A 250,859-nucleotide genomic window follows, 5' to 3' on the forward strand; every position below is an offset into this window, starting at 1 on the left:
TGGGGACGGTGTCCCACCCCAGGCTGAGCTGTCCCACCCCAGGCTGAGCTGTCCCGTCCCTGGGTGAGCTGTCCCATCCCAGGCTGAGCTGTCCCATCCCTGGGTGAGCTGTCCCATCCCTGGGTGAGCTGTCCCACCCCAGGCTGAGCTGTCCCACCCCAGGCTGAGCTGTCCCATCCCAGGATGAGCTGTCCCACCCCAGGATGAGCTGTCCCGTCCCAGGCTGAGCTGTCCCATCCCAGGATGAGCTGTCCCATCCCAGGATGAGCTGTCCCACCCCCGGATGAGCTGTCCCATCCCAGGATGAGCTGTCCCACCCCAGGCTGAGCTGTCCCGTCCCAGGATGAGCTGTCCCACCCCAGGCTGAGCTGTCCCACCCCTGGGTGAGCTGTCCCACCCCAGGATGAGCTGTCCCACCCCAGGCTGAGCTGTCCCATCCCAGGCTGAGCTGTCCCATCCCAGGCTGAGCTGTCCCACCCCAGGCTGAGCTGTCCCGTCCCAGGATGAGCTGTCCCACCCCAGGCTGAGCTGTCCCACTCCAGGATGAGCTGTCCCATCCCAGGCTGAGCTGTCCCACCCCAGGATGAGCTGTCCCACCCCAGGCTGAGCTGTCCCACCCCAGGCTGAGCTGGCCCGTCCCAGGGCGCCGTCCCAGCCGGGGCAGGCCGGGCTCACACGGCCTCCACGTAGTTGGCGGGCAGCATGCCGGTCTTGCCGGTTCTCTGCACGGTGCCGTACATCCAGCCCTCGTCGATGGCCTGCACGTTGACAATGGTGTCCCCGTCCTTGAAGGACACCTCGTCCGCGTCCGCCGCCGTGTAATCGTACATGGCCCGGAACGTCTTCTGCAGGGACACAGGGGACAGGGTCACACTGATGGGACACAAGGGACATGGCCACACCCTGACATAGCTCAGAATCTCTTCTGAAGGGACACAAAGGACATGGCCACATCCTGCCATGGCCTGGAATGTCTTCTGCAGGGACACAGGTGACACAAGGGACGTGGCCACACCCTGACATGGCTCTAAACCTCTTCTGAAGGGACACAAAGGACATGGCCACACCCTGCCATAGATCAGAACTTCTGAAAGGACACAGAGGACATGGCCACATCCTGACATGCCCTGGAATGTCTTCTGCAGGGACACAGGTGACACAAGGGACATGGTCACACCCTGACATGGCTCAGAACTTCTGCAGGGACACAAAGGGACATGGTCACACTCTGCCATGGCCTGGAACGTCTGCAGGGACATGGGATACAAAGGGACATGGTGACACCCTGACATAGCTCAGAAGGGATGCGGTCACACCCTGACATGGCTCAGAACCTCTTCTGAAGGGACAGAAGGGACATGGTCACACCCTGATGTGGCCTGGAACGTCTTCTGCAGGGACACAGGACAGAAGGGACGTAGCCAAAGCCTTACAGGGGACATGGCCACACCCTGATGTGCCCCAGACCCTCTTCAGAAGGGACACAAAGGGACAGAAGGGACATGGTCACACCTTGACATGGGACAAAAGGGACACGGTCAGACTCTGACATAGCCTGGAATGTCTTCTGCAAGGACAGAAGGGACATAGGGATGGGATTGGTGTCACAGCAGGGTCTGGCTGCTCATTCAAACCTGGCTGTGGATTCTCCTCCCTCCCTGAGCCCCCTGAGTGCCACAACCCCGGGGCCGCTGGTGACACTGAGCCTGAGCAGTGTCCCCACGGTGGCCCTGGGCACCAGCAGCTCCAAGTGTCACTCAGAAGTTGTTGCCTCCCAGCAGTTCCTGGGGGCGATGCCATTCCCCCTGTCCTTTACTCCAGAGGCAATCCCTGACCGAGCACTTCCTCCCAGCCCTCAGCTTGCAAGGGCTGAGTAGGAAGAAGAGCCCATGCCAGGTTCCCAAATGCCCATTCCAGGTTTCCAGGTGCCCATTCCAGGTTTCCAAATGCCCATTCCAGGTTTCCAAATGCCTATTCCAGGTTCCCAAATGCCCATTCCAGGTTTCCAGGTGCCCATTCCAGGTTCCCAAATGCCCATTCCAGGTTTCCAGGTGCCCATTCCAGGTTTCCAAATGCCCATTCCAGGTTTCCAGGTGCCCATTCCAGGTTCCCAAATGCCCATTCCAGGTTTCCAGGTGCCCATTCCAGGTTTCCAAATGCCCATTCCAGGTTTCCAGGTGCCCAATCCAGGTTTCCAAATGCCCATTCCAGGTTTCCAGGTGCCCATTCCAGGTTTCCAAATGCCCATTCCAGGTTTCCAGGTGCTCATTCCAACTTTCCAGGCACAGGGGAGGCTCTGTCCCACTTCAGTCCCTGTCACACCTGGTTTCATACAGAGCCTCAGCTCCGTAGACTGGAATGCCACCAACTCAGTCTTGGATTAGCACTGTTAATTAGTGTTAATTAATTGTTAATTAGTGGCTGTGACCCCTCCAGGGCCCCAGGGTTACTCACCCCAGCAGTGGAGGGGTGGGAAGGCACTGAGGACACCGTGGTTTGCTGGGTGGCCACTGAGGAGGAGCGTTGCTGTGGCAGCTCAATGGTCTTGACCTGCTTGTAGCCCACTGCAGAGAGAGGGTGGGGTTATTATGGGATGGACAAAGATCATTGTGTGGGGTTTTTATTATGGGATTGTGATGGAGCTGGTTTGGAGAAGGATCATTGTGTGGGGTTATTTATTATGGGATTGTGATGGAGCTGATTGACATAAAGATCATTGTGTGGAGTTATGGGATTGCAATGGAGGTGGTTGGGATTAAGATTGTGTGGGGTTATTATGGGAGTCTGGCAGAGCTGGTTGGGATAAAGATGACTGTGTGGGGTTATTATGGGATTGTGATGGAGCTGGTCTGGAGAAGGATCATTGTGTGGGGTTATTATGGGATTGTGATGGAGCTGGTTGGGATAAAGATCAGGGATGTGCCACAGGGGTGGGTTAAGGTCAGTTTAAAATACATTTAAGCGGTGGCTTGTGCACAACTCCACATTTTGGAGCTGTTTTTCCCTGGCTGTGGGGGCTGCTGCACACTCTGCCACGAGAGTGGGAGCCTGTGTGTCCCCAGGGTGGCTGTACCTGTGGCCGTGGTGGTGAAGAAGCCCCCGTTGCTGTAGTAGGACAGGCGCTGGTCGGTGCCCTCCGAGGGCTCGGATTTCTCGTCGGCCGCGCCGCTGATGCTCAGGGCGCTGGCGGAGCGCGAGTGCTCGCGGCTGCGGCGCTGCGCCTGGACTGGGGGCACACGGGACTGTCACCACCTGGGGCTCAGAGCCACCACCCTGGGGCTCTTGGAGCCACCACACCTGGGGCTCTTGGAGCCAACACCCCTGGGTCTCAGAGCCACCACACCCAGGGCTCACAGCCACCACACCTGGGGCTCTTGGAGCCACCACCCTGGGGCTCTTGGAGCCACCAAACCCAGGGCTCAGAGCCACCAAATCTGGGGCACTTGGAGCCACCAGCCCCAGGGCTCTCAGAGTTCCCAACCCTAGAGCTGAGACCTCATAGAACCCCAGCCCTGCTAAGCTCAATTTTTCCACAATCCCAGTGTACCATAGTGGGATTTCCCAGTGCTTTTTTAAGTATTCCATGCTAAAGTCCTACTCTTCAATATTCACAGTATTTTATCCTTTCTCCAGACTCTTTCCCCTTAGTCCTGGCTGCTTCCAGAATTTTTATTCTAATTATCGTGTGATTTTCTTCCTGACACAGCACTTGGCCATCCCCATGATTTTATACCATCCAGGTATTTTTCCTCTCAGATAGGAGTTAAATAAAAAGGTCACTGAGAACAGCCTGTTCAGTAATTCCAAAAGGAAGCACAGGTTGTACCATGGCACCTGTGGATCACATAAACTATCCTCCTCCTGCCTCTGTTGGATCCTTTTACAACAGGAAAATTAATAATGTATTTTTGACCATAAGTTACACTGGTGAGGAGCAGCTACAGCCAATTTCTCCCCTGTCCCCTGTGTCCCTTGGGGTCTCTCAGCTCTGTTTGGCACCCAGAGCCCCCTTGCAGGAGTTCAATCCCATTTCCCCCCGGGACACACCTGAGATCATGTGCAGGCTCCGGGACTGGATGTTGTCCTCGGCGGGGTCGTAGTCGAAGACGGAGCCGGGGTTGGTTCTCCACACCCGGAGCCCTGCAGGACAAAGGAATTTCCTGAGGAGAGGCCGAGCAGCACAGCCTGGCAGGACAGCAGGACACGAGGTGTGTCCTCCCCAGCACTGGGAGTGGCCAAGGCCGGGCTGGATGGGGCTGGAAGCACCCTGGGATAGTGGAAGGTGTCCTGCTCATGGCAGGGTGGGACTGGATGGGCTTTAATGTCCCTGCACCCCAAACCAGTCTGGAATTCTTTGAAAAATCACCCTTATTTTATAATTTAGTGCTTCTCAATTCTATAGCACAAATTTGGCTTTTTTACAATCAATCTATAGTACAATATTTCTCTAATAGATAGAGATGGAGTTCAAAATAGAAGAACCATAAATGCAGTGTGACATTATCAAGGTGGGGACAGCAGGTCACAGGTCGTTTACAGCTGTTGGGGCAGAATATTTCCAAAAAGGACTTGGATGAGAACATCCCCAAGTAATGGTGACTGGAATTGATGTGGCTGAGCTTAAACTGAACCCCTCCTGTGGCAGATGTGCCCAGGGCTCCTGACCTGTGATGTTCTCCTGGTCCTGGTCCACGCGTTTCCGCTCCATCTCCACCACTCTCCTCTGGATGCCCCTGTAGCTGATGTCACTGAAGTCCTGCATGTTCTTCTTCACGCGCTCCGTGATGGGGTCGGTCACCACGGGCGTGAAGCTCCCCTTGCTCTTCTCAAAGTCCTCGTGGTACTTCACCTGCAATTCCAAAGGATTGTCATTCCTGCTTCCCTCGGGGGCGTTTCCAGCTCCTGAACTTGGCCTTTCCCAATCCTGACCCCAGACCTGCTTTAGCATTAAAGCCTTGGGTACCCAAACCTGGTAGTTCACATTGTCCTTGCTGCCAGGGAGGGTTATTTTTATATTGAACTCCTTTTGTATTGAACTTTATATTGAACTGCTTTTATATTGACCTCCCTTCCCAGGGGAAGGCCACTCTGGCAGAGCTCTTACAGTGGAGATGTGTTTCTGGGTCTCCCGCACGCGCCGCATCTCCGGCGTGTCCAGGACGTAGGCGGCTTTTCCTTGGACTTGCTTGCGGAAACTGTCCGAGTAAAGGACCTGCCAGGGGAGGAGGAGCACAGGAGTCACCTCTGGAGCACCAGGCTGCCAAAGAAGAGCCAGCCCCAGATTTTTATACCATTTTTTTATAAGTGATCTTACTGAAGAACCACAATTTTATACGTCACAGAGTATCACGACAGTAATTTGAAATTAAACTGCTTAAAAACTCCCCAAGAGAGCCCAATTCAGTGCAGAAATACTTGATTGCACCAGGAAGTTTTGGAGAATTCCATATCCTTCCAAGCCTCTCCTGCCTGAGTGAGGGTTTCAGGGATTCCTGTGTTCCACCCACCGAGCTGATGTTCTCCTGGTTGCGTTTGGCTCTCTCCATCTCCGGCGTCAGCGGGGTCGGGGTTCCCTTGGCCATGTGCTCCTTGTACAGCACCTGCAGGGCACAGACACAGCTCAGGCTGGAACAATTCCAGCTTTTCCTGGGACTGGGGTTAATGGTCAAGCAAACTCAGCCCTGCAGAGTGGAAAAGATCTCGGGAAACAAAGCAGCTGAAAAGTTATTGGCAAAAGGTAAGAAAAAAAATATTTAAAACATCAAAGGGGAAATAGGCAAAAATAAGGAAAACTGGGAAAATAAGGCTGATTAGGTGGAGTTTGGCTGAGGATGGTTATTTTGACACAAGGTGCTTGGCTGTGCTTTCAGTACCGAGCTGATTTGTTCTTGGTTCCGCTTGACTCTCTCCATCTCCGGCGTGACCGGGCTGGGAGTGGCCTTCCCTAAACCTTCCCTGTATGCAACCTACAGACCACAGAGGAGCTGTCACAGGGCAGAACTCCACACCACACCCGGGGTGTTACTGGGTTTGCACTCAACACCCGCCGTTAGGATAAAAAAAATAAAAATTAAAGAAAAATCGTATTAACAAGTTAAATGACAAAAAAAAAATCCTTTAAAATTAGGAAAGGGGGGGGGAAAGTCAGGAAAAATCATATTAACAAGTTAAATGACAAAAAAACCCCTTTAGAATTCCAGTACTTAAGAGGTGACTTTTGAAAGGAAAAATTAGCAGGTTAAATAAAACCAGGCAGAGCGAGGTTATTCAGAAGAGCTCTGCGCCCTCCTGGGTGTTAACACGGGAGCTCTGGCAGGGTTTTCCTGCGGGAATACCGAGCTAATCTGCTCCTGGTTGCGTCTGACTCGCTCCATCTCGGGAGTGACGGGCGTGGGGGTCGCCTGCCCCACGTTCTCTTTGTACAACACCTGCGGGACAAACACGAGCCGGGCTCTCAAACAGCCCCAAAACACCAGGGCTCAACACAAATTATCACTGTGTTACCACATCTCAAAAACTCAAACGTTTAGTGAGGAACAAGAGGAGGAAAAGTGGGATTTGGGGTTAAGGGCTCTATCCAGGGGCTCCGGAGGCTCAGGAAGTGCCTCTGGCTCTAAGAAGCCGTGTAAGAAATGCTTTATGTGCTTTCTTTAAATCTATATTTGAAGCAATTCCTGATCTTTTTAAAATCTATATTTGAAGTAATTTCTCAACACAAATTATCACTTTGTTACCAGACTTCAAAACTCAAACATTTAGTGAGGAACAGGAATGGGAAAAGTGGGATTTGGGGTTAAGGGCTCTATCCAGGGGCTCCGGAGGCTCAGGGAGTGCCTCTGGCTCTAAAAAGCTGTGTAAGAAATGATTTATCTGCTTTTTAAAAATCTATATTTGAAGCAATTCCTGATCTTTTTAGGAGGGAGGTGGAAGTTTTGTTGCCACACTGCCCCAGTAATGATGTCAGGGATCCTGAAGTCAAATCCACCTGAAAATCCAATGGAAGGTGAAACACTGAACACAGAGAGAAGCCTGAACATCCCTGGAAAACCTGGGCTAGTGAGAGGTAAGGGAATGAAATGATCTCTGTGTCCCTTCCAACCCAAACATTCCCTGATCCCCACCAAGGGATCTGAACTCCTGAGATGGTCTGGATAGAACCCACAATTCACAAACCAAGTTGTAAAAAAGGCCTAAAACTGTGGATCACACCGTTAACACCAAAGTAATTTGGGTTTAGAAGGAGCAATTAATGTGCAGGAAAAAAAAGAAATACATCTCTTTTTAAATTAAAACCAGCTCTGAGTGGGAGTTAGGCTGTTACTTGATTAAGTTGAAGCACAAAGGGAAGCAGAAATTCCTGGGAAGGTACCGAGCTAATGATCTCTTGATTGCGTTTGACTCTCTCCATCTCGGGGGTGATGGGGGTCGGGGTCACCTTCCCCACATTTTCCTTGTACAAAACCTACAAGGGAGTACCCAAATGTCATTGAAAAGGAAAGGAAAAAGAAAAAAAAAAAAAAGAAAGAAAGAAAGAAAGAAAGAAAGAAAGAAAGAAAGAAAGAAAGGCCAAAAAGCAGAACAAAGAGCTTTGGAGCCGTCCCACCGAGTTAGGGCTGGGGCATGGGGAGGAGTTGGAGCTTTGCCATTAATTAATCTGGGACGCAGGAATGGTGGCAAACACAAGGGGAGTAAGAAAGGGTTTAAAAATTCAATCAGGACAACACCATCGCTCCCAAAAAGGGATTGTTTTTCCCCTAGTAAAACCCTGGCTTGGGTTTTAGTTTTTAAGTTTTTAGTTTTCCCATTAAAGGGAAGCCGGTGCGGTTTGTGTGCGAGCACGGGCAGGGCCTCGGGGCAGAGGCGTTTCAGGGGTTAATAAGCGCAGGCTGCTGAGGCTCCAGCCGGGTTAAACACCCCACTGCGGTTTTTAGGGACTTTTCCTGCTGTAAGTACCGAGCTAATGATCTCCTGGTTGCGTTTGACTCTCTCCATCTCGGGGGTGACGGGCGTGGGGGTGGCTTTCCCTATGTTCTCCTTGTACAACACCTGCGGGATGAGAGAGCCGAGAAAGGCACAGTCAGCACCAGCTCTCCCCACGCCTTCCTTGGCCCTTGAATTTACCCCACAGGTGCTTTTAGAGCAGGTCCTGGGCACCGGTTTAGTACAGGAGTAGTTTGGCAGCCTGGCTTGAACCGCTGCTGATAACGGGGTAAGTACCAAAGAGCACAAAATCCCCCTGGAGGGGCTGAGCACGGCAGAAAACCCAATCAACTGCTAAAAGAAATTAGCAATTAAACCCAATTAAAATAAACGGCAGCACTGCAGAGAAGAGGAGAGGAGTTTGAGAGGGTTTAGATTAGAACAGGACATTAAAATCACTCTTAAAACCAACATCAACTGACCCGAGTTAACATTTCAACCGGAGAAAGCCACGAGTGAGGAGCGAGCCCTGTGCTGAGCTGCGTTATTTTGGGACAAATCCTTCTCCAAACGGTTAAAAAGGGCTTGGAAAGAGTTAAAAGGTTTCAACTGTGGGTTTAAAGAGTTAAAGGGAAGTTTTGCTCTTGGCAAAGTACCGAGCTGCAAATCTCCTGGTTGCGTTTGACCCTCTCCATCTCGGGGGTGACAGGAGTGGGGGTCCCTGTCCCCACGCTCTCTTTGTACAACACCTGCACAACAAGAAACCATCCAAAGCCATCAGCACTCATCAAATCCAAATTTTCCTGTGGAATGGGAGCTGTTAAACCCCCACTGCAGCCTCCTGAGAAATCACACCCTCCCTCTTCCACGGTTAAAGCAATGCACAAAGAATTTTAGATATAAAACATATAAAGGGAAGATGGAACAGGGAATAAAACGGTTAAAAACGTTAAGAATAAAATAAATATTTGTAAATAACTCCGAAAATTGTAAATATTTGTAAATAATTCCATCAGTGAAGAAGTCGGAGGTCAGTAACACAGTGAGGAAGTGAGGATTGATTACGAGGATGTGTTTGTGGAGATGTGCTTGTGGTATTTGTGAGGATGTGTTTATGGGGATGTGTTTGTGGGGATTGTTTGTGGTGTTTCTGGGGATGTGTTTGTGGAGTTTGTGAGGATGTGTTTGTGGAGTTTGTAGGGATGAGTTTGTGGTGTTTGTGGGGATGTTAATGGGGATGTGTTTGTGGGGATTGTTTATGGTGTTTGTGGGGATGTGTTTATGAGGATGTGTTTGTGGGGATGTGTTTGTGGAGTTTATGGGGATGTGTTTGTGGTGTTGTGGGGATGTTTATGGGGATGTGTTTGTGAGGATGTGTTTGTGGAGTTTATGGGGATGTGTTTGTGGGCATGAGTTTGTGGTGTTTGTGGGGATGTTTATGAGGATGTGTTTGTGGTGTTTGTAGGGATGTGTTTGTGGGGATTGCTTCTGGTGTTTGTGGGGATGTGTTTGTGGGGATGTGTTTGTAGGGATGTGTTTGTGAGGATTGTTTATGGAGTTTGTGAGGAGGTTTGCAGGGATGTGTTTGTGTGGATGTATTTGTGGGGATCTGTTTGCGGGGATATTTGTGAGGATGTGTTTGTGAGGATGTGTTTGTGAGGATGTATTTGTGGGGATCTGTTCGTGGGGATATTTGTGAGGATGAGTTTGTGTGGATGTTTGTGAGTGGATTAAGCAGAAGTAGGGAGGAACTGTGCATTTTAAGGGATGTTAAGGAGCGCAGTCACAGGGAGAGCTCCAGTGCCCACGGTACCGAGCTGAGGTGCTCCTGGTTGCGCCTGACCCGCTCCAGCTCGGGGGTGACCGGGATGGGGGTGCCCGTGCCCAGCTCCTCCCGGTACAGAACCTGCGGGAAAACGGGACACAGACCGGGATGGGAGGGAGCAAAGGTGGAATCCTGCTCCAGACAGCAGCGCCGCTCACGCCCGCACACAAACCCGGGCAGGAAAAGCTGTGAAAGCACCAAACAACCCCGAATAAAGCGGCTCCGGATCCCCTCCCAGCCCAGCGCATCCCACCCAGGCACGCTTTAGTTCTCCAGGGTAAAATCAGGAAAATCGGGAAAATTCACTCCACGGAACAAAACTGAATGGGGGATTACAGAAGGAAAACAGGGTGGGTTTTTAAGAGTTAAAAAAAAAAAATAAAAGTGTTGGGACTAACTAAGGAAAGGGAGCGGGGTTTTAAGAGTTAAAAAAGAATTGTGGAGAATAAATTAGGAAAACATGGGGTTTTAGAGTTAAAAAAAAGGACTCGGGATCAAATAAGGACAACAGAGTGGGATTTTAAGAGTTGAAGAAAGAATTTTTGGGACTAATTAAGGAAAACAGGGTGGGTTTTTAAGAGTGTAAAAAATGTTTGGGCTAAATAAGGAAAAAGGGTGGGGTTTTAAGGGTTAAATAAAGAATTGTGGGGGCTAAATTATGAAAACATGGTGGGTTTTTAAGAGTAAAAAAAAAGAATTGTGGGGATGAAATAAGGAAAGAGGGTGGGTTTTTATGAGTTCAAAGAACCGAGGATGGTTGGGGCTAAATAAAGGAAACAGGGTGGATTTTAAGAGTTAAAAAAAAAGGATTGTTGGAGCTAAATAAGGAAAGGGTGGGTTTTAAAAAATTAACTAAATACAATAAATAGGGTGGGATTTTAAGAGTTAAAAAAAAAAAGACTCTTGGGACAAGTAAGGACAACAGGATGAGATTTAAGAGTTTAAAAAAAGGATTTTGAGAAGAATTAAGGAAAACAGGGTGAGTTTTTAGGAGTTAAAAAAATAGGCAACCACACTCCAAACGGTGGGATTCAATTAAAAAAATGATGTAATTAAAATTCAGGAATAAGAACAGTGTAAGTAATAATAATAAAGGAAAAAAAATTCTGAGAGGGAGCAGATTATTTTTTGGGTAAGTCAATTCTAAGAAAACAAGAATATTGTTCTGTTGGTTAAAAAGTCTTTTAGAATTGATTAAAGGGGAATTTTTTGGCTTTTGGAATTGCAAGCTACCGAGCTAATGTGTTCTTGGTTGCGTTTGACCCTCTCAATCTCGGGGGTGACAGGGGTGGGGGTTCCTGTCCCCAGCTCCTCCTTGTACAACACCTGTGGGATGAGGGGCAAAAAACAGAATCAAAGCAGCACCAAAAACACCCAGAGCACCAGAGAGGGGCTGCTGACACATCCTGGGGGGAAAAATCCTTGGGATGAAAAACTCATCTAAAACTCTGCTAGGACTGAGGCTGAAGGAGGGTGGATTTAAGTGGGATATTGGGGAAAAAAATCTATATTTATATATCAATAATATTCTACATAATATAAACAATTATATACAATATATAAAATGCATATTAATCAACTAATATAGACTGCTATAATTTTTATATTCTAAAAATATATTATGTATTACGTACATATTATTTCTAGTGCTCTCCTGGTTTTAGTGGCATTTCCCTCACCTTTCCACACATTCCAACCCCCCAAGAACACTTCCAGTGCACCCCTGCCACATTTGCTAAAAGAAAAGGCACCAAGCCCAAAGGAAAAGGCACCAAACCCAAAGGAAAAGGCTCAAACCCAAAGGAAAAGGCACCAAACCCAAAGGAAAAGGCTCAAACCCAAAGGAAAAGGCTCAATCCCAAAGGAAAAGGCTCAATCCCAAAGGAATAGGCATGACACCCAAAGGAAAAGGCACCAAATTCAAAGAAAAGGCTCAAACCCAAAGGAAAAGGTACCAAACCCAAAAGAAAAGGCTCAAACCCAAAGGAAAAGGCACCAAACCCAAAGGAAAAGGCACCAAACCCAAAGGAAAAGGCTCAAACCCAAAGGAAAAGGCTCAATCCCAAAGGAAAAGGGACCAAACCCAAAGGAAAAGGGACCAAACCCAAAGGAAAAGGCTCAAACCCAAAGGAAAAGGCTCAATCCCAAAGGAAAAGGGACCAAACCCAAAGGAAAAGGGACCAAACCCAAAGGAAAAGGCTCAAACCCAAAGGAAAAGGGACCAAACCCAAAGGAAAAGGCTCAAACCCAAAGGAAAAGGCTCAGTCCCAAGGCAGGAGGAACGCAGGCACCAATCCCAGCCAATTTCCCATCCCACCCCATCACAGCAGCCTCAGGGATCACAGGTTTGAGTAAGGCAAGGAATAGTTTTGATTTTATATATGGGAAACCAGAGGAAATCAAAAATAATCAAGGATTGAAGTAATTAATGAAAGGAAAAGCAGATCATAAAAATATGGCCGGAAAAATATGGGAAGAAGGGATCTAAACTCATTAGTGATGGGTCCAATCAAAATAAGTCAGGGATTGCCAAAGCAAAAAATAGCAGAACACAAGGAATGGGATGTTCTTGTGTCAATCAATTATTTTGTTGGTTAAGATTTTTTAAAACTGATTAAGAGGGATTGGTTTTGGCTTTTGGAATGCAAAACTACCGAGCTAATGTGTTCTTGGTTGCGTTTGACCCTCTCAATCTCGGGGGTGACAGGGGTGGGGGTTCCTCTCCCCAGCTCCTCCTTGTACAACACCTGTGGGATGAGGGGCAAAAAACAGAATCAAAGCAGCACCAAAAACACCCAGAGCACCAGAAAGGGGCTGCTGACACATCCTGGGGGTAAAAATCCTTGGGATAAAAAACTCATCTAAAACTCTGCTAGGACTGAGGCTGAAGGAGGGTGGATTTAGGTGGAATATTGGGGAAAAAAATATATATTTATATATAAATAATAGTCTAGATTATAAAATATAAATAATTATATATCACATATAAAATCCATATTAATAAATTAATATATAATGTTATATTTCCTATATTTTAAAAATATATTATGTATCACATACATATAATTTCTAGTGCTCTCTTGGCTTCAGTGACACTTCCCTCACCTTTCCACACATTCCAACACCCCCAGAACACTTCTAGTCCATCCCTGCCACATTTCCTGAAGCAACAGGCACCAAGCCCAAAGGAAAAGGCACCAAACCCAAAGGCAAAGGCACCAAACCCAAAGAAATGGTTCAAACCCAAAGGAAAAGGCACAAATACAAAGGAAAAGGCTCAGACCCAAAGGAAAGGCACCAAACCCAACGGAAAAGGCTCAAACCCAAAGGAAAAGGCACCAAACCGGAAGTAAAATTGACCAAACCCAAAAGAAAAGGCTCAAACCCAACGGAAAAGACTCAAATCCAAAGGAAAAGGCTCAAACCCAGAGGAAAGGCTCAAACCAAAGAAAAGGCTCAAACCCAGAGGAAAAGGCTCAATCCCAAGGCAGGAGGAACGCAGGCACCAATCCCAGCCAATTTCCCATCCCACCCCATCACAGCCAGAGATTTGAGTAAGGCAAGGAACAGTTTGGGTTTTATACAAAAAACCCAAAACCAGGGGAAATCAAAAATAATCAAGGATTGAAGTAATTAATGAAAGGAAAAGCAGATCATAAAAATATGGCCAGAAAAATACAGGAAGAAGGGATCTAAATTCATTAGTGATGGGTCCAATCAAAATAAGTCAGGGATTGCCAAAGGAAAAAATAGCAGAACACAAGGAATGGGATGTTCTTGTGTCAATCAATTATTTTGTTGGTTAAGATTGTTTTAAAATTGATTAAGAGGGATTTTTTTTTTGGCTTTTGGAATGCAAAACTACCGAGCTAATGTGTTCTTGATTGCGTTTGACCCTCTCAATCTCGGGGGTGACAGGGGTGGGGGTTCCTCTCCCCAGCTCCTCCTTGTACAACACCTGTGGGATGAGGGGCAAAAAACAGAATCAAAGCAGCACCAAAAACACCCAGAGCACCAGAGAGGGGTTTTTGACACGTCCTGGGGGGAAAAATCCTTTGGGATAAAAAACTCATCTAAAACTCTGCTAGGACTGAGACAGAAGAAGGGTGGGATATTGGGGGGAAAATATAAAAATAATATATATTATAGAGAATTATGTATAACATATAAATATATATAAATCAGTTAACATACAATTTTATATTTTATATGTATTTTTATATATTATATATTACATACATATAATTCTAGTGCTCTCCTGGTTTCAGTGGTACTTCTCTCACCTTTCCACACATTCCAACCCCCCAGAACACTTCCAATGTATTGCTGCCATATTTACTAAAGGAAAAGGCACCAAACCCAAAGGAAAAGGCTGAAACCCAAAGGAAAAGGTTCAAGCCCAAAGGAAAAGCACCAATCCTAAAGGAAAAGGCACCAAACCCAAAGCAGGAGCAATGCTGTTACCAATCCCAGCTGATTTCCCATCCCACCCATCACAGCCACGGATTTGGGTCAGACAAGGAATAGTTTGGGGTTTATACATGGCAAAATCAGGGGAAATCAAAAATTATCTAGGATTGAAGTGATTAATGAAAGGAAAAGCAGATCATAAAAAATATGGCAGGAGAAAGATGGGAAGAAGGGATCTAAACTCATTAGTGATGGGTCCAATCAAAATAAATTAGGGATTACAGAGGAAAAAATGGCAGAACACAAGGAATGGGATGCTCTTGTGTCAATCAATTATTTTGGGGTTCAGATTATTTTAAAATTGATTAAGAGGGAATTTTTTTTGACTTTTGAAATCCAAAACTACCGAGCTAATGTGTTCTTGGTTGCGTTTGACCCTCTCAATCTCGGGGGTGACAGGGGTGGGGGTTCCTCTCCCCAGCTCCTCCTTGTACAACACCTGTGGGGCAACAGGGCAGTCAAAAAGAGGTAAAAACAAAAAATAAATCTGCATTTCATGGTGGGAATTACTGGAATTTTATGCCCACTAAATGTACTAGAAAGCAGGAAAAATTAGGGAGCATAAATCAGTTATTAATTGTGATAAATTCAGCTGGGAATAGAAATCCAACTGCCTGGGTAGGCTCCAGCAGAGCAACAAAGTACTATAGGAAAGGAATTCAGCAAATTATTAAAAAAAATAGGTTTAAAAATGCAAAGTAGCTTAAACTTCAGAAAAAAAATTAATGCACATAACATTTAACACATCCAGTGTTAAATTTTAAGAAAAATATTTTTAAAAACAAGTATATAAAACATAGTGCTAAAAATGTAAGAGCAGAAAGGGGATTTTTTATGAGTTAATTTGAGGGGATTTAAAGCTTGCAGGTGTTAAATAGTTACAGAAAATGGAGATTTTTCCTGTAATGATAAAAAGATACCGAGCTAAAATTCTCCTGGTTGCGTTTGACCCTCTCCATCTCAGGAGTGACAGGAACTGGGGTGCCAACCCCCAGCCCCTCCTTGTACAACACCTGTGGGCAGCAGGAGTGTGGAAATTAAAATAAAATAAAATAAAATAAAATAAAATAAAATAAAATAAAATAAAATAATTTTTTAAAAATGGAAGGATGGAAGGAAAGGGGAGGACATGGAGGTCAGGGAAGAGAGAGAGAGAGAAGAGAAATAATATTGTGAAACTGCAAAGTGCGGGGAAAAAACAGAGTTTTGCTTTGGTCAAAGCTCAGCACAAAACCCTCAAGGAAAAGAACCAGGTGATGATGCTGTCACCTCAGCCAGGGCCAGAGCTGCTGGAATGTTCCAAGGCACCTGGAAATTCCCTGGCAAAGGCTTTTCCCTACTGCAGCTCCAGATGTTCTGCCAGGACTGCAGCCAGGCTGAGGTGCCTCTCCCTGTGCCAGGGATCTCTGCCAGGACTGAACTCCAGGTGGGATTTGGGCAGAGTGACCCCAAAAGGTCACAAATTCAACCAGAACTGCAGAACAAAGTGGTGGCACAGCACTTTTCCAAGTGGATGCGTCAGGAGGGGGAATTCCAGACAGGAATTCACTCCTGCTGCACTTTTCCCATCTCCACTGGATGCTCCTGGTGTCCTTTCAGGGCTATGAGCTGGGAATGCCACCTGAGCTCCTCACAAAGCCCTGGGGACACAGCAGAGCCCAGCAGGACAGGGACAGGGCAGGGACAGGGACAGGGACAGGGACAGACCTCTCACTGCTTCCAACCCAAACCATTCCCTGTCCCGTGACTCAGGAAGGGCTGAGAGTCCATTTTCCTTTGGCAGGAGGTGCTGGAAGGGTGGGCTCTGCTCCTGAGGAGCAGGGACACCATTCCCACAAGGAATATGTCCTTGGGAAGCAAAGGAAGGCCCTGCTCCAGGGTTTTAATTCCTGAGGTTAAAACCTTCCATCTGGAACAACGGCACGGGTTAACTCGAGGGGAAAATGAAAACTTGAGGATCCTGCCAGGGCTTCAGGGGGTTGGTAAGGAAGGATTGCTCCCAGCACACCCAAGGACGGGGTTACAGGGGCTGGGTGTGGGTTTGCAAGGGGAGCAGGGGTGCAGATCCCTCAGTACCGAGCTGATGTGCTCCTGGTTCCGTCGGACCCGCTCCATCTCCGGCGTCACCGGCGTGGCAGTGCCAGCCCCTAAACCCTCCTTGTACAACACCTGTGAGGGACAACAGCAGTGCCACAAAAGCCCCACTCAGCGCAGGCCAGAGCCACCAGATCCCACTGTTATGGGATTGTGTTTAGAGTTAGGATCACTTGGGTTCATCGCACGCTCGTTCCAGAGGCAGGGATTAAGGAAGAGGCTGTGGGGGATTATTCTGTGAATGGGTCACTGCAGAGAGGAGATAAAGGCTCAGGGTAAAACAAACATGGGGAGAAACACCACAACTCCACAGGGATGTTCTGCTGCCCAGTTTAGCCCAGGAAATGCCAGGATTATTTACAGGCAGGTTTGTTCTTAGAAGAAAAGCGCGTGAAGGTGTAAATCCCCCAAAAGCACAAACAGTGGAAGATCAATGAGTTAAAACCCAGCCAGGACTACACCCCTGAGGAAGAACAAGGTTAGGGTGTTAGGAGCACAGGATTATAACAACAGCTTGTTGTTATAAGTCCTGCAGGGTGGAAATACCGAGCTAATCTGCTCCTGGTTGCGTTTGACCCGCTCCATTTCTGGGGTCATGGGCGTGGGGGTGCCTGTGCCCAGCTCCTCCTTGTACAACACCTGTGGGACACAAGCAGGGTCAGAGCAGCCCTGGGACACCCCTGACCTGCCCACTGCCATTGCAAACTGGGATTGTACACAAATGAAAACACAATTCACACCCCTCAGGATCGTTATCAGCACCAGCTCAGAGTAATTTCCCTTCAGTTCTTCATTTAAAGGACACAAATTCAAATATTCTGCTGACCCCACCCTGAGAGGGATATTTTACTTCTCATCTTAGTTCAGGAAATATGATAGAATTACTTTTCAGGCAGTCAGCATTTTTTATGGGATTAAGAAACAGCTCAACCTTTTCTGGAATTGTTTAGTGTACAAAGACCTCATTGTGGGCTTTATTCATTTTCACTTCTGTTTGCACCACTATTTTACTTTGTGTTAAACCTCTAGGAAACAAAAACAACTGAGTGCCACCACTCAGGTTATGAGGTTTAATTTAACCTGTAGTTATTTGATTTTTAACAATGGTATTTTTCATGAAAGGAGATGTTTGTGGAATAACCCAAACCATGTGGGAACGGGTTGCTGCATTCCAAATGCAGCAATACACCTGACAAGTGTATTGTCTTATTTTGACTCACAGCTCTTCTTGCAAGTAGGAAAATCCTTGTACCAAAACAAAACTTGTACCAAAACAAACTAACAAAAAAATTCCACTGCTTGGTGTCATTGAAACTAATAAATCAATTAGAGCAAGAGAAAACAACTTGTGATGAAGGTTAGAAAGAACGAGGAATCATTTGGAAAAACAACTCAGTTGTCCATAGTCAGCTGTGAAATTGGATATGGAAAGATTTTGTTTTCCCTTATAATTATAAGGGAATATATATATTATATATTTATCACACAAAAAGGCTTCAAATGGGTCTTTCCCTCAAAGTTCTGTGATTGTGATCCTTTTTTTCCCAGTCAAACTTCAACACATAACCTGGGTCACTTTTGTTCCCAGCTCTGTGTTCAGAAAAGGCCACAGAAGAAACACAGGCAGCGACTGATGGGGATAATTCCTGTAAAACTCAGGTATTGCAATTTCCTGCTGCTGGCCATGGGGATTTGGGAGAGCTGGAGCTTTCCCAAGAGGAAAAGGCCCTGGAGAGGGCAGGGAGCAGGGAATTCCTGGGCTGATGCGCAGGGAACAGGGACATTCAGGGAACAGGGACATTCCCCAGATGATGTGAGGGAACAGGGACATCCCTGAGCTGATGTCCTGGGGACAGGGACATTCCAGGGAACAGGGACAGGGACACTAATTACCGAGCTGATGTGCTTCTGGGTCTCCTTGACGCGCTTCACCTCGGGCAGGTCGGGAATGGGAGTCCCTTTGCCAATGCTCTCCTTGTACTTCACCTGCCAAGGAACGGGAATTAGGGGAGGGAAGAGGATCTACAGGACAGCTTTCAAAGGTTCATAAAGAGATTTATCCTGATCTGTGCAGAGGGGAAGTTTAAAGGACTTCACCACCTTCCAAGGGATCCGTGCCAAGGCAATTCAGCTGTTGAGTCACCAGGAATGGCACTAAAAGGGTTTTATAAAACCAGATAAATTCCTTTAAACCTGACACTATCTGGCCTTTCTACCAGCCAAAGGAGAATTTGGGATGTGTAAGAATCCCTCCAATTTAACAAAGGTGAGAATCATCACACAATGTTTCAGCAGTGACGGTGCCTTGCATTTCTGCTTTGCTAACGACAAAAAAAAGCCTTTCACAAGAACATTTTGAACATTTTTAACACATTCTGCATGAACAAACTGGCTGCAGTGTTAGTCCATGACACTAAATGACACCGCCATTCAAAAAAAGCATGAAGGAGGTTTAGCTTTGAAATAAAACTAATAGGTAAAATAGAGGGCTGTGACCTTTTAGGTAACATCTAAGTTTGCCAGGACTAAACAAACAAAAAAATTCACCACCAGAAAATTCAGTCTGAGCAGAGCAAAACAGATTTTCCTGGGAGATGGTCCCATCCTGGAAGAGGATGTGGAATCTTCATCCTGTGGGATACTCAAAACCCAACTCATCCTAAAGCTGAAGCACAGGGTTGGAATAGATGATTTCAACACATCCCTTCCCACTTAAATATTTTTTTTTCTGTCCAAACTACATCTGGGATGAGATCAAATTGACAGCAAGAGCTTTTGTGGTTTAGAAATGGGTTGTAAGTAAGAAATAGAACGTTAATCATTAGAGAAGTTACTGTTAAAGTAACAAGAATGGGCAAAAATTTCAAGAAAGTCACCCTTGACTGGGTGGGTTATTGCCAAACCACTGTTAGCAAGATGTAAAGAAAAGAAAAACAGAAAAAAAATATTATTTCAAGTTGAATTAGCAGCAGTAGAGTGAGTATTAAAAATCAATCCTTGTGTACCGAGCTGATATTATCCTGGGTTCGTTTAACTCTCTGCATCTCTGGGGTCTTTTCAATTGTGGTTCCAGTTCCAATATCTTCTTTATACAAAATCTTAATGTTTAGAATGAAGACAACAAGGTTAAGCATCCAAAACACAACATTCTTGCTCCCAGACACTGAATTTGGACACAACAGAGCAGCTGAAAGCCCAGAGGATCCACTCTGGTCACTGCCTCTCTGAAGGTGTCCAAAGTGAGCACCATTTGGGGAAAAAAGAGCTGATTTTTTATATTTAATATTTTTAAAGTAGGAGATAATTTATACAAGAAATCAAAATATCAAATATATTTCAGTAGAATATTTCTGAGCTAGTGGAAGGAGTCCTTGCCCATGGCAGGATGGAAGATGAGCTTTAGGTCCCTTCCACCCATTCCATAACTCCATAATCAAAACATCTGTGGGCTAATTTTAGGATTGAAGATCATTATTTGCTCTTATTTGATTTATACAAATATTTTCCACTTTGTTAATGGTGCTGGAGGCAAAATGCCACAGGAGACTTGATGGCAACAGGAACTGGGCAACAACTCAGGCACACAGAGCACGAGGGGCAGCAGGACAGGAGGGACTGGCATGGGAACAGCACAAAGGGAAGGGACAATAATTATATTCATTTCATGAGGGATTGTTTAACTCCATCACAGCTGGGCCTGTGAAAGAGGCCAAATCACCTCACAAAAACAGCAGGGGAAACACATTATAATGCCCAGCTAAACCTACTGTACCTGTAGGAGAAGCACAAAAAAGTTATAATTTTCATAAAGACATGAAACTGTATTTTTTGGGCTGAGGAGTGAAGACAGAGGTGACCATACCGAGCTGAAATTCTTCTGGTTTTCCTTCACCCTCAGGATTTCTGGGGTGTCCTGAACCACTGTGACTTTTCCTTTGCTGTTTTGTAGGTCTGACTGATACTGAAGCTGTGAAAATGGAAAATGGGAAATGTTAACTCTATGCTGTACAAATTCCCTCACAGTTTTCTTCAAAAATGAGATAAATATGGTTTTGGGGTTTTTTTTAACTTATTTCTGGACTTACATTGCTAAAGTTCTTCTGATTCTCTCGGACCCTCTGCATTTCTGGTGTGTCAGCCACAGGCACATAGTAGGGCATGCTTTTCTCTGCATCTTCTTTGTATTTTTTCTGATGGAAAACCCCAAATGGATTAAAATAGAAAACACAAAAGCAGCAAGAAACAAACTGGAGTTATTGATTGTTGAGTAGTGCCCATCTTTGTGGAGATGTGAGTTCTTCTCTGTCTGGCAGAAACTGAGATTATGCCTCTGTGCAAAATTCATTTTAGACAGCAGGTTATTGAGGAGTAGAAAATTAAGAAGAATCTGCTTAAAGAAGAATTAGCTTTGCAAAGCAAGAGAAATTATTGTGTCACTTGACACAGCAGTAAAATTAATTTGATTATTGCCGTAGAATTCCAGAGCTCTGGAAAGATTTGTTCTGAAGGTTGTGGGAGGTGGTTATTTGGGTGTTTCATTAGTATTTCCTGGAGTTCCCACATGAGCAGGATTAATGGCTGCACTCAAGATACCTGGCTGGAAAGGTTCTTGACCTGCTGGGCATGAATAATCTCTGGAGTATCAACAACACTGGTGTAGTTGGCTTTCTCCATTTCTGCCAATTGTTTGTATTTGATCTGTCGGGCAAAGCTCACGTTTAGGGGCCTTTGCACAACAGCTCACTCTAGGTTTACCCAGGAAAATCTGAATTTTCCTTCCTGAGGAGCTCAGGGTGGCACAGACCTGGCTGGCGATGTCGGTGGCGTTCCGGGCGCGCACGAAATCCGGCGTCTCCAGCGCCAGCTCGGTCAGGCCCTTCCCGCGGATCTCCTGCTCCAGGGCCCGCTTGTATTCCTTCTGCAGGGACACAGGGTGGGGAGGGAAAAGGGCTCAGATCCACAGACACACTCCAGGAACAGGGCCAGGCCCAGCCAGGAACAGAGCCCATCCCAATCAGGAGCAGTGCTCATCCCAAACCTGGAACAGAGCCAATCCCAAACCAGGAACATGGCAGGCATCCCAACAGGGCATGGCAAAGGGCTCAGATCCACAGACACACTCCAGGAACAGGGCCAGCCCCAACCAGGAGCAGTGCTCATCCCAAACCAGGAACAGACGCAATCCCAAACCAGGAACAATGTTCATCCCAGACCAGGAACAGAGCCAATCCCAAATAGGAATAATGCCAATCCTAAACCGGGAACAGTGCCCATCCCAACCATGAACAGAGCCCATCCCAATCAGGAACAGTGTTCATCCCAAACAGGAACAGAGCCCATCCCAAACCAGGAATAGTGCCAATCCCATACCAGGAATACCACCAATCCCAATCAGCAATAGTGCCCATCCCAAATCAGGAACAGTGCCAATCCCAAGCCAGGAGTACCTCTAATATCAGCTCATAATTATGCACACAAATAATGTAATTTCAGACTATTTCAGTTTGTGCTTCGTTATTTAAATCTTGGTTTAGTCCCTTGATTAATTTACTAATGAGTTCCTTGAGTGACTGTTGATTCCAGTTCCCATTTCCCATCTGAATTCCTGACAGTGACTGTGCACCCAGGAAAGAGCTCCCTTAAAAGTCCACTTTGATCCTTATTCCCTCATCCATGTTCTTTCCTGGCCTCTAATCAAGAGTTTCCAGGGAATGATGAAGTTCACACCAGTTGAAAGGCAGGAATGGATGGGAGACTGGGGAAGAATTCCAGGCTGGGATGAATTCCCAGAGAAGCTGTGGCTGCCCCTGGATCCTTGGCATTGTCCCAGACCAGGCTGGACAGGGCTTGGGGGAGCCTGGGATGGCACAAGGTGTCCCTCCCAGGGCAGTTGGACATTCCATCCACTCAGGCATTTTCCAAGCAGCTCTCCCATACCTCGTTCAGGATTTGAGTGGCATTTTTGGCTCTCAGCATGTCTGGAGTCTCCTCCAAGGCTGTCAATCCTTTCCCTTTGACTCCCTCCTCCAGATCCTTCCTGTACTCTTTCTGCAGGAGAAGGAGAAGGAAAAACACTGCAAAGCCAGACCAAAGGGAGTTTTATGCTCTACCAATTTTGTTGCAAAAAATTTAAAGAAAATTAAAGAAAAAAGAGTTCCAAAAGCTCCAAAAGAAAAGAAGAGAAAAAAAAGAAATTTGAAAAACAAGAAAGAATATTGTAGAGGGTTATGGAAAAAGTAGTCCAACAAAAGATAGGGATTATTGTGGAAGATAAATTGCCAAGGCACACACATATGGACCAGTTAGGCTGAGGGAAGTCAGAGAGGGGCAGCACATGGGAATAGGGTTAAGGGACAAGGAAGAAATGTCCATGGCAAATTAGCTGACAGCACAGAATGGATGTGAACATGCTCAGTGTGGGTGGGAGTGCTGCAGGTGCTGCAGGAGGCACAGGGAGGAAGCCCAGAGGAGCTGGTACCTCGCTCGCTATTTTGGTGGCGTATTTGACATGCAAGAGGGATGGTGTGACCTCCAGGCCAGTGAGGTTCCTGCCCTTCATGGACTCTTCAAAGTCCTTCTTATATTCTTTCTAGTAAGAGCAAGAAGAAGAAGAAGAAGAAGGGAAAAAAAAAAAAAAGCAAAACAGCAAATATTTATTACAGTATTTTCATCATGTGCAAAGCAGGGAGGGTGACAAAATCACTGGGTACAGTTGATGCTAAATCCTCTTCCCACTAAAATTTGTGAAGCAGATCATTGCTTTCTATGGAAATAGGACATGATCCAGCTTTTATTTTTTATATTTCAACTCATTTATCTATGCAGAGAAAGCATTCAAAGGTACCACAAGGACTAATGGCCTTACACAGCTGCTTTGCAGCCTCTGTCTGGGCCAGAAGTGGAATAAATGTCAAATAAACACAAAAAAACTGCTCAAGAAAAGAAAATGACAGGTCAAGGGAGAACCTGTGACAGCAGAGACAGGCAAGGAATAAAAGAGTTCCTCAAAAATTGAGTTTTGAGGTGAAAAAAAGAAACAGAACACTTTCTGTGTCCTGTGATAACACACAAACACTGTGTTGTGTTGTAAAAGTGAAATTAATTTTGTACCACATTTCTTATTCAAAGACTTGTTTAAGCTTCATTTACCAATAAAAAATTACAGATAAACTCATTTCATGACAGGAAAGTGCCATGAATGTTCAATGCAGCACTTAACAGCCATCATAAAGAAATATGAAATTACTATAATTTTGAAATATGATTACTATAATCAGCCTGCACAAGGTGCAAGCAGAATTGCCTGTTAAATCCTTAAGTTTAATATAAAAAAGGAAATTTTAAAGCTTTGCAGCCCATCAGTATTGAATTTACCTCACTCTGCATGAGCTGAGACTCCTTTGCAGTCAGGTATGTGGGAGTTTCAAAGTCCAACATGGGCTTTCCTTTTTCCTTCTCATACTTTTCTCTGTATTTCACCTGAGAAGAAAAGACAGAAAGTCACCCTCCTAAATAATCAAACACCTAATTAATTGAGTAGTAGAGCACTGAGTGTCTACACTCAACAGTTCTGGATAAAAATGAAATGTCTAATGCAGTTTGCCTTCCTGAAATCTGTGTTATTGATCGGGAAATGTAAAATTTGGTGTCCAGGAGGTAAAATGTCCGTGGAGATGATTCCTGCTTCAAGTTTTGCTCTCCACATTTTCAGAGTGCTCAGTGAGGGAATGCTGTGGCCAAGTCAGACCCTGATCCCAAACTGGAGCAACAAGGACTGACTTTAAAATTAATTACAGCCTCATTAACAACAGCCTGATTAACAACCATTTCCTCATGGTCCTTGGCTGTGGGACCTTTTTGCCTTTCCACGCCTTGAACACCCTGGCAGTGCCCAAGGCCAGGCTGGAGCAGCCTGGGAGGGTGGGAGGTGTCCCTGTCCAAGGCAGGGGTGGCTGTGATAATCCTAAAAGTCCCAAACCCTTCTGGAATTCTGTGCCAAGCACAAAACAGTCAGCTGTGGCCCCTGGTGTTCCTGCAGTAATTCCTCTCTTGCTTTACAGCCAATAAATACTGGGAACAGAGAGATCAGAGACCAAATCAGACTGTGAATTTGTCTGGAGTGATCCATTGCTTTATTCCAGAGGGAAAAACTCCAGGCATGTTGCTAGTTTTGGTTAAAGGCATTTTGGACGCAGGAGACGACAGCAGAGCTCTCCTTTGGACCATGGAATGGATGAAGCAGTTGGAAATCCACTGTCAGCAACAACCCTAATTCCTTCCGTTCCCAGTTTCTGTGATTCCCAGGTCCTTTTTTCTCCAGATTTAAATCCCCCTGATAAATGCATTATCCTGTGTAAAAGATCCATGCACAGCAGAGGTGAGCAGCAGGATTGGCTCTGGAATGAAGGAATCACGGGGAGATTTTATCTGTGTATTTTATGTATTCTGCCCTTGGAAATGGGTTCTGCTCCCTGGATCCTTCCCCAGGGGTGCAGGGCTGGTGGGGCAGAGGGCACAGGGAATGTCCCAGCCTGGAGGATTCACTGGGAGGATTGTGATGGAATTTGGAGCTCAGTGAGTTGGGATAAGGACAAACACACGTCCAACTTACGTGGCTCTGGAGCTCTGAGGCCTCCCTGAGATGAACCTGTTCAAGATTATCTGGCACCACATGGTAGTGACCCTTACTCTTCTCATATTGCTTCTTGTACTGGTACTGAAGGGAAGGTGTCAAAAATCATCTCAATCAAAAAAAAAAACCCTCAGCAAATTTACTTCTTAGGTCCAATCAAAGCAACACTTCAACGGAATATCAGAGAGAAATTAGAAATGCAAGAAGTAAAACAAAAACCACAAAGTTTAGAATTGATATTGGGGGTTAAAGATGTGAGGGAATAGTTATTTTTTGTGGTCATTTGGATTGCAACAAAGGTTTTGTCCAAACCAGGATTAAAAGAAGAAAAAGAAAGAGGAGAAAACACAATGGGTAATGAAAAGGCTGTACCAGGCAATAAAGGTTTTGCCTTTTCTCATTATCAATTATTTTGTTAGGCATTATTATGTGGATTTACAATAGGGGAGTGTTAAACAAACATCCAGTAAAAGTAAAAAAAGTAAAGTAAAAAATGATCCAGATAAAAATAAAAAAATTAAATATAATAATCAGCAAAGAAAAAAGGAAAAAATAAAAAAAGGTATTTGTTAGTGTGGTGCAATCAGTTAAAAATGGGATCAAGAACCAATCCAGTAAAAATGATCAGAGGATTTAAAAGATGAGCAGTTCTGCAGTCAGTTAAAATGGGATCAAGAACCAACCCAGTATAGATGATCATGTTTACAGAATTAGCAGTGCTACAGAGATGAGGATTTCCCTTCCCAGGGCACAGGCACAGGGCAGCCGCCGGTTAAGGAGGCACCATTGGGAAGCAGAGGAAGAGATCACTACCAGGTGATGCCCATGGAGGTGCCCAGGGAGCAGCTGTTACAGAGGAGTTAGCAGGGGATTCCCAAGGGAATTGGCACCCTGGGAGCTGTGGGATCACCCCGAGCTTACAGCACTGGCGAGCTGGCTGGTGCTCAGCACGTGGTTCATCAGCAGCGACTCCTTCATGTCCGTCACGGGCTTGTGCAGCTTCTTCAGGTCTGCCTTGTACTTCACCTGCAGGCAACAAGGGGCAAACCCATCAGGAGAGGGCCCTGCTGCTCCAGCCTGGCCTGGGGAGGTTCCAACCACACAAAGGAGGGATTTGGGAAAGCAGGATGGGATCTCCTCCCAGGAAAAGCCTAAGAGAACGTAAACATACCTCGCTGGCCATGTTGTGGGCGTCCTTCAGGGTCTTGTAGATTTTGGCCTCCTTCAAGTCGTATTTTGGTTTTTTACCCAACTCTTTGGCAAAGTTCTCCTTGTATTTCACCTAAACAGAGAAAAACCAGGTGTCACAGCTGCTCTGCAGGACTCACTCAGCAGAGGGGCCCTGTTTTGGTAGGGCTGGGTGGCAGAAGAAGGAAAGTGCAGGAACTTGAAGGTGTCCACTGGAAAAAAGATTATTTCAAAAATGACTTGACATGGAAAGAAAATCTACATCTATCTGACATTTACAAGAGACCACTTGCAATTTTTCATCCAGTGTAATGGCCACACTTCCTCTTTGTAAAAATAAAAGAGCCAAGAGAACTGTGTTGCCAAAATTCTGACCCTTGGATGTAAAGAGTTCTTCACTTGATGGGAACAGTCCATTGATTTAAGATGTTTCACAGAGACAGATATAATAAGAGTAAAATACAAGAAAATTATATATTATATAGCATTTATATATAATATATAAAATATAATAAAGCAAGAGTGTATGAAAGAGTGTTAAGAAGAAATTTTTATGCACTTCTTGGAGAAATAAGAGCTTTAAAAACCTCAAGAATTTAGAGCACTGAAGATGTCAATATATCAAATATTTTTCTATCTATTGTTATGCACACAGTGTGCTCTGTCTGGGATTAAAGGAGGACATTAATCACAAACAGAGCAGTGACACAATTAATTACTAATGATAAATAATTAATTAGATTCTACAGGAGTTTTAGTAACACTTCCAAACCACATCAGCTGTAGCCAGGTCAAACACAGCACTGTGAGCCATCAGAATCCAGCAGATCCAGCCTGGAAGCACAGGAATATTGACAGCAATGAGAGGTTTTTAAACCCAAAAGAAGAGTTGGGAGATCAATGCAAAATCAAAAGCAAGCAAGCCAGACAGACAAAATCCCACTAAAAACTCAACTGGACACACAAAGTGGACATGATGCTTTACAAAGTTCATGAGAAGAGATGTCCAAGACAAAAACAACTGCTAAAGATGATGCCAACCATTCTTTGCTCCCTCACTGCCCCTCCAGCAGCTCACTTTCCCTCAGAATCAAAATATCTCAGCAAAGAGTATTTTAAAGACCAAGAGTGGAAAAAGAATGGAAAACAGGATCTCATCACTGAATGGAACAAACAGAACTTCTTCTTTTTCTTGTAGATGTGTTTAGAATCCTTGGTTCTCCTGAGGAGATCCTTGGCTCTCCTGCAGACACTGTAGTGGACATTCCAACATCCGAACATGGCAGCAGACTCAGACAGACATGGAAAACACAAAATCCCTTTTTTTTCACTTGGAAATACATGTGGAAAACTGAAATGGCACAGACCTGGCAATCCAGGCTCTGGTTTTCTGATTCCCAAAGGTTTTGATGTTGGAAAAAGTCTAAGAAACATTGAGCCTTCACACCAGTACAGGCTGCACTTCTCAGTGGGACTGATTCAGCCACAGCCTGCTCTTCCATTAGGAAATTCCACCCAATAAAATAGTTTAATTGAAGTTTAAATGAAGTTTTAATAGAAGTTTGAAGAGTTAAAATTAAGTTCTGGTGACTGCTCACTGAAAATTACCAGCACAATTTTTCAGGTTGGTCACACACATATATTTACATATGTATTTCCCTGTGGTTTTTTTTTTTTTATTTTTGGACAATAATAGCTCAAACTTTAGATTTTTGGGTGAAAAAGGTAAGTTTTCACATTATGAAACCTTCCATGAAATAACCTGGAAGCTCCAAAATCATTATGAAAGGCAGAATAACATGTAAAGCTTCACAGGGTGCTGCAGAATTGCAAGATAATCATGCCAGCAAGAGACAGATGCACAACAATGGCATTAAATGGCAGTTAATTAAAATTCTCTTACATGACTACTTAGCATATTTGCTTTCTTAAAGGTTCTCATCCAGGGGGTGTCATAGGAAGCAGCTCCGTGGCCTCTCATGTGTTGTTTGAGGTACTCTGCCTACAACCAGCAGCAAGAAAGCAAGGTCAGACAGGCAAAAAAATCCAGAATTCAGACACAAAGCGGTGAGAAAGAACCAAGAGAGGACTGAGGTCCTGGCACAAGATTATTTTAAAGATATAAAGAAAAAAGAAAGTGGCTGAAAGAAACCAAGGGTCCGTTCAAAGGATGGAAAATAAGAGTTGGGTAAAGGCTGGCTCTGGTAAAGCCAATACCCAAAAGAGCTAAAAAAGAACAGGGCAAACACTTCAGCTTCAGCATTTATGTCACAGCATCACCTTAAGAAAGTTTTATATCTCCATTAATAACAGTAGAAAACTTTAACAAAGAAATACTTTGTACTGGTATTTAATTTTTACTTCCCCACATTCCCTTCCTTTCCCTTTTCCCCACATTTGGAAATAATTTCAATTATAATCATGACATGGCTCTGTAAATTAATTTAAAGTCTCATTTCTCTCAGTGCTTTGAGTTTCACCAAGGTTCCATTTTGCCCTTACCTGGCTGGTCAGTTTGGACACCTCCTTGGCCAGCTCAATGTCTGGACGTCCCAGCATGGTCACACCCACACCTGCTGCTCCACGCTTCTTATATTCAATCTAATCAAAGAAATAAATCCTTTAGGAGTCAGGAAACCCCTTTTAATTATTCTGCTGGATTTTGTAATTAAAGTAATGCTAAAGGATTATACAGAAGGCCTAAAACCACTCACATTGCTGATTAATTTGGCAGCCTGAGTTGCTTTCTTAATATCTGGTCGATCTGCTATAGGTGTGTAGTGGAGTTTGGATTTGGCATCTTTCTTGTATTCAATCTAATCCATGGAAGAAGACAGAGGAAAGAAAATTAATGAGAAAATTAAATTTATTCATTGAGAATACACCAATTAAGGACACAGCAACGTTGCTGAGAAAGCTTATGGGTTTGTTTTGGGAATCAATTCACAAGGCATGGATCTGGAAGTCTGTTTTTGCAAGCTGTCTACAAATAAAGAAATAAATATGGGAAATTCTGTCTGCATTTGAAATGATGAAAAAATTATTAGATGTGATTTCCACCAGATTACTTGAAATCTTAAAACGGGATTTAAATATAAATCTCTTATTTCAGTGCAATTTTATATTTGTACATTTATCTTTTAAAATTACACCTGAACATGGAAGCTGGGAGGAAATTCAGAAATCCACAAACTTGGGTTTTTCCAGCTGAATTTGCTACATAACCTACTAAATTAATGGAAAAAGAGGCAAACTTACTGTGCTCTGGTTTTTAGCCACTTCCATGGCATGTTTCACCTCGGGAGGCTCCAGCATGACAGAATAATTGGATTTGCCCTTCTCCTTCACAAACTTCTTCTTGTAGTTTGTCTGTCAAAAACAACAAGGGCCATGTGTGAATTTTTAATGTCACATGGAGGGAAATGCAACAGAAACTTGGAAAAAAAGCTCCTTGAAACTGCTGTAGGTGGATAACGAGGAATCACCTCAGTCCCAAAATGTGTTGGCTGCAGCTTTTGGAGTTGGGATTAGAAAAGCTGAGCTTTGGAGACGCTGGGCTGAGTGTGAACTCACCTCGCTGACGTTCTTGGTCACCGCCTTGACGTGGACAGTGTCCCTGGTCTCGGGCAGGGTGGTGAAGGAGCCATGGGGCAGCTGCTTCTTGCTCTGCTCCTTGTACTTGTTCTGCCAGCACAGGGGAAAGCCAGGTCAAACCCAGCAGCTCCAGGGGGGAACTCAATTCCATTAAATGAAGGAGTAAATGAATGTTTTACCTCAGACACCAGAGAGCTGACGTTCTTAGCCAGCAGGATCTGAGGGGTGTCTGGAACAACGTGGTAGGTCCCACGGGCTTTGTTGTGCTTCTCTTTGTATTTTATCTAGCAGGAAGGAAAGATAGCAATTTAAATAATGTGCATCTGTCAGAATAAAAAGTAATTAGTACAGTCATGTTTGCTTGTTAGTGCAAAATTTTGCAGAAAATCCCATATTTTGATATTTTACAGCCTAATCCATACATTCCTATGGCTCTCACTTGGATTTTTTTAATGTACTGAATACTAACATACTGTTAGTAATTATTAAAGATATTTTGTGTTGTTATTATTAAAGGCATTTTGTGCTATTTTCTCCAGACACTTCCATTTAAATATCAGGAATGCAGAGATGCACCTGAGTTTAAGGTCTATAGGGTGTTCATGCAATGTTAACTTTGAAAATCAATTTAATCCATGAACAGTGGCTTCTACAAGACCAAATTTATTCAGTCAATTTGTTAATTAAATAAATCAAATAATGAAGTGAGACTGAGAATAACTGTCCAAAGCTTCATTGCTAATCCAATTATATTTGCAGTAGAACAGTTTGGTAGTGAGTAAAGTGGTAGTAGTGAACTTGGAGAGGAAAGGTGAGTTCAGTGCTTACATCACTGGCCAGGATGGCATTATTGAGGGCCAACACTGTGTTTTTATCATCTGTGACAGAGAGTTTGCACCCCTTGAGGAATTCCCGGTCCAGTTTGTATTCGTACTGCAGGAAGAAAAAGGAAAAGATAAAGTAAGAGAGTCCCTGATCTTCTCCAATTTAAAAAAATATTCTGAATAGGAGAGATGTTGACATGGAATATTGAGTGTATTTTGATTTTCTTACATCACTCTGCTGCAGAGAGGACTTGGCTGCTTGGACAAAGTCAGGCCTGTCAGCAATCAGGTGCCAGTGGGCTTTGGCTGCTTCGTATTTCTTCTTATAATCCAGCTGTGTCCAGGGAAAAACAAACAGGGAGAGTTCATGGCAAACTGGGGAATTTGCACGCAACATACAGAGGCCAATTCTCTTTGGCCTGTGAGAGGAGGTAAGAAAATGTACACCAGATTAGGTGTAGATACATTTCCTCTGGGTCAGGCACAGCCCAGCCCAGCAGTTTTTCCACTGCTGGGTTCAGAAAGGAACAGGAAGGTGGAGAAAGGAACATGAAGGTGGAGAAAGGGATATGAAGGTGGAAAAAGGGATATTAAGATGGAGACAGGAATATGAAGGACTGAAATGATATCCTGACTTTGGAGAGGGGGAGAGCTTTCAGATCCTTCCTACTGAAATGGGTGTTGGGAACCAATAACAGCAAACACAGGTAAGTTTTCCATGAAGTTTTGTGTCCAAGAGCATCATCCCATGGAATTCCTGGGACATTTGTGTCTCTGCCAGGAAAACAGGGGACAACAGGAAGAATGGGATGTGTGACATAAAAGAACCTCAAGGACAACTCACCAGAGTGAGCACTTCAGTATGAAATAAATTAAAACACATTTTCTTCCAGCAGCGTAAGGATATTTTTCACCAAAAAATTCAGTGGAATTTAATTTCTTGTGGAATAATTTCTTGTGGAAATAATTCCTTGTGGCTTCCACTGCCAGTTCCCAGCACCCTCCAGAGTAAAATTAAACCATGATCAGGACAGAACTCACATTGCTGTTCAGTTTGTAGGCGTGCCTGGGAGTTTTGATGTGAACCGAATCTGCCACGACGTTGCAGCGAGATTTGCTCCTCTCATACATTTCTTTGTATTTCAGCTGAAGAAAGACAAAGATGTAAAAATGTTTGCAAAGATCATATCAGCATCAACAAGAAAAGCATCCAAACATTGAAAAATTTAATTAAAACTGCTCCTGGATAAAATCTTAACGGGAGAAAATGACTGGAGGTGACACTCAGGGCTCTGGGCTGGTGATGAGGGGGGAGTTGGGCACAACTTTAATTTGATGTTCTTGAAGGCTTTTCTAACCTTTATAATTCTGGGATTCCATGAAAAATAAATTGTGTTGATACAACTTGATATGTAGCACCTGCCTGAAGGAGGGTTTTCTCCAGCAGCACTTCTCTTTATAGAGAAAACGTGGCAGTTTTAACTCACCACGAGGCACAAAAATGTTCCAAGAGCTCCAAAAGAAAATTCCGTGGAAGACTTCCTAAAACACTGGGTTTTGAAAGTGCACTGAATGCAGATAGAGCTTTCCAGGCCAATATGGTCTAAGAAAGTGATGATTTTCCCTGACAGCGTCTCACAGGATTTACAAACATTGGCTACCAAGTTAAAAAGTGAATTTTGGTGTTTTTGATGGCACAGAGGATTCACTCACATCACTGATCCTGTCCTTGACCTTGCGCACGTGCAGCAGCATCGGCGTGTCCTGGATGGTGGTGTAGCCCTTGGGCTTGGCTTTGTTGTACTCCAGCTTGTAAATAATCTGAAGGGACAAATTGGGGCTTGGGTTATCTCTTGGGATCCTTGGTGTCAGCTGGGAATTCCCTGGGGGTGCCTGTCCCATCCCAAAGGATCCACACTTACATCACTGATCTGCTTGTTGACCTTTGTGGTCCGTAAATACTCTGGAGTGTCCAGAACTGTGGTGTATTTGTCTTTCTTCTTCTCATAGTCCTTCTTGTACTGAATCTGGAGGTGGGGAAAGGCTCTAAGTTAATACACAGAGCAGGATAAAACCTCTTCCAGAGGTGGGATTATATCCATGGGTAAAATTGCAAAACCCTCCCACAAAACAAAGAAAGCAGAGCATGCACCATGAGCTGAACTGCAAATCCCTTCCTTGCCCAGGAGGCTGCCTGTTTGTTTGTCTGATTCATTGCATGGTTATTTCAAGCTAAAATCTCCAGGACTGAGCTAAAAAAATCAATCCTTGCAGACCAGAGACTTTTGAATTTCATAATGGACAAAATTTCATTTTTAAATAGTCATATCCAGTTGAAATTTGGACTTGGTGATCTTGGAGGTCTTTCCCAACCTTAATGATTCTGTGATCAGAGTGAAGAGAAATTTTAATCATCTCACATAGCAGGAGATAAAAACATTACCAAATATGTTCCAATGCTAGGATATTTTCAAGGATTTGGCAGCAGGATTTTTGCCTTGGTAATGATTTTCCTAAAGATCAGCTTGCCCTGCTCAGGGTTTAGAAACCTGATTTTTCAGAGTTCACCAAGTGAGAACAGGTTCACCAAGGATGGAAATTCATCGTAGGCAGCCTCAAGGCAGCTGGAAAAGGTTAGAGTACATTTTTAAAAAAATACTTTTCATGCTCTACCCTTTATAAGAAAATAAACCCATGCATTTGAAATGGGACTGTGACAGACAAAATATGAAAAATGATCAACAAGTAATCAATGATAACATGGAATGAACTCGGGGGGACATGCAGGTCAGACATTTCTTTTTTGAATTCAAACATACTCAAAGTTACCTGCAAGGAGTTTTTAGTGGAAGAATATAAATCCACAGAAAAATGGAACACAAATGTCTGAAAAACCTTCAGTATTTATTACTGAAGAATGTCACTATTGGCACAGGCAATAACAAAGAATTACAATTCCCTCTGACAGAATTGTTTTCCACTGCTGCATTTCCAGTCTATCATTTATATTCCAATTCATGATCATGATTTTTCCCCTGCAAAGGGTGAGCTGACTGCCAGCAGCTGTGATTTCAGAGCAGAAATAACTGCTCTGTGTCTGACACCACTCTGGGCACAGTGGGAGAGAAATGTTGGAATCTCCCTGGCAAATCCATCATATCCTTCCTGATTTAAGGAACTGGGGTTATCAAAGGTGGCCAGGCCAAGAAATGGTGCCAGAATGAGACCTGGGTTAGGGAAATACCAGGAAGAGCTAACATCCAATATCTGAAATGTATGGAAAATTGCTTTTTTATACAAATACGTAAAATTGATACCAATTGTTTATAATGAAAGGAGAACACAGGGACAAGCTCAGCCTGAGCTGAGCCACGTCCAAGTGACAGCAAATATTGTTTCAGATATTCTGTTTTATTTTACCACAGCCAGCATTAAGCAGATGGAGGAAGCTTTGGGGTCTGAAGTCCATGGAAATAGAGGGAGCAGTAAATTTGCCAAGTCCAAGCAGCTACAGTGGGATCTAAGGTGTCCTAGAGCAGCAGCTCTGCAGATTACCTGGCTCCACAGGCATGTGTTGTAGAGTGCTGTCAGCATATCTGGCCTCAGAATTTCATTGCATCCGTGCTGCAGGAGCATCTTGGCAAGGGATTTATAGCTTTTCTGTCCATGCAAATGGCAACCAAGGACAAGAGAGACACATGAACAACATGAACAATGACACAGCTCTAGATCCCAGGCACTTGGAGAGTGGAGAGATTTAGGCAAGGTGCTGTATGTATTCAGCCACATGTGCATACAATTCACATCTGGATAATTAACACTGCCAAGGGGAAATATTAACAAGTTTTCCTACTCTCACTTTAAGGAAGTTATGAATTTTTGGGGGGAGATGAGAGTAAATTAGAGATTAAGGCAAATATGTCCCTGTTGCTTTATCTAGAAATGAGTAAGAAGAAAAGAGAGGTAATAAAACAACAAATGCTTGATCCTGCATTTTTAAGGCCTCTCCAGTGGCTCCAGGAGGGATGGGATTCCTGATATCCATTGATGCACAATGATGGAAGTACATACAGGACAGATGGACAGAGCAGCTCACACAAAAAGTGCCTCCTTTTTGGGTGGCAGGATGGAGATGGAATGAAGAGTGAAGAAACATGACAAAATCACAGGGCTGTGACACTGCTGGGAGCGAGGGGGGCACACAGAGGTGTGCTGTGCCCCCACAGTACCTGACTGCTCAGGGTGCTGCCCCACTTGGCCAGCAGGTTCCTGGGATCATCCACAATAACGCTGTACCTATCTTTGAGCTTCTCATAGGCTGCTTTATATAATTTCTGCTCAGAATAGCACATACAGTGTAACAAGAGAGGGTTAAGATACAGAGAGATCACTGGTATAACCTCTTTACAGGCTGGGGTTGAAGGTCATGTCCAAAAGAGAAAAATACACTAAAAATAAAAAAAGCTCAACAAAAAAAACCCTACAAACAAACAAACAAATAAAAAACCCCCCAAAAAAATCTTAAAAAAAACCAACAAAAAACTCAAACCAAAATCCAAACAAACAAACAAACAAACAAAACAAAAAACCCAAACAAAAGCAAAAAAACCCCATAAAAACAAACCCCCCCCCAAAAAAACCAAAACAAACAAACACAAATCCGTCCCCATAAAAATTTTAAAAAAAACAAAAAACCACCCCAAAAATAAACAAAAAACCAACAAAAATCCTCCAAAAACAAAAAACGCCAAACAAACAAAAAACTGAAACAAAAAAACACCTGAAAACCAAAACAAACCAAAAACAAACCAAAGCAACTCTGTGTTGTAGATTCCTGAGTTGAGTCCAAAGAGAACACAATGAGATGTTATTGAAAAAACATCACTTATATAACAGAAAATATTTAGGTAAGCATTTCAATATATGGAGTTCCCATTGATAAAATTTCACCTGTTTATGTTTCTAATATTAATTCTTCCTTATTTGCCCTACAAACAATTATAAGACTGAACAATCCTCATAAAAATTCTGATATTTGTTGTGAAACTGCTTCTCTTACCTAGAACAGGTAATGAAGTAATAATCTTACTGACAGGTAATGATATAACACAATGGCTGGTGAAAAAGAATGAAATATTAAGATATAAACCTAAATATCTGCTTCTTTACTGAAAAGCATCAGATTTTGATGGGCTGTTACAGCTCCAAGCTGATGGGAATCACCCTGAACATGATGTTTTCCATGGAATTTGTGCTGGGGTGTAGAGCACTAATCACAAACTCCAGGAGAGAATTGAACTTTAAACCCAGGGATGTTCATTAATTATTAGGTTGTGACAATTGTTTCTTTAGCACTACAGGGGGAAAACAAGAAAAAGTTGATTGGTAGAGTTGAAAAATTCCAGGCAAAATCACTGAAATTAAATAAGTTGTGGAAACTTCAGACATAATTCTGTCATCCTAACACAAATAAAGATTTTATCAATGTTTCAGGAAAGCAATTGGAATTCTGTCCACATCTTTTTGAGATGGAAACCAACACTCAGGGTTACTGCGCCAGCAGCATTATTTAAGTCAGCAAAGGAAAAGTTCCTTTGCCATGAAAAATAATGAACAGGGGTGGGGATTTTATTTTCCAGGCTCTGCAAACCTGTTCTGTCCTAACACCCAGAATAACAACAACCTTGTCTTTCATGACTTTAGTCTGATCTTAAAGCATCTTTAAGCCTGATTATAAGGAAGGACAACCTTCAGCTCTGTATTTACTCACAGAGCAACTCCTTAAGGCTGAGCCTACAGAAATCTTTACTTACCATATCTGTCAGCTGAGTTGCATATTTAAAATGTTCATTGCTTGGAGAGTCAGCCACGTACTTGAACTTGGACTTGGTCTTCTCAAAGTTCTCCTTGTACTTACACTGCGGCCAAAGAAAATCAAACACACAAAACCCAGCCCATGTTAGCCCAAACAAGGGGAAGGCAATGAAAATGTGATTTTAGAGAGAACCTGTGGCAAACAAATTGGTGGAATTACTGCATTTGTGAGTTAACTTTTCTACCTACAACAAATAGTTGTAAATGGACAGCAAATGTCCAAAACCACCAACAATTCAGAGTGTGTCACTCACCCCACTGTAGAGCACTTTATTCTGCTCTGCCAGGACAAAAGCTGGAGTGTCCCACACATAGCAGCCAGTGCCTTTGAGCCATTCCAGGTCTTCCTTGTATTTAACCTTTAGAAAAGAAGTAAAATCCCCTCAGTTTTAAGCAGATAATCAGCGCTGAAATGAACCTCAGCACAAGGTGTGGCAAAGAGAGTTACATTCATTATAAAATAAATTAGTTTCTTCTATTTTTGTGATGGACTCAGTTTATTCACACACATAATCTATCATTAGCTGTTGCAGTTCCTGTGTGAATTAAAAATAATGTACAGGTAAGGGGTTATTGGGTATGTACAGAAATTGTGTACATACAGGGTTTTACAAGGCTAAACAAATCTAAGCAAATATAAATGTAATTAATTAAGACTGTCTGTTAATTTGACAAGGGCTGTGCTGCAGTTTTGGCCATCAGATTCTGTCAGTTCCCAGGGCAAATTGTAAATCACTGAAAAACTTCAGCTGTTTCCCCTTTGTTGGGATAGAAGGTTTGGGCTCATTTTGGAGACCACTTTGAACTTTCATTCTGGGCCATGCGGGAGCTGCTGGAACTCACATCACTGATGGCATCCGTGACCAGGCGGTGGTGGAAGTGCTCGGGCCGGTCTGGGATGGATCTCCAGATCCCCAGCTGGCTCATGTAATTCTCCTTATACTTCACCTACAGAGAAAGTTGAAGAATTAAGTAAAACAATTGAAGAGAACACTCCAGACGACACAAAAGTTTAATTTTTTTCCCCCCTGAAACAGCAGAACTAAAAGAGTGAAAATGAGATTAACTTGTAACACCAAAGTGATCAATATTCCATAGAAAGAGAGAAATCAACACTGATAATGCTGATTTTTTCCTAATTATTTGACATATTGAAACAGAATAAAAGGCTAAGTGGCCTATTTTGGGTTATTAAGTGTCAAATGCTAATTAGGAATGAAGATGTACATACACTGCTGATGTCATCAGTGACCTTCCTGTGGTAGACAATGTCCAGAGCATCCTTCACGGTGTGGTATTTGCCCTTGGTGTTCTCAAAGGTTTCTTTGTAGCGCAGCTGGGAAGGAAAAAAAACCACAAAAGAAGGGATTAATGTGCCAGGGACTGTTTCAGTTACATTCCTCACTTCTCAGTAATGATACCCAGGGATTTGTTGCTGTCTGACATCCCAGTGCAAGCCCTGAGGAATTTTAGGAGGCTGCAATTGCCGACAAACAGCTGTAATTTCACTGAGACTTGTGCTGAAAATTACAGGGAATTTCACCCAATTCCCTTTCAGATTGAGGAACAAGCATCCCTGCATCACAGGAGTGCTCTCTAGAATAATACAGGTGCCACTTCTGGCATAAAAATCTTCCCTGCCCTCCTCTAGAAGAAAGCAGGAAGATCATCCCAGACTTTCTCAGAGGAGAAGTTCCCATGTGCAGAAGAGCTGGGATGCTTCTTGGCAGTATTTAAAAATCACTCTTAGAGCAGTATGACTAAATAAACCCTAGAACAAAGCATCAACCCTGCACATGTCCTTTCACATCCTGCTGGTTCTGAAATATATGGAAAAGCTCTCACAAATGAGCATTTTTAAATTGCCTTAAATCACAAGTAACTACTCCACGCTTGAAAAAATCAATTTCACCTTAACAACCTCCTGTGCAGCAGCTCAGGTAATTTTTCTCTCTAATCTACTTCTGAATTTAAAAAATGAACACATTCCCAGTGACAGGGCAGTTTACTTCTAACACAAAACTGAGATGAAAAAGCTGATAAAAGTTATTTTATCCTGGCCCCAGCATCAATCACTTCACTCCAGCCTGCTCTATTTGGAGACTTGATGTGTAAACAAATTATTTTAAATTCATTTTTACTTTGCTGCACGGCCACACTTCAGTGCAATGGGAAATGAAAATTAATTCTAAAAATTGGAAGAGAAAAAAAAGGCATTGCAGTAGAATCAAATCAAAACTGAATAATGTTCCTAATTTCAAATGGAAATGGACATGCAAATAAGGGGACTTGCTGGACGGGGGACATTGAGTTATTCTGTGCTTTGAATGTTTGTTCCCCGCTGACTTTTCCAGTTCTTTCCATGGAGAAGGCAAGGGAAGCAGCAGGGGGGTGTTCCTGGAGCACTCACATCACTGGCATTCAGGTAGGCTCTCTTGGCTCTGATCAGCACTGGCGTGTCAGGGACAGGGGTGTATTTGTCCTTCATCTTCTCATACTGGGTTTTGTACTTTTTCTAAGAGACACAGCAAGAGCAAAGAGTCATCATTGCAATTTCAGAAGCATATGCCAACCTGCTAAAAAAGTTTGTCTTATAAAATCCTAAAACACGTTTTCAGAATGTTTTATTTCACCAGAACTTACAAAGGAAATGTGGAATTTAAGTATAAGAAAGCGAAAACTAAATGAAGGCACAGATTTGAGCCTTGAAATTACCACTAAAATTAGAAATAAAACTTCTGAAGAGTTCAGCAGAATGGCAGCAAATTAGAAAACAAGATTTTACCTCACTGATCATGTCCTTGACACTCCTGGCATGTGCAAAGGCTTGAGTCTGACCATCAGCATGATGGTGGGGTCTCTCCTTTGTGGCAAGTTCCACGTACAAGTACTGCAGCAAGAAGAAAATAATAAAAAAACCCACACTTCTACTAAATTCTACCTTATGTCTCTGAAAAACAGCTATAAATTCACAATATAAACATAATCACCAATTCCTAGGAATTCCACATTGCTTGGAAAAGGCCTGGAAAGCTTTTGCTCTACTTTAACAATATATTAAGAAGAATCCCCTGATTGATTTTCATATCAGCACAATTTTTTCACCTGGCTCTGTATTTTTTGTCCTGTCTTGGCTCTTATGAGGTCAGGTGTATCAAGGATGGAAGTGTATTTTGTCTTCAGCTCATTGCCTGCAGCTCTGTAAACCAGCTGGAAAAAGACAGGACCAGGAATTATTTCTTCTGCAATTGTTTAGAAGCTGCACAATCACAGCTTTGCATTTATAACACCTCATCTATTACAGTAAAAAACACAGGGAGGGGTTAATTACAGCTACACAATTGTGCAGAAATAACAGAATTTACCTCACTCAGATGGGTTTTTAGCTCCTGCACTGCTCTGTATCCAGGAGTATCCAACACCACCTGGACTTTAGGCCACATTTTCTTGGCAGTACTTGTGTAGATATAATTAGACTGGAAAGGAAAAGCCGTATTAATAAAGGAAATTTTACAGTGCAACCCAACAGTGCTCCTAAACAACAAATTGGCACAAAATTCTCTCATTCTTTGCTCATTTTCATCTGTTTGACTTCCTGCATGCACAGCAATAAATCCATTGCTGTCCTGCTCAGTCCCAGGGGAAATCTCTTACCCAGAGCTTGCGGAGCTCGCGGGCACGGACCATGTCAGGAGTGTCATAGAGGAAGCAGCCCAGGCCCTGCAGCCACTTCAGGTCCTCTTTGTATTTAATCTAGGAGAGAAATGAAAACCAACCGTCGACCTTTGGGGACATTTCAACCTCCAGTCCTTCAAGGCAGTGAGAAAGCATTTTTTTGTTACAGAACAGGAAGGAAATGAGAGAAACCCAACCCCACACCCAGCAGAGAGGTTTGGACCTCACTGCAGGTGCCGCTTACATCACTGGTGATGTCCCCAGCGTAGCGACAGTGCAGCACGTGAGGGGTGTAGGGCAGGGAGATCAGGTGGCCCTGCATCTTGAAGAAATCTGACTTGTAGATTAGCTGGAAAACAAGGAACAAAGCAGCATTTCAACTGTTTGGTCAGGGGATAATGCCAGTTCTTCAGTTGTTCTGTTAGGAAGGCACCTACATCGCTGACAGCCTCCTGGGTGGCTCTGACTTGGCGGATTTCAGGCGTGTCAGGGGTGGTGTGAATCTTGTCCTTGTTCTTGTGGTAGGTTGCCCTGTACAGCCTCTGTCACAAGAGACAACATTCTGCATTTAAACACGGCTCAAAACCTTGAAATGGCAAAGAAGTTCAGCACAGCGTAAGCACTTGTTACACTAATTACTGTTTTCTCCCCAGGCAGAGATTTCCCATTAATTTTCCCATTAAAATTCCCATTTTCTCATTTTAGTTTTCAATAAATCCTGGAAATCTCAGACTGTAATCCTAAAAACATATAAATACATATACTTAATTTTCATACTATTAAAACCAATGATCAAAGAAGTGAATAAATATATATAGAACCTAAAACTATTACGACCCAATTTTATACAGGTACAATAACTTCTGTTCAACTTTATTCACAGCTAATAAAATCAGGCTGCAGTTTTATATTATGGTAACAGTTTCAGCCTGGATCAATGATACCTCAACATTCTTGATGGATACTTCTCTAAATAATTAAAAAAGCCTCAAAGAAGAGGGATCCTACAACTCAGCAGTCAATGTACTCTCATTATGAATATTTTGGGCACTGCAAATACAACTGAAAGCAAACACATATATTTACTGTACCTCATTAATGGCTTGATTGACTTTCCTCACATTTTCAAAGCCAACATCTTTAGGTCCCAGAGTGTAGCCCTTGGCTTTCATGTGTTCATAGGCTTCTTTATATTTCAGCTATAAGAAGTACAAAAACACACAGAAACTAAATTTGATTATGATTCTGGCTACACTGCAGCTCTGACAGAAATTTATGTTCTGCAAAGAGACAGATTTTTAGAGATAAACAAGTGAGATGTAGCTGTATCACAAGTTAAATACACCACACATGATAATTACTTCTCCCTTTATCATATGGCCGCAAATTAATAATATAATAAATTTTTCTTGCATCTAATAAGGTATTTGCATAATGCTGAGGAAATTTCTATTTTGATAGTAAAGGCCCAAGCTGAGAGTCCCTTATCTGGGGCTGCTGATCATTGCCATGGTGTAGAAGGGTGATTTGGAGGGATTGAGACCCTGACTTACATCGCTGCTGATGTGCTTGATGTGTTTGGCATGCTGGAAGTTGGGAGTGTCCGTGGGAAGGCTGTACCCCGTGGGCAGAGCATTCACACCAGCCCAGCGATACAAATTCTGCAAGAGCAGAGAGAAAGACTTTGTACAACTGTCAGCAATACTTGAGGGCAAAATCCCTCCATCCCAGAAACCTCTCCATCACAACTGGCAAAATATTTCCCCCATGCCTGGGAGGAAAACGCATTAAAATGCATTTTTATAGCTTGAATGAAGATATTTTCCCACTTTCATTTCAGAGCAGTGAGATGCAGCTTCACCTGAAAAGTCAAAAGCAGACAATTTGGTTTTTCAGTATCACAACCTCTGTGAAGCCCCAAGTTTTGTACTTACCTCACTCTGTATTTTGTTTGCATTGTACGCCCGCTCCAGATCCACTGTTTTATCAGTGGGGATCATCTTGCCTTGGACATTCTTCTTGTAATCACCACGATAGACAGCCTGGAAACAGAAAAAGTCATGATTGTCACAGTCTCTCACAGTGTGTTTTGTTTGCATACAACGGGAATTGTTCCTAAAAAAACTGGATTAAAGTTTTTTGGCTTCAGACAATTAATGATTTTAGTGATTGTGTCTACAATGAGGTGTAGATAACAACAACGATTGAAATTAAATTATTAAAAACATATTTAAAGTCCCATTTCCAAAGCTGGTGAGGTAACAGTATTTGTAATACTGGCTAGAAGGTGAGAGAAACACTTACTTCACTTAAATTCAAGGCACTGATCACGTTCTGGACATAGACAGGAGTGTCCGTGACCACAGTGAAGTCCTTCTTCATTTTTTCTGCCTTAGATTTGTACTTAATCTGCAGAGAGAAAGCAAGAGCTCTAATTACTAGGGCTAGTAATTGTTAATTTAATTCGTTGTACTATCATATTTACTATACTTACTATTCATTTCATCACTGAGCGAAACGGAAATTATATTGGAACTATGGTTTGTTATTTAATGAATCCTTCAATCAAGAAGGACAAATAACATTTTCCAGACTACACTTGGAGTGGGATAAAGCTACAGTGGAGTTAAAAAGAAGACTGAGAAGCAAACCCAGGGTTATCCACTCACATCACTGCGAAGGTCATAGGCTTGCTTGGCATGGAGGATCTCAGGAGTGTCCCAGACAAAGCAGCCAATGCCTTTCAGCCAGTTCAGATCATCCTTGTAAATCACCTAAGGAAGCAGAAAAGGAACCTGTAAGAATTCCATCAGGATCTAATCCCTTACTTCTAAATCACTCCAAAACACAACTGTCAAATGATGGCAAGGAAGGTTTCTACTACTTTCTTTTCTTTTTTTGATTGTTTGTTTGAGAAAATCAAAACAATTCTTTCAGGAATTCAAATAATTTTTTGTTTAATTTGCTTCAATTTGGGCAATAAATTAAAAATCCAATTATTTAAAAAAACCCAAAACACCTGCTCATCCTACTGGGCTCTGATTTACTGCCAGATCCTACTCCTGGGCTGACCTGCTCAAGGCAAGTGTGTAGAAGCTTTGCCCAACCAGGATTTTCCCAGACTTCCAAAGTTTCCACAGCTCATGCAACCAAATAAAGGACAATTTACAGTCAGGGTAGAACTATAATGTTATGACCCAAATGCCTGCACCATTAACACTGAAATTATTGAAACTGTTGCAGAGTTTGTGGACTTGCCATCTCCGGAAATGTCCAAGACCAGGTTGGACAGGGCTTGGAGCAACCTGGGCTAGTGGAAGGTATCCCATGGCAGAGAGTGGAATTGGATGAGCTTTAAGGTCCTTGCCAACCCAAACCACTCAGTGATTTTCTGATTCTATTCAAATAAGCCCCATTTCAATGCCCCATATTTTGTCAAGTGTCACAAAAATGAAGCCAAGTGGCAACTTCAGAGTGCTCCAGCGAAATTATTGCTAAAGATTTTCCTCCAACAGAGCACAAATGAAGGCACATTCTCAAAAGTGAGCCAGGAACAAGTGATTTGGGGACTTACATCGCTGACTTGGTCTGTGACTTGTCTCACGTGGGTGTTGACCTGCAGGTCTGGCAGACACAGCCAGTCATGGAGTCGCGTGCGGTAATCGACCTCGCTGATCTTCTTCTGGGCATCCTTGGCTGAGATGATGTCCATCATGTCTGGCACAATGTGCACCTTGGCTTTGGTCTTCTCATAGGCTTCTTTGTACAGGCGCTGTGGAGTTAAAGCAATGCTCAATAAAGCTGTGTCGATAAATTTGGAGGAAATCATTGCTACTTTCATGGGAAGTCAGTGGGAGAGAGAGGACTTTGGCCCTGACTAAAATTTACATCTGCCCAGCTCTAAAAATAATTTGCAGAACCTCAGCAAGGGAGGTAAAAAGTGATAAGTTCAATTTTCATTGTGCTGAGGAGTTAAAAGAAGGCAGATGATGCTTTTACCCATATTACACTAAAGGTTTGCCCATGCAGGCAATGCAGTAATTGAGTTAAAACTTACATTTATGGTTGTATTCCAGAATTTAGCAAATACTGCACATAGCCAAATGCACATGGGAATGGGATGTGTGGATCAAGGCATGGGGATTCCTTGAGTTCCTGCTTCTGAGATAAGCATGGCTTTATCAGGAAAACACACATCCCAGAACCAGGACTTACATCAATGTTGAGCTTCCCAACTCTGAGGCACCTTTCTGTGTTGGGATCATCCTCAACACCTCTGGGGAGGGTGTACAGGGCTTTGAACTTGTCATATTCCTCACGGTATTTGACCTGAGCACAAGCAAAGAAATGCAACAATTAACTGAGTCACTTGTGGGTTTGGAACAAAATTCATCAGCATTAAGCAAAAAGTTGAGTCCAACAAGTAGAGAAAGGCTTTAAAGCAGGATTTTAGTTGTCTGTTTTGTCTTAGATGGAGAAGAAAGCACATCATAACAATCACATTGTGAAACAACAGCTGATTAGAGGATTTAAAAATAAATATATGTAGAATAAGGCACTTATTTATTGTTCCAGCTGTTTCATTTAAAGTGATCTGTGGAGTCGTCTCTCATAATTCTAACTTTTGTAAAGCATAAGGTGTTTTCTATACTTAGTAAGCATAATTTAAAGATTTTTGGTGTTTTTCTGACCTGGATGATCATGAAACTTAGACTAGAGAAAAAAACCTAGAAAAAAACTTAGACCATAAAAACCCTAACATTTTCAGTTTGGATTACTATAAAAATTGACTTTTTTTTCCATGACAAGAAGCCACAAAGGACTGTTACCCAAATAACTATCAGAGAAAAATCATTATCTACAGATACATATCATATCTCAAAAGGGAAAGGAAAATTAAAGTCTAAAAAATATTTATATCGGTAGTAGATGCAAGGCAGGAAGGATTTAATTATTAGATTTTTTTAATCACTGCAGTGATTAAAAAAATGAAGAATTTAATTCACTTACAATGCTTGCATTGTGCTTCAGTTCTTTGGCACGTGCCAAGGCTACAGAATCTGAGGGCAGTGCATAGCTGGTGGCCTTCACTTTATCCCAGGCCTTCTTGTAGAGATTCTGCGGGGAAATAGAAAGTTTGTGTGAGTGGAAAAATAGTTCTTGTAAATAATTACCAACAACTAATAGAAACCAAAAGCCCTTCTCCTTTTATTTAGACACCATATGGTAAAGCATTGTAAAGATATTAAGTGATACTTAATATCAAGTGCATGTAAAGGGTGATAAAAATCCTTTCTAACTATTATTGTCTGTTGTCAGAGATTTTAATTTTGTTCAGGTGTAATTTTATTCAGGAAATCTATTTCTGAATCCAGGTGTTTTGCCAAGACGGCCTTACAATTGGAAAATATGGTCCTTGCCTGAAATACAATATCTCCCCCAAGCTCAAGTAGTGCAGAGGGACAGCACTGGCTTTGAGAAGCTCCTGGTTTGGATGTTTGTCTTCAAACAGTGAACAAACAAAATAAAACAAAGATCTCACATTAAAGGTCCTTAAGAGAAAGAAAACTGTGCATAAACACTTACATCACTATAGAGGTGTTTCAAACTCTGAACTCTTTGTGAATCCACTGTCTCAGTCACAGTTGTGTACTTGTCCTTAGTTTTATGGAATTCCTCCTTGTACTTCACCTGGGGGATGAAAGCTGTGTTTAGTGAATGGTTCCAATGCTCAGCAGGACAACCCTGAGCAGAAAAGGCGGGGATTCACCTCGCTGGCGTTGGCAGCACTTTGCAGAGCAGTCACATAGACAGGGGTGTCTGTAACCACACTGAAGTTCTGGAAGTTCTCCTTCCCTGCAGAGGTGTATTTTATCTAAGGACACAAAGCCAACAAAACACTCATTAGTGCTGGAAAAGACCTGGAAATCCCCTGCCAGCTTCCTTTAAAATCACATCTGGACAGCTGAAATCAAAGATTACAGCTCAGTTAAGATCAGCTCTGAATGTGACAGATCATAAAATAGAAATACTCAATATACAGCCAGTATGGACTAAGGAATAATGAAATTTAAAACCACAGCTATCTTTACATTCTCCTAAGTTTTCTCCTCCTCCAATAACACAGGTGGTGTCTCTACAGAAGAAACTCCAAGACTGTATTTTCGCAGTTTAAACAAAATATTTCTGATGTAACAGGAATTACTTGATTCAGCTCTGGACTAGGACATGTCAACCCCAGTGAATCACAAATGGAAGAAAAAGCACACATAAATATTTATTTATTTATTTAAGGAAGACTTACCTGGCTCTGCAAGTCATAGGATTTCTTAGCCTGTATGATTTGTGGAGTATCCCAGACGTAACATCCAAGTCCCTTCAGCCAGTTTAAGTCATCTTTATACACAGACTACATGGAAGTGAATAGAACATTAGGTTAGGAAGAAATTTGCCTTCTGCCAACTAAACCAAGCAATTCTGCATCCTACTAAGCCAGGTAACTCACACAACTTCAGGTTTTATTGGGAATGTTGGTTGGCCCAAGCTGGGACACCACTGCCTGCAGAATATGAGCACCATTCTCTCACCTGTGGGCTGATACAACCCCAACAAACAAGGGGAATTCTTTTCCAGACCCACTGGATCCAGAAGGATTCTGGATGCTGTCCTGGCCCCTGTGCTAATTCCAGCATTCCCAATTACAATAGATAGGGATCACTGCTGTGATTGGTACTAAGAATCCAAGGCCATGGTTATTAATTCATATTAATGAATCAATATTAATGAATCTATATTAATGAATCAATTAATAATAGTTTAATATGCAAATATGAATGTTCATGTTTAATTGATATTAAATTTAGTATTAATTTAATTTAATTTAATATTTAAATATTATGGAAGATACTTGGGAAAAATGATGGGAAAGGCTGCTATAATATCAAACAAATGGGCTCAGTAAGCTCACATAAATTTGGAAGGGTTTGGACAATGCCCTCAGGCTCCTGGCGGGATTTTTGGGGCGTGCTGGATGACCTTGATGGGTCCCTTCCAAGCCAGCCCAATCCATGGCTCTGAATAAGTGACAGACATACATCACTCAGGATCTCCTGGGCTCTCCTGGCGTGAATGACATCGTTCTCCTCAGGGGAGCAGCTCCACTGGTGGAAGTAGTGGCGGTACTCCAGGTCACTGAGGATGTGCTGGCACTTCTTGGCCAGGACGTGGTTCATCATGTCAGTGGGGATATGGACATTCTTCTTGGTGTCTTCATAGTTCTTTCTGTAGGCCAGCTGAAAAGCAAAGATTGGGGAAAAGGTGAGAGGAAATCAGAGTGGTTTTCTGTCCAGCTTTGGATTCTGGACTAAAAGGTCACAGCATTATCTGAGATGTGGTACCTGGATTTAGTAGCTAAGCTGCCATGGGATTCAACAGGATGGAAATCTTAACTTGGATATTAGTCACCTTTTATTTTGTCAAATTTCTGGAAGGGCAACAATTACCTTCACTGGCAGTTTTAACACCTGATGAGAAAACTAACAAGTCTTCAGGATTAAAAAACTCATGCTCCACACATGGTTTTCATCTGATTAAAGATAGAATATTTGGGATTACACTGATTTTAGGCCCTGCATGACACGTTGTATGTGCACTGCTGACAACAGCAACACACCAAATGTGCATTTACTTTTCTAGCTCTTAAATTCCCATTTCAACTCAAAATCTACACTTTTATTTGTAAAGGAAATGAATCCCACATGGTATTTTTTACTGCTCAGATCCTTAGACTGAAACAGAAACAGGGTTTTTTTTCCTTACTGTAGTATTCCTAACAGCTGAACAAATCCCTTCTCAATCTCCTAAATAATTTTAAATTCAATTATTAAACCCACATATAAAAATAAGCATTCAGGTAATATAAGCATGTTGAAATAATTTTTGCTGATATTATTGTGGATTTATGTTAAGGTTGGACTTGATCTTGGAAGTCTTTTCCAACCTTAAAGATCCTGTGATTCTAGAGTTCCATTAAACTTTGCACTATTTATGTTTAAGTAATAAAATAGTGAATTTCATCTGTGAAATAAATGGTGAAATAAATGAAATGGAAAATATTCCAGACTTGTTCATTCCTTACCGCGCTCCTCATTTTCTGGAATTCCAGGGAGTGAATGACACCGGGGAAATCACCAATATCCTTCCCAGCCAGGTAGTGGCCTTTCAGCTTCTCATATATTTCCTTGTATTTACGCTGAAAAAATATTCATGTGGAAATTTTAATGTTCATTCTAACAACATATTGGGGGGGGGGAAAGGGAAAAAATGGGAAATCCCTCCTGACCTCACTGTTGATTTGGTTTGCATGTTTGGCTCCCACAAGTGGAACATATTTCTCATCCAGAGAGTATCCAATGGGCTTGCTCAGTTCCCAAGCCTTCTTGTAATGTTTCTAGGCAAGAAAAAGCATATACAGATTTAATGAAAAAATCAAATCTATTTCCCATTTATACACACATGGGATAGAACATGGAATACAGAATATTTTTACAGAGTGCTTCCCAATAAATTAAATGGAGAATGTAAATTTTGAACAGTCATTCAGTATAAGGGAAAGAGGACAAATGTTCACTTCAGGAAGTTACCTGAGCACAAATTTGAGCTGATTTCTGCTTGCTTTATTACATTTATACCAGAAGGGTAATAAAAGTATCCCAAATATAGATATGAGCTCTGGTATAAAAGTGCAGTATAGAATTAAGATTGATAATTTTATAGATCATCAAGATTGTGAAAAATCTTCAAGAAATATTGGTGTTTACTAAAGAAACGTTAGTGTCAATGGCACTTTCCTAATACTTTTTGTTAAATATTAAGATTCATTTCAGATTCACTTCAGATTAAATTATGAAGTGTGTAGTCATATGAATGAGTAATCACTTATAATTTAAAAAAATTGAGGTTTCCCATTAAAATCAGTGAGACTACTCAAAAGTAACTGCTTAATAATGTAAATCATCTACAGTCTTCATACACAAAAAGTAAATGTAAAACTTATCAGTAATCTCCAAAGATACTATTGGACGGAATTATATTTGGTTTTGTCACACTATTTTGACTTCTAAGCACCACACAGCTGTCCTTTGAGATCACTTCAATAAAAAAAGAAATAATCCTGATTCCAGTGATCCAAACAGGAAAGCTGAAGAAAAAAGGGTTTAAATAACCTCCCCAGAGCCACTACTGAGAGTAGAACAGCTCCTCAGGTCCACCCCACATTTCAAAGTTTGATATTTATGGGATCTCACCTCACTGTGGAGCAAGGCCATGTCTTTGGCATGGTGCAGAGCAGGAGTATCATCAGACCCAATGTACTGGCCTTTCTCCTGGTTAAATGTTTCTTTGTATTTTAGCTACAAAAGAAATCAAACACAGTGTTAATTCCATTGGAGAAATACATTATTGCCAACAGTCCATCTATTAGTAGTAGACATTAATTTTCTCTTGTGTCTCAATGCAATAATGTTGTGCAGGACATTTCAACCACTGTAATGCACAGGCAAATGTTACTGTGTCACCTCAAAATACACATGGTATTCTTGAAAAATTCAAGACACTGCTCAGCGAATACAGTTTAGCAACACCAGGGATTCCATGAACTGTTCATCAAGAACAGGAGCCAGTTTTCTGTTAGAAAAATCTATGCAAACTCTAAGTCAGGGACATGCCATATTCTTCTAGAGGAAAATGTTAAATTATTTGGACAGCAATATTGTGTTGTTCATTCATATCACTTCTTACAAAACTTGCTCACCCCAGGAAAGCCTGTTATTAATGAGGTGCACACACAAATATATAAGGCTAAAAATAGTATAGTTAGAAAAAGCAATTAAATCATCTCCTAATTCTTCTATATGAAATTTTTTTTTTAAAAAGGTACATACATCACTCTGATTGACAGAGTTCATCTTTGCCAAAGTGATCTCAGGAGTGTCAACCACACTGGTGTATTTGGAAAAGTTATCCAGGGCTTCTTTGGTGTATGCTCTCTGCAAAGAGGTGAAATAATGTCTTAAACACGGCATGAGAAAGAAGTGCCAATTGTGGAACTGCTGAAATATTTTCTCTTACCTTGTTTATCAGTTCTTGTGCATTCTTAACCTTCTTATGCTCCACTGAATCGAGAGGGATCCAACCAATGCCACGGAGCCACTCCAAATCAGCTTTGTAGATGTTCTAAACCAGAAAGACAATGCAAAAGGACAGAAATTACTGAGCTCAGGATAGATGATGTGCTGTGGGCAATATCCATGGCCAGACCATGTAGAAAGGACCACACAGGGCTGCACCATCACTCACATCACTCTGCAGGTCGTAGGCCTGCCGTGCGTGGATCACGTCATTCTGGTCAGGAAGGCAGGTCCACTGGTGCAGGTACTGCCTGTAGTCAACATCACTGACCAAGTTCTGGCCCTCCTTTGCTGCCACAACTGCCATGGCATCTGAAGGTATGTGGATTTTGGACTTGGTTTTGTTGTAGTCTGATTTGTACAGCCTGTCGTTCTGGATCTCGCCCGCGTGCTCGTACCACACCAGCTTGGGGTCATCCCTCATTTTGGCAACTCCCACGTAGTGCCCTCTCTGCTTGACATACTCAGCTTTGTATTTCAGCTGGTGGGAGAGGGGAGAGACACAGAGAAAATCAGCACTGCCTGTACCCACTCTGGTTTTAACCTGGGAACAGCTTCAGCTTTGTCAACACAAACAGCACACGAGACTGTGTTGTCAAATGCAGCTTTAGGTTTTCAGTACATCACAAGATAAAAATCTGGTCACAAACAATAATATTACCTTGTGTAAGCCTTCCTGTTCAAAATATAGCATTTTCTTGTCTAATATACTCCCCATTTTCAGTAAAAGGTATTGTTAACAGAAGAGGAAAGACTTGCTAGAAAATGTTTTCTAACAAGCGTATTTAGTCTCATTTTGGCAACAAATTATTTGAGATTGTCTGAAGAGTGAATGCTTATTTAGGATATTTACATCACACTGTTTTGACAAAATGTTTATTCCAAATAAGATTCATGTAATAATTTCAAGATCCATTATGTAAGTGTTAAAAATGAAAAGTGTATACTGGTCTAGAGGTTTTGATATGCCAAAAAGTGAAGTTAGAGCCATATATGTGTTATAATCATAGTATCACTTCAAATTTTACACTTTTTTTAATTTAACACCTACAAAACATGGAAGTCCAGCTCAGCTGATTTTGAAAGGACTATTTCTAGAGAGAGGGAATGTGGAAGGAATCTGACCTTCAGCAGTAATACCTCCAAACGCCATAATCACAAAGATAGCTGAATTATTTGGAGGACATCATGGAATTCATAGGCCATGAAAAGTCTGGATGTTACCCAAATGGAATGCTTTTTAAGTCTGTTTGGCAATTTTCAAGGTCTTTAACATTTCAGTCTTCCAAGCACTTATCTTCCTAATGAGAAGAATCATTACCTCACTTTGGACATCACTCGAGTGCTTGGCATGAGAGATCTGCACCGTGTCAGGAGGCAGGAGGTAACCAGTGGCTTTTTCTTTCTCCCAGCTTTCCTTGTACAAATTCTGTGGGAAATAAAAGTGATGAGGAAACCAACACTACTACAGTGATAACAATTACCATATGTATGCAATTTATTTAGAGGCATAAGGATAACAAATCCTTCCTTCAAGTTGTTATCAGTAAGGCAGGTTTTATAAATACCTAAAAAATGGGAGTAGAAGCTGTCAAGGAGAGATAACACACCTGGTTTAGAATTCTGGCTGCCTCTCGGGCCATGTCCAGCTGTGGTGTATCTGTGAGAGTATAATTTGTCTTGGCCTCATTCCATTCTTTGTGGTATTTAATCTAGGACACAGAAAGAAATGACTGCCTTGTAGCACACCCACAGAACTGGGAAAACACCATAATAATCTACACACAAAATAACAAACCAACCCCTGAATTGGCAAGGCTAGTAGACAAAGCACATTAAATACAGAATCACAGAAGTCAAATGTAGCCCAGGCACTGAGAGCAAACTTACATCACTGAGGATTTCAGTGCTATTCTTTGCTGTGACATAATCAACTCTGTCAGCCACGGGAGTGAACGGGAGAGTTTCAGCTTTCGTGCGGTACTTCCTCTGTACAAGAAAGAGAAGAACAGATTACCCTGGAATATTTGATGCCTAATACAGCAATTCTGAATAGATACACAAGACAAGGAAGTTCTCATGGAGAAAAACCTCTCCATACACAATGAATGCTGTGAAAATACTGCAGTTGCAGCATTTTTTTCAAATTTCAAAAATTTTTTTCAAATTTTTCATTTGAAAACAACTCTCATTGTTTAAACCATTTAAAATACTTTGAGTGACAAATACCCCTGATGAAAATTTTAGTATTGAAAAACATTTGGTTACCTCACTCAGGAGATCTCCAGCATATTTGACATGCTTGACTCCAAGGGAATCATTTGGCAACCATCCGATTCCCCGCAGCCATTCCAAATCAGCTTTATAAACAGCCTGGGAAAACAAAAGAGGGTCCATGCTCTTAGCTGCACTTCCCTGGACAATCCAGCAAGATTCATAAATAACAAAATTTATACCAGTGGTTAAAAGGGGAGCAGCAGTTCCAACATGAGCACTACATCTGAATTTATCACCCTTCAACCTTTTATAAGTGGCCTACACTTTGTAACTCTAACAAAGAGCAAGGTGAGCTCCCTGAATTCAGGAACAGATTCCCGCCCCTTAGAGCTGAAACAGGATGAGAAGAGGCAATACAGGACTAAGTTAGGGGGTGTTTTCAGGTGGACTTACATCGCTCTGGAGGTCGTAGGCTTGCCTGGCATGGATCACATCATTCTGGTCGGGGAGGCAGATCCACTGGTGCAGGTAGTGCCGGTAGTCGGCGTCGCTCACCAGGGCCTGCCCGTGCTTGGCTGACACGATGGACACCATATCCACTGGCAGGTGGCACTGGGTCTTCTGCTTGGCAAAGTGCTTCTTGTACTCTCGTTCACTCTGAACTTTGGCCACGTCCAGGGCAAACTGGATTTTGGAATCTCCCTTTGCGTTCGGCACTCCCACATAGTGTCCTTTCTGCTTCTCGTGCTCCAGCTTGTATTTGTACTGGGGGAAGAGCAGAGGTCACCATCAGTAACAGCTAGAAAGAGCTCTTAGAGCATGGGAGATGCCTCTTTTGGCACTTACATCACTGGCAATCTCTCTAGAAGCCTTGGCTGTCTTGATTGGAATGGCATCTGCTCTCAAATCGTAGCTCATCTTCAGCTCGTCCCAAGCTCCTTTATATTGTTTCTGAAGAGACAGATAAAACATCACACACATGCTGAATGCTCTGGCATTTGCCATTACATAAAGATACCATGAAATTTTTTGAGCAGTACTCCTGCTCCTAACCATAAATGCAGCTGTTTCTCAAACATGCAACACCAGTTTTGCAACCTATAAAGCACAAAAGGGTGTTTATAAAGGCGTAGAAAATATTTATATGCCTTGGATTGTCATGCATTTTAATAAAATATTCCCTCACTGGGGCATGATATTAATAATTTAATATCTATTTAATAATAATAATATCTATTTAATAATTTAATAATAATAAAAAATTTTAAATAGCTGAACACAAATGTTTATTTTTAAATGGCTGAATACTTTAAGGATATTCAGTAGATGGAAGGGAATGTCACAAGCCCTGTATGAGGATAGATTTCAATGAGGTTCACAGAGATTCAATATTATAGAATGATATAATCCACATACTATTTTAGAGAAAACAGAATGATAAACATACCTGGCTGTAATTAACAGCATTAGCCTTGGCAAGGTTGATTTCAGGAGTGTCTGGCATGATGTGGATCATAGTCTTGTCCTTTTCCCAGGCTTCTTTATATTTTTGCTGTTAAAACAGTCATTTAATAATATCATCAGACTAATGGAATTTCACTTATCAATAATATCAAATCCCATCAATCTCTCCTGAACTATTATCTCTAAAGTGTAAAATGTTTGGAAAAGCATTAAACTTTAAACACCGCTGATCAGTTTTATATTTTAGCAGTGGATTTCTCTTTAGCTGTAGTTTCTAGTGTGGAAGCAGCTTTGAGGAGGTTGGAACGTACAGCACTGATCTGTTCAGCGTTGGTTTTGGCCAGAACAACATCTGGGGAATCCACAACACTGGTGTACTTCACGCTGTCAATGGGGGTCCGATACACGTTGTCACTCAGGAGGTCCTGGGCATTCTTCACCCTCTTAATTTCTGGAGAGTCGTTGGGCAGCCACCCAATTCCACGGAGCCACTCTAGGTCTGACCTGTACACAGCCTGGGTGAGATGGTCAGAAAAGGAAAACATTGTTTAAAATTATTGTCTTAATTATTTTAAGCTATACAAAGCAGATTATGTTTTATAAGCCTAACTAGAGTCAGATTAATCCTTTTCATACACAGGAGATGTTCAGTGTCATAAGAAAAATTAAATCTGGCTACAAGTTTTTAAGTAGTTCAGTTCTTAAACAACACATTCTAAACCTTGTAAGGAGAAACAACTGAAAGGAGCTACAGTTACTCATTATGAATATTAAAAGCTTAGAAGGCTCTTCCAGTCTCCTCCAAAACACTTCTTCCTCTAGTAATTTCAACAATTTACAAGCCCTAACAAAACCCCAAGCTGCCTACCAGGAAAACTGACAAACAGCAAGGAACAGGAACCTCATCTCCAAAGCTTGTAATTGAAACAGTGGAAGAGGAACTGATAAGCAGCAAAGCCAGGTCAGGAAATCAGCTGAACTGCTTTGCATTCAGCTACACTGGCTGAATGCAAAGCCAGCTACTCACTGGCTACCTCACAGAGTTTTCTTCCAATTAAATAAATTTCCAAGCTTGCTCAAGCAAACAGAAGTAAAAAAAGCCACCTGATTCCAAGGCAGCCAACAGCTCTTACTCCTAAGTCCCATCAAAGCAAGAAAGACAAATCCTTCAGCCTCTCCAAATCAGATCTGTCCAAAAGCATTATGTAACACATAATCAACTAAAGTTTTACAATATTCAGAGATAAAACCAATGCTTTTTAAGGGTGTAAAAGAGCACATAATAGCAATAACAAAAAATTGAAGAAAACAGTCTCAACATAAATCTGTTGTGACTGTATAGCATTGAACAATCAGAATAAGGCTATAATCTATTGAATAATAAAACTACACATCTCTGTGGGTACTCACATCGCTCTGGAGGTCGTAGGCCTGCCGTGCGTGGATCACGTCGTTCTGGTCAGGAAGGCAGGTCCACTGGTGCAGGTACTGCCTGTAGTCAACATCACTGACCAAGTTCTGGCACTCCTTGGCTGCCTGCACTGACAGGGCATCCACAGGGATGTGGATCTGGGTCTTGGAATCATTGTAGGCCTTCTTGTAGAGGCGGTCGTTCTGCAGGGCCATGGCGCGCGCGGCCTGCGCCAGCTTGGGGTCATCCTTGGCACTGGGGCACCCGATGTAGTGGCCTTTCTGCTTCTCGTGGGTTTCTTTGTATTTGTACTGGAAATGCAGAGAGAACAGAAGGTGTGTTGCTCACCTGGACACAGCCACCAGGCTCAGGCTGCCAGCCTGAGCTCCACTCAGCTCTGCTGAGACACAGGCAGTGCATGAAGAGAAGGCTGTACCTCACTGGCAATGTCTCTGGAGGCCTTGGCTTGTTTGATGGGAATGGCATCTGCTCTTAGGTCGTAGCCTTTTGCCTTGACCTCATCCCAGGCCTTCTGATAATGTTTCTGCAAAGAAAATTAATCACCTTTGTTAAACATAGTGAAATGCCTTCTCTAAAAACCTGCTTGCTGGGAATGACCAGCTTGGGAGCCCTGTTTGCTTCCTGTAACTGACACAGTGACAACAATGATCCTGGCAAGTGTCTCAACAGAAAATTAATGACTTAAAGTAGGTGCAAGATTAAAACTCAAAGAGGCAGCAGAAATATTCCAGAAGACAGACCACTATGTCTGCTATGTCTGCAGACTCCAACAACTCCTCCATGGAATGTATTTGGCAGGTTTTGCCAAAGGGAGCAGAAGTTGTGTGGAACTGCACACTGAGCTTGGGAGTTTATTCATGAACACACAACCTGTTGATAGGCTGAGAGGTAACAAAAAGCCTCTGGATGCAATTTCCTGTTTACAAGCACATTAGAAGATGAGTTTGTGCACCACCATGTACAGCAAAAACTGGAAGAACAATTACCAGCCTTCACTTTCTAACACTTCACAAATATTTCATGTTATTCTCTTACATTGCTGATATTGAGAGCGTTGACTTTGGACTGCAGCATGACAGGAGTGTCTGAAGGGAGGGAAATCTGGGTCTTGTCTTTATCCCAGGCTTCACGATACAGACGCTGAGGAGAAAGGAAAAATAACGGCAATTCAGAATGGTGAGAAAAAAAAAAACACCGCGAAGAATTCTTCAGTAATTCCAACTTGCAAAACTTCATCATTCCCACCATAGAAACTCTACTCTCCACCAGAAAGAAATGAAATGTGAAAGGGGAGTTTACATCACTGAGCTGCATGGCATTGGTCTTTGCCAGGACAACGTCTGGGGAGTCGGTGATGCTGGTAAACTTCAGCTGCTCCGGCCGCGTGCGGTACAGGCGGTCGTTGAGGATCTCCTGGGCCTTCTTGGCTTTGACCACATCCACAGACCCTTCTGTCAGCCAGCCAATGCCTCGCAGCCATTCCAGGTCGGACTTGTACACGTTCTACAAACAAACCAAGGGTTACTGGCATTGCAGAGGTAACTCTTAGCCCAGAGAGCTGGTGGGCTCTCAGTTCCTGGAGATGCTCAAGACCAGTCTGGATGAGGCCCTGAATAACCAGGTCTAGTGGAAGGTGTCCCTTGCCCATGGCAGGGGGTAGGAATAAGATGGTCTTTTCCAATCCAAACAATTTTGGGATTCTGCAGCTCTAACTCTTAGTGGAGGATGGTTTTTTACGAGCCTTTCCCCAGCTTATTCTCATACTGTTTACACAACAAGCAGCCAGTGACACTGCGTTGTATCAGGTCCTTTCTAGACACAGCACCCCTGATTTGCATAGAAACAAAGATACTTTTAAGACACTGCATTCAAAGCAGGGGCATGACCTGCAAGGAGTTTGAAAGCAAACATTCTAGAGCAGACCAAGAAAACATGGCTTCCCTATGAACTGCCCCAAATATTTCTGGCACCCAGGCTGAAATCCATTGGAAAGGATAAAATAAACATACCAGAACCAACTGCAGGCCCATGAACGTGCATTTGAAAGTATATTTGCCAGTCACTAACAAACAGAGCCTCACACAGCTGCCCTAAAGCTTTCCTACAGTGATTGTCACTCACGTCACTCTGCAGGTCGTAGGCCTGCCGTGCGTGGATCACGTCGTTCTGGTCAGGAAGGCAGGTCCACTGGTGCAGGTACTGCCTGTAGTCAATGTCACTGACCAGGGTCTGGCACTCCTTGGCTGCCTGCACTGACAGGGCATCCACAGGGATGTGGATCTGGGTCTTGGAATCATTGTAGGCCTTCTTGTAGAGGCGGTCGTTCTGCAGGGCCATGGCGCGCGCGGCCTGCGCCAGCTTGGGGTCATCCTTGGCACTGGGGCACCCGATGTAGTGGCCTTTCTGCTTCTCGTGGGTTTCTTTGTACTTGTACTAGAAACACAAACAGAAGTGAACCTGGGATGGAGGTGCCATAATTTCCTATTGCTACTGATCACAAAAATGCATTTCTGGTTTGTAAGGGAACTGAAAATAAATGTAAAGGAAGAACATACATCACTCGCAATATCTCTTGATGCTTTTGCAGTTTTGATTGGAATTGCATCAGCTCTCATGTCATAACCCTTCTTTTTGGCATCTTCCCAGGCTTGTATATAAAGTTTCTACACAAGAGAAGACAGAAAATGGCTTATCAATATTCTGAAAGATGGGATTTCTACATTTCATAATTGTCTCTTGAATTTTTCATGAATGTGTGTTTCAGAACATCTTTATGATTAAAGAAATGCTGACTTAACTCTGAATTTCCACTAGTTCAGTAAATTTTTGAATGTCCTTACTTTGCTAACGTTGGCTGCATTGGCCTTTGCTAACAGAATGTCTGGTGTGTCAGGCATGACATGGATGGACTTCTTGTCTGCATCCCAGGCTTCTGTGTACAAGCGCTGCAAGAGAGGAAAACAGCCCTTTACAAAAAGTTCTTTATGAAAATATTTTACAATTACAATTATTTTACTAACTGCTGGGGGTAGTTCCAGTAAGCTCTAATACCCTGACACAGCAAAGTTTCTCTCTGAACAGTTCAACAAGGAAAACTTTGTCCTTCCTCATTATTTCTCACGTTAAGCTGGTGCAGCAAATGATAGATTTTGGATTGTGGAGAAACAGCCATAGGAGGAAAAGTGTATTAATTATTCTGTATAAGTTGTTTGATTATGTTTGTTATAAAGGAGAAGGTACTTAGTGACTTTCACCCTCCAGATCTGAGATATGTTGCACAAGTTTCACATCCAGAGAACTTCAGGTGTTTCCTCATCACTTGTTCATCATGAAGTATTATTCTTGGAAAAATCTGTGATTTCAGGGACTTTTGCCAGTAGATTTTTGCCAACTGCTCACTTCAGACTGAGCCCTAAGATAACAGCTTTCCTGTACAATGGCTGAATTTGGACATTAATTTTCTCTTAAATCCACAATTTTTTTAATTTTTCACCTCATGAACAAGTTCTACTAACTGGCAGTACCACCCTCACCTTGTTCATGATCTCAGCATTTTGCTTGGCTAAGACCATGGCCAAGGAATCGGTCACACTGGTGAATTTGATTTTGTCCGCAGGCTGCCGATACTTCCTGTCACTGAGGATTTCTCCAGCTTTCTTGGCTTTCTCAACCTCCAAGGAGCCAATAGGAACCCATCCAATGCCTCTCAGCCATTCCAGGTCTGATTTGTAAACAGCCTGAAAAAATTTGAAACTTTGTTATATATGGGCAAGTGTGATCAAATATTAAAATTAAGATAAACAAGCACATACAATATGAACAACTGTGTATGTTTCTGAGGATATGGTTCTGAAAACAATTGTTTTTGAAGATTTAGTAAAATAATTATTAAATAAGAGAAATAAAAGAGGTATTGGAGCACAATGCTAGTATCAGAGTAACACACAATTTATACCTCAGGCTAAGGACTGAAAAAATAGGATAAAACATGAGTTTGAAGAAAGAATTGAAAGAATGAAAGAATGAAAACATTTCAACAAATCTGATGCAAGCGACTAGAGGCTTATTATCCATATTCTAAAAATTAGATTGCGCAAGACTTAATTCCGTATTACAGAATTATTGTATTACAGAATTACTGTGTTACAGAAATGCTGTGTTACAGAAATGCTGTGTTACAAATTTAAGGATTTGCTCACATCACTCTGCAGGTCATAGGCTTGCTTGGCATGGATCACATCGTTCTGGTCGGGCAGACAGATCCACTGGTGCAGGTAGTGCCGGTAGTCGGCGTCGCTCACCAGCTGCTGGCATTTCTTGGCCAACACAATTCCCAGCATGTCCACGGGGCTGCTGAACCTTGTCTTGGACTTCTCAAAGTCCTTCTTGTACTCCCTGTCACTCTGGATCTTGGCCACGTGCATCGACCACATCATCTTGGGGTCATCCTCGATGTTCCTGGCCCCGATGTGGTGGCCCAGCTGTTTGCGATACCCTTCCTTGTACTTGTACTGCAGGACAAAAAATCCATATATATATTTATATATTTTATCCTTTTGTAAGACAAAGCATTTAAATAGATTTCTTGGTAGAAAAACAAAGAGCACTAAAATCTGTTATCCTCTGTCTCTTAGTGATATTGCCTAATCCTTGAAACAAAACCTGTCCCAGTTATTGCAGAGTTTTTTCTGGCTTTTGTGTTTTGCATTTCAATGTGACACTGAAACAGAATTCTTTCTTTCCTCCAGAAAAGATAAGCATTTAAACTTTTAGAATTTATTTACTTACATATCTCTTCTGGGGACAGATTTTAAAGGACTTCCTATTTTGAACCAGAAATTATCTTGACAAACTCTAGCATAAACTCCTACATCTTTTTGTTCATCCTACTTTAACATCCATGAAGAGCAATGGGGGGCATATAAATAATCTTCATATTATTATATTTATTCATTACTGTGATACATAACTCATACAAAAATTACTGGGTATCCATTTTTTTTGTGCACTTAAGGCATGTGGTAGAATCACTACAAAAACAAATTTCTATGTTATCTATTTTGTGAAATGTGACATTAGCAAATAAGTGAACAAAGATTCTGATTCTCTTCCATTACCAAATCCATACAGAATGAGAACAAAGCCTGCTCACCTCACTGGCAATCTCCCTGGAGGCTTTGGCAGACTGAATGGGAATGGCATCAAAACGCAAATCATAGCCCTTCTTCTTTGACTCCTCCAAGGCCAGTTTGTACATTTTCTGTGAGAAAGAGTCATATGTTAGTTTAAAATAACAAAATTCAAAATTGCATTTCAGTTCAGCACAACTAGGCAGTAAAACAAATGGAATCTCTAAAAAATATTATTCATCTTCAGACAATTTAAATACTGTTCTATAGGAAAAAAAAAATTTCAAAGACCTTGGAATTTTATTGTAGACGTTTGGAAAATGGAAATCATTTAGGGAAGGTAAAGATGGGAACATTTAAAAAGCTAAACTACCTATTTCCACAACTTGCTTTAGAAATGATTTCTCATTTATGGGGGATAATATATTCTAAAAGAAAAAATATTTTTTGTGGAAGACCAACTCTGATTTCAGCTCTGGAAATGGCCATGTATGAAAATAAACAACTTGATAATATTTTACCATTAACACAAAATCAAAGGTGATGAAAATTGTACTTATGAGAAACCCTTTAACTGTCTCAGATTTCACCTGCACTCACCTCACTGTAGTTCACTCGGTTCTGTTTGGCCAGCAGGATTTCTGGGGTGTCAGGCATGACATGAATCGAGGTCTTGTCTTTGTTCCAAGCTTCAGTGTACAAACGCTAAAAAATAAAAGAGGAAGAGATTTATAGGACATTCCAAACTAGGTTAATACCTCAATAAACATGGAAAACACATTAACTAAAATGATAGGAAACTGGTCTAGGGGAAATTGTCCCATCCCATGGCAGAAGGTTAGAATAAAATGATCTTTAATGTACCTTCTAACCCAAACCTTATTATGACGCTATGAAATATAGCATGGATATACAGTTATGTGTTAATATGGTAAAAGTAACATAAAAAAAGGGAGAATTAATATGAGGGACTTCAAAAACATTAAGGAAACTGCCACATTGCTTCAGAATAATGAATAAACCAAAGAACTATTAGTGCCCAATGCACACACACCCCAAGAAAAATATTTAAATGTAAAATGCAGAATATTACACAAATTTGAGTCTTCCATGAGCTCATCTTAGAGTTTTGAGTGAAATACCAAGAGCACAAGGATTAAAATGCATCATGCTTGAACTGCAGCATGGCTTGTGGTCAGATGATTCACAGTCCTGCCTCCAGGACTGAGGCAGACACCTCTGATGTGTCACCCAGAGGGATCAGGACTCACCTTGTTCATGATGTCTGCATTCTGCTTGGCCAACACCATCTCCAGGGAATCCGTGACACTGGTGAACTTGATGGTGTCCGGATGCTGGCGGTAAATTTTGTCACTCAGGATCTCCCCTGCTCTCTTGGCTTTCTCAACTTCCAAGGAACCAATTGGGACCCAGCCAACGCCCCGCAGCCATTCCAGGTCAGATTTGTAGCAGTTCTGTTACATTAAAAAAAAAAAATTACATAATTTAATAAAATAACCATCATAATGTATGTTACACAGTGCTTCTTTTCAAAGGGAAAACACCTTCCTATCAGCTCTTCATTCAAACAAATTCAAAGCAGTAAAGAAAATTGTGGAAAAAATAACAGCATTTCACCTACATTAAGGGTGAAACCATTATCCAGCTTTCACAGAATGCTAAATGATAAATAGTCCAAATCCTTGCAAGATTTCATTTAAATATCAGTTAGTTGGTATAACCTCTAGGAGATCTGATGATCAATTAACTGTGAAACTTAAAAAGAAATCTCAAAATGTTGGTTCTACCACATCAGAACAAGATGGCCTGATACAATTATGTAAAATACACTCATTTCTCAGCAAAAATCAAATGCCAGAGAACTCACATCACTCTGGAGCTCATAGGCTTGCTTGGCGTGGATCACATCGTTCTGGTCGGGCAGACAGATCCACTGGTGCAGGTAGTGCCGGTAGTCGGCATCGCTCACCAGCTCCTGGCATTTCTTGGCCAACACAATTCCCAGCATGTCCACAGGGCTGCTGAACCTTGTCTTGGACTTCTCAAAGTCCTTCTTGTACTCCCTGTCACTCTGGATCTTGGCCACGTGCATCGACCACATCATCTTGGGGTCATCCTCGATGTTCCTGGCCCCGATGTGGTGGCCCAGCTGCTTCCGATATCCTTCCTTGTACTTGTACTGAAACAGAAAAGATTAAAAGTTACTTGGTGTATTGAAAAATTAATAAATAGTTCTAGCAGTTTAACACACTCATTAGTTTGTGAAGATAAAAATATTATATAAGCCTTTCTACTCTGGGATTAATTTTCATTTAAGAAACTTTTTGATTAGATATAATTACCTGAGACCTTTCATATAAAACGCTTTCAATTCACTAAATATTTAATGTCACATTCTAACAAGTTTGGTACTTCACATTCTTTTACTACTAAGATGAAATTGTAAATATTAACTTACTTAACAAATATTTTTGAAAACTCCTTGATTAAGACTACATGATTTTCTCTGTATACAAAGAGTTGAAATATCAAACTTGAGAGAAAATGGAGCATAAAATCTGTTATCCTTCATCTCAAGTGATGCTGCCTTATCAGAAGCACAAGCTATCATAGTCATTATATAGTTTATCCCAGTTTTTATGTTCAGACATCTTGAATTTCCTTATGACACTTGAACAGAAATATTGTTTGAATCAGAAATTAACCTGACAAACTCTATCATTGGTTCATACACCTTTTTGATCATGCTGCTTGAATATCCATGGACATCAACAGAAGTATTGCAGGGGGCATATTAATAATCTTCACATTATTATATTTCTTTATTTTTGTGATATGTTCCTCATGATAAAAATACTGGCTCCCCCTTTCTTCCATACACTAAAGGCAATGTAGTGGAATCATTACAAAGAGTCATTATGAAAATATATTTCTATATTATCTATTCTATGAAGTATGACAGTAGAAAACCTTATGATTATTTCCACTCCCAGAACCATAGAGAAATGAGAACAAAGCCTCTCACCTCACTGGCAATCTCCCTGGAGGCTTTGGCAGACTGAATGGGAATGGCATCAAAACGCAAATCATAGCCCTTCTTCTTTGACTCCTCCAAGGCCAGTTTGTACATTTTCTGTGAGAAAAAAAAATCACAATCTAGTTTCAAAAACAAAATTGCATTTCAGATGAGCACATCGGAGTATTCAAGTCCCTAAACAATATTGTTGATTTTCAGGCATCTTAAACATCTTCAGCCCAGCTCTACATTCACTGGAAAATAAAAAACTGCAGATTTCAAAGACCTTGTAATTTTATTGTAGATGCTTGGAAAATAGAAATCATTTAGGGAAGGCAAAGCAAAACTAGTTATTTTCATACATTGCTGTAGAAATGATTTCTAGTTTATGTGGGATAATATATTTCAATAGCCCAATTAGATATCCAGGAGTTCAATTTCTGGAGCAACTCTGATTTCAAACCATTTGTGAAAATAAAAAACCTGGCAATATTTTACCATTAGCTAAAAGTCAGGGATGACAAAAGCATACTTGTCAGAAGTACAAGTTAATTGTCTCAGATCTCAGCTGCACTCACCTCACTGTAGTTCACTCGGTTCTGTTTGGCCAGCAGGATTTCTGGGGTGTCAGGCATGACATGAATCGAGGTCTTGTCTTTGTTCCAAGCTTCAGTGTACAAACGCTAGAAAAGAAAACAGGAAGAGATTGATATGGCATTCCAAACCAGGCTAATATTTCAATAATCAGGGAAAACATAGACCACACCAAATGAAAATATAGGAAATGTAACAGGGATAATCAGTTAAGAAATTAGGAAGAGATAGTATTAAAAAAAAGAGGATTGACTTGTGGAAATGTAACAATACTTAACACCACATTGATTAAGGAGAAGGAATAAACCAATGAGCATTGCTTGTGGTCAGATCATTCCCAGTCCTGCCTCCAGGGCTGAGGCACACACCTCTGATGTGTCACCCAGAGGGATCAGAACTCACCTTGTTCATGATGTCTGCGTTCTGCTTGGCCAACACCATCTCCAGGGAATCCGTGACACTGGTGAACTTGATGGTGTCTGGATGCTGGCGGTAAATTTTGTCACTCAGGATCTCCCCTGCTCTCTTGGCTTTCTCAACTTCCAAGGAACCAATTGGGACCCAGCCAATACCCCGCAGCCATTCCAGGTCAGATTTGTAGCAGTTCTGTTAAAAAATAGGAAAAAAATCACCCACACAGGTTATTCTATCAATAACAATAATGCAACTTATAGTGGATAGTTCACCAATAAGTAACCTCACTATCAACAATTAATTGAAATAAATTCAAAGCACAAGATAAAATATAAAAAAACAAGTGCATTTCCACTGCATTAAGGGTGAAACCATTACCCAGTTTTCACAGAATTGTAAATGATAGATAGCAATTCTGGAGTTAGAGGATTTCATTAAAGGATCAATTAGTTAACACATCCTGTTGGAGAGTTCAGTTTCAATCAGCCACAAAATTTAAAAATAAATCTCAAAATGTTGATTCTATCATATCAAAACAAGATGGCCTGATACAATTATGTAAAATATCAAATACATTCCTCAACAAAACTTAAATGTCAGAGAACTCACATCACTCTGGAGCTCGTAGGCTTGCTTGGCGTGGATCACGTCGTTCTGGTCGGGCAGACAGATCCACTGGTGCAGGTAGTGCCGGTAGTCGGCGTCGCTCACCAGCTGCTGGCATTTCTTGGCCAACACTACTCCCAGCATGTCCACGGGGCTGCTGAACCTTGTCTTGGACTTCTCAAAGTCCTTCTTGTACTCCCTGTCACTCTGGATCTTGGCCACGTGCATCGACCACATCATCTTGGGGTCATCCTCGATGTTCCTGGCCCCAATGTGGTGGCCCAGCTGTTTGCGATACCCTTCCTTGTACTTGTACTGAAACACAAACCAAAATATTACATTTCTGTATCACCTATAAATATCAGTCACTCATATTAAATTTTTCTAACAATAACCTTTCCAAACTTATCTATAACCTACCATTAAAAAACCTCCCAAACATTCAAATCAATTCTCATGCTAATAATATTCTAGGACTAAAGTTTTTTGCTATTTGAGTTAGAACCCTAAACAGAAATTTTTTATCATTTTCCTTTTTGAAGAAATGTGCTTTACTATTATTAGTAAGAAATAATCCTGGTCTTATTAAATGCACTTAATCCTTACTACGTATATTGATATACATACTGTAAATACTTATCTACACATATAGGGTTATGAGCTATACAACTATCATGAAAGCAGCATTATATTGTTTTTATAATTATCAACATTTATTTTTTTATACATACATGATAATTTACTTGCAAAAATCTATTACTTAAGGCCACAGCTTAACTGCAGTGCCTTTTCCAGGATCCAGCTGATAATTTTCAGGTTTCAGAGGAGAGATGTCAACACAGAAAGAAACAAAAAGTTAGATTCTTACATCACTGGCAATTTGCCTGGATGCTTTGGCTGCTTGGATGGGGATGGCATCAGCTCTCAAATCATAGCCTTTCTTCTTTGAATCTTCCATGGCCTGTCTGTATTGTTTCTAGATGAAGAATTAAACAATGGGACTCAGGTAAGTTCCATATGTTATAGTCTATGCAAAACAAATTGCTTGGAAGTAGATCTAATAATTGGGTTTAGATTTATTACACCCAGTTTTATCTACCTTTAACTCAAAATCTCAGATCAGTAGCTGATACAAATTCATGTCAAAGGAAGACCTTTGCTAAACACACTTGTTAATTAATTTTTACTTTACTGTTTTAAATAATGTAACACTGATTGCAATTTAGAGCTAAACTTTTCTTCCATACAAATGGAGTAAAACTTTTTAAAACCACTGACATGGCTTACTGATGTGAACGTGTTTGCCTAAAATAATGTTGAACACTGGCATCACACCTTTTCGGAATTACACTAGTAATTACCTTTCTGGTATTAATTTTTGCATTCCCAACATTATGCACACTGGCAGAAATGACTCCCCAAAAATTCAGGGGAAACACACAACTTGTGGGGAATTTATAGAATTTCTTCTCACCAGTGCTCACTCTTCTATGTATGCACTACTACAAATACGCAAACAATATTTTTAACTGACAATTTTTTTGATAAATATGAGAGTTACTTAAGGAAACTGATAGTGCCACCTCTAGGAGGTTTCCTAGAACATTCCTGATCCAGCCATTTGGGGCAGTTACATTTGAAGAGCTCCCACACTCACCAGACTGTAGTTCTTCTTATTCTCTCTTGCCAGTGTGATTTCAGGCGTGTCAGGCATGATGTGGATTTGTGTCTTGTCTTTATCCCAGGCCTCAGTGTACAAACGCTGCAGGAGAAACACAGCAGAGTATTTGGAGACATTCACAATTGATAATTGTGACAAATTAACTTAGTAATTCTCAAGGAAGATATTATTAAATCAGCTCTTGATGAAAACAAGTTTCCCATTGATTACCAAAAATTGAACTTATATTTTTACAGCCTTACAGTGGTGAAATCTCACAGCACAGGCACAGGTCTGTGGCCCCAGTCCTGTCTCAGGGGTTTAGGCAGACATTGTTGATGAGTTACCTGATTAAATCCAGACTCACCTTGTTCATGGTGTCTGCATTCTGCTTGGCCAACACCATTGGGAGAGAATCTGGGATGCTGGTGAACTTGATGGTGTCCGGGTGCTGGCGGTAAATTTTGTCACTCAGGATCTCCCCTGCCTTCTTGGCCTTTTCAACTTCCAAGGAACCAATTGGGACCCAGCCAATGCCCCGCAGCCATTCCAGGTCAGATTTGTAGCAGTTCTGTTACAAAATATAAAGGCAGCACTTAAAAATTTCCCACTTTATATGTTAATCAGCATTTAAATATATTCAAATTCCCTACTATGAAGGTTGATATGGAGCTAATTCTGATGTTCAGCTGTACATAAACCTTCATAACGCCCTTACATTCAGATTAATTCACTCCGCAAAAGTGAAAAGATACTGAATGAGAGCAGCTACTCTAGTTTATATTCCAAGGAAATTACAAACATTTCAGTAGACCAGAGCTTATCAGCAAGTACTCACATCACTCTGGAGCTCATAGGCTTGCTTGGCATGGATCACATCATTCTGGTCCGGCAGACAAGTCCACTGGTGCAGGTAGTGCCGATAATCAGCATCACTGACCAGTTCCTGGCACTTCTTGGCCAACACCACTCCCAGCATGTCCACAGGGCTGCTGAACCTTGTCTTGGACTTCTCAAAGTCCTTCTTGTACTCCCTGTCACTCTGGATCTTGGCCACGTGCATCGACCACATCATCTTGGGGTCATCCTCGATGTTCCTGGCCCCAATGTGGTGGCCCAGCTGTTTGCGATATCCTTCCTTGTACTTGTACTGTGGACAAAAAAATGTTCACTGAGTGTTAGTTTTGGGGTTTTTATATGACCCCAGTAGCCCCTGTGGAACCACCTCCACAAAACACAGAGGTGAAACCACAGAGACTTTAAAGTGAGAAAAGACTCAGCCCCAGTGTGTGCCACAAAGGCTGCTGTGCACTCACATCACTGGCGATGTCCCGGGAAGCTTTGGCAGACTTGATGGGAATGGCATCTGCCCGCATGTCGTAGCCCTTCTTCTTCTCCTCCTCCATCGCCTGCTTGTACAGTTTCTGCAACAGACACCACCAGGCCCTCAGACAATGCTGCTGCCCAGCCACGGCAGCACCCAGGGACACACACTGCACCCCCAACAACCACTCACCTCGCTGAAGTTCACTTTGTTCTGCTGGGCCAGCAGGATCCCTGGGGTGTCCGGCATGATGTGGATGCTGGTTTTGTCCTTCTCCCAGGCTGAGATGTACGAGCGCTGGAAACAACAGGAAACAAGAGCACACAGGGTTAGGGAAACAAACTCAATGAGAAAATCAGCTCTGTGAACCATATAAAGAGGCCTCTACTTTGAACTGACTCCAGAATCCCTGCCCTTTCCCCAAACCTTTCTAATGCTTTACCCTTTTCCACACTGTGCCCCATTACAGCTCCAACCAGGGAAACAAAAATTTAATCTCATACAAGGAATACAAATCCATGGCAAGAGGGATTGCCTCCCCTTGCACAACCTGGGTGTTGGAAGGACATAAAACAGCACCCTGACAAGGTAAGGTGCTCATTGTCTTCAGGATGCAAACACAAGGAAATCTCACTTGGTCCATGATTTGGGAGTTGTGCTTTGCCAGCACCATGGGCATCGAGTCAGGAAGGCTGGTGAATTTGATGGTGTCTGGGTGCTGACGATACTTCTTGTCACTCAGGATCTCACTCGCTCTCTTGTTCTTCTCAGCATCCAGTGATCCAATTGGGGACCAGCCAATGCCCCTCAGCCACTGCAGGTCAGACTTGTACACGTTCTGGAAGGACAGGAAAGGACACAAAGCAACTTAGCAAATTCCTTACTCCAAGCAACCTCATCTCCTACCATGGGAAGCTCCACTTAATGGAACACGTTCCACTAGGTCAACCCACCAGCTCGTGCCACAAAAGGGACTCTGGATAAGCTGGGGTCCCAAAAACCCGTCTCTCTGCCCCTGCAACATCACAAGAGGCTACCAAGCAATCCACAAATCTTCTACCTATACCTCCTAGGTATTGCCAGTAAAGTCCTACACCATTTCTAAATCTGCATCTGGCAGAGACATTGGAGGAGGCTTTGATATCATATCCTAAGGCTCTTCACACCACTCTCAGCTGCACAATTTTTAACCACTGCAAACTCTTGGTTCTCCAGAAAAAAAAGGATTTTAATTCCTTTGACCTTCCTACACCACACAGACTTCCTCAAAAAGAATAGACAAAGCAAGGCTGTGACACAGACAATAAGGAACAACTCACATCACTCTGCAGGTCATACACTGTCTTGGCATGGACAACATCGTTCTGGTCCGGCAGGCACGTCCAGCGGTGCAGAGGGTGCCGGTAATCAGCATCACTGACCAGCTCCTGGCATTTCTTGGCCAACACCACTCCCAGCATGTCCACAGGGCTGCTGAAGTGGGTTTTGGACTTCTCAAAGGCTTTCTTGTACTCCCTGTCACTCTGGATCTTGGCCACGTGCATCGACCACATCATCTTGGGGTCATCCTCGATGTTCCTGGCCCCAATGTGGTGGCCCAGCTGTTTGCGATATCCTTCCTTGTACTTGTACTATGGACAAAAAAATGTTCACTGAGTGTTAGTTTTGGGGTTTTTATGTGGCCAAGACCCCTGCAGCACCACCTCCACAAAACACAGAGGTGAAACCACAGAGACTTTAAAGTGAGAAAAGACTCAGCCCCAGTGTGTGCCACAAGGGCTGCTGTGCACTCACATCACTGGCGATGTCCCGGGAAGCTTTGGCAGACTTGATGGGAATGGCATCTGCCCGCATGTCGTAGCCCTTCTTCTTCTCCTCCTCCATCGCCTGCTTGTACAGTTTCTGCAACAGACACCACCAGGCCCTCAGACAATGCTGCTGCCCAGCCACGGCAGCACCCAGGGACACACACTGCACCCCCAACAACCACTCACCTCGCTGAAGTTCACTTTGTTCTGCTGGGCCAGCAGGATCCCTGGGGTGTCCGGCATGATGTGGATGCTGGTTTTGTCCTTCTCCCAGGCTGAGATGTACGAGCGCTGGAAACAACAGGAAACAAGAGCACACAGGGTTAGGGAAACAAACTCAATGAGAAAATCAGCTCTGTGAACCATATAAAGAGGCCTCTGCTTTGAATTGACTCAGGAACCCCTGCCCTTTCCCCAAACCTTTCTAATGCTTCACCCTTTTCTTTTCCACACTGTACCTCTTTACTACTCCAACCACACAAAAAAAGAGTTTTATCTCAAACAAGGAGCATAAATCCCTAAGGCAAGAGGGATTTTCCCCTTGCATAACCTGGGCCTTGGAAGGACATAGAACAACATCCTGAGAAAGGAACCTGCTCATTCCCTTCAGAATGCAAACAGAAAGAAATCTTACTTGGTCCATGATTTGGGAGTTGTGCTTTGCCAGCACCATGGGCATCGAGTCAGGAAGGCTGGTGAATTTGATGGTGTCTGGGTGCTGACGATACTTCTTGTCACTCAGGATCTCACTCGCTCTCTTGTTCTTCTCAACGTCCAGTGATCCAATTGGGGACCAGCCAATGCCCCTCAGCCACTGTAGGTCAGACTTGTACACGTTCTAGAAGGAGAGGAGAGGACACAAACAACTTAGCAAATTCTTCACTCCAACCAACCTCATCTCCTAGCACAGTACCTTCTACCAAATGGAACATGTTTCCCTGGGTCAACCCACCAGACACCAGGAGTGGGACTCCCATGAAGATCAGCGCCCCACACCTGGCTCCCCACTCCTGCAACAGCACAAGTACCCACCAAAGAATTCACCACCCACCCTCTCTATCATCTCAGTATCCCAGCAAAGACCTTCTCTATTTGATATTCTATAGGTGGCAGAGGCATGAGAGGTGTGTTACATCACCCAGGACCCTCTGTACAATGTACCTTCACGCAGAGCTTGCCACTGCCACTCTTGGTCCTCCAAAGGCAAATATTTTACCCTGCTGCCCTTCCCCTGCCCTACTGTACAAAAGGTCTCAGACACAACTCTCCCCATAAAATGTTCATGGCAAGAAAGGATTCCTCTGTGGTCATGAAGCATGACCCCACACAAACATCATCACTGAATGCCCACGTTAAGAAGTGCCACAACACAATATCAGTCCCTCAGAATCAGCCAAGAATTATTATTCCAACAAGAACCTCTTCCAGCAGAGGAACAGAATACAAGACTACATGAGAGACTTGCGTTAGCAACACAGCCAGCAAAGAACAACTCACATCACTCTGCAGGTCGTACACTGTCTTGGCATGGACAACATCGTTCTGGTCCGGCAGGCACGTCCAGCGGTGCAGAGGGTGCCGGTAATCAGCATCACTGACCAGCTCCTGGCATTTCTTGGCCAACACCACTCCCAGCATGTCCACAGGGCTGCTGAAGTGGGTTTTGGACTTCTCAAAGGCTTTCTTGTACTCCCTGTCACTCTGGATCTTGGCCACGTGCATCGACCACATCATCTTGGGGTCATCCTCGATGTTCCTGGCCCCAATGTGGTGGCCCAGCTGTTTGCGATACCCTTCCTTGTACTTGTACTATGGACAAAAAAATGTTCACTGAGTGTTAGTTTTGGGGTTTTTTATGTGGCCAAGACCCCTGCAGCACCACCTCCACAAAACACAGAGGTGAAACCACAGAGATTTTAAACTGAGAAAAGAATTAAGTCCCAGTGTGTGCCACAAGGGCTGCTGTGCACTCACATCACTGGCGATGTCCCGGGAAGCTTTGGCAGACTTGATGGGAATGGCATCTGCCCGCATGTCGTAGCCCTTCTTCTTCTCCTCCTCCATCGCCTGCTTGTACAGTTTCTGCAACAGACACCACCAGGCCCTCAGACAATGCTGCTGCCCAGCCACGGCAGCACCCAGGGACACACACTGCACCCCCAACAACCACTCACCTCGCTGAAGTTCACTTTGTTCTGCTGGGCCAGCAGGATCCCAGGGGTGTCTGGCATGATGTGGATGCTGGTTTTGTCCTTCTCCCAGGCTGAGATGTACGAGCGCTGGGAAAGGAGGACAAGAGGAAACAACAACACAGAGGTTTAGGGAAACAAACTCAATGAGAAAGTCAGGTCCACAAACCAAAGGAAGGAGTCTGTAATTTGCACTGACTCAGTAAGACCTTTGCTATCCCCAAACCTTTCTAATATTTCAACCAATTTTTTCCACACTGTACTTCATTACATCTCCAAAAGAGTGTTTTATCTCAAACAAGGAACATAAATCCCAGAAGCAAGAGGATGCAATATCTCCCCCTGAACAACCCAGGCCATGGGAGGACAGAGAACAACATCCTGGGAAAGGAAGGTGCTCGTTGCCTTCAGGATGCAAACACAAAGAAAACTCACGTGGTCCATGATTTGGGAGTTGTGCTTTGCCAGCACCATGGGCATCGAGTCAGGAAGGCTGGTGAATTTGATGGTGTCTGGGTGCTGACGATACTTCTTGTCACTCAGGATCTCACTCGCTCTCTTGTTCTTCTCAACGTCCAGTGATCCAATTGGGGACCAGCCAATGCCCCTCAGCCACTGTAGGTCAGACTTGTACACGTTCTAGAAGGAGAGGAGAGGAAAAAACCAGCTCAGCAACCTCCTCACTCCAAGCAACCTCATCTCCTACCATGGGAAGCTCCTCTTAATGGAACACATTCCACTGAGTCAACCCACCAGCCTCCCATTCAGTGGCTGTGCCCATCTCCTACCCATCGTCGTGGCTCTTCATACCATTTTCATCTGCACCCAAGACTTGCCAACTCGGTTCTCCAGAAGATAAGGGTTTCAATCTGTTGCCCATCCCCTGCCACACAGACCCCTCCTTCAAAACTAGAACAGAACCCAGGATAGTCCACCCAAGGCTGGCACTCAGTCAGTAAAGAACAACTCACATCACTCTGCAGGTCATACACTGTCTTGGCATGGACAACATCGTTCTGGTCCGGCAGGCACGTCCAGCGGTGCAGAGGGTGCCGGTAATCAGCATCGCTGACCAGCTCCTGGCATTTCTTGGCCAACACCACTCCCAGCATGTCCACAGGGCTGCTGAAGTGGGTTTTGGACTTCTCAAAGGCTTTCTTGTACTCCCTGTCACTCTGGATCTTGGCCACATGCATCGACCACATCATCTTGGGGTCATCCTCGATGTTTCTGGCCCCAATGTGGTGGCCCAGCTGTTTGCGATACCCTTCCTTGTACTTGTACTGCAGGAAAAAACAGTATGCACTGACTATTGTTTTAATTTTTTCCACATTCCTAGCAACCCCTGTGGCATCACCTCCAGCCAATTTATCAGCTGAAACCACAGAGAATTTAGAGTGTGAAAGTGTTCAGCTGATGACCTACAGTGTACAGCTAGAAAAGGATCCACACAATATCCTTCTGATAAAACCCACATTTTCCCAAGATTCTCCCTGGCCTATATATTTAGAGCTACTGGTCAGTAAATTAGACAAAGAAAAGTCATTAAATCATTAAAGCTATACCAAAGACCTGAAGTTCAATACCCCCTACATGAAAATAATTTACCAATCTTCAGCACAATGGCCAAATCAACTCTTACTGAAACTACTGAGGGAATAAAATATAACTACATAGAGACTTCTGGGAAAATTAAATAAAGACAGCAAACACATACAGCAATGCAATTTTGTATTAATACCTATGAATACAAAAAATTTGGCTTTTTTTATGCAGCTTTAATTTTTAAATGAAAACTTGGTTTGGGTTTTCTTTCCTCATGCACAGCTCAGCTGTGTAGCTGCAGAGTCAGGCTATGCAGACGGGCAGTACTGAGAGCAGCCCAAACACCTCAGAACTCCAGGTTGTTGCATGAGGAGATGCACTCACAAGCCCAGGAGGGACCCTGCTTTGAGCTACGGCCATCACTCAACTCCCACAGCTACTCTTCCATATCACCTAGGCCTTCCCTTGCAACAGTGCACATCCATAACTTGCAGGGACAGCTACAGGCGGACAGTGTGAACAAAAACTTTGCTGGACAACTGAAAGGCAGTGACAGCTAATGGATTTGTCGCCTCCATTTGGCTCAGTTGCAAACCCTGAGTTTAGGCGCCAGCACGTGGCATCCGTGTGAAAGTGTGTGCCACAAGGGCTACTGTGCACTCACATCACTGGCGATGTCCCGGGAAGCTTTGGCAGACTTGATGGGAATGGCATCTGCCCGCATGTCGTAGCCCTTCTTCTTCTCCTCCTCCATCGCCTGCTTGTACAGTTTCTGCAACAGACACCACCAGGCCCTCAGACAATGCTGCTGCCCAGCCACGGCAGCACCCAGGGACACACACTGCACCCCCAACAACCACTCACCTCGCTGAAGTTCACTTTGTTCTGCTGGGCCAGCAGGATCCCTGGGGTGTCCGGCATGATGTGGATGCTGGTTTTGTCCTTCTCCCAGGCTGAGATGTACGAGCGCTGGAAACAACAGGAAACAAGAGCACACAGGGTTAGGGAAACAAACTCAACGAGAACATCATCTCCACGAACCGAAGTGTCACTTTGCACTGACCCAGAAACTCAATCCCTTTCTCCAAACCTTTCTAAAGCTTCACCCTTTTCCACACTGTACCCCACTACTTCTCCAACCACAAAAAAAAGAGTTTTATCTCAAACAAGGAATACAAATCCCTGAGGCAAGAGGATGCAATATCGCCCCCTGAATAACCCAGGCCATGGAAGGACATAGAACAACACCCTGCAAAAGGAAGGTGCTCATTGCCTTCAAGATGCAAACACAAGGAAATCTCACTTGATCCATGATTTTGGAGTTGTGCTTTGCCAGCACCATGGGCATCGAGTCAGGAAGGCTGGTGAATTTGATGGTGTCTGGGTGCTGACGATACTTCTTGTCACTCAGGATCTCACTCGCTCTCTTGTTCTTCTCAACGTCCAGTGATCCAATTGGGGACCAGCCAATGCCCCTCAGCCACTGTAGGTCAGACTTGTACACGTTCTGAAAGGACAGGAGCGGAAAAAAACAGCTCAGCAGCCTCCTCACTCCAAGAAATGCCAACTCCTACCAATGGATGTTCTTCTGAATGGAGTACATTCCACTGGGTCAACCCATCAGCCACTCATTCAGTGTTTGGACCCATCTCCTAAGGCTCTCCCCTGCCCTCAGCATTTGTCTTTCCCAACTGCTGGTTCTCCATAAGAAAAAACTTTACTCCATTGCCATTTCCCTGCCACACAGACCCCTCCTTCAAAACTAGAACAGAACCCAGGATAGACAACCCAAGGCTGTGACACAGCCAGTAAAGAACAACTCACATCACTTTGCAGGTCATACACTGTCTTGGCATGGACAACATCATTCTGGTCTGGCAGGCACGTCCAGCGGTGCAGAGGGTGCCGGTAATCAGCATCACTGACCAGCTCCTGGCATTTCTTGGCCAACACCACTCCCAGCATGTCCACGGGGCTGCTGAACCTTGTCTTGGACTTCTCAAAGTCCTTCTTGTACTCCCTGTCACTCTGGATCTTGGCCACGTGCATTGACCACATCATCTTGGGGTCATCCTCGATGTTCCTGGCCCCAATGTGGTGGCCCAGCTGTTTTCTGTATGCGGTTTTGTATTTATACTAATTGAACACAGAAACAACAATTAACACTTCTTTCCAAGCTGCCATTTCAGTTTCTCTCTTGTTAATACAGTAGTTAATCATTTTGAATCTAACGTATTTTAACTTGCTTCTGTTTTTCCCCAAAGTTTTTCGCATTTGTTATAACATCCAGGAGATATTATGGGATTCTTCATGGTTATATACTATCATCTTTATATTGTATTTCATTTTTATTATATTTAATTATATCTAATTTTTATTATATTTATTTTTTATTGTACTTAATTTAATTAGTTTTACAGCATTAAGAATGATACAAGCTTTCAGGCGGGCAGCAACACAACGGTGTTAAAATTTTCATATCTCCTCCTTTTAAATCTAAACCATTTTTCTTCAAGATTATGTGTCCCCTCTGCATCCCACTCTGATTTTTCCTCTGCAGACCCACCTCGCTGGCTATGTCTCGGGATGCCTTGGCTGCCTGGAGGGGGATGGCATCAGGAGGGAGGTCGTAGCCTTTCTTCTTCAGCTCTTCATATCCTACCTTGTAACGTTTCTGTTAGAGAAAGATTCAAAGGAATTACTGCAGATAAAACTCTCTAGAGAGTTTTTCAATGCTACAACTTTCCACCTCTTACTATTGAAGAGAAAGCATGGGTTTCCAAACACAGTTTACTTAATTAAATCAAACTCCCTACCTTGTTATTAATGACAGGTATTTTGTACCCTTGGATATAAAATACTTTAAAATTTAAATGCTTTCTGATTACTTCATTGAAGATCAAAATTTTCCTTTAGCAAATACATTAATCTGAATTACTCCCAGAACTTTCTGTAGAGGTAATACAGCCCTGTGATTCTCTATACCCAGTTTCAAATGCAAACTTACATCACTTGTGTTAATCAAGTTTGATTTAGCCAACAAAATTTCAGGAGTATCAGGCATGATGTGAACCTTAGTCTTGTCTTTGTTCCAAGCTTCCCTGTAGAGTATCTGAAAGAGACACAAAAAAACCCCTGGTCTGATCCAAGATTCACCTGCACAGCAGTAATTTCAGTTCACCTTTTCTCTAAATTAGCAAAGAAAAGATATACTAAGAATTAGGGATGTAAACAAAATAAGATGTTAAAATCAAATAATACAATGACTTCTTACTGAAATACAACCTTTTTTCTTCTTTACATCCATGTAATGCCATGGAAACAGCATTAAAACAATATATCTACCTACTGCTTACTAAAGGTCTTATTTGCAGTTATAGTGAGTAAATTATCAGCACTCAAGATCTTCATCTTCTGAACAAGGCACAAAGAGCAGTGAGGCCCTGACTATAAACACCTGCTATCTGGATATTTTAAGAGCATGTTCTGAACCAGAGATTCTTTTTAAAATATATATTAACGTATTCATTTATTGAATCCCACGTTCTGTCTCTAGAGGCAACTCACATCACTCCTATTTTTGGCATTAGATTTTGCCAAAACAACATCCATGGCATCTGGGATACTTGTGAACTTAATCGTGTCTGGGTGCTGCCTGTACTTCTTGTCACTCAGTATTTCAGAAGCTTTCTTGTTCTTTTCAGCTTCCAGAGATCCCAAAGGACTCCATCCAATGCCTCTGAGCCACTGCAGATCTGACTTATACAGGTTCTGTTAAGGGAGAAAATCAAAACCATAGCAGATTATTTCACTGTTCATTGATTAAACCCTATGAAAAGTCTAACTGGCAGTTTAGCTCCAATCTGATCTATACTGATATCCAAAGCAAGTCATCAAAGATGCTTTCCAATCAGCAGTAATTATTTTACATGGAAATAGGTGAATTAAACCCCAAGGGAGCTTACATCACTCTGCAGCTCGTTGACCCTCCTTGCCTCGGTGACATCGACCTGGTCTGGCAGACAAGTCCAGCGGTGCAGTATGTGTTTGTAGTCCACATCACTGACCAGCTCCTGACACTTCTTGGCCAGAAGGAAGCCCAGCATATCCACAGGCATATTAAACTTGGTCTTCCACTTTTCAAAGTCTTTCTTGTACTCCCTCTCACTCTGCATTTTAGCTACTTGCATGGACCACAACATCTTGGGGTCATCCTGCAGGCTGCGGAACCCGATGTGATGTCCCTGCTGCTTGCGGTATCCTTCTTTGTACTTGAACTGCAACGGCAAAGGTGGCACCACTCAAACCACAGGGACAAACATGTAAGTGACAAAACACCAATGTATTCCCTCATCTTAATGTTCCTCATGAAATTACCCCTGGAAGTGTCCAAGGCCAGGTTGGGTGAGGCTTGGAGCAACCTGAGATAGCGGAGTGTGGCCCTGCCCACAGAAAGGGTGGAAATGAATAATCCTTAACAACCCTTCCAACCCAAACCACTTTGTGATTCTATAAATAAGCAATTTGTTATGGGCTCTCATGTGAAGTTTTAGCAGCCCCTTGACTAATGTGCATGACTTGGTGTCAGTGAATGCTCTCCCTGGGAAAGAAAGAGTCCTTGCAAAGGGAGAGAGCATGGCAATAGGAATGTTCTCCTGTGCCATCTGACTCAGAACTCCCTAATACTGACACACTGAAATATTTTGATGAATAACATCATCAACAATGAAAAATTATGAAATACAAAGATACTTAAGCACAGGAAACATTTCCCAATGATTAATAAAATTTCTTCTTTATTATATAAAGAATTAATAAATTCCCTATGCCTAAAAATAAAACAAGGAGTCGTATTTGTACCAAGTTATGGTAACAGCAGTCCGTGTGTCACCACATCTGTTTCAGAGTTGTAATGAGGATTTCTTTGGATAGGCACTGGGCTCAGCTAACTGGACCAAATTTACTGCTGCTCTGAAAATGAAGCAGCCAAAAGAGCAGAAAACTCCCCCCTTTTTATGACCAGCCACGTCATGAATGGACCAAACTTTGGACTTGTTAAGATGCCATTAACCCTTGTTAAACTGGACAAAAACAGCTCAGGAAGGAGTTTTGTCAGTAATGTTGGTTTTGACTCAAAGCCACACCCTAGCAGAGAAGTATATCTCAATTTACTGTGACTGTGTAGGTTATAATCACCAGGTCAGTGCATGTCACATTGAGTTAAAATGCTGCTTACATCACTTGCAATGTCCCTTGAAGCTTTGGCAGCTTTCACTGACATGGCTTCAGGTGTGAGGTCATAGCCTTTCTTTATCATTTCCTCCCAGCCAAGCTTGTAGAGTTTCTAAAATTGAAAACAATATTAATAAAAATCAGTAATATGTATGTCACCTGCTATTTAGATACACTAATGATCCAAACTCTGGTCACCTCACAGGCTTCAGTTATGAGAGAAGGGCTGCTAGAATAGAAATTGAGAAATGGGAAACCAATAAACAAGAAATGATGGTCTTCCAAAGCTTAGGAGAGGGACTAAATAGTTTTTCACTATTCAGCAGGCTCCTACTATAGCTTATCTTGATTTGAAACATATCTGGAAATTTGAAACATATACATCTGAGATAACTGAACACTTTTTGATTGCCTTAGCAAAATTTTAATAAGGTTTTCATTAAGTCATTTAACAGTAAAGTCAGTTTGTGCACAATTAATTTTAAGCGCGGTATTTTAAGTAAGGCATTCTTAAATCAAAGATTTGCCTCTGAGCAATGATGCAAAGCAAAACCTGAGTGTTTCCTACTGGCACAATTGTTACTTTCTCCTATCTAAAAGCTGAGAGAAAAGCTGGAATCACTGCATCTACTTTTTCCCATAGGTTAGGTTAAAAATATACACAATTAACTTGTAATTTTACAGTAAGGAATTTTTAACATGACTCAAGTCTATGCAAAGCGTAGAATATGGACTATATACTCACAGACTTCAAAAGCAGGACTTATATTTTCCACACATTATAATGCAATTTAGTCTGTTAGTTTGCTAGCCTGAAGTTGGTACCTATTTAACCCTGAAAATATTACCTGAAATATTAAATATTACACAAAATTCTCGCCTGTGTTCTTAAATCTTCAGTAGGTGTTCATTTAAAATGTTGATAAGATGTATCCAAATACTCTACCTGGCTGTAGTTTGTCTTGTTCTGTTTGGCTTGTAGAATATCTGGTGTGTCTGGCATCACATGGACCTGAGTTTTATCCTTCTCCCAGGCTTCGGTATAAGCATGCTATGGACAGAAAGTTACATCAGATGTGTTAATATAAATGACAAAATATGGTTCTTCCAGGGTTTTCACCTTTCCATTTGGATATGGATGAGTAAAAAGGCGAAGGTGCTGCCGCAGATTTATTTTACGAATAAATGATCTAATTCAAAATCAGGTGAATTTTTGTCCAGTCTTGCTTCTAATGAAACCAAACTATCAAGATTTTCAGGACCAGTCATTTCTATGCAAGAATGGGATGAATAGAGGTTGGAGAAAAATGAGAAAAGATTTCTTTAAGCAAAGCTGTTTCATTGAGAAAAAAGATGAAAAAAGAGGAACCTGAGACAGTTGTTTTTCCCAGGGGAACACTGCCACTTAAAGGTGTGACACAGATTTACAGACTGGTTATTGGAATGGATGAGATGTGAATGCCTGCCTGGCTTTCCCCCTAAATACTCACTTTGTTCATGATATTTGCATTCTGCTTGGCAAGGACCAGGTCCATGGCATCGTTCTGTTTGGTGAAGCGGAACATGCTGGGGTGCTGGCGGTACTTCCGATCGCTCGCAATCTCCGTGGCTTTCTTCGATTTCTCCACATCCAGAGAACCAATGGGACTCCAACCAATCCCCCTGAACCACTCCTTGTAATCCTGCTTGTACTCATTCTGCCAAACAGGACACAAAAGCAAAGTTGACAATGTACAAATAGCTCATACAAAATAAACCAGTTCTTTCCGAAACACTGCCGTGATGGAAAAACAAAAGCCACAAAAAGAAGACAGCTCATAAAAAATAATCCTGTCCTTTCCAAACTGCAGCCACGATGTGAAAACAAAAGTCACAAGTAGAAAACTTACATCGCTTTGGATCTGATTCATGTTTCTGTACAGCTCCAGACTCATTGCATCTGGCAGGAGCATGTACTGGTGGATCAGGCGTTTGTAGTTGGTGTTGGTGACACGGTCCTGGGCCTCCTTGGCTGCCACCACGCTGAGGGCATCAGAAGGTGTCTGGTAATGAGTCTTGCTCGCCTCATAGGCCTTCTTGTACTCCCTGTCCGACTGCATCTTGGCCACTTGCATGCAATGGACAAGCTTGGGATCATCCTGGAGGCTGCGGAAGCCGACGAGTTTCCCTTTGTCTTTTTCATACCCTATTTTGTATTTATACTGGAAGAGAACAGAAACAGAGACTTTGATTCATTTAGATTTGAAATTAAGGAAAAAAATTCTTCCTTATGAGGGTGCTGAGGCCCTGGCCCAGGGTGCCCAGAGAAGCTGTGGCTGCCCCTGGATCCCTGGAAGTGTCCCAGGCCAGTTGTTGCACCCTGGGATAGTGGAAGCTGTCCTTGCCCACATTTTCTCCCAAGAACTTACATCACTGGCAATATCCCTGGAAGCTTTGGCAGCTTTGACAGGAATAGCATCAGCCCTGAGATCATATCCTTTTTTCCTGGTTTCTTCAAATGAAGATCTGTACATTTTCTGCAAAAGGAAAAAGAAATATCTTTTCAAAAAGCAAAAATTTACGTGTTTTCCACATGCACAAGTATTGGTGAAAAGTTACATCTATGAAGATGTCATCTTAAAAAATAAAAAAATATAAAAATGTCTATTTCTGCCCACATTGCAGATGTGCATGATTACAAGCAATACTTTATTTAGCATATACAAATTTAACAAGTGTTTACCAAAACCTGTCTATAATGTCATCTTTTACCAAAAATACAGGTGCTACCTACATTTTGAACCTTGTACAAAATTTTGTGCATGGAGAAATAAAATAATCAATAATAAAATAATAAATACAGTTACAAACATGAACAATACTCAAAGTTGACAGTATTTTGTTAGCAACTGTTAAATTTTAATGGTCTACATGAACACCTCATAACCTGACTATAAACATGGCTTTTTCTTGGCAATTCTGGGTATCTAACTTTGGGAAAGGAAGCAGGGAAAAGGAAAATTACTACAGGTTAGCAAGGTGAGACTTCTGCATGCTCTCATCTCACTTATTCCTAATCAAAAAATAAGAGAAAGGTCACAGCCCTACAAACAATACTCACTTCACTTAAATTGAATGCATTTGCTTTTGCTAAAACAATCTGTGGAATATCTGGTGTGATGTGAATTTTCTTTTTGTCTTCTTCCCAGGCTTGTTTGTACTTGTGCTGGAAGGATAAAAATAAATTAGAGACCTCAACATCTGTTGTTATTATTAAATAAAACAATTTAAAATACTATTTTCCACTTGAAATCCAAACTGCCTTGACAATGATGTGTTACTGCCACCAGAGCAACATTTGTCTTTTTATTTTAGCACTTAAAACACATTAATTAGCTACAAAATAAAATCATGTTTTTTAAAGTTCAGCATACAATAGGGTTGACTATTAAATCAGATGTAGATTGTTGCCCACTTCTGAAATGAATTCTGAGGAGCACTTTCTTACCTCATCCATGATTTTGGCATTATTTAAAGCCAAGACCATGTTCATGGAATCCATAGGAACAGAGTACTTCAACTTGTCTGGATGCTGACGATATTTCTTCTCACTCACAATTTCCATGGCTTTTTTGTTCTTCTCAGCTTCCAGGGAGCCCAGTGGGAGCCACCCAACACCCTTCATAGTTTCATCATACTCTGCTTTGTATTGATTCTGCAGGCAGAAAGTAGATGAAAAACAAAATAAAGCATAAAATAGTTCATAAATTTGGAAGTAGAAAATAAAATGTATTATAGAAAAGTGAAGCTTTTCCTGTCTTGGTCTGCACATAACTATTGCTCCTGAAGAGCCTGATGGAGTAAATATTCATAAAATTGTTTATTTCTAAGTTCAAATTCATTAATGAAATATTTCAGAGTCTAGGAAAAGTAAAACTGCAGTAATTGTTGAAAAATTTGTATAATTTACTACATTTTTGAAGACACCTGGCCTAATTACACTAAAAAAATAATACTATTTATCTTACAGTGTTTTTTCATAAACTAAGCATCTTTCTACACAATGCAGAGGCTGAAGAACCTCTTACTTACATCACTTTGTAACTGCATCATGTTTTTGGCCAGTTCAATGCTCATAGCATCCGGCAGGACGTTGTAGGTGTGGATTAAGTTCTTGTAGTTTGCATTTGTAGCCACTTCCTGAGCTTTCTTGGCTGCCACCACACTGACCATGTCAACTGGAGTGTGGAAGTTAGTCTTGGCCTTCTCATAACCCTTTTTGTACTCCCTGTCAGATTGCATCTTGGCCACCTGCATGAAGTGCACCAGCTTGGGGTCGTCCTCCAGGCTGCGGAAGCCGATGTGCTTCCCTTTGGCCTTCTCGTAGGCCAGCTTGTATTTATACTGAGAGAGGAAAGAGAAAGAACAGTAAAAAACTCAATTAAAAAATGCAATATTAAGTTCTGCTTTATCACTGAAAAAACAGATCACAAGATCTCAGTAATTTACTTTAAATAAAGTCGTGGAATGGTATCACACGACCAGACTCACATCGCTGGCGATGTCCCTGGAGCTCTTGGCTGCTTTTATTGGAATTGCATCTGGCTGCAAGTCATAACCCTTCTTCTTGTCCTCCTCCCATCCAGCTTTGTAAAGTTTCTAAGTTCAGATGTGAAAGAGAACAGGTGTCATGAAGGCAGAACTCTGAAGTTAAGCATTTTCAAACAAGGCATTAAAATGGCAGCGAGGCACTGGAGGCCCACGGTGAGCACAGCAACTCACATCACTCATGGTCATCTGGTTCACTTTGCACTGCAGGATTTCTGGGGTGTCTGGCATCACATGAATGCTGGTCTTCTCTTTGTTCCACTTATCTGTGTACAGCCTCTGCAATTACAAAGGAATTGTCAGCACTGAAAAGGTACTGAACTCATAAAATAAGAGTTTGCTTTTGTTCTGCTCGTTTGCAATAAATAATATTTCCCAGAAATATTATTAGCACCAGAAATAGCCTTCACAGAGCTGCTGAGGAGCAACGTTATCTTCCTCCTTTCTTTAGTATTATAAGAAATTTGCAAAGTGTGTTTTGATAACTAACAAATATTGAAACTGGAAGTTTCCAATCTCTGTTCTTCCCTGCGTTAATGGAAAGCAGAATTTATTTTCACAGACATTCTTTCCATGGAAAACAAAGAATAAGGATCAGTGGTGTCCTGAATAACTAGAGACAAGTGTAAAGAATTCCACTTTCCAGGACATTTGTACAAAACTGACAGAATTCCAGTTTTCTGCACTTCACTTATTGTGAATACATCCTACAGAAAAAGGATTGTCAAAGCACTATAAATCTGGAGAAGAATTTTTTAATCTTTAGAAACAGAAAATGAAACTCCCTTAATTATGAGCATTGAGAGGCTCACCACGATCTCTCAGTGCCCAGTCTTAAACAAGGAACTATCACACCCATTGGAAATTTTAATAATTCCAGTGGGAATGCACCTTGTCCCACAGCTTTACAGGACAAAGACCCAAACTTTGGGTGAATCCAACCACTTCCCACCTTGTTCATGGTCTTGGCATTTTGCTTTGCCAGCACTTGTTCCATGGCATCCATGGGGATGGAGAACTTGAGCTGGTCGGGATGCTGGCGGTATTTCTTCTCACTGAGAATCTCCGTGGCTTTCTTGGCCTTTTCTACATCCAGTGACTGAATTGGGACCCAGCCAACTCCTCTCAGCCAGTTATTGAAGTCAGATTTGTACAGATTCTTTTCAAAAATAAACAAGAAAAACACAGTGAGGCAAGAAAAATTAGTGTCTCTACAGAGACTAATATGGCACTAATATGCCAAATATGGAGAGATATAAAAAAAGTGATTACTTGCTAGGTAAGTTTCCTAGAACTTAATAGCTGCACATAATTCTGATAATGTTTGGAAAATAAATGGCTCCAGACCAGTCACTTACATCCCAACCTACTGTTAATACAATGTAATATAATATATATTGGATTATATAAACTAATTGTTTAGCCTTAAAACATTAATGATGTCACACAGTCATGACAAGAATTAAAAATGGAGCTGACTCTTGATGACATACATCACTCTGAAGCTGCATCACATTTTTGGAGAGCTCCAGGTTCACAGCATCAGGCAGGAGGGTGTAATGGTGAATTGGCTGCTTGTAGCCAGTGTTTGTCACCACTTCCTGGGCTTTCTTGGCAGCTGTCACACTGAACATATCCAGAGGAGCGTGATATTTGGTCTTGGTGACTTCATAATCCTTCTTGTATTCCCGATCCGACTGGATTTTGGCCACGTTCATGTAGTGCACAAGTTTGGGATCATCCTGCAGGCTCTGGTACCCGACCTGTTTGCCTTTGTCTTTCTCATAGGATTCCTTGTATTTGTACTAGAGACAAAGGAAAAACAGCTTTACCCACTTGGGAAAGAGAAAACACACTCTGGGTGTGTTTAGAACACTGAGTTTCAAAGTATTAATGCTGCAGTTTGTTCTGGAACCTCCTAAATGGTTTTTACAACAGCACAGGATTACTAAGGTGAAAAATGAAGAGGATTATTGCATTTTTCAGCTTGTCTTGACACCTGGTACAAATCTCAACCTGCACCTGCAGCTACAAGCTCTCCCTCACCATTGTCATTGATGTAGGCTTGCAACTCCCAGGGACATTCAGCTTTTAATTAGGACTGTGATAATAATAAATTACTGAACAATCACCAAACAATCCAACATCTCAATATTCAACTGGGGATGTTCAAGAGAGGAATGAAGAGTCACTTGCTAAAGCAAGAGTACAGGTCTCCAGCACAGGTAAATAATAACAAATAATGAAATGCAGGAGGGGTGTGTGTTCCACTGGATGTAAATCCTACTTACATCACTTGCAATATTCCGAGAAGCTTTAGCAGCAATAATTGGAATGGCATCTGGTTTCAGATCATAGCCTTTGGCAAGGGTTTTCTTCCAGTCTGCTTTGTAGTTAGCCTTGGAGGGAAAAAAGAGAAGAGTTTGCAGTGTCAGGAATAGCAGCTCTAAGAAAGAGTTTAAGTCCATGCTCTTATTACAGGAGATTTTATTACAGAATTAAACTACCCAGTTTTGTCCATGTAATCTCAAGGAAAAAATGTTAACCTGTACACAAACTACAGTTCTATTAAAATAAATAAATCTACTACAAAGATAATCATGAATGCCACAAGCATTCTTACTCTTTTCATTTAGAACAACTCTATCAGTGGCATTTTTGGCCTTTCTTATGCAAAACCCTTTTTCATTTGACTGAACCTTTAGAAATTTTTCCTGTTAGCTTCAAACTCAGCCTTTGTGCTCTAAAGGAACTGGAGAAAACAGCCTGGCTGGATTTTTTTATCAGTCTGGCCAGACTGTTAAAATTCTAAGGCTGTTAAGGGAGATGTCCATTTTTATCTCATTCCTGGAAAGCTGATAATGCCACCAAAAAAATTAACATCACAAAGGCAATAAAAGTGATACCATCAGTGGAGAGCTTCATGGTGTTGCAATTCAAAATGTACTCACATCACTGATGTTGTAGGCATTGACTCTAGCCTGGATGAACTGGGGCACATCAGGAGGGAGGTGGTACTTGTGAATAATTTCTTCCCCTTTAGATTTATACAAAATCTGCAAAGAAAAATAAAGGAAGATATTTAGCAGCCTAATTTATAGACTCTGAATTAAAAAACTATTTTAAAAAATCTGTTTTCCAGGTGATGTTCTGCTGGAATAAAAATGTGAATACACACAGCCACATACACAATTATTTCAGGAGTGCTCTTAAAGCTGGAGGATGAAGTGAAGGTGGGCACAGGGCAGAAATTGGGAATGTCAGAGTGTTTCCAAAGTTCACTTACATCACTCAGCTGTTTGCTGTTGATCTCTGCTTGTTTCTGTACTGGAGAGTCAGTCACTGAAGTGAATTTGGTTTGATCAGGATGCTTTTTGTAGGTGTACTGAAAGAAGAGAAAAAAATGTTTGTAGAAAATGCATATGAATTATTTTCCAAGTGTTGATAAAATAAATAAAATAATTAATAAATTAAGTTCTTTTAAAATATTAATTTGAAAAAATATTGATTTAAGTAGGTGAATGCTTGAGGCTCATTCTTCATTTTGGTACTGCTGCTTTCATTTTATGGGTTTACTTGTTATAAAAAGGATTGTGCTATATCTGCTTTGATCACTAGATGTCACAAAAGGCCCTAAAATAGAGATGAAGATTTTTATTTTTTTTTTAATCACATATGGCAATGAGGCCAAACTCAGAATCATTGATGCTACCAGGGATCACTCAGTTAATTTTTCTGTGGTGAACAACTGCTGCCCTGTACTCACATCTTTACATTGCTCCAACTTCTTGATTGCTTCATACTCTTGAGTTATGGTCTGAGGGAAGTAGCACTTTGTCTTTTCCTCCTCATAATCTGCTTTGTAATTTTTCTAGGAACAAGAACAACATTCAGTAAGGAACCACAAGTGAGCTTTGTCTGAACTTTGCCAGAGTGACGGGGGAAACAGAACGATTGCCACACTTACATCACTTTTCATAGCTTCAACCTTCATGCAGTGGATTTGATGTGGGTCCTCAAAGCTGCCCAAGTAGTGCCCCAAAATATTCTTCTGATATGCATCTTTATATTTAACCTGCCAAAATAAGCATGAGTTGAGAGGCAAAAGGAACCAAGAGGGCCAGTACTGAAGGATAAGCCCCAAGTGGAATACCTACATCACTAAAGTTCTTCAGAGCAGCATCAGTCTGGAACTTGGGTGTCTCACAGTAATTCATCTTGTTTCCTCTGGACTGTTCATAGGCTTCTTTGTATAATTTCTGCAAATCAAATAATACCAGGTCACACAGAAGATTTCACTGCAAGTCACCCCCACCATGTTAAAAATGACAAGAGTAAAACAGAGAAACGGTTCCAAAGAAAAGCTTTCTCACAGGACTGAGAAACAGATGGCACTGTTTTCCCAATGGTTTTTAAAAATAACTTTTTTAGGTTTGTAAGGGAAGACAGAAAGGTCTGGCTAATGGTTTTTGGACTTCTGACACTGAGAAATGTTCAGTCTCTTCTCATACAAATAAAAGAGTAATTGAGAAGACCATTACAGTGAATAACCAAAATATAATATAAAAATAGTATATAAAAGCACCACTTATATTACCATTATTAGTTGAAATTCATTAAAACAGTAAGGAAAGAACTGTCCTCTTGTGATTCATTATCCACAAGGATCTAAATGAACTATCCACTAATTAGCCATCCATGTGCCACTGCTGTTGCTACACCCATCTGTGGAGAATTCATTCTTTACCTGAATTATCTATTCTATACAAATATGGGTCTACAAAACTAAAAATACTACAAAGGAGAAGCCTTGTGAAGAAATGGTGAATGTGGTTTCTGGTACATGACTAAAAATGATGTAGCTGCACATTGATAATACTCACATCACTCAGAATATTTGCTGCAGTTTTTAATTGCTTCAGCAATGGGTTCTCTGTAGCAGGGAGCACATTATAATCTGCAACGGCTTTCTTCTTTTCATAGTCTGCTCTGTATTTGAACTTGAAAGAATAAAAATAAAAAATGAGGTTTTAAAACTCAGTATTGAAAGCCAAATGCTCACCAACCTGTGTGATAGCCCAGAGCAGCTGTGGCTGCCCCATCCCTGGAACTGTCCCAGGCCAGGTTGGATGGGACTTGGAGCAGCCTGGGACAGTGGGAGTTGTCCCTGCCCATGCCAGGGGTGGCTCTGGATGGTCTTTAAGGTCCCTTCCCACCCAAACCATCCTGTGATATGAATCCATTCTATGATATAATCTTCAACTTTCCATGAAAAATGCCCCTGTTATTTCACTTATGGTGGCCAAGGACCATGAGAGGTCTTGCCAAAACATGTCAGCACAAACTTGTGTGAGTTCAGAACTGTTCCCAGGCTGAGCAGGTGGCACTCAGCTCCCTCACCTTGCTGACGTTTTCTGAAGCTCGTTTGTTGGCTTCGTATTCTGGAGTTTCAGTCTGCATGAAGTAGATTTGGTCTTTCATGTTTTCAAAGTCTTCTTGGTATTTCCTCTGTTAGGAACAGAGACAGACAGAAACCAACACATTAATTACATTTAATTGTAAATTAGACACCTACAACAGGGATTATTTAGGAAATAAGCAATGCCACAAATGGAGCCTCAGTATTTTCCAAATGATCATAAACAGGGATAAAGCTGTTGAAGATTTTCTGCAGGATTCACTCACCATACTTAGATTTTCTGCATTCATTTTTGCAACGGCCACGTCATAGCACGGAGTTTGACTCCACTTGCCTTTGATTTTGTTTTTATAGTCCTCATGGTAAATAACCTATAAGGAAACAAAACAATAAAATTGAATTTCCAAGACACAGCTCCATTTTCACCTGACAGATTCATTTTCCAAAGCTGTCTTTTTAAAGCTGCTTCATATCTGATGCCTGCCTTATAACTACTTTAGCAGGTATGGTAAAAAACACCTTAAATATGATTTGGCCAAATCATTCCAGTGTTATTTCCCTTAGTACCTCCCCTGACCTAAAAAGGATAAATAAATCATCTCCACCGTATTCCTTTAGTTCTGTTTTCTCCCTGGTCACATAATATCAGGATATTGCCCATTAAGTCAGAATTTACTGGGATTCCTGCTGGAACTGGTTATAAGCAAACCCTTTTAATTACCTCGTATTTGTGTTTTCCATTATTTATCCAAGCTCATAGAAATCAAGTATTAAAAGTTTAAAGAGTTTTTCTAACAACAAAATACCCGCTTGAGTTTTTACTCAGTGCTCCAGGGGCATTTTCAGCCACAAGTGCATTATTTTCCATAAAATATAAAACTCCTCCAATGCTTTTTTAACATTGCTGAAGAACATATATGCCAAAAATAACCTTTAAAAAAATCTATATTTTATCATTTTGGAGATACCTACTAAGCTTATTGTTCTATTAATTTCAAAGAATTACGGTATTGATCTTTTTTTTTTTACATGTTATAAAATTTTCTTGATGACAATTTACTTTTAAGCTAGGGAAATAGAAGATTAGAGAAATTTTCTCTAAATTAATTATTTTACCTTACAAAGAGGTTCAGTGTAATTTTTTTAATGGTTTCTCCACCATGAGTAAATACTGCAATTCTCTAATTTTAAAATGTAGATAATTTTCAATATACCATATAATAAATTTAAAAAAAATAATAAAGTCTGAATGAAATTAAAACCTGACATCTGCATTACAAGATTATGCGACTTGGTCCCAATTTCTCCAGCAAAAATTGATCTTCCTGTGTGTTTTTCCTTTTCCTTAGGTCTCTTTTTGCCTCTCTCTCTGCAGGAGTGGGGTTTGGGCAGAGGTTCTACTCACATCACTCAGCTGCCGTGACACCTTCTTGGCTTGTTCCACATCAGGGGGGTCTGGCAGAGAGGTGAATTTTGATTTCCTTTCATCGTGCCCCTTTTTGTAGACAATCTGAAAGGATGGAAGAAACAAACATTTATTTGAGGATCACAGCATTGAACTGTGCTACCACCACATTAATAAAAGGAGTTCTGCCCACAGCCCCTGCAGCAGGAATTCTTTAATCTGTGTGTTACCAGGGAACTTCTGAACCTCTGCAAAATTCTCTGAAATCTTCATGTGAGAGCTGCCATCCCCTGTTGAGTTCTGTGTATCTAAATATCAGCAAATCCCAGTCCCACCAATCCCTGACTTTTCTTATCACTGTTTTAGAGGCACATTTGCACACCCACAAGAGTGAACTGGACTTAGAGACAACCCTGAGAGTTTCTGCATTTGGGGAATTACTCAAGGTCTTCTTGCTGTTTTAACAAATTATTTCATTCATTCCTTACCCAGCATCAAATTGCCAGTGGATTTATACTCCAATATGCTCTACTTTGTATTCTAGTATCAAGTACACATTTTTCTAAGAAGTATCATTACTATCAGAGCTCACTTAACACACTTTTATTTTCTGTTCCACTGTGAAGCTTTTATATGTAATCAAAGTCCATAGCAAGTCCCAGGTTACACCATAACCCAGCAGCCTTTGGTACCCACATGCAAATCCCTGCTTTGATACTCACATCACTCAGAGTCTTCTGAGCCTGTGCCACCCTTCTGAGCTCTGGACTGTCATTGTAGGGATAAAACAATGTTTTGTCTGCATCCCAGTCTTCAGTATAGAGTTTCTACAAGAAAAATGCCAGAATGCTCATTATTAATTAATTTCTGGCTTTGAAAGCTCATTTTACTTCAGCTGCTTAGATCTGTGGTTAGCTTTTCCTACCTTGCTGAACATTGCTGTGTTTTTTATTGCGTTCACAAGCTCTGGAGCATCAGGGGGAAGCAGGTACTTGTCCTTATTCTCCTCCCAGTTCTGTTTATATAATACCTGGAAGGAAAGATCAGCAAGTTGGTCACTCTATCATTAATTCTGAATATTTATTACTGGATAAACTGCCTGCTTTAAAGTTTGGGGTTTTTTTCAAAATCAAAGTCTCAGAGCACTAACATCTGAAGAGAGCAACTGGAAATATTTAACATTATATTTATATTTGCCTTACCAACTTCTCTGCTATCCCTCCTGTGCTTCTAAACTGTTGCATAAGTGTTGCGTTGTCACCCTGAGCTCAAAACTTTGTTCTTGTCAGTAACCTCAGGATCCAGCAGTGTTGGAAAGTCAGCAGTCACTCACCTTGCTCACTTGCTGTGACACTTTCTTTGCGTGTTCTATATCCATGGCCTTTTCATCCACGTGGCAAATGGTTCTGGCAACTCCCCCAGCCATGCGGTATTTAACCTGGAGCACAACAAAACTCACTGATTCCACAGCAAAACTGACTCTGATTTTTTTTAAAAGAACCCAGAATAATTACATTTTCACCCTTCATATAAACACCCAGAACCTGGATGAACCTAGAAATGCAGTTGTCACCCACCTCACTGAGCTGGTCCTGCACTTTCTTGATCCTCCGGATTTCTGGGGTATCGACTGTGGAAGCATATGGCTTTCCTTTTTCTTTTCTGAATTTTTCCTTGTACTTGTTCTGGAAGAAAATAATGATAAAAAATAATTAAGACATATCCCTAAGCTCTGGCAGAACTGTATTAGCAATTACTGCCATATTTATCTGGTTAGGACAGGAATTTGGGACAGATTATTCAATAATATAAAGTAAAGTTATTCAACTACATTTGCACTTCGGCTTATTTTAGCCAACTGAGTTTATTCCATCTGACACAACAGGAAAAAAATCTGTCTCTAACTTGGATCACATCTAATTTACTATATTCTCCCCATGAGCTTAGTATTGATAAACCCAGATATTTGCAATATAACTATCAAACAACCCCTGTAAAACATTTTTAAAGCTGGTGTTTCTCAAGAAATAAGAGACATGGGACAACCTACCTCACTGAATAAGTCCTTCATTTTATTGCTGTGTTCCAGGTAAGGTGTCAGAAACTTGGATGGGTCCACTTTTGTCCGGATTGTTTTCTTCCTGATGGGAGGAGCTGCATCCTCCACAGAGGGCTGGGTGTGCTCAGCTGTGTACGTGGTGGTTGTGGTGGTCTCAGGGACTGAGTACTCTGTGCTGATGGTCTCAGTGATCTCTGTGACCACCTGGAGATCCAAAAAATTCAAATATCACTTGTTTTATAGCTGTAAAAGTTTGTTACCTTGAGTGTTTTTCACTGCCCTGAGCTGGGTGTGCTCTGCTGTGTAGGTGGTGGTTGTGGCGGCCTCAAGGCCTGAGTATCATCTGTGCTGATGGTCTCAGTCACCACCACCTGGAGATTTAAAGAATTAAATAATCACTTGTTTTATAGCTGTAAAAGTTCATTAGGATAAGAGTTTTCACTGCCCTGAGCTGGGTGTGCTCAGCTGAGTATGTGGTCTCAAGGCCTGAGTAGTCTGTGCTGATGGTCTCAGTGACCACCTGGAGATTTAAAAAATTTAATAACACTTGTTTTATAGCTGCAAAAGTTCACTAGGATGAGTGTTTTTCACCCCCCTGAGATGGTGAAAGGGTGCTCTGCTCTCATTCAGATCCACAAGGAGACAGAAAATCAGGGATGGAAAATCCTCCACTTTTCCTACTGGGATTACCACTGTGCTCTCCATATATCACCCACCCTAAAAAAAACCCACAAGGAATGAACTCCCTGGCTGGTTCCTGCATCAAACTCATGGAATTATTCTCCAGAGGGTCTGGGAGAGTGGGGCTCCAGCTGCCTCTGCTCTACATAATTGAATTTCCAATCACTTTAAATGTTTTATACACTTTCTTATCAGCATAGTCATGCTGCAAGCAGTAATTTTAATACTAAGATTCTAATGAAAAGCATCTAAAAATAATTACCATAACTAAAAAAGGTTCTCCAAAACCACCCAAATAAGTGTCACGTTTTATTTTGTATCAATTAGCTTTATAAAAAATTGCTTTTATAAAGGAATTAATGAAGGTCAGAGTTCTGAGTTATTTGCATCAATGAGACAGAGCTGAAAATGCACCAAGAATTAATAACTTCTGTTTCTGCAGAAGCCCATGCCATAAAGAATATTCATGATAACACAGTAGAGAGTTGGGTTATAGCTGTTTCAGAGGTAGAATTTCAAATTATGGCAATCACTTCTTGGTGACCCAAATATTTGTTACCAGTGACATGATGAAAAATCTGCAAAAGTGTAATTTTTCAGTGAAATTACACAGGGTGAAGGGAACAGAACTGATACATGTAAACTGATCTTAGATCATCACACAGCAGGGACTTAAAGCAAAAATAAAGCATTAAGCAGCACCTGTTCACTGATATTTGTGTGTTTAATGTGAAAAATTAAACCTCAGGATACAAAAGGCTGCTAATTCAGTGTTTCATGTTAATTACATGCATTTATGTGCCACATGCAGCATGACAGGGACCTTTACCTCGTGTGGCTCACCCTCCTCAATAACTGTCTCCTCAATGTAGTACTTTGAAAAAAAAAGAGAAAAAAACATCATTGTTAGGCCAGATCAGCAAACTGTAGCTTCTGTGAAGCTGTTTTAAAACACATTTCTGGAGAAATAGGATTTTAGTTCACAGCTGCTTATGGAGTCATTCGGTAACTCTGAATATCTGTTCAAATTTTGCATTAATGATTGGATTTTTATTCCATACATTCCCCAACTAATAATCAACCAAATAATCAATGAAAGATTGTTATCTAATTTTACCCACAAGAGGGAAGACATTGATGACCACATTAAAAGAATCAGCATTTAAACCCCAGGATTTTCCTGGTTTTTATTTGGTGACACTCATGACTGTTGTCCTCAGGGCTGCTCCTACAAGGACACAAATAATTTCTGGCTGCCAGTTAAACTTTGTTGCTGATCACAACTCTGAGCCTGCTGATTTTCCACCCGTTTTACTTCCCATTATCCCCTCATAATTTATAATTTCATAAATTTGGGGATAAAACCACAACGGGAGGTGTCCCTAAAGCAGACCAGGTACACAACCTCCTCCGGTCTCCCCTTGTCCAGCAGCTGTGGACTCATTATAAAAATTAATGAGGTTCATCAGCCATAGATTGCTCTTGATAACTTCTACACATGACCTTCATGTGTTTAAAAATAGCTTCTGAAGGGATTTGATCCACAGCCTTCCCAAAGAACAAAGTGAGGTTGACCAGCCTGTAGGTCCCTGGATCTTCCTTGTTGCCTTTCTTGAAGACCAAATCCAGGTGAACATTGCCCATGGATGTAGGAATGGAGTTTGTAATGTTTTAAATATTTATGTTTCTGCCAAGTTTTCTGCTCCTGCTTCCACCTTCAGTATATCTATTTTTTTGTGTCGTTTTCCTCAGTCAGGAGCTCTGTGTTCCTCCACTCCACTCTCCTGCTGTTTGATTTCTGCACTTTGGGCTGAGCTGTGTGCTCAGGGAAAATCATGCTGGAGGATCACCCAACCACCCTGGCTGCCTTTGCTGTTTCCCATGGGATTTTCCCCGAGCAGCCCCAGTTCTGCTCTTCCAAACTCTGGGATAATTCCATTTATTTTGCTCACTGCTCCCTGTATCTTCAGCTCCATCGTCCCATGGTCACTGCAGCCCTTGACCTTTGTATTTTCCACCAGTTCTACCTTGTTTGGGAGCACCACATCCAGTGGAGCATCTTTTCCAGCCCAGGAAAGGATTCAAAAGAACTGGGAAAGGATCTGGAGCCCCAGGAACACCTGAGGGAGTTGGGAATGGGCTCAGCCCGGCGAAAAGGAGGCTCAGAGGGACCCCTCTGGCTCTGCACAACTCCTGACAGGAGGTGCAGCCAGATCGGGCTTTGCTGCCAGGGAATAATCGGCAGGACAATGGGAAACAGCGCCAGTTTGTGCCAGAGGAGGTTTTTGTTGAAAAAGTTTAAAAAAATTTATTTCCCGGCCGCCACTTCCCGGCCGCGGCCGCACGGTGGCGCCGTCCCTCACAAATGGCGGCCGCGCTGAGGGAACCGCCGGGGCCTGCGCCTCCCGCACCTGCCCCGCTCAGAAATGACGGAAAAAAGCTTTTAAAAACATTGCTGAAGGAACAACACCCGCTGTCTGCGGGGTGTGCTTCAACTACACTGAGAGAAAATGGAAAAATGCAGGGTTTATGCTGGAAAGTCTCCTCCAAGCAGTAATTGCGCGGGGTCGCTCGCCACAGCTGCGGGAACGGAAATCCCTTTGAACCTAAAAAAATTGTCATTAAAATTTAAGCCCCCTTTTGAGAGCTTTTCCTCAAAGTTAGTTCAAGGGACAGCCGTACTTCCCAAGAGGTGACATATTGGGCTGTTCTGAGGTGATTTCCATGTTGGACCCACGTTTGACAACACCTGCCACAAACCTCCCACAAAACATTCCTCAAACATTCTACAAAACCTTTCACAACCTTTCTACAAAACCTTTCACAAACTTCCTACAAAATCTTCCACAAAAAATCCTTCCACAAACTTTCTACAAAATCCTCTGCAAGATCTTCCACAAGCTTTCCACAAAATGTTCCACAAGACCCCCTGTGAAACCTTCCACAAACTTTCTCCAAAACCTTCCAAAAAACCTCAAGTAACTTGGCAGCAAATGTTTGTAGCACTCACTGTGGATTTTTGCACATCCCAAGACAGCTACAACATCAAGTAATATCTCGTAATTCCAGAAAGTTAAAAAATAGCATTTTAAAATGGTTGGCAATGCCTCAGCTACTCAATATTCAACAATCAACAATCACCTTCTCTTTCAGAAGGTGAATTTCTGATATGTTTAAATTCTTGGATTGATGCAGGAATTAAGAAAATTCTAGAAAGGCTTAAAATGGTACCAGATGCTGTTGTTCGTGTTTTATTTAGCATCTCACCACGAGTATCCCAAGGGAAGTGACTGAAGCAGTGTCTCCTCAGCCCAAGGGATGTGGTTACAGCAAGGTGGTCATTGAAAATTAAAAAGAAAGGATGCAATGGGGCTTTGTGAACAAAAAGACCAAAATACCATAACTCCTGCTGGAATAAATAAACAATGAGAGCAAATAAATATCCGTTACAAAGAGCACACAATGCACAGGAAACATAAAGGCGATTACAAGTAACGTGGGAATAAGGAATTTAATGAAGGGCTGGTGTCATTGTAGCTAGGTTGTAAAATGACTTTAAAATCGACTTTATGAGTGCTGACACTTATTTTGCAAAATGCATTTAACTACTCAGATGGGCAAATCAATTGGCTTCACTTCATTCACCATTTGAAATATATAAAGCTGGCAGTGCCCTCACACCACCTGAAATCTATAGTCCACTAAACACAGTGTGGTGGCAATGAGTTGTAGGATGTTTACATTTATACCCTTCTTCTTTTCCTCAAACACGGAGTGATTTTTACAAGACATTGTATATTTCATAACACAAGTTAATTTCAGAGTAGTAGCAATGCCACAAGTAAGAGCACACTGTTAATTTCGTGTACTCTTTCAATAACAGAGTCGTTCCTGTGGTCCCAGCTGTAGGTTGCCCAGTTCCTGGGGAATTTTTTATTGTTTCCTGAGCTTAAATGACCTATTGGCAAATTAATGGAGATAGAATAATGGAATCACAGAATGCCCTGGGTTGGAAGGGACCTTAAAGATCCTCTATTCCACCCTCTGCCACGGTCAGGGACAGCTTCCACTATCCCAGATTGCTCCAGCCTGGCCTTGGACATTTCCAGGGATTCAGAGGCAGCCACAGCTTCTCTGGGTACCCTGTGCCAGGGCCTGCCCACCTTCACAGGGAAGGATTTCTTCCTGATACCTAATTTAAATCTACCCTCTGTCAGTTTAAAATCCTCCCCCTTGTCCTGTCACCTAAGCCTGACTCCATCTCTGCAACGTCTCAGGCTAAATTGGTTTGTGGTGGCACAAAGGTGCTGCATTTCTGCAGAGGCAGGGCTAGAAAGGAGCTTCCAAAGCCAACTTCACCCATGGATTGGGTGACAGAGGGCAAGCCAGCAGGGAAGAGAGCTGGCCCAGTGCATCTATAATTACACAGGGAGTAATCAGAAAACCTTGCACTGTGAGTGTGGGATGGTTCCAGTCCTTATTTAAACTGAGCAACTATGACAGGAACCAGGAGACTTTGCTCCTCTGAGAGCAACTGTTGTTGTTGTTGTTATTTTAGTGATGAAACCATTTTCTAATCATCCCTAATCTTCAGAGAGCAAACAGCAACCTCTGCTCCTGAGCAGCATCTCAGTACGGTGATTAATGCATTCAGTCACAAGGCAGGAACAAACATTTCTGCTCTCACATTTTCTTCTTACCTCCACAACTTCCTCGTATTCTTCTTCCTCCATTCTGAGGGTTTGCTTCTGTCTCTCCCCCACTCACTGGTCACACAGCAGGTGAAAATGTGAATAAACAGTATTAGCCCATGACTGAAAGCACCATAAGAAGGTACAAGTCAAGCTCATAAAACTCTTGGGGTCATGGTTAGTAACTAGTCAGACCCTAAATAAAGTTGGAATCTGGCATTACTTGGACTGTTATGGAAAACCATTGGATTAAGTTTCAAACATACTGATATAAATTACAATTCTGGACAAATACCTCATTCCAGTTATAACACCAACTCTGGATCAAATGAAAGTAAAATAAAAGCGATAAACAAAATAAAAGAGACAAAGAAGAGATCTCTTGAAACATGATGCGATATTTTCATTACAACAGAATTATTTGAAGCATTTTTCTTCTCTCTGTGACTATTCTACACAATTTCATTATATCATTCAAGCTCCTGTTTGAGTGGGAGATTTACATTCTACTAATTTCATTCATAAGAAAGAGCATAATGTAGAAAAATATTGTAAATATTTTTTTCAGTGACCTTAGGTTAATGAGGCAATTTCTGTCTTCCCTGCATCAGCCTACAGAGATGCTCTGGGGTTGGGTTTTTTTTAAGCTCTTGTGGGTTTTTTCTCTCTGTTTCTTCAGACCTGAAAAAGATGAAAACCCATAGAGTTGGCTGAAGTATAAAGCACAGATTAGTGTCAGACCCTTTGAACTAATTAATTACCACACTGATTTCGCTGTGAGGCAAAGCTACAATTTTCCACCAGAGTCTGCAGCCCTGTTTCTAATGTTGGGAGGGGATGAGGCTTTGGAACAGCTGCTCCTGAGTCCAGGGATATTTGCCGTGTAAGCTAATCCTGCCAACTGACGGGGCACTTGGGTTGAGCTGGCTAAACTGCAATTCCTTCTGAGGCAAGGGAAGTCAAGTCATGCAGGTTAAATATAGGAACACAGAATACTGGCCCTTTTTAGTCCCAACAGGCTGAGAAAAATGGCCAAAAATCAATTGGGAAAACCGTGTTGTATTCCATTAAAATAAGTTAAGAGTAACTCAAATAACGAGGGACAAGTCATGTGAAGAGTAGGCAGAGGAGTATGAATAAACTCAAGAATGGGGTTTGCATATAAACACAACCTCTTCAACCTGTCACTGTTACGGCCTCCAGCCACACTTCCAAACCCCATTCCAGGTCTTTTCCTCCTCCTCCAACCCACAGCCAGTTACTCAGACAGAAAACCTGACTTCCATGGGCAAAGCACAGCAAGTATTCCCAGAAAACAACAGAATGGGGAAACAGCTCAAGATCCTCTTCTAAGGAAAAGAAGTGAAATGCATTTAAAATGTCCTTACCAGCGACATCCAGTAAATATCCTTTGGAGCAAAGGCTCTCCAGTCTTCCCTCCTGAGCAGCACTGGGTGAGAGCGAGGGGCTTTGGTGGCTCCTGGTGACGTGCGTGGCCCACGCAGCCAATCTGGCTCCTGCCCGCTCGAGTTTCAGCCCTAAATATACCCGGTGACCCCGAGGGAGGGCACCTGTTCTCAGCTGCAGCATCAGGGACAGCGAGCTGGGCACCTCCGTGCTCCTCAGGAAACACAGAACACACCAGAGCTGGGCTGGAGCTCGGTGAGGTGCAGCCCAGGCAAACCCAAGGGACTGCTCCAATGGAATAAAACGTAATTAGCAGAGTTGATAATAACATTGAATTTCAGTTGGTGGAGGCAATTTCATTCCTGTGATGTGCCTGAATAAATACCATCCAAATTCAAGAATCTCTGTGCTTGAGGAGTCCACACTGCAAACCAAACTTTAGTCAAAACACATCTTTAATTTCACCCCGTAAGGACGCCTGAAGTGCTTTTTCACCTTGATGCAAATGTTTTTATCACTTATGAAATGTTTCACAGCTGATCACGCAGACCCAGGAACAGTGAAAAGCGACATTTGCAGGGAAGGAACCCAACAAAGAGCCAACATCCCTGGTGAAGGAAGTCCAAGAAGAGTTGATAAACAGATTAGGTGACAGGAGAGCAACCCTGGTATTTTGGAAGGTCAGGAATGCCGTGATGTATGGAGCAGAAACAGGGTGATGATAACAGACGTGACTTCTTAGGGGGTGACTCGGCTGACAAATAGAGTTGACTTTGGTTCTTCAAGGAGGTGCATTCAAAAGCCAATATCAACAATGATCCCTTTCCATGTGCTAGATCACATTATTCAATAAATGGTTCTCAGGAGCCCTTGAGAGACATCGTTTTCTTTAACTCTTTCCAGCAGTTCATATTTATATCCAGATGAAATATCATATCTCATTCACTTCTGCCAAGTATTTTAGACTCTGCCCGGAGCTGCAGACCCCTCCCTGTCTCCTTTGGCCAAGCCATTTTCAATTACTCTGCATTTTGCTTTACTAGGCAGCCCTTCCCCTTTTAATCTGATTTCTGTTTATTTAACTTTCTTAACCTCTTTTGGAATTGTCTAGAAATTAGCACAGCATGTTGTTGGAGCCTCTGGAGAGCAACTCAACGTAACCTGCTGCTCTCTGCTCCTGATCCTCCATGTGTGCACTCCAGAAATAACTCACAGGCCCCTTCTCCTCCCAAGAGCTGCTTCTCAATAGACTGGATGGCAAACATAACATCTTCATCATCAATAACAAACCTTAATGGAGTGAGGGGCCAGCTTTCCTTATTGAACACGTAACTCATTATTGTCATTCCTGCTCAATCCTGGAAGTTCCTACAAAGGATTTCTTCCTCAGTGGTCCTGTGCAAGCTCTGTGCTACTGGAACACACCTTCAGATTTAACACTGCTGTTTGACATCTTGCTCAGAAAGACCCTAAACAAGGCTGAAATTGCACGCAGGACAGCAGCACCACTTTTTCTGCCACTGAAATGCAGATGTCTTTAGCGTGGCACATCTTCAGCAGCACAGCTCAGGGCTGGAGAAAAGCATGGAATAACTCGTGGAAATTACAGAAGGGGGCTGAGAACAAAAGAATTATTGGTGAAATGAAAAGTTAGGCTGAATGTAGGATTTTTTGTTCTGCCATCAGAGCAGGAAGAGGGGAGGAGGGTGCTCTTGAGTCACTTGAGAAAATATTTCAATTCCTGCATTTTGGGGCTTTGCTCCTTCAGTTCCAAATCTCAAGGAACAGCTGTGAGGAAACTGTGGCCATTGTGTGGGCAAGGAGAATCCCGGGATCCCTGAGGCTGGAAAAGCCCTCTCAGCCCACAGAGTCCCAGCTGTGCCCATCCCCACCTTGCCACCAGCCCAAGCTCTGAGTGCCACCTCCAGAATTCCTGGGACACCTCCAGGGATGGGCACTGCAAACCTCCCTGTTCCTAACATGTGTGAGGTAAAGGGAATACCAATGGTTAATATTTTAATATTCCTTTTTTCTTTTAAATTGCTTTATTGTGAAAATTTGTCTGACACTGATTTCTGATGGAATAGTCACAAAACCATAGAATCACTAATGCTGGAAAAGACCTCAAGATCATCAAGCCCAGCTTTTGACTTGGTTGTGTAAATACTTGACTTTCTGGGGGACAAATATTTCAAAAGCATTACCTGAGCCCTAGGTGGGGCCTGGCAGCTCTGCCCCAGGTTAACACCCCAGGCCGGATTTACCCATGGCACTTAAATGAGCACATGCTCAGCAGTTCTGAGCTGAAGACAGCAAGCTGCAAAAGTACTTGGGCAGAAAAAGAGGTTGTTTTGCACTTCAGTCACAAAGATTAACGCAAAAAATATTTTCTTTACTTAACATATTTAAATATTGAGTTCAGTCAGTCCTGCTTATCCAACAGGAGCCACTCAGGGCATGATGGATAAATGTCCTGACATCCCAGGTGCTATATTTAACCTCCTGACATATCTGGGCTTAACAAGCACTGTATCATTGGAAAGGGACATTTAAATACATATTTATGCCACCATGTCTGTTTTTAACCTACCACCAGTGAGTTCCTTCTCATTCTTTTCACCATTCCCCACAGCAAGGCTCCTCTGCCCCAGCACCTTTTGGTTTAATGCATGGAAATACTGTGGAGAGAATTTTACCAAAAAAAAAAAAAAAGGAAATTAAGGGTTTGGTTGGACAAATGCAAAGGATTGTCTCCAAATTAAATACACATCTATTTCTCCAACCCCTCAATTTTTACAGCTGGCCAGTATTTTTCTTCTGGATGAAGCCAGGCTGGGAGCACAGGCCTTGTCAGAGATTGGCTCTTGCCTTACAAACAAAAAGGTTTTTAGGAAAGAATACATATTCTAACAAGAATGCCACCTTTACTTCAGAGCTGCTCATCCTGTTTCTCAGAGTATTGATAGAAAGCATTAGATCATGCCAAATAATATTCTTGGGGGCAGTGAATCAAGGTGCTGTGAGTATCTCCTCCAGTCTCTTGTCTTCAGGTTTATTTTTTGATGCTGATGGGCTGCTGTGACTCAAAAAAACTTGGCTGGAAGAGGAGGAATAAAGGAATATTGATATGAAACCAAAATTCATTTTATGCTTCCCAACATTCCTGGACAGAGAAGGAACTGTGGCCTCACCCATCACATTGTTTGGGTATAGGCCCAACTTTTTAGTATTGAAAGTGTCCCATCAGAATATTTCAAAGACTGAATCAAAAGACGATTCAAAGTGGGGAAAAAATACAAAGAAACCCAAACTTAAAAGAAGAAGAACAAGGTGCCAAATATTGGTTTACTTTTTTCATGGTAAGATTTGATAAAGCAAAGAGAAATGACATGAACAAATGCTCCTCCAGCTGGTTGTAAAAACTTAAAAATGAGGTTAATATTTAAACCCCCAACACTGAGGATATAAAATCAGAGTGTAAAAGATCCTGTGTATCGACACAAGATATTCACTGGGGCCACTGGCACAAGGAGAGTTCTCCTCACATGACAGCATCTGTCACAGCCTCCCCTGTTCTTTACTTGGGGCCTTTGAGAATCCGAAAAGAAAATATTTATCCACAAGATGATGTCAAACAGCCCAATTTATCTCCCCTGCTAATGTTCCCAAGACAGCCACAGGGCCTTAGACACGGGTGCTCATCAGAAAGAAGATACAGCAAAGGCAAAGGTCCTCAGGAATTCACAGCCAGCTCTGATTGTATTGATCAGATTTCCTGGTGAGGGAAGCTGAGATTCAGCACCCAACTCAACATACTCAGGTTTTGGAATATTAATATCAGTTCCTATAAACTAGGAAGGGAAGGTGAGGTTCTTCTTGAGCCTTTTGTTCTTCCTGCTGTTTCTAAGGCAAATAAACTTTTATATTTTTAGAACAGAGGTACAAATATCAGCTGTAAATGCCAGTGAAAAGCCCTGATTGGCAGCCAGAGTTTCAGCTCTTACCCTGCCTCCCACACTTGTCCTTTGGACAAGCCTCTGCCTCACTACCCTTCAATAAAATAACACAGCTCTTTTATCTTCTAAAGACAAACTTTTTCATTATTAGCACAATTTTGCAAATCATTTCAGAACCGCAGTGAGAGCTGTATAGGGCTGTCCCATCCCTGGGGTGTCAAGGCCAGGTTGGATGGGGCTGGGAGCAGCCTGGTTTGCTGCTCTGATGGTGCTTTCCCCTCCCCAGGGTGGGTTATTGCTGAGGAAATACAATTCCTTCCTGGAGTATTCCTCCTTGGAAGAAATCCCTTCTGGGTGCTCCCCTCAGGTGCCTGCACACGGCTGTCCCACCCCAGCCCCGAGCGCTGCTGCCATGAGGGCACATCCCAATTTTCTCACTCAGTGCCAGCCTCAGATTTCAAACCCACCGGTTTCCATCTCCTGCCTCCTTCCCCTGGCTCCTCACTGAACTCCCTGCACGGAATTCAGAGCAGAGTTGGTGTTTCTCACAGAACCAAGCTGGAACAATTTATGGAGAACCATAACCCAGGCCAGGTTCATCTCTATCCCAGAGCACACTCAGATAATTTAATGTCTTCACATTTCTACCAGAGCAGGAAGGTTTCACATGGGGTTCTACAGCCCTGCCAACTTTCCACATCACCAACAAAGGGTGGATTAACACAGAGGCATTTCCTGCTGTAAATCCTCTGGGTGGAGAGGCAGGGCTGAGCACTCCCTTTGAAACCAAGAGCAGAGCATCACCTTCATCCTGCAATCCCCTCTGCTGCTTTTGCAGTTCAACATTGCCCTGATGCTGCTGGCAGATGTTCGTGCCCTGTGTGAGAACAGAGGGAAGAAATCCAGTATTTACTCCCCAGGCCTCCATGCCTTTTTTCACCCAGGACAGGCTTTCATTCCAAGAGGGAACAAACTGAACACAAAGGTGTGATTGAGGTGAAACTGTGACTCCTTGGACAAAAGTGTTACCAACCCTCTTCCCCATTCCAAGGGTTTTCCAGCTAGTGCAGGGTTCCTTTGTGGAATTTCCAGTGAAAAGGCCTCACAACCTCCCTGCCTGGATCCCTCTCCCTCTGAGCCCCTCTGACTCCCCCACACTGCAGAGCAGCTTCCACAGCTATGGAAAATCAAACGTGCAATTCATGGGCTGTGACAGGAATTGTCCACAGATCACAGAAGCTGCTGCAGGAGAAGGTCAAAACTTAGATCAAAGCTCAATGAATCTACTCAAGAAATCCCAGAATAATCAAATCTTCCCACTGACAGACAATCCATGCACCTTGAGTCTCCTCAGTCTGCAGGATGCTGAACCAGAGCTCACATATCCAATGTCACAGCCTTTAGCAAACTGCAACCCATGTCTGAGACTTATTTTTAAAATATTCTCTCTCACTGTGCTGATTTAAAAGGGACATATTTATATGACAGGTTCAAACACCTCTGACTGTAAAACGAGGGGGAAAAGCAATGTGCTTCACATTCCTGGGGTGGTATCTCATACCCTGAAATACAACCTGCAGCAGTCCATAAAATATTAAGACTGCTCGCTGGCCGTGGCCAGGAATACTCTGCAGCAGCAGTTCCCAGGGGCAGAATGCTCTGTGAAAGGTCACTCACACAGCACTGAGGTCACCAGCACAACAGCCACCAGGAGTAATTCTTCTCTGCACTATTATTAACAGCACTGAGCAGCCACCAGGAATCTGCTGGGCTCCCACTGCCCTGCAGCAGCTCCAGACAATACAACCCAGGAAATACAGCTTTGTTGCTGCACCAATAAAAGGACATTTAACCACAGTGAAGAATGATAACATCACAGATTACCTCCCCTCACTCACTTGGCACTGGGCCATGCTCTCCTAGGGGACATCTCCTCAGTGGGGCACCCTGCAGGAGCTCCTGAGCCAGCAGAGACTTCTGCAAACTGAGCTGACCCCTCTGACATCCCAGCAGTGACATGAACAGGGATCTCACCTGGATAACTCACACAGGACAGCTGCAGCCAGGCTGGGAGAGCTGGGAATGCTCCCCTGGAGAAGGGAAGGCTCCGGGCAGAGCTCAGAGCCCCTGGCAGGGCCTGAAGGGGCTCCAGGAGAGCTGAGAGGGACTGGGGACAAGGGATGGAGGGACAGGAGCCAGGGAATGGCTCCCAGTGCCAGAGGGCAGGGATGGGTGGGACATTGGGAATTGGGAATTCCTGGCTGGGCTGGGATTGCCAGAGCAGCTGTGGCTGCCCCTGGATCCCTGGCAGTGCCCAAGGCCAGGCTGGAGCACCCTGGGATGGTGGGAGGTGTCCCTGCCTGTGGATGTTGGAGCTGGGAATCTTTAGGTCCCTGTGGACCATTCTGTGGTTCCATGGTTCTGAGATGAGCTCCAGACCCTTGCTAATGAAAGCTGTGGAACTGAATTGTGCTGCTGCCCTACCCCTGGCAGCAGAAAGGTTGGAGGTGCCCCCACCCTGCCCATCCCACACGTCTGTGCCTCCCCAGTGCCACACAGAGCTGCTCACCTTGGTCTCCCTCACCTGTCCAAAGGGATCCAGGCTTCTTCATGCGCTTTTTCTCTGCAGTGAGGGGTCAAGGGGGGAGAAACCTTTATTCATGGAATAGTTTTCATTTCCAAGGGTCTGGCAGACTTTCAGCTCTTTGAAAGCCATTCCTGATGACTTCATGGGGCTTTTTATAAAGTGAGATAATGGCAGTGGAGGGACAGAAGCAGCTGCACAATTCCCTGGCTGGGGCAGGGATGGCCCGAGCACCACAGCATCAGCAAATCCATCACCCCATGGGTGCCAGGAGCGAGATGCTCATGGACAGGCCGCTCCCCAGGGCAGGAGCCCACTCACCTTCCATGTGGGAAAGCCTTGTGACACATCTCCAGCGCATCCCCTGTGTCTGCTCATCAGGGCTGCTGAAGGGTGGGATGGTTTAATGCAATATTTCCCTTCACAGCCTGAAAATTCAGTGTTCATCTAACACAGGTTACACCACGTTGAGCCTTTTCAGTGCTGGAGATTCCCTGGCAAGAGTGGCTTTGCTGAAAAGCACAACAAAGATTAAAACACAATCTAACTCTTGCAGAAGTGTTGTCAATCCACAGATTTCTGAGCCACAAACATGGAACAAATATTTTTGTGTACTGAAATTTTTTGGCTGTGACACTGCAAATCAATTCTCAGGTTTGAATGGAGTTGTTCCTACAATGACACAATTTTCCTGCTGTTGACAGCCAGCAAAACAATCTGTGCAAAAACAACCCATCCCTTCACCGTGGAGAAATACCAGAAAACACAAAAATGTCAAATTTACAGAAGGAGGATTTTTTTAAAAAGCAGAAACAGGATAGACTAAGGCAAGACTAAAGCTAGATTGTCCCAGGCACGGCAGGAGCCCAGTGAAACGGCACAAAATTGCTGTGACTGTCTGTGATAAAAGCTCATCCTGAGAGATAAAAACGAACTTCAGGGGTTTACTGGTCTGTGAAACAGATCATTAAATCCGGGCTCAGAGGTGGTTGGGGTTTAGCAGCACGTTCAGCTGAGGGGGCAGAGGAAGGAAGGATGATGCTCACAAAACCACCAGGGGAGAGCTGGACAGGGATAACCCCACAGCAGGGCAGCAGCAAGATGGGGAAATGGCCTCGAGCTGTGCCCCAGGAGGGTCAGGCTGGAGACTGGGGAAAATTCCTTCATGGGAATTCCTGTCCAGCCCAGGCAGTGCTGGAGGCCCCATTCCTGGAGGGATTTCACAGGGATGTGGCACTGGGGACATGGGGCAGAGTGGCCTGGGGATGGTTGGACTCCATGATCTTGGAGGGTTTTCCCAACCCAGTGATTCTGTGATTCCTTGCTCCGCATTTCCCTTGTGTGACAGCAGTTCTATGACAATTAATTCCCCAAGCCCCACCCAAGGGATTTGGTACTACAGGGAAGGAGGGGGCAGGGGATTCCTTTTGGTGGCTGCACTGGCCTAAAGAATTTCATTCCCTTGGATAAAGCACAATAAAACTCTTCCTTTGAAGTTTTGCTATAAAAAGGAGGATCCTGCCCCCGTCTGGCCTCCCTGGAAGGGAACAGCTGGAGCAAGAAATCCCAGATTCAAAGAGCTGCAAATCCTGCTTTGGAAGGGACTCACAGGGATCACCCAAGCCAGCTCCTGCCCTGCACAGGACAGCCCCAGGAATCCTTCCCAGCATCTCTGGGGAGTGCTGGATGGGAACACTGAGTGCCCAGCCACTCTCTGAGCTCAGAACAGCCAGGAACTCCAGCCTGGGGTGTCCCAGCCACTCTCTGAGCTCAGAACAGCCAGGAACTCCAGCTTGGGGTGTCCCAGCCACTCTCTGAGCTCAGAACAGCCAGGAACTCCAGCTTGGGGTGTCCCAGCCACTCTCTGAGCTCAGAACAGCCAGGAACTCCAGCCTGGGGTGTCCCAGCCACTCTCTGAGCTCAGAACAGACAGGAACTCCAGCCTGGGGTGTCCCAGCCACTCTCTGAGCTCAGAACAGACAGGAACTCCAGCCTGGGGTGTCCCAGCCACTCTCTGAGCTCAGAACAGACAGGAACTCCAGCCTGGGGTGTCCCAGCCCCTCTCTGAGCTCAGAACAGACAGGAACTCCAGCCTGGGGTGTCCCAGCCACTCTCTGAGCTCAGAACAGCCAGGAACTCCAGCCTGGGGTGTCCCAGCCACTCTCTGAGCTCAGAACAGACAGGAACTCCAGCTTGGGGTGCAGGTGGATGGCAGGGAAGTGGAGATCATTAGAACCCTGCTGGAGCAGCTCCAGCCCTGCCATCGCTTGTTTGGGATGCAGGTGGGTTCCACTGTGGGAATATCCACCCTGCCATCTGCCAGAGCATGCCAAGGGAGCACAGTGCCCTCAGCAAAGCTGTGCCCACCCCAGGAAACACAACAACGATGGTTTAACTCCCTTTGCCTCCCTAAATCCCTGCCACAGCACAGGCTCCCCGTCACTGCCAGGCAGAGACACCTTCTGGCAAAGTGACCCAGCCTCAGAGCTGGGTGATTCTTCTCTTGTTTACAGAGAAGCAGAAATAAGGTTCCATTTTAAATCTCTGAAGCCCAGATATCCCCCAAGCCCTTCCCCCTGTCCCTGCTCCAGCCACCCTGTCATTCCTTCACTGGGCCCAGCCTGGAACAGTGCTGCTGCTGCTCCTAGCAGGAAAACCCTGCAAGAATGGGGTTTTCCCACCTTATCTCAGTTAAAAGAGACCTCACTTACCAATACACTCAATTTATGGATTATCCCAGTGTTCTCTTGGAAACACCAGGAATGAACGGTCCCAGCACGTGGTGGGAAAATTGTTGTGCCTGGATTCAGGCTGCCCCTGCCCACAGGATGGCAAAGAGGGGCTGCTCTCCCTGTCCCTGTCCCCAGGGAACAGCCCACACTGCTGAGCTCTGTCAGCACTGCACGATTTCATCCTGGAGAAAAGGAAGCTCAGGGGGAACCTTATTTTTATCTACAACTTACCTGAAAGGAGGGTGCAGCCAGGTGGGGCTCAGCACCTGCTCCTAGGGAATGAGAGGGAACAGCTTAAACTGATATTAGGGAAAATTTCCTCCTGGAAAGGGTTGTGCCCATCCCTGCAGGACAATCAGACATTTCATTTCTCAGGAAGATTTGCACATCAAGGAAAATTCAGGACTTTCCTCCTTTCATCACCTAAACCTGTTCTCTGCAGCACCTTTGGCATCCCAGGCACGGTAGATCTCCAAGAAATTCCCTGGCCAGCTCCACACAGACACTTTGGTTTATTTGTTGCTCACACAGCTCTGATTTCCCCCATTAACCCAGGTTTCAAAGCCAAACACACAAAAATGACACAACATCCGTGAGGATCCCACAGCACGAGGCCCTCCCTCAGAACTCTTCAACATTTACACTGAATCTTTATTTCTGTACAAAAATTTAGACCATTTTCATTTAATTTCCTTCATTTCCCAAGGAAATTTGCATGACCTTTTTGCATGACCCCACAAGTTGCCTACATATATATACATACATATATTTGAAAGAGAGAAAAAACCCTTCCAGTTCTGAAGAATGAAGGTAAAACCAATCAGAACTGAAAAATGACAAGAATTAAACTGTATTTATTGTCAGTATTGTTGACTATTCTGTAGCTTTACATGTAGTTCATCCCCATATTATAATAAAAACATTCAGAATAACTCCATACAGACTGTGCAACAAGAGAGGAGCGACACAACCTGCAATTTAAAAAATGGTAATAGCATCAAGAAAGTATTAATTGTTAAATCAATTAAAATGTATTAATAAAAAAATAACAATGAAGGAAAAGTCAGCAGTCTTAACTTCTTTTTACACTCAAAAAAAAGAGCCAAAAAGTAACAGTTTCTGTTCAAAAGCCTATTCACAGTTCCATACACCAGGCACAAAGGCCCAAGGAATGCACAGTTGGGCTAAACCAGACAAAAATAAAGTGTGAGAACGGTGGCTTCACTTTTAATCACCTAATATTCCACTGGATTCCAAGGAAAACTGAAAGCAGTTTTCAGAAGTTCTATCAAAGTCAAGGAATGATGGAGTTAAGAGGGACAGGCAGGAAAGGACCTGGCTTTAAGGCAGCTCAGCATTCCTTCACCGCCACAGAAATGTCCCAGGAGAACCACGGAATCCCAGACTGCTTTGGGTTGGAAGGGGCCCTAAAGATCATTGAATTCCAACTCCCTGCCATGGCAGGGACAGCTCCCGCTGCCCCAGGTGCTCCCAGTGTCCAGCCTGGCCTGGACACTGCAGGGACCCAGGGCAGCCCCAGCCCCTCTGGGCAGGCAGAGCAGCAGCTCCAGGGAGGAGCTGCAGAGCCCAGCCTGTCCCAAAGGAAACAGCTCCAAGCACGGCCAAAGCGGAGGTGGGAGGATAAGGAATGTGCAAAGGCATTCTGGCATCTCCTGCCCCATCCCAGCAGGGGGGTTTGCTGCAATTCCTCATTCCCCACAACTCCGAGAACTCTGTGCGTTATTTACAGGGAGGTCATGCCATGGGATCATGGGGTGGAAAGGATCTAAAGAGGTCATTCCATGGGATCCAGCTACTGCAGCTGGAAGGAACCCAAGGAGGTCATCCCATGGGATCACCCCATTGATACAGCTGGAAGGGACCCAAGGAGGCCATTAAATGGGATCACCCATGGATGCAGCTGGAAAGGATCTAAACAGGTCATCCCATGGGATCACCCATGGATGCAGCTGGAAAAGATGTAAAGAGGTCATTCCATGGGATCACCCATGGATGCAGCTGGAAAGGATCTGAAGAGGTCATTCCATGGGAACACCCCACAGATACAGCTGGAAAGGATCCAGAGAGCTCATTCCATGGGATCACCCATGGATGCAGCTGGAAGGGACCCAGGGAGGTCACTCCATGGGATCACCCCACAGATGCAGCTGGAAAAGATGTAAAGAGGTCATTCCATGGGATCACCCATGGATGCAGCTGGAAAGGACCTAAGGAGATCATCCCATGGGATCACCCCATGGATGCAGCTGCTGCAGCTGGAAGGGGCCCAAGGAGCCCCAAATGCCCACCCAGGGCTGGTGGGGCTGCAGAGCTGTTCAGGAACTCCCTTTACAAACCCAGGGATCACCAAGGCTGGAAAAGCCCTCCAAGGTCACCAAGTCCAACCTGTGCCCGACCCCCCCTGGCACCCAGCCCTGAGCACTGAGTGCCACATCCAGCCCACAGACACAAATCTGGGAATTTGATCTCCCAACTCAGCTTTGGCTCCATCTCTTTTGCTTTTTGAGAAGTTTCCTGCAGCCCCCAGCGCTCACAGGTACCTGTGTGGGATATGTGGGTATGGAAGAGGGGCACATCCCTGGGATTCAGCATTTCTGACAGGAAAACAACATTTCACACTCATTTTAATTCTCATTCTTGACACCAACCAGCACAGACTTATCACCAAACTTGCCCCAAACAAACCCCCTCCATCACAGGCTGGGCAGAACAGCACATTTCACCCCAAAAACACCTAAACAGCCCCAAAAAGCAGGTCAGCAACCACATATTGGCTTGAAAACTTTCACGGCAACTCCCACACACAAAGTTTAATGCAAACAGGCACATTTTTACAAGTGTTTTCAACTTAAAATCATAAATACTGGTAGGTTTTAAAGAATTAGCAATTGACATCATCTATAAATGCATAAATATGATGGTACAGAGCTCCCCAGCCCAAATCTGTATTTACTCCACTTCAACAAGAATTAAGAGAATGGAATGAGTTCCCTTCAGCTGCTTGAAAAACAGAGTCTGAAAGTGGCAAAGGGGAAACAATTCAAGGAATGCTCTGATCAAATTTCAGGGAGGGAAAAAAAGTTGCTTAATAGAATCCTGGTTTTCCTTTACTATAATAAACAGCTCTATGAAATGTTTGGGGTAAATGACTTTAATACCCATGAGTGAGTGCAGCCCCAGGGGTGCTCCAGCTGGGAGCTGCCAGCCCTCCCGAGGCTCGGGATTGATGTGAAACCATCACTTTATACATTCTGAACTCATCATTGTATACATTCTGAACTCATCATTTTATACATTCTGAACTCATCACTTTATACATTCTGAACTCATCACTTTATACATTCTGAACTGACTTTCCCTGCAGCCTCAGCGTTGGCCACGGCCTGGCTGCGTTTCCTGGGGAAGATGACACAGTCTGGAGGGAGAGAGGCACAAAGGAGATGAGAGGAAAGCTGACCTGGCTGTGGGCACACGGGGCTGTTCCTCCCTCTGCAAGCACAGCCAGGACACAGCAACCCCTGCCTGGAGCATCCCTGGCCATAACCCTGCTCCGAGCCCAGCCCTGCACCCTGAGGCAGCCCCGAGGGCTGGGGCACAGCCGAGGGTGCTGAAACGTGCAGGGACACGGCAGGGACACAGTGACACCAGGGCTGTCCCCATTCCTGGGTCACACCCCCTTCCCACAGCCCGAGCTGGTTTATTTTTTACCCTCTCCACAGGATCCAGCTTTTCTTTTCCCTCCCCAGTCAGACAAGGAGAGCACGGAGCTGAAGATGTCTAAGGAAGGATTCCCAGCCTCCCAGGCAAAGCAGCATTTTCTGGCTTCACCCACTCTCAATTTTGTACACTTACAAATAGGAAAAGCTTAAAAACCCCGCCCAGCTCTGTCCTTACCCAAAGTCTGGCTTAAAAGGCTCAGGGTGGTAAGGGGACTCCACTGTGGATAAAGCTACAATAGAAAAATTCACTGGTAAGGCAAGGAGAGAATTCCTGCTCATGATTCTCACACATGAAATAAAAGCTACAGAGGCAATCCCTCATAATTCATCATTTTTGGCCATTTAATGTATTCACCACTACAATATATTCAAGTCAATCTGGATTTATAACCAGGCCACATCTGCATTATCCACATCTGGATTACCACATTTTCCTCCCTCAGTGCCACTCCTGGTGCCACGGGATCAGCCCTGCCCTGCCCAGGGCTGCTCAGCACATTCATCTCAATTAGCTGAAAATTCCTTTTCAGACCTAACTAATCTGACAGTGACAAACTTCAGTGTTCCACCAGGCGGCATGGAAGGAAGCACTGCCACCAGGAGCTTCCCAAGGCCAAGGATTCGTGGATTGAGATATTTAAAGTCCCTCAACAGGAATTCCAGCCAACCACCCTGACACAAGGACAAATTCAGTATTTCCTGTCCAAACTCACTGATGCCTGATAAATGGAAAAGTGCTTGGAATGGCAGGGATAGGAGAACTGGAACAAATTTATCACAAATCCTGTTAAAACTTGGGTGTGGGGAGGGGAAAACCCACTCACTTCCACACACTGGGAGGCTTTCATAGATCTGTACCTCTGTTCTGAGGGAATGGGAAATAAAGCTGATTATGGAATTAGATTTAGGCACTTGAGCTGCAGAGATGTGGAAGGTGCTGGTCAGGTGCATTTACCATCCCACACCTACACAGTGCTCAGCAGAGCAGCTGCTCAGCCTCCCAAAAAGAAGAGATATTAAAAAATGAAGCTGTTCACATTCCCCAAGTTTATTTTCCACCTCTCCTCACAATCAAAGACCTGTATAATTCCCAGGTGCCAGAAGCAGCATATCCAGAGATGATTTACCACACTGATGATCTTCTGAACCAAAAGAAATATCAGATTATTGAAATATGACCTTTTTCTTTTTTTTGCTACTAAAATGCCATTTTGCAGCATCACTTCAATAACCATTTTTAAGGCCCCTCCCTTTTGCTAAGAATGAATTTCATGGAGAACAAAGGCAAAGCTTGAGCTGCAGCTGGAAGCCAAGGCAGCAGAACCCCGAGGGTGGAACAGCAGCATCACACACCAGGTCCCAGCCAGGGTGAGGAACCCTGCCCAGCAATCCCCAGCGGGAGCAGCACTGAGGCAAAGCTCCCTGCATTGGGCTGCGAGAAAAACGGGAATTCCCCTGCAGGGAGAAGGAAAAAGCTGTCAACAAGGAGCACTTACACACAACACAAAGGGCTTGAGAGATCAAAAGTTTGGCTGCTCCTCTCGGTGAGTAAAGTTAGAACATTTCTGAGTTCACACACGTGCACTTCAAAGCACCATCACAGCAAATATTCCAGGTGAGAGTCTGGAAATGATCACAGAGGCTGGAATGGATCACAGCAACCACTCCAGGTGAGTCTGGGATTGATCACAGAGGCTGGAATTTATGACAATAACCACTCCAGGTGAACCTGGAATTGATCACAGCAACCACTCCAGGTGAGTCTGGAACTGATCACAGCAAATATTCCAGGTGAGTCTGGGATTGATCCCACAGGCTGGAATTGATCACAGAGGCTGGAATTGATCACAGCAACCACTCCAGGTAAATCTGGAACTGTCACCTCTGCTGACCATCCCTACAGACTGAAAATCAGCATTTAAACCCCAAAAGCCCTGACAACACCACAGTGTGTCAGGAAACATCAGCCACCGCTGAATTCTGGCCACATTTGCCCTGAAGAACACAAAACACACAGAGAGCTCACAGTGACCCAGGAGATGTCTGCAGTCAGGCTAGCACTGGGTTGTTCACTGACCAACACCCAGAACAATTGAACGTTGGCATTTTCAACCCCCAGGGCACAGAAAACCCTGTGTGACAGCCAGCCCGAGGTGTGCAGGCACTCCCAGGCCCTGCTGTGGCCACTGGGGAAACCAAGACAAGGTGAACCTCAGAGGCCACAGCAAGGGAAGTGGCACGGGGAGGGACAGAGTAAAACCAACCTAAGGGCTGTGTAAACACAGAGTATCTGCTTGTAACACAACCCACACCTGCGCAGTCTGACAGAGCTCCTGCAAACGCACGGGCAAGCAGCAGAAACGCCAGCACTGCTCCACCACCAACAGCAGCAGCTCCTTCTCTCACCAGCCAGCCCCCAGCTCACCCAGCCTGCGTGGATTCAGCCCAGGGAAGACATAAGACTCAAAAACCAAACACTTGGGTTTAGAAGCAAGTCTGCTTTTTCTTTTTTCAGACTAGAAAATGTACAATTCCGTTTCATATGCAAGTGTGCACAGAGCTCGTTGCTTGTAGATACTGTCAGAGAAACTGAGAGAGTCTTTGCATTAAATTGTTAATTCTTCAAACATTGATACATTTTGCAATACACCAGTTAAATACCAAGATCTATGTGCATGCACTAGAGATATATGCATGTACACCTTAATGTTTAACAAAGACAGCAGATCCCCCAGCCAGGGAGCGTTGGAGATACCAAAAATAGATTAAAAAGTTAAATTCTTTACCTGCCTTTGTTAAATACAGACTTGGAGATCGCCTCCCCTCCTTTCCCCAGGATTCCCATGCTCCCAGGGAGGCAGGTGGGCAGGAAGGCAGGAGCTGACCAGATTATCCCAGAACCAAAGAGAAGCACCTTAAAAAGTTCAAACTAAGCTTTAAAATGTCTTTAAAATGCCTTTTCCATCCTTACCAGGCACGGGGCTGAGAAAGGGAAGAACACTTTAAGCACAGTTTTGTTTCATTTTGCTGAACTCCCAACGCATCTCCCACAGAAGAGCCTGACATTTCCAACCATGCCATTGCCTCCCAACTGCCTGGGTCCTCCAGAGTGGGAATTGTGACCCCCTTCTGCCTGGGACAGCCATCCCAGCAGGAGCTGCAGCAGGGAAAGGTGATCCCAGTGTTCTCACACTGCCTGGGGACCATGCAAGGGGGCTCTGCTCTCAAGAGTTCTGCCCTGGAACTCGTGTGGGTCACCTGGAGCTTTTCAAGTAGTGTCATCTGCTTTGTCCCCATCCAGTCCCCTCCACTGCATTTTGATACATCTGCACATTTTAGTATCTGCACATTTTATGTAGCACAGAGAGTTTTTCCTCCGAAAAACACTTCATTAGAGTCTGACTTGTACAATTCCAGTGACACTTTCAAACATACTTTTGTGCCTCTTCTTTGGTTAAGAAAAAGAAAAGATACTTTTCCCTTTTTGACAGCCAAAGGTATTTCTGCCAGACCTGAATCAACCAGCACAGCAGAGAAGGAAAGCAGTGGACAGGACCTGCAGCATCACCCAATCCAATGATGACCACAATGAAAAAGGAAAACCCATTTCATCTGCAGCTCTTTGGCAAATTTGTTCTGTTTGCCAACCCTGGAATTCAAAGCTCAATCTGTGTGCCTCAATCCATTCCAGCCCCCTCCCTAACCCAAGAATCATGTGGAAAAACAAGCAATGGGCAGAAGAGAGGGTTTGTTGATCAGGTGTGATTGACGTTACAGCCGTACGGACACGGAGGGACGGGCGACACGGGGACGTGGCCGTGCCACAGATCAGCACTACTGCCAACATACTGATTTACACTGGGCTGAGCAGATTGCAATTAACCTAGGACTGAGGTATAAATATACACAAATATGTACAGTACACATACAGGGAAAGAGTTCTGCCTTTGTGACGTCGGCCACCTCAGAAACGCCGGGGAGTCGATCCCTGCGCCAGTGATTCGCTCGCTGATTTCTGGGACAATGAACCAGCACCTCCCACTGGAGAGGGCCACAATGGGACCAGAAAACTCTGCATTGAAAGCTCCTTCCCCTCTCTCCATCCTCCCCAGGCCCGAGGCTGGCTGTTCCGAGGGGCAGCTTGGAAAGAAGGTTGGTCACAGCTCTGAGCGCGTCCTCGAGGAGCCCGACCCAACCCGGAGCCCCGAGAGCTCCTGTGCTCTGTGCCTGCTCCCAGCTCCTGTCCGTGTGTCTGTCTGTGTCTGTGTGTGTGTGTGTGTGTGTGTGCAGCTATGTAAAAAATACAGTTGCCATCAGTTCAGTATAAATACATCCACCCCACCAATCTGCCACTGGAACAGCTCTGCTGCAGCAATGTCTGTGCAAAGAGGTCATTAAAAATCATCTGATCTTCAGGCGGGACATCATCCACTCCAGTCCTTGGCACAGCCTGGGGACACAGAGACAACAGTCAGGGAATGCTGGCACTTCTCGGGATAACTCCTAAGGTAACTGCACACCAAGAGTTTAAACTCATCCCAAGAACTCTCAATCATTTCTGGAAACGCCTCACTCCCTGCATGGCATTTGCTCAATCTTATTACATCATCTATGGCCAGAGAATTCAGATCCCAGATCTTCAAGACATTAAGTTCTCCCTAATTAGGATTATTCTTAATAAACCACATTTCAGTTTTCCCCCACCTCATCCCACCCTCTTTAAACCCAAATCATATCGAGTCTTATTGCTGTGAGGTGCCACTGTGGGTTTGATGTAGATTTGGTGTTCTGAGCCCAAAAATCTTGTAAGTATCAAGATTATGAAGCCGTGATGCCCTGGCACAGGTGCCCAGAGCAGCTGTGGCTGCCCCTGGATCCCTGGAATTGTCCAAGGCCAGGCTGGACAGGGCTTGGAGCAGCCTGGGACAGTGGAAGGTGTCCCTGCCGTGCCAGGGCTGGCATGATTTTAAGGTCCTTTCCAACCTCAACCATTCTGGGATTATGGACAGGGCAGGAATGTGCCTTAAACACAAACACCACAATACAACCCCCAGAATAATTCCAGCTTCCCCTCCTGAGGACACAAATCCCTCTTACCCCTCTCCAGTGAGAGCACAGCAGGCCTGAATGTGCCACTGGTGATCCTTAATTGAAGTCAGCTTCAGGAACTGGGAGATCTCAGCTACTGTCATGCACTCCTTCACATCCTGCTTGTTAGCAAAGATCAGCAGCCCTGCTTTCTTCAAGTCCTGGGGAGAAAGGAGAGGGGGCCATGAGAGAGCAGAGCAGCCCCAGGAGGCAGAGGAGGGGACACCAGAGCCCCAGCCAACAGTGCTCCAGAGCAAGGAGCTGCAGGCTGGCAGGAGCTGCAGGAAATCCCCTGATCCAGCTCAGCAAACAGCCAATTCTTGCCATGGATGAGAGGTAAAAATCTCAGCACAACGTTCTGCTGTGCTCCATGAGGATCAGAGCCCTGTGCCCCCCTGTACCTGAGTGTCACAGACATGTTTTATGGAAAATCCTTTCCTTAGGATTGTTCCTCCCGAGGAGCTGAGAGGCCTCAGGAACAAAATGCAAACAATGGTTATCTGCTGCTGTGGGATGCAACAGGTGCATCTGGGATTGGGCTCATGGGGTTGTTTCTAATTAATGGCCAATCACAGCCCAGCTGTCCAGACTGTCTCGGTCAGACACAAGCCCTTGTTATCATTTTCCTTTTCTATTCTTAGCCAAGCTTCTGATGAAATCCTTTCTTCTATTCTTTTAGTATAGTTTTAATGTAATATATATCATAAAATAATCAGCCTTCTGAACCATGGAGTCAGATCCTCATCTCTTCCCTCATGCTGGGACCCCTGTGAACACCCCCACACCTGAGCAGCACTGACAGTCTGGCACAGTGACTCCAGGGATGAGCTCATTTCACCCCAAAGTGCCTGGGAGTACATGAAGGCTCGGGTATATTACTGAAAATCTTTCCCTTGAAAGCAAAGAGGTGTTCCCAGAAGCCAGGCCAGCTCAAGCACTGAGCTGCCTATCAGGCACACTCCTGTTTGCAAGCAGTCAAATTAATTCCCTAATAATCAACTGCTCCAGAAAACAGCTGGAACTGAGCTGGACAACTAATTCTGCCTTAACAGCAACTCCATGGAACCGGCCAGGAGAAAGAAAAGGTTTTCAAGGAGCAAAGAAAAGCGATTTAAAATCAATATTTGACTTTCATTGCTGCTCTCCCCCAACGTCACAGGCACGTCTGGAGAGGGAGCCTGGGAACATCCTGCAGGACACAAAGGGCACATTCACTGCTCCCCAATCGGCTCCACTCTGCCCGAATCCCAGACCTTCCCTGCGGCAAAATCAGCTCGTTAGCAACTTCATCTTCCTCCAGAGAGCAGCAAACAGAAGATGCAGGTTTTTGCAACAGCCTGAGGAGCCCAGCTCTGAAATCCCAGTCCTGGACAGCAGCACCAAACCCCCGTGCCACATTTAACACCCCACAGCCTCACCTGCTCTTTTAGAATTTACTTTATTAAAAATAACTTAAATTAAACATCCAAAACTAAAAAAAAACAAAAACAAAACCAACAAAGAACCCAAACAAAACCAAAATAAAACAAAACAAAACCCACAAAAAAATTAGAACTTGAAAGATCCTCTGCAAAGCCCATGTTTTTCCTCAAAGGAAATCCATAGGGGGCTGTGCCCTTCCTGCATGCTCCCAAACCGTGGCTATAGGTTAAATATAGATGGTATATTTTAGGGTATAATCCCATAATTTTTATGCATATTTTTTATTCTGACACTTAAATTTGGAAGCTCGGTGTCAGCTCACACACCCTGATCCAGTTTGCATTCAGGTCACGCCACAGATGCTGCCTGGCTTGTACCTCAGCCCAGCTCAGGTTTGGAGCTGACCCAGGGCTCAGGTTTAAGGAGGGTTGGTACAATTCAGCAATTCCCACTCAGGAATTCCAGATACCCCCAGAGCAGTGGCTGCTGCAGCCACGGGCTGGAGTTCCTTCAGTTTCAGAGCTGGGTGCTCTAACACACACTGTAAAGGCTCTAAAACCTCAGGCAACCATGAGGATATCAAAATAATTATTAAACTGCATTAAATAATTATTTAAATAATTATTAAATTTTATCAGTAATTATGAAATAATTATTAAATAAATAATTATTAAATAATTATTAAATAAATATTATTGCAGGATTTTTTTTTATTATTTAAAGGCTCTAATTCAGATATTAACAGGGACTGAAGTACAAAACCCACAGATGTCCCTGACAGGTCCCAGCTGCTGTTTCACTGGAGCACTGTGACAGGCTACTTCTGTAATTCAGTATTAATTAACAGCTTTGCTGGGAGTGTCACAGAGCACAGTGCAGCAGGGACAAGGCAGTTCAGGGTGTAAATCTGCTTCCCTTGGCGAGTATCAGCCAGATCATTAAAATAAATATTAAATATTAAAATATTAAAATAAATATTAAAACAAATATTAAAGACACGGCGGACTCACCTCGTGTGCTAACATTTTGTACAGCTCTTCTTTAGTCACAGAAATTCTCTCTCTGTCTGTGCTGTCCACCACAACTATCACAAACTGCAAAAAGGGAGATTATTAGGCAGAGAAACTCCTGCAGTTCCCACTCCCAGCCCATTATCCAGCTGGATTATCAGACCCCATCCCTGTTCCCAAACCTCCCTCCAGCCCCAGTAATCCCACAGGCCTGGGGTTATTCACTCTTGTGCTGTGCTTTGGGGACAAGGCAGCTCCGACACAACTTTTCACTTTCTGTTCTCCATTTTTCAGTGAAAAATTCATATTGAAAGCAAGAAAATTCTCTGTAATCCCAGATTTGGTTTTGTTCTTTGCTTGGTGTAGCTGAGGCACCACAGAGATCCCTCAAATCATTTGTTGCAGTTTTTTAAAACAAAATGAATAATTTTTCTTTGTCTAGATCAAGAATAACATGCAAACAGATATTTGCATGGGATTTAAAAAGTCCTGAAACCCCAAACTCCAAGAACACCCTCCCAGCTTCATTTAGGCTGGAAAAGAACTTTAAGGAATCACAGCACCTCATGGGGACGAACTGGAGACAAAGGTAATCATTGTGCTAATTGTATTTAACCGTACAAAACGTCATTTGTATAATATAAACATTTAAATATAAATCGAATATTTAAATATTTGTGTTATTTATATTATTTATAAATATAAATATATAAATATAATATAGATATTTATAAATATAATATAGATATTTAAATTTTATTTGATAACATATAGGAAAGCTTGATTTAAAGCATTGTTTTTATCAAGTTGTGTGGTATATTATTTATAAATATAAATATATAAATATAATATAGATATTTATAAATATAGATATTTAAATTTTATTTGATAACATATAGGAAAGCTTGATTTAAAGCATTGTTTTTATCAAGTTGTGTGGTATATTATTTATAAATATAAATATATAAATATAATATAGATATTTATAAATATAATATAGATATTTAACTTTTTTTTGATAACATAGGAAAGCTTGATTTAAAGCATTGTTTTTATCAAGTTGTGTGGTTGATAAAATTTATATACTTTTTTTTTTTTTTTTTTTTTTTTTTTTTTTTTTTTTTTTTTTAATATACACACATGTGTGTGTACTGCAACTGCACCTCTGAAGAGCTCTGAAAACTCATTGAAGCTGGTGATGACAGGAGCTGGTGAGGCAGAGCTGCCAAGGTTTTGGAGGGAGCTTTGGGGCTGCCAGGCAGGTTTTGGAGCAGCCACTGCAGGGAGAGTGAGCGTGCACACAGCAAGGGGATTGTGCCATTCCCAGACACATCAGGGTGGGATGTGCCATTCCCAGAGAAGTGAGGCACAAGGCCAGCCCCCAGGCCAGCAGAGTGCCGTGCAGGGGCAGGGCTGTCACCTCGGTGTTGGTGTAGTAGGTGTTCCAGGAGGAGCGCAGGGACTCCTGCCCCCCGATGTCCCACATCAGGAAGCGCGTGTTGTTCACCACGATCTCCTCCACGTTGCTGCCGATGGTGGGAGAGGTGTGAACCACCTCGTTCATGGAGCTGCACAGGGAACAGGGACAGGGACAGGACAGTCACCCAGAGGCACCCCTGGAGCTGCAGCCCAGGGCAGAACCTCAGCAACACTCCCTGGGCAGCCAAGGCAAGGGCTGGCGGTGGAAGGTGCACACATAAATAAAAACAGCAATGAAAAGGGCTCAGTGAACTATGGAATAATCAAATTATGGAGCTGAGAGAGCACTTGTGAACAAAATGTGTTATAATTAATTAAACCATGGAGCTGAGAGCATTTTTGCTCCAGAAGCTTTTGGGAGCACTCGGCTCTTCTTTCTCCAGGCCCATTTTGGCTGACATGGGACAGAGCAGTTGTTTTGCTTCAAGAATGTGGTTAGGCCACAAGATTTCCAAGGTTTCAGAAAAACAACAGCTCATCCTCCAGCTCCACCAGAAATACCCACTCCATCCCGCTCTCCTTCCAGGGCAGGCCACTAAAACCAGACTTTCTTCACAATGCTTCTGTCCTCACTTCCTCCTCTTCTCCCCTCAGCACAGCCCATACACAACTTGCTGCAGATAAATGCAGCCATTAAACATTTCAAATGTACTGTTTAGTGATACTGAGTGTGACTTTGTCACTAAGAACACCAGTTTCACATCAAACAACCAAATGTGTGCTCTGGATTCTCCAAAAGTTCAGACTATCTAAACTCTACTGTAACAGGCAAAAAAATTAACAGTAGCTCCAAGGCAAACCATCTGTGTTCAAAAGAACTTAATTATTTTTTCTTCTGATCATCTTGATATAGCTTTTCATTTTGTATGAACCTTTTTGAAGTTCCAGCAGAGCTTTTAGTTACAGTGACAGCAATTTGAGACTTGTAATGGTGCTGGGATATTTCCTGAAGAGGATACAGAGAGCCAAGGAGATAAAGGGATGGTGCAGTGCTCTGAAAAACAATCCCAGTTATCCTGGGCCAGTGCAAGGAGAGCTGAGTGTGAGAATGGGAGACAAGGGAGTGTCTGCAAGAGGAAAAATGGGATCTGCAAAGATGGGGCAGGGTTAAGGAGGAGTAAGGCAGGAGAATAAGGGAGCTGGGAAAGTCCTGTGGAGTCAGAGTGGGTACAAAGAAAAAGGAGACAGACAGAGATCTGTATGAGAGGGAAAAGAAAGCACTGAAACTGCAGAAATAAGGGGAAGAACAGCGAGACATTTGTGGAGGAAGTGGATTAAAAACCACCAAGGACGGCCCTCAGCTGCAGCAGTTTCCACACTTAAGAAACACCCTTCACTCTGTTTGTGCTTTTGAACATCTCTCACTCCCTCTACAAATCACCATCACCCTCACCTTCCACTCTCCCTGCAGCATGGCAGGGCACCAGCAGCCAGAAATGTGTTGGGAAAGGCAGAGCAGGTTGGGATGTGACAAACCCCAGCCATTCCAGAAAGCCAATTTTACATGTGGGCTTGGAGCAGCACGGCCACATCATTTATCAGGAATTATTTCTGACTCAGGAACACTCCCCAGTGCCACACGCTGCACGTGGGAAAGGCCAATCTGTCCCCAGCACAAACAGACCTTGAGCTGCCCGTGCCACAGACTGGTGATTCTGTGCACAGACTGGTGTCCTCTATCAAACTGCAGCTGGGAACTGAGATATGAAACTCATTTGAGCTCCATGTAAACCAGGAGCAAGGTTAATGCAAGGCAAACACAAATCAATGCTGCTGTGGAAGGCAGAAGGTGCAGGACAGCACGGGGGTGTTGTCCTGGGTTTGTGCTGGTCCAGCCTTCCTCCTTCATCCCACAAACAAACTGATCTCAGCGCTGGGGACACAAGTCAGGGCAGGCAGAGGTGCTTTGCCACTCACAGAGTGATCTGTGCCGTGGATCAGTTTTGCAACAGTGGCCAGCACTCACTCCAATCACATTTTACGGGGCTGGCAGAGAGCCAGGGCCCTGACACCAAGTGTGCTGGGAGTGCATGGCAACAGCAGGTGATGTGATCCAAACCCCCTGAACAAACCCTCGTTCACCCAGCAGAGCCCTTCCTGAGCTCCAGGCACCCTGTGGCACCTGGACAGCTCAGAGTGAAGCACCCAGGGCCACGGAGCACACCTGGAAATGCCCCCACAGATGCTACTTACAATTGGTACAGAATGGTCGTTTTCCCTGCATTGTCCAGGCCCACAATGATCACCTTGTGCTCTGCAAGGAAAACAGCACTGGTAAGTCACAGCTGTGGGGCTGGATCACAGTCAGTGCCACGTTTGCCTCTGGTTTCCTGAGCCAACGGTGCCCAGCTCCAGGTGCCGTGGCCAGGTGTGTTTGTGGGCCAGCCCAGGAAGTTTGTGTGGGCAGGGAAGGGACTGGCAGCTCTCCCCCTCCACAGAACCGTTCCTGAGAGATCTCAGAAGGATGTTTGCCATCCCTGACTGCCAGGGCCACGCTGGGATCCTCTCCCAAGCTCCTGCAGGCTTGTGCAGCCTGTGTCACACTGCATCCCTCCAGCCACAACAGCTCCCAACTCCACTGTGAACTTTTCAGCTCCCAACTCCACCTTCCCTTCACCCAGGCAATCTCCTGATGCCTCTGCAAAGAACAGGTAAAACCCAACCAGGCTGGGGTGATCCCTGTGCCCCCCAACATTTCACAGGACACATTCACCCAGCCTGGCCTTGGACAAGTCACCACACCCCACCTGTGACATTGTGGAGCTCAATGCCCCATCAATTCTTGCCTCCCTTCAGCACCTGCTCTCCTGTGCATCACAGAAGTGGCTGGAAACTCTACAACTGGTAGTCAAGCACATCCAAACGGATGATTCCCAGTTTGGGAGAGCACAGCCAGCCCTCAGCTCTCTTACACAACTTTCACTTGCACAACCAAACAGGAGCAGTCAAGTAAAAGCTTGGTGAGAAGGGGGTTTCTCCCCTCCTTCCCCGTGTTCCTCAGGGGCAACAAAAAGCATTAAAAACATGCCCAAGCTTCAGACACCGAGATCAATCCCTGCCAGCAAACTGATTTATCCCACAGGAGAGGGAGGGGACAGGGGTCAGGTAAGTGGGGCTTTCTGGGGTTTGATTTTACCAATATTGTGTGGTTTTGCAGAGTTGTCTTTCATGCCCTCCAACAGAAATTCCAGCTTTAATAACTTTGCACAACTGCACAATATTGTAAAAGTGTCTGCTTACCTGACCCCACATAACTAGGAACTTTTGTTTCAGGTGGGATGCTGCCAGCATAGTGGATGTTAGGAAATCAGTTGGAACAGGAGGTCTGAGGTGGGGCTGGACGCTACAAGACAAAAATATTTTGCTGTATTTGCACTACACGGTAACGGGGACATAACTGGGACATTCAACCAGCAGGTGTGAGAGTACTGAGCTTCACTCTAAATCAGATCCCAAGGACTTCAGGAACGTGGAAAGAGCATCGGGAGGTGTTTTGTAGTTAAAGTTACAACTCTCATGAACACCGTGCTGTAAGGATGTAAGCTGTAAGGATGGGTGTTTAAAATCCCAGAATCCCGGAATGGTTTGGGTTGGAACAGAAATCAAGGATTATCCAGTGCCACCCCCCTGCCATGGGCAGGGACACCTTCCATGTCCCAGGCTGTTCCAAGCCCTGTCCAACCTGGCCTGGGACACTTGCAGGGATCGAGGGGCGGCCACAACCGAAGTTATAAATAACATTTACTCCGTGAACGAGCCATTTATCCAGCACTGCTACTTAAACCCGCACTCTGCTGACAGCAAGGGGAACACACCCGCCGCGCCACGGCCGTGCTCCTCTGAGGAGCACACATTAATAATTGAACAGGCGGCTGTCAGGAAATGAGCACTCCAGTAATTGAAAGAAGGTGGAAAAAAAAAAGGTTAAAGCCCCCGACTTCCAGCAGCCGGTGCGGCCGCCCCGGCGCGGCTGTGGGTCCCTCCCGGATCCCCCCGGGCCTCACCCTGGTGGTTGAAGAGCCTCCATATCCTGGTGAAGAGGATCCCCATCCTCGGCCGGGCGCTCCGGGCCTCGCCGGCCGCGGCTCTGCGGGGCCGCGGGCGCTCAGGGCCCGGCGCAGCGCCCCGAGTGCCGGCTGGGGCCGCGCCGGGGCCGCTGCCGCTCGGACATCGCCGCGGGGTCGGGACGGGGCTCGGGACGGGGCTCGGCAGCGGCAGCGGGGCGGCAGCGGCGGCGGCACCGGGAGCGGAGCAGCGCCCGCGGCCGCCTCACGGACGGGCCGGGCCGGGCCGGGCCGGGCGCGCTGCGCTGACGCGCGGGGGCGGCACCGCGGCCGCCATTACACGGCACCGCCTCAGCGCGCCCGGCGGAGCGGGGCCACAGCGCCGGGCTCCGTCAGACCCGCTGCCCTCGGTGCCAGAGCGCCGGGCTCCGCTCACCCACTGCCCGCTGTGCCACAGCGCCGGGCTCCGTTAGACCCGCTGCCGCGGGGCCGGGAGCGCCGGGCTCCGCACACCCACTGCCCTCGGTGCCTCTGTGGGCCGAGAGCGCCGGGCTCCCTCAGAGCCTCTGCGGGGCAACAGCGCTGGGCTCCGCACACCCACTGCCCTCGGGGCCAGAGCGTCGGGCTCCGCTCACCCACTGCCCGCGGTGCCACAGTGCCGGGCTCCGCACACCCACTGCCCGCGGTGCCACAGTGCCGGGCTCCGCTCACCCACTGCCCGCGGTGCCACAGTGCCGGGCTCCGCACACCCACTGCCCGCGGTGCCTCTGCGGGACCCGCAGCCCATCCCGGCCCTGCCACGGGCATCTCCCGCTTCACAGCTGATCCCGCCGCCCTCACAGCCAGGGATTTGTCTTCGGTACCGCATCGAAATCACCCCGTCCCTTCAGGTTTAAGCCGTTCCTCTGTGTGCTCCACCTCCATCCCTTGTCCCCAGTCCCTCTCCAGCTCTCCTGCAGCCCCTTCAGGCCCTGCCAGGGGCTCTGAGCTCTGCCTGGAGCCTTCCCTTCTCCAGGGGAACATTCCCAGCTCTCCCAGGCTGGCTGCAGTCTATGAAGAACCCACATTCACTTTGCCCCACTAAAACTTGGTGCTCTGCGGAAAACTCGGGAATAACGTGGGTGAAGCTGCTCCCCAGTAGCTGGGGGTGAGTTTGCATAAGGGCACTTCTGGCACTGGAATGGGCTTTAAGATCTGCCCAGAGCCTTCTCTTCCCTGAGATAAATTTCTCTCTGTCCAAACCCTCCACTGAGTTTAAACCCTGATGGATTTGGAAATCCCAGGCAATAGTAATTAGGTTGTGCACAGCTGTGCTGCTGCCTTAGACAAGACATGGAGTATTTGCCCTCTCACTTGTCCTGGCCCTGACTATAATAATTTGTGATATGGGTAAGGCATAGAATAAGTTTTACATCTCTTGTGTCTCACTAACAATAGAATAAAATCTTTTAAAACCTCTCAGTTACCCCATCTCTGTAAAAACTAAGAAAACCAACACCTGACACCTTTCCCTGCCATGGCAGGAACACCTTTAACTGTGCCAGGCTGCTCCAAGACCCAATGTCCAGCCTGGCCTGGGACAGGAAATCTCCTTTCTTATTCCAGAAGTTTTTCATCTTCAACCAGCTTTTGTTCCCACAGCAGCTTCTTGTGTTTAATTTTCCCTGCTGGTGCAGAACCAAAGCAGCAAGGCCAGAGTAATCTCCAGTCTTCTGTGTCCAGAGATTTTGTGTTTCCTGTTGCTCAGGAGGAGAATTCATGGCCCTGAAGAGTTTAAGAAGAGAAATATTGTGGTAGCCCACTGTGCCAGTCCATCCCGCACCCCGGGTGAGTTCCTCCGGTGTAAAACATTCCACAGGTTCAGCATCCAGCCTACAATGGCGTTAATTATTCATTAGCTGGCACTTATCCCCCTTTCTGCCGGTCCTCAGCTTGGAATTTCAGAAGCACTCGGCGTTCTTCCCTGTTCTCAACTCTCGCAGGCTTCGGTGGCTGCACAGCTGTGGGAGAGCTACCAAAGTTCAATTAAACCGTTTATTCTGATTATTTCAATAAAAACCTCAGAGGATTCCTCCCACCCCGTGCCATTTGTTTGGGTTTTTCCCTAGGGCAGCCTGGCTGAACCTGGATCGTACTGCTGGTTTTTATGGGCTAAGCCGGGCTCCCCAGTGCTGCTGGAAGCTTTCTAGGAAAGCATTCCAGAGGGCAGGGCTGGTACAGCCTCGCGATTCCCTCCTGGAAATCTGGGAGGGATTTTTCGGGTCGTGTACTGCAATTCCCTTCTGGAAGTCTGGGAGGGATTTTTCGGGTCGTGTACTGCAATTCGCTTCTGGAAGTCTGGGAGGGATTTTTCGGGTCGTGAACGTTTTGTTCCAACTGTAGCACAGACAGGGTCAGGGAGTCTGTGCTGGGGAAGTGCTTGGAATGCCGACAGAAGGATTTCATCATGGAAATGCTTCTGTGCAGGAAAAAACCCAAACGGAGGGAATATGGGATGGCTGAGGCTGGAAAAGGCCTCTAAGATATTTGAGTCCAGCCATTCCCAGCACTGCCCCGTGTCCCCAAGTGCCACATCCACCTTGAAATTCCTGCAGGGATGGGGACTCCACCTGAGCACCTTTTCCTGATGGAATGTCCCCAAAATCCCCCCTGAGCTGTTCCTGAGGCTCCAGCCCCTTCCCCAGGACACAGGCAACTTAAGCAACTTAATAAATTTTAACCCCTAGGATTATATGAAAACACACAAAAGGCATTTTTTTGCTCAGTTATATTTATTTGAAGACCTTCCTGTTTTTCATCAACAGCTTAGATGAAAACTCATGTCTTAAGATCTAATTTTGAACCCACAGCCAAGCAAGTCCTATTACACAGAATTTTAAGAGCTTTAGATCTGCCTGTGGGTGCAGCTCACCTGGCCAGCGTGCTCCTGTCCCTCCAAGGCAAGGTCTGGCTGCTCACAGCATCTCCGGAGGTTGCTGGTTCCTGTTTCTCCTTTTTGGGAAGAGGAGGCTGCAATCTTCCAATGCTTCTTCCAAGATTCCAATGGAATCTTCCAGAGGCAGCATCTTCCAGTGCTTTCAGTTTTCCAAGATACCAGAAGTGGCTGGAGGTGGCACTCAGGTGGGGATCAGCCACAGTTGGACTCTGTGGCCTTGGAGTCTTTTCCAACCTTCACCATTCTGTGATAAACTATTAATTACCTTATAATTATCCAACCCTTAATCCCTCCCATCATTCTGCCCCTGCTCCTGCCTAGGAACCAGGAGATCCCACCAAGGACCAGCTCCAGACCCCTGAACATTCCCGAGAATCCTTCAAAGGAGCAGTTGGCTGCCAGTACCTCGCTCCCTGCTGGATCAGCAGGAATTATCTGTATTTCTGTACTTCTGGGTCACAGCTATTTAAGCTTGTTACAAAAATAAACATCATTTATTTCGCAGAGCAGATGCATCTCCTTCTTCAGAACCTCATTAAACTTTCCTAAAAACGCAACACGTGAGGCTGCTGCCAAAATCTATTGGCAAACAGCAGAAATGCCACAGGACTCCGGGTTCCTCCTGAGCATCTTCCCAATCTTAGTGCAGGACACAAAGACACTGGACAGACTTTTAAACGCTTGGTAGTTTTGTTCATTTATTGTAGAAAAGTTATTGTAATGCAGTTCATCTTTGTACATCTAAATTCCAGAAAACGAATCCATAGAAATGAGGATACTATGGGCATGCAGTCTGCATGATCCTGGTCACAAAAATAACACCACTTTTTTTTTTTATTCTTTTTTTTTTTTTCCAATTTTTGTAGTTTTCTTTGAAAGCCACTAAAAGCAGAGGGAGAGCAGAGCATGCACCACTGTACACATTGCATAGTATATAGTACCCACATGCCTGGTCAGGTGCTACACACACGGGGTCTAGAGGGCAAAACAAAGGGAAAATCAGCAGAAAACACAAATTTGGGGTGGCTCTGTCCCAGTAAAGGCAGTCATGTCTTCACCAGTGTGGCTCTGAACTGGCTCCCAGCGAGGCAGCGCTGCCAGGCCCTCCCTGGGAGCCAGTTTGGCTGAAAACAGAGATTTGCCAGGATGTGAGAAGCCCAAGGTCTGGAGTGTGCAGCTGGAACTGCAGATCCCAGCGTTCTCCCCGCTCTGCTTGCACACAATCTGCATCTGCCGGCCTGACTCTCCTGTCTGCCCCAGGAGGGAACCAGTCAGGTGTGTCCCAATCCCAAACACACCTGGGCCCACACACACTTCCTCAACCTCACCTCCCTTTGCAGGGAATTCTTGGAATTTCGGGTGCTGTGACTCTTCCCACCCCCTCCAAGCTCTGTATCCCCACAAACATTTCCTGGGAGCGTTTCATTCCCGACCTTGGGCTGCTGCTGGGTTCACCAGTCCCATCCCAGATCTACACATTGGCCAAAATTAAAGTTACTCATGTGATTTCAGCTTCCAGGAGGAAATCGGCAGAAATGAATGCAGTGGGCTTTGTGATTTGAAAAGGTTCTTTTTGTTGTCATTAATTAATTCATATGGAAGGGATACAAGTTATTGAAAAATCAATCCCATGTGCAAAATGCCAAAATCAACTGCTGAAGTATCAGGCAGCGAGTAAACAGATCAAAAATGCAATAAATCCACTGATGCTGGATCAGAAATCTCCCCCTCAGTTCCAAACCCACGATGCCAGACGCAGGAGTGGAATTATTGTAAATTTGTGCTATTACAAATGTGCTTCTTTTCCCTGGCTCTGTTTTCACACCGCTGGCAGAGGAGAGAACTCTGAGCTCTGTGGGTTCCCTGCTGCAGAGCAGATCCACCACGGGCATGTCCCAGTTAATTAATTAATTAATTACAGCTCGGTTTTCAGGCAATATTGGTGAGGCAGGGGAGGATCAGGAGGTGCAGACCTTGCCCTGGGACCAGACAGGAGTTGGTGCCACTGCCAAGGGATTTGGGTTCCCCAATTCCTGAGGCAGGTCCATAAACCCTCCTGGGACCAAGGCAAGGCTGCTCCTTCCAGAGGAGTAAAGGAGTGACACTGGGTGACATCTGAAATGATTCCACCTCCTCCCCAAATTCTCTGATGGATCTAATCACAATATTTCTCCTGACTTCTTGAGTGGATTCCACACACACTGAAAGAAATCTGAACTTTCACTCCTAAGTAGCATTTTCACCTCTTTCTCTGAGTTAACTCCTTACATGTATTTTACAACTTTATTAAAATTTCTGAGTTTTTTAAAGATAAGCCTTTATTTTTCTATATAAAATAAACTGAGCTTGGTAACAACCTCACCAAGGTTATTCAAATGCCTCTTAAAATGACACCACACTCTCTTTTAGGATCATTTAAACTCCATTTCCCCAGAGTTAAGCTTGGCTGCATTACAGGATCCTGCAGCCTTTGTAGGACTAATATTTGAAGGAATGAGAGGCAACTCCAACAAAATCCCATGGATCCAAACCTGGACTGGCACCAACAGGGGTAACAGAACCTGATGTTAGAATGCACATTTTTAGGAGCAAACCCAGGTTTGTATAAATGGCATTTTATAAAATATGCATCTGATTTTGTCGTGTGTAGTCGCCAATTATTTTGCCTTAAAAAAAAAATCAGGAATGTGGGATCAAGGACAAGTTTCAGAAGTTCTGAAGCTGTGAAAGAAAATACAGCAGAGGACACATTTAATGGATTATTAAAGAAAAAAGGAGTGTCAGAACCCCTGACTTACCCAACTCAGTGTGCTGTCAACAACAGGAATAACAATATTGTTTTAGAATGGTCAGGTCAGTAAAGACAGGAGAGTCAGGATGCTCCAGGGAATTCTGTGGTGTTGAGACCAAACTGAATTCAGAAGATTTGGTATCAAACTGAAGTTACAAATATCAGCAGCTGTGAGTTGCACATCCCATGGGAGAAGTGTTTGGCATCGGGAACAGAATCTGTACATGTTAAACACAACTCCAGGGAGAAAGTATTTGAAGGTTAACAATTAGAATAATTGATTCCCAAACATAAGAATGTGCTGAATTTTCTCTGTAGAGATTGTTGTTATCACCTTGATTGGTTAAATCCTTGTTAATCCCAAAGTGTCTGAATGAGAAACTCGGATAACAACACAACTTAAAAAAACTCCGTGTTTTATAAACATTTGTAAACCCTCTGTCCCTGCCAGAGCTCCCAGCAGAGCTCTGCTCTTTAGTGCTATTTTAACAACAAGAAATGATGTGAGGACTGGAGAATGAGGCTGGATTGCTTCACTCAGGAACACATGAACTCCTCAACTTCAGCTAAACCACAGGAGAGCTGCTGAGCAGTGCTGGAATCCCACCAGGAATCACCAATCCTGATCCCCAGCACAGCTTTCACTCCTGACTGTGTCCTGAACAGAAATCCCCTCTTCAAACAAACCCTGCCCACAGGATCTGCAATAAATGGAGAGTCTGCCAGCCTGGCTGCTGTTTCTGTACTTCAGGAATATCTCTCTTCACAGAATTCAGCAGCCCAGCAAGGAGGGAGACCTGCAGGGCCCCTTTGGTGACAATGGAATGGGCTCTGGGAGAAACTCAGGACAGCCAGGAGTGAAGGCAGCTTAACCCCAGGGCATGAAGGAGCTCAGGCCCATCCCTGGCTTCCTCACAAGTTTGTTTTTGTCAAACCCAAGCAGTTTTGGCACTTGAGATGTTCGGGTGATGGACTGTGCAGAGTGTGGTGGCTGGGGATCCTTCCCTGGCCTGGGGTGACATGGAAGACTGAAAACAAGGCTCCAAAAGGCTCTAGGAAGTATCTGACTGCAAATATGCAAATATGCAAATCTCCTCAAGCAGTTAACGAGCCGATCCCTAATCTAGTGCAGAATAAAGAGAAGCAGCTGCTGCCCAGGGTTCTACAGCTGCCCTGCAAGCAGGACTTCAATGCACAAACAAGGAAAGCTCAGAGAAGAAGGGGCTGCCAAGGCCTCCCTTGTCCTCTCTGTGTGCTGCACATGGAAAAGGGGCTGGACAGTTCCTGAAGGATGCTGCCCTGTGCTGCAGCACAGAACCCTGCAGGAGCTGCCACAGCCAGGTCCCGCCACGTCCCCTCAGCCTCAGAGCTGCAGCCAGAGGGAGTGGGCAGGATCAGGTCTGGCAGATCCATCCACAACTCTGTGGGTGCACAGATTTCCACATTTCCCTTGTAACTGCTCCAGTGGGATCACCCAGTGGTGCTGCAGCTGCCTGTTGGGCAGTGGGGTCATTAAAATGATTAATTAATCAGGCATCTGCCACCTCTTAATGCTGCTGGGGATGGTTTGGGTTAGGGTGCCCCACAAAGGACATGGATTGCTTTTCCCAGCAACTTCAAGAGGATAATCTGACTCCAGGATGCTGCAAACACCAGTGGTCTTTGCCAGCTGGTCCAGGACGTAGAAGAAACCAGAATATTCCAGAAATTCCTGTAGTGCTACATGCTTTCAAAGCCTGGGTTCAGCAGGGTTTGGGAGGAAAACAAGCAAATAAAAAAGATAACGATCCTTATTTTGGGGAAAACATAGTTGTGACGTGAATCTGCACAAACAAATGCACGTTCAGCATCACAACTGTGTGAATTCCAGGGAATGTGTGCGGTGGGAATCTCGGGAGGCTCTGCTGGAAGATGTCAGTGGTTGTACAAAATGGGCAATGGGGCTCAATTTTCAATCCCGTGGGATCTAAGGCTTCACAGATGGTGTAAAACACAAGGTCCAACCACAGAAATTCATCTCTTGGGAGGAACTCAAGACTCAGCAGGTGACAGAAATGATTGGTAGGAAGTAAGGCAGCAATATCTCCGAGGATTTATCATAGCTCTTGGAATGCAAAGCTTGGAATCAGCTCCACGACTTCCCTGGGAGCAGATTTTTGTCTGATGTTCCCTTTTTATTGCAATTCTGACCGAGATGTTGTTTGAAATGTTTGTCAGTGATGGTTGGTCAAGCCCACTCCCTCCCCTTGGGTTTCATGGCTGGAATGGATTTTCTGGAGGGTTCTTGTGCGCCGCTGGAATGGTCAGACATGGTCAGGCATCCCCAGGTGGGCTTGGGAAGATGGAACATGTGGGCAGCTACTCGGGGTCCTGGGATGTAGGGACTTCAACATAGGGTCAGAGGAGGGGATTGCTTTCCATTTAAAAAGCAGGATAAAAATGGGAAAAAAATCTGATGTCTCTATACTCCTGTTCCATTTTGGGACTTCTAGCTGTATTCAGGTAAAAGAGTGGGAAAAAATAAAGACTGTTCCCGACCCCCAAGCACACAAAGGATGGAGTTTGTTCCTTTTCCTGTCCCTACTTCCCGTCTCCTGTCGCAGCTCCTCCCTGCTGGTCCCAACAAAGCTGTCAGGACTGGCTGAACTCAAGAATCATTTGGCTGCAACATTCATGCCAGGTCTAAAAATAATTTGGAACCGGAAAGTGTTTTGTAACTGCTGCAATAATTTGGGATATTTGGCACTCTCGAGAGTTTACATTTGGTTTGTCTGAAAAAGCCATTCTGGAAAGAAATCGTTAGAATAAATCCTTTTACTCCAACCTGAAATGGAAATTGAGCTCCCAGCAAAACAAATACTGGAGCTGACTTTCTGACTTGCAGTGGTTTGTAATTTTCAGATTTTTCTTCGTGTTTGGTTTTTTTTCCCAACATGCTCACGTCGACTTTCCAGTCAATTCACCCAAATTCCAACAGGAATTGGTTTATAAATTGGTTCCAACTGGAACTGGTCATTTGGAATTTCCAGCACAGGAAATTATTTTATAAGTGCCTCGATAAGTACCCAAAATTACAAACGAATGCGTCTAATACCTAAGGACGAGAAAAAAAATATGGCTATAAATGCGAACGCTGTATGAAACCCAAAAATAATCCCAAAAACAACCTCTATGATCGGGCAGAAACGGAAGGGCCGGGCTGGGTTTTGCTGCCCCCTAATTAAACATCAATGACAGCAGGGTGCGACTGCGGTGTCACGGTCACACCTGCCAAATGAACGCGGTGTAATTGTTACTCCTAGCTACTTGTGGCGAGGTACCAGCGGGGGATGCCGCTCCGCGCCAGTCCCAGCACTCAGAGCCGGTGCCGCGAGTCGTGGCTGTAGCCGCCGGGGGAGCCGCGGCTGCGGTGGGGTTTGTACGAGTCCTGGTAGGGGTCGGGGAACTCCTCTTCCACCAGGGGATAGTGCTCTCGGCTGTGCTGGGAACTGGAAGACAGGCGGTTCCTGCTCTTGCGAGCCCTCTCGTTGTGGTAGTTCTCGTCGGAGCTCATGAGGCTGCGCCGCTCGAGGGGAGAGCTCTCGGCGGAGTGCGCGCCGTGCCTCCCGCGCTGGCTCTGCGGGGCCAGAGAACGCAGTTAGTGAGGGCCCGGCCCGGCCCGGCTCTGCCCGGCCCGGCTCTGCCCGGCCCCGCAGCAGCTCCCGGCTCTGCCCGGCCCGGCCCGGCCCCGCAGCAGCTCCCGGCTCTGCCCGGCCCGGCCCGGCCCCGCAGCAGCTCAGGGCTCTGCCCGGCCAGGCCCTGCAGCAGCTCCCGGCTCGGCCCGGCCCTGCCCGGCCAGGCCCTGCAGCAGCTCAGGGCTCTGCCCGGCCCGGCCCTGCAGCAGCTCCCGGCTCTCCCGTTCCAGCAGGGCCCGGCTGCTGCAGGGCCGGCCTCGGGCAGCTCTGCTTGCCGCAGCTCCTCGCCCTGCTGAGTGTTACACCGAGCATGAAAAGTGAGCTGATGTAGTCAGCATTTATCACTTTTCTCTGATCAGGAACAGAACATCCACGCTGCTACTCTGCTTAGGGAATGGCTAAGCGTCCATTTCTGTGGTTCTGGAAAACATCTGAAGATGTTTGGGCTGTTTTTAAAGGTGCAGCTCCTGGGCCTCACTTAAAATCCTTCCTATGACCAAACCATTGATGGTTGGCCAAGGAGAGGCTAAAATCATTGGATAATAAATACTGAAGCACGGTATTTAAATATGTGGACAGAAAATCCCTTCCTGAGATAATTTATTAATTAGAAGCCTTAGCTCTTCTCACGTTCCCGTAATGACAATGCCCATCATTTTCCAGAGATAATTTATTAATCAGAAACCTTTGCTCTCCTCACGTTCCCATAATGACAATGCCCCTCTCTTGTCACATGAACAAAATTAGTTCATGGTTTTTTGCCAGTTAATGGCACAGTGAAGAAACAGCCTAAAACAAGCACTTTGTTTGCTTTCACCACACATTAAACCTCTCAGGAGCATCAGCACCCATCTCTCAGGACAAACTCCGTGCTGAAACTCCAGCCCCTGCTCTCTGGGATATAAAACCTTCCTCCTGCTGCTACAGCCTCTGCCTGGCGACTGTTTCCTGAATAATTGATGTCCAAGGCTGCTGGGGCCGGGGCAGGGATGGAGCAGGGCTGTGTGCTCACAGCTCGGGGCTGCTGCTGCCAGGGAGGCTCCTGGAGAGGGGCCCTGAGCCAGGGACCCCTCTGGAAGCTCAGCCCAGATCCGGGGAGAGCTCCTGCAGGGGATCGCCATTCACAGCACCAGGCTTCAGTGGGGATTATGGCAAAGGGCTTCAGAAATTAAAGGCAGGATGGGAGAGATGTTCATCTGGGGAAGGCTCCAGGCAGAGCTCAGAGCCCCTGGCAGGGCCTGAAGGGGCTCCAGGAGAGCTGCAGAGGGACTGGGGACAAGGGATGGAGGGACAGGGCCAGGGAATGGCTCCCAGTGCCAGAGGGCAGGGATGGATGGGACATTGGGAATTCCTGCCTGGGAGACAGGTGAGGCCCTGGCACAGGCTCCAGAGCAGCTGTGGCTTCCCCTGGATCCTGAAGTGCCCAAGGCCAGGCTGGACATTGGGGTTTGGAGCAGCCTGGGACAGTGGGAGGTGTCCCTGCCCATGGATGGGTTTTAAGGTCCTGTCCAACCCAAACCATTCTGGGGTTCCTTGATTCCATGATGAATTATCCTCGTGTTTATATGACACAAATGCAGTTTGGATGTATAATCCCCTCATCAATTGTAGCTTTATCTCTGGGCTTACCCCTCTGCCTCCCCTGTGGGAATGCACCTTTGGGGCTGCATCCTGCTGCTTTCCTGGAACCTTCCTGCTTCCCTGGCTGTGTGCTCATCCCAGGGCCTGCTGAGCTCCTGGGGTGCCACCATGGGACACGCCTGGGCTGGGTACACCTGGCTCTGATGGCCCATGGCTGTGATCTGCTGTGAGACTGGATGACTGCCTGCAGGAATGGACCTGAAACCCCAATCCCCTGGAGCCTAAGGAACACATCTCCCCAAAACCTGAGCTACAGGATTTGAATCCAGGCACTGAAATGAGGCTAGATGTGTTTAGAGCTAACCAGTCAGAGGGAATGACTGGTGCCAAGGAGGTAGAGAATCCCAGGATGGTTTGGGTTGGAAGGGAAATTGAGGATCAACTAATTCCTTCCCCTGCCATGGGCAGGGACACCTTCCACTGTCCCAGGCTGCTCCAAGCCCCATCCAGCCTGGCCTGGGACACTTCCAGGGAATCCAGGGGCAGCCACAGCTTCTCAGAGCAATAAATATTTTTCTGGCAAAGATCTAATTTACTGTTCCCCCTCAGCTCAGCATCGAGCTCTTCCTTTAAGGAAGGCAATTCCCTAGGATCAGGTGTGGCAGAGCCAGCAGTGCCACCTGTGCCCTCTCTGACTGCTCTGGGTCTGTGCCCCAGACTGTGACCCTCGTGACGTCCCTGAGTCAGGAGCTCAGGCAGAACTTTCAGTTCGCAGCAGGACAAAGTCCAGGCCACGGCCAGGTGGAAATGGGAGTCTCCCAAAGTGGAACTGGTGAAGCAGGGACAGCCTGTCCCAGCACACCTCACTGCTATGTAGCCTTTGGGCTTTTGCTTTTCAGTCCCCGAGGTACCAAGGGCAGAAGGAATATAAAATCTTCCTGCACCACAAGCACCTTTGCTAGTTTAATTAGCCTGAGTGCCTTTTAATTACCACACACATGATCACAGTGAAAGGTGATGCAAATCCTTCACAGGTCTGAATGAGTATAAAACCTCCTGGTGGGCAGCAGGGATGGTGGAGGTCCTTACTGTGAGATACCCATGGAAAACAGCAGGGCCTGAGCCCTGGTGGCACAGAAAACCTGCAGCTCTGGTTGGGCATGGATCACTCCGGGAGAAATTTACCCCTCTGCAGAGCACCAGCACCATTGATCCCACCGAAACCCTTTGGAATTCGGGTGAAGTGGGGATTAAGTGATGCATACCTTCAGCCAGCCCACTGCACAGGGGTGATTTTCATCTTCAGTGTGAGTTTTCCCTAAGTAAATGGAGCAACATTTCACAGTTATTGATGGTGTCCATTGATCAGAGAGAAATAAATGCCTGAAAAAAATTCTGTGGATACACCCAGTTCTCAAAATGAAACTGAAGAGGTGAAAGTTCTGCAGATGGTATTTTATTGGCATGAAGGGATGGAAAACTGAAATTTTAAGGCAAGTGGAAAATGGAAACAACAGTTTACATGTGCATGTTATTATTAGTAACAGAACAGTGCTTGTGCATTCAGCCACTCAGGAGACAGTGACTTGCTGGTCCCAATAAAACCAAGCAGGGCTTTAGAAAGGTGAGTGCAGGAATTAAGCACCTTCAGGGAAGTGCAGCTCACTCACAGCAAAGCCAGCTGGATGTTAACTGAAAACACCAAACAACAGTCATTTCCTCCAAAGCTGTTACCTGCTTCCAGACACTCCACAAGCAGAGCAGACATTTGTTACATTTGTCAGGTGAATTATTCATTAAACGTCATTTGTTCAGTTCTATTTCTGACGTACATTAGCAAGTGACACTCCTGGAGTCCCACACACCCTGAAACTTGCAGGACTTAAAGCTCCCTGCAAATCCTGAGCCCCTCAAGCATCCCCAGTTATCAGCCCCAAACGTTTCTGGTTTCAAACTTAATAAAGCACGTACTTCTCATTAAGGACTATTTACATGCCACGATTGAAGTGTCAAAGTTCAGCCGAGTCTGAGCTATCCCTGTGGAAAAAAAGGGTCACAATTTTTTTCAATGGGTAAAAAAAAAAAAAAAATTAATGCCTTTTATTCACACTCAAAAACAAGCTTTTCCACCCATAAGCCAAGGTTTGGTGAAGTTATGAGGGTAGAATAAAAGGGATCATAACCGAGCTGCCTGCTGGCTAGGAAATGGTTTGGTTCCCCCTAAAGGCAGAGCACCGATTCCCAGAGGAGCTGCCTCCTCCCCGGGGGCCGGCAGAGCCCCCGGCAGCCCGGGCAGCCCCGGGCGCCGCTGCCGGCCCGGGGCCCGTTCCTACCTGCAGGCCGGAGATGGCGGCGGGGTACGGGGACAGCGCGGCCGGGGCCAGGCTCCTGCCCAGCAGCGGCGTCATGGGCGCGGCGCTCGCCGTGTGCGTGGCTCTCCAGTACGCCTCCAGGTACTCGGCCAGGTGCTCACAGGCGTCCTCCAGCTGGTTCTCGTCCAGGATCACGTCAAACATGTCCTGGGCACAGGGACACAGCGCGGTCACGGCCGGGGACACGGGGGTGGCATACACCAGGGGGGGGGAAACACACTGGGGGTGGTGGCACACACTGGGCTGGCACACACCGGGGCGGCACACACTGGGGTGGCACACACTGGGGGTGGTGGCACACACTGGGGGTGGGGGCACACACTGGGGGTGGTGGCACACACTGGGGGTGGGGGCACACACTGGGGGTGGGGTGGCACACACTGCCCATCACAGCCAGCCTTGGAGCTGGTCAGTGAAGGGGAATCAGGGCAGGGCAGAGGGCAGGGAGCTGGAGGCATGGAGCGGGGTTCCTGTAACAGCAGGGAGGGACAGGGGACATGGATGGCACACTGGAACACAGCAGGGAGGGACAGGGGGCATGGATGGCACACTGGAACACAGCAGGGAGGGAGGGGACACTGCAGAGGAATTCCTGCCTGGGGAGGGAGGTGAGCCCTGACCTGCCGGGGCTGCCCCTGGATCCCTGGCAGTGCCCAAGGCCAGGCTGGACAGGGCTTGGAGCACCTGGGACAGTGGGAGGTGTCCCTGCCCATGGCAGGGGTGGAACTGGATGAGGTTTGAGGTCCATTCCACCCCAAACCATTCCATTTTCTAGTACAGAAAATGGTACAGGTATTTCTAGAAGGTGACCAAGAGCCAAAGCCCTCAGGAGTTGTCTCCCCGGGTGTTGCACGAGCCCTGGCACTGTCCCTGGGTGTTGCAAGAGCCCTGTTTTGCTCCTGGGCACAAAACTCTTCAGTTTATTTATTCATTTCCAGTGCTGATGCCCCCAAAGCCATTCCCCCAGCAGAGGAGGCAGCAGGCAGTCCTGACAGCAGCAGCATTCCTGCCTCAGGGAACTCTCCAGACACCTCCTCCATGTGCTGGCTGAAACCACCCCCATCCCTGCCTGTCCTCCAGCCTGCCAGAACCAGCAGAGCCCCTCGAGAGAAACACAACCCTATTTTCAGCAGTTCAACTTCCTATCTCATCTCTAATCTTAACTTTGCAAAATACTGTGAGAACAGCACAGGAAATGGAAAATAAGTGCAGGTGCTGTGGGTGTAAAGGGCAACCAGCATCAGCCACAGGCTGCTCTCTTCCACCTGTTTTTGCAGCTCTCAGAATAAGATTTAAAATGATTAAGCAGTTTTTCTTCATTTTTTCATTTATTCTCTCTTCCCAGCGCGGCAGAGAAAAGTTTCCTCCTCTGCCAGCAAGGAGGAGTTTCCTTCTAATCAGAATATTCCTAACACTGCATCCCCTGGTGCAGTTCACTGTTTATTGCTCTTCTTTTGCTCCTCTCTTTATTTACTGCTTTTACTCTTTTGCTATTTACCCACATGCTGATGCACCACACATTCCAGTCCATCACTCACTTGTGGAAGAAGTTATCAATTAAAACACAGTTAAATTAGAAATTTTAAAAAATGTGGTTTGCTTATGTCTATTTTGCTTTGGAAAAGATTTAAATTAAACACTGCAATGTTCCTGTGCCCTGCAATGTTCCTGGTGCCCTGCAATGTTCCTGTGCCCTGCAACATTCCTGCTGTCCTGCAATATTCCTGTGCCCTGCAATATTCCTGTGCCCTGCAATGTTCCTGGTGCCCTGCAATGTTCCTGCTGTCCTGCAATGTTCCTGGTGCCCTGCAATGTTCCTGTGCCCTGCAATATTCCTGCTGTCCTGCAATATTCCTGTGCCCTGCAATATTCCTGCTGCCCTGCAATATTCCTGTGCCCTGCAATATTCCTGTGCCCTGCAATATTCCTGCTGTCCTGCAATATTCCTGTGCCCTGCAGTGCCCAAGGCTGGCTGGAGCAGCATCAGGGGCAGATTAGCAAGGAATTAATAATGAAAGCAGTTCCTGAGCTCAAATATGCCCAGCTATTTTTACAGTGTCTAGACATGCAGCCCCAGCTCATTCCTTATGGCTGGCTCTCAGCAGAGGAACAGAGTGAGGAGTGCATCCTGAGCAAGGACCTTCCCTTTAAACCAACACTCCAAATTCTCCTCTTGCAGGAATCTGAGCTGCAGAAGGGATGAGCAAGAGAGGGAGCAGTGCCTTTGCTCTTAGCAATGAACTTTTGCTTAATTAAACCATGGGCCAAGTTTAATTTCAAGCCAGGCCAGACTGTCAGCTCCCTGGGACAGCTCAAGTCAGCACTGCACCCATTTCCTGCCCAGCACCAGTGCACAGTGCTGAGCTCTGTGTGAGCAGCTCCTGGGCAGGGCAGGGTGCAGACAGCCTGGAGCAGGGCTGGGCTCAGGGCTGGAACCGGGCACTGACATTTGGAGAGGCTTTTCTGGGCCAGGTGAGGCCTCCAGCACTGCAGTGCAATTCCAGGCCTGGTGCTGAGGCAGAGTTCAGTAATCTGGGCATGGACAATCCCAGTGCCCCAGTGCACCCCACATGGATTATGTAATGGAATTTAGGAATCCCACGAGTTGGAAGGGACCTAAAAACATCTCATCCACCCCCTGCCATGGGCAGGGATACCTTCCATTGTCCCAGGGTGCCTCAAGCCCTGTCCAGGGACACTTCCAGGGGATGGGGCAGCCACAGCTGCTCTGGTGACTTCTCTCATTTCAGCTGATGTGAGCAAAGTGAAGCTGAGCGAGAGGAAATCACTGAAGAAAGGGCAAAAAAAGGCTGTGAAACTCCCAGGGTTCTGTGCGCAGGAGCCAGAGGAAACACCTTTCACACAGGACAATGTGCAGAGGGCTCTTCTGTGTGTGAGCTCAGGGCAAACACCACAGACAGGGGCAGCTGCACTCCAGTTCCAAAGCTCAGCTTGGGAAGGGATGTGTGTTCCAGGGATCAGGATTGGGAAGGGATGTGTGTTACAGGGATCAGGATTGGGATGTGTGTTCCAGGGATCAGGATTGGGAAGGGATGTGTGTTCCAGGGATCAGGATTGGGATGTGTGTTACAGGGATCAGGATTGGGAAGGGATGTGTGTTCCAGGGATCAGGATTGGGATGTGTGTTCCAGGGATCAGGATTGGGAAGGGATGTGTGTTCCAGGGATCAGGATTGGGATGTGTGTTACAGGGATCAGGATTGGGATGTGTGTTCCAGGGATCAGGATTGGGAAGGGATGTGTGTTCCAGGGATCAGGATTGGGAAGGAATGTGTGTTACAGGGATCAGGACTGGGATGTGTGTTACAGGGATCAGGATTGGGAAGGGATGTGTGTTACAGGGATCAGGAGCTGGGAAGGGATGTGTGTTACAGGGATCAGGATTGGGATGTGTGTTACAGGGATCAGGAGCTGGGATGTGTGTTCCAGGGATCAGGATTGGGAAGGGATGTGTGTTACAGGGATCAGGAGCTGGGAAGGGATGTGTGTTCCAGGGATCAGGATTGGGAAGGGATGTGTGTTACAGGGATCAGGATTGGGATGTGTGTTCCAGGGATCAGGATTGGGAAGGGATGTGTGTTCCAGGGATCAGGATTGGGAAGGGATGTGTGTTACAGGGATCAGGATTGGGATGTGTGTTCCAGGGATCAGGATTGGGAAGGGATGTGTGTTCCAGGGATCAGGAGCTGGGAAGGGATGTGTGTTACAGGGATCAGGATTGGGATGTGTGTTCCAGGGATCAGGATTGGGAAGGGATGTGTGTTACAGGGATCAGGATTGGGATGGGTGTTACAGGGATCAGGATTGGGATGTGTGTTCCAGGGATCAGGATTGGGAAGGGATGTGTGTTACAGGGATCAGGATTGGGATGTGTGTTCCAGGGATCAGGATTGGGAAGGGATGTGTGTTCCAGGGATCAGGAGCTGGGAAGGGATGTGTGTTACAGGGATCAGGATTGGGATGTGTGTTCCAGGGATCAGGATTGGGAAGGGATGTGTGTTCCAGGGATCAGGAGCTGGGAAGGGATGTGTGTTACAGGGATCAGGATTGGGATGTGTGTTACAGGGATCAGGATTGGGAAGGGATGTGTGTTACAGGGATCAGGATTGGGATGTGTGTTACAGGGATCAGGAGCTGGGATGTGTGTTCCAGGGATCAGGATTGGGAAGGGATGTGTGTTACAGGGATCAGGAGCTGGGAAGGGATGTGTGTTCCAGGGATCAGGATTGGGAAGGGATGTGTGTTACAGGGATCAGGATTGGGATGTGTGTTCCAGGGATCAGGATTGGGAAGGGATGTGTGTTACAGGGATCAGGATTGGGATGTGTGTTCCAGGGATCAGGATTGGGAAGGGATGTGTGTTACAGGGATCAGGATTGGGATGTGTGTTCCAGGGATCAGGATTGGGAAGGGATGTGTGTTCCAGGGATCAGGAGCTGGGAAGGGATGTGTGTTACAGGGATCAGGATTGGGATGTGTGTTACAGGGATCAGGATTGGGAAGGGATGTGTGTTACAGGGATCAGGATTGGGATGTGTGTTCCAGGGATCAGGATTGGGAAGGGATGTGTGTTACAGGGATCAGGATTGGGATGGGTGTTACAGGGATCAGGATTGGGATGTGTGTTCCAGGGATCAGGATTGGGAAGGGATGTGTGTTACAGGGATCAGGAGCTGGGAAGGGATGTGTTTTACAGGATCAGTTTGCTCTCTAGGACAGTTCCAGTTCTGGCTGGGTTAGTGGGACCTGGATGGCTCACAGGAGTAACCCAGCAGCATTTTAAAAGATCACAACTCAGTAAAAAATTCCAAGTAAGAAATGTAACCCAGCTGAGCTCTGCAGAAGAACAGGCTGCCCAGAGGGGCTGTCACTGCCCTGGTACCTCTGCTCTCCCATCCCATTATCCCACAGAGATCCCACAGAAAGCCATATCCAAGCCCATTTCCACTGCCTCTGTCCCAGAAACCAGGTGTGCCTTTCAAAACTAAAAGTTTGAGCTGCTTTGTCCAAGCCCCTGCAGAGCCTCTCCCCCAGCCCTGCCATGAGCCCTGCAGGCTCTGCTCCATCAGCAGGAATGAATTCAGCACTCCAGGAGAGGGGCAGGAGCTCTGATCAGGAGCTGGCACAGCAGTGGCTGCGCTCTGCTGAGGGGACTGGATGGCCTGCAGGGTCAGGAGCAGGGCTCACATTCCTGCTCCCTCCCCTTTCCCTTTCCACACACTCCTGTGCAGGGAGGGGAGCCTCTCCAAAGCCAGACTTTGTCCCTCTGGGAGCTGCAGCTCCACAGATGATGTAATTTGCTAACGAGCAGATTTGTTGTCCCCTCCACGTCACTCCTGCCCTGTCACCCTGCCAAAGACCAAAACAAGCCAGGGCAGGAGATAGGCAGGATGAAAGTCTGCACCCTTTGTGCCTCACGAGTGCACGGCTGTGATAATGGAGGGAGCCAGCTCTGCACAGGGATCAGCAGAATTCCACCAAGCAGCAGCCCTTCAGCCTCTGCTCTGTACTTACTGGGGGGCATTGTGCAAGTTTATCAGCTGCCACCAACTGGACGTTGAGGTGTTTGCTCTGTGACTTCCCCCTGGACTTGATCAGTCGCTGCAGGACCTGCCAGCAGGAAAGGGCAGAAGGTGAATTTAAGGATCACTGATCTCCCTAGAGCTCAGCCTGACATCCCCCTGAGGGATTACCAAGGGCAGAAGCTCTCCATAAAACGCTGCCCTTGAATATCCCAAACCTTTGTGATAACCCTTCTGAGAACTGGGAACGTTTCCCTCTGGATCATGTTTGAGCCCTTGAAAAACTTCAATTGCATTTCTGCTTTATCCCACTTTAAGTCCTAAGTTATTTGTGACAATAGAGAAGCATGAAAATTGTATTTATAGAGAATTATCTGGATTGCTGGATGGACTGTAGCACACCAGCAGTGCTTTATGTCACTTTTTCTCCTTTTCAGGTGCAGATTCCACACTGTCCATTCCCACCCTGCCCTCCAGCTCCCTCCTGGATCTTCAGGTGAGGAATTACCTTTGGAGAGGACACCTTCACATGGACAATAATTGGTGCTAGAGATGTCTTGATAAGCTGTGCAGGGTGATTTATAGTGTCTGCATCCAGGACAACCAGCTGTAAGGACCTGGCCAGCTCAAAGATTCTTTCAATCTCACTCTGCACTTCAGCTGCAAAGGAAAACAAAGCAGCTGAAACCACTGGCATAAAAACCCTCACCCTCTTACTGTCACAGACTCATGAAATAACCTGTTACCTGTACCTCTAGGGCAAGCACTCACTCAGGATGGCAGAGATTTGGAATTTGGGCTTTTTGTTTACCAAACCCAACTCCTCCTAGATCCTGGGAAGGTGTCCCAGAGAGCAGGATGTTGGAATGCACGTGACACACACAAATTTCCACCCTTGTACAAGAAAGAATCACACAATCACAGAACCATCAAGGCTGGAAGAGACCTCCAGGATCATGGAGTCCAAATAAAAATTCCTCAGGCTACTGTTCCCCAGCAGTCCTGAGGAGAACTGCTCACTGAGGAGAGGAGCAGGACCCAAAGCCTCACAGCCAGACAGCAAAATTCAGCTGTGACTGCTCAAAATTAAACACACAACTGGTCCCAGGGTCAGGAATGACATTTCCTTGGCTGGACAAGTGAAAGCTCTTTGGCTGCTTGTGATGTGGAATTAAAAGCAGAGGGCTGGGAAGGAGGAGGAGCTGAGAGGCCAGCTCAGGATTGTGCAGTAAAATGCTGCAGACACATTTAAACCTGCACCTCTGCTGGAGCTGAGCCAGGGCAGGGTCAGCTGGATTTCAGGGCAAGGCTCTTCCCCAGAGGGTGCTGGGCACTGCACGCTCCCAAGAGCTCCAGGAGAGTTGGAGAGCGCTCAGGGGTGCCAGGGTGGGGTTTTGGGGTGTCTGTGAGGGCCAGCAGCTGATCCATGGTGCTGTGGGTCCCTCCCAGCTCAGACTGGAAGGCTGGCATGCTGTCCTGCCCCCTGTGTGCCAGCCCAGCCCAGTCCCAGCCGTGGCAGGGCCTTACCGAGGCTGGACCTGGTGTTGGAGCGCTCGATGATGGCTCTCTTGCTGGGGTTATTGAGCACTGACCTCTTGGCCAGGGAGATGTCAGCTGTCACCCTGGTGATGGATATCCTGCCAGGAGAGCACAGCACACACAAACACACGAGTGGCATTTCCACAGGCACAGCCCATTCCAAAGGGCAAACACAACCAAACACGCTCAGGCACGTTTCCAGGTGAGTTCTGGCACCATTAAAGAACAAATGAACACAAGTGCTGGGGGACTGGGATGTGTTTCCTATTCCCTGAGCCCTGGGATGGAGCTCCTGCCATTCTCCTCAGTGCATTAATGAACTTTCCTCCTCCCAGCTCACTCATCTCCTGCATGAATTTCCACAGTGCCATCAATGCTGGGAGTTATGTGAGGCTTGGGGCACCCAGAACAAGGGAGCTGCAGTGAGGCAGCACTTCCTCTTCCCCAGAGTTACACCAGGAGTAAACCCAGCCCAGCTGCCAGGGGCTGGCATCAGCAGGAGAAAAGGAACTGGAGCTCTCTGGGCTGCCTGAACTCAAGTTTAACTTCACTGCACCTCTTTAACTTAAGGCAGGGGATTTATTTACTTCATCTGTCAGTGAGTGAGAAAGACACAAAATGTTACAAAGCAAAGACAACACAATCCCTTCATCTAAAATCCAATTAGGAGGCCTGGGATGAGTCAAGGAGCCAGGAAAATAGAAACAAAGCAAGCTGGGAATGACCAGCAGCTTTTGCACAGAACCTAAGATTTATGCAGCTCTAAGTGGAGTTTTCAGCTGCAGGGTTATAAAGAAGTGCAGTTATTTTTCTGTATAATACATAAATAAATGCACACAGTGGAGGCCAAAGGTAAAAATGAGTTTAAAACAGAAATGAATGGACTGTGGGTCTGGACTCAGTGGCCAGCAGGGCAGGCTGCAGTTACAAAGGAAGGAGCTGGCAAAGCCAAGGGAATTCAGGGCCAGGGAAGGAGTCAGGGCTCTCTGATGCCTGTGGAAAGGCTCTTCCTTGGACACTCAGCTCCTTCCTTGGTAATGTGGACCTCCCCCAGAACTGCAGAGGAGATGGAAAGAAAGAAAGAAGAAAGAAAAGGGAGGGAGGGGGAAGACCACAAAGCCATAGAAGTTGGCAGAAGGACCAAGAAGCAGCTTTTTCCTGAGTTCCTCAGAGCTAAAATCAATGGTGCCAGGCTGCTGGTGGCACTGAGCTCTCCTCTGCTGAAATTTCACACTCCCACTTGATCCAGCTGCCAATACTGCTGATGGAATCAGCACTTCCACAAAATCACTTGAGCTGAGCAGCTCAGGACAGGCCAGGAGAGGAGAGACTTTGCACAGAGGTTGATCATTAAAGTTCTCTCTGAGCTGTTCAGGGACCAGTTCAGCACTGCCCTCCTCACTCCTAAAATCCATCAATCCTGCTCCAGCTCTTCCACAGAACATCCCTTCCCCTGCCCTGGTGCTTTGGGTACTTCAAACCTGACTTGGTGTGATGTGTTACCAGAAGCTCTTTTCCCAGCTGGAATATCTGAACTGACTGGGAAGGGCAGAACACCCCAAAGATGCTGCAGGCACCTCCAAGGACTGAGGGGATGCCATGACCAAACCTGTGCTCCCAGCAAGGGAATCCCAATTATCCCCTACAGCTCACCAGGAAATGCTCCAGCTCAAGATGAACCCTCCCTACAATTCTTTTTCTGGGCTTTATTTCTCAGCATTTCCTTCTTCCAACCACCCTTTTCAGTATTTTTGCCTACTTAAGGCAGTCAAAATAAAATCTCATATAAGGAATATTTTAGAGCTGATTTTTCTGAGGTGTTGGGAAGACACCGAGACAGAATTCTTGTGTTGAACTAAGAAATCCTAGCCCAGCCATGGCAGAAATGCAGACATGTGCACCCCTAGTAACACATGAGCTGTGTCCCACTCTTCAGTGGTGACACAAAGCCAGAAAATCAGCTTTGATCGTGCAGCAAACCCTCTGGCATTAAAAAAAATAAAATAATTGACTGAAATGTTAGTAACACATGGGCAAAGCAGCATGAGAAGGACAGAGTTTCTCACCTCCCATCAAACCTGTGCTTCAGGAAGTCAAAGAGAGCTTTCTGCATCATGTCTGTCACCTTGGCAGAGGGGAGCAGATTGAGCAGGGGGATGGACAGGGAGAGAAAGAAGCCAAAAGGAAGGAAAGAGGTGAGTAGAAGGCAGGGACACAGCCAACAATCCACACCCTTGCTGGGCAGAACCATCCTAGTGCCACATCCTGCCACCACAGCGCTCAGCAGTAAATCCCTGGAGTTTCCTCTGATTTATTGAGCAGCTCCTTGTCCTTTGCAGGACAGCTCAGGCTGACAATTATCATCTGCCAGGCCAGGCAGCAGCTCCATCAAAGCCCCCAGGCCTCTCTGCCAGTTTATTTCCCTCCTTCCAACTGATTCCTTCAGCATTTAGCCAGGAAAAAACAGCCAAAATAAATTCCCCCAAGAAAGATCAAGTATTTTTGTTACTGAAATTAATATTCTGTGTTACCATTTCCACACATCTGTATGTTCAAGGTGTTGTGTTTGGTGTTGTTTTCTTGAAAAAAAGAGACAGGGTGGCAGATTTGAAGAGGTTTTTGTGAACAAACAGCCTCTCTCCCCTCCAAACTCGAGAGGTAAACTGATCTGTGGTGCAGCACAGAGGGAATTTACTCCTGTCAGAAAACTTCCCCATCAAGTGAAAAGGCAGAGAGCAGAACATGAAGTACCTGCTCTGCTGAGCTGCACCTCCAGCCACTCTCACACAAAAACAAAGCCAGAACACTGCAATATGCCAGGGCTGCCACCTCCCCAAAAGAACCATTCCAATATGTTTAATAATATCCTATCAATTACTGACAACATTAATTAAGCTTAATGAAGTGTATCTTTGATTTTATGTTCATTTAGCTCCTGGTTCAGCACTTCCCAGATGGCTGAGCTCCCTGAATTGCCCTGCTAAAGTCTCTGCTTGTTTTAGCACGAGGGAAATGCTCACTTGGACCTGCAGCAGCCCAAAAAAGGCTGTGCTGGTTATCTGGGCACGTTATCCTGCCCACTCCCACCTGGGCAATCTTTTAGGAGGGTTAAAGGTTCCTTTGCAAAATATCTGAATTTATTAATAAAGTGAAAAAAGGAGAACAACAAGGAAGCTCCTTCAAATGTTTTGCTAATTAAGTTCAAAGCATGGGCTGGTTTGATGAACATTTTTCATGTGTAGAGTCCAGCTCATTAATTTGACTTCTTGTAGCAGACACAAATTCTCTTTTTTACTTGATTTAATCAGGAATGAGTGCACTGAAAAGAATGGACTTGCACCGTGCTTAAAACAGTACAAGTCAGAAGTAACCCTCAGCTCTTACAGAACATTTTGGTAATTATTTAAGCTAAATCACTTGAAATTATCATAAACCAGTTGCACTGAGCCACACACAGAATTACTGAGGATGATCAGAGATAATGGAAGTTGAATTAATTGCAAACACCTCAGTCCATACCTCATAGCCTTTGAGGGATGGGCCCACCAACACCACAGGTCTCATTGATGGCACCACATCATAGGGGGGAATATGTTCTGTCTAGAGGGAAAAAACAACAACCCTTCAGATCATCAGGCAAACAAATCCACAGGGAAATCCTGGCAATGATGAATTAGGAGGAAATAAAATGCAAACAAAAGCATTACTTACCACTTTTTGTTTCTGTTTTGCTAGAAGACCAAATGAGAACTTGGTTAAAACACACCCAGGCAAGCAGAAATCCCTTTGCCAAAGCACTTTGATTTCTGTCTGAGCACCTCCCTCTGCTCAGGCCTGACTAAACTGGGAAATCTGTGCATTTAACTGGCTATTCTATACGTTACACTGGGAAATCTGTGCATTTAACTGGGCATTATATATGTTAAACTGGGCAATCTGGGCAGTAAACTGGGCATTCTTTACATTAAGGTGGGAAATCTGTGCATTAAACTGGGCATTCTGCATTAAACTGGGCATTATATGTATTAAACTGGGCATTATATATATTAAACTGGGCATTCTATACACTAAACTGGACAATCTGTGCATTTAACTGGGCATTCTGCATTGAAGTGGGCATTACATATATTAAACTGGGCATTCTATATATTAAACTGGGCGATCTGTGCATTAAACTGGGCGATCTGTGCATTAAACTGGGCAATCCATGCATTAAACTGGGCATTCTATACATTAAACTGGACAATCTGTGCATTACACTGGGGCAGCTGCCAATGTTCCCAAGGATTTTTCCCAGCCCTCAGCAACTCCTGCAGGCTGGGAATGGTTGTTCTCCTCCCCTGTGCACACAAACACTTTGTTAGAAAACACCTCAGTAACTCAGCAAAGGGGATAACCTGCATTTCTCATGTAGGGTTTTTAGACAGAATTATTAGTAAGGGTTTCCTTGAATAAATCCTGCCTTACCTGTGGCTGTAGGTGTGGCTCGAAATGTGCCAGAGACCATCTCTCCAAGGCTGGAAGAAGAATTCCCACTGGATTTCCTGCAGCAGCAGAAAGACCCCATTAACAGCAGGCACCCCAAAATGTGGGAGGTTTTGGGGAGCAATTGTCCCATGAGGAATCACAAGGTCATACCAACATAAATGACTCTAACTAGAAAAGCTAAATATTAACTGTTTTATCATTATAATATGGAATTTTATCATACAAATCCAGGAGCATCTCACTGAACTCAGTAATTTCTCTGTATATTGAGACCCACTGGCTGCCCCTGAAGTTGTGTCAAAAATCATAGGAGAAATTTGGCTGCTGTTCAACTATTCTGAAAGCATTTCCCAGGTTTAAATCCCAGACCTTTTTCCAGGGATTTGCAATCTCCAGGTCTGGCAGGTGGGCACTCAAAAACCTCAGGCTGGAAGCTGAAGAATAAAGGATGGCAAAGCTGATCTTACAATGTCTGGTTTGTGCCAAAGTAGCCATGATATTTTCTGAAAAATCCTTTCCTTAGGTTTTTTTCTCCTGAGAAGCCTCAGGAACAAAATGCAAACAATGGTTATCTGCTGCTGTGGGATGCAACAGGTGCATCTGGGATTGGTCTCATGTGGTTGTTTCTAATTAATGGCCAATCACAGTCAGCTGGCTCGGACTCTCTGGTCAGTCACAAGATTTTATTATCATTCCATTCTTTTCCATTCTAGCCTTCTGATGAAATCCTTCCTCCTATTCTTTTAGTATAGTTTTAATATATCATTTTCTTTTAATATAATATATATAATAAAATAATCAATCAGCCTTCTGAAATGTGGAGTCAACATTCTCATCTCTCCCCTCATCCTGGGACCCCTGTGAACATCACCATAGGCCAAAATGGAGAAAAAAGGAAAAATGGAAGAAAAAAGAAGAAAAGCTGGGAAAAATCTGGGAGACTTTGAGCCCAAGTTGACTTAAGGCCATGGGCACACAAAGCTCTCAGAAACTGCTGTCATTATCCCTCACTGCTCTTTCCTGAAGTCAAACCCATTTTGTTTCTCATCACCAACATCTCCCGCTCCCCTCAAATCCGCACTTGCAGCGGGGATCCCAAACCCAGCGCTGCGAATGCCCCGCAGCCAGGCAGCAGCAGTGACCTTTGGCAGTACTCCTGGGCTGAGGGAGGATCTGGGGTGCCCTGCAAGGGCAGGCTGTGCTCACCCCCCGTGGAAGCGGCCCCTCTTCTGCTCCTGCTGGATGCGGATGTTCTCCAGGCGCAGCGGGCTCGGGATGAAGCCGATCTCGCAGCCCTCCTTCACCAGCCTCCCTATCCACCAGTCGTTGTTGTATTTCTGCAACACAGCAAGGCTCCTGCCCACTCAGCTCCCCAGTTCCCTCCCTTGTCACCTCCTCCTGGAGGTAACCAACTGTTACAGCTGTTACAGCAGCCCAGGGTCATGGGGGACAGAGCCTGTCAGCCCCAGCTGCAGCCAAGCCTGAAAACCCTTTAATTTTGGCTCCATTGCATTATACCCTTTTCTTTGCTGAGCATCTTAATACATAAAAACCAATCTATACCTTAACTTTTACCTACAGCCTATCGTGAACACTGTCATTACCATATTATGGTCAGTACTATCAATCACATGAGTTAGTATGGCACAGTTTAAGCTTAAAGTTGTTTTTCAGTTTTCTTGCAGTGGAAAATTCTTAAGACCTTTTTTCTACTTGCCACATTGACATGTCTTGTTTGCCTGTGGCATCTTTCTGCTTGGTAAAAACATCTTTTTGTTTGTGGTCAGCTTATCAAAGGCTCTTTCCAACTTGACACAACCTTTCCCTTCTTAGCTGTCCAGCAAGACAGGCTCAGCAATCCTCAATTTACACATCTGTTATTCTTCTGTATCAAAACTTGCTTCCATCTCTATTTCGTTCTCAGGTTCTACATTCAGAGATCTTTCTGCCAAGCACACATATCTGTGAGACTTTCTTGTCCAGTTTTCATCCTCCCCAACAGTTACCCACACTCCTTAACTCCACTCTGCATAATGAACCAGGCTCAAGTGTGAGAGCAGCGCACCGAGGCTGTTTCCCCTTGTCCTGGCCCTTGCTGATTTAATTTCAAGGTTGATTTAATGAGCAGAACTCATTTCTTTGGGCTGAGGCCACCAAACAACCTCCCAGCAGCAAACATAAAAATAACACCTCCAGCTTCCCATCAAATATTGCTTGTCACATTTAATGGTCTAGACAAAAGATCACCACTTTCCCTTCCTCCTCTCCAGGTATTTGTAGGAATGTTATTAACAGGTTATGACAGATGAAGAGAAATTCACCTTTAGGAAGAAACTCCAATATATACCTAAAGCACAGCATTTTATCATTGACCTTTAGTAACATAAATTCTTCTGCTTTATTGAAAGTCTGGTCTGTCCCTAATGATAGCAAAATGAAAAGCAGGATCCTGGTAGATATTGGAGTGGAAAAGGATTTGTTGTAGCTGCTGCCAGCAGAGCTTTTGAAGAAAAGTATCTGAAAAGCCTCTCCTCTGTTCTGCTTCATTAGGCAGCTCGGTGTTCAAAAGAAACATTGCTTTTCACAACTGGCTCTGGAGTCATTAGGAGCAGCACGAGTGAATGGGGTTTGTTTGCTGCCTCGAGGAAAAAGCCATCACAGAGACCTCATCTTCGAGATATCCCTACTCCTGGCTCCACATTTGCAGGCACTTCAGCCACTGCAGGGACACAGAAACACCCAGGCCCTGCTGTCAAAGGTGCAGCAGTGCCTGGGGATGGCTCTGCAACACAGAGACCCAGCCCTGAAAAATAAATGGGTTTTTATCAACCCAGATATCTGAACATGAACTCAATCATATATATGAACATGTAATAAAAACTAACGGAATGCAAAGTTGAAAAACCTCTTTATCCTCTTTTATATATTTAGGCAAGAGGTTCCATGGTTTGATCATTCCAACTAAGTATTTATTGCTCCTGCTGTTCTGACCTTGATTCACACAGTGGCAGTGAGCAAAGCTTTATTTGAAGTATGTTAAGTTACAGAACTACTTCCAGTCTTGAACCAGACAAATCTTTCAGCATTCAGCATCCTGCTGCTGGAAATCAGTGAACTGAGAGGCTGTGGGACACCATTAGGGACAGACCTGGCAGTGTCCCAGGCCAGGCTGGACAGGGCTTGGAGCACCCTGGGACAGTGAGAGTGTCCCTGCCCAGGGCAGGGGTGGCACTGGGTGGGCTTTAAGGTCCCTTCCAATCTAAACCAGTCTGACTCTATAAAACCAATCTCTACAGAACCTGAGTTCCAAGGGCACTGCCTGCTCCATTTTGGCTCCAAAGGCACAGCCTGACCATGGGAATTTTTCTTCATGGACCTCTGAGTGATGCCTCCAGACATGGGATCAGAATCAGCCCCTCTGGAGAGGGACTTGGGACAAGGGATGGAGGGACAGCACACAGGGAATGGCTCCCAGTGCCAGAGGGCAGGGATGGATGGGATTCTGGGGAGGAATTCCTGCCTGCGAGGGTGGGCAGGCCCTGGCACAGGTGCCCAGAGCAGCTGGGGCTGCCCCTGGATCCCTGGCAGTGCCCAAGGCCAGGCTTGGAGCACCTGGGACAGGGGAAATGTCCCTGCCCATTCAAGGTCCCTTCCATCCCAAAGCAGTCTGGGTTGTGCTGAGAGCACCTGAACACACAAATGCCAAGGCTGCAGTGAGGAACTCAGGATTTATCTGCATTAGGTCATCCCCTCCCCTCTGTTAGTCTGTGTGTGGGAGGAGCACGTTCCCTCCCCTGGTTGCCATGCCCATGGTTCCTTCTGCTCTGCCAGGAATTGTTGCCATTTCATCCTTTAGGCAGGCACACAATGCATAGTTTGGAGGAGACAGATGAGACATACAGGACACAGCCTGAAAATAGCAGCTCCTCACTCACTGCCAGAGGGTGACCTGACTCTGTACCCAGCTCAGCAACATTCCAAACCCTGGAATCACTGAAAAAACAAATCCTGCCAAGCCTCTCTGCAGCATGGGGAGCCATTCCCCAAATCCTGCTGAGCTCCAGCTCCAGGCAGGCTGAGCTGACAAACACCAGCACCCAGATGGTTTCCAGCTCAGTGGCAGTGTGATCCTGGCATTTTAGACCTTGGGAGACAACTCATGGAATGCCAAGGCATGGATTTGGGACACTTGTCTGCAAAAATGTACAGAGCAGCATGACAGGAGCTTGGAGTGTGCAACTCAATCAGTGCCCTGACAATAAAGGTGGCCACGTCCAGGAAAAGCAAGATTAAAAGCTGGAAAAGGGAATTTACTGCCTTTCCCTGTCAGGGAGAGGGGGTGTGAAGCAATTCCCTGCTCCAGCACCAGAGGAGGGGCAGCAGCAGGTGTTTTCCTCCTGAATGCGCTCTGTCTAAGGGAGATCAGTGCTCTGGAGTGATGATAAACACGTGTTCAAAGAAAGACACAGATGAGCACTGAACACCCCAAAATAAACCCAAAATGCAGAGATGAAAAAGTGCTTTTGCGAGCTGCAAGCCTCTGTACCAATCCACAGCACAACAGGGGGTTATGCAAATGTGGAGGGCTCACTTCAGATAAAAAATTGCATAAAATATGCTCAGCATGCAATAAAATGCAATTTTCTCTACCAAAGCCCACACTCAGGGCTCATTTATTCCATTTTTCCCCTTATTTTTGCATCTGTCCTCTTCAGGATTTTCTTTGCTTACTGCATTATCCTAAGTGTTACTTCCTCTCTGGAAGGGAGCCTATCTGGTGTTTTTCTGAAGACCTGGCATGACCTGGTGCTGCTCCATGGAATTCCTTTACTCCTGCACCATCGCTGATCCATCACAAACTGGTTCTGATAAAAAGAATCTGAACCCACCACTGTAATAAAGGGTGGGATGTATTTCCTATTCCCTGAGCCCTGGGATGGAGTTCCTGCTATTCTCCTCAGTGCATTAATTAACTTTCCTCATCCCAGCTCACTCCAATAATAAAGGGCATTATTTCCTTCCTGTGTGATGAAATTCCAACACGTTGGTAACACCGAGTGTTGCAAGAGGGCAGGATAAGCACCCCAGGGTGCAGGAACTCCAGGAGGGATGAAGAACCAGCTCATCCTCACTGTGCCCTCCTGGATAAGGCTCAGCTGTTCAAATCAAAGCCCTTGGCCTGTAGAAAGCCCTTTCCCATCCCCTTTTCCTGGGTTTTACCTCTTTAATGTGGAGGAAGTCCTTGGCATCGAAGGAGATGGCAGTGCTTGGGACAGGAACATCTTCATCCAGAGCCCCACAGTAACTCACGTTGGTCTTGACAGCAAATGCTACTGGTTTGGACTACAAACAGAAAAAACCCATCAAAAACACTGGGAACTTCTCATCCATAAAAATTCAGCCCTAATAGTTTCACCCAGGCCAGCAGAGCTCAGGGGGAAAAAGCCCAGATTTCCCAAGGGCTGTGCAGGCTGCAAATGGCAACTCCTTCCCCCGAGCCCTTGCAATCCAAAAACTCGACGTGCTGAGAGCCCAATACCAGAGAAAGGACATCCTGCTGTCACCTGCTGAGGTCATATCTGAGTGACACTGAATTGCTGTAATCAACCAGGGAGCCCAAGGACTTTCTAGGACTTTGCTGCCCACTGGGAATTCACAGGGATGGGGCTGGGAATTCAGTGGGGCCAATCCCAGCAGCTCTGGGAGCACTCTGAGCTCCCCCAAACTGGTTGTTTTTTATCATCACTGCACAAAATGGGGGAAATATCCCCCAGTGATAATTCTGTTCTTCCCATATCTGCTCATACTCGGATATTGCTCCACACACTGAGAACAAACCACTGCTGTGAGAGGATTTGTTGTTATCAGTATTCCCAGGAGGTTTGTGAGGACCAACAGAACACGGGACAAACAACCAAGCACCTGTTATTTTGGGAAATGAGAAACAGGAACAAATAAATACCCAAGGTTTTCAAAAACATCCCCATGGAGAACATGGAGAACATCCCCATTTAGAGGAGGATTTACACCAAATTCCCAACACCTTCTCTGCAGATACTCTGACTGAACTGCCCAAGCATTTCAGAAGTGTGGATGTCACCAGCAGGCAGAAGGCACCTCCATGATCAGTGAGCAGCACACACCTTGGCCCTCTCCAGCTGGATGGCTGCTTGCTGCTCCCTTTCCTGGCGGATTGCTTCCCTGTCCTCTTCCAGAGACACATCAGAGTCTGAGGGTCTGCTCGTGTACGAATCTGCTGAGCCCTGAAAGGAAAGCCAGCTCACTGAGAAAACACTGAGGTAACAAGCACAAACCCCCTCCCAGTCAAATTTTGAAAATACTTTAGAAGTAATTGGTTTCTTTGTATTTTTGGAGTGATTTTTACAAAGAAAAAACTGCTGAGAAAACCTCTCTCCTTCACTTTCTTACTGACACGGTAAAAATCCAGCTCAGCTCTGGGCACTGTCCAAAAGTCTTTATAATATTCACATCCTGTTTGACAGCCTCAGACTCAGGATTGTCAAGGGTTAGGTCACATCAAATATAATTAAGGAATTATAAAGCTTGGTTTGAATCATCCCTCCCCACGAATATGCTCTGTTGTGTAAGAGCTTTGTTCCCATTCACACAGAGGTTTCTTCTGGGCTTCCAGGGGGGAAAAGTGGCAAAAATGACATTATTAAAGCTGCTCAAGAGCTCTGTATTGATATGACATGAATGCAGCATGTTCAGGCAGCAGCAGAGAGCATCTGCCTGCAAGGGGGAAAGAAGGTGCAGCCACAGTTGGATTTTTGCCTTTTTTTGACATTTTTCAAGATACCTGGTAAGCCCTGAAGAGTGGAGTGGCTCCTCTCTTTATAGAGACCAGCCTGACTCCAGCATCCCACTGGGGCCAGTGGAAAAACAGAGCTTTAACCTTGCAAAACAGAGAATGTTTACTGCTGATCAATCTGTGGCTCTGTGCGTTCCAACAGAGCCACTCTACAGCATTATATCCTTATTCTTTGGTTTTTTTCCTACATTGATTTATATCCTGCAGCACAGGCACTGTAGAATTCAATATTCTTACTGTCCATGTAAAGTCACATATTCTTAAATACTGCTGTGAATATATGGCCATTGCTGTGGATCCATGTCCATCCCTGTGAATCCACCTCCATCCCTGTGGATCCACAGCCATCCCTGTGACTCCACATCCACCAGGATTCTGCTGGCTCAGAGCCACTGGTGACCCTGTGCTCTTTCCTTGCTCCATACTCGTTCAGGGAAAGGCAGATTTGCTCCAGGCCAAGAACAGGATTTGCCAACAGGAGCTTCACCCCCAGCTGTTATTTTAAACACAGCAGAAAATTCCTTCTGGGACATCCCGCACCCAGAGAGAGCTGGGAAGGGCTGGGAAAGGCTGGGAAGATGCAGAGTTCAGGATCCTGAGCTGGAACAAGCGCAGCATGCCCAGGCTGAGCAGTGGCATCAGGAGCTGGCAGCAGCTCAGCTCTTCCCAGCTGGGAAGCTGCACATCCTGCTCTTCCTTCTGCTTCCTCAGGGATGGAGCAGAGAGCAGGGAACTCACAGCACTGGGCCAGGCCTCCCCCAGACACCTCTCAGTCCCTGAGCCCCCTTTCCATGGGGAAATTCCTGCTGGGCCCCCCCCTGAGCTGCCCTGGGCCGGCCTGAGGCCGTTCCCTCTGCTCCTGTCCCTGTTCCCTGGGAGCAGAGCCCGACCCCCCCGGCTGTGCCCTCCTGCCAGGGAATTCCAGAGAGGGAAAAGATCCCTGGGGATCCTCCTGTGCTCCAGGTGAGCCCTGCCCGGCTCCCTCAGGGATTCTGCAGCCCCTGCCCGGCTCCCTCAGGGATTCTGCAGCCCCTGCCCGGCTCTGTTCCCTTCCCTGGCCCAGCTCCAGCCCCTCACTGTGAGGGGAAAATCAAAAAGTGGGAGAAAACATGAGGGGGGGAGGAAATGAGGGCAGTCTGAGGAAGGCTTTGATGCAGAGCTTTTCCCTCCTGGCTCCTCTTTTTCTCTAGGCCAAGCCCTTCCCAGCTCCCGCAGGAATTCTCCAGCCTCTTCCCCAGCTGGGTTCTCTTCAGGGCCTCTCCTGCCATGAGGGGAAAATCAAAAAGTGGGAGAAAATGTGAGGGGAAAAAGAAGTGAGGGGAGTTTGAGGAAGGTTCTGCAGAGCTTTTCCCTTCTGGATCCTCCTTTGCTCCAGGCTGAGCCCCTTCCCAGCTCCCTCAGGGATTCTGCAGCCCCTGCCCGGCTCCCTCAGGGATTCTGCAGCCCCTGCCTGGCTCCATTCCCTTCCCTGGCCCCTCTCCAGCCCCTCAGGGTCCCTCCTGTCCCAGAGCTGTCCCCAGCCCAGCCCGGGAGGTGCCCCAGCAGTGCCCTGGGGCTGTGTCACAGGAGGCTGGCACAGCCCAGGCACCTCCTGCCCAGCTGGGCACCCCTGGGGCACTGCTGGTAGTTTGCTCACTCAGGTCTGCTGTGCTCCAGCCCAGCTCAGCAAGGGGATTTAGCTGGATGAGACCCCTGTGCTGGGCACCCAGTGCCCACACTGGTTTGCACTGGTGTGTGCTGAGCAGTGCCTCATTTGCTGCTGTCAGAAGAGCTCGGGCTGAGGCAGAGCAGCTGCTGCTGCCAGGCCACCCCCGGCTGCTCTGGGTGCCAGGCTGAGCGGTGCCCGTGTGCCAAGTGCCAGCACTGGTACAATCCCAGCCGCACGATCCCGCTCTCCCGAGGCTCTCCCGGCAGCCAGTGCCTTATCTGGAAGCTGCAGCCCCAGGACTGTGACTCACAGGGCGCTGAGCTGCAGCATCACACTCAAAACCAGGCACCCTTCTGCAAATAGCAGCGAGAGGGGCAGAAAAGGAGCCAAACTCGTACTGAATTTTGGGTTCTGTTTGAAATGTTTGATTGGAGACAGGATTATTGCCAGAAATATTGTGGAATATTGACAGAATATTGCCCAACAATCCAACACAAACACTGCTGTCTGCTCAGCACCAAGAGCAGTGAGTTCTGCTCTGACAGCTCCTACTTGCTGAAACTGCAAGAGGGAATGAGAGATACAGAAAGAGGAAAGCCATTTCCGATCTCTTTTTGTACACCAAGATGTTCCTTAAGGGAGAATTTGTTAATGGAAAGGGTGTCACAGACTTATTTTCTGAAAAATCATTTCCTTAAGATTTTTTCTCCTGAGAAGTCAAAAAACCTCAAAAAGAAAATGTAAACAGTGATTGTCTGCTGCTTTAAAATACAACAACTAGAGCTTTGATTGGTCTCATGTGGTTGTTTCTAATTAATGGCCAATCACAGCCCAGCTGTCCAGACTGTCTCAGTCAGCCACAATCCTTTCTCATTCTTTTTCTATTCTTAGCTAGACTTCTGATGAAATCCTTTCTTCTATTCTTTTAGTATGATTTTAATATTATATATATCACAAAATAATAAATCAGACCTTCTAAAACATAAAGTCAACATTCTCATCTCTTGCCTCATCCTAAACCCCCTGCAAACACCACCACAGAAGGGAGGTCAGACACTGGCAGGGCTGCCCAGGGAATGGGGGGGTCCCCATCCCTGGAGGTGTCCAGGGCAGGACTGGATGTGGCACTCAGTGCTCTGGGCTGGGGACAAGGGGAGGCTTTGGGCACAGCTCTTTCTTGGAGGGCTTTTCCAGTCTTGGTGATTCTGGGATTCTCTAAAAATACCCTTTAACTTCTTTTTTTCCCCATTACATAGAGCAGCAGCCTGGTCATTTGGGGATATCACCTGTGCCCACAGTTTCACATATGTAACATTTGAGGACAAATCATCAATCCCACCCTTACCTAACCCCAATCCCTCTGGGAGACAGAGGAACTTTGTGGGGCTTCAGTGAGTTCAGCTGACACCAGATTTGGCAATTTGAAAGAAACAGGCTTTTCCAGATAATTACATTATTCAAGGCAATGAAAGACTTGTTGCTTACTTCACAGCCTTTATACTTTGGGCTCCTGTGAATTCATTTTTTGTGCAATTTATTATTTATTTTCTCCCTCTCTCATCAACTAATGTAATTCAGCTTAGCTAAAAACAATCCCAAAACCACCAGGGAGAAGGGTAAAGCAGAGAGAACAGCGGCTCTGCTCATTTTTATTCTCCTGCTCACTGACTGCTCTTGCACGTGAGGCTGCTGGAGATGTGCTGAGGTGGAAAGGGTGACACAACATTCCTGCTGAAGGGGGATATACCAGCATTTTGGGGAGGAGGAGGAGACTGAATCCTCTTTCTGGGCACTACAACACCCAGCCACATCCAGCCTTTGTGCTCACTGAAGGAATAATCGACCTTTAGCTGTTACAGCTGAAAAATAAAGACTTACTGAGCTTGCAAATAATTTTCCCCCAAGTGCCATAAATCCACAGCTCTCCCTCCATCCCTGAGGAATGCTCTGTCACACTGCTAGTGCAATTAGAGCAGCAATCCGTTAGCAGCTCCGATCAGCCAGATGACAGGCAGCCTCTCCTGAAAAGATTTGGGTGCTGTGGGTCCATCCCAACCCAGAGAGGCTTTGGGGACACATCGCTGCTCACAGAGAGCTCCTGCCCTCCCTGGCACCGCTGTGCCCTGGAATGAGCAGGCACTGGGCACACAGGGGCTGTGCCAGCTCTGTGCCCAGCCACACACACACCCTGCTCTGCTGGGAACAGGGGGATGGCAGGGCACGGCTCAGAGCTCCCCAGGCACCCAGTGACACTGGGAATGTGGAGTTGGGACAATGTCCCAGCTGGGGACGGCCTGCACTGCCTCACCCCCTGTCCCACCCTCTCCCTTCCTCCCCAGCACCAGCCCCAGCTGGCACCTCCCAGCTTCCCCACAGCTTTTGGATACTCGGGGCAGTCTCATCCTGCAGGACCCAGGAAGCCAAATAAATTCCTACAGATCCCAAAGGTCCTGTCCTGATGCCAAACTCACAGATCACCCAAGCAGCTGAACCAGAGTTCACTCCAAAGCTTTGAAGCTGGTCTGGAGCTCAGCTAACCATATCCGAGCAGACATGGGATCATGGAATCCCAGACTGGTTTGGGGTGGAAGGGACCTTACAGCTCATCTCCCTCCAGGGCAGGGACACCTTCCACAGGCCCAGGGGGCTCCAAGCTCCAATGTCCAACGTGGCCTTGGGCACTTCAGGGATCCAGGGGCAGCCACAGCTGCTCTGGGAAACCTGGGCCAGAGCCTCAGCACCTTCCCAGAACACAGGTCCTTCCAATGTCCCATCCATGCATCCATGCATCCATCCATCCATGCATCCATCCATCCATCCACCCACCCACCTATCCATCCATGCATCCATCCATGCATCCATCCATGCATCCATCCATCCATCCATCCATCCATGCATCCATCCATCCATCCATCCACCCATCCCTGCCCTCTGGCACTGGGAGCCATTCCCTGGCTCCTGTCCCTCCATCCTTGTCCCCAGTCCCTCTGCAGCTCTCCTGGAGCCCTTCAGGCCCTGCCAGGATCTCTCCAGAGCCTTCCCTTCCCCAGGCTGAACACCCCCAGCCCTCCCAGCCCTTCCAGGGGTTCTATCAGCCCATCCTCCCTTTCCCCCAAGACAATTCCATCACAAACTGGGGCCTGAGCTCAGAAGCAGCCCAGGAGTGCCCAGCCCTGTGCAAGCTCCCGGGAGAATCGAGGCCACGTCCCTCCCTGCCGAGGTCCCAGAGCTCCTGACACAGCACAAGGAGAGCAGGCAGGCACAGGCATGGCTGCAGGGCCACATGCTGCCACACGCCAGGGATGTTCCAGAAACCACCCAAACCACCCCACAAAACCCACAGCAGAGTTGTTCCCTGGGGAAGCAGCTCACTCCAAGCCCCAACACAAAGATCTCCCTGGTCCAGGTGCACAAAGCAGGTTTAACTCGGAGGTTACTACCAGAAGTATGTCATGGAGATGGGGGTCACAGAAAATAAGAATTGACTCATTTTTACATGAAAACAAGAACCAGAAGTTGAGGACTTAAGAGACCCCCACATTTTAAATACCAGCGGCCACCACAATTGGTGCTCACCTCATCCCAGCACTCAGGGTGGGCAGCTAAATTTAATTACTGGGCAGGTGATGTCATTAATTAAAAGACGAACACAAACCAGTGGGGGTCTCTTCCTTTGGCATGAAAACCTCGCTGTGCTGCAATGGAAACCGGGGCCAGGAAAATCTGTGTGTGCCCAGCAAAACACTGCAGAGCCCTGCCCAGGCTGGGGGAGCTTCCATGGAGCTGCAGCAGGGAGAGCACAGCACTGTTCCCATGGAAAGGGGGCACAGACCACACCTGCAGCACAGCCCCTGTTCTGGAATTACTCACATCCCCTCAAACCACAAAATCCATCCCAGCCACTGCAGTGTTAAACAGGGAGCTCCAGGAGCAGAGGGGTCAGTGGGACTTTTCCACAAATTCCAAATTATTGCCAGGAATAATGGCAATATTTCCACGTGGATGTGGCACCGGGAGCCCAACCAGGACAAGGTTCAGTTCCCAAGGAAATGATTTTCTTGCTGAATCCCCAGCACACACAAGGCAGCTGCACAACCGCTTGGCACCGAGTTGGGATTTCAGAATCAAATGCTCAGCAATTATTTCCTTCTATATGTTTGGTAAATTTATTTAAGACAACTCATTAGGTGTCTCAGCAATTTGGAAATTACTAGGTAGTTAGAACATGTTTTTTTTCTTTGGGAATACTAATTGTTAGAAAATAGGGCAATTCTTCCAACATTTCCTGATCTCTTTTTTTTCCCCTGGATTTCAAATCTTGCAGTCTATCTCCTTTCTCCAGCTGCCTTCAGTTGGGCACAGATTGTGTTGCCACATTTAAGAAACAGAGTTTAAAAAAATACTGGTAATACAGATCTCTATTTACTGCCAAAATACTCCCATCTCTTTTGGTAATGTTCAAATGAACATGCAAGGCACAGGATTTTGCTTAGCAGGCACTGCAGGTACACACAAAGCCTGAGGGAGTGGTTAGAGAATACATGAGCTGCTCTGAACTTTTCCTTTTCACAGGTGAAAAATCCAGATCTTCCTCCACAAAACAACACCCAAAGCTCTTTTCCTGCAGCCTCAGAGCCAAGGGACAGGCGAGGATCACAGCCAGAGGGACAGCCACGGGCTCAGGTGGTTCTCACCCCACAAAGTGATCCAAATTTGGACACACAAACCTTTCAAATTCCTCGGTTTTGTTCAGCCACAAAGCAGCACAGACCTGCCTGGGAACGCTCTGATCTGAGCCTCATTCCAAAGGCAGCCTGTGAGACCTGGGACTGAATCCACACCTGAACACCTCCAGCCTGGATTCTGCCTCACCCTCTGCAGCTGGTGCCTCTTTCTCAGGAAAGCTATTCAGCAGTCCCAGCAGAGGAAAAAAGGGGCTGCTTTTCCATGATAAAAGGCTCCAAACTAAAGCTGACACGGCACAGAGACACTGCTTTATTTTGTCTAATTACTTCAGCTCTTGAAAGCATTGAATGATCTTCCCAAGGCTCTGGGGAAGCTGCTGCTGCTGGGTTTGATGAAACCTGATAATAAAAGTGCACCTGGTATCCTAAATCAGCTCTGCTGCGAGGAGGATGCTCTGTGTCTGTCCCACATAACACGTTGGGAAGGCAAGAACGTTCCATAAGTCTCCAGGAAAAAAAAAATAAATTACAAATACTGCCCCCAAACGAAACTTAATCATCCTCCCATGTACACAGGCATCTGTGGCCGCCATATGTGGTCTGCCACAGCATTCCCTCAGACATGCAGCCTTCAGCCAGTGCTGGGATATCGTGGTGTGCTCCTAAACCCCCCTCCAGCCACCCTCCTGTGCTGCAGGGAGAGCTCCTGCTCACAGGGGTGGATCACTAACAAAAATAAACCACACCTGCAGCCAGCTCCTTGCTACTGCACCAGGGATGTGTGACCTGGGATCTGCAGGAGGATCAGCTCCCATTTCTCCTCTCATTTCACTCTGTTCCAGTTTATCTATTTCCCTTTTGGTTTCATGTAGCTTGGCTTGGTTTGCTCTGCCCACGGCTCTCCTGTCACCAGGTCACCTTTGGGAGAACCAGGATGGGCTGGAATCTGAAATGCAGGGAACTCTCAGAACTTTGGGCCTGGAAGCCAAAGCTGAGAATTAAACACAGGATTTGATCTGAGACCTTGAAAAAGGCTTCCAAACTCAGGTGCTAGAAGTGAGAATGTGGATTTATAGTTTAAAGCAGAGACACTTAAGTTAAGAAGAGGAAAATTTAGAGTTTTAGAGTTTTAAAATATAGAAAAAATGAAAGTAGTTCCAGAGGTGATCAAGGAGTTCAGGATGCAGCACTGTGGGTTTGTGTGCCACCATAACATGATTGGCTAAGAAAGCTCACACATGAGTCCATAAGATGAAATATTTAAGGATTGGGTCAAAACCATAAATATCCTTTTTGGCAGTGCTTTATTGGTCAATAGATCCTTTAAAAGTCTTGTACTGAGGGTCCTGGGGCCTTCTGAGCCCTGCAGTGAAGCTGTGAACCAAATTCACCATTCCTGCCTGTGTAGAAGAAAAATAAACCACAGAATCTAAAATCCTCAGCGCTCCCATCTCTGACTCACTTGGAATTCCTTCACCAATCCCGGTAAGGATGACCTGTGCCAACTGGGACTGCTCTCAGACACCACAGAATCCCAGAATCCCAGCCTGGTTTGAGTTGGAGGGACCTTAAAGCCCATCCAGGGCCACCCCTGCCATGGCAGGGACACTGCCACTGTCCCAGGGTGCTCCAAGCCCCAGATCCCAGCCCAGGCAGGAATTCCCAATTCCCAGTGTCCCATCCATCCCTGCCCTCGGCAGTGGGAGCCATTCCCTGGTCCTGTCCCTCCAGCCCTTGTCCCCAGTCCCTCTCCCTCACTCTACAATCCCTTTGGGACTGTGTCCCTTTAGGGCACAGAGAGGTGTCCCCAGAGCCTTTTCTTCTCCAGGCTGAACAAAGGAAAAATTTCAGTTTCTTCTCCTGCAGCACTAGGAGAATAAACTGAAATTTTTGAGTTTATTAGCTGAAAATGATTTTTCATTTTCATTCATTGAAATGATTTTTCAACTTCCCAACAAATAAAACCAGCCCATCACTTTGAAGCACACAGAACACTTCAGTGCCCCAAGCAGGGATGTGCAGCACAAGAACCCTCAGTTCTACATGTGAGGAGTGAAGTGGAATTTTCCTCAGTGCTGAGAAGATCCTTGCCACCTGTCTGCTTTCACTGCGTGCTCTTCCTAATTCCAACAGCTAATTTAAAGAATATACATCTTTTTTTTAAGGATTTTGGTGATTACAGTGTCCTGATTTTCTTCTAGAGTGGTGTCACCACTTCCCACACCATCAGGCTTTACACAACCAAAATAACTCTGAATATTTATTTTACTTTTTTCAACAGAAGTGGTTCAGAACGTCACAGAATCAGGCAGAACCAGACTCCCATCCTCAACAGAATCACAGGAAAATGAATTTGTTTCAAATGTTCATGCTGGGTAGTGAATGGGAAGGAATTGTGGCATGCTGGGAGGGCATTGTTGAAATGAATTTCACGCTGCTTAATTTAAGCCAAGCAACTGATGGAGTTTGGGCCTAAGCTGGGTTTGTTGTGTTATGTCATGGTTTTAATTAGCTCCTTCCTTCCAAGAGCTTCCAAAGCAGGAGGCTTAGAAGCTGCTTTAAACACTGATAAATGAGGCTTACAAACAGAGAGTTTGAATTTTCATTTTTTTACATTTTGTACTTTTTTGTTTTTTCCATGATCTCTGACTACTTTTCTTGCAGCCAATCCTGAAATCACTTGACTGCTGAACCTACAAGAAGCTCTTCTGGACTGCTAGGGATGTCTCAGGAGGAAAAAGCCCAGATTTCCCAAGGGCTGTGCAGGCTGCAAATGGCAACTCCTTCCCCCGAGCCCTTGCAATCCGAAATCTCGACGTGCTGAGAGCCCAATACCAGAGAAAGGACATCCTGCTGTCACCTGCTGAGGTCATATCTGAGTGACACTGAATTGCTGTAATCAACCAGGGAGCCCAAGGACTTTCTAGGACTTTGCTGCCCACTGGGAATTCACAGGGATGGGGCTGGGAATTCAGTGGGGCCAATTCCAGCAGCTCTGGGAGCACTCTGAGCTCCCCCAAACTGGTTGTTTTTTATCATCACTGCACAAAATGGGGGAAACATCCCCCAGTGATAATTCTGTTCTTCCCATATCTGCTCATACTCGGATATTGCTCCACACACTGAGAACAAACCACTGCTGTGAGAGGATTTGTTGTTATCAGTATTCCCAGGAGGTTTGTGAGGACCAACAGAACACAGGACAAACAACCAAGCACCTGTTATTTTGGGAAATGAGAAACAGGAACGAATAAATACCCAAGGTTTTCAAAAAACCTGGGGATGCCACTGGCAAAATAGTCTCTCCATGTATTCCCTGCTGGGATAAATGGGAGGGTGGTAATGACAGGTGGAAACACAAACCCACAAGGAGGGAACAGCCAGAACTCTGGGCTACATCTCAACTCCAGCCACTAGAAACCTTTTTTTTTACATAGTGTGAAGATATTTTCCCAAATTCTTACGACTTTCTGGTTATCAGGGCCTTCAAACCCAGCCCATTCTGGGATTTGATGACTGACAGTAATTTAGAGAATTAAACATTAAAAATTCAAAGACAATATTTAAATTTTTTAATAACTGCCTCCAGTTTTATCTACAAAATGGATTCTTAATGAAATATCTTAGGAGAAACAATAGTTTAATATTCCTTCCTGCCAGCAACCAACAAGCATTCCCATCAAGAAAAACTCCTTTAGGAATCACTATGTTACTCACAACCCTTTTGATCTGGCATAAGCAATAACTGAGAAAGACCCTGGTGGTCTCAGTCCCTGCAAAATCTCCTTCTCCATCACAGTTCTCATATGCACCAGCACACACAAATCTGCAGGGGCAAACAGGACAGCTTTAATCACCTGGGTATTGTTTTTTGCTGAAAGAAGGTAAAAAAAAGCCTTGTCAGGAGAGGAATCTGTCAATCTTGACGAGATTTAAACCTTTAAAAAAGCTTTGCCATTATTGTGGGATACTGTAGCAGAGGTATATCCGCTCCAAAAGGAAATGTCAAAGGTGCTGCTGGTGCCCTGTAAATCTGCACTGAAATGCAATCAAAAAGGCAGGGAATGGGGATGATGAGTGAAGGCAGAGCCCGGTCAAAGGTACAGCAAAACATCCAGCAGGAAGAAGGAAAACGTTCCAGGATGAGCAGGGAGAGCAGAAAAGCCCCAAGGAAGGAACTCATCCCAAAACGGGAAGGGGGTGCTGACATCACCCCAGGTGAGCTCCCTACACAGGGAAGGGTCCCACTGGCAAAGCCACTCCTTGCATTTCCCAGGGAAGAGAAGGATGAGGGGAAGGATGTCAGTCACAAACCAGGCTGAATTCAGGAGGTTCCAGATTCCCTTTCTGCCCTGAACAAAGCAAAGCCCCAGTGCCAAGCTGCTGGTGCTGGCCAGAGCCCTCCCCTGGCACTGCATGCTGGAGCAGAGATGTCCTGTGTGACCGTGTGACACGGAGCAGAGATGTCCCGTGTGACCGTGTGACACGGAGCAGAGATGTCCCGTGTGACACGGAGCAGAGATGTCCTGTGTGACACGGAGCAGAGATGTCCTGTGTGACCGTGTGACATGGAGCAGAGATGTCCCGTGTGACACGGAGCAGAGATGTCCTGTGTGACACGGAGCAGAGATGTCCCGTGTGACCGTGTGACACGGAGCAGAGATGTCCCGTGTGACACGGAGCAGAGATGTCCCGTGTGACACGGAGCAGAGATGTCCTGTGTGACACGGAGCAGAGATGTCCCGTGTGACCGTGTGACACGGAGCAGAGATGTCCTGTGTGACACGGAGCAGAGATGTCCTGTGTGACCGTGTGACACAGAGCAGAGATGTCCCGTGTGACCGTGTGACACGGAGCAGAGATGTTCTGTGTGACACGGAGCAGAGATGTCCCGTGTGACCGTGTGACACGGAGCAGAGATGTCCTGTGTGACACGGAGCAGAGATGTCCTGTGTGACCGTGTGACACGGAGCAGAGATGTCCTGTGTGACACGGAGCAGAGATGTCCTGTGTGACCGTGTGACACGGAGCAGAGATGTCCCGTGTGACACGGAGCAGAGATGTCCCGTGTGACCGTGTGACACGGAGCAGAGATGTCCCGTGTGACACGGAGCAGAGATGTCCCGTGTGACCGTGTGACACGGAGCAGAGATGTCCTGTGTGACACGGAGCAGAGATGTCCCGTGTGACCGTGTGACACGGAGCAGAGATGTCCCGTGTGACACGGAGCAGAGATGTCCTGTGTGACACGGAGCAGAGATGTCCTGTGTGACCGTGTGACATGGAGCAGAGATGTCCCGTGTGACACGGAGCAGAGATGTCCTGTGTGACACGGAGCAGAGATGTCCTGTGTGACCGTGTGACACGGAGCAGAGATGTCCCGTGTGACCGTGTGACAGGGATCCAGGCACACAGCAGGGCCTGGGGATGCAGCAGGCACGGGTTGTGTGCCAGTGCCCCCCTGGCAGATGCAGCAGGCCGGGTTCTGTGCCAGTGCACCCCAGGGGATGCAGCAGGCACGAGTTATGTGCCAGTGCCCCCCAGGGGATGCAGCAGGCCGGGTTCTGTGCCAGTGCACCCCAGGGGATGCAGCAGGCACGAGTTGTGTGCCAGTGCCCCCCTGGGGATGCAGCAGGCACGGGTTGTGTGCCAGTGCACCCCAGGGGATGCAGCAGGCCAGTTTGTGTGCCAGTGCACCCCAGGGGATGCAGCAGGCACGGGTTGTGTGCCAGTGCACCCCTGGGGATGCAGCAGGCACGGGTTCTGTGCCAGTGCCCCCCTGGGGATGCAGCAGGCTGGGTTCTGTGCCAGTGCACCCCTGGGGATGCAGCAGGCCAGGTTGTGTGCCAGTGCACCCCAGGGGATGCAGCAGGCACGAGTTATGTGCCAGTGCCCCCCTGGGGATGCAGCAGGCTGGGTTCTGTGCCAGTGCCCCCCGGGGGATGCAGCAGGCACGGGTTGTGTGCCAGTGCACCCCTGGCACTCCCTGCAGGACACAGATCACGGCAGAGCTCCGAGCTCCACAGTCACTCCCTGCCAGTGCCCGTGCCCTGAGCTGCCGGCAGAAGGAGAGGCTCCTGCCCAGCTCGCCTTTCTCTGGGGCCTTTGAGCACCACCTGTTTGTTATTTCCTCCTCTCCGTGCGCTCCCCGTGCCAGGAGCTGTCCCCGGGAGCCCTGTGGGATCGGGGCTGTTCAGCCGCAGCGGCTGCTGTGCACATCCCGCTTCCCCCGGCACAGAGCTGCAGGATGATCCAGTTCCTGCCGCCCCGGAGCTGCTCCAGCGTCAGCAGGGCACGGCTCCGTGTGCTCCCCTGCCACAGCATCCCCCTCCTGTGCCCGGCGGAGGAGGAGGAGGAGGAGGAGGAGGAGGAGGAGGAGGAGGAGGAGGAGGAGGAGGAGGTGCCACAGTGGCTCCATCCCTCAGGGATGAGCATCCCCACCACGGGATGAGGCACCGCTTCCCCCTCGGGAACAGCCAGACCTTCCTGGGACACGGCAAGGGAGGGGACAGTGCCCCTGTCACATTCCATGGATGCGAGGACAAGGTCTGGTCTGGGCACACAGACTCAGCTTCCAGCCCCAAAGGGGGATCCTCCCCCGGCCCCACAGTGACACACAGCACAGTGAGGGCACAAAATCCTGTCTCCCCTCTCCCTGGAGGCAGAGCTCATGTGCCCCCTCCCCAGCAGCACTGCCCAAAGGAGCTGTGCTGCCCCATCCCTTGACAGTGGAAGGTGACCCTGCCCATGGCACGGGTGGAAGCAGAAGAGCTCTGAGGTCCCTTCCAAGCCAGGCCATTCTGTGATTCCTGCATTCCTATGAAGTTCCTGCACATCTTTTCCTGCAGGGAAGGGCAGAGTGAGCACAGAGCACCACAGGCACAGCCAGGGTTTGAGCTGGCTCCTGCCAGACACATTTGTGTCTGTATCTCTCCGGAGCTGCCCTGACACAGCCCCTTCCCCACCTCCATCCCAAAACGTGCACGGAGCTGCAAAGGCACGCTGCTGACATCCCCAGAATAATGGAATAAATGAGAGAAAAACGTGCTGAGCCCTGGCGAGGAGGGGCTGCTCCTCCTGCCCGTGCAGCCCGGCCAGCTCCCCTGGACCTGGAAGGCAGGAGAGGAGCAGGACGTGGCTCATTCCTGCCCTGCAGCCCCTCTGAGCCAGGCTCTGGGGCGGCAGCACCATCGCAGTGCTGGGCACAGGCACACAGGGACCCGAAAGGAGTGAAATAAAACAACACAACCCCCCCAAGTCCCTCAGCTCCCCAGAGGTTGCAGCAGGACCCAGGCAGGCAGCAGCCACTTGGGAAAGCACTTTGCTGACTGCCGGCCTCAAGTGCTGCCACGGGAGAAAGCTGCTTCAGCTCCAGCTGCTGCCAAGTGCCTCCTTCTCCTTTCTTTATTTTTGCAAGTAATGCAGCGACTGCACTTGGGTGAAAAGGCAAAGGGAGGAATTATTTAGCAGCTGAAAGGAACGTGCAGCCATCAGGACTTTTGGGCTGCACTTCACTGAAATACATCAGTGCAGCTCCTCTGAAAGCTACGTTTGGTTTTATCCCTCTGTTCAGTTCTGGCCCCAAATTCCAGATTTAAAGGCACACATATTTCTGTTTTAGATCGGTTTGAAAATGTTCAGCAAAACCAGCCTGAAAAGCTGTGATGCCTTTGGAGAGATGTGTTCACTGACAGTTCTCAGCAAAACAACACTGCAGTGTTTGTGTTTATTTGCACCGTTGTGGTTGTTACTCTGAGAACACAGCTGGGATTGCTTTACCTGTATGAGATCAGAACATCCAGAAGAAAGGCAGACAAGCTTTATGAATAATTACATGTTGTTGTGGAATGTAAAACATCCAATTCTGATACCAAAGAGATCTCATACATCTTTTATAAATTAAATTCTCGCTTGTGAAGGAAGACACAAAATATCTGTGCAAAGCCACATCCCTTTGAAGGCATCTTCCCCCTCAGCAGGTACAGGCTGCGTGGAGAGCAGCTGAATAAGAAATCACAGGACACAGCCTCCTCCAGCACAGAGCCTGTGCAATCTGATGGGTCTGTGTGGTACATCCAGAGGCTGCTGACAGAAACTGTGGCTGTCCTGTCTCTGGAGGTGTCCAAGACCAGGCTGGACAGGGCTCTGGGATGGTGGAAGGTGTCCCTGCCCATGGAACTGGGTGGGCTTCAAGGTCCCTTTCAACCCGAACCAATCTGGGGTTCTGAGAAAGCCAACAAAAAGGGAAGATTCCTGTGTGGTATGTTCAGTACATAGCAGGGAGGCTGAACATTTAACAAGGCTCTTAAATATTCTAACAGACAGAGCATCTTCAGCATCAGCACTCAAAGGACACCAATGGCAGGTCTGAAGGCCCAAGCCAACCTCTCAAAACAACCTGGACGTATCCAGCAGCAGTGCATGAACTCTGAATGTGGAAGGGGAAACACTGCAGTGCGTGACTCCTCTCCTCCCAGCTCCCACCCCCACTGGGCGTTTACATTGATCTATTCAAGGGAAATATCCCTTAATGCATTCCTGGAATGAATCTGCTCCAGGCACAACACAGCAGCTACTCAGCAATGTACTCCTGCACTTACTACCACTCTGCTCCTTGGGGCAGCAAGAAAAACCAACAAATGGCTGCAATGGAAAAATGGAGGGGGGCAAAGTGTAACTCATTTGTCTGTTTTTCCAGCTGTCAATACCCCCTTCATTTTCCAATAAGAGATCAATAACACGTGCAGAGCTCCAACATTCCTGGTTTATGGTGCGCAAAAACATCTGGAGAACATTTTAACCAGAACAAGCACCACAGTGGGGATAAAGCCACTTCTCTTACTTGTCAGAAACTTTGGAAATAGATATCCTTTGAAGCAGTTTTGCTGCTCCAACAGACACTTCAGTGGCACATTTTAGTTCAAGTAACACTGCTCCCAGAACATGAGCTGGCAGCCTGGCTATGTCCCTCACTGGAGAAACCCTCCCTGAATGCAGCTGGACCTCGTGGGCAGGTGAGCACAGCCACAGAACCCCAGGCAGCTCCTCTGTGATGGCCCTTGTGGATCCACACTGATTTCTGTGGATCTGTCACTCCTGGCAGCTTTGCTCCTGAGCTTTATCACAGAGGCCTCTCACAGCTGCCAGGGCTGGGCCAAGCTGTCACTGCCTTTTTCCCTTGGTGAGATTTTCCAGTTACTGGTCATAATTGAAACATCCCTGCCCAAGGGTGATGCTGGGGCTTGTTTTCTCAGGACCTGATGAGCTCAGCACTAATTGTCCTGGAACATAAACTTTTATCACGGTATCTCATGACCTATATATCACAGATTAAGTGGTGATTTGTCAGAACACATCGTTTTCCCAAGCAAGAGAGAGACATTCTCCAGGGAATCCACCAACCACAGTGGGAATGGGGGTTACAATATTGCCAAGAAATCCTGCACGGAAAGGAGGCATTTATAAAGGGGAGTAACCATTAGAAACATGACTTTAATTTTATTCTAAGAGATTAAAGGCTGGGATAAAGTTTGAACAGGGGTATTCAGGTTGTACCTGGCTCTGTGAACTGGAGAAGGGACAGGGGAGATGCCTTGGCCACCCGAGCCTAGAGCCTGTCCCATGAGGGCTTGCTAGGGCTGGTTTCTGGCCATAAAGGACATTGCTGCTGAAAACCAAATCCTGCAGCCTCCTCCACACCGAGAGCACCCGGCACAGCAGCCACAGCAGCACTCCCAAGGGAACAGGACACCTCTTCCCAAGGGAACAGGACCCCTCTGCCACTGCCAGCCCTGACTGCGGGGCCACTCCAGCAAGGACACAGCCCCTGGGAGGAAGCACAGAGCACAAATGAGCTGAGCAGAGCCCATCTGCAGGGAAACGTCCCAGCACGGGGACCATCCAAGGGAGGACTCACGGGGAAAATGCATTCGGTATAAGCAGAATTCTCCCAGAACAGAAAGGCTTGTGAAGTTTATACGGAGCGTTAGCAGCTTGTTCAAACACCACTTCAGCCCTCCGGTACTCAGCAAGATGACAGGGAGTGGTTTTTCCTCATGATTTCTGCCTTGTTGCTGTAATAAATCAAATCCCTGCCAGGCTGCATTCCCCATGCTGGTGAACAACCACACAGCTCCATTTCTGTAACTTATGGAGCCTTTGTCCTATGGGACTGTTTAGGGAGAGAAAACCCAAACAAACCAAATCAGAAGAGCAGCCCCTTGTCCTCCTCTCCCCTGCCCTGGTGAAAGTTAAACCCTCCTGAGGAGCAGAGCAGAGCCTGTGGCCACCACAGGTGCCTTTTCTGACTCCTTTCCTCAGGACACTTCAAACCCCTTCAGACAAGGCTTTAGAGAGCAACAGAAAAAGCAGATTTACATCCTGTGTTGTGCATCCACAAATTCAGGCACTGCTGCCTTCCTCCAGCTCTCCATGGCTGGCTCTGGACAGTGGAACAGCCTCCAAACCAAAATGCAGCTCACTTGATCAGTACCGTGGGGCAGACAAAGCTGTGCCCCACACACTGCACCTGAATGGGTATTTATGCTGAGATAGGAAAAGGAGAAAGAGCATGGCAAAAGCAGACACTCTAGAGCTGAAACCAGTTCGCTGCTGGCATGAAAACCAGTGACAAAGCACTGTGGAAAAATACAAAGCAGGAGCTGAGGAGAGGCTGCAAGCAAACCCTGACACCACCTGGGATCCCTGTGGAACTCAGCACCCGCCAGCTCAGTGACATTTTGGGATTCAGCACTGGATTCCAAATGACCACGAGCACTTGTCCTGTTTGTGAGGCAATCTGCATTTGGGTAAAGTGCTGATTTGGAAAATCAGCCTCTCCTGTCTTTATAAATGCAGGCTCCAAGGGAAAGCCTCCAACAGCTCAGGGTCTCCCAAGCAGAGCATGTTTTTGGGAGATAGGGAAGCGAGCCATGGCATCAGCAAATCCTGGGTTAAGCTCCTTCCCCTGTTATTTATTATTTCTGTGATGTGCTCCTGGTGCTCCATGTGAACTCAGTTTTAGCAACCACACCCTGGACCAGCAGCTTTTCTTGATCGATCCTTGAAGCTTTTCTTTTTTTTTTCCCCATTTAATTTCCATGTGTTTCTGGTATTCCAGTATAAAAGAAGCAAGCACCTCTATGGAAACAGCAAGCAGCAATTTATAAAAATGACTTATGATTCTTCCTGAGTGTTTTATTTGACTACTATACTATCAAATCACAATGTGGCATTTAAGGAACAGAAGATCTGAGTCACACAGAAAACCATCCTCACAAGAGCACAGAGCAAGGCAGGCATACCTAATGCTGTAGTAGTAGAACTTTGGGTATTTTAGGAGTAAAATCTAAGCAAAACCACCCCAGCAAACCCCCAAACAAAGCACCTTGCAGCCTCTCAGGCAGCCCTTTCCACAAGATAAATATCAGGCAGCTGATGATTCATTAGTCAAGGCAGTCTATTAGGGGCTAATAGACACGAAAACAGATTTGGAACTGTCAAAAACACACAGAAGCTCTGACCACGTAAAAGCCAGATTGCAATGAGAATCCAGGAGACATAATGGGCAGAGGATGATCTCTTTTTGTTGGAAAATATTGATTGTTGTCCCAGTCAAGGCAGAGCTTAGCACACATTTGAAACTGAAAATCCTACACAAACAAGCAGCAAGCAGATAAGTGGTCAGGGAAAAGATGCTGCATGCCTGGGTCTGACATCCCTCAGCCCATTTGGATTCAACATCAGGAACTGCACTAATTGGAAGGGGCAAATTCAGAACAGTCAAGCCCAAAGAGAAGCAAGAGAAGGCTGTCCAGCAAACCAACAGCACTGCCAACTTCTCCCAGCTCACATTCCTATCCACGGCAAAAACCCTTCCCTGGGAGGGTGGGCAGGCCCTGGCACAGGGTGCAGAGAAACTGTGGCTGCCAAGGCCCTGGAAATGTTCAAAGCCAGGCTGGGCAGGCCTTGGAGCAAGCTGGGACACAGGAAGGTGTCCCTGCCTGCAAAATCCATCAAGACACATAAATAAACCATCAGATCTCAAGTACCAACCTTCAGCTTGACAATCTCGGAGGTGCCCTGTGGACATGACAGACCCAATAACCACTGACACCTTTCTAACCAACCCCCTGAAGTCCCAGGATTTATCTGGCAGCTGGATAAAGCTCCTGCTTGCGCTCAGCTGCCTGCTGTACAAAGATGTTCTACAGAATGAACTGGGTGCTGCAGAACCCAGCACATGATCAGAAGAGACAGCATGAAAAACACTCTTAAATACACATTTTGATTGTTACTCAACCCACAACAACTGAGGCATACAGAGCAAGCAAAGCCCACCTTTCCTCCCCCGTCAGCAATCACAGAGGCACCAGACACAAATCCAATCAATATTTGGATATGAACTCCCCTACCAAGGTTTGTTTTTCTGTAATCACTTTTTCTGCTTGAGCAGCACACAGAGATGTCCCTGTCTCAGGTGCCATGAGAAAAGTGTGCACTGGCAGCAGAAGGAATGTAGTTCAAGGAGCAATGGCACTGAAAAAGCAGGGGAGCACTTCTGTGTCCTCACAACACCGTGCTGACCATTCACACAGTGAACAGCATGTGTTTCCCCACTATTCCCATCACCTTTTTCCTAAAAATTCCCAGCAGTGCTCTCAAGAACTGTATGGAGTAACTGGACACAAACCCTGTTACAATGCAGCACCACTCCCAGTCCTGCCCAGGGCAAACTGGGACCAGTAATTACCACAGGGTTGATCTCACTGGTGCTTAGTCCCTACAAACACCAGAGGAAAGAGGAAAGTTCCCTTTCAGAATGTCAAACACTTTTGTGGGCGTGAATCCCACCCCAGGGGTTTGTCTAACCCTTGGTGACAGCCTGAGCTTGCACAGAAGGGCATCAGCCTGGAAGTGGTGCATCCACAGCCTCCCTGCTTCCCCGAGAGCCTGCTCTGGTACCAGCAGGAGCAGGGAGCTGTGGATGCAGGGATGGGAATGGCCAAGGGAAGCCAGGCAGGGGTAGATGCACATAGAAGAGGTCGAGGAGAGAAGGAGCTCCTATGGCTCAGGAGAGGAGGATATGCTGGGGAAAGAGCAAGCCAAAGCAGTTACTGAAAACATCTACTACAACGGGGTAAGCAAAGCCACCTTTCCATCTCCTGTAGGGTCAGAGGCACCACGTGGAAACCCAATCAATAGAACTTCCCCTCCACAATCCCCGGTGGAAGGGGAAGGCATGAGAGAAATGCTTTTGTCAATGGCTGGGACAGGGGGGGGCAGAGCCGCCCCACCTGGGGAGTGCGGGATGACCCGGGGGAAGGCTCGGGGCTGTCACCGGCCGGCTCCTGCGGCTGTCACCGACCCGACCGGCTCCTGCGGCTGTCACCGGCTCCTGCGGCTGTCACCGACCCGACCGGCTCCTGCGGCTGTCACCGGCTCCTGGGGCTGTCACCGGCTCCTGGGGCTGTCACCAGTACCCGGGGCTGTCACCGGCTCTGTGCAGCCCTGGCGGGGCGCCCTCCCTCCATTCCCGGCCCCTCCCAGCGCTGCCCTGCCCCTCGCTGACCCCACACCAGCCCTCGCTGACCCCACACTGGCCCTGGCTGACCTTATACCGGCCCTGGCTGTCCCTACACCATTCCTTCACTGACCCCACACCACACCGGCTCTGGCTGACCCCACACCGGCCCCTCACTGAGCCCACACCAGCTCCTCATTGACCCCATACTGTTCCTTCACTGACCCCAGACCGGTTCCTTCACTGACCCAACACTGGCAGGCCCTGCTCACTCCCTGCCCAAACCAAGAGTCCCCATGCCCACAGCTCCTCTCAGCTGCCCCAATAATGCAGTGAAGCAGCCCCATAAGGCAGTGAAGCCACCCCATAATGCAGTGAAGCAGCCCAGATAAGGCAGTGAAGCAGCCCCATAACGCAGTGAAGCAGCCCAGATAAGCAGTGAAGCAGCCCAGATACGGAGTGAAGCAGCCCCATAAAGCAGTGAAGCAGCCCAGATAAGGCAGTGAAGCAGCCCCATAAAGCAGTGAAGCAGCCCAGATACGGAGTGAAGCAGCCCCATAAAGCAGTGAAGCAGCCCCATAAAGCAGTGAAGCAGCCCAGATAAGCAGTGAAGCAGCCCCATAAAGCAGTGCAGCAGCCCAGATAAGCAGCGAAGCAGCCCCATAAAGCAGTGCAGCAGCCCAGATAAGCAGTGAAGCAGCCCCATAATGCAGTGCAGCAGCCCAGATAAGCAGTGAAGCAGCCCAGATAAGCAGTGAAGCAGCCCAGATAAGCAGTGAAGCAGCCCCATAAAGCAGTGAAGCAGCCCAGATAAGGAGTGCAGCAGCCCCAATAACGCAGTGAAGCAGCCCCATAAAGCAGTGAAGCAGCCCAGATAAGCAGTGAAGAAGCCCCAATAACGCAATGAAGCAGCCCAGATAAGCAGTGAAGCAGCCCCATAAAGCAGTGAAGAAGCCCAGATAAGCAGTGAAGCAGCCCCATAAAGCAGTGAAGCAGTCCAGATAAGGAGTGAAGCAGCCCAGATAAGCAGTGAAGCAGCCCCATAAAGCAGTGAAGCAGCCCCATAAAGCAGTGAAGCAGCCCAGATAAGCAGTGAAGCAGCCCAGATAAGCAGTGAAGCAGCCCCATAAAGCAGTGAAGCAGCCCAGATAAGCAGTGAAGCAGCCCCATAAAGCAGTGAAGCAGCCCAGATAAGGAGTGAAGCAGCCCAGATAAGCAGTGAAGCAGCCCCATAAAGCAGTGAAGCAGCCCAGATAAGGAGTGAAGCAGCCCAGATAAGCAGTGAAGCAGCCCCATAAAGCAGTGAAGCAGCCCAGATAAGGAGTGCAGCAGCCCAGATAACGCCTCACGCGCTGCCAAGCCTGCACCTGGCACCCCCAGATCGAGGAAAGGTGCTTCACATGCCCAGGTGTTGCTGAAGGGATAAACAGAAGCAAACGACCCAAAAGGGGCCGTTCTGACAGTTCTGCAGGTGCAAACACGGAGCCCAGGCAGGTTTTGTTCCTGGGGACTTGTTGCTAACTCCTGCAGAGAATTTTTTAATGAAATGCTGCCTTAATGGAAGGGTAATTTTACAGAAGGAAAAAGTGATTTCTTATGGGAAGGTTTCACTGAAGTTTGTTTCTGAAAAAGGTGGAGTCTTTCCCGAAATCCAAGAGAAACTCTGGACTGGCTATGGAGCAGCATTCCAGTCTCTCCCCACCACAGACACACGACAGTGAGTTCCCAGCTGTGAGAGGTAAAACAAAATTCATTTATTATTTGCCTGCCCGGGGAATCTCACTGCCTTAAGCGCCTGTGCTAACGAGCATTTATATCCTCTTGTGATGAAGAATGTGAAAGGCTTCCCTACAAGCTGTAATTCCCAAAAGGGTGACGCTGTTTAGAACTACCCAAAGAATTTTTAAAAAGGCCTAAAAATCAAAAAATCCCAAGGCAGGACAACAAGCAAGGAAAAACCTTCAGTGGGAAGATGTTTCTCCCTGGGGTGATGCCTTCTGCATCTTCCTGTGCCCCTGACAAGGACACCTGTCCCTGCAGAACTTGTTCACTTCCATATCCCTGCACCTCTTTTCCTAAACCTGGAAATGACTTTTTGTCTACAGTCACTGGAGTTTTCCTCAGCTTCAGCAGTGTAATTTTCCCCCTCCAAAAAGCCTCACACCAGCTACTGCATCATCTACTTCATGTTAATCATCACAGCTGGTAATGGACTGTAATACCATGCACACGCTCATTTCTTTATATATCCATCAATAAAAATGGTATTTTTGCTTGTTTTATATATATGTGTACACACACAAACACATTATGATAAGAGATGCTGTTACAAAAATCACAGAAATATCTGTTCGCGGTTAAGAAATGTTTGTTGCTGAGCAGTGAATCAGGAGAGGTTAGGTACAAATTTTACAGCACCTTTCCAGAAGTGAGCATGTTTAGAGGGGATGAGTGGCACTCACTGCCCATCGCTCGTGCCCTTAATGCAGAGCCAGGGCTGGGTGGGTTTGGAGGGCAATGCCCACTCCAGGCTGAGCTCTGCACTCAGGGCTGGGTGGGTTTAGGGCAATGCCCACTCCAGGCTGAGCTCTGCACGCAGGGCTGGGTGGGTTTGGAGGGCAATGCCCACTCCAGGCTGAGCTCTGCACTCAGGGCTGGGTGGGTTTAGGGCAATGCCCACTCCAGGCTGAGCTCTGCACGCAGGGCTGGGTGGGTTTAGGGCAATGCCCGCTCCAGGCTGAGCTCTGCACGCAGGGCTGGGTGGGTTTAGGGCAATGCCCACTCCAGGCTGAGCTCTGCACGCAGGGCTGGGTGGGTTTGGAGGGCAATGCCCACTCCAGGCTGAGCTCTGCACTCAGGGCTGGGTGGGTTTAGGGCAATGCCCACTCCAGGCTGAGCTCTGCACGCAGGGCTGGGTGGGTTTAGGGCAATGCCCACTCCAGGCTGAGCTCTGCACGCAGGGCTGGGTGGGTTCAGGAGGGCAATGCCCACTCCAGGCTGAGCTCTGCACTCAGGGCTGGGTGGGTTTGGAGGGCAATGCCCACTCCAGGCTGAGCTCTGCACTCAGGGCTGGGTGGGTTTAGGGCAATGCCCACTCCAGGCTGAGCTCTGCACGCAGGGCTGGGTGGGTTTAGGGCAATGCCCACTCCAGGCTGAGCTCTGCACGCAGGGCTGGGTGGGTTTGGAGGGCAATGCCCACTCCAGGCTGAGCTCTGCACTCAGGGCTGGGTGGGTTTGGAGGGCAATGCCCACTCCAGGCTGAGCTCTGCACGCAGGGCTGGGTGGGTTTAGGGCAATGCCCACTCCAGGCTGAGCTCTGCACGCAGGGCTGGGTGGGTTTGGAGGGCAATGCCCACTCCAGGCTGAGCTCTGCACTCAGGGCTGGGTGGGTTTGGAGGGCAATGCCCACTCCAGGCTGAGCTCTGCACGCAGGGCTGGGTGGGTTTAGGGCAATGCCCACTCCAGGCTGAGCTCTGCACGCAGGGCTGGGTGGGTTTGGAGGGCAATGCCCACTCCAGGCAGCCGTTCCCGTGCCAGTGACTCATGGCTGTGCTTTATTCCGGGCTGCAATCAGCAGAGCCCTCCCTGCGGCTCCCGGTGCTCCGGGCGATCCCAGCCGGGGCTGCTCCAGCTCTCCAGCTGCAAGATGAGCCCTCCGGCCCTGCCCCAGAGCAATGCAGAGCCCTGCCGGCATCTGGCTGCTCGGGGCTGCTCCAGCTCTCCAGCTGCAGGATGAGCCCTCAGGTTCTGAACCAGAGCAATGCAGAGCCCTGCCGGCATCTGGCTGCTCGCAGTTACTCGCTGTGCACCAGAATTCCAGCACCATTCCTTTCCCACCGTCTCCATCCTCTCCCCGGCTGCTCTCTGGCCTCCTCTCCTGTCTCTCATGTGACCCATCCCCAGTACCTGTTTGCCAGGCCGTTGTCTCAGCAGGCATTCCCAGGCCCTGAGTCAGGAGCTAAAATAATAAGGTTTCATGTTTTAAGCAGTGGTTCGGGAGCACAAAGCAAACAGACACTGGGGGAATTTTAACTGCTTGGTGCCTGAGCCTTTGGGGTTTATGGCCTCCAGTTTCTCCATACAACTGGGAGATCCAGACTGCTTTTAAGGTTTGGGGTGTTTTTATTGAGAAAAGGGAGGTTCTCACATATTCCTGTGACTCTGGAAATTAGGTCTATTAAAAGCATTCTCAATTACAGAGAGGCTGTAAAATTGAACCAGCTGTAAAACTGCATTACCATAAAGTGCTTAATAGAGTATTAGGGAGTCTGGAAATGACTTCTTCATCCCACTCCTTCCAAGTGGACATCTAAAGACCAAGTTCCTCTCATCCATGAACACAGTTCTTCCAGCACAAACCCTAACCTAGATGTTTGTGCAACAGGTGCCATTAAAGCTGCTTTTCCCAAATAACGTTTTTGGAAGAGATCGCCAGGGTTTACTGAAATATAAATTAAACCACAAGAAACTCCACCTCACCATGAGAAAGAACTTCTCTCCATGGAGGGAGGCCAAGCACTGGAACTCCGTCCAGGGGGGGTGTGGGGTCTCCACAGACATTCCAGACCCCCTGGATGTGTTCCTGTGTCACCAACTCCAGGTGACCCTGCCTTGGGAGGGGGTTAAAATGGGAGATGATCTCCAGAGGTCCCTTCCAATCCCCTGGGATTCTGGGAATGCATGGAGTTGAGCATCTCAGAAGCACCTTTAAATCCAGCACAAATTTACCTGCATTCTCTGATGGACTTTTATAAATTACACATTTCTTCTACACCAACCACTATCCAGCTACTCAGTTTTCTCAGCCCTAATTCTGCACTTCCAAGTTGTCTTCTTAAGAGCATAGTCAGACTTTGCTGAGAGATATTAAACCAGCACAAGGCAGAGTCAGGATGGAGAACAGCTCCCCAGGACTCACAATCTGCCTGGGTTACAGAAACATCCAGCTGGATCCCAAATCACATCCCTAAAGGAACCAACACACTCATCTGCACAAGCCTGGCAGCTTGTGAGCAGCAGCAGGACAGGGAACCCAAGGAAGAGTTAACACACACATACCAACAGGGCAGGGATTTCTAAACTGACCCAAAGCTTTCCTCATCCCTGCAAGTGTCCAAGGCCAGACTGGACAGGGCTTGGAGCAGCCTGGGATGGTGGAAGGTCTCCCTATCATTTTAAACCGACACAAACCGTTCCAGGCTTCTAAGCAGCAGAGTTTTAAAATAATTCCAATACCCAGTTCAGAAGGATTCCAATACACACAGTATTTCCTCTCAACATGGTGCACTGCATTAATGACAATTTTGCCCGGTTGTTGTTCCTCTCTGCCTGCAATAAAGGGATGCTAAAACAAGCGAGGTAACACTTAAGAGGGATCGCACTTCCAGACCAACACTGACACAGGCAGGAAAAAATTCCTCATCCGAAGCCCTCCAGGACCCATCCATTCTCCTGAGGACACCACATCATACCATACATACGTCTGCATTGACGTACACTCTATATTATGTTGTTATCTATGTATTTTACGAGCTGTCCACACCGCCTTATGTAACGGATCCCTGTTTAATATGGAGCAGCGTGTCCATGGCCGCGGCACTCCCGGCAATGCCCAAAAACCCCCAAAAACCCCACTCGGGCACCGCCGGGGAACGCTCCCGAACGGCGGCGTCCGCCCGCGGCACCGGGGGCTCCGTGCAGCCACAGACCCGTTTTGCGAGGGGTGCCGGGAGGGAGAATTCCCCAGGGAACCACGGCAGCCCGTGCCGGCATCTCCGGGGCAGCGCAGGGTCACCCCCCGGCACCGCGCCCGCACACGGACACCCAGCCCGCCCGTGCGGGCTGCCCGCCCCGCGCCCGCGGCACTCACCGCCTCCGAGTCTTCAAACCCATGCAGGTACAAGTTGTCGTACATGGAGAGCCGGTGCGGGGCCGGAGGGCCGGGGAGCGCGGCGGCGGAGCGCGGTGAGGCGGCGGGGCCGAGCTCCCTGAGCGCTGCGGCGGCGCCGCCTCCCGCCGGCGCCCCCCCGCCTGCCCCGCTGCTTCCCGCCCGCCGCGCCGCCGCCGCCCATTGGCTGAGCCGCGCCGCCGCCGCCGCGCCATTGGCTGGGACGCGCCGGTGCCGCCACGCCATTGGCTGGGACGCGCCGGCCGCGAGCAGCGCTGCGCGCTGGCGCCGCCTCACGGCCCCTCACGGCGCCTCGCGGGCTGATGGCGGCGGCCGCTGTGCCCCGCGGGCGGGCGACACGGCGGCGGACACTTGCTTATTTGTAATAAATCTAGTTTACAATAAAACAATATCGTATAATCCAGAGAAGACTGAAGTAGGATCTCATTAATGCATACAAATATCTCCAAAATACGCTGGCGCCAGGTTTCGTTCAGTGGTATCAGTGACAGGTGGAGGAGCAATGGCCATAAAATAAAACACGAGTTCCAGCTCAACATGGGGAAAATCATCTTTCCATGAGGGGGGCAGGGCACTGAACCGCTGCCCAGGGAGGGCTGGAGTCTCCAGGTCATTCCCAACACCTGGACACATCCCTGTGTCACCTGCTCCAGGTCACCCTGGCTGGACTGGATGGTCTCCAGAGGTCCCTTCTAGCCCAATCCTGTGATTTATTTACAATAAAATACAATAGTTAATAAAATAAAATAATAAAATAATAAATCCAGGAGTTAAATACAGCCTTTCTTCTTTAAGATTCCAGAGAACAGCGGGTGGTTTCTTAAAAAACCATCCCTCCACCCTCCAACAATATTTGGAAACCCCGAAGCCACTAAGACTAAACACTAAGAATTGACAGAAAACACACATACGCAATGTCTGGAAACAAGAAAACCAAATCCTAACCACCAAGAATTAGAAGAACAGAAGTGTGAACCTGATTTACAACTAAATTAAGAAACAAAATCTCTAAACAGGTTCCTCCTGGAGCTCTACAAATTAAACTTCTGGTGTAACACTACATGATTAAAAAGTCAATAAATAATTAAACACTAATGACAGAACTAATTTACAATTTACTTCCTACTCTTATTAAAACAATTACTTAAAATCTCATCTTCAGTGCAATCTGATCCACCACTGCAGTTTCACAAACGCTTCCTATTTGTGTTTTCCATTTGCTTCATCCACTTTTCCTCCCAAAAGCTTCCATCAATTCTGCAAAATTAACACCAATCCCATGGGAAGTGTCCAACAGACACCTGAAGCAAAGCCAAAGGTGTTATTCTTGTGAATATTCCCATATTCACATTTTCTTAAAAATTCAATGGAAGATTCCCCAAAGTTATGCTAAGTCTTATTCCAAATTTATTAATTCTGATCAATGAGGATCTCAGTTTCTAAAATGGTCTTTACAATGTTTATAAAACTCCCAATCCAGGAGTTAATTTTTGCAGCCTGTTCTACAGACTTCTTGAAGATTTGTGCTGTTCCAGAGTGAAAGGATCAACTATAAGAATAATTTGGTCAAGACGAAGGGAAAGAAGTGAACTTCACATAGATTTGTAATAAAACAATTCAGAAATCAGGGGAATCACATTTGATTTCCAGTGCTTACATTTCACACTGTCCTTTTTAAGACACAGAAGTTATTAAAAATACATATTTAATGACTCAATTCAAAAGGCTCCTAAAAGATGCCATAAAAATACAATCCCCTGTAATAGAGACGAATTCTAAATCAAAGGCTGTTTTGAATATTGTGAGGTAATTTATCCAAGAAACACACACTGAGGTGAGGGAGGAAGACACCCAGCTCTTTCAAGTTGACTGGGAAGTAATATAAATATAATAAATGTGCTGAGGGAACGGGGGGCTGAATGGAGCTGATATTATCCTGCAGGGAATTCCACTGTTCAGCACTACAGGAAGGACCTGCTGAAAACATGCAATGGCTAAGGAGCAGAAATGAGCCCTGGTAAAGTCTAATCTTTAAAAAATGTCATTTTTTGAATGGCTTCAGTTGCTGCATTATTCCTTTTTTTAACAGCATTGATTGATGATGTTAATTGGAGCCCACAACTCCACGTTTCCAAGGGCACGGGAGATTTTGAAAGAGATGTAAACAAAGACCATGAGCCATCCAAAACTTTTAATGCCCAACAAATCACTGAGAATATAACCCAAACTAAAATATCTTCAGGTTGGAGGTGGGGGAAAGAGAAGAGCTCGAAAGTCAGAATAATTTGAGTATCCACAATCCTCCAAAAATACTTGGCTTCCTCCAAATACTCTGCTGCCATTAGAGATTATTCACATCCTCTTTATTTTTAATTAGAGTACAAAGGAAATCTCTGTGAGACGTGCATCCATCTATCCCAAAATACCATTATTTAGTCAGTCCTGAGCTACCCAAATGTGGGAGCACCGGGGTGGTTTTTTTCCGAGGGCGTGAATACAGAACCAGAGAAAATTTTATTTCCAGCCCGATCTAATGATTCCTCAATCAAATGACAGCACTTGTGTGGTTCTTTCAGGAGCTGGAGCAATGAACTATTTGCATAAACACACTGAAGAGCTGCTGGAATAAATAAATGTGCAGGATCCAGATTGCCGAGGCGAGGGAACGCCTCGGCACCGCACTGCGCCAACCGGGATGGGAGTCAGCAACTTCTGCTGCTCCCCACTCCAGCAAATCCCCCTTCCACCTCAGCTGGGATCTCACCCAGGGCAGCAGCAGCACTGCCTCCCTTCCTGCTGCTCTGGGGAGCCACAGCAACATTCACCCTGAAGCAGCAAAACCCCAACACAGCCACGTTCCTGATGGCCTCTCCCTGCTCTCGCACGGTCCTGGATTCCTGACATGACTCAGGGATAATGAGGCAAAACCCCCCAGAAGGAAAAGGCACATTAGCCAACAGCATTAGTGGTTGCATTAAGAGCAGCCTTGGATATGGATCTGCTCCTTCCAGCACACACAGGGCTCCAAAACCCACAGTCCCCATCAGCATCCTCCCCATCAAACTCAGACTCTGGGTTTCATTTTGCCCTGCCTGGATTCCGGGGAAAATTGCTCTCCTCTATGGAAATCTGCTCTTGTTGCCATCAGCAGAAGAGCCCAGGGATGGATTTCAGTGATGGAAAGGGAAAGCACCATCCAAAACCAATCAGCATCCTCTCCATCAAACACAAACTTTGAGTTTCATCTTGCCCCGCCTGGATTCCGGGGAAAATTGCTCTCCCCTATGGAAAGCTGCTCTTGTTGCCATCAGCAGAAGAACCTGGGCATGGATTTCAGTGATGGAAAGGGAAAGGACCATCAGCAGTCTCCAGCAATCCACCTTGCCTCCATCCGTGGGAAGGAGGCCAGTTCCTCACTCTCCTAAATTACTTGGCACAGCCCCACTCCTTGCCCCTTCTCCCTCTAAAGCAATTTCCCTGCCTCTCTCCCTCCTCCTCTGTTTTATAATAGAGATTAGATAAGAACCTGGTGCAGTGACAGCAGCTTCTGCCCTGGGAGGAGGCACAGCCAGGAGAACCTCCCGAGATCCCCTCCAACCCTGTTTTCCAGCAGAATGGGATTCGTGGCACTTGCAAGTCCTTGAAGCCAGCAGACGAACAGGGATTTATTTCTCTTCCAAAAGGTTGTGCTGTTTGGGATATGTCCTGGCACAGAGGATGCGGTGAATTTCAGGGTTTTAGTCAAACAGACTGGGTGGACGGCGTGCTTTAATCCTTGCAATTTCAAGTAATAAATTAGTCTGGTCTAATTTGACAGTTCTTCTGGAGGAAGCGAGGTGCTACCTATCCTAAAACACATTTATCTGACACTGTTATGTAAAGGCTGCTATAATTAAAGAGTGTGAAGACTCGGTTGTCACTTCCTCTTGGTTGGAAGCACCTCCAGTGAGAGGTAACTGGGCTACATTTGTAGGTACCCTGTATATTTAACGAGCTGTGAAATGCCTCTTTCCCAGGCACTGTGAGACCTGCAGGAAGCCAAGGCCTTCCAGAGGGTTTTGCACAGGGAACAGGGGATGATCCCAGCCCCTGGGGCAGGCAGGGTGTGCTCCAGGGGTTTAACAGCTCCAGCCAGCTCCAAATGTGGCTTCTACTGGAGCACAGGATTGAGTGGAACAAATCCCAAATGGCCTCAAGAACTGCCCTGTGTGAGCACAGGGATCCCTCTGGAAGATGGGGAGCTTGGGATGAAGGTTCTGCAGGATCCATGGGCAGGCACAGGGATATCCATGGACACTGACCCCTCTGGAGGATGGGGAGCTTGGAATGAGGGATCCATGGGCAGACACAGGGATATCCATGGACACTGACCCCTCTGGAGGATGGGGAGCATGGAATGAGGGATCCATGGGCAGTCACAGGGATATCCATGGACACTGACCCCTCTGGAAGATGGGGAGGATGGAATGAGGGATCCATGGGCAGGCACAGGGATATCCATGGACACTGACCCCTCTGGAAGATGGGGAGCATGGAATGAGGGATCCATGGGCAGTCACAGGGATATCCATGGACACTGAGCCCTCTGGAAGATGGGGAGATTGGAATGAGGGATCCATGGGCAGTCACAGGGATATATCCATGGACACTGACCCCTCTGGAAGATGGGGAGCATGGAATGAGGGATCCATGGGCAGGCACAGGGATATCCATGGACACTGAGCCCTCCAGCAGCTCCCAGGCTGCTGAGAAGGTCCAAAACCTCGAGTCACACCCCAAAAAGCCAGAGTGGATTTGTGGCTGGAATTGTGTCAGATTTCCTTGCTGGAATGGAGATGGGAGGGTTCTGTTTTTAGGGAAGATCCACGTTTTTATCTGCCCTGCCAAAAACCATCTGGGCCAAAGGATTAAGCACTTGTTTTATTCCTTATTTTCAGCTCCTCTGCTTCCCTTATGAATGCTAATCAATCTCTTAGCTGCCATAAGTGCTGATGCTGAGTTTCTGTGCAACACTTCAGCCTGCAACTGTTGGGATGATGGGAAACGCTCTCTAAAAGCCAATTACAAACTTTATGGGAAGCTGCTGCTGCTTTGCCCGAGCAGGAAAGGCACCAGGGCATCCTGGAAACCCCATCAATAGTGGAACAGACCCACCAGGGCTGCAGCCATCCCCCTGGCACTGGGAACAGCCAAGCTGCAGGGAGAAGGGGCTCTGGGAGTGTGCTGGGGATGCCAGGACATCCCATCACTGAAGATCCAACCTCACAGAGCAAGAACCGAAAGGTTTTCCAGTCTCAGAACAGGCAAACAGCCCAAAGAGCTCCTGGTCAGGGTTAATTTCCCAGATGCATTTCAATATTTGCAGTTTTATCAGTGCACACTCATGAAAAGGTTGCTTTAAATGTATTTTTGGTAAATTATGATTATCATGTAATAGTTCTTTGGAGAAAACAAAGTGAGCAAAAAGACAATCTGCAAGCTACAGTGAAACTCCAGCTTCTGTAAAATACAGGATCTCATGCAGATATCTTTTTTCTTCAGCTAAACTAGTAAAACTACATGTTTTATTTTGTTTTTAGGCTCAAGGAGTAGGGCAAGGAGTGTCTTTAAAAGAGTCAGACACAGAGCTTTTAATTCCAGTGCTAAGAAGAATTTGCTGTTCTTGTTAAGAGGTTAAAATAATAAATAAATAACTTTAAAAATGGGCAGACACAGCTCAACTTCATTCCCATTTGCTGCTTCCTCTTGGGACTTTACAGGGATGCGCTGATGAGGGATGCTGATTTTATTGCCTCTCCCTCTGCTTTATAATCCAATTACCACAGGCTGCAACACAGCACTCGGAATTCCATGGCAGGGGATGGCAGGAAACTCCTCAGCTCCCTGCAGTAGATTTCCATGACTCCTGTCCAAGTGGAGAAACTGATCCAGAAATAACAGATCAATGAAGGAGGAACCACTTGTCCAACCTGATTTCTTGAAATATGTAGCCAGAGCACTTGGGAGCTGAGCTGAGAAGAACAAATATTCCTGGCTTTAGCTCTGCATATTTAAGTGAGCTGTGCTCCTTCCTGCAAAGTCTCAGGGAGACCTCTCCTTTCGTACCTGCTGAAACGACGGCTCTGGGATGTTCTCACCATCCAGGAGCACAGCACACAATCTGTGGAAAAATCCTCAAAATGATGACTCCTCATCTTCCTTACAGGACTGCCCTGGAACATGTAAAAACTCCATTTGCTGCTTTTCCCAGCTGTCACAGAGATGGGCTAACTGAGAGGTGTTTTAAAAGATTTTATTCTGTTATCAGTCTCAATGAAGGGTGAGACGCAAGAGATGTAAAATTCAGCACCATTCCATCAGAAGCCACCCTATTTCCTGGTCACAATCCCTTAGGGATGTTTTTCAGCCTGGCAGCTTTTGCCACACAATACTGCTGTTAATCACCTATATTTTTCTAACACCAATCACCTATATTTTTTCTAACACCAATCACCTATATTTGTGCCCCACATGGTCCTTTTACAATGCATCTTTCACAGTTGTAATTCTCTAAAATATCTAGTCTTTTTGCAAAGCCATAGTTTGAAACTTGTTAAAACTTGTAAAAAACCCTATTTCTGTATTTCTGATGTTTCTCCATTGGAGAGGTTCATTCCCTTCCACTGGCAATTCCTGAAGGAAGATTTCCAGGAGAAGGACTCAGTGTCACTCTGATTTTTTAAGTTTTTCTGAGCCTTCGGATGTTTCCATTCTTGTAACAAACTTTCTCACACACTTTATGTAAATAACTCATTGTTTTGCATTCTTTTATGGAAGAGGAGAAATTCGATGGACTGTTGGTTTGCCTAGTGACATTGGAGAGGTGGCACTGTCACCCTCCAATCCACTGGCACTTTTGGAAATCTGTAAATGTTGGAGTCAGGAATTTGAAATCTCTCTTTCAGCTTGAAAAGAGCAGCATGTCCATGGTGTGTTATTTCCTGTCCTAGAGTGACAGACTCAGGGTTTTGCCAGCGAGCTGGGATGGCTCAAAACAAACACCCCAAAGCCAAAACATCCCCCTGCTGCTCCCTCTGCAGGGACACCTGAGCCAGGTCTGCCCCAGGGACAGGTGAGAATTTGGGGATCCCTGGGCACTGCCATCCCCCCAGAGCCAGGAGGGAATTTGGGATGATGGGAGCCACCCCTGTGCTGCTCAGGGTGAGCAACACCTGCAGTCCCCACTTTGTTCCTTCAGCACCTGCCAGGACCCACAGCTCTGTGTGAGTCCTTTACAGAGCCCAGGCACTCAGAAAGGACTGGAAATACCTCCTGCCTTTGCCTTGAAAAGGAGAAAAATGTCATCCCAAAAGTCCTGCAGCAGCAGAGCCCCTCCTTGTGCTACAGATCTGAAAACCAGATCTGGTTTCATGGAAATCCCAAAATCATAGAATCCCAGAACAGTTTGGGATGGAAGTTCATGGAATCCCAAAATCCCAGAATCCCAGCCTGGTTTGGGTTGGTAGAGACCTTAAAGCCCATCCCATCCCATCCCATCCCAGCCCAGCCCATGCCATGCCATGCCATGCCATGCCACCCCATGCCACCCCATCCCATCCCATCCCACCCCATCCCACCCCATCCCACCCCATCCCTCCCATCCCATCCCTCCCATCCCATCCCATCCCACCCCTGCCATGGGCACAGACACCTTCCACAGACCAGGGTGCTCCAGGCCCCAGAAACTTGATTAAATCAGGTCACTTCTGATGCTCTGAACGCTTATAAAATGTTAATATTAACACTTATAAAATGTTAATATTTCCCCTCTGACTCTTCCATGCAGGTTCAGACCTGAATTTTTCCTTAATCTCTCAAACCCTGCATTAAAAAAAGACCAGAATCATTAGTTTATTCCAGGCTTTTACAACATCCCTACAGAGATGACTTAAAAACCCCCAAATTCTAAATAAACTGCTGAAAGTTCTATCCTAGATCTAAAACTACCTATGAGACAGGAAGCAAAAATTCGGAATAAATAGGAAAGCATTAATATTCAGTGGTGCCCAAATAATTATTTTAATGAGGAAAATAATGTTATCAATATTTTATGTAACAAATTAATACTTAAATTAATAAATTAACTAATTTCCTGATTAATATTTTAATTATGAAAGCATTAATATTTTCTGTGGCCCCAAAAAGTTTGGGGACTTTTATTTTCACTGTATTTCAAGTGAGAATTGGAGCTCACTTGAGAACAAAAAGTGGAAAAATTCAGCCTGAGCAGCTCAGGCTGACAGAGTTACAAGCAGAAAACAGAATATTCTAATTGTGGAGAATAATAACTAATGGCAGCTCTGCCATCCCTGCCTATAATCATGATGAGCAATAGAGGAGCAGATCAGAACCTCGTGTTCTCAGCATTTAATTCAGTGTCCAGATGAGGGAGCACGGAATTAAAAGGTGATAGAACTCCAAATTCATAAAAGGACTTATTTATCCCAAATGGAGAAAAAGGCCAGGCTCTGTTGGAATGAAGAACTTGGAAGCTCATCCTGAAAAAAGATTGGCCCTGAATTGGAATATTACTCCTGCTGGAGCTCTGCATGTTGTGCTTAGCAAAATTTAGGGATAAAGGCAAAGCTTTGACTTCAGCCTGGATCCCTTAGAGGAACAGGTTTAGCAAGGGACCTAAAGCTGATTTTTTTTTTTTAATATCTGTTTGGCACTTAATTTTATTCTCTGAAAATATCTGCTGTGATGGGCAGAATAACAGCTTAGACACACAATAATTCACTGAATTCTGGGAGTTTCTGCTTTGCCCAGCACCCTGTGCAGCCAAAGGAAGCCCAAACTTTTTGGGCTACACCAGAAATTTAGAAGCAGAATTTTCAGATACATCAATGCTGTGATGAAAAACTGGGCTTGTTCCAGTTCAGGCTAGAAATAAAATGGCTCATTATGGCAATTAAATATTATATTCATGTAAAACACATAAAATGTCTTAGCAGGGAATATTGCTGCCACCTCTTGGTTGAGCAGGATGAAAGTAGCAGGGTAAGATGAACCAGAGAGCTGCAGGTGGAGCTTTCCTGGGTGCTTTCTCCACTCAGAAATGTGGCTTTTGGAAACCTGTGGGTTTGGGATGGCTTTCCAACCCAGCTGGGAAAGGAAAATCACCTCTTGATTTTGAGTGAAGGAAAACTGGCTGGGCATGGAGGGAGTTTGGAGGGGGGAAATCCATAATTTGAATTTACTGTTCAAATCCTCCTTGGAGCTGCACCAATGGCCACAACAAACGCGGAATTCCCAACAAATGGAAATCCAGCAGGCACCACCAGTGTCCCTTTCTCCCATCCATGTCCCACTGGGACTGATTTCACCAGGATGTGCCCAGGCTCCTCGTGGCCTGGCAGAGTCAGGAATTGTCATTGTTGCTTTAGAAATGAAGGGATGGGATTATTTTCAAGCTAAAAATGATTTATTGCTCAGATAAACATCAATCTCAGGGCTGTGAGATTTTAGAGGAGCAGCAGTCAGCCATAGCTCAAGAGTAATCACAAGTTCTTCATTACAAGACAATATAAAACTTTCTAAATTAATAGACAGCTGCCACAGAATTCATTTTACTTTTCTGACCTATCATCTTTACTTCTGCTGCACTGTGGATTCTTTTGTCCAATGGCTTCTGTCTTACACACACACAGATGCTTCTATTACAACTTCTAAAATCTGCTTCTGTTATAACTTCTAAACTCTGTTTCTATTATAACTTCTAAACTCTCAGTTTACTCTATACAACCCCACACCTACTATAAACCCTTCACCATCTTACCCATACAGTTTCTCACTTACTTAATTTCTCACTTATTTATAATATTTATAATAATTAGTTTCTCACTTATTTAATTATTAAGCACATTCTTACCTACAAGTATAGAAACAGAAGTTTATGATGTTTCTGCTCAATGCCTGTGTGCTGTATTTTTACATCAAATCTCCCAAGGCTGCAGATCAACCCCTCCTGTGTCTGTGGGAGTTTCTGGTTTCCCGATTCCCACAAGGAATCCCTGACCCAAACCCTTCCTGTCTAGCACCAGCAAAGCCCCCTGCCCTTTCTCACTCACTCCACACTGAGCTTCTGGCAAAACTGTTCCAGTGGAGGATTCTGAGCCTTTGGTTGTGCCTCGTGTCCAGCAGCTGAGTCAGATTTTGGGTACCCCAGGCAGCAGTGGAGGGAGCCCATGCCACCCCTCTCACTGTTCCACCCCTTCCCAAGGATCCAGAGCCCTCCCCAGCCCCAGCTGGGCTCCCTTTGCTCCCCCTGGATCCCAGCCCAGCCCAGGCATGGAAGGAGGGCATGGCACAGGGAAAGCTGCAGCTCCATCCCACCCCAAAGCACACACGGCCATCGCCGCAAACCTGCAGGGAAACTGGAACCCCACAGCCACACGTGGGATGGGCTGAGCAACAGGAACTGGGGCAAGTCCACTGTGAGAATCCATAAACAGCCCTGATCCTGCCTAATGGATATCACAGCGACCTGAGGAGGTCGCTTGGGGAGAGAGAGATGGACGAGAATCTTGTTTCTTGATCAGAAGGCTGGATTTATTGATATATAATATATAATACATTATAACTATACTAATAAGAATAAAGAGAGAAGTTGCAGATGCTGCTAAGCTAAGCTAAGAATAGAAAGAATCTATATCAAAATTCTGTGTCCAGGGGCTCTGTCCCCAGCTTGCTCCTGTGATTGGCCCATAATTATAAACATGGGAACATGAACCAATCCCAGGTGCATCCCATTGCATTCCACAGCAGCTGATAACAATTGTTTACATTCTCTTTCTGGGGCCCTTGCTTCCCAGAAAATGAACAAGTCCCAAAGAAAGATTTCTATGAAAAAATGTCTGCGACAAATGGAGGGGCCAAAAGCTCTGAATCAGAGGTGAGGTGACCCCCCAAAGGCTGGATGTCCTTCAGGCTGCACTCACACACTCCCAGAGCCACAGGATTTAACCACAGCAGCTTTACAGACTTAGTCATGGGGAAAAAAAAATAAAAATAAAAGGGTTCTTATTAAACGTCTTTGGTACTTTTCATAGTAGCAGGAAGCGGGCACGAAGGATTTCACAGGTTCTTTTGTCCCTGGGCTCATTCCTGCCCACACGCGTCCGTGCCCACTCTCCCCACGGAGCTGAGAGCCCTGAGCTCCTCCTCGTGCAGATAATTTGGGTTTATTCATCTTGTGCAGAGCCCACCTAAACCCTGGGGGTGTGAGCGGGTGGGGAGGGCAGGGGGGACTCACAACTGGGAATATCCAGCTCTTGACAGGGCTGATACATCCAGGAAAGCATTTCCTTAAAATACCAAATGGCTCTAATTGAAAGCAGACTCTTAAATGCCTTTATCTTCAATGAGCGGGTAGGAAGGGGTAATGAGAATATTCCTTCTGCTGCAGACAATTCCTCCTCTCCCTGCTGAGCACTGACAGGCAACAGCTCCAACACTCCTTCCCAACATCCAGAATGCAGATTAAAGCTCAGCTTTAGGAATCTCAGGAGCCATTTCCAGACAAAGCTCTTGTGTTGCGAGACTCACAGGTATCGTTTTCCTACCACAAAAAAACCCAGCAAACAACCCAAAAGCAATGTCTGATTCCAGAATCCTCCTCACAGGTAATTCACAGTAATTTCCAGTGCAGCCAATTAATTCACAAATCCCAAAAATACATTTAATGAATGGAATAAGCACGTTATGGCCATTTGTGCCCAGGAATGCCTCACACACAGTGGCATTTCCTTAATTCAAATGAGCTGGCTGAAGTCCAACACCTGAAAGAAGTGCCAATTAATGGAGGTGCATTAATTAGCAGCTCTGGAGACCTGGACTCTGATTTGCAGCACTCCTGCACAGACACGTGGGCAGGACAAACAGGCTGGTGAGCCTAGGCTGGACTGGGGCCAGAAACCCAAAAAATGAACCCAAAACACGACAAGCTGTGCTCTGGGTGACAACACAGACCTGCCAACCTGCTTTGCTCTTACAAAGCACCTCAAATCCCACAAAATAAACTCCCAGGAGGAGGAAATGGCACACACAAAGTGGGGAAAGCCAGTCCTGGGCTCCCCTGTGTCCTGCACTGAGCCTGTGGTGGTGTTCACAGGAGACCCAGGAGGAGGGGAGAGATGAGAATCTTGACTCCATCTTTCAGAAGGCTGATTGATTATTTTATGGTATATATTAATATGATTTGTATAATATTATTATATATTATATTATATTATATTATATTATATTATATTATATTATATTACATTACATTACATTACATTACATTACATTATATTATATTATATTATATTATATTACATTATATTACATTATATTACATTACATTATATTATATTATATTATATTATATTATATTATATTATATTATATTATATTATATTATATTATATTATATTGCTATACTAAAACTATACTAAAAGAATATTAGGAAGGATTTAATCAGAAAGCTAGCAAGGAAGGAAAAGGAATGATAATAAAATCTTGTGACTGACCAGAGTCCCAACACAGCTGACTGTGATTGGTCATTAATTAGAAACAACCACATGAGACCAATCACAGATGCACCTGTTGCATCCCACAGCAGCAGATAATCATTGTTTTTCTTTTCCTCTGAGGCATCTCAGGAGAAAAAATCCTAGCAAAGGATTTTTCAGAAAATATGTCTGTGACACCAGTCCAGACATACTGGGTCCTTTCCAACCCAAACTGTTCTGGGATTCTGGGATTCTCAGGCATTGGGATTGTTGGGTGTCTGTGCAGGAGGCAGATCAGTGATCCTGTGGGTCCCTGTTGGAATCTGAAATGCAGGGAACTCTCAGAACTTCGGGCCTGGAAGCCAAAGTTCAGAATTAAACACAGGATTTGGTGTGAGACCTTGGAAAAGGCTCCCAAACTCAGGTGCTAGAAGTGAGAATGAGGATTTATAGTTTAAAGCAGAGATACATTAAGTAGAAGAAAGTTGAGAGTTTTAGAGTTTAAAATATAGAAAAAATAAAAGCAGTTACAGAAGTGAACAAGGAGTTTAGGATGCAGCACTGCGGGTTTGTGTGCCACCATAACATGATTGGCTAAGAAAGCTCACACATGAGTCCATAAAATGAAATATTTAAGGATTGGGTCAGAAACATAAATATCCTTGTTGGCAGTGCTTTATTGGTCAATAACTCCTTAAAAAGTCTTGTGACTGAGGGTCTTGGGACCTTCTGAGCCCTGCAGTGAAGGTGTGAGCCCAACTCACCATTCCTGCCTGTGTAGAAGAAAAGTAAACCACAGCATCTAAAAAAACGTAGAGGTCTCCATCTCTAATTCATTCAAAATTCCCACAGGTCCCTTCCCCTGTGGACATTCTGTGGTTCCCTGCCTGCCTCTCCTGCATCATTCCCTGCTGGCCCTGCGCAGATCAGAGCTCCCTGGGCAGCTGGACAGTGGCAGAGCCTTTTCCCAGTTCCTGTGGTTCCATGGACAGCCAGGACTGCCAGGGCTCCCCTCCCCTGCAGCTCCCAGAGTGACTCAGAGCACAGAGCTCACATTTATGCTCATATTTATACACCAGTGATGTGCAAATCTGCACAGCAAGACAAAGTCCTTCAGCTTTAGCACGAGGGTAACACTGAATGCTTTCCTCAACACTTCCATTTCTGGAGGCAGAGGAACATCAGATATCAATCAATCAACCAATCAATCAATCAATCAATCACAGCTTTCATTTGGAAGCTTCTCCAGCACAGTTGAGGAAAACAAAATTCTCTTTGATTTCAATAAAATCACAGCTACAAGTTTCAACAATCATAGCTAAATCATTAAAAAATGAATATACACAGGGAGAAAGTGGCTCCAAAGCAGCTGGTTTGGGAACAAATGAGGGCAGCTTTTACTGCTGAGGGTTGGAACATGTCCAGGGAAGGGAATGGGGCTGGGAAGGGCTGGAGAATCCTTGAGGGAGCTGGGCAGGGGCTGCAGAATCCCTGAGGGAGCCGGGCAGGGGCTCAGCCTGGAGCACAGGAGGATCCAGAAGGGAAAAGCTCTGCAGCAAACCTCCTTCAGAGTCCCCCCACTTCTTTTTCCCCTCACATTTTCTCCCACTTTTTGATTTTCCCCTCATGGCAGGAGAGGCCCTGAAGAGAACCCAGCTGGGGAAGAGGCTGGAGAATTCCTGCGGGAGCTGGGAAGGGCTTGGCCTAGAGAAAAAGAGGAGCCAGGAGGGAAAAGCTCTGCATCAAAGCCTTCCTCAGACTCCCCTCATTTCCATCCCCCCTCATGTTTTCTCCCACTTTTTGATTTTTCCCTCACGGCAAGGGGCTGAGGGGCTGGAGCTGGACCAGGGAAGGAAATGGAGCCGGGCAGGGGCTGCAGAATCCCTGAGGGAGCCGGGCAGGGGCTGCAGAATCCCTGAGGGAGCCGGGCAGGGGCTGCAGAATCCCTGAGGGAGCCGGGCAGGGCTCACCTGGAGCACAGGAGGATCCCCAGGGATCTTTTCCCTCTCTGGAATTCCCTGCCAGGAGGGCACAGCCGGGGGGGTCGGGCTCTGCTCCCAGGGAACAGGGACAGGAGCAGAGGGAACGGCCTCAGGCCGGCCCAGGGCAGCTCAGGGGGGATTTTGGGGCAATTCCTGCAGGAAAAGGTGCTCAGGTGGAGCCCCCATCCCTGCAGGGATTTCACAGCCCTGTGGATGTCACATTTGGGGACAGGGCAGTGCTGAGGGAATGGTTGGACTCAATGGTCTCTAAGAACTTTTCCAGCCCTAATAAATACAGGATAATCCCTAAATCAATCCCCAAATTCCATCACACCCTCCCAGCTCCCCCCATTCCAGAGGGTCCCAGAGCCCCAGCCTGCAGCCCCAGCACAGCTCTGATGGCTCTGCCTTCCAGAAACACCCAAAACCATCCTGCCCTTCCCACCTGGGAATCCTGCCTGGCACAGCCACTTGTCCTCCCTCACGGACTGCTGCTGGCAAAGCCCAAACCCTGTGGCACAGCTGTGCAATCAGAGGGTTGGGTGTCCCAGGAGAGACTCCCCGAGCCAGAGCATCTCCTGCCTTCCCCGGAGGATTCCCCTGTCCCACCCAGCTGCCACTGACCAGGGCAATGTCTCCATTTTAGGGGTTTCTCTCCCCAAATCTCTAGCATGAATCAGTTAATCAGGGATGAGCCCTCTGGATGTCTCATGCTAAGTGGCCTTGCGCTGCTATTTTCCATGTGGGTTTCCATGGCAATCGGCAGAACCCGGAATAAATTTGTTTTGTCATAATTGCTGCACAATTCTGGGCAAAGGGAATAAATAAATATTCTCTTACTATTTCTCCCAGCTTGACTCAGGAGCTGGAGCTTTCCTGAAGCTCCTGATTTAGTGAACAAACCCAAAAATCACCAAATATGACGAATTTCAGCAATTATGGTTATTTAGGATAACCAAACCCGAGCCCTGCCAGCGTGTGGGAGTGTTTATTAGTGTCTCAGTGACTCAGAATTATTCCATCTTTAGAGCTTTTCCCAGATTTTCCCCGTGCTCCACGACGTGAGGGGGAGAGAGCAGAGATTTGACATCAGCAGAACATTTTTAGGGCTCTGAGGAGACAAACCAAAGGCTGAGCCAGCTCTGAAATCTCCCCCAGCACTCCCAGTTCCACCAGTCTGGGACAAGGAGAGTAGGCAGCCTAGCCCACATTCCCAGGAGATTTATTAGAAATCATGAATTAATTTAAAAATTTATTTATTTTATTTATTTATTAAATTTTATTTATTTTTATTTTATTTTTATTTTATTTTATTTTATTTTAATTATTTTTATTTGTATTTTATTTTATTTACTTAATTATTAATCTATAAAGTCACCATAGAGAAGACCTTGGAAGACCTTTTCCTCTGCTGGCTTCCATGTGAACATTTCCAAACAAACTTGGGTTTTAAAAAAATTGAACATATAAAGATAAATAATATAAAATAGAATATAAAAATTATATAAGTATAAATATATTGTTTATAAGTATAAAATATAATATTATGGAGTAGATAGCTGGAGATGGAAGATGTTTTTTGGGGAAAAACTGTGATTCAGACACAGCCACGTATTCCTATTGCAGCTTCCAGGGAGACAATAGGGCAGGAGCCTCTCCCAGAGAAATCCTAATGGCAGGATGGGGGAATAACTTCATTTTCCCAATTAAAGACCTTTCTCTATGGAACATCAAGGGATGGGCCAGTCAGCTGGGAAAACTGCACCTCCTGAGTGCTCTTTTTATCACATTTCTCACAGTTTTATGGTGTCAAAGCAGCACAAATTGGGTCATTTGCATTACCAAATCTGGCTGCCTTGCCCAGTTATTTTAAAAAGTTTATCTGTAAGAAAATCCAAGATCTTATCATTAAAAAGCCCCAATTTTTAATTTACATCGCCCCAAACCACAGCAGTGCCACCGTGCACCCACCACAACCCCAGTGGGGATTTACAGATATTTCTGGGCTGACAACATGGAATCTTCTTCCTTGGGAAAAAAGTGCTGGAATTCCCATCCTCTACTCTCAGGACAAAATATTTCTATGCAACTTAAACCAACTTTTTATGCAACTTATAAACCAACAGCTCTGTGAGAAGGTGAGAGAAATCAATGAGCATTTTGCGCAAATCACAACAAAACAATGGCGGTTTGTGGGGTAAATAGAAGGACAAAAAAGGGAATAATGGATCAGAAAATCATGGAATATTTTGGGTTGGAAGGGAGCATCAATCCCATCCCAATCCACTCATTCCATGGCAGGGACACCTCCCACTGTCCCAGGCTGCTCCAGCCTGGCCCTGGGCACTGCCAGGGGTCCAGGGGCAGCCCCAGCTGCTCTGGCAATCCCAGCCCAGCCAGGAATTCCCAATGTCCCAAAATCCCAATATCCCATCCATCCCTGCCTAACAGAAAGTGTCAATGAGAGAAATGAAAATACCCACCCACCCAACCAAAAAAAAAACCAACAAAAAATCCAACTTGCCTCTGGTATTGATAAGTTACAGGTTATTGATAAATTACAAGTTATTGATAAGTTACAGGTTATTGATGAGTTCTGGGCGGCCAGAGCCTGGCCTGGCACAGGCTGAAGGTTTCCCACATGGGAAGGAGCACACAGCTCTGCAGGAGCAGTTCTGGGGGCTGGCACTGGGTTTTATTTCTTTATTTTGTGGTTTTTGCAGCTCTCACAGCCACACAGGGCTGCTAGTCCTGCCTGGCAATGAGGAGAGACATTCCCCCCTGTGGGCACGGGGAATATTCCATTTGGGAAGTTGGGAAATGCTCCAAAATGGAATGTTCACCCTGCCCGGTGCATCCTGGAGCTCAGCTCCTGCAGGGAAGGGGCTCCAATATCAGAGGGACCTGGGGCTGTTCCAGGGCTGGGGCCAGGCTGGGAGAGCTGGGAATGCTCCCCTGGAGAAGGGAAGGATGCAGGAAAACCTCAGAGCCCCTGGCAGGGCCTGAAGGGGCTCCAGGAGAGCTGAGAGGGACTGGGGACAAGGGATGGAGGGACAGGAGCCAGGGAATGGCTCCCAGTGCCAGAGGGCAGGGATGGGTGGGACATTGGGAACTGGGAATTCCCAGAGCAGCTGTGGCTGCCCCTGGATCCCTGGCAGTGCCCAAGGCCAGGCTGGACAGGGCTTGGAGCACCTGGGACAGTGGGAGGTGTCCCTGTCCATGGAATGGGTAGATTGGGATGAGATTTAAGCTCCCTTCCAACCCAAATTATCCTGGGATTCTACAAATTTACATTTAAGGCAAGAGAGAGCATCATGGTTGTCTTAGCAGGGCTAAAAAAATTCAGAAATTCCTGGAAGCAGCATTCCTTGTACCTCCAACTCATCTCTCCTGGGATAACCCAGGCTTCTCACAGACATCCAGCACTGAAAATTCCCCAGAAATCAGCAGGAGCAACCCTGGAAATCAGTCCCATTGTGTTTGTGGCATTTGCACCTGAGCTGAGGTGCTCAGGACTTTGAAAAATAGAAAAACATAAAGATATAAAAATATCAAACCCGCATTTAAATTGTGAAAAGGACTTCAAGTGGTGAGGACTCGGTGCTGAACACTGGGATGCTCCAGCGAGCCTCAATCCAACATCCCCATCCTGTGGCTTGGACCAGAACTGCAGAGCTCCAGCCCAGAAACTCAGCTCCTGCTGCCACCTAAGCCGAGATGCACACCGGGCATGGGATTCTTCTTTTTATTTACCTTCCTGCCTCTAATTCTCTTGGAAAAGGATTTTCCTATGGATCTGAGCTTGTAAAGAAATGGGAATTGTGTATTTGACAGCCACAGTAGTAAATCAAGAGGATCTTCATCCTGACACTGCACCAGAACCAAGGAGCAGACTCCCACAAATTCCTCTCAAACCTGGGCTCACCACCTGAGCCAGGATTTTCAGGTTCCTCCTGCCTGAAGGAAAACTAAGGGATAAGGAGGAATCTTGTGAAAATGGATTTTTAGAGGGTAATTAGTGACGTTCTGTGTAAGTGAATACATGTCCCAGTGGTCTGACATTCTTATAAACACTGCTCCTATTTTTTCTAGGACCAGATATTTAATTCCCATGAAATTCAGCGTTGTGTGTCCCTACAAAATGCTTCACTTGATGGCACGAGGGTGGAAGGACTCACAAAACAAGCAAGACAGCAGCAACACAAGCAAACTGCAGCAATCTGCTGTTCATGGGACCCAGTCCCACCTCTGGGGCCCCAGCAGAGAAAAAGCAGCAAAACCCCCCAAACCCAGCACCTCTGGAGCCCAAACCAGCATTTGGGGGGTCAGACAGCAGCTCAGGGGTTTGTGCTTGAATCCTGCATTAAATCTGAGAGGTTGAGGGAGGGAACACAACCAGGGAAGGGCCGGGGGCAAGATCCAAAGCAGGAGCTGATCCAAACCAGGGGCAGGATCCAAACCAGAGGCAGGATCCAAACCAGGGGCAGGATCCAAACCAGAGGCAGGATCCAAACCAGGGGAGGATCCAAACCAGGGGAGGATCCAAACCAGAGGCAGGATCCAAACCAGGGGAGGATCCAAACCAGGGGAGGATCCAAACCAGGACCAGGATCCAAATAGGAGCTGATATAAAACCAGAACCAGGATCCAAACCAGAACCAGGATCCAAACCAGGATCCAAACCAGGATTTTGATTCAAACCAGGACCAGGATCCAAATCAGGACCAGGATCCAAACCAGGACCAGGATCCAAACCAAGGACAGGATCCAAACCAGGACCAGGATCCAAACCAGGACCAGGAGCTGAACCAAACCAAACCAGGATCCAAACCAGGATCATCTCCCATGATGATCACCACTGCAGGGAAGACACAGGATTTATTTTGGTCACAACTTTACATTTTGGAAGATTGTTATTACTGCTGGGTACCTGCTGGAAACACAGGGATGCTTGTGGCTGCTCTCCTGGATGTGGGGAGGAGAGCTGAGAGGGACTGGGGACAAGGGATGGAGGGACAGGAGCCAGGGAATGGCTCCCAGTGCCAGAGGACAGGGATGGGTGGGACATTGGGAATTGGGAATTCCCAGAGCAGCTGGGGCTGCCCTGGATCCCTGGCAGTGCCCAAGGCCAGGCTGGAGCAGCCTGGGATGGTGGGAGGTGTCCCTGCCCATGGCAGAGGGGTGGATTAGGATGGGTTTTAACCTTCCAGCCCATTCTGGGATTCTGGGATGCCCAGGGCAAACTGGAGATGTGCCAGACGCTCTCCAAGCCCAGCTCAACCCCCTCAAGCTCAAACCAAGCCACAGCTGCCAGGGTGGAAGGCAGGGAGGCAGATCCCTGGGATTCCTTGGGACCTGCTGTGCCAGGAGTGGTGATGAACATCTGTGATGGACACATGGACACCTCCCTGCAGGCTTCTCCCTCCAGATGGTCACGGATTTCCAGTCATGCTCCGAAATTTGGGTTTTTTTCTCTGCACAGTGTTTTGCTTCCATAGGAATAGTGCTAGCTCATCCCACCCCAAAATGTTGCCTTTTAGGTCCAACCCAAAAAGGGCTTTTCCAGGAACAAAGGGTTTGACCCCCTCCAAGGCAGTAACATGTGGGTGGACACAGCAGGACCAGTTCAGAGGCACAGTCCTGCCAGGGGAGCCAGAAACCATCAGCACAATGCATTTTGATTTGGGCTTGTATTAAAATACACCCTACCAAGAAAGTGTTCTAAGAATAGAATTGAATAGGAAAAAAACCCAGGGATTTTATTAAAATACATTGTACCGAGGAAAGGTTCTAATAATAGACCTGAATGGGAGAAAGGCACAGCTTGGAACTGCTGTGCATGGCAGAGCCACCCCTCTCCCAGCCAGACTTAGCTGAAATTCCCCAAACCCCGGGGAAATGATGCTGGAATTCGGGCAGAGCATCCTCCCCGCTCGCTCATTAGCTGCTCATTAGCATATTTTACATTAGCACATGGCCAGGGTCTGAACCCAAGCGCTCTGCTATTTGCCAAGCAGGGAGTGCATGTGGCACTGAGTCACACCCCAGCCTGGTCGGCACTGGAAGGACCTTGAGGCTCATCCTGTTCCACCCCGTGCCGTGGGACACCTTCCACCAGAACAGAATGACTGTGCTTCAAAGATGACATAAACCGGGGGAAACTGCACAGATTCCTCATGAAAGCACACATGAGATGGGTTAAATATAGCCCAGGCAGGCTCCTCACACAAGACAATAAAACGTTCCCAGTGTCTCTCTTTAGCATCTCGAAATGCTGCCTGCTGCATCCATGGCAAAATCCAAATGGTTTTCCAGGACTGGGTTTGATTTCCACGATCCTCCCCCCTGCATCTCCTCATTCCACCCCTCTCCGTGGTGCCTACGCTGCTCCACCCGCTCCTTTATTTCCATGAGAATCACACTTCCACTCCTCCTTTCCACCACGTTCTGTATCCTTGGAGCGGGCTCATTTTAGGTCCAAAGCTGTTCCATCTTCTCCTGTTCCAAACCCCTTCTCTTCACCTTCCACTCCCTCCCCAAAGCCCTTCCCCAGCAGCTCCTGGATGTTCCCTTTGCTGCAGGGGAGGAGGTCAGATCCCAGCCCAGATATTCCTCATGGATAATTCCTAGGCATTCCTCTAAATCCCACCTCAGCCTACAGAAATATCAATATTATATCTGTATTTTACACCCCCAAATACAGGGTGAGCAGCAGCATCCTTCACTTCTTCAGTGATATCTTCCAATGATATTCCAATATCTTCCCCAGATATTCCTCATGGATAATTCCTAGGCATTCCTCTAAATCCCCCCTCAGCTTGCAGAAATATCAATATCAATATCAATATCATATCTGTATTTTGTACCCCCAAATAGAGGGTGAACAGCAGCATCCTTCACTTTCTTCAGCAATATCTTCCAATGATATTCCAGTATCTTCCCCAGATATTCCTCATGGACAATTCCTAGGGCTGCACTCAGCATTCCTCTAAATCCCTCCTCAGCTTGCAGAAATATCAATATCAATATCAATATCAATATTATGTCTGTATTTTACACCCCCAAATACAGGGGGAGCAGCAGCATCCTTCAGCAATATCTTCCAATGATATTTCAGTATCTTCCCCAGATATTCCTTATGGATAATTCCTAGGGCTGCACACAGGATTCCTCTAAATCCCCCCTCAGCTTGCAGAAATATCAATATTATTTCTGTATTTTACACCCCCAAATGCAGGGTGAGCAGCAGCATCCTCCACTCCTTCAGGAATATCCTCCCAATTCCTTTATTTCCCTGCTCAGTTCCAAAGGTTTCCTGTTGCCCAGGCCATTGGCTTGGAGGCCACAGCTCCAAAGGCTCTAAATCCATGGATGTATGCACACAAGAGCAGACTGCACCTTCCTAAACACTCATTTATTCCCACAGATCCTTCAAAACCAGCTGAGGGATCTCTTCAGAGATCTCCAAAGCACCACATGGAAAGTCCATAAGATGGAAGGCTCTGGGAGCAAACTCAGGAGCCCCTTTTCCAAATGGGGAAATTCTTCAGAATTCTTCAAGGAAAGGGGAAATTCTCCAGAATTCCTCAAGGAAGGGGGAAATTCTCCAGAATTCCTCAAGGAAGGGGTCTGTTGTGAGGAACATAAAGAAGCATCCGGAGCTGGGAGTTCAGCCAAAGTTTAGAGATGATGTAAAAAGAAAGGTGGGGCCAAAAGGAGACATTTGAGTCAATGTAGGTACTGTAGAAATTCAGGGCATGATTCATTAGCCAAAAAAACCCTGAACCCCCTCCGTAGCTATTTCCAAGGAGGTACATCCATAATTTATGTGGAACAGGAGTGGGCTGCAATTTCCCCCACACTGCTCCTGCATAAATTACACCAGCTTGTGATTCCCCAGCTCCTGGTGTTCCTGCCTCTCATTTTCCCATCACAGGAACCAGAGACATCTGTGGAAAAAGGAAGGGGAAAGGTTTGCAGGTGAAAGTTTCCAAGTTGGACTTGTGGTGCCAGGAACTGGGGAAGCTGAGAGGCTGTGGGGGATTCTCAGTTATTTATCAGCACGGGTTACAGAAACCCACAAAAATCTCCTAAATCACCTGCACTGAGCACAGAGAGGAGCCAGGGCATGGAGAAGTTTAAAATATCAAGAGATTCATCATGAGAGCTGCTCCACCACCTGTGGATGGTTTGGAGCAGAAGAGTCCTTGAGCACATGAAATAAATCCAGAAAACATTTCTCTCTCCTGGGAGAGCCCAAGGCCAGGCTGGATGGGCTTTGGGGCCAAGGAAATCTCCTTTGTGAAGGGCTGGCCCCTCAGAGAACAGGGAAAATCAAAACAATCCCAGTGTCTTGCAGAAACCCTATGAACTACATCCCTGGAAAAATCCCTTGGAAAAAGGAGAGGGGCAGAGGCTGGACATGCAGAGTGCCATGGAGAGGGCATCGTGTGGCAGGAGGCAGCAGGTGACTCCTGGTGGCCTTTCTGCTGTCCCCTGGGGCCACTTTCTGTACCAATCCTCACCCAAACTCTGCAGGGACAAAGGAAAGGGAAAATAAGGGAAAGGGAAAGGGAAAGGGAAAGGGAAAGGGATGGGGAAAGGAAAAGGAAAAGGAAAAGGAAAAGGAAAAGGAAAAGGAAAAGGAAAAGGAAAAGGAAAAGGACCAAACCAGAAAGAAAAGAGAAAAGAAAAAAAAAATAGATGGAAGCAGAGGAAGCTGCTCCAGGAGCAGTGAGTGTGGCTAGGACACATCCAACTGCTCCCTAAAGGAAAAGGGACAATTTTCCTTCCAGAACACCCAAGAATGGGGGAATGAAGTGACAGAAGATGAGTTATGAAAGAGTCACCCACTCTTTAGGGCCACTACCCACATCTTGTGCTCACAGACTCTCTGCACACCAACCAGAGACAGATTCCACCTCCCCTTTCTTGGTCTTTTTCCCCCTCCTCTTCTCCTTCCTCTCACTTTTTTCCCTGCCCCTGCTTTTTGTCAAGTTTTGGGGAGCTCTTTTTTTATCCCCCAGTCTGTTCCCATCCCTGGGCTGATGTGCCACCCTGTCCACTGGGCAGCTCTCATGGTCTGGGGAGAGAGGGTCCAACACTGTCACCTCTAAGGGACAAACACAAGCTGTGGCATGCACAATGGGAAATAAAAGAGAGTAACAACATTCCCAGGAAAAACAGAAACAAACAACAACAACAATAACAAAAAAAAAAAATACAAAAAAACCAAAAAAACCCCCCAAAAAACCCCACACAGCATCCTTATCTGAATTTAACCAGTTACTATAGTAAAAATTTGGGATTTCCCCTCTTCCCACTCTTTTTGTCTGGTACAAAAGTGGGTAATGAGGCAGCTGCTGAAATTCAGTGCAGAGGAAAGAGAGGCACTGGTGGAAAGGAGACAGCCAAGGCAAGGCCAGAGGGAGCTCCTGGAGGAGAAGGGAGAGGGAGGAGGAAAGGCAGGAGGAGCAGGGCCATGGGCTGCAGCAGAGGAAACAGCCCCAGTGGGCTGGGGGAGGTTCAGGGTAAGTGTTAGGATCAGCTTTTCAGGGACAGGCTGTAAAGCCCTGCAATGGGCTGCCCAGGGCGGTGTGGGGTCCCCATCCCTGGAGGTGGCACCTGGGGACACTGGGCACCACGGTGGTGCTGCTGGCTGATGTTGGACTGGATGATCCCAAAGGTCTTTTCCAAGCTGAACAATTCCATGGCTCATCCCACAGGGATCCTTCCCACGCTCTCCCCTCACCTCCTCTTCCTCACCTCCCTTAACCCCAGCTCATTCCTCACTTCTGTGCATCTCCCACACCACCTTCTCCTCCGAGGAACTGGGTTCCATTTGGAATTCCTGGAGCCCCTCTCCTCCCACCCAGCCCAGCTGTCCCCTGTGCCACCCCCAGGTCACACATCTCCTTTATCCACAGCAGAGCAGAGCTCTGTCCCATGGGATGGAGCCTTTCTCCCCATGAGGGCAGCAGGGAGAGGGAGCAGAAGCTGCTCCTGCTGGCCCAAGGTGCTCAAAGCCAAAGCAGCAGGAGAATATTCCAGCCCCAATTGCCAGCAGGCTCCTGGAAGACGAGTGCCTGGCTGAGGTTCCACCATCTCGGGCCATTAACCTGCACTGCTCATTAAGGCCCAAGAAATGCCAAGGGCTGAGGGTGTTTTTATCTCCATCTGATGAATAAAAAACTCCACCAGGTTATGAAATAGCTCCTAATGGGAAAATCAGTTCCCAGTGCTCAGAGGAGATCACCCAAGGAATGGACACCCCATGAACTCCTGGTACAAAAATTCCACCTGTGAACTTTGAAGTGTGGAGGGAATTTGGCATAAAAGGCTCCCAAAAACACTTCACAAAAATGGGAGTGGACATTTACATGTCAAGTGTTGTCCCCAAGAAGGTCCTGTCCAGGAGAAGGTCCCCTAAGCCCCTGAGGCAGAAGTGGAGAATGCAACTCACCACAAGAACCTGGGCAAGCAAAATGCAAATCCAAATCAAAGATGGGATTTGATTGGAAAATCCTCCTGTAATCCACATTTCTCTTTGGGAAAGCGCTCTGTAGTTGTCAAGGTTTACTGGAGTCACTGGTGAGGAGCATCACTGGGATCTTCCTCCAGGACATGGTTGGGATTCTCCTGCTTCAATCCAGGTGTCTGCTGCTGCTTCAGGTCACCCAGCAAATCCCAATAATTATCCCAATAAAAGAAATGTCTTGATTTCCAAAGGAGCGTTTTCAGAAGGTTTTTGGAAAATTCCAGCCTGGAATTCTTGTACTGCCCTGCCTGGCTGGGGATCTGTGATTTTTGCAGGGATTTCAAAGTGCATTAAGTGCAGAAACCTGCAGAGATGAGGAGGCAGGGGGGCAGCTCCTGCTGTCTGCAGGGATAAATGGAAATGATGCATTTATGATTATGTAAGCTGGGAAAAGAGTGCCTGGGTAAGCACTGAAACCACAGCCTGGAGAGGGACCCCCATAAAGCACAGACCTCAGGAGAAATGGGATCCAGGGAAAGCCAGGAGGAGGGCATGGCTTCCTGCCTGCTTATTCCTGGCAGGAAAAGGTGGCACAGCCCAGAGCTGAGCGCTGCGAACTGCCAGGGTTCCAGGGACTTTCACTCAAGGATGTCAAATCTCTTATTTGGGACAAGAAGAGGTTTTCCCTGCATTGTGCTGCTCATCAAGGAAGTGTCCAGGAAAGGGAATGCTGAGGGTTTATTGCTCAGTGGGAATGGGGGGGGTGGAACCACCAGGGTGTGTTTGCCCCAGAACCTTCCAGTGCTTCAAAACCCCCTCCCCAGGGACAGGGCTGGGAGTGGGGACACCCAGGGACACCCAGGGACACCCAGGGACACTCAGGGACACTTGGGGACACCCAGGGACACCCTGGGGCACACAGGGACACTGGGGACACTCAGGGACACTTGGGGACACTCAGGGACACCCAGGGACACCCAGGGACACCCTGGGGCACACAGGGACACTCAGGGGCACTCAGGGACACCCTGGGGCACACAGGGACACTCACGGACACTTGGGGACACTCAGGGACACTGGGGACACTCAGGGACACCCAGGGACACCCAGGGACACCCTGGGGCACACAGGGACACCAGGGACACTCAGGGACACTTGGGGACACCCAGGGACACTCAGGGACACTCAGGGACACTTGGGGACACTCAGGGACACTGGGGACACCCAGGGACACCCTGGGGCACACAGGGACACCAGGGACACTCAGGGACACCCTGGGGCACACAGGGACACCAGGGACACTCAGGGACACTTGGGGACACTCAGGGACACTGGGGACACCCAGGGACACCCTGGGGCACACAGGGACACCAGGGACACCCAGGAACACTTGGGGACACCCAGGGACACTCAGGGACCACGGCAATGCTGGCACCACAATTCCCAGCAGCCCCGAGGGAGCAGCACCTCCCACAGAAGGGCTGAGGTGTGAAAGGTCCCAAAGCCACAGGGTTTGTACAGGGCAGAGAATGGGGCCAGCAGGGATCTCCACCCTCCCTCCCTGGCCTTTGGGAGAGTTTCCCATTTTTGTTAGAGGGAAAGGGGAAGGCAGGCAAGGCCTTGCTGCTCCCAATCCCTTTTCATCTGGAGACCTCATTACCAGCAGCCAAAAATTCAAACAACAGAGGAAAGACACGTTCTTATTCCCACTCTAAATTACCTCACTTGTCAAACTATCCATCAGTCATTACCAAAATGTTTAGTTGGGACATTGGGAATTGGGAATTCCTGGCTGGGCTGGGATTGCCAGAGCAGCTGGGGCTGCCCTGGATCCCTGGCAGTGCCCAAGGCCAGGCTGGGACAGTGGGAGGTGTCCCTGGATGAACTGGATGAGCTTTCAAGTCCCTTCCAACCCAAACCAGTCTGGGATTCTTTTTATCCCACTGGACTATCAGCCAAATCAGCCAAAACCCCTTTTAACAGCAGATCTTTTTAACACCGTGAGTGGCTCAAGAATTTTTAGATTTTATTTTCCTAGAGCTCTGCTTGATTATTTTTTAAAGCCAATTTGGAAGATTATTCACATCAGGCTTCCCCCCCTAACCCTGAAACCAACAGAAAGGAATTCAGGAATTCTCCTTTTTCCAGCTCTGTGGGTTCCCCAGAACCCAAGGGGTTTAGGATAAAAAGCTGTTTCAGTTCCTTTCAGAGCAACAGAGTTCCCCATAATCACCATCTCTGCTTCCTCCGGAGCCCATGGCTGTGCTGGTGTCCATAGAAAGCACAGCCCCATCCCTCCCTGGGGAAGGAGAAGCTGAGATCCAGACTGGGGGCACTGGGAGGAGGAGCTGGGCACGGGGCTGCCCTGGCAGCGCCAGCCCTGCACTTAACTCAGGCTGGGCCAGGTCATGCAGGATTCCTGAATTCCAGGCTCCTCCCTGCAGGAATGGGGACAGCAAGAGCATCATACCCTATAATTCTATTTTTTATACAATTTTTTAAATAACCTTTTAAATGTATATATTTAAATGCTTGTAAAGGTGTTTTTTTAATTATTTCCTAATAAATATTGAAGAGGACAGCAAGACCATTGTGTATTCATACCCTATATATATGTATATATCTCTCTCTATGTATCTCTATATCTACATATAGATATACATTTACATATATATATTTATAACATTTTTAAATATATAGTTTGTAAAGGTATGTTTTAATTCTTTCCTATTAGATACTGGGCAAGAACATTGGGCATTCATACACTATATTTATATTTATTCCCATATTTTTTTTTTAACATGTATGCAAAGAGATTTTTTCATTCTTATCTATTAAATATATAAGGGGGGCAGCAAGACCTTTGTGTATTCATACCCTATATATATTTTTATTCATATCCTAAGTATTTTTCTTTTTTTATATTTATATGCTTTTATATATATATATTTACATGTTTGTAAAGGTGTTTTTTAGTTCTTGCCTATTAAATATTGAAGGGGGACATCAAGAGCATTGTGCATTCATACCATATATATATATATTTACATTTATATTCATATATTTATATACAAATATGTTTTTATAATTTTTATATTTTTATATTTATATATTTTTATATTTATATTATGCATTTTTAGTCCCTGTGTTTCCTGCCTGTGCAGGTATTTTGTCATTGTCACCTCTCGAGCCTCCCCCATTCACATCCTGCTCCCATTCTGCTGCTCTAAGCACGGAGATGCTCGCTGGGATAACACAGCTCCACCCAAGGGAATTAATTTTATAGGTCACGCTGCACAGAGCCACGTAAACAAACGCCCACCGCCGCCACAGCCACACGGATCGCTCCCAAATCCCCCGAATTTGGGCTGAGCAGCAGCCAGATCCTATTTTCTCTCCGTCCCTGCGTCGCTCTCTATTAATACCCGACTTTGCTGGGTGACTCTGGGCTCCGTGCACAGCCCGGCCGGGTTGCCATGGCGATGGTCAGACATCACTGGGAGCAGGACACGGCTTGGGAGGCACCGTCCCCACCCCAGGAGCCATCCCCTCATCCCCACCATCCCAGAGCTCCATTCCAGCTCCAGCGCCAGGAGCTGCGGCTGAGCCCCGGCCTCCCCCGCTCCCCGTGCTGGGGACACGGATGGTGCCCCAATTCCATGGGAGCTGCACCATCCCGGACCCCTCAGCGTGGACATCACCCCTGAGGCTCCAAACCTGACCAAAATCCAGCAGCTGGGGTTTTTTCCCTGGAAAACCGTGGGGATGTGCTTGCAAACACAGCACACGCAGGATCGCCTCCCAACAGGGCCCCCAGTGAGAGCTTAATTGGGGATTCAATTAGAGCAGGAAGAAATATTCAATTAAACCTCCTGGTGCCACGGAGATTCCCGGGCACGCAGCATTCCAGAGGAAAAACAGGAATGTGCAGAAGGCTGCCGGCCCTGGTGATGACAGAACTCAGGAGAGAAGCCAATTTTCCTACTCCTTGCTTTATAATTAAGAGCAAAAGGAAAAATCCATTTCATTTGCTGGTATTTCAGCCTGGTGAAGGTTCATGGAGTCACAGAATATCCTGAGTGGGAAGGGAGTCACAGCACCATGGATCCAGCTCCTGGCCCTGCACAGACACCCCAAAATCCCACCCTGGGCATCCCTGGAGTGCTGTCCAAACCCTCCTGGAGCTGTTGGGAATGTGCTCATTCCCTGGGGAGCCCAGCACCCTCTGGGGGAAGAGCCTTTCCCAAAACCCATCCTGGCCCAGCCCCACAAAGGACACGCTCCAAGCGCCTCCATTTCCTTCCAGAAACCCTGGGCAAGGCCCCACCTGGGCACCCCATGGCCCTGACCCCATCCACACGGGCAGCACCCTGCAGGAGCTGATGGAGGGATGTCCTCTGCATGGCCTCGGGCCCACCTGCACCTTCCACACCGGCAGCTGTAGGGAAGCAGGGCTGACTCCTCATTTCCCAGGATTTCCTCCCTGAGGTCACTGCAGCCAGCCCAAAGCCCAGCCCTGCCCCTTGGTGGGACGGCTCCTCTGTAGCTCATAGCCAGGGGACAATGCCATGGGAGCTCCCCAGTCCTTCACTTCAATTCCTGCCATGGATTGTCCCCGTGCAGCCCTGCAGGGAGCAAACCATCCCCAAAAATCACCTGGAATTGGCATCAGGCCATGAGGACTGACACAACAACAGGGCCAAGTGTGCCAGGCCAGGCTGGACATTGGGCTGGGAGCAGCCTGGGACAGGGAGAGGTGTCCTGGCCATGGCAGGGACCTGGGATGGGAGGGGATTTAAGGTCCCTTGAACCCAAACCATTCCAGGATTCCATGATTCTGTGACATCCTTTCCCCCAAAGCAGCAAGGCCCTTTTGGAAAGCTTTTGTTAACTCTGTGGTGCCGAATGCAGGAGAAAACCCCAAACCTGAGGGAAAGTCAAGCAAGACACCCTGGGAACTCTCTTTTCACTGCAAGCCTTAATTCCCCTCTTTGATTCAACCTAAATATTTGGATTTACAAAGTCAAATCTTGACTTTTACAAACCAAATCCACTGTTTCTTCATCAAATGGCATAACCTGAGAGCTGAGCTGAGCTGAGCACCCTGATTCCAGCAGGGATGAGGCACAACCATGCCAGGGCTGCTGCTCTGGGGAGAGAGGGCTCAGCCTTTTATTCACCTGTCAAATGCTTAAACAGCTCCTGAGTGCTGCACAGAGGAAAATAAGAGCCCAGCCTAAGGAATAATCACATTCCATGACAGTAAGCTGTATTTTAGAAATTAATGACTCATGGCAGGATTGAGCTCATCCTGAGCTAAATTACTGAACCTCTGCTCTGTTCCTCTGCAGACACGATTTTTATCCATTTAATCAGTGCTGGATTTTGAGGAATGCCTGGATCACTGCAGGCTCCCCCTGGAATGGACCCTGCTCCCAGCAGCTGCAGGGGTGACCAGAGTCCCCAGGTGATGCTCTGAGGAAAAGGATTTTGAGACCAAAAAAATGCAAAATTCTGGGAAGAATTCAGAAAAGTTCATCCAGAAATGGTCACTGACCAGCAGAGCCCTGTGGAAATAAGGCCACAAAACTCTTTTTAAAGATTCTAAATTCTTTTGTCACAATGTCCTCAACCTTTGAAGTGTTGTTACAGCCTGAGAGCTGATAACACAAAATGCTGCTCTTCTCTTCCTCTCAGTATTACACAGGAAAAATTACATTTAAAAGGGGGAAGCACAAGTGCTGCCAGAAATGCAGCACCAGGTGTAACTAAGTCTCAAAAGAAAATTGGCTTTAACCTCAACTATCTCTAAAGAAGCAGCAAAAAGTTCCAGAAATAAACTGCACATCTAAATATAGTTTTGTGTGAAGTTGAATGTCCTTGGGCTGCTCAGGGACACTCAGTGGCTTCACTTGGAGTCTCTGGCACAAGCTGGGAAGGATTTCCACTGATTCCTGTCAATGTTTCAAGGGGATTTGATTACAAAGGCCAAAAATCCTCTGGAATCATCGAGTTCAACCATCCCCACCACTGCCCTGTCCCCAGTGCCACATCCACAGGGCTGTGAAATCCCTGCAGGGATGGGGGCTCCACCTGAGCACCTTTTCCTGCAGGAATTGCCCCAAAATCCCCCCTGAGCTGCCCTGGGCCGGCCTGAGGCCGTTCCCTCTGCTCCTGTCCCTGTTCCCTGGGAGCAGAGCCCGACCCCCCCGGCTGTGCCCTCCTGGCAGGGAATTCCAGAGAGGGAAAAGATCCCTGGGGATCCTCCTGTGCTCCAGGTGAGCCCTGCCCGGCTCCCTCAGGGATTCTGCAGCCCCTGCCCGGCTCCCTCAGGGATTCTGCAGCCCCTGCCCGGCTCCCTCAGGGATTCTGCAGCCCCTGCCCGGCTCCCTCAGGGATTCTGCAGCCCCTGCCCGGCTCCCTCAGCCCCTCCTGACCCTGAGGTGTGAGGGAGAACATTCCAAAGGGAGACCCTGCCTGAGGAGGTGTCTCAATCTCACCTGCATGAGGGCTGCAGTTGGGTCAATAAAAAGCAAAATGTGTAAATATTCCTCTGGGAGACATTTGGAGAGGAGGTGAACGAGAAAAAAGAGGAGAAACGGAAGCTGAACTTCCACCCCCAGCATCCCAAGAAGTGCTGGACGCTCTGACACAACCTCTTGCTGCTGTCCTGCACAGGTCACAGCTTTTGTCAGTGAAATAAATCTCATCAGAAATCTCAGGGAATAAACTGATCCTGCCAGAATTCCAAGGGAAAGCACCAAATCCTGTGTCACAAACGCCCAGAAAACACAAGGAGGAGTTCTGATGCCAGCGTTGTGTGGAATCACAAGCACATGTTTCCAGCTGCCCTAATTAGTGTCTAATAATTGACTCCTGTCCCTTAAGGGGGTTCTTGGCTCTAATTGAGCAGCACCTGCCACGTCAGAGGAACAGTTCTGTGCACCCATTCCTTGCTCAAAGGCCACACTTGACCCCTTCAGTGCCAGCTCTGCTGCCAGCCTTGGATTTGGCACAGCTGGGAATCTGCATCAGGAGTCACTCCAGGACAGCAGGGACCCCACTGCCTTTGGGGGTGTTCAAACATCACCCCACTGATTCCCAGCACACCCCTGGCTGTTCCTGGCAGCACAGGAGTCCCCCTGTGCCCTCCAGAGCAGCATCTCCCCCAGCAGAGAGGGCACTGCCAGCTCCCCACACGGACAGGCTGGAGCTGGGAGCTCTGTCCTTGTGGACACACACACCCCACAGACCCTCCCTGCTTCCCACCACACGGTGTGGACAAAAAAAATGCAAATCCAAAAGCTCCTCCAAACGTTATTCCCTTCCTAAATTAGATTGAGCAACGGATCGAAACCTGAAATTAAATGCAACATAATGAAAAGTCGAGTAATGAGTTCAAATCCCAGGGAGCTGCTTCTCTCCTGGCACAGAAGGAAACCAAGGATGTCATTTCCATAGGTACTATGGGTTCGGGGAGAAGGTGGTGCTCAGTTTTTCATGTATACAAGATGTACAAAAGATTGAAACTCCTTTGGGACACAGATCACAGATCCCACTGACAGAATTCCCATTTGTTTTTAAATCAGACCTACAAGCACCACAGTGCTGCCTGAAGCTGATCCCTGCTGGTGGGACTTTCTGTTCCACTTGTGCTTGCAGAGCCTGATTGTTATGAGGGAGAACTTCCCTGCGGGAGGGTAAAGGACAGGGATGGGAAAACATCCCATCACCTGATTTTCCTGCTTTTAATTGGAAGGGCCCATCCAGTGTGGATGGGGGAATGACCCCAAGGGAGTCAGGAGGGAAGTGAGTCCCCCAAAATCGGACAGACAGGCCTGGCTTCCAAAATTCCAGGTCATTCCTGCTGCCTTGCACACCAGGTGGTGCCAAGGACCCTCTGCCCAAACCACCAACCCCGAATTCCCAGGCAGCACAAATGCACCTCTGGAAGCAGCTCCAGGACATCTCCCAGGAGCACCCACGGCAGCATCTCCTCAACCCTCCAGCATAACCCAAAACTGCCTTTCTGCTCGCTTATCCTTGCTTCAACTCCAGTCTGCACGGCTCAGATCACCCTGAACGTCAGACTCATCCCGAGACTCTCACATGTCACTCTGGGAACGGGGACTGCCAGCCCCAAACGGCTGCTCCGGGCCGGGGCCGTGACAAGGAGGTGCCAGCAGGCAAATGAAACCTCCCTGGGTTATTTAAATCCCCCTCTGTGACAGAGCAACCTCCACGGCCTGAGCACAGCACGCTGCCATGCATGGCAAGCGTCCCTGGATCTGCCAAGGGCCCGGCTCGGCTTCCCCTGAGCCTCCTTCAATTCCTCTGCACTCCCTGGGCAAGCTGGGATGCAGGGGCATGCTCTGGGGAGTGCTGCACACGCTGGACTTGGCAATGAAACTGATAATATTCACTGCAAACAGCGGTTTGAGCTGAGGGTGATGCTCCAGGGGACTCGGGATGCCAGTCTGTGTCTGAGCAGGGACAGCTGGCAGGCAGAGTGGGAGATGGGAATGGGGATGGAAAAGGGGAGCAGGGATGGAAAAGGGGAGCAGGGAAGGAAAAGGGTGACAGAGAAGGAAAAGGGGAGCAGGGATGGAAAAGGGTGGCAGGGAAGGAAAAGGGGAATGTTAGCATGAGGTTCCACGCTGATGGCTACCAGTGCTCCTGCAGTGCACGGGGCTGCTGTGCAACCAGCTCTGAGCAGCCCAACCTCAGATACCGATGCTCTTGACACACTTCAAACCATTTCCCTTCCAGAAATCCTCAAGTCAGGAAATCACTAAAACCTCAGCTCCCATTCCCTACGCCAAGCGCATCTCCCGGTGTCCCGGGGAATAACGAGGAGATGTCCAGCGGGTCCGACGCCGCCGGGAGCCCGAGGCGAGGACGATCCGTGCGTTCCTCCGGCCGCAGCCGGGCCCTGGGGCCGCTCCCAGCCCGAACTCCGCCGTGTCCGCAACTCCAGCGGTGCCGGAGCCGGAACCGGAGCCGGAGCATCCCCGGGCAGCGGCACCGCCGCGCTCCGCACGGGGTCCGGCCCCGTCGCGCCCCGGAGCCCCCCGGCCGTGCCCGAGCCCGGAGCGCCCCGTTTGTGCCCGAGCCCCCCGCTTGTGCCCAGCCCCGGCGCTGACCTGCCGCAGGATGAAGCTGGTGGAGGTGGTGCTGCCGTCCGAGCGCTTGAGGCGGCTGCGGCGCGTCGCGGTGCCCCTCGTCACCTGCCCGGGGACAAAGCATCAAGGGAGGTGTCCCGGTCCCTGTCCCGGTCCCGGTCCCGGCCCCGCCACCCCGGCCCCGCACGCACCGCGGCCATGGCTCCGCTCCCGCTGCTCCCCGCGCTCCGGGCGCTCTCCGGGCGCAGCGGAGCCGCCGCCGGGGCGGAGCGCGCTGGGGAGGGGGCGGCGGGCGGGGGGCGGCCCCGGGGCGGGGCTGGGACGGCAAAACCCCCGGAGCCCGGCCCCGGCACGGTTCCAGCGGAGGGGCGAGCCCGGAGCCCGGCCCCGGCACGGCTCCAGCCCGGTTCCAGCGGAGGGGCGAGCCCGGAGCCCCGCTGTGCGCTGGGAGGGACCGCTGGGGATGCTCACCGGCAGAGGGGAAGGGTCCGGGGCTGCGGGAGAGCTGGAGAGGGACTGGGGACAAGGGATGGAGGGACAGGAGCCAGGGAATGGCTCCCAGTGCCAGAGGGCAGGGATGGATGGGACATTGGGAATTCCCAGAGCAGCTGGGGCTGCCCCTGGAGCCCTGGCAGTGCCCAAGGCCAGGCTTGGAGTAGCCTGGGATGGTGGGAGTGTCCCTGCCATGGCAGGGATGGCACTGGATGGGATTCAAGGTCCTTCCTTGGGGGATGCCCTGGACAAGCAGCATCCTCGGAGCCCACCGGGCCCCTCCAGTCGAGCCCCAGGCCCTGCCCAGCCCTTCCCACATCCATCAGCACCGACCAACAGCACTCCCAGCCGGGGAGAGAGATCCATGCCCAGGGCACGGAGGAAAACAAGATAAATCAGGAGATGAGGAGTTGGAATAAAATCCGAGGAAGATTTGGAAACAACCTGGATTTCCTTCCCACTGCCGAGCATCACCTACAGACACATCTCACCTCCCACCGGGATGGGCAGAGCAGCAATGTGCACACCCTCACTCACTGACACACACTGGGATGGCACAGCAGCAATGTGCACACCCTCACTGACACACACTGGGATGGCACAGCAGCAATGTGCACACCCTCACTGACACACACTGGGATGGGCAGAGCAGCAATGTGCACACCCTCACTGACACACACTGGGATGGCAGAGCAGCAATGTGCACACCCTCACTGACACACACTGGGATGGCAGAGCAGCAATGTGCACACCCTCACTGACACACACTGGGATGGCACAGCAGCAATGTGCACACCCTCACTGACACACACTGGGATGGCACAGCAGCAATGTGCACACCCTCACTGACACACACTGGGATGGGCACAGCAGCAATGTGCACACCCTCACTCACTGACACTGGGATGGGCAGAGCAGCAATGTGCACACCCTCACTGACACACACTGGGATGGCAGAGCAGCAATGTGCACACCCTCACTGACACACACTGGGATGGCACAGCAGCAATGTGCACACCCTCACTGACACACACTGGGATGGCACAGCAGCAATGTGCACACCCTCACTGACACACACTGGGATGGGCACAGCAGCAATGTGCACACCCTCACTGACACACACTGGGATGGCACAGCAGCAATGTGCACACCCTCACTGACACACACTGGGATGGCACAGCAGCAATGTGCACACCCTCACTGACACACACTGGGATGGCACAGCAGCAATGTGCACACCCTCACTCACATTTGCACGAGCAGGATTGTGCACACCCTCACTCACACTTGCATGAGCAGGAGCAGGATTGTGCACACCCTCACTCACATTTGCACGAGCAGGATTGTGCACACCCTCACTCACACTTGCATGAGCAGGAGCAGGATTGTGCACACCCTCACTCACACTTGCATGAGCAGGAGCAGGATTGTGCACACCCTCACTCACACTTGCATGAGCAGGAGCAGGATTGTGCACACCCTCACTCACACTTGCAGGAGCAGGATTGTGCACACCCTCACTCACATTTGCACGAGCAGGAGCAGGATTGTGCACACCCTCACTCACACTTGCATGAGCAGGAGCAGGATTGTGCACACCCTCACACTTGCAGGAGCAGGATTGTGCACACCCTCACTCACACTTGCAGAAGCAGGATTGTGCACACCCTCACTCACACCTGCACACTCTCAGCACAGCCAGCATCCTCCTGCCTTGCTCCAGACACCAAATCCTTCCATCCTTGGCTGAAAGGAGCAGCCTGTGGCCGAGGTGAATGTGGGTCACTCAGGCTGTGGTCTAAATGAGATTATTTTTACATTCAGTTTCGTCACTGAATTGGTCCTAGGAAGGCATTTCTGTTGAAACATTAACTGTGAGGTGGCTGATTTCCCAGGGAAATATTCTCTCCAGAGAGCCCACAGATCAGACTGGGATTCAGAGGGAAAACTTGCCAGCATTTCCCAGTAATTCAGGATAGGATCTGGCTTTTTAAAGGTTGACTTCCAGCCTGAAGTGACCCTAAGTCAACACACTGGGGTGAGAAGGGCTGTAAAAAAAAAAAGGATGAAAACCAGTGACTGATGTGTAAATGACAATTTTTGGGGCTCTCTGCAGGCATTTGTGGTGTCCACACACAGCTTCAGCAGCAGGATGAAAGCCCAGGGATGCACCCTGATTGTTTGGGATGAGCCAGAATTTTTCAGGTGTTTTTGGTGTCCATGCACAGCCTCCCAGCAGGGTTAAAGCCCAGGGATTCACAATGATTTCTGGGATGAGCACAATTCTCAGGTGTTTGTGGTGTCCATGCACAGCCTCCCAGCAGGGTTAAAGCCCAGGGATTCACAATGATTTCTGGGATGAGCACAATTCTCAGGTGTTTGTGGTGTCCATGCACAGCCTCCCAGCAGGGTTAAAGCCCAGGGATTCACAATGATTTCTGGGATGAGCACAATTCTCAGGTGTTTTTGGTGTCCATGCACAGCCTCCCAGCAGGGTTAAAGCCCAGGGATTCACAATGATTGGGATGAGCACAATTCTCAGGCAGGACCACAGGACTCAGCTCTTCCTCTGTGAGCAGGGAATTCTCCAGGGTGTGTTTGTGAACAAACGCTGCTCATCCCACAGACACTCTCAGTGCAAGAGGGGCAGTGCCTGCACAGAGAGCTCTTAGAAAAGATGCACAGATAAAAACAAGGGAAGAAAATCATCTTGAACTCAGGAAATGACCCCTGAGAGAGGCCACAGAGTCCCCCAAGCCCAGGCCATCCCCACCAAGCCCTGCAGCACAAAGAACACACAAGAGCACGTGGAAGGTTTCAATAATCTGATTTTTACCATTATTTCTGGAGCCAACTGGAGAGACAAAGCGTGGCTGACGTCAGGTGACAGAGCACGAGCCCTCAGAGCACTCTGGGGTGACAAATTGAACAGACGCAACAGGTCCCCAGCTCACACCAAAGGAAATGGATCTCACAGTGACACTTAACACCCATGAAACAAATATACCACGTGGAAAGTCTCCTTAGAAAGGTTCCTATGTTAAGGGTTTGTATGAAAAAGCAGGAGTTCTCCACCCTGAATTCCTGATAGAAAACAGCAGGTAGAAACCTAAGGTAGAAATCTGGAGTTAGAGAAATCCTTTGGCAGCATGTTCAGTTACAATCAGGCCTTAAAAATAAATATGATCATGTCTAGAAGTATGAAGAGAAACACCAACCCCCTCTAAATACACTGGTTTAGTAATAATTAAATTATTTTACACTATCTACAAGTTGCATATCACAGAGTTAGGAGTAGAAGAGGTGACAGAAGGACAAATCCTTGCTTTTATAAAAGTTCAGGCATGTGTGGAGCTGTGTAGAAAATCTCAGACAAATGAGTATATACATTATTTATACTGAACAATTAACATCATCAAATCACATCTGGCTGGCTCAATTGAAGATTTCTCTTGGCCCAAAGCTCAGAATCCAAAGAAACCACCACTTTAAATTTCCTAACAAACATGGAGAATTGATAGCAACGAGAGCAAGGTTTAGTTCTACCCCAAACCAACCTGGAACAAAGTAAACTCTGACAAATAAAAGCTCCAAACAATAAGAATTTGGAACAGCAGCATTGAAATAAATTCATTTCCTCAGAAGACACAAGGAACAAGTTATCAGAACACTTCAGTATTGCCACGTGTGTTATTCGTACTGAGCTACTTCCAGGGCAAGGATCAAGACAAATTAATGTCCAAAGGAAAGACAGAATCCTCCTTCCAATTGCACACATTTCAATAAAAAGTGATTTAAAGAGCACTTTTTGCATGAGCACGAGGCTGCAAATATAAGGTCAAGATAGCAAATAATTAAATAAAGGAGGTGCTGAGTGAAGGGTGGGTTTGGTCACTCAGCAGCCTGGGAGTTCCAGTCTGGGATGAAGTTTATACATCAAAAATGCTTATTCAGACACCTGGGAGCTTCCTGCATTTAATGGGGATGTTTTTATCAGTAATTTGCTTCCATTATTTCCCCAAACCAAGGATTATCCCTCAGCAGAGGTGGTTAAAAGCAGGATAAATGTGACCGTGCTCCAGTGAGGAGGTAAACAGGAGGATGAAGTGATTTTTTTGTTCAGCAGTTGAAACAAGAAAAAGAAGGAATTCCCACATTCCCAAAGGATAATCCAGCTCATGTGCTCCCTTGGACAAACCCCACCCTTCAAAAAGTGCATCAGGGAAGAAATCCTTGGATTCCTCTCCTCCCCAGCTCCGAGGCAATCCCTCCTGCAGGGAAAGGCTCTGGATCTCCTGAGCACAGGAGCCCAATCCCACCCCAGCACGTGGGATGGCCTCAAACGCCCCTTTCCCAGAGGTGCAGAGCTGCTCTGGGCTCAGGGCTGGCTGAGACACGGCCACAGGGGCAGAGAGAGGAGATCCAAGGGAGGCAGAGCCCCCTGGTCCCATCAGGAGGGTTCCTGTTCCGCTCAGCTCCCCCTGCAAAGGGAACAGATCCTCAGAGGCTTCAGCAGCTTCAAACACTCTCCAGCCCCTCCTTTCCCACAAGGAATCCCAAGGCTCCTTCACTTCTACATCCATCCAGAAAGGGAAACTGAAGAGAGATCCTGTGAGTTCCTGGCTCAGCCCCTTGGATCCACCTGGAGCATCCCCTGCCTGCCCTTGCCAAGGAGCCTCGTGCTGGCAGTGCCACCTCTGCCAACACAGCGGGGAATGGGAGGAAAACTTCTTTTCCTCAAGAAAAACACAGCAATCCTCTGTGATTTCCAAAACACTGTTAAACCCCTCTTTTCCTCCTATTTCCACAGGGCTGTGGTCCTGAGGGCAGAGTTTCCTCTTGCAGCTGGAGCCAGGGACCCCTCGGATTGCGCGGCGCGTTCTTCAGGAAGGGAACTCCGGAGTGCAGAGGTTCCCTAAAGCCACTGGGACACAAGGATTACAGAAGACACCAGAGGAGGCAAAGCAACAGCATCTCAGCATCCTCAAGCTTCCAGAAACACATTGCAAAGAGAATTATTTTGGGACAATCTTTCAAAGATTCACAAGTGACGTTTCCTGAAAGCGCAGGGAAAGAGGAAAAAAAAGGGACTCGGAGGAACGGGGAATTATTTTAAACCATCCCCTAATCTAGTTCAGGATGCAAAAATGCAAATAACCATCAGAGCTGGTGCCTATTTTTACTCTGCACCACCCTAACGCAGCGAGCTGGGCTGTTTGAGAGGAAGATGGACTCTGATATCCACGGCAGGGACTCCCAAAGGCCGCCGAGCTCGGAACTCCTCCATCCATCCCGGCTGCTCACAGCAGGGGCTGCTGATGGAAACTGGGCTGCTGCTGGAGCAGGGAGGGAGCAGGCAGTGCCACGGGGTAAGCTGCTCCTGGGTTGCTCTGGAATGCTGCCACGTCCACGCCCATGTGGTGCTGGGGGAAGGCGGCGGTGCCGGTGACGCTCGGGAAGGGCGGCGGCAGCGCGGGCTCGGGGCCGGGGCTGCGGGGACACAACACCAACCACGCTCACAGGGACGGCCCAGGGACACCCCAGCATCGAGGGCACCCCCAAAACAAGCTGGGAGCACCCTAAATATGTACAATTGACCAAAAAGGTCACTTTGGAAGCAATTTCATGTTTTGCCGGCTGCAAAAATGCATGCACGCTCTCAACTTCAACCAGGTCTGGCCTTGCACTTTCCCTCCTGTCACTCCTCCACGTTAATCAACAGTTTCCCAGGAACTCCATACCTTTCATGCCTCTAACAGGGGAGTTTTTTATGGTTTTTGCATTAAGAAACATTTTCACCCTCAAAATTCTTCCAGCATCTCAATAATTCTACTATGTAACTTTTCCTTTTCAACTTACTCTTGCTCTTCAACTTACTCTTGGTCTTCAACTTACTCTTTAACTTACTCCTACTATTTAATTTTCAAGCTTTGGTGCTGAGTGCTTAAAGCCAAGGTCAGAGGTTCCTTTTCAACCTTTCTTAAAACCTTCCTGGGGAACCTCCTCGTGCAGGATCAGCTTTACCCAGAATAATGCTGTCATTGCTCCCTGGTTTACTAAAATTGGTATTTTCCTCTCAAAAATGACGCGTCACTAAATGTAAATGCCACGAGAAGGTGCAAAGTGGCAAAATTCCCCCCAGGAAGAAGAAATTGCATGGTCCATACCTTAAATAAGCAGCTGGAGGAGGCTGAGTGGCTGCAGAGTTGAGGCTCTGGGGCAGGGACCTCACCTGGGCCACCTGCTCGGGGGCCAGGCTGTACCCTGGGGACATGGACGCCCCCTGGATCATGTAATTCCCACTGGGAGGCTGCACAGGATACGACTGCAAAGCAAAGCAGAGCCAGCAGATTTGGAGTGAACCCACCAGAATATTCCACAGCTGGAAGCCAAACCTGCACTTTCTGCCAATTCTGGCTTAAATAATGCAAGATTCCCTCCAAATCCAGGTGGCACGGGCTGGAGCTGCTGGTGGGGGCTGCATTTGGGATAAACAGGTTTGTCCCAAATAAAGCCCAGCATTATCCTGCATTTCTAGGCACCAGTCTTGGGAGGAAACAGCAAACTCCAGCTGCCTTTTGGCTTAAATTACTTTGTAACCTCCAAATATAATGAATTTTCCATCGTTACTGGAGTTAAGGACACGGAATTACTTTTAACTGACATATTTTCAGATCTAGCAGTTGCCATGGCAACTATTCTTTTCCCACTGAACAATTAACATGAAAGTAAAATTCATTTCAAGTAAAAACCCTCATTCTGTGCTTTTTGAAAATCTCTCCTTCCCCTCCATGTTTATTCCTTAAGCCATCATTAGGGACAGTGCAAAACAGTTTGGAGCACAAATACCACATGTTTAGAACTGATAGAAAATGTTCATTTTTCTAAGGGCAAAAGGAGCTAAAAGCAGAGTGTTTCTATATTTAGCAAAAAGTACACTTGGGATTAATAGACTGATATCCCAGTTCCCTCCCATCCCCAGCATGAGATAAGAAGGGAACATTTTACTTGGAGATTGACATGACTCACAGCAAGAATACCCACCAGGCTGCTGCAACACCCAATCCCAACTGCAAGGAATGAATTATGGAAGGGATCTGCTGGAATTTTCAACAGTGGCCAAGCAAAACCTTCTGTTCTAGTGCATAAATCCCAATTTCTTGCAAAGGCAATGTCAGATTGCTCGTGGGCTCCCTTTGGTTTTTGCTGTGGTTTTTTTAAAGCGGGGATAAGCAGCAGGGAATTTCCAGATCCCAGGGACACTGACCTGCACAGAGACCCCAGAGGAGGTGGGTGGGAATTGTGCAGGGTGCTGGAGTTTGGAGTAGGCTGAGTACATGGGGCTCTCATTCATCAGTTTGTTGTAGAGCTCCAGAGCTTCCAGAACCTTCACGTTCAGCTCGGATAACTCGGAATGTTTCCTGTTCCAAAACAAATGGAGAGGGCACTGAGCTGCTGGGACATCTTGCATGGGGAGGAAAGACCAGTGCTGCATGAAATGTGCAAGAAAAATAAACCTCTGAAAGGTAAAAGGTCATTTTTTAACCCATTAATATTGAAAAATTGCTGTTGTGTGACTGGGAGGAAAATCCAAGAGCTGCACAACCACTGCTGGCACCAAACCAGCAACTCCCAGGTGGAATTCCCTGTTTTTTCACCCTCAAATTTCCTCAGGAGCCACAGAATCATGGAATGGTTTGGGATGGAAGGGATCTTACAAGATTTCATTCCAACCTTCTGCCATGGGCACCTCCCACTGTCCCAAATTTCAGCTGAATCCCAAAATTCCAGAATGGTTTGGGTGGGAAGGAGCTTAAAGCCCATCCAGTGCCACCCTGCCATGGCAGGGACACCTCCCAGTGTCCCAGGGTGCTCCAGCCTGGCCCTGGGCACTGCCAGGGATGCAGGGGCAGCCCCAGCTGCTCTGGGAATTCCCAGTTCCCAATGTCCCATCCATCCCTGCCCTCTGGCACTGGGAGCCATTCCCTGGCTCCTGCCCCTCCATCCTTGTCCCCAGCCCCTCTCCACTTTCCTGATCACCCCCTGCAGGTGCTGGGCAGCCAAACCCGAGGAGGGAGAGTTGGTGAAAACCTGGAGCAATCACCAACAGGCTGAAATTCCAACCTCTGGACAGCCTGGAGAAGGCTACACAAAATTCCAAAGTAAAAAGCATCCATGACCTGTGCAGGGAATTTTGGGACAGCAGCAATCAAATCTCAGTGCACACACTCAGAATTTGGTATTTCAGCATTAAAAAATAAAGTTGTTACATTTTTCTTGCAAGGTTTTCTAGCTCAGGAGATGAAAGCACCAAGGAAATCTCATTAAACCTGCCCAATTTGAAGGAAATGAGTGAATAAATTGTGCTCACCTATCTATCTCTTCTAGTTTTTCATCTATCATTGGACCCATCTGTTGGCAGATATCTGTGAAGACAAAGTGTTGAGGCAGTTGATGTCTTGCACAATTAAATGTTTAAATGCAGCCAGAAATATTTTATCCAACTCCAGTAAAATTAATTTCTTATTTATTTCAGGGTTGGGACTGGTAGATGGATCTTGCAAAGCTCAGGCATTTTACAGAGCTGGGAGTTATGCAAATGACTCTGCTAAACGTGGAGCTGGCTTGGAACTATTAAAAAAATTCAAATTATCCCCAGAGCCCCACACTCCCACGGTGAAGTAAGTGTTCTCCAGCACTGTTAGTACAGAGCACAGCTCCCCTGAGCTTAAAATAAACACAAAGAACTCCCAGCTCAATCCACAAAAGGTAATTGTGAGGAGAAGTCTCAAAAAAGAGCTCATTTAGTGCTGCAAGTACCTTCTGAGTTGAGAAGATCTGGAGAATCAAGCTTTAAATCTGTGGGATCTATGCTCTGAAGCACCTGCAGTGTTTTATCCATCTTATCCTGAAAGGGGAAGCCAAGATGAAGAACTCTGATTTCCCAGCCATGCCAAGATTGGTTTAATATTCAAATAAAAGTTCTTTATAGACACAGAATCATCTGCCAACATTCAGCACTGAAGGAATGTCAAAGCCCAGCAATATTTTCTTTTAAAGTGGCTTCATACCTCATCAATATAAACTGGCTCAGGTTCTGCTTTCTTAATTTCTTCTGCAGGGTCCTCAGGAACAGAGATTTTATCCACAGCTGCTGGAAGAACAGAGATGAGTTTCTTTTCTCTCTGTTGCTGTGATAACTTCAAACAAACATTTGCTCCTTGTTATTTTTCTGTGTGAGAAGACACTGTGACATTTGAAATGGCAATTTGCTGGATTTGTAAATATGTTGCTGACAAGGAATTATGGTGAATCGAACCAAATTTCTGTCACAGAAAATGGTAATAACTTCAAAGAGAAACAGAGACAGAAATTAAGGGGAGTTATGGAATATCTGTGCTTGATTGTTTGAAACAAGGGCAGGGTGTCTCTCAATTCTTTCCTGGGGCTGATAGAGGAGATTGTTTTGCTGCTGGGCTAATTAGGATTGCAGCACTGAGCTGCCTGTGCAAGGACCCACCCATCCTTTCAGCAGGGAACTCACCTGCCTCGGGCTCCACAGACAAGTCAGAGGTGACGAAATTGGATGGGAACAGCCCCACTCCCCTGTGGTTCTCCCCCTTCCACCAGTTGGCATCGCTGGGGAGATAAAAAGGGTCACACAGCTCAGGGGGGACACAGCCAGAGACACATTTGGGGATTTTACTGAAAATCTGAGGTACACAGACGTATTTGGTGGGTTTTTTACCAAAACCCTGTGATATCTAAAAGAGAACTTGCAGGGATTAGCACAAAGTCAAACAGGGGCTGGGGCACAGGGGAGGGAAGGGAGGAAGAGGAGTCAGGAGATCACTGAAAATTGAACACAATCCATCAAATCTTTATATTGATTACTTGCCAGCCCTTTAAAGCTGTATCTATCCCTAGAGGTGTTAACAACAATCATTATTTCAGCTATTTTAAATCAGTTTTATTCTTGGCAAATCTGATTCTTGCTAGCCAGAGGTTTAACAGCTGCTGCAAGCAGATGCAATGTGATGCCAGCGCATTTTCTTATGTCAGACAACCAACTAAGATTTATCTTCCAAACTACAAATTGGATGAAATACTCGAGGTTCTCCCTGCACTAAAAAGATTTGAGGTCAGAAACAAGGAATTTGGAAAGATAAAAGGAAGAGAAAGGGATGTGAGGCAGGGCAGAGTGACAATGACATTTCTGTGAGGGGGAAAAAGCATCAGAGGAAAAATGTGCTACCCTGAGAGAAACAAGAGTGGTGGAACAAAGTCAGCTCCACCCGAGTGTATTGTACCTGTCATCCAAAACAAAAATAATTTCTCCACTTTTAAAGGTGAGCTCATTGTCCTCCACAGCTTCAAAGTCATACAGAGCTCGCACCTTCCTCAGGCTCTGGGGGTTTTGTGCCATTTCTGCAGGTGGGTACAAGGATTTGGTCTCCAGCTGCTGCTGCTTCTGCTCTTGCAAAGACAATTCAATGGCTGCAGGTGGGGCAGAGAGGAAGAGAACAGGTTTGAGGGGTTTACCCCTGCAGACAAAGCAGTCTGATTGCTTGATTTAACAAAACCAGGATTTATTGGTTTACTTAAACAAGGCCTGTTTCTCTAGTGTTGGAAGCTAACATGTAAAATGCTGTGTGATGGGGAGGAATGTGTCTTACCCCACATCCCATGGATGAGGGAAACACCTGGAATGCCACAATTCCCAACCCACTGTTGGTTTCAATCCTGTGCAGCAGGAAAGAGCCCAAATTCCCATTTCCCTGCTAATTTTTAACCAAACTTCTGGGGTCCAACCCAAGGCTGGGACAGCAACTCACCTTTAGCTATATCCTCATCTTCCTTGGATTTACTGGATGAGGAGCCATTCTTAGCAGCACTAGTGGAAGCCTGCAAAGGTGGGACAACAGAGGGACAAATGACAATGACATCTCCATAATTTGATATTTTTAAAAATTAGCACCGAGTTGTTCCTGATCAGGTGGATTATGGAATCCTAGAAATAAAAATCACCACCCTTCAGGCTTGTTTCTGTTTTCAGCAGGGAAAAAAAGTAAAAGAAATACTGAGATTTAACTGAAATTTATTGACATAATTATTTTAGTGATATCTATTACAGTGAGACTACTCATTTAAATTACTCCACTTTTATCCTCCCTTCAAGAGAGAAGATGCTGCAGTTGGGAGCTGCTGACTGAAATCCTACAATTCTCCACAGCAGCACAGTGAAATCATCCCTGGAGTTTTCATTCCCACCAGGAACTGGAATTGGGTGCCAGTGCCCAACTCTCCCATGTTCCTGCCATATGTTTTACACATAGATCAGATTTAGAAGTGAAAACATCTTGGTGGAGGGAGGAGGGATTGTAAAAGTTAAAAAACTCACAGTGTTTGTAAAAGTTAAAAAACCTCTGTGTTTCATACAGAGGGAAGTAAACTTTGTGTGAGTAAATTGTAATAGAAATTGTAATTTCAATTTTCAGGACTGAATAACGTGGAAATATTTAGAAGTATCAATAATAGAAGTCAGGAAAAAACCACCTGGCATTTCTGCTGTCAGACTGGGCACAACAAACCAGCAGGAGTGAAAAATAAAGGACTCCAAACCCAGGCCAGCTCCTGGGACAAAGAGGAAAAGGGGATTTGGGGAAGGACACCAGAGCCTGGGACCATCCCTGCCCCACAGCAGCTCTCACCTGGGACCCTGCTGCAGGGAAGGTGACCCCCTCTTCCTTCAGGGATTTGATGGTTGCAGATATTAAACTGCATTGTGGGTCTTTCTGGAATTCTTCTGACCACTCCACCATGAGGGTTTTTAGCTTTTCACTCACTTTTGGGTGAGCCTGGAAGACAAAATTGGATAAAAAGGGATGTTTGAGCCTCAAAATGAACCGAAGGAGCTGTTACTAAAATTCTTACCAACCCATTTTACTATAAATATGTTTAATGATCAATAATTGTGTAGACTGGGAAGATTTGGGGAGCAGAGTGTAGAATATCTGACCTTTTATACCCTGATCTGATATTCCAGAGAACATGCTGAGCTCCTGGAGCACCAGTTCTGGAGAAATTCAGGCTGCCTACCACACTTATCCCAAATTTCTGCCTCTCTGTGTTACTCACCCTCCATTTAACCTCAATTTTCTCTTCATTCCTTCTCAAGTGTGTTGTTTTCCACTTCCCAACCACATCAACTGGTCTGGTATAAGCTCCTGTCTTCCCCTACAAGAACTCCTCCAAGAAATCTTTCCCTCCAAGAACACCTTCCTACAAGAAATCCTACAAGAAATCTTTCCCTACAAGAAATCCTTCCCTCCAATAAATCTTTCCCTCTAAGAAATCCTCCAAGAAATCTTTCCCTACAAGAATTCCTCCAAGAAATCCTCCCCTACAAGAACTCCTCCAAGAAATCCTCCCCTACAAGAACTCCTCCAAGGAATCTTTCCCTCCCATCCACCTTTTCTGGCCTCTGCAGTTTCTCCTCAGATGCCAGGACAGCTCTGTCCCAGCTGAGAGACCCTCACAAACCCCTGATCTGTGTCTCCTTGAAGCAGCTTCCCCCACAAAAAGGAATTATCCATGGGGACAATCCATGGGGACAGTTTCTATTCCCAAACTGGAGCTGAGGGGGTAAAAGAAGATGATTTGCTTGGAGTGGGGGCAAAGCTAGATCAATTCATGCCCTGCCTGGAATTCCTGTGGCTGCCCCAGATCCTGGCTCTGGGACAAGATTCCCACCCCAAGGAATCAGAGCCCAGCATGGGCTGGGCAGGGAGGGCACTGCCAGGTGCCAGGCTCCAACCTGCACTGCTGCACCAGAAACTCTGCTGGGCTCAGGAGCAGCACAAACACATCTGGCACACTTGGCTGAACTCATTTTCTCATGGAAAAGAGGGGGAAAGCCCAGTTTTATTCATTAGTGCTCCAAGGGGGCAGAGCTGGGGGTAAAGGGTCAGGATTTCCCAAGAACACAGAAATTGTGGTCCAGAACCCATCCCTGGGTGGGATCCCAGGGCTCCTGCCCATCCCTGGTGGGATCCCTGCCCATCCCTGGGTGGGATCCCTGCCCATCCCTGGTGGGATCCCATCACTCCTGCCCATCCCTGGTGGGATCCCTGCCCATCCCTGGGTGGGATCCCATCACTCCTGCCCATCCCTGGTGGGATCCCAGCACTCCTGCCCATCCCTGGTGGGATCCCTGCCCATCCCTGGTGGGATCCCAGCACTCCTGCCCATCCCTGTGAGGGACCCCTGCCCATCCCTGGTGGGATCCCATCACTCCTGCCCATCCCTGGTGGGATCCCAGCACTCCTGCCCATCCCTGGTGGGATCCCATCACTCCTGCCCATCCCTGGTGGGATCCCTGCCCATCCCTGGTGGGATCCCATCACTCCTGCCCATCCCTGGTGGGATCCCTGCCCATCCCTGGTGGGATCCCATCACTCCTGCCCATCCCTGGTGGGATCCCAGCACTCCTGCCCATCCCTGGTGGGATCCCAGCACTCCTGCCCATCCCTGGTGGCATCCCTGCCCATCCCTGGTGGGATCCCAGGATTTAAGGACCCCTGCCCACCCCTGGTTGCTGAAGGTCAGTGTGAGCCCCAGGATGGACTGTGCCTAATGGGAACACAGGCAGCACTTGCAGACCTATTTTCCCACAAAAGCCAGAAACACAAGAGCTGTGAACTCATTTTGCTTCCCAGCAATTTTATTACTTTCCTTAATTGCTTTGCTCAGCCTCTGATGATTGCAGGGATCTGAAAACTCCTTTTTAACCCATTAACCAGGTTTGCCTCCAAGTGGAGCAGTAATTAGGGAAAAGCTGCTCCTGCTCACTCCATTCCTCACAGCCACATTCAGAGCCCAGCAGCTGCTTGACCACAACCATTTCAGTCTCCTTTTCTTGCTTATTTTCTCATCCAACATTCCCAGAATCTCTAAAATACTGAAAAGGATTGTCTGTAACTTCATCCTTTTCCTTGTGCAAATGTATTTCACTTCCTCATAATTTTCCCTTTCACTTCAGCCCAGGAATTTCCTTCAAGCCCAATAAAAACTGTCCTCAAGAAAAGCTGCACTTATCATGATCACATTAATGGGGCTTAGGAACACGGATTTTAATTAAAATTGCTCATGTAATTTAATAAAAGTGTGAAGGATTATCAGCTGTCAGCTCTTTAACAGATTATTTTATCAGAGTAAAAATGACACAAATTTCAGTGAAAACACAGGAAATGTGCATTAACTACAACATTAATTTGGAGAAATGACCAAAATAATCTTCCCCCAGGAAATCCAGGTTCATCAACAATTACCTTGTTTATTATAGCTCGAGCTTCAGTGGCAAAATCCCTGGAGCAAACCTCCAAGTGGAAAATCTTCCCACAGTTTGACACACAGGCTCCTAAAAGCTGACAGCAGAAACACAATTGGGAAAATGCAGGGAAAAAAAAAGTACAAATAATCCAAAATAAGAAGAAAAAAATGCAAATTAAAAAAAGAGTGCAAATAATTCAAAATAAGGGGAAAAATGCAAAAAAAAAGAAAGAGTGCAAATAACTCAAAATTTTTAAAAGTGAAAATAAAAAAGAGTGCAAATAATCTAAAATAAGGAAAAAAGTGAAAATAAAAAGAGTGTAAATAATCCAAAATAAGAAAAAAAGTTGGAAATTTTAAAAAATAGTGCAAATAATCCAGAATAAGATAAAAAGGTGCAAATTTTAAAAAAGAATGTAAGTAATACAAAATAAGGAAAAAATGGCAAATTTAAAAAAGAGTGCAAATATTCCAAAATAAGGGAAAAAAGTACAATTTTAAAAAGAGTGCAAACAATAATAAACTGCAAATAAAAAAGAGTGCAAATAAACCAAAAAAGGTAAAGAAACTGAAATTTAAACAGTGCAAATAATCCAAAATAAGGGAAAAAATACAAATTAAAAAATGAGTGCAAATTATCCAAAGAAAGAAAAAAAGTGCAAATAAAAAAATACCACAAATAATCCAAAATTAGAAAAGTGCAAATAAATAAGAGTGCAAATAATCCAAAAATGAAAGGTAAATCCAGCACAGCCACTGATTTGCTGAGGTTAATCAAGGTGTTAATGAATTGCTCAGTAAATATTTAATTGCTGCATCCCACGGGGTTTGGGGGGAATTTGGGATTTACTCACTGTGAGAGCCTGCAGAGCCACGTGGGGAACTTTGTGGTTCATCCTCTTCATGATGGCCCTGAGGCAATCCTTGGCTCTGCAAAGGAGCAAGAAACTCTGGGGAAATGGGAGGGACAGGAGCTGTGCAAGGAATGAGCCCAAACTGCACCAGAACTGAACCAAAATGGCACCAAAGCTGAGTTTATTGGGTGAAAATGGCACCAAACCTGAGTTTAGTGAGTGAAAATGGCACCAAAGCTGAGATTATTGGGTGAAAATGGCACCAAAGCTGAGTTTAGTGAGTGAAAATGGCACCAAAGCTGAGCTTATTGGGTGAAAATGGCACAAAAACTGAGTTCATTGGGTGAAAATGGCACCAAAGATGAGCTTAATGAGTGAAAATGGCACCAAAGCTGAGATTATTGGGTGAAAATGGCACCAAACCTGAGTTTAGTGAGTGAAAATGGCACCAAAGCTGAGATTATTGGGTGAAAATGGCACCAAAGCTGAGTTTAGTGGGTGAAAATGGCACCAAAGCTGAGTTTATTGGGTGAAAATGGCACCAAAGCTGAGATTATTGGGTGAAAATGGCACCAAAGCTGAGTTTAGTGGGTGAAAATGGCACCAAAGCTGAGTTTAGTGGGTGAAAATGGCACCAAACCAGAATCTATTGAACAAAAATGTCACCAAACCTGAACCTGCTGAACAAAAAGTCAGCAAATCTGAGCTTATTGAAAAAAAATGTCACCAAAATTGACCTTAATGAACAAAAATGTCACCAAACCTGAGCTTACTGAACAAGAATGTCACCAAACCTGAAACTACTGAATAAAAATGTCATCAAACCTGAGCCTATTGGAAGAAAATGTCTCCAAACCTGAAACTACTGAGCAAAAATGGCACCAAAGCTGAGCTTAATGAACAAAAATGGCTCCAAACCTGAGCCTCATGAACCAAAATGTCACCAAAACTGAGCCTATTGAATGAAAATGTCACCAAACCCAAGCTTCAGGAACAAAAATGTCACCAAACCTGAAACTACTGAGCAAAAATGTCACCAAACCTGAACCTATGGAACAAAAATGTCACCAAACTTGAGCCTATGGAACAAAAATGTCACCAAAACTGAATCTGTTGAACAAAAATGTTACCAAACCAGAATCTATTGAACAAAAATGTCACCAAACTTGAGCCTATGGAACAAAAATGTCACCAAACTTGTGCTTATTGAGCAAAAATATCACCAAAACTGAATCTGTTGAACAAAAATGTTACCAAACCTGAGCCTATGGAACAATAATGCCACCACAAACCTGAAACTACTGAGCAAAAATGGCACCAAAGCTGAGCTTATTGAAATGAAAATGTCACCAAACCTGACTCTAACAAGCAAAAATGTCACCAAACCTGAGCCTACTGAACAAAAATATCACCAAACCTGAACTCATTGAGCAAAAATGTCACCAAAGCTGAGCTTAATGAACAAAAATGTCACCAAAGCTGAGCTTAATGAACAAAAATGCCACCACACCTGAACCTGTTGGACAAAAATATCACCAAAACTGACCTCAAGGAACAAAAACGTCACCAAAGCTGAGCCTGCTGAATGAAAATGTGCCCAGACTGAGCCTCTCAGGGCAGGCCAGAGATTTGCCCCCTGAGCAGTCTGTCTGTCTGTCTGTCCTCAGCTGGGAGCTGCATTGGCACAAATTCCCTTTTCCCTGTTTCCACCTCCATTCCCAAAGCTGCAGCCAGCCAGGAAGGGAAGCAATGCAAGGCTGGGGCAGACACTGAAGGGAGTGCCCCCACAAAATGAGGATTCAATGAATGGGTATTTTATGGAATTAATCCATTCCCAGCTCTTGGGTCCCCTTTCCCTCAGCCTGAGGACACAAAGGTTTCCAGAATTGGTTTCAGCACAATCTGAGGTGAGAGGAGAATTATAAAGAATAATAAAGAATAATAAAGAATAATAAAGAATAATAAAGAATAATAAAGAGCTTTGAAATGCTGCTGCTGAGGGGTTTGCACACTTGAAATGAGCATTAATGGCTGGCAGGAGCTCAGGCACATCAAAGCCTTCATTAACACTCACATTTGGAACATTTAAAAACATGAAATCCTAAAAAAAAAAAAGCTGATGCAGCATTTAAAAAATAGTACCACTGCCAGATACCAGAGCTGCTGGATTAGCAAAGCACAGAAAAGCCTCTGTGCCAGAAAAATACATTTTAGTCCTAATATTTTCATTTTATTTCATGTACAAACCATTCAGCAAAGTCAACTCAGTTATTTTAAGTTGTATTTTTATTTAGGGTAGGTAAAAATCTTCATTATTCTCAAGGGCAGAAAGGAAGAAAAGGACACAAAATTGAATTAAAAATATGCCAGCAGCAGTGGCATTTAAAATTCAGAATTTGGGATTTTCTATACAAATATATATATTTATTTTCTATACAAATATTTATATTTGTATTTATATTTTCTATACAAATATATATATTTAGATTTAATTATGCCTTCTATATACTTCTATTTCTGCATATGTATTGTTTTTTAAATCACAATTTTTTGCAACATCCCTTCCTCCAAAACCAGATTTAAAATACTTCCTTCTACAAAACTCTTGTGGCACTAAAAGATTTGATTTTTAATAAAGAACACAAAGGACATTATTTTCCCTTCAGGACTAAAGACTCCCAGACTGAACAGATTTGCTGTTATTCCTTGTGGCAGGTAATCAATTAAAACCAAAACAAAACAACCAAAAAAACTCCAATTTCAATGTTAAACAGAACGGCTGAAAACTCTGAATTGCTTAAAAATTCTAATTAATTGAAGATTAATTCCAGAATTAATCTTAGAAATTGAAGATTAATTCCAAATTTAAAAGATGCTACCACTCAAAAATTCAGCAAATATTGTTGGCCATTTTTCAGAATCACTGAAATTCCACTGATGTTCCACTCAGGCTAAACTGCTTCCAAGTGATTTGTGCTTTGATCCCTGTTTTTCCCTTTTCTCTCCCATTTTTCCCAACAAGCAGACACAGACAAACACCATAAAAGCCCCAGGTCCTTGCCAGGTGTTTTTCTGCCCAGAAATTGTTTCACTTTCTCTCTTGGCACAGCCACTTGCCCACATTTGTGCCAGATGATTAAATCTGGATTAAATCTGTGCAAAACCTCCAGGGAAAAGCTGGAATGTGCTCAGCACACCCCAACTGCTCTGCCCCAAACCCTCCTGGAACGTTTGTCCCCAACATTTCCCAGGCAGCTCCGAGGCTTTGGGAGCTGCAGCTCTCTGGGCCATTTCCTGCTCCAGCACAGAATTCATTCCCAGCTTACCCGTTGGGAGTGCTCCCAACCTTGTCACAAATGTCCATGATGAGCCCCCAGTCCTCGCTGGTGTTGTACTCATTTGTGGCTTTTTCTGCAAAGGAAAAGGAGATTTGTTAAGTGATTTGTTGCTTCAGTTCAGATTCTATCAATAAAATGTATCCCTAATTAATATTTCATGGAATGGTTTGGGTTGGAAGGGACCTTAAAGCTCATCTAGTCCCACTCACTCTATAGATTAATTAATAAGGCTTAATGGAAATTATTTGTGCTTTTAAGTTTTTATTAGCCAGCTTATTTAAATCCCCAGTTAATAAACAGCAAATTCAATATCTGATTGCATTTGCTGCTTCAAGATGAAGCTTTAACCAACTAAACTCCATTTTATTTTGGCTGCTCAGCAGAAAGATTTCCACAAAGGAAATCTTTTTCCAATATCCCAAATTCCTTTTGTTACAGATGTAAAAAAAAGGAAATGTAGAATTTTGGCCATAATTTATCCTCACAGACCGGATTATTTACTTCAAGGAAGTAAATATTATTTTGAAACCACAAACCTTCTTCAAAAGTTACCCTAAAAATGATGGAATTGCTACATTTTCTTTTAAGTGCATCAATATTTTAGGGCATGAACAACAAATTCATGGATGGTGTGGAAAACAAATGAGTGCCTGCAATTTTAAACACTTTAAAAAAAAAAGGAAAATCAAGTGAAATCAGTCTCTGGAAGCTGCAGATTCCCTGGACATGCAATCCCTAGGGTGTGAAAAGATTCCCAAGGGTATCCTGAAGTACTTCCCCAGGATCCACTGAGATTTCCCTGAGTGGAAATCACACCAGCTTTTCCTGCCAGGGCAGAAATAATCCCAACTCTCCCATGGCAAGAGGAAGGTTTGATGATCACAGGCTACACCAGAAGAGTTCACCTGAGAATTAGGGAATTATTTTGGGTGGAAAAGGTGGAAAAGCCCTCCCAGCCCATGGAGTCCCAGCTGTGCCCATGCCCACCCTGTCCCCAGCCCTGAGTGCCACCTCCACAATTCCTGGGACACCTCCAGGGATGGGCACTGCAAACCTCCCTGGGCAGCTCCAGTCCCTGAGCCCCCTTTGCATGGGGAAATTCCTGCTGGGCCCACCCTGAGCTGCCCTGGGCCGGCCTGAGGCCGTTCCCTCTGCTCCTGTCCCTGTGCCCTGGGATGATCCCAAATCCCCCGGCTGTGCCCTCCTGGCAGGAGCTGTGCAGAGCCACAAGGGCCCCTGAGCCCCCTCTGCTCCTGTCCCTGTGCCCTGGGATGGTCCCAAATCCCCCGGCTGTGCCCTCCTGGCAGGAGCTGTGCAGAGCCACAAAGGCCCCTGAGCCCCCTCTGCTCCTGTCCCTGTGCCCTGGGATGGTCCCAAATCCCCCGGCTGTGCCCTCCTGGCAGGAGCTGTGCAGAGCCACAGGGTCCCCCGATCCCCCTGCCCCCACTCCATGCCCATCCCAGCACACCACGCTCAGTGCTGCTCCTCCCAGCTCCCAGCACATTCCCACAGGAGCCCCTTCCCTCTGCTGGGAGCAGCCATGGGACCCCAGCTCTGTCCTCCCCAAACTCCCAGGGATCTGCAGGTTTCCCTCCCTGCCAGCATGACAAACTGAGCAGCAGCTGCTGCTCTCCTTCCCTAAGTGCAGGAACGATTCTGAAGGGTAACTCCCTCACAGCTGCTGAGCCAGAGCAGGAGCAGATGTGGGAGGATGCATTTTCCAGGAGTTTTTCAGCACAGAGGGAACATAACCTTTAAAAACATGGAATGACTTGTCCTCTGCAGCCCCCCAATTAATGAAGGAACATTGGACCTGAGCTGGCTTTCATGGAAATAATGATAAAAGCAGAATGAGCTGCTTGGGGTGCTTTGATAAAGAATTTCAGGGGCATTTTCCCTGGGTGAGCCCCCTGAGCTGAGCTGCTCTGTGGTTCCATAGGAACACTGCCAGCCCAGGAGAGGGGACAGCACTCACAGCAGCAGCTGGGAACGGGCTGGGAACTGTTTGCTGCTCCCACTGCCAGAAGGAGAAAAGATTGGAGAGCTCTGCCCCAAAGCAATGCCACAGCTCCTCCAGGAAAGCAGCTGGGAACTGAGGCAAAGGAAAGAAAGAAAAGAAAGAAGGGGGGAAAGGGAAAGGGGGGAAAAGGGAAAGGGGGAAAGGGAAAGGGGGGAAAGGGAAAGGGGGAAAAGGGAAAGGGGGAAAAGGGAAAGGGGGAAAAGGGAAAGGGGGAAAAGGGAAAGGGGGAAAAGGGAAAGGGGGAAAGGGAAAGGGGGGAAAAGGGAAAGGGGGGAAAAGGGAAAGGGGGGAAAAGGGAAAGGGGGAAAAGGGAAAGGGGGAAAAGGGAAAGGGGGAAAGGAGGAAAGAAAGAAGCTTTGCACCAAGGGAAAATTGTCAGGATCATCCCTGATCACTCCCACACCAGCCAGGGACCAGGGAATGCCTGGGGAGAACCAGGGGATGCCCTCACCCCGTCACCAACCCCTGCAGGGCCTCTCCAAGCTCCAGCCAACACCCCCTGGAGCCCTGCACGGCCCCGGAGAGCAGGGCAGGAACACAAACGGCAGAGGGAAGGAGGCTGCTCCAGGGCTGAGAGATGGGAGGGAAGGACAGAGCTGGGCAAACAGCGAGGGCACCTGGAGCCCGAGCACATCCAGACAGGAAATGGGAAAGTGCCAGAAGTTTGGGGGTTCCTGTCCAAGCAGAGCTGCAGAGGGTTATCTGGGATGTCCAACACAGTCCAAGGCTCTGCTCAGCGCTGGGGGCTTGGAACCATGGGACAACAGGCAGCTGGGGCAAAAGATAATAACATTGGGGGATGCAAAAAATAATAATAGATAAATACTAGAAAAAGGGAAAAAGGAAATAAAACCTAAGAGAAATTAAAGCCCTTGAGGGCTGGGTTGGGCAGGGAAAGGAAATTCCTTTTTCCCCACAGGTGTTCCAGAAAAGAGCAGCTCTGCATGAAGAGGCAGCTGGATCTGCCCCACTGCTGCAGCCAACAAAAGGCACCAAAATTCCAAACTCAGCACCTCCCCAGAGCATCCACATGTGATAATCTGATATCTTCCATGCTCTAATTTACAACAAAATACTAATTTTTTTAAAAGCTTCTAATGACAAAGTTTTCCTGGCAATGGACTTCAAGATTTAGCCCCAATAATTCAAGTTCCTATTGTGTTGCACATACTAAACTTTAATAAGTGATAATAATAAATGATATCTATAAATATTAAAATATTAAAGGAAAAATACACTGAGTAAAGTTTAAGCAAACAGAGCCCCAGTTTTGAAGTTCTGCAGCCTGGGAGTCCTTGAAGCATTTCAGTTTGTTAAAGAATCTTGCAGAGTTCAAAAAAATCCACTTGAACAAACTCATCAGTTTGAGCCACGTGAAATGTGAGTGTGGTCAAACACCAAACTGCAGCAGGGAACTGAAATTGGAAGTAAAATAATAAATAAAATAAGAAACCAGTTCAACTTATACTACAAACAAACCAGAGATCGTGTGGCAACAAGAGCACTCAATCTCTCCCATTTTGGCAGGGACAAAAATCCCAGGAATGCTGAATTCTTCTCTTTCCTAGGATCCCGACAAGAAAGCCGAGCCCGGTGTCTCGTTTATTTCACTGCTTGTTTCAGTGCTGCCGCTCAGAACAGGCCTCGTGTAACAAAGAATGACACTGAGCACGAGTGTAAGGCAGCACAAGTCAGGGCAGGACACAAACCAAACCAAAACAACTGAGTCACCGTGTTCACCCCAAACCCAGGCAGGTTTTGTAACCCCTGAATCACAGAATATCCTGAGCTGGAGAAGATCCATGAGGGTGATCCAGCCCAGCTCCTGGCCCTGCACAGCCACCCCAACACCCCCACCGTGTGCCCAGGGAGGTTCTGGGGAAGCTGCTGGGAAGGAATCCCCAATAAAAGGAGGAAAATCAGCAGATCTTCCACAATTCCCTGGATCCCTGCAAACCCAGCAGGCACAGAGACACCTCAGCCACGCTGGGAAAGCTGGGAAACTTCAGGAGTCAGAGCAAAACAGGACACAAACCATTCCCTGATGCTGCTGAGGGAAAGGAGGGAGGGACTGAGGGATCCTTTCCCTGCCAGAGCCCCCAGCCCGGCCAGGATGGGGCAGGAGCAGCCAGGGATCCCTGAGCTGCAGTGCCCAGCACGGCCACAGGAGCAATCCCGGGATTATTTTGGGTGGAAAAGCCCTCCCAGCCCATGGAGTCCCAGCTGTGCCCATGCCCACCCTGTCCCCAGCCCTGAGTGCCACCTCCACAATTCCTGGGACACCTCCAGGGATGGGCACTGCAAACCTCCCTGGGCAGCTCCAATCCCTGAGCCCCCTTTGCATGGGGAAATTCCTGCTGGGCCCACCCTGAGCTGCCCTGGGCCGGGCTGAGGCCGTTCCCTCTGCTCCTGTCCCTGTTCCCTGGGAGCAGAGCCCGACCCCCCCGGCTGTGCCCTCCTGGCAGGGAATTCCAGAGAGGGAAAAGATCCCTGGGGATCCTCCTGTGCTCCAGGTGAGCCCTGCCCGGCTCCCTCAGGGATTCTGCAGCCCCTGCCCGGCTCCGGTCCCTTCCGGGTCCCGCTCCAACCCCTCAGGGTCTCCCTTGCCGTGAGGGGAAAACCAAAAATTGGGAGAAAATGTGAGGGGGAAAAAAACTGTGGGAAGTTCGTGGAAGGCTCTGCTGCAGGGTTCTTCCCTCCTGGATCCTCCTTTTCTACAGGCTGAGCCCCCGCCCAGCTCCGTTCCCTTCCCTGGCCCCGCTCCAGCCCCTCAGGGTCCCTCCTGTCCCAGCGCTGTCCCTGGAGGTGCCCCAGCAGTGCCAGCACAGGGACGGGCATTGCCCTGGGGCTGTCGCACACCGGCCTCCTGCCCACCTGGGCACCCCCGGCTCCTGCTCAGCCGCTGGCCCAGCACCTCCCAGGGCCTTTTCCAGCTCTCCAGACATTTCCAGCCCGGAGCGCTCCCAGGGCTGGCTGTGACCCAGAGCAGCGCTCGGCCTCGCCGCCTGCCCTGCTCCCCATGGCTGCCGCTGCCTCGGGCCGGCCCTGCTCCCTCAGCAACCGGCCCGGGCCGAGCTGAACCGGCCAAGGGAGCACTCGATCCTCCTCCGGATCATCCACCGGGACACCCACCGGGCCCGGGCGCGACACCGATCGGGACAGCGGGGAGGGGAACAGGGAGAGGAAAAGAGGAGAAAAACAACGAGGAGGAAAAGGAAGCGGGAAAAGAGGAGGAAGAGGAGAAGGCAGGGGACGGGAGGCCGCCCCGCCTGCCCTGCACCGGCCCAGCCGCTCACCCACGTCCTGCTCGAAGGGGTTGGCGGCGAAGAGCGGCATCTCTACCCGCGGTGCCGCCGCCGCTCGCCCCGCACCGACTGACCCGGCCGGAGCCGCCGCCGCCGCCGCGCCCGCCCCGCCTCGGCCGCCCCGAGAGCCGGGCTGCCCGCCGCGCCCGACCGCCCCGCGCGGCCCGCGCCGCGCCCGCAGCGCAGCGAATACCGCCGGGACGAGCGGCCGGGCGGGGAAACAGCGGAGTCGCCCCGCGGGCTGAGGGGGAACGGGGCGGGCGGCGGCCCCGGGAGCGCGGCGGCGGCGGCAGGCACTGCGAGGGGCAGCCCTGCGGCCAGGGGGCCTCGCGGGGGCGGAGCTGACGGGCTGCTGCGTGTGCTCGTGACGTCAGGACGGCGCCGTGACGTCATGCGCCGCCATGTCGCGGCGGTGCTGAGGGGTCGGGGCAGCGCTCCGGGCTGTCCTCGGTTGTCCTTTAATTAACCGGAATTAAATCTTAATTAACCGGAATTAAAGCTGTCCGAGGGCACAAATTGAGGGGGGAGTGCGGCTGAGGGGATGGTGGGCGGTGATTCGTCCTGACATCTCAAGAACAAGAGTTAAAAAACCAAATAAAAACTGTTAACCGTAGGAAATGCTGAACAGTTTTCCCAGAGGGTGCAGGGAGAAGGGAGTCATGAGGCAGGGTCCTGCCTGATTGTTGTCAAACGTGGAATACGTGAAGCTTTTCTTCAGGAAGGATGTTATTTGATGTTTGTTCTTTGTAGGTTCCAATTAGAATTAACAAGGAGGGCGATGGAAGCGGTGAGGCAGAGCAGCAGCGAGCTCCCAGGGAATGCAGGATTCCTGTTCAGGAGGATTTCCCCTGGCAGTGGATCAGGGAATGCAGGATTCCTGTTCAGGATTTCCCCAGCAGTGGATCAGGGAATGCAGGATTCCTGTTCAGGATTTCCTGTGGCCATGGATCCAGGGAATGCAGGATTCCTGTTCAGGATTTCCCCAGTAGTGGATCAGGGAATGCAGGATTCCTGTTCAGGATTTCCTGTGGCCATGGATCCAGGGAATGCAGGATTCCTGTTCAGGATTTCCCCTGGCAGTGGATCAGGGAATGCAGGATTCCTGTTCAGGATTTCCCCAGCAGTGGATCAGGGAATGCAGGATTCCTGTTCAGGATTTCCCCTGGCAGTGGATCAGGGAATTCAGGATTCTGGGACCACATGACGTCTGGCAGAGCCCCCAGGGCAAGGAAGATCCCACAAACCCCAAATCAGGAGCTGTGCATAAATCAGAAATCAGCTGTGGCTGGATAAAAGGGAATTCTGGCAGGGGGGATGATCCCACCCTGGGAAACTGCCTGACCCAAAACAGGGGAAGGGAAAGCATTAATTAGCACGAGGAATGAGAGAATCATTAACCAGCAGGAGAGAGGATGCTAATTAATAACTGAGAGGACACCAATTAATAACTGGCTGAGGAGTTGAGGGATCAGGGGTTGTGTGGGGTGGTGGCAAACAGGGACATTCCATCCCTAAAACTTCCTGTATGAGTCAGTGACATTTCCCTGCTCACTCACCTCCAATTTCAGGGTCACATTCCTTTCCTCAGCTGTAACACCAAAGTGTAGACTCAGAGATACCAAAGTTTCACTTGCATGTGTGAAAACAGTCTTTTCTAGCATCTTTTGTACAGAGTTTTAATTCTTATATTGGAATTAAATTGAATTTTACATCATCATCATCATCATCATTATTATTATTATTATTATTATTATTATTATTATTATTATTATTATTGTTGTTGTTGTTATTCAAATTTTATTTGAATTTTATTTTTATATATTTATATATTATATATTATATATTTATATATTTATATATTTATATATTTATATATTTATATATTTATATATTTATATATTTATATATTTATTTTATATGTTGTTCTTCAAATTTTATTTGAAGAACACACTGATCTTCCTTCAAAAATTCAGCGTTTCATTTTTGTCATGATAACAGTTCATATTTTTTGAACATTTTGTACATCAAAACGTTGGTTTTTAAATCAGCAGTGATGGCCTGGGGTTATCAAAGCTTCTTTATCGGGTTTTTTGATTCTGAGATTCCATGAAATCAGCAAGGTTTCATGGAATTTCAGGAAACCTTTGAGCTCAAGGCGTTCAGAGGGATGGGCCGTGAGGTCCGGTGAGTGATCTCCTGCCCGGCTGTTCCCTCCCGTTTTCCAGGGATTTTTTCCAGGGATTTTTTCCAGGGATTCCGGCTGTCTGCAGGGGGCACAGTTGCCTCACATTCCCGGCCACCCTTTGCCATCCCGATCCTGCCAGATTTTTAAGGCAAAATTTCCCGAGCTCTGAATTCACTAATTGCACCGAAACTTCTAACTTCGCGTCATGAATCAGAGCGAGAGCGGCATTAATTGGTTTAATTGCCTTAAAAAAAGGAATTATGAAGCCATTAGTGCAGGAAGGCACCAAACGCTGATGTTGTCTGGCCAAAGTGGGAATTTGGAATGGATCCTGGTTAATTCCAGAGTTTGGGCTTTTAGGAACTCCACACATCCCTACATGTGGTGCAACAACACAAGCTGGGCGTGGAAATTTAGGGATGGCTTCTCCATTTCCATAGTTTTGTCACCTCAAATCAAATGACACTTGGCTCTGTGGAGCTTTGCTCCATTTTTTTACCTGGATATGGTGGGACAATGCATCCAAGAGCACCTGGAAAGGAAGGATTGGGAAGTCTGAGCCTGCCAGCCCAAGCAGTCATGGAGAACCTCCAGTCCAGAAGCACCTACAGAGCTCCTGCTCTGGGTGACACCACAGCCAAAGCTACAGCACAATTCCCAAAGGAAAAATCCCCCAGGAAATGGAAAAATCAACAACAACAACACAGAAGGGAAAAGAAATCAGGGCACTGCTGTCCCAAGTCGTGGAGGAACAAACCATTCCTTGAGGAGAAGCAAGAAGCAGGAGAGGAGGACAGCAAGATGCTATAAAAACAATCTGTTCCCAAAGCTGTTTTTCCAGCCTGTGGCTCTGGGAATCTCCTTCTCCCTGAGCAGCCTGTGCCCCGTGTCCCAGCTGTGTCACCATCATGTCACCACCATTAGGCCCAGCTGCCTGCACCGTGTCCCCATCCCTGATGGATCTGGGGGCTTTGTAGGAAATCCTTGCTCCCCCTCCTCCCTGCCCTGCCCCGCATCCAGGGGCCAACCCAGCTTTCCCAGTTCCTTTGTTACACAATGTTGTCATAATATTTAATCTGCAGCCTTGGCCCCAGCAGCAGCTGTTTGAAAGGACAATTTATATTCCCCAAAGTGCTCTGGAAACCCTCGGGAAGCTCCCAGGAAGCTTTTTCCTGGTGCACAGAAGCAGCTCGTGCAGGCCTTCAGCTTTGTTTTGTGTCTGGCTGGATCCCCTGGATTCCTGCAGCTGCCCTCTCGTTTACTCTGGGGTTTGCTGCAATATTTGTTCCCTGCTTTTCACGCCGCTCTCTCCGTGTGGGAGTCACCAAAATGGATGGAACAGGGGAATGCCCAAAGTGATTCCATGGAAAGCACTCCAAGGGTGAAACAGAGGAATGCCCAGAGTGATTCCATGGAAAGCACTCCAAGGGTGAAACAGAGGAATGCCCAGAGTGATTCCATGGAAAGCACTCTGAGATGGGAGCAGGAGCTGATGTGAGGGCCCTGTTAGGTGAGAAACCATTCCAGACTGAAGACAAGATGTTTTCTATTACCATCTGTATGGCAGGTGTCCTGTGTCAAGTGGGCAGTTTGCCTTATCTCTCTCTCTGAGTGACCACAATCACTCCTCTCTCTGGGGGGACATCTGCTGATAACAGGCCATTGAATGTCAATGCATGGCTGATAAGACATCTGCTGATAACAGACCATTGAATGTCCCTGCATGGCTGATAAGAACTGCAGCATCCCACTGGGAGATGTGAGCCCAGAGGGAGGAGCCAAGCATTCCTACCCGGATATAATCTGGAGATTCTGGAACACCAGCCAAGCATTCCTACCTGGATATAATCTGGAGATTCTGGAACACCAGCACGGCTTCTGCACTGGATTCCCCAGAGGAACAGCAGCTGCCTCTTCTTCCACTGGATCTTCAGAGGGACACTGCACCTTTCTGCAGGATCCCTGCTGCAGCAGAGCCACCCCTGACACTGCAGGAGCTCTGCAGCCACAATTCCAATGGGATTCTCCAGGATCCCTGCTGCAGCAGAGCCACCCCTGACACTGCAGGAGCTCTGCAGCCACAATTCCAATGGGATTCTCCAGGATCCCTGCTCCAGCAGAGCCACCCCTGACACTGCAGGAGCTCTGCAGCCACAATTCCAATGGGATTCTCCAGGATCCCTGCTGCAGCAGAGCCACCCCTGACACTGCAGGAGGGCTGAGCCACAATTCCAATGGGATTCTCCAGGATCCCTGCTCCAGCAGAGCCACCCCTGACACTGCAGGAGCTCTGCAGCCACAATTCCAATGGGATTCTCCAGGATCCCTGCTGCAGCAGAGCCACCCCTGACACTGCAGGAGGGCTGAGCCACAATTCCAATGGGACTGCCACCAACACCCTGACCCACAGGGTGTCAGGTTGTGTTCTGACTCTGTCAGTGTTGTTCTAGTGCTTTGGTTCATTGCTGCTCAGCTCCCTTGGCCTGTGTCACTCAGCTCAGACACTCCAGTTTCCTCATGGAAATGTCTCCAATGCTTTTCCACACAAGTTGGTGTTAACAGGAGTGCATTTGTTCTTCTAATCACACTTTATTTTCTTCTTGTTACACTATTTGATTCCTCTTCCTTACATCAGCTGCCACAGAGGAGGTGGATCCCGGATTTTCCCCACTTCGTGCACAGCACCCACCCAGTGTCTGCATCCAGAATTCTCCCAAATGCAGGGAGACAATTCCAGTGGTAAAAGACCTGGTTAATGGACACTGCCTGGGAGTCCTGGCATCTCCTAAAATCAGCCTCAGCCAGGGCAGGGTGGTGCCAGCAGGGTGAATGGCTCCTTCTGGAGCAGCCCGAAGATCCAACCTTCAGATCCAACATTTCCCTGTACACTGGGAAGTATTTGGGAGTGCTGAGCCACTCTTGACTCCCGGTTTGCAGTAGGGAATTCTGGAAAGAGTCACAGAATCCCAGGATGGGATGGGTTGGAAAGAACCTCAAAGCCCATCCATGGGCAGGGACACCTCCCACTGTCCCAGGCTGCTCCAAGTCCCACCCAACCTGGCCTTGGGCACTTCCGGGGATCCAGGGACAGCCACAGCTTTCTCCCCACTGTCCCATCCATCCCTGCCCTGGCAGCTCATTGCCAAAGACCTCAGCCCACAGATCCTGGGAGATGCTCTCCAAGCTCCTGGCCTGTGGGGCAGGAAATTTGCCTGGGAGAAGGGATTTTATTGTGGCTGGGTCACATGGAGCATCCCGGTGCCCATCCCACGTGGCAGCAGATCTTAACCCGGGTTTTGTGGACAAATCCTGCTCCTTTTGGCCCCATCTGGCCTCCGGTTTGGGTGGATGTGCTCCGGGCAGGAATGCGGCCCCGGGCAATCCCGATTGTTTCCCGGCACAAGGCAGAGTCGGGCTCAGTGTCCTTTCAGCAGGGACATTTATCCGTGTCCTTTCAGCGGGACATTTCTTTTATTTATCCGTGTCCTTTCAGCGGGGGCATTAGCTGTGAATGCAAAGTGCCACCCTGCCTCTCGCCGTCCGCGCTCGCAGACAGCGCGTAAGCGATTCTCTCTGCAGAGCTGCACCTCGTCTGCACCTCCGGCTGCCCCATCCTCCCCCACAGCCCAAACATCCCAAACATCCCAAATATCCCGTTATCCCCACGCCCTCCTGCTTCCCCAGCGCTGCGTTCCTTTGGGATGCTCATTCTTTCAGGATGCTCGTTCCTTTGGAATGCTCGTTGTTTTGGGATGCTCGTTGCTTTGGGATGCTCGTTGCTTTGGGATGCTCGTTCCTTTGGGATGCTCATTGTTTTGGGATGCTCGTCCCACTGCCGCAGTGAGCACCCAGACACAGCCTGGGAGGAGATCATTAACAAGCACCTGGAATATGCAAATGGCACGGGTTTAATTAGCCTGGAACACCCCAGCACCTGCACGGGGGTTAGGAGGGAGGCTGGCTGCACCCAGACAGTGTCGGAGCCGCCTGGGGCGCTTTGATGAGTGCGCCTTTAATGAGGGCCCCTTTAATGAGGCTCGGATCAGCTGATCCCAAATCCGGCCCGTGTCCGGTCTGTGCTGCCAGGCTGGTTCCAGTTCTGCCCCGAAAAACAGAACAAACCCAACCAGGCGCGGGTCAGCAGGGGAATGGGGAAGCTGTGGGGCACAGCGTGTCCCGAGTGTGACAGATTTCATTTAACCCCTGCAGGTGATGAGCCCTGTGGGTTAAACTGGGGGAGTGGGAGTGAAAGGAATCCATGGATCCAATCTTGTCCTAAATGGTGCCAGCCCCCAGGTTCTGCCCAATGAAAGGGCACCTGAAATGAGAGATAAACAAGGAATTGCACCCCAGTTCCAGCATCTCTGGTGATTTAACAGTGGAGGCACCCGAAGATCCGCAGGGTTTGTGGGCACATCCAGAGGCAGGGAGCTGCTCCTGGGATTCATGTGCATCCTTTTCCCATCCCTTGGCAGTGGCAAGGACCAGGCTAGTGCCAGCCCCACAGCAGGATGCCACAGGGGCCCATGTCCTGCTCCCTGTCCCCAAGAGCAGCTTCTGCTTTGGGGTTTTGCTGGAGAATCCTCCAAAACTTGCTTCCCAAGGGGGTCATGGAAGTGATGAAGAGCAGAAATGCCCTTTGCTGCCAGCTGTGTCCCACTCACAGCAGGATCCTGTTGGACTTCAGCTATCTAGGATGCCCCTGGATAAGCAATGCCAGGATGTCCCTGTCCCAGGATCAGCAATGCCAGGGAATTCCTGCCCCAGGATCAGCACCCCAGGGTGTCCCTGTCCCAGGATCAGCAATGCCAGGGAATTCCTGCCCCAGGATCAGCACCCCAGGGTGTCCCTGTCCCAGGATCAGCAATGCCAGGGTGTTCCTGCCCCAAGATCAGTGACACTCTGTTGGTACTCTTTGCCATCAATGCTACCTCAGAGAAGTTTGTCTGAATTTCTAACAGCATTCCTATGAAAATGTTTCTTCCCGTTTCCTTGTCTCTCCTTTTTTTTTTAAATTTATTTTTTCTAATGTATTTCAAACCTGCCCCAGTGTGCCTTGAAGGAAGTTGCCCAGATCTCCAGGAGCTGCCCTGTCCCGTGCAATCCTGGGCAAGCCCTGCTCCCAGTCCCCACCTGTTGGACCAGTATGATTGGGGAGCCCTGCCCCAGCGCTTGTGGCTTCCTTCATGTTTATAAACTACCCCGAGATCTGAGAAAAAGGATTTACGAGTGCAAAATAACAAGTTGCCAAACAGTTTCTAAGCTCATAAACACATGATTTTAAATTCAAGGAGACACAGAGGAGGGCAAGATCACACAAGTGGGCTGGGAGCAGTTTCCATCCTGCATCCTGGGAGCTCCAAGTGCACAATTCCCTCCACTGCTGCAAGCCCAGCCTCGTGTTGAATCACTAACTGAGAAAAAGCCTTTCTAAAGATATTTTTTACGTTGTAAAAATGGGAAACTCGTTTGTTTTTTTGCTGCCCTCCTCCTCCTTTTGTTTCTCCCTTTGTGCTGTACTCACGTGGCTTAGGGAAAAGCTTCCTGGAAATGTGGATGAGATGTGGGAATCCTTTCAGCTGGGTTGCACTTTGTTCCTTTGTGTCCCACAAACCACTGAGTGCAGCAGATCACCCCAACAATTGTGCAGCTGAGCTGGGATCCCGTGGCTCCGCTCTTCCTCCCACCTGTGGAGCTGCAGGGAAAGCTGGAATGGCTGGGCATCAGCCTGAGAGCCCCAGAGCTACTGAGGGAATGGTGAGGAAATCTGCAGTTATTCACGGGCCACTTTGCAAACAGGCTGATTAATAATAATTAATTTTGCTGCACTGTCACGGGGTGCCCAGAGCAGCTGTGGCTGCCCCTGGATCCTGGGAGTGTCCCAGGCCAGGTTGGATATTGGGGCTGGGAGCACCTGGGATGGTGGAAGGTGTCCCTGCCATGGGCTTTAGTGTCCTTTCCAACCCAAAGCGCTCTGGAATTCTCTGATCAGCAGAGGCACAGGGGCTCGGTGGCCACAGCTGCTCTCCTGGCCACCCTGGGAAATGTCACCCTCGGTGTGACAGTGCTCACAGGGCTGCCAGGGTGAGGGGAGAGACCAGGATCTGACTCCATGTTTCAGAAGGCTGATTGATTATTTTATGATATATATTACATTAAAACTATACTAAAAGAGTAGAAGAAAGGATTTCATCAGAAGGCCGGCTAAGCTAAGAATAGAATAGGAAGGAATGATAACAAAGGTTTGTGGCTCGGCTCTCTGTCCGAGCCAGCTGACTGTGATTGGCCATTAATTAGAAACAACCACATGAGCCCAATCCCAGATGCACCTGTTGCATCCCACAGCAGCAGATAATCATTGTTTGCATTTTGTTCCTGAGGCCTCCCAGCTTCTCAGGAGGAGAAATCCTAAAGAAAGGATTTTCCGTAAAAGATGTCTGTGACACTCAGCCCCCTGACTCCTTCAAGCTCTCATTCCAGGCTGCTGCCCCCTGAGTTTTCCACCCTTCCTGCAAAGGCAGAGCCAATCTCTGGTGGAGTTTCCCTGTGGAGGCTCCTCCAGCACTGCCAGGAATCCTGTGTCATTCAGCAGGAGCCACACACACCTGTGGGGATGCCCCTGGGTGCCCCTCAGCAGGGCCAGGGCTGCCAGGTGGGCGTCCCTCGGTGTCTGTGGGTGTCCCTGATGTCCCTGGATGTCCCTGGGTATCCCTGGATGTCCCTGGAAGCCCCTGGGTGTCTCTGGGTGTCCCTGGATGTCCCTGGGTGCCCCGGTGTGCCCCTGAGTATCCCTGGGTATCCCTGAATGTCCCTGGTGTCTCTGGGAGCCCCTGGTGCCCCTGAGTGTCCCCTGGATGTCCCTGGGTGTCCCCTGGATGCCCCTGGGTGTCCCTGGGTGTCCCCTGGGTGTCCCCTGAGTGTCCCTGGACGTCCCTGGATGTCCCTGTGTGTCCCTGAGTGTCCCTGGGTGCCCCTGGGTGTCCCTGGGTGCCCTGGGTGTCCCTGGGTGTCCCTGGGTGTCCCTGGGTGCCCTGGCTGCCCCTGGGTGTCCCTGGGTGCCCTGTGTGCCCAGCTGGCACCAGGACTCCCCTCCCATCACAGGCTGCTCCCCAGGGCCGTGCTGTTCAGTGTTTGAGCAGCAGCACCCCAACCACAGCTGCACCTGATGGATGAGCCCTGACGAGAGGCTGTGCCCCTTTGCTGTGCCATCCCCACCCTGCTGGGCATGGGGCAGGGGCTGGCAGAGCCCCGGGGATGCTGGGGCTGGCAGGGAGGGGCCAAAGCAGCAGCCTGGGCACCTCCAGAGCTGCAGGAGCCCTCACAGCCCACCAGGCCACGCACCAAAGGCACAAATCGGCTGGTTTGGCCACTGGAAACTTTCATTTTTCTGCAGTAAAGGCTTCTGGCATTTGTTAAAAAAGGGGGGAAACAGCAGAGGGAAGAGGGCCAAGGGATTTGAGGGCTTGTTTCAATAATGGAAAGGCTGCTGCTGCTGCTGGTTTTGT

At 46.5% G+C, this 250,859-nt stretch overlaps 4 protein-coding genes across 11 annotated transcripts; all 4 read right to left on the reverse strand.

The window, feature by feature from the left end:
• Positions 1-671: 671 nt before the first annotated feature.
• Positions 672-97,818, reverse strand: NEB (nebulin). Its single transcript, XM_054277607.1, has 138 exons — positions 97,786-97,818; positions 93,915-93,959; positions 92,396-92,608; positions 91,923-92,030; positions 91,679-91,783; positions 91,271-91,375; positions 91,068-91,172; positions 90,346-90,450; positions 89,207-89,311; positions 88,922-89,029; positions 88,405-88,521; positions 87,679-87,780; positions 87,489-87,596; positions 87,288-87,392; positions 86,808-86,906; positions 86,473-86,577; positions 85,813-85,920; positions 85,015-85,326; positions 84,474-84,680; positions 83,696-83,800; positions 83,465-83,572; positions 83,006-83,317; positions 82,422-82,628; positions 82,035-82,139; positions 81,343-81,450; positions 80,824-81,135; positions 80,425-80,631; positions 79,881-79,985; positions 78,939-79,046; positions 77,668-77,979; positions 77,270-77,473; positions 76,710-76,814; positions 76,269-76,376; positions 75,527-75,838; positions 75,006-75,209; positions 74,567-74,671; positions 74,367-74,474; positions 73,129-73,440; positions 72,593-72,796; positions 72,143-72,247; positions 71,943-72,050; positions 71,466-71,777; positions 70,603-70,806; positions 70,155-70,259; positions 69,955-70,062; positions 69,480-69,791; positions 68,795-68,998; positions 68,353-68,457; positions 68,153-68,260; positions 67,675-67,986; positions 67,204-67,407; positions 66,834-66,938; positions 66,045-66,152; positions 65,180-65,491; positions 64,559-64,762; positions 64,141-64,245; positions 63,572-63,679; positions 62,414-62,725; positions 61,797-62,000; positions 61,126-61,230; positions 60,549-60,656; positions 59,596-59,907; positions 58,930-59,133; positions 58,237-58,341; positions 57,952-58,059; positions 57,518-57,829; positions 54,276-54,479; positions 53,948-54,052; positions 53,347-53,451; positions 52,954-53,265; positions 52,552-52,656; positions 52,174-52,272; positions 51,894-51,995; positions 51,605-51,712; positions 50,453-50,764; positions 50,225-50,329; positions 50,038-50,142; positions 49,402-49,506; positions 48,438-48,545; positions 48,234-48,347; positions 47,191-47,388; positions 46,401-46,505; positions 45,867-45,971; positions 45,683-45,787; positions 45,107-45,214; positions 44,312-44,425; positions 43,671-43,868; positions 42,766-42,870; positions 42,401-42,505; positions 42,031-42,138; positions 41,650-41,757; positions 41,188-41,295; positions 40,534-40,638; positions 40,341-40,445; positions 40,076-40,174; positions 39,787-39,897; positions 39,527-39,631; positions 39,207-39,311; positions 38,832-38,936; positions 37,653-37,757; positions 37,265-37,369; positions 36,676-36,780; positions 36,361-36,465; positions 34,777-34,881; positions 32,470-32,574; positions 32,261-32,368; positions 31,589-31,693; positions 30,777-30,881; positions 30,552-30,656; positions 29,903-30,007; positions 29,703-29,813; positions 29,388-29,498; positions 28,844-28,945; positions 28,632-28,730; positions 26,113-26,223; positions 25,863-25,967; positions 24,921-25,025; positions 23,684-23,788; positions 22,788-22,898; positions 22,247-22,357; positions 21,114-21,227; positions 20,903-21,007; positions 20,395-20,499; positions 20,172-20,276; positions 19,315-19,407; positions 18,203-18,295; positions 16,856-16,948; positions 15,136-15,228; positions 14,562-14,654; positions 7,954-8,046; positions 7,370-7,462; positions 5,508-5,600; positions 5,105-5,212; positions 4,666-4,849; positions 4,048-4,140; positions 3,074-3,226; positions 2,455-2,564; positions 672-845 (listed from the first exon to the last, which is right to left on the reverse strand). Exons 1-138 carry the CDS (start codon positions 97,816-97,818, stop codon positions 672-674), a joined length of 19,260 nt encoding a protein of 6,419 aa, XP_054133582.1.
• Positions 97,819-114,014: 16,196 nt separating this feature from the next.
• Positions 114,015-125,303, reverse strand: ARL5A (ADP ribosylation factor like GTPase 5A). Of its 2 annotated transcripts, none has more exons than XM_054277615.1 (6): positions 125,199-125,303; positions 123,388-123,448; positions 121,136-121,283; positions 119,716-119,799; positions 117,293-117,444; positions 114,015-116,645 (listed from the first exon to the last, which is right to left on the reverse strand). In XM_054277615.1, exons 1-6 carry the CDS (start codon positions 125,242-125,244, stop codon positions 116,597-116,599), a joined length of 540 nt encoding a protein of 179 aa, XP_054133590.1. In that variant the 5' UTR covers positions 125,245-125,303; the 3' UTR covers positions 114,015-116,596. The 2 variants fall into 2 exon arrangements, with proteins under 2 accessions (XP_054133590.1, XP_054133591.1); XM_054277616.1 differs by lacking the exon at positions 125,199-125,303 and adding an exon at positions 124,435-124,520.
• Positions 125,304-130,646: 5,343 nt separating this feature from the next.
• CACNB4 (calcium voltage-gated channel auxiliary subunit beta 4) lies at positions 130,647-217,078 on the reverse strand. 5 transcript variants are annotated; one of them, XM_054277610.1, is made up of 15 exons: positions 217,021-217,078; positions 216,851-216,934; positions 156,264-156,383; positions 155,341-155,463; positions 151,327-151,457; positions 150,100-150,176; positions 149,344-149,363; positions 149,152-149,232; positions 147,699-147,757; positions 145,621-145,730; positions 144,602-144,753; positions 144,086-144,181; positions 138,513-138,698; positions 137,445-137,497; positions 134,453-134,540 (listed from the first exon to the last, which is right to left on the reverse strand). In XM_054277610.1, the coding sequence occupies exons 1-14, from the start codon at positions 217,027-217,029 to the stop codon at positions 137,447-137,449; spliced, it is 1,299 nt and encodes a 432-aa protein (XP_054133585.1). In that variant the 5' UTR covers positions 217,030-217,078; the 3' UTR covers positions 134,453-134,540; positions 137,445-137,446. The 5 variants fall into 5 exon arrangements, with proteins under 5 accessions (XP_054133583.1, XP_054133584.1, XP_054133585.1 ...); XM_054277608.1 differs by lacking the exon at positions 137,445-137,497 and having other exon boundaries at positions 130,647-134,540; XM_054277611.1 differs by lacking the exon at positions 134,453-134,540 and having other exon boundaries at positions 137,078-137,497.
• Positions 217,079-220,143: 3,065 nt separating this feature from the next.
• On the reverse strand, positions 220,144-241,254 carry STAM2 (signal transducing adaptor molecule 2). 3 transcript variants are annotated; one of them, XM_054278262.1, is made up of 14 exons: positions 241,161-241,254; positions 235,833-235,917; positions 232,507-232,582; positions 231,652-231,747; positions 229,033-229,179; positions 228,157-228,226; positions 227,632-227,818; positions 226,866-226,960; positions 226,393-226,472; positions 226,142-226,229; positions 225,693-225,747; positions 224,589-224,742; positions 223,489-223,646; positions 220,144-222,811 (listed from the first exon to the last, which is right to left on the reverse strand). In XM_054278262.1, the coding sequence occupies exons 1-14, from the start codon at positions 241,198-241,200 to the stop codon at positions 222,622-222,624; spliced, it is 1,521 nt and encodes a 506-aa protein (XP_054134237.1). In that variant the 5' UTR covers positions 241,201-241,254; the 3' UTR covers positions 220,144-222,621. The 3 variants fall into 3 exon arrangements, with proteins under 3 accessions (XP_054134237.1, XP_054134236.1, XP_054134238.1); XM_054278261.1 differs by having other exon boundaries at positions 226,393-226,475; XM_054278263.1 differs by having other exon boundaries at positions 226,393-226,475; positions 235,853-235,917; positions 241,161-241,250.
• Positions 241,255-250,859: the final 9,605 nt, after the last annotated feature.

Source organism: Melozone crissalis, unplaced genomic scaffold, assembly GCF_028551555.1.
Source record: "Melozone crissalis strain CALT ecotype California unplaced genomic scaffold, PUWL_Pcris_2 ptg000023l_1, whole genome shotgun sequence".
Taxonomy (NCBI): Eukaryota; Metazoa; Chordata; class Aves; order Passeriformes; family Passerellidae; genus Melozone; species Melozone crissalis.

Excerpts from the sequence above, each read along its gene's own strand:
- NEB (XM_054277607.1), bottom strand. The coding sequence starts at position 97,818 with ATGGAGGAAGAAGAATACGAGGAAGTTGTGGAG. Across the intron at positions 64,246-64,558 it reads ACGCAGACATCATGAACAAG|CGTTTGTACACTGAAGCTTG; the intron begins GTGAGTTCTGAT and ends TTTCTTTTCTAG. Across the intron at positions 42,871-43,670 it reads TCACAGACCAAGTCAGCGAT|GTGATTTACAAGGATGATCT; the intron begins GTAAGTCCCCAA and ends CTGCTTCCTTAG.
- ARL5A (XM_054277615.1), bottom strand. The coding sequence starts at position 125,244 with ATGGGGATCCTCTTCACCAGGATATGGAGGCTCTTCAACCACCAGG. Across the intron at positions 121,284-123,387 it reads ACGACCATTCTGTACCAATT|CTCCATGAACGAGGTGGTTC; the intron begins GTAAGTAGCATC and ends TTCCCTGTGCAG. Across the intron at positions 119,800-121,135 it reads CCTACTACACCAACACCGAG|TTTGTGATAGTTGTGGTGGA; the intron begins GTGACAGCCCTG and ends CCCTTTTTGCAG.
- CACNB4 (XM_054277608.1), bottom strand. Across the intron at positions 151,458-155,340 it reads ACTTCCTCCACATTAAAGAG|AAATACAACAACGACTGGTG; the intron begins GTAAAACCCAGG and ends GCTGTGTTGCAG. Across the intron at positions 145,731-147,698 it reads AAGCACAGGTTTGATGGGAG|GATATCCATCACCAGGGTGA; the intron begins GTGAGAAACTCT and ends CTCTCCTGGCAG.
- STAM2 (XM_054278261.1), bottom strand. The coding sequence starts at position 241,200 with ATGCCGCTCTTCGCCGCCAACCCCTTCGAGCAGGACGTGG. Across the intron at positions 225,748-226,141 it reads AGATCTTCTCAACTCAGAAG|ATATCTGCCAACAGATGGGT; the intron begins GTACTTGCAGCA and ends TTGTCTTCACAG. Across the intron at positions 222,812-223,488 it reads CCTCCAGCTGCTTATTTAAG|CCCCGGCCCCGAGCCCGCGC; the intron begins GTATGGACCATG and ends GTGTCCCCGCAG.